The sequence below is a fragment of the Danio rerio genome, chromosome 7, assembly GCF_049306965.1.
Source record: "Danio rerio strain Tuebingen ecotype United States chromosome 7, GRCz12tu, whole genome shotgun sequence".
NCBI classification, from domain to species: domain Eukaryota; kingdom Metazoa; phylum Chordata; class Actinopteri; order Cypriniformes; family Danionidae; genus Danio; species Danio rerio.
The window spans coordinates 35,183,026-35,439,137 of NC_133182.1; the positions used below are offsets into that span (position 1 = coordinate 35,183,026).

Below are 256,112 nucleotides of genomic sequence, written 5' to 3' on the forward strand. Positions count from 1 at the left end.
AATCAATTGTGTGGATCAGAACAACGTTTTCTGTCCAATCATTTAGTTTTGTGGCATGTAACCATGTTATAAACACTATAAACTACATGAAGGCAGTTGTTTTTACAGAATAAAGCTCTTCAATCTTATATAAGCCTATCGTTCTTTATTCTCTAATAACATCTGCCTGGATGTATACTTTTATGGCTTACATAACATGCCTTGACATGACTGACCAATCAGATTCAAGTATTCTAGACAGCCATGCAATATAAACTTTTTAAATATCATTAAAAACATTGAATTAATAGTTCCCACTGTCTGTCTGTTCTTCAATTCAGCCCATGCTTTCTTAGCATATTGCCCGCTTCCCTGGAGTAAATCACTAAGGTTTCTGTATTTGCCATTCCATGCTATTCATCCTGTTTGGATGAGCACCACATGAATAAATATAAATCTGAAAATGAATGCAAATGACTTATGAATAAAACATGGTCTACCAAGCTCAGTTGCTTGTCTCTGAATTAAATGTCATAATATTAGAAGTTTGGCAATGTTATAAAACACACCAGTATACAATTAAATGCATTTATTTAATCCAAAAATACAGACAATTATATGTTGTTGGGATATACAAACACAGTAGATGTCTAGAGTTTTTTCCTTGCTGTTAAAAACCCATCTTGACAAAAATTGGATGAGTAGATATTTTTTTATTCTCAATGCTGAACACATTTGTGCTCAATGAGTTTTTTTTCTGATTCAGTAAATAAAGGGTTGTGTGTTTGTGTTCTTTTAGTATTAAAAAGTAAAACAAATCTTCACAATTGTTTTATAATGGTAACAATTTACTATAAGCTTGCATTAGTTAATGTTAATTTACTAACATAATAAACAATATCTTTATTAAAGTTATTCATTTTTGGTCATGTCAGTTCATGGAAATAAAGTTCATTATTATTACATGTTAACTCAATGTGTATTAGCTAATAATGTGAACAAGCATGCCTTTGGATTATAATAATTAGTAAATACTGAACCACGATTAAGTATTATTCATCCTTAGTTCATTTTAGTAAATACATTAACTCACATCAGCTAATGAAACATTATTATAAAGTGTGACCCTTTAGAATACAGTAAATGTTAGAATGGAATTTCACAAAGACTGATGAGAATTAAGCTTTGTCATCAGATTAATCAACGACATTTTAGAATATATGGAAATAGGATACACTGTAAAGAGTTTTTACTTTTTTCCGACAGCTGGGGTGCTGGGAAAAGAAGTAAAATAACGGCTGTTAAATTACAGCTATTTACCATAAAATAACAGACAGTAAATTACAGAAATTTACTGGAAATTAAAATTTAAGTTAACTTCTGTAATTTACTGTCTGTTATTTTATGGTAAATGTCTGTAATTTAATAACAGTTATTTTACTTTTTTTCCAGCACCCCAGCTGCCTGAAAAAAAAAAAAAAAACTTTAAATAACAGATTTCTTTTACAGTCTATTTTTTTATTAACTGTAATAATATTTCACACGATAGTTATTTTTTCCTGTATAATTTTAAAAAAATGCTGAGTTGCTCTGCCTTACAATATACAGTACTCAACTAAGAAATCTCTATTATCCCAAACAGTGACTGGTAGTTTACACACATTTAATTTACTGTACATGATGCTGCACAAAAAAAAAAAAAAAAAAGCAGAAAGCCTACATGAAGAGATTTGCTTGAGCTGGGAATCCGCGCAGATGTGACACAAAGGCCTTGAAACTAGGAAAACAGCTTTATCATTATGGATGAAAATATACAGCCAATCAGGTCAGGGTTGTTCCATTCAGCACGTTTTGTAAAATGCATGTTACACAAGACATATTAGGAGAGAGCTGAAATCTATAAGCTCACGTAACTGATGAAAACATATGAAATGATTAATCGTACAAAGAGGCTTTTTTTCTTGCAAAAGCTATTTAACAGAGATATTGTGCAACATGAAATACAGCCATTTCCACCAAACAGATTTAATTAACAGTAATCATTCATGTAACATGAAGGTTTCCACTCTTCCTATAGTTTACCTTAGGAAAGCTTTGTTTGATGTACTGAACACAGTATTAGATCAATTTTAGCTATTTGAGTGAATTAAAGATATAGTTCGCACAAAATGAAAATGACATCACCATTTACTCTACCTCAAGTGCATTGAAACCTTTTAGAGTTTCCATTTTCTGATGAACAAACAAAAAAGATATTTTGAAGAAATGCATAAACCAGTTACCATTGACTTCCATATTAGGAAAAACAAATACCAAGGAAATCAATGGTAATGGGTTTGAAACAAGTAAAGGCAGAGTAAATAATGACAGAATTAAACTTATTTTGAACTGTCCCTTTGTCCCAAATGCCATATAGGTTAAAGTCATAATTATTAGCCCCCTGTTTATTTTTTCCCCAATTTCTGTTCAACTTAGGGAAGTTTTTTTCCCCCCACACATTTCTGAACATAATAGTTTTAATAACTCATATTTAATAACTGATTTATTTTATCTTTGCTCTGATGACAGAAAACAATATTTGATATTTGATATTTAGATATTTTTCAAGACACTTCTATACAGCTTAAAGTGACATTTAAAGGCTTAACTAGGTTAATTAGGTTAACCAGGCAGGTTAAGGTAATTAGGCACATTATTGTATAACAATGCTTTGATCTGTAGACAATCGAAAAATATATATTGCTTAAAAAGGCTAATAATTTTGAAAATGGTTTAAAACAAATATGACTAAAAGAAAAACATATTATCAGACATACTGTGAAAATTTCCTTGCTCTGTTAAACATAATTTGAGAAATATTTAAAAAAGGAAAAAAAATTCAAAGGGGGACTAATAATTCTGACTCCAACTTTATATAGGTATTACTGATGCCCTAACACTAGAGAAAAGTCTAGAAATACCATGGTTGTGGATTTGACTAACAAGAAACGCATAAACTAAAAATGTCGGCTTACAGTTTAAGTTGTGGTCAAATGCATAGATGTAACTCTATTTGATTGATGAAAGACTATAGCAGATTTAAAGCCCCCAGAAGGAGGGGTATTATCAGGTGAGGAAAAAAAAAAAAAAAAAATGCTTGAAAGGTGCACAATGTCCCACAGCGGCGAGATAAGATGTCCAGAGGACTGAATATATAAAGCCCACAGAGAAGTGAACAACATTCAACTGCAGCAATGGCCTTCCTGTGGATCCTCTCCTGCCTCGCCTTCTTTGGTGCAGCCTATGGTATGATCCTCTGTTACTTTTATGCTAGCTTTTAAGCTAGGCCAACCTTTAGAAAACAGTTCTAGGGATGTAAAAATCTTTTAAATTGCTTTTCTGTCATTTTTTGCTCTGTCAGGCTGTGGCGTTCCTGCCATCCCTCCAGTTGTTACCGGCTACGCCAGGATTGTGAATGGTGAGGAGGCTCGTCCTCATTCCTGGCCTTGGCAGGTGTCTCTGCAGGTAAAAGCGGAATATTGGCAACAGTTGATTTAAAATCGTTTATCAGTTTAGCACATTATCATTTATTTATTTCAGGACTCCACTGGCTTCCACTTTTGCGGAGGCTCCCTGATCAATGAGAATTGGGTTGTGACTGCTGCTCATTGCAACGTTAGGTAAGACAGCATTACAACATAAACTTAGAACCTAACAATGTATTGGGAAAACTTGGGAATGCATGTGAGTTTGAATTATTTTGTGGTTTTAAATTTAATATCTTGTTATATACAGCCTATAGTGCTGCTAAAAGTTTTGGGCTATGCAATTTACATTATATCATGTATTCTTTTTACAGAACCTCTCACCGCGTTATCCTTGGCGAGCATGATCGTTCATCCAATGCTGAGGCTATTCAGACCATTGCCGTTGGAAAGGTGCGTACAGTCTAAAATCTGTTATTATATTGAGTCTCTTCCTGCAGAATTCTACAGAATCATGTATTTCTACAGGATTTTAATTCACAGCAATATTTTGTTGTTGGTTACAAAAAATGTAGAGTATGTTTAACTTAAATGTTTTTTTCAGTAACTTTAAAATTATTAATTTGTAGCTGTGTAGTTTTTCTGAGGCTGCCATATATTCCCATTTAAGAAGAAAAATAAAAAACAAACAAACAAAAAAGAAATACAACATTTAAAATAAATAGTAAAACAAATTTAGTGCTTGGCTCCTATAATGCCAACATGACAATTATAGATAGAAAAAATTGATTCAACTGACCTTTTATAATTCTCATCACATTTAGTAGACAGGATTTTTTGATAATTATGATTGCTTTGACTTTATCAGGAGCAGTACATAAAATATATAATACAACAGTAACTCAATTGAAGATTTTATGGACAACAAGCCTTTTGTGACAAGTGTAGAACCAGACCAGCGACCGATCACTTGGTGGAGCAAAATGGGCCAAAATGTAGCCTTTAAATTTTTAAGTGTGTGGCCAGGTTCAATAATTCATCTAACTGCATCAGTAAGTAGAACTGTCTCACAGGACACATTAGTTTGTTTCTTACCATGACATTGTGGATCATGTATCACAATAAAGATGACACACTCACATTCATTAGGTATACATCTACTTTTTACTGAATATATAGCAGTGGCAGGACATATTCTTAGTTGCACTCTAAAAAATAAAGAAATAAAGAAACAGAAAATTGCAGTGATTCCATAGATAAATCATTTTTATGAAGAGCCTTTCAGTCAGCAGTTCTTAAAGGAACCATTAATTTTTCAGTATAGATGCATTTTAATGATCTAAATAATCCTTTTCCTATCTAAAGAATCTTTTGAGGTATAGAAAGTTTGCATGAATGTTAAAGATTCTTCCTGGAAGCACTTATGCCAGTAAAGAGTGTTTATTTTAATAATGTAAAAAGCATGAACATACCCTGAACTATGTGTGGGATTTTGATAGAAAGTGAGAAGAGCATTCTCAAAGATTGATACTTAAAAATCTGAACGCCAATGTGTCTGCACCTTTTTCCCAACAGTCCATCAAGCATCCTAACTACAACAGCTTCACCATCAACAATGACATCCTGCTGATCAAGCTGGCCACTCCTGCTAAGATCAACACTCACGTGTCTCCTGTGTGTCTCGCCGAGACCAACGACAACTTCCCTGGTGGCATGAAGTGTGTGACCTCTGGATGGGGCCTGACCAGATACAATGGCAAGTATTATTGGATATAAAGAAGGCTCGATCTCTATCCTGAAATGTCTTCTGTGTGTGTGTGTGTGTGTGTGTGTGTGTGTGTGTGTGGGGAAAGCTTTTAAAATGCTGCCAATCTGTCCTTCAGCTCCCGATACTCCTGCCCTGCTCCAGCAGGCCGCTCTGCCTCTGCTGACCAATGATGACTGCAAGCGTTACTGGGGAACCAACATCACTGATCTGATGATCTGCGCTGGAGCTTCTGGTGTCTCTTCTTGCATGGTGAGCTCCCGGATGAACAGATTTGACTATTGTTGTAATGCCTGCTTGATTGTTCGCTCACACACTGTCTTTGTTTTCCAGGGTGACTCTGGTGGTCCTCTGGTGTGTGAGAACAACAGAGTTTGGACTTTGGTTGGTATCGTGTCCTGGGGCAGCAGCACTTGCTCCACCTCCACTCCTGCCGTCTACGCCCGTGTCACCAAACTCCGTGCCTGGGTTGACCAGACCATTGCTTCCAACTAAAGCAGCAATGAATCCTGTCATCAATAAACTTATATGACATGACCTTTGATTTAGTTTCATTGCATTAATTATTATAAAGGTTGCATATTAGAAAATATATTTTATTGATCATATTTCAAATAGACAAACTAAATCTTATTCTTAGTACCCCAATTTTAGGAATTATTGTGCACTGTTCAAATAAGGGTTTCAATAAGAGGTGATGCAGTGATGCTTGCAGCTTTTGTAAAATGATGCTTTGTAAAAAGTAAAACTGTTCAACTGTAAACAATCATGAAGTGAAGTGTTTAAAAAAAACTGGGGTTCATTCACTGAACATCAAAAGATAACTTAAATGAAATAAAACAACAGAAATACTATCAACAAAGAACGAATAACCCAACAACCTGAGTCAAGTCTTCCTAAACAATATTACAAATGTGTTAAATAGTCATTTGCTGTCAAAATTACGAACTCATAAGAGCTTTGGCCACAGATATGCTTGTGATTCTAATATCACATCAAGTGCAACACCATTTTCATGTCAGATTAAAAAAAGCACAAATTTGTATGACCTTATTCTGCCATCTAAAGGTAAAATGCAGCTAATACACATTTAGTCAAAACTGAGTTAAGGTCAGAAATGAGCTTTGTGACAGTTGTTCTGTCTTGTGACAATGTCTCTGAGATCAAATTTGTCTTGTTTCATAGAAAGAAAATCTATTAATATATCCACAAAATGTTTGGCTGCCCGTATTTTTTTGGTTTTGGGGTTTGGACCGTTGCGACATGGGCCCCTATCATACACCCGGCGCCAAGATGAGTTTGCCCAGATATGTTGCCATTTTCAGTCCATCGCAATTGTAATTTTCCTGTTTTCCACCACGTTGTTTAAATAGCAAATCCTTTGTGCCACTTTTGTGGACTTATCTGTGTTTCGGTCTAGAAAAGAAGTGTGTTGAGGCGCTTTGTTGGTGTGTTGCTATTTTGAGGAACTAAAATAGAGTGCTCAATAGACCAGCTGAAAGCAAGTCTAAAGTCCAGCACAGAGTGCGTTAGTTGTGGTCTCGCTTACACATTCCTCCGGGTGCTCCGGTTTCCCCCACAGTCCAAAGACATGCGGTACAGGTGAATTGGGTTGGCTAAATTGTCTGTAGTGTATGAGTGTGTGTGTAAATGTGGGTGTGGATGTTTCCCAGAGATGGGTTGTGGCTGGAAGGGCATCCGCTGCGTAAAAATTTGCTGGATAAGTTGGCGGTTTATTCTGCTGTGGCGACCCTGGATTAATTAAGGGACTAAGCCAACAAGAAAATGAATAAATGAATGAAAAACAAGCTTAGATTTGTCCACCTGTCAGGTTTTAGACCACATGGGGAAAAGCATGTGTTTTGGATATAACTCTTTTATTCATTTGCTGAAAATTAGAACTGAGCTTAGAAATAGTTTTGAAACAAGTCTTTGCCAGGCCAATGGATGTCTGTGTGTACAACACCATTTCCTTATTTAGGAAAGAAAGAAAGAGAAAGTGAAAGTAAAGGCCGATGGAGGAGGCTCAATCTTTATCCTTGTGCTGCAGATCTGTTTAACTGTTTTCTCGCTAGTGAAGCATTCAGTTTTTCCACTTACACAGTCCGCCTTGTATATAGCAAATGCGCGATGGCACAACGCAACTGACTCTCAAAAGGAATGGGAGATGAGACTCTGTCTAGTTTATTCTCAAAACACACCCATGAGAACAAGTTCAATCCTGTTAAGCCTGGTTTTTACTTCTGCGTCGAGTGATCGGCGTGACCCACAGCGCATACAATGCGCGTAGCTGTGCATTTATACTTTTAAACGCTGTTTGTATTTGCAGAGCAATGACACTTCCGAAACAATAGCTGGCAGAAGGTGTTTATGTTCCACTGTGTTGAGTTTCTTGGTGTTTTGTTTTTTCTGAACACTATGTACAAGTGGCTCAAACTCACTCATTTTGAGGCAGGAATCAGTGGACATGCAATAACTTTAATCAACAGGTAAACGCAAAACAACAGTCTTCATCTGGAGCTCCTTCATGAGACTCTACACTTGTAAACAATCGCTCCGTCGGGCTCATGGGGCTCTTACCTCTGCCCACACTCATCATCGCAAACAAACTAACCAATTATAGAGCTTTTGGTGTCATTGTGACATACATTTTTTGAGAGGTGCGCGTCAGCGACATTGTTACATTATTTTAGCTAGAATGGTCACCCATTGCATACACTCTTTTTTATGTAGATGCATCATGGGACTCTTAAAAAAAAATACACCAAACACTCCCACATTTGTGGACACTGCTTTTTCATACACACCAGTCATTCTCACTAGGATGATTCAATTATTTTCTATTAAAGAAGCACACAGTATGCTATATATACATTTTTAGAGCAAATAATAATCTATTTTTTCTCAGTTTAATAATACTAGTTAATTTTAATAACACTGTGTTAATTTGAATTGTCATTATTCTTTTTAACCACACTGCATTATATTTTATTTTATTTTGCCTAATAATATATTCCCTTAATAATAATTTAATTGCATTTAAGGCACATTTCTCACAATCCAATGTGTCTGCATGTTGTCATCATTTATAGCTCTTTCAGTTAATACTCTACACAATTGCAATAATCAGAGTTTATTGAATGCATATATACAAAATATTTAAGACAACATTTGAGTAAATAATATTGCAATTAAATTACACCTTAAAACCGCAGCCAATGGTGCACTCTATGCTTTGTGCTTCTCTATTATAACAAAAAACTTCTCTGTGGATTCTCTGTGCGAGTTTATGATTGCACTGTCCACAAATACATTCAGTAGCTCTTAAAACTGTAAATATAATGCTACCATTTGCTATCTGAAGGCAGAACTTGTCTCTATGCATATTCGTTTTTGCAGGTGTTGTCCATGCTGCGGCAGTAACAGAAGGCCTTAAAGAAGCGGCAGTAGCAGGTGTCGCAGGGGTTGCAGCAGGGCAGATGATGACCCAGACAGGACTGTTGATGAGGGATACAGCGGCTCGGGGAGCGTGTGCCTCTTCTCTGCAGGTGGACAGCTTTGCCCAGATCCTGTGTTATGGCAACAAAAAGAAAAACAACATTATTTCACCTTTACAGAGGACACCGTTGTAGATTAGCACAGTAGATCTTTAGTGTAGCTGTAGTATTATTTGCCATATTTTATTTAGCATTTATTTATTTTATCAGTCTTATTATTTCAATATTTTTATTATTAAAATGTATTTAGGCCAATATATATATATATATATATATATATATATATATATATATATATATATATATATATATATATATATATAAATATATATATATATATATATATATATATATATATATATATATATATATATATATATATATATATATATATATATTGGGGGGTTAAAGAGATTAAAATAAAAATAAAAAATCAATCACTATTCACATAACCTCATGTGGTTTGAAACCTTTATGAGTTTCTTTGAAAAATGTTAGAAAGCGGTAATCATTGACTTCTATCGGACAAACAAATAATATGGAAGTCAATACAGGTTTTCAGAATGTTTCGAAATATTTTCTTTTGTGTCAATAATATTAATAAAATACTCAAATAAGATTGTGACAAATTAATTATACTTAAGTGATGATAAAATTTAGAATTTTGGGTAAATTGTCCTTTTAAAGTAATTAAAACGGTCACAAGATGCAGATTAGCACTCAATTAAGGGGAAAAAAAGAATAAAACTATTTTTATTAGACTAATACCATATTCGACTAGATCTGAACCTCCAAGACAAACAATGCTCACATAAAATGTTGGCTTTGCAATCTGTAAGTCGTTTGATATTAAATGTGTTTGATAAATGCCAGTAAACCACCTCATCATAGGCTTCAAGGTCTTCTAGTATCTTTTCTTCTGCTGAGTTTATTTCAAGGTGCTCCATTTCAGGCAGTGAGTCTATGATGTACAAAACATGTGTCATAAACAAAAGAGTTCAACATCAGTCCATTATATCAATTTGAAATTCATTCTGTAGGTAATGCCACATGGGATTCACACAGTTCAGTACTGATATTGTTGTTTACAACCTTTTATAATTATATCATGATCAAATAATGATCAAAACATATATAATAGATAATCTCACTCACAATTTAAGCCCTAAAGAAAGATGTGTTGAACATATGTACCCACGAAAATAGTAACAACAACTCTCAATTTAAATGGTATCTTGCTTTAAATTATGTCACTCTCTGAAAAATCGTTTTACATACAGCAGTCAACATTTGAAATGAATCAAAAAAGTTTATTAAAATTTACTAAAACCATTGAACAATGCCCAATTATCTTTTTCATTTGGAAAAAACCTACTTTATACACTATAATATACACTATAATTTGTTCAAGAAAGTGTTAAAATGAATAAAATTCAAATAAAACTTTCCCTTTGTGTGACAATTTGTACTGTATCAAATCACACTTGATTGTTGTAAATAAAAATAAACAATTAATAATAACTGAAGACAGCACCATTAAAAAAAAAAAAAAAAAAAACTAGAAAAATATACACTCTGCAGCATTTCTGAAAAATAATGTTGGTCTAGACTTACCTGTGTCAGATGTCAGAATGAATGAGTTTTCTCTGCGTCTCAGGTGTGGATGAGATGCCATCACCACAACATTCACCAAAAACCAGCCGAAGATTACTGTGTTCAGCATCATAATCACTCAGACTCAAAAAAAGAGATAAACTTTAGCCACACTTTTTGTGTGTGATCTGGATGTATTCACTGAAAAAAAGAGTGTAGTGAAGAAAAAACAGATTCACATAAATAATACACACACCTGAATGTATGTTTTACCTACCTGTAGTGCTCACGTCCCAGGCTGAGGGTCTTCACAGGACTCCTGGATTTATACAGCTTCTTGAGGAGGGAGGTGAGGGACACATGGTCCTGATCAGAGGATGGAGGAGGGGTCTCTATAGTGCCTGGCACAACCACTTAACTCAACACAAACACATGCACTCAACTCATCAACACAGGACAAGAGCAATATGTAGAATTTATATAGTTATATTGTAGTAATGATTTACCTTGTGGTGAATATTCTATAGGAGCATGAGCAAAACAACACAGAAATCATAATAAATGTATTTTGAAACTAAATGGGGGAAACTAAATCTTTAAGGGAACATATTAAAATACTTGTACAGTAACACTTATACTGTCTGATGATCTGTATATATATATATATATATATATATATATATATATATATATATATATATATATATATATATATATATATATATGTGTGTGTGTGTGTGTGTGTGTGTGTGTGATTTTTTTGGTGAATGGGAATGCTTTAGTAATAACAGTTTTCTGTCAGTTTTGGGAAATTCCAGTATTTATTGGACAAAAGGTATTATTTTTATTAATGTTATAATTTATTCATTCATTCATTTTCTTTTTGGCTTAGTCCCTTTATTATTCCGGGGTTGCCACAGTGGAATGAACAGCCAACTTATCCAGCACGTTTTACGCAGCGGATGCCCTTCCAGCCACAACCCATCTCTAGGAAACATCCACACACACTTATTCACACACACTCATACACTACAGACAATTTAGCCTACCCAATTTACCTGCACCGCATGTCTCTGGACTGTGGGGGAAACCGATGGACCTGGAGGAAACCCACACGAACGCAGGGAGAACATGCAAACTCCACACAGAAACACCAACTGACCAAGCCGAAGCTCGAACCAGCAACCCAGCGACCATCTTGCTGTGAGGCGACAGCACTACCTACTGCGCCACTGCGTCGCCTGTTATCCTTTAATAAAAGTAATAATAATAGTAATAATAATAGTAATAATAATAATAATAATAATAATAATAATAAAATGTTTCTTAAGAATGAAAATCATCATTTTATAAACATAAATATTCTAAATTGCAAAACAAATATTTGAAATTATTATTAATTTGCTGCATTTTGGATTGTGGTTAAAATAGAGCATCGACTGCATAAAACATATATGCATAGTAATTGGTGATTCATTCTGCAGTAGTGACACCTGATAACTCAGGGACTAAACCGAAGAAAAGTGGATCAAACAAGATAATTGTGTTGTTGTAGAAAACAATCTGAACACAAATGTTTATATTTCAACATTTAATCATTTTAAGAAGTAACATTTGATTGTTACAGATTTTGTTGCTTCTGAATTGTTGACATTTAGCTACAGATATCTGACATAGAGATGTTTGGTTAGTCTTGTTAAACAAGGGGGAACAAATTCTATTTGGTAAATGCATTTATAGTTTTGACTAACTAAGTTTTCATTTCCTGCTTCCATAAAGTTAATGCTCAGTACTCACCAGTAAACACTTCATAATACATCTAATAGATCCACAATCAGCTGATGACTCCAGCCTGCTCTTTCAGTGCTGATGACGCAGTAGCATCCATTTATTGAGGAAATAAATTGTTTATTGAGTTAGATATTCAGTACTTACCCCCATAGGAACAGATTGGTCTGAATTGTTAAGATACAACTAAACGTGCAATTAACAGAAACCAATGTATTATTCAGAGGACATTTTTTGTATAAAACAAACAAGTTAAGTCAACGTTGTTCATTTGAAGACCAGTTTAAAAAGACAGTGGAATCTCTCTATTTAAATTAAATAAATTGTGTGTGTGTGTCTGTTAAGCTTGTCAACAGACAATTTGTCATCAACAAATAGCCTAGTTGCTGCTATTTTTAACCACAGCATGCTTTTAGCCATCTAACACTGAATTAAGAGGATTTCACTTCATATCCTGTTCTCTGGAACATATAAATGGCACATTTGAAGAAATAATGGACTGAGCGTTTATGCTGGAAGACATTTTATCAATATTTAATTGTACAGCCAACAGAATTTAGTGACTTCACAGAAATCTATTCATGCTTCATGTGGAAATGTAGGCTACAATAATTAATCCTCTGGTGAACAGAATCATTTGGTCAGGCCTCTCCATTTATAGTATAGTCTATTGCACTAAACACACAAAGTGCTTCCCTTTAAAAGCTAGTGCCTTTAAATTAATGGAGGAAAACATACAGTAGGCCTTTAATTTAAGTAGGAGATATTGTATAGGCGAATGCTGATCCCTAATAATTCAGAAAAATTACTTGCTGCACATTTTACGTACAAACTTTCAAACAACATAACATTAAACGTGCAGAATCTTTAATTTCAAGTCATGTTCCAGTTGCTTCGTCCTTTCAGATGATTGTGTAGAGCTGTTCTGAGATCAGCGTTTAAGTTAAGTGGTCAGATGTTTGGTCACATGAGTTTGTGTGTGTGCATCCGGGTATCCACAACTTCCCTCATTCAGCTAATGCAAGTCTGCATCGTTTTCGCGATTCGGTTCTTTCGAGCAATTCATTTAAAAGATTCTGCTTCAAAATGATTCTAAGTTCGATCTATGGATATAAATGAGTTCAATCGATTTTATATACATTTGTTTTGCAAGACGTACTATTTTTGTTGATACAGGTAAAAAAGCTGAAAAAAGTTTTATTTCACATATTCACTGTTTCATAAAGAAACAGCAAATGTATTTCTAATTTATATTGTGTTATTTTGTGTTTTTAATAAATGTTTCTGTTGGGTATTTTAGTGTCCCAATATATTTTAACAGCTCAGATTAAGTTTCCAATTTATATTTTTGAAAATACAGTTTGTCTAAGAACATTGGTGCAATTTCCACCTAGGCTACATATTTTAATGCAATTCTATCAATATATTTATTAAACCCATTGTATAAAATATTTTTAAACTGCTACAAACAGCTGTAAACACTCATGGAATTCTATTTGTAGCACTGTTCACCAAACCGTCCAGACCATGGGTCCAGAGCTGTTTTGTGAAATTTAAAAAGATCCGACTCTGAAGAATGATTCATTGGCGATTCGGACAGCAGGTTCATTCAGCACTGCGTTACAGAGCAGCAGATATCGTTCTCTTTAACTAACAGACCAATTTTTCACCATGCCTTTCTCTGAATTATATTTTAATGTTGATAATGGTTATCTAGAGGGGCTGGTGAGAGGTTTTAAGGCTGGCATTTTATCTCAGGCGGATTATTTGAACCTCGTTCAGTGTGAAACTCTGGAAGGTGAGTCGAAGGTGTATGTTGGCTGCTAACGTTGCGTTAGCTCATCTCTGTCATTTTTACATTTTTATTCCCGGCATTTATGTGTACAATTGTTTAACGATTCAAAAAGGTATTTTATCACTGATGTGGTAACATCCGTCGGTTATAACTTATTAGCGTTAGATGTTACACAGCTAATGTGAGTTAGCTTGTTTCCTTAGCTAGCACATATCATCCAGATTACTATTCTCAAATAATTTAGAACATTAACATAACATCCTTAATCTTTCTCTGTCTCATTTCTAAGTAAACATGCATAAGTCCTGTGATCTTTATGTTTTGTTGAAAACCATACTCTGTTTAAAGAAGTGTAAAATAACGTTTCTATGCTAACTTAACTGTGATGCTGACAGACTAAGTTGCTATTACGTTAGCTTCATTTTTCTGATGACCTTTCACGAGTTCATTTTACGTTACATGATCGCACATAAGGCATACAAACGACGACCTCATTTTAATTACTGTGTGTGTTGTATTAATCGAAGGTCTCAGTTTAACATGACGGAGTCATGGGGTTACCAAGATGTTAAAGGGTCTGATTTCAACGTCACATTTAAATGGTCAAGGCACATCTTTAATACAGTTTGAGTGTTTTATAGCAGTGGTATAAACAAACGGTTAATGTTTTATTTATTTATACAAGTGAAAACCTACTGATTTAATTCATGGAGGTACTTGTCATGTGATGTCATGACGTAATTTATGTAGGACAGTAGATTCTCCCGCAAACAGGTTTTGATATCACTGTTTGCCTTTTTTTGTTTGCATTTTAAATTTGTTCTCTTGTAAATGTAGGTAATGTAGATTATTTAGCTTTTTTGTCAAAAAAAAATGTGTTTCTGTCTTTAAGAATCAAGTGACTCATTTGGAATTTTTTGCCTGTGATTTAGGGAACTGGAAATTGTGTAAAAACGTTTTTGTGATTAATATAGAAATCACTTTGAAAACCTAGTCCTTTATATAGAATTAATGTACTTGTTTTCCATTGCATGTCTATAATTTACAAGAACGAATAACTTTTTTTGGGATTTGCTATACTATACATTTTTTTAAATTTTATATTAAAGGTTTCAGTGAATCAGTGGCAAGTGTCATTTAGAACTTTTGTTTTGTCACTTCAATTCGAGAACATAATCCTTTAGTATTGACAAGTAAGGATTTGAGTTTAAACTTAAAACATTTTTAAAAATATATTATTATTATTATTTTAAATGTTACATAATTTGCTCTTCAGACCTGAAGCTTCACTTGCAGAGCACTGACTATGGAAGCTTCCTGGCCAATGAAGCCTCCCCTCTTACTGTCTCTGTCATTGATGACAAGCTGAAAGAGAAGATGGTGGTTGAGTTCCGCCATATGAGGAACCAGTCTTACGAGCCTCTGGCCAGCTTCATGGATTTCATCACGTGAGTACAGTCAAATATTGTCACAGCACATCCTTGGACTTGCTCTTCAGTGTTTGACACTGAACTAAACTAAACTGAACTTCAACTTTGAAAACTAGACTGACACAGTTTCAATTTACTAGAACTTCTATGTTAAGCTGCTTTGAGAGTTTTTTTGCTCTGGAGTAAATACTGATCACCAAGAAACTTTCTCTGCCGTATTTTTAACTAATCATTGTTTTCAAATATTCTATCTTTCATGACCCTCTATTAAGCTCTTTTTAACCTCTGTTTTTCAGATACAGTTATATGATTGACAATGTCATCCTACTGATCACTGGAACTCTGCATCAGCGGGCCATTTCAGAGCTGGTGCCCAAGTGCCATCCACTTGGCAGCTTTGAACAGATGGAGGCTGTTAATATCGCCCAGACTCCAGCAGAGCTTTATAATGCCATCCTTGTGGATACACCGCTTGGTAATACATTCGGACATGAACTACATCAATCCCATTGACTTTGTGTTTTGTGGGAAAAGGAAGGTGCTGAGTTGCCAGTGATTTATTTTCAGTATTTGTTTGAGAGCAACTCATAAACATGGTCCTAAATGACATTAAGCTGCTCATCTTTGTATTCTAGTTAATGGCTCTTTCTCTTTGTTTCAGCTGCTTTCTTTCAAGACTGCATCTCTGAACAGGATTTGGATGAGATGAACATTGAGATCATTCGCAACACACTTTATAAGGTTAGCTTTATGTTGGAAACTAACCAAATTTGATTCTTAAATATTTTATGTTAGGGCTGTGCAATATGAAAATATATATTGTATTGACAAAATAAAAAGTCTGTAATTTCATGAATACTTTTGTTATGGTAATACTTTTTCATCATTTGGATTGCCAATCTGAATGCAGACACATGTGAGTAATAGCAGGGTGAAATCGTTGCAATCTTTACATATTTGGAAAGAATTCATCAATATTTTATATTTTATTAATGTTTATTTATTATTCCAACATTCTTAATTAAACATTTACTCAGAAGTTCTACATCAATCAAGAAAAATAATGATGTGACATACATTTCAGCACATACTTTTAAAAATTTTGAATCAGTCATATCAGTGTGATCAATATTAACTAATTAAATACATTGTCAAGTATATGGTTATCAGAATATGATATTACTTATGTACTTAGTGATATTTTTGGCATATTGTCCAGCCCTATGCCAAATATATATGAAACAAAACATAAAGCTGCTGTTTTGTTTGGATATTCTGAGTAGGTAGCAATCTAACTTTCACCCTGTGGCCACATACACAGTGTGGCTAAATGTACTGTAGACTCATATTATACAATTCAGATCCATATTTTACAATTTATATTATCTATATCAGATCCATATTTTACAATTTATATTATCTATATCAGATCCATATTTTACAATTTCATTAACTGAAGAATACATACTTTATCTAGCTACTAATGATTCATTTAGACCCATATGGTCTCTCTTCTATGTGTGGTGCTAGAAGGCACAGTTAGTTAGGTTTGTATTGATTCATGTTAGAATTAATGGCAAATAAGAAAAAGTCCATAATAAACTTAAACTCAAAATGTTTGTCTTAGAAATAAATAATCAACATATAAAAATATAACAACTTTAAGTACATGCTTATCTGCTTAAAGCCAAATTCTTAATCATCAATTAAGACAAGTGATGTGACAACACTTCCAAACCTCAACATAATCTCAGACAAATATCAAACACACAAAATGCCTCAGATGAAGGGTTGGTTAGAACCTCACATGCAGTACTAAAGACTACCTAAAGGTGCAGTGTGTAAGATTGACACCCAGTGGTTGAACTATGTGTTGCATTCCAATATGAAAACACTTTTGTTTCCCTGACCGAACTTCTCGTAAACACAGGCTGCCAGATTGACAACACTAACAGAAGCAAGCATGCCTGACTATTGAGCCTACACCGTATTCTAGCCACAAGCAACAACACATGCTAAATGTAAAATGTGTATTTTACGAACGGTTTCAATTTATTTCTGCTGAACAACAGCATAAACGTCTTGTGAAAAGTATCACCTCAGGTACTGGCAATGTTTTATTCAGTATTAAATGCTACAAATGTAAGTTTAAATACCATTTTACGTGACATTTAATACAATTTTACGTGACCCCAAATTGTTTAAATAAAATAAACATATAATACATAGTTGTGACACAGTTCAAGCCTACGAATATCAGTTACTCATCATTTTTAGAGTAATGTTAAAGAGGTCTAATATTTATTAATTGCATTATAAGCCTTACCATTTCATTGGAGTGTAGTGCACTATTCTGTTATTCTGAATGGCTGTATTTAAATGTTTCTGTTGTGTTGCATGCAAATGTAGCTTGTTGCTGGAATCTTGTTCATTGAGTTTTGTTGGGACACTTTGTTGAAATGTTACCTACTCGGCTAATGTTTACACTTATTAAATGTATACTAAATCTACCTATTGTGGATTTTTATAACGTTAAATATGTCTTATTTTGGAGGCTGCTGATGTCATCCAGAGGTTGTGTTTTTGTCTGTGGCTGCATACATTGATGCAGTCTTCCTGACTAAAATTAAATAAAGAGTGAGTGACCAAAGGCATCCCTGGGTAATAAAATATGATTGGGTAAACTGGCAATGGACAGGTTATAGAGACCAAAACAAAGAGAGAAACAACTTGCTTTAGCATTGTTAAGATAAATATGTTCACTTGGCATGTTTCTCCAATATCTGCAAACATGTTATGATATTTCTACGATTTAGAAAAGTCAAAACAATTACATACAGCACCTTTAAACCTTGAAGTGTTGTCCCCAAGAAAGAATTACATTTTATGTATTACACATCATGTACACTGTTATAAATGGTATACAACTTGCCGTAAATGTCATTCCAGGGCATGTTACCGGCACAACATGTAATGGCAGTGCTATATCTGAGTTATGTATTTATAAAGATCTTTAAATATCAAACTAAGAACTGTGGTTGATCTCTTTTTGTTTTGCCTACAGGCTTACCTAGAAGCTTTCTACAAGTTCTGCACCACACTAGGTGGCACAACCGCAGACACCATGTGCCCAATTCTGGAAGTGAGTAAACTACACCACTACAGAGTGATCTAATTGACTCTGTTTGTTTTTTTTTATTCATGTTGTAATTGATGCTTTGAAGGATTTATTAGAACTAAACAAAGATTTGTTTGTGAATCAGTTTGAGGCAGACAGGAGAGCTTTCATCATTACTATCAACTCCTTCGGTACGGAGCTTTCCAAAGAAGACAGAGCTAAACTTTTCCCTCACTGTGGCAAGCTCTACCCAGAGGGCCTGGCACAGCTCGCCCGTGCTGACGATTATGAGCAGGTCAAAGCTGTGGCTGAATACTACCCTGTAAGTAACATTTCATAGACAATATTAGGCCTGTTGCAATTAACTTGTATAAAAGATTGTCTGTTGTGTTAAAAAAAAAAAGGTGCAATTCCCATTATAGCCAAACGTGCTTAATTTGTCATCATGTCTGCTCTTTCGGTTCAGGCAGCTTATGTACATCAATTCCAAGGCATTATTTAGTGTTTGCTTGATGACTGCAATTAGAAATCTGTGCAGGACTGAATTGTTAGTCCCGCTCCTGCCAGGATTTACTCTTCACCTGACCACTCCCGCTGTGTATTCAGCCTTTGTTCACCCGCTGTCCGACCCGCCTCTTTTTCTACCCGACCATTCGCGCAAAATTTAGACCTGGTTTCCAAAATCTCACATTAAAATTGGGTACTACCAAAAGAGAGAGATAACAGAAAAAAATGTAGGTTGTGAAAGAATTGTAGGGTAAATGTCACTTTTGTTTGCCCCTTGAGATTTCATTGATGAGGCATAAATGCCACCTTAATCAGTGATGTCCGGTGAGGTTTGTGGCTTGTGAGGTACAACTCTTTCAAGGTCAGATTTGCAAACAGGTTCGCGCAATATGTTTGCCAACTACCGATTGTGTTTTATATTTATCATATCTATATTGTGTTTTATATTTATATATCATATCAGCATTATTTCCATACATGTTGCCGGTTCATTTTGGGCCAAGGAAAATTATAATATGTATTGCAATGTTTCACATTAGACATTGTACGATGCCAAATTTGTAAACATCGCTGAACCCTACCTCTAACTGCAATCCTCAAAATTCTGATGACAGGATAAAGTGGAGCAAGTAAACAGATAGCATAACTCGCCATATAGCTAAAGAGATGTAGCCACTATACAGTTAAAAAAAAAGCAATTTTTTTCTAACCATTTTTCCTTAAAATATATTTTGTTTATTATAAAAGGTTTGACAGAGATGAGTGGATTTACTGAAAAACAATTATTTAAAATGAATATAATGTAATTTTTTAGAAAGCAAATTCATGTCTGGTGGCAATTACTCCTTTCATTAGCTTCTCATGTCGATTTATATTTAGGTTTTAGGTATTAATGATGCTAAAGATATAACGGTATTTTAGTGTACCATGTAAAAACAGGCTAATAAAAAAAAAAAACTTTCAGTTAATTTTTATTTCTATAGTAAATTTACAGTGTAGATTGGGTCAAAGCAGCGGAACATAGAAGTTCTGGTTAATTGAAACTGTCTGTCCAGTTTTCAGAGTTGAAGTTTAGTTTAGTGTTTAAATTTCACTGCTTTCTCCACAAGATGTCGCCAAAGTCTAAATGTTTTGTTTAAAGGGTTCCTCTATTTCCAGTATTCATTCATTAATTTTCTTTTCGGCTTAGTCAGTTTATTCGGGGGTTAATCGGGGGTTGCCACAGCAGCATGAGCGGCCAACTAATCCAGCATTTTTTTTTTTATGCAGCGGATGCCCTTTCAGCTGCAACCCATCACTGAGAAACATCCACACACACCCATTCACACACATACACTACGGACAGTTTAGCTTACCCAATTCACCTGTACCGCATGTCTTGGACTGTGGTGGAAACTAGAGAACCTGGAGGAAACCCACGCAAACTTGGGAAGAACATGCTAACTCTACACAGAAATGCCAACTGACCAAGCTGATGCTCGAACCAGCGACCTTCTTGCTGAGGCGACAGCACTACCTACTGCGTCACCCTATTTCCAGCATTATATTACATAATTAGTAGGCCTGTCACAATAATCAATATATTGACTTATCACACAACACGTAGACCTTACGTCACTTTTAGAGTGTATTGTGATATTATATTGTCAATCTGAGATTGTATAATGAATGGCATAAATAGGTCTTAAAATGACAATAATATCATTCATCGCAATATATTTGGTGCAATATATAGAACGACAAGAAATAGATATTGTAACAGGCCTAATAATTAATGGCATAAAATGGCCTAAATCAAAGGGTACAATACAATAGTTGTCAAGAATGTTTCAGTTTAGAGTGAAGTGTCTCTTTAGGTCTGTATTATAGAATGTGAAGTCCACAAAGTTTATTTCTGCTATGTTTAATTGAGCATTAACACTGAGCTCATGTTGCTTCAGGAATACAAGCTCCTTTTTGAGGGTGCTGGCAGCAACCCAGGAGACAAAACCCTCGAGGACCGCTTTTTTGAACATGAGGTGAGTTTAAAGCGAGGAAAAAGAGACTAATGTAATTCTGTAATTTTTAAATCTGCAAACATTTCAATCAGAAAATTCCTTTCTAACATGAAAATGTGTATTATGTATTTGCAGGTGAAGCTTAACAAGCTGGCCTTCCTGAATCAGTTTCATTTCAGTGTTTTCTACGCCTATGTCAAGTTGAAGGAGCAAGAGTGCCGGAACATTGTGTGGATTGCAGAGTGCATCGCTCAAAGGCACCGGGCTAAGATTGACAACTACATTCCAATATTCTAATGGTACTTCATGACAGTCTTGAAAAATAATCCAAGTGGCATGTGTTTTCTGTGCTCTGTTGAGTTAAGGTTTGAAAAAGATGATTCCGTCTCCTCCCCGTTTCTTGCACTACGCCACTCTTACCTTTCCTTGTGATTGTCTGTATTAGAGTAAAGGAACAATCATTTCTGTTTGACAGACAAAGCAATGCCGCTTCCATTCCCCTTTTACTATTGTGTATATTTGAAGAAAACACCAGTCACATCTCCTTACAAGTAAAAGAATGCAGGGAGATTCAGGAAGATGGAAGGGCTGATGATGTTTAAGTGGAAAAACAAAACAAAACTAAAGAGCTCTTATTGTGTCATGCTCTTCCTCTGTCAGGCTGGAAAAACATACATTCCATCAATATTATTTAAGCATTGCATACTATTTCAATTAATGTACATGTTCATATTATAAACTCACACTCTCAGAGGATCCAGTATCCACATTTGATGAGTGCTAATGACTAGTAATGTAGACGGTGAGGCTTTTTCGTGAATTACAAGCAGGTCAAACATTGTAAAGCCATTTTTCAATGCAGTGATGTGGATTCCATAAGCATGCATTTATGATTGATTGAAAGAAATGTTTTACGTCTGTTTCACGATTAAGACACAATAGATTTATCCTTATAAAAAAGAAAAATAGAGAAATACTGGGGATTTTCACGCTTAAAAATACTTTCTTTTGTGTGTGTGTGTATAGGCTCTTCATTATGTTTGTTTGTTTGTTAATGAGGATTGTGTACTTCCTGTTTGTAAATTAGTGCTGATGTTTGTGATGACATAATTTATGGAGTTGATCATATTTATGATTAGCTGAATCTGTGAGGTCGGATGAATCTAGTATTAAAAAAGGCCTCGCTCTCAGCTTGCAATGTTAAATCTCTTGTAATGTAACCGCGCTGTATGTGTTTTAAGTGATCTAAAATGAAATCTATAAATGTATAGATATTATATATACACAGTAACAGTACAGTGTGTTTGTTTGTTTTTATTCTGATTTTAAAGAGAGAGGAGAAAGATAAAAGACTGAAATAGACATCTGGATTAAAAGCAGTTGCTTTTGCCTCCACAAGATGGTGCAGAAGCTCAATTATTCATCCTCAGTGTGTACATTTTGACTTGACACATTGAATAAGCTTCAGAATTTTAATTGATATTAAACCACATACAGACATTCAGCCACAGCCACAAAAGGTGTACTGTACGTTCTGACACAGATTTGAAATATTCATTATAAACATAATTAGTCTAGGGCATTGTGCTTTTGTGTTGAGATGTTTAAGCCTGTGGTGTTTGAGTTGGCAGTTAAATCAACGTCTGCCAAAATCCGCGAGAGGCCTCCAGGGCTAATGATCCCATGTTTGCATTAACAATGTGTTACTCTCCGCACTCTGCCAAAAGCTAAGCTACAGTATACCGAAACACAAGAAGGCTGTGCCAGACACTTACTGACAGTGATTCGTCAGACTTTTGTAAATACCTGACTGGGTTTGAACGTGAAGTTGATGGCTGATAATCTTTGTTTTAAAACGTCTGATGAGAAATGGTCTTTGGGCTTAGAGATGTGCTAAACACCCACACAGTAGAGTATGTTTTGCAGATTGGTTTGGATGGACATCAGTTAGGTTTTTTTTTTTTCCGGGTGGCTTTGGATCATTCCCTGATGACCCCAACCTCGCTCTTTCTACGTGCTAAAACATTAGGGTTCAGGCCTCATTAAAAACGCTTAATTACTGCAAACAATCACAGCCTTTTATTTATGCAGTGCTCAGGACCTATTGCAGATCAGAAGGCAGAAAATGGCTTGGACTCCAGTGACCTTTCTGAATACAAATTATCTTAGCAGGCATCTCACTGCAGCCAAAGGAAAAGCACAAATGGGGTTAAAATGAGGTCATCCACTTTTTTTGTTGCTTGGATCACACTGACAGTTTTGTAAAATGCAGGAAGCTTCCACTTGACCACAAACCTTTTTTTAAGTTACATTATGGATATGCAGTTGTTTGGACAAATGTTAATGTTGGATCAAGGACTTCTGACTTTTACATAGTACTTAAAATTCTTTTGTGTGGGATAAAAAAGGTTACGTTCAGCTAGATTTGATGACAATTTTAAACTTGAGAATCCCACTATGAGAAACTGCTTACATTTATGGAAATTTAAAAAACAAAAGTATTTGGATTGGGTAATACATTGCACAAAGCTGTAGTTAAATTGTCACCCATTTATGTTGCCTATCAGGATCAACACCTGTATTCGTCCTCATGCCAATTCATCTGAATGACTTGTGAGGAATATAAAATAAATTGTGTAATGATTGAGTTTACATACCATCAAACATGAAATTATTCATACGACTGGCAAATTTGGACTTAGTTACTTTTATTCAACCATCAAGTTTTGTTTGTTTTGTTTTTTACCAAAAATGAAACCACATGAGAGTGAATAAATAAAGAATTTTATATTTATTGTTCTTTTAAATTCATGTTGTGCTAAAAAAAAAAAAAAAAAAAAAAAGTAAATCTAATCGTAAAGAGTGTATAATCTTCTGTCACTGAGCCTTTAAGTTTAAGAGCATACAAAATTTTTAAATTGGATTCCGATCCCTGCAACTGGGCGTGTTGAGGGGCCCATGTTAAGACGACTTGGAGAAATGCCTTTGGTTATTTTTTGCTGACAACAGGAAACAGTTTTTGTGGTAGTCTTGTTACCAGGGTACAAGAGGACAAGCAGTTTGGAAATAAAGATTTTTAAGAATATGGGAGAGGGAACTGTGATATAAGACACCAAAACGCAGTCACATGCTGTAACATGCAAAAAGAGCACGGATACATATTCAAACATGGGGTGCCATTTTTACACTTGAACAAGTCGACACCTTTCTTCATTCTGACCCTAGGTAAAGTAAATTATTTAATGGATTATTTTTTCACGTTTCTCTATAGCAGACATTTTTAGTGGTGTCAGAAACCATGGTGGACGTTCTCCAATCAAACTTTATTACAGACTCCAATTCAAAAATAAAAAACATTCTACAAAAAAAAAAAAAAACAGTTTACAAAATACATCAATTCCTTAGCTCTGCTTGATAACATGTATACTACTGAATTCTTATTTGATATGTTTAATAAACCCACAATAATCTTACTGTTTTAAGCATTAATTCGGGAGATAATTTTAAACAGCTGGTTCACGCTCAACTGCTAAAGACCCATAATGCGTTGTAAAATTCGCGCCTATTTTCTTCCCGTGCTTCACCACAAGATGGCATCCATAGCGAATGCTGAAGGTACGAGTTTTAAATATACGTGTATATCATTTAATTGTTAAATTAATGACTGGCTGATTACAGAAACCCAGACATTTTATTTCTTTACTAATAGAGAACAGTGAAGTGAATCACTGTTTTATTTTCTTTCATTCTTAGGTATAAAACTGGTCAAATGTAAAAAGCGTCAGTGATTTTTTGGGAGCGATTTCTATTTAAGCTTTTGAGACAATGGACTACTCAGACTCAGCTGTGGACTTCTCAGAATCTGGTAAGAAGGATTTTTAATCCCTAAGTTCGTTATTTTATATAAAAAAAAACGTCACAACTTGTCGTTTTTCTCCTTAAACACTGACACCACCAAATAAGATCAAGATAAACGTGAATTTATTAACAGGTTCGTTTTGTTTTCTTGTTGTATTTGCACAATTTTTATCAGCAGATGTGCATGCTATGTTTCAGCACGCGGTTAACCATATTGTATAGTGCAATCTAATCTAATAGTAAATTTAGCTAAATGTAGGCCTATGTGTAGGAACTGTTACTTTCTTTGCATTTACGAAATTCTGGATTCATATGCAGTTTATAAAGTAATAATTCATTTACTTAAGGTAATAATTAATGAACAATTTCTTTATGTTAGGGATAAAGAAGAAGCATAGGAGGTTTTTGCAGAATAAAGCCCGACAGGCTGTTGTATAAGATTGAAGGGGTTTATTATTTGAAAACAAAAGCCTCAATAAGGGGTCCTAATGCAGTCCTGAAACTGCATCCTTTCCAGTTGTGCAGGAACACCAGCAATATCTGTTGGCAGAGCACACATTTCTCATTTTTGGTGAATAATTAAAACCGGAACCGAACAATTGTTTGATATGAGGTTGAACTGTTCATCTTTTGATACCTTGTTGTTAACATGTAACTCATTCATTATTTTATTACATTATAGATTCTTCAGGCCCGTAGCCAGCCTGGTGAAAGGGGTGGTTCTTTTTTTTCTTCTTCAAAAGTGGACCTTTTTGCAATTATGCTCTTCATTTTATGTTTAATTCTGATATATTTTAATAATGTTGTTAATTATGCATATTTAAATAATGAATTTTAGTGACAATTTAAGCACTATTTTTGTCTGGTGGTCATCATAAACACACTTTAATGTACCAAAAAATATTTCCTAAAGATTTAGATTAAATAAATTTGTAAAACTACACTACATAGATATAGAAAAAAATAAGAATCTGTTAAAGTTTTAAATTAAAAACTGTAGTCTATTGTAATTTTTGATTCAACTTTCCAGAATGTGACCATTTCAATATGAATAATAATAATAAAAAATAAATAAATAAACATAACAATAATAATAATAATAATAATGTAGAGCTTCACAATTTTTCTTGGCTCTTTTGTAAAAAAAAAAAATAAAAATAGCACTATGAAAATTCATGGATAACAACAATAGGCGTGGGCCGTTATCAGATTCTAATGTATGATAACCTTGGATAAAAATATCACTGTATCATGGTATTGTAATTACTGCCCTAAAATATTTTCTTTGTAAATGTCTGGGTAAAAACAAAATAATTTTTTTGCACTTTGAACACAATGGCAGTGCCTGAAATTCCATACTTCCATACTATATAGTATGCTAAAAAGAGTATAAGCTGAGTAATATGTCTGAATTCTTAGAAATCGGAAAACAGTATGGAAGAAGTACCTGGATGACCTACAACTTCCGGTGAGATTCTGAAGTGCGCATCTAAAGGATGTTACACTATCCCATGATGCACCACGAGAGAATGGGAGTAATGTGGTGAACTGGTGATCATGATAAAATGGCAGATGAAGTACGTTTGATATATTTTATTTTGAGAAGCATTTAAATATTTTAGAGCAGTAAACACGACAGGTTTCATTCCAAAACAGAATTTTTACAATTTTAAAACAACATATTTGGATATCTTTTCTGCGGGAGATACTGTTGCCTTAAAAAAAAAAAAAAAAAAAAAAAACATGACTTTTTTTTTTCTTGGATATACCATAGAAATTGTATGACAGAAATTGTATAACATTTTGGCAGTTTTAAAACCTTGATTTTTTCTAAACCATGGTGTACCTTGAAATCGGTTACCTTCCCATGCCTAAACATCAATAGCCAAAATAGTATTAAAATTAACTTTAATATGGGCTACTTTTGGTGCTTCACACTTTTTTATTGGTCATTTGTTTCAAGAATAAGGTCAAAGATGTAGAATAAAAGTAACCTGTTAAATGTTTTCTGTTTAAAAACAAAACAGTAGTTAAAGATGACTTCTCTTGCATCAGATTATCAAATGAAAATATTTGTTAGCATTGGTGAACTGATAACTAAAGTCACACTGATGCGACAGCTAATAGAGGATCACATGGTCTCAAAGCCATTTTTAATTGGTTGTTTTTACTATTTATGGTGGCATGTCAGTCAAAATAGGACAAATGAGCTCATGTATGAGACAAATTCTGGACCTTTGTCAGTGAGAGGTGGGTATTTTGTACCACCCAAACTTCCCCTGGCTACAGGCCTTTAAATTCAGTTTGAGTTTCGATTCATGTAATGACATTATCATGCAATGACATTGCAGTGTCATTTAGCAACGTATAGCACCTAGTTGTTCCTTTAGCTACTTACTCTGAAAATTAATTGGGAGTAGTGAGTGTGAAACAATCCTTTACCCACATTTGAAAAACAATTCTACATTGTGAATAGCTGTTTTTAGATTTGAATAGAAGCAGTGTCGATCTGAGTGCAGATACATGTACATGTCCCGCATGTTCTTATGCATCAGCAGGAACTGGCCCTCTGGTTGCACAACCCTCACCGGGACTAAAATGGCATTACTACAAGAGCACTGGGCAGCTTCATTTCTATGGGCTTTTTCTTTGACAAGCAGATCTCTATTGGAAACCAGATGAGCAAAAATAGGCTGCTAATAATGTTTTTGTGGGCTCTTGTCAAGTAGTGAATGAGAGGAAAAGTCGAGGACTGATGTATGCAGACTTGCACTCAATGACCGCAACTTACTAACAGACGTTAAAAAAGAGCGAAACAAAAGCAATCTATAGGCATCCCTCAACCGCTGTGATTGGGCAGGGACTGTTTTATATTCACTGCACATCAACTGACATCACAAAGTCCCAAGCTTACGCAAAGCTTTTGTAAGCGCTTGCATCAGATGCAGGCTGGCATTCTGCGAGCATGAAGAATAGCATCATTTAGATCTGTTTTAATTGCTTGAAAAATGTCACATCAAGGTCATGACCTCACTTCCAGTAAGCTAGTGGGAGAATCTATAGTGGGACCCAGTTGCCAATGTGTGATTCATTTGCATGGATGAAATTAATGGAATTGCGCCCCAGTTGCCCCAGATCATTCTCAACTCATTAAACACAGGCTAAACTTTAAGCCTCCATCAATGTAGTTACACAAAGGCCACTGTATTGGATGGGCCTGCGTGTCCTGTCATGTCCTTTGTGTCCTCAACTCACTTGCCCATCTTTTCGTGCGGCCTAGCCCTATGTCTATAGTGGCAAATGCTGGGAAGGAATAAGCTATACATTGTCTGCATGTGATTGTGTTCTATAGTACAGGAAGAAAATAAACAAACAGATGAACACAATGGCCTTTGAAGCACATGACTTGAACCGGAAAATGGTGACATGAGATAGCGTTTTCTCTGAGAGGCCATCTCATTCAAGAGGCTTCACAAATGCATTGGCAATAAAACATCTTGGATGTGATGATTAATTCTTAATGACAAAAACTGTGCAGTTGGTTTATGAACATTTCCCTTTTAGTTTTTAGTTTTCTTCAAATAGAAACAAATGAATGCGTTAAAAATTATATGTTAAAATTTGGTTAGATGAATGTCACGAAATATGATTCAGGTTAAAGTTTTACACATTTAAAAAAATCATAAAGTCATATTCTTTGTGGAAAAACACAATTACAAATGGTTATTAACATGTAAATGTCATCATTCACAATTGATATTGTCCTACGTTGTGTCAGTAAGATTTTAATCAATGAAAAAGTTAAAATAGTAAACTTTTCTGAATCCTCAGAATGTTTTTTTTTAATCAGAATGAGCTTTATTGGTCAAGTGTGTGTATATATGTATATAGGTGGTAGCCGGATAGAAGATACACCATTTACCCACATCACATAAATAGTTAACTAAGTAGTTGAGGGTTTGGTGGGGGAGTTGTGTGTAACATTAGCAATCTAGTAAGGGGAGAGCGGGGGTTGGATGGGAGGTGGTGGGATGGGGGCTTTATCCCTGGGCCCCCTGCAACCCATCACTAGGCCCCTAATTTCCAGGACACTATGCATTGTGTCACCCTTTTCCTCTACTTACTACGCCCCTGATTATGACACTGTCATACACTTTTTTTTCAATGGGCTGAAGTAAAAAAAAAAGACTGTTGAAATAAAATAGAAATCCACTATTTCTCTTACTTTTATGCTGTTTCAGGAGCCATGTGCACACACTGACAGGTAAAATCTGCTTCTCTCTCTTTACTTTTCAAGTACAAAGCAAACTAAAATGCCAAAGCATTATAGATATGTATACAAAATATACAGCAACTGAGAAATAAATGGCAGAATAGGGAATAATAACAGGCATTTTCTCTAAAATTATTTTATTGCAAGATTAAAATGTGTAGATTATTTAAGACAAATGCGTTGATTAACCATTATTAATGGTGTACATATATTTTGTAGCCATGTTTAGACTAGTCATTTCATCTTCTCTGAGTATATGTAAAGTTTAGAGTCAATTAGATTAAAGAATGAAGTATTTAATGTTTTTCTTTCTCTCATGCAATAATGCATATGATTAACGACAGCTTTAGAAAGCAAAAGCCAAATCCCAGACAATTGAGATTTAGAAACCCCTGCTGAACAAATTTTTTAAGTCCCAAAAATACTCTGTGGGTCTGCAAAGCACGTAAGACTGCCAGTGGGTGTTGCCAGGTCTCACGCACACAGAACGATACAGGTAAACGAGAAAAGACTTTCCACCACTTAATTGATCACAGACTTTTGGTTATATTGAGCGGATACAAAAAAAAAGTGTAAAAGGATGATAATAAAAGTAAAAAAAAATGTGTCACTAAATATTAGGGATGCCATGATTCTCAATATAATATTGAACTGTAGGGTACGATAACCACTGTTCAATATGCGGTTTTCTCGGTTTTGCGTTTAAGTAATTCATGTGCATTTTATATCTCCCCAAATTGAATGTGTGTGCCTGTAAGTCTATGAGCTGAGATGAGGAAACTCCTTCCCGCGAGTAAATATCCAATCACTATGCTCTAAAGTTAGGGGGCGCTAAACCATCATTCCACACTTTAACATGTCAAATGGCGGTGAAGTGAGGCTGAGGCAACAGTACAAGGAAGTGCCCGCGAAGTGAGGCAACAGTATGAGTAATCTTTCCAGCAAACATACCTAACTGGTTCCGAGAGACAAATTAAAATAACAAAGTCAGTGGAGGTGTTTTTACTAAAGATTTGCAGACGTTTTCTGTGATAGGAGATGTGGGCTTTTGTCATCTTATGAAAGCACTCGATCCGCGTTACAGACTACAGTCTCGCATTTTTTAGCGCAGGGATAATTAAGATGGTTTATTTATGTTTATTTAAGTACAAATTTTTATTTGAAATGGCCAATTTATCTTTATTAACTTCATTTTTATGTTTATTTTGAAAATGTAGGATTTTATGTGTTCCCCAGTTTGTACATAGGCTACCAGCAGCTGTGAGATTTTAGTGTAATTTTTTTTTATACAATACACTAGGAACTAGTGTACTTTTCTTGGCTTTTAAGTAAAACAAAATGAGTATTGCAATAAATCTTTTTAATTTTTTTCTCCTTAACCTCTTACTGTTCGTATTGCCTATAGAATAATAAAAAGATACATGTGTCAAGCCATGAGAACCGAACCGAAAACCATCTTAAAAAACCGAAGTATGTATTGAACCGTGGGCTAACTGTATTGTTGCATTCCTACTAAATATACTTGTCTTGGACAGCCTTTAATATAACTTGGCAGCCTGCTCAAGTAAATCTTATGTATGGAAAGTACTGTATATATACACTCACCGGCCACCCTTTTAGGTACACCTTACTAGTACCAGGTTGGACCCCCTTCAGAACTGCCTTAAGCCTTTGTGACATAGATTCAACAGGGCACTGGAAATATTCCTCAGAGATTTTGGTCCATTTTGACATGATAGTATCACGCAGCTGCTGCAGATATTTTGGTGAGCCTGTGTGAGTTTCCTGTTCTTAGCTGAAAGGAGTGGCCCCCGGTGTGGTCTTCTGCTGCTGTAGCCCATCTGCCTCAAGGTTGGGCGTGTTGTGTATTCAGAGATGCTCTTCTGCATACCTCGGTTGTAACAAGTGGTTACTTGAGTAACTGTAGCCTTTCTATCAGCTTGAACCAGTCTGGCCATTCTTCTCTGACTTCTTGCATCAACAAGCCATTTGCACACACAGAACTGCTGCTTACTGGATATTTTCTTTTTCGGACCATTCTTTGTAAACTCTGGAGATGGTTGTGCGTGAAAACCCCAGTAGATCAGCAGTTTCTGAAATATTCAGACCAGCCCGCTTGACAACAACCCCATCAACAACCATGCCACGTTCAAAGTCACTTAAATCCCCTTTCTTCCCTATTCTGATGCTCAGTTTGTACTGCAGAAGATTGTCTTGACCATGTCTACATGCCTTAATGAATTGAGTTGCTGCCCTGTGATTGGCTGTTTAGAAACTTGTCTTAACGATCAGTTGGACAGGTGTACCTAAAGTGACCGTTGAGTGTACCAAATATACTGTCTTACTGAATGAAGTTAAATTACAATGAACGGTGTACTTGAAAATTTTATTTAATGCAAAAATAAACACAAAATAGCAGTTATAGTTAAAATTCATGTCTGTTACAAAATATCTAGTTATAAAATAAGCTCTGTTGGCACTCTTTCCCATGCTACATGTTCCTGTGATCAAAGTGACAGAAAACAAACAGCTGAGATGAGATACTTGGAAACAGACATATGAGGTTATTCCTTGAAGTCCTTTATGGTTTTGGATGCATTTCCTCAGCTTAGTGAGTATGGCCAGTACAAACGTTACCATTTTCCATCTCTCCAAGTATGCTGAGTGTTAGGAACTTAGTGTGTTGATGTTGGCAAATGTCCTGTGCTGGATTTTAACATCTGCACCACTGAGACAGTGTGCAGCACTCCTCTCTCCTTAGGGGAATTGGCAAAAACTCTATGGACTTTAAAGCTGTGGCACACCTGCAAAGGTTCAGAAATGCTAAGCTTTTAAGCAGACTTAAATTTGTTGCAAGCCGCTCAGTCAATCACTATTCATAATATCAGTTCTGCATAAAAAGTACATCATGTACTGCTAGATGTGTTGACAGCATGAAGTGTTAGAGTGGAAAATCCTTCAGATAGTCTATGTTTGGTGAATGAAACCAGCTGTCATGTAATGCCCCATGGTGTTTATTTATGTTAACGATGTGTTATTGTTCCCTTTTTGAGTGGCACAGTCTTCTGCCATGTGTCCTAAACACCCGACCACCAGCCAAGTGTTGACTTGTGTGTGTGTGTGTGTGTATGTGAAACATTTTCTTTTTTTTTCTTTTCAGAATTGGCTGAACTTTTGCCTCGGGACAACACTAGCATGATTAATCGGAACTCTTTCTCAGAATTTTTTTTTGCTTTTCTTTTTTCCTTGCCAAATTTCTCAACTCTTGGATGCCGTTGTGTCCAGTTGTTTCACTTTGGTCTGTTACTGTTACCTAACAGTGGTAAAACAGGGAAGTGTAAATAATGCATGATCGATGCAAGCTTCTGTTGTGTACATGAGGACCAACACTCAACTTAATGACAGTTTGCATGAATATGTCTTCATTGGTATTGGTTTTATGTTGCCAGAATTATCTAATAAAAGACAAGTCCCATGACAGTAATAACAATAGGACAAAATCATAAAAAGACATTAGCATTGTGTAAAATGTTGTTATAATTTTTGACCACAAGGTGGTGCTGGCATAGTGCTGAAGACTAGCAAAAAAGGCTTTTTTTCTCACAATCTAGGCAGTACTGCAAAGAAACTGCAATTATAGCCTCAGGCTATTGTTGTCATAACAAATACCTTTTGGCGTGAATATGTTGAATTCTTTCACATGTTTGTCTAAAATGCTTTGGTTGACTATTTTTTTCTCTTTCAGAATTGGCTAAAGGTTTGCCTCAGGACACCTGGGTAATTTTTAATCTTGACTCTTTCTCAGAATGTTCCAAAGGAATACACAGTTTGGTTATATCAGACTTGAACTTTCATCACTCTTGTGCACCACCATATCCAGTTGTGTAAAAGTACATGGAGTTTTTTTCTAGTATCGATGTCCTCTCTTTGAAAGAAGCTGGAGTTGGACATAGTGTCCAGCTTTAGTTGTACATCACGGTCTGGCATTACCACACATATCAGTTTGTTTAGACTAGAGCAGTGGTTCTCAAACTTTTTTCATCAAGTACCACCTTAGAAAAAAATCGTCTCTCCAAGTACCACCTTACGACGCCTTTTTTGTGTGCACAGTTTAAAAACGATGCAGATTACTTCCTATTATTAAGAATATGTATTAATGTCAGTCACTTTAAACATTTTAAATAGTCTGAACATTAACTGTGCTTGCAGATAAAAAAAAAGTTTTAGTTAAAATGTGCTTTTAAAAATTCATTAAAAAATGGCGCTGTTCTTAAAAAGTAAAAAGAAAACTGCTGTACTTAAATCTAAAGTATTCATAGTAGCCTATTCATCAAAAGCTGGAAATGCTGCTTGGACCTTATAAATATAGGCTATATGTCATATTGCTACACTTTCAGACAAATCTTGAAATATATGTTAAATGTATATGACGGGGTTCATACAGGCACAGCCTAATGAAAATCAATTCCAGCACCTATTTTTTTTTTCAAGACTGACATGCTATGTATTGAAGACCTGAAATGTATTCTCAGCAACCCATAAAATATTGCATAGGAATAGATACAAATAAAAAACATTAAAAATAATATTTATTAATCATATATTAATAATATAATAAACCTGCACTAAATGCTTGTGAAATCTTTTTTGTACTCAAGTAAAAATACTATTGCACTGCTAAAATAACAACATTTTTAGTAAATAATACTAATATTAGGTAAAAGTACAAAGTACTCTTTTAAAAAGTACTAGTTGGTTACTTTTGAATAAAAAATCAGATTTTCATTATGAAATCACTTTTTTTAAGTGTAAACCTGATTTAATGGTTTGATTGCTTAAATCCCAAAGCTACGTGTATAGGAATATGCACTAACAAAGGAAGTATGGTCGATTTTTCCTTTCATGACAATTAATCTTTTTCAATAGCACTGGTAAAACTACCAAATAATCTTTAAGGCCATAGAGACACTTTTTGCCCATTTTTTAAAAAATATATTTTTAAGCTTTGAAAGGTTAAAGTATATGGTAAAAAGATTTTTATTTAGCCTTTTATTTACATATTTTACACTATTTTTCTTTACAATATGGCAAATTTGTTTCTTCAATAGCTGTACATCACATGTAGATTTTATTTTACACTTGATCTTAATCTAAAATAGAAACGTAAAAAAAATACAAGTACACTGTCAGTAAAAAATAAAACAAATGACTTTATTTTACTTGAGGTATTTGAAATGTGACAACAATACATTTATCAAAGCAGTGCTTTAAGAGTCTTATTGTAAATTTTGATAAATAAACAATAAGTAACAATGGATTGCTTTGATCTGTAATGCTTTAGGACAGATCAGAATACAGCTAAATGTATAAATCACACATATACCTCATCCAGAAACATTTCCAGCATAATTCTTTTGTCGTAAAGAAACAAAAAAGCTCCACCTTTGCTAAAGTTTCACTTGACAACACAGCCAAATAAGAAGACCATTAGCATTGTTATCGATCATGCATCAATCTATTTCTAAATACTTCATAACTTTAAATACTTTTGACTAAATTTAGTCAAGAAGCAAAGATAAATAATGTCTACTTTAATAGTGGAAAGATCGCGATTGTATTCTATCTGAGCACACAGGCGATCATGAGAGGACTTGCAGTTCATTTGAAAAAAGCATATTTAAGAGCTCGCATATCTGTTTTAGTGATTTGCGTACATGAATGCGCTCTCGTGTTAAAATAAAGCACTCGTCGCATTTGCAGAAATGAGTAATTGCGCAATACCTCCATTCCCGCGCCGCCATTCAGAATGTATTTAGAGGAGTGACAGGTCAGAGTCGAGTCGACTGGCTGTCGGAGAGCGAAACGTGTTTGTAGATCATCAAAAAGGCAGGAAATATGTCCGCGGTTTAATTACTCTGCTAGACATATCTATAGTGAAAACATCCGAGAAGCATTATTCCAACAAAACATTTGTTTTTAAGTAGTTTTTTCTGTCTCTGCAACACAGAAAGCATTTGTCCCGCCCTTACGTTTCACGCAACTAGACAAGGTCGACTGTGATTGGCTACTTTTCATGTCAGTCAAATCACGCTTCAGAATCTATTCTTAAACTTCGGAAACTGATTTATAGCAGCTTATGACACAATGCACTAAAATAAACACTCTAAGCACAGCGCTGTGATCGTACACTTCACAAAACAGCCAATGCTGATCACATCGATGTTATATTACACATTTGAGGATTAAAAGTGTTAATTGTTTCTTTCATTATTCAGCGCGTACCACTAGGAGGAAGCCCGCGTACCACTAGTGGTACGCGTACCACAGTTTGAGAACCACTGGACTAGAGGAATAAAATAATATTTCACAATGAACGGTTTGTACAACCCAATAAACTATAAAATGAAGTAGTCACATTGCAAGATATGCAATGCTGAGTTGAGATTGTTGTTGACCAGAATCGACAGGTCAAATTGGTGGAGACACAGCATTATAGAGTGAAAGTTTAAAATGTTCATCTGTTTTTAAGTCCTTTAGGAACATTTTAAGAGTTTAAAGCTCATTAAGAGAACATAAAGAGCATAAAGTTTAAAAAAGCGACATTTGATTGAATTCTTTATTGAATTAGATGTTGCAATTTCTCTACCCGAATACTGTTAGACCTTCTGTACCGTAAACCACTGTTTATTTGATCTTTAATATTTTTCCATTGTGTTTATTTATGACAGCATATTTTTTATGCTTATTAAATGTATATCATAAATTACATAAAACATATTTATATATCACTCCCATACAAAATCATCCCAATCAATCTAAAGTAATGATCTTCTAAATAGAGCTATTTAAGTCATCTGGTGAATTGTATTTCTATCCTAACAAATATGTCAAGAGAAAAAAATTCACAATGACAAAATTTCCAATATCATGCAGCCCTAAAATAAAGAGTGCAGATGTAAATGTGCCATCTGGAAATTCATTCTAAAATATTTTTTTCCAGACTTTTACTATAATATATCACTTGAATGCAACAAAAAGAACCTATTCATCATTATAAAAGTGTAATTGCTAGCAATGTTTCCATCCAAAAAAATGTTTAATAAATGTATGTGCAAAACAGGAATATTGCATAAAAGACATACGAATAAAGCATTGTTTTCATCCAAAAAGTCAAAGAGAACAAAATCGTCACTGCCTGATTAACTGGCGCCAAATAGCCACTGTAAAAATGTCATTTGCTGTGGTTGGAGAAGCTGCGTGAATCTTTTCTTTATTTAATAAATGACTTTCACCTCAGAAGAGGATGCAAACATGCAATGAACGCCTGATGGCTTTAAAAGCATAGGACACGGAGCACAAACGCTCTTGACAGTTCTAGAGGTCATTAATAACACTAATACTGCAATGGTTAAACCAATATAACAGTTCAGATGTTTTACAGTGTGCTCAGCCTGCTTGTTTGTCCATTCACACATTTTTATCGTCACATGATCTCTTATAACGAAATCACATGACTTTTTTAATGCACATACTGGAATTTGTTCGGTAAAAGTGTTTCCATTGTAGTTTATGTGCATATTTTCTTATTGAATAAAAAGTTTATACTTCTCATTTATGTGCATATGTTTTTCATGAGCATTTAAAAAATAGGTGGATGGAAACATAGCTATTGAAGTTACACACAAAAGCCTGGGAAAAATACAAATTTTAGAAAACAATTTCCGACAACACTTAGAGGCTTTCACATCTAAACTCTTCAAATGTTTTTAATCAACCACATTTCAGTAATCAACCAAACTGCTGCAGCAACGAGAAAGCCTGAGCTTACTTTTCTGTTTGTTACACAAGTGTGATATTTACATTGTTTACTGGCAGGGACACTTTGTATTGCTTAGGAACAAAATTCTCATCAATTATGAACCAAGTGCTGCTTTGTAAATCAGAGGACCCACTGAGATGTGTGTGACAGTGTGTCCCATTTATTCCTTTATTGTGTTTCAGAAAGCAGTGGAAGTCCACATGGCTCTTTCAAGAAACAATAAATGCAGTTAATGAGATAAACACGATTTCCAATTAATCTCCTGGGAATCTGACCGCGCTCCAAATGCTAAGCTTCTCAACCATGGGTGTTTTGAGCCAATTCTCTAGCTTCATGAATGTCTCGATTCCATGAAATCAGAGTAGGCTTAGTTCTTGGAAACTTTTACCAGGAACTGTGGCCTAAAAATAAATCAATTTACAAATCTGAGCATGAAGCCATTGTAGGCCTGTTGTCATTCTGTGGAATCCTCTGTTCTGATTCACTCAAGTAGAGAACATGTTTGAAAAGAAGCTCAGTTTGAGCGGCGCTCATCTCCGGTGTGATATACTTCTACCACTTTAGGTGGTACATTTTGCAGTTCTTGCATTTGAAATTAGACCAAATGCATGTAGATTAATCGTCTTTGTTAATTGTTATGAAAATACTAAAAGAGATTTGAGAAGTTAGAAGGGTTTTAGGACAATGTTGTCATCACCAATGGAGTGATTAGTGATTATTTCCTAAATATGTGCGTTTCTGTATAAATGAGTACTCCTTTTTTAGAAAATTAATATTTTTATCTCGTATCAGTAAATACAGGCCAATTATTTTTAGTGCATTTAAACTGACCAGTTTTATTAAACAGGTATATCCATCATCTAAAGAGTTTGGTTGCCTAAAATCTTTCGTAATAGAAAGATAATACATTTAAATTCAAATGAGATATTGCCAAAATACAAACATAAATTTTAAAAATGTTTATATACAGTTGAAGTCAGAATTATTGGCCCCCCTTTAGGTTTATTTTTTTCTCTATTTAACAGAGCAAGGATATTTTCACAATATGTGATGTGATAATTATGTCTGAATATTTTTTTTTTTTTCTGGAGAAAGTCTAATTTGTTTTGTTTCGGCTAGAATAAAAGCAATTTTTAATTTTTAAAAAGCCATTTTAAGGTCAAAATTATTAGCCACTTTAAGTAATATTTTTTTTTCGATGAAGAATAAACCAATGTTATACAATAACTTGCCTAATTACTCTAACCTGCTTAGTTAAACTAATTTACCTAGGTCACTTTAAATGTCCTAAAAGATATCTAGTCAAATATTATTTACTGTCATCATGGCAAAGGTAAAATAAATCAGTTATTACAAATTAGATATTAAAACTATTATGTTTAGAAATGTGTTGAGAAAATCTTCTTCCTGTTAAATAGAAATTAAGGAACAAAATAAACAGGGGGACTAATAATTCAGGGGGTTTAATAATTCTGACTTCAACTGTATATATTTTTTTCTTTATTTTTCCTGCTTATTCAAACTTCATTTACATTTTTCCGCAGAACATATTAATTTGGTGTACTTTTTTGACTGTGATTTATGTATAATATATATTGCACTAATATATTTGGATTACATTAGACTTGCCTAAAACAAAACAATTAAACTAATAATCCTTACTCTAACTCCATTTTAAAAACCTAGCTGTCCTGATGAATATCCTTTGAGATCAGTTTATTGTACCGTTGCTGAATATTAGTATACTAGTAAACTACTTGGGCTGTGCAATTAATTAAAAAGTTAATCGAATTTGACAATTAGAACCTAAAATCGGTCTATTTTTTTCAATAATTTTCCCTATGATGTGTGGAGTCATTTGACCCTGCTCTGTTTACATTTCTGCATCAAGCACAGCATATGCAAAAAAAAAAAAAAAAAAAATTAACTACACATTGAGACGACACATCCCAAGCTATGTGATTGATCGGATTGGTAGCATTGAGTGTGGATGGCACAAAGTGGGCAAAAATAAATAAATAAATAAAAGATTTGTTCTATAATCGTAATTGAGTAAAAATTAATCAATAAAATTAATTGAGATTTTCATTTTAGGCCAAATCGTCCAGCCCTATATACTACTACTACTACCACCACCACTCATAATACATTTGAAGACCAAAATACATTCTACACTGTATAAATATATTACCAAAATTGTTATTTTGTAAATAAAGTATTTAAAGTAAATAAAGACAAACTGTACTGCAATTAAAAACTGTCACATCTTTCCTGTAAATCTAGCTTCACTGCACAAACTGAAATTTGCAATTAGCATAGCTAGAGCCAATTGGTAATTAACAGAGCAGTAGTGTGTGGCTGGCTTTCAGTACAGTGATTAGGAAAGGTCATGTAGAATACACAGAGCTAAAGGGAGTCTTTCTTCATAATCAGCGACAGAAACAAGAATAATGGAGAAGTTGAATATTTAAAAAGTCAACTTTAATATACTATAAGAATGATCAAGTGAACAAATTTACATTTTTTTCATGTTTTTGTTTTCATATTTGTAAAAAATTCACAGCTTAAGTGATTTATTAAGAACAAAATGGCATAAATACGCCAAAAATGTGACATGAAAAATATAAACAATTACAACATATGCAAAACTATGGAGTAAAACATATTTAAAAAAAGAAACCACTTCAGGCCATTGGTCGTTCATCTAAAATACAAAAATAAAAGGAACAACCCACAATGTTTACTTGATGGTGTACTCTGACCACATTTGACCTTGGACTGATTATAGTAACGTTATCATCAGCCCCTCAGTGCAGTAAGGAAACAGCCTGTGGTGTCTGCAGTTTAGGCCTGTTCACACCAACAAAAATAACTATATTAGCATCCACACCAATACATCTTATCATTGAGGTTATTATAGGCATGCACTGCTCTTTTATGCTCTACCACTTTTAATCCTCACACTCTCTAAGGCTGGATGGATTCTGATTGGCTGACAATGTTTTTAATCTTTCATCAGCCAGTCAAACATAGTTCTAAAAGTAATTCCAAATGATCATATATTGTTGCCAATCTTTGATCAATATTAATATAGTTATTGGTCTTGATGTAAACAGGCCTTTAACAAGTATTCAAGCCTTTGTGACATTAAAACATCACAACAAATTTATGTGTCTATGGCGCATCTGTTTCAGTGGTGAATTAGTCAGAAATCATGTTCTGCTAAGTACATTAACCATATGTTTGTGGTCTGTTTGTATTTATTTATTTATTTTTCGCCTCACCTGAGAACTTGTATAGACTCTAAAAGTGGTCTGTGGGCATGACCTCTTATATATTATTATCTTCATGATGCTCAAAAGCATCGACTGCCATGCTGGCTGTGCCATAGATGATATGGTGCAGTGCAGTGATCCCCTTAAAGTATTACACAATATATACAACATAAAGACAAGAGAAAGTAAAGTATACACAATAGAAACAAATCTCTACAAGTAGATCACATTAGTGGTGCTAAAGAATGTTTTTTTACACTCTTTTTCAGAACTAATCAATACACTTTGTGAAGTTGCTGTTGTTGCTGCTGCTATCGTTCATGTTCTCCTTTATGCTGTTGTTATTGTCATTAGGGCTCAGGCCTTGCTGCTTTATAAGCGCACGAGGCATCACTTTCTTCTGTACAAACAGCTTCTGGAGGAACCTGTCGCTGATGCTGAGTGGCAAGTAGCTGCAGATGAAGTACATGAGTATTAAACCAGGCCCAGCGTAGTATCGCACCTGGGGTTGAGGAGAAAGGAGCGCTTCCACAATGGTGTCGATGACAGGACTCAGGTCCTCATTGGCTGTTTTGGCATAATTCTGGAAGAGCTCCTTGGTCTCCAGCAGATATTCTTCCCCATATTCCTCCAGAAGGTTTGGGGACAAGCCCTGGAGCAAGCTCTTGTACTGTTTCTCCCAGTACTCTGCGTTACTGCTCTGCCCTGCAAGAGAAAGCATGATGCAACATTTACCAATAAATGTGGAAAAGTCTGGCCAGGGCATGTAAACAGAGGTCTGTGGACACTTTATTCAGTTATTTATATTGTAATTCCAGACATGCATTTGGCCATACTATCTGTTCAGTGTGGGTGTAAAGAGGGAGTTCAATGTTGACTCAAAACACGATGGATCCCTGAGGCTTAGATGCAAATGAACAGTTTTATTGAGAACTTAACCGGCGTGGTGGTTTTCACTCAAGATGTGACCCATTTGTCTTGAAAGATCAGACAATCTAATTCACTATAACACAGCAGTGCTGTTTTCAATCAATTTGCTTACGTACTGCTTATGTTTCAAGTGTTTGATAACATAAAAAGTCTGTACTCTTTGTTCCTTTTGGTTAATAACAAGTATATAAATAACTAGACCTAGCCTTAAAGGAATAGTTCACAGATTTGTGTTTAATTACTCACTTTTATGTGGTTCCAAACCTCTGAGACCTCTGTTTATCTTCGGTACACAAATTAAAATATTTTAGATGAAATCCAAGAGCTCTCTGACACTCCATGGACAGCAATGGTTGCGAAACATTTAAAGTTCAGAAGGTACAAAAAACATCCTAACAACATGTCTTCAGTGGTTCATTTGTAATGCTATGAAGCTTTGGAAATACTTTTGTGTGCACAAAAATAACAACTTTTATGATTTTATTCATTAATAAACGTTCTTTTTTGAACATTGTTCATCCAGGGCTTGAATGGGCAGAAAGCTCTCAGATTTTATCTAAAATATCTTAGTTTGCATTTTGAAGAAAAACAAAGGTCTCAGGGCACTGTATGACATGATGGTGAGCAATGTATGCAAAAACTTTTGTATTTGGTTTGAACAAATTCTTTAAGAATAGATAAAATATATTGTTCCAAATTGAAAACAATAGGGTTGTTATCACCACATCTATAATAATGCCATTACAGAAAAATAATGTTAGATTTTGCTTTGTAAATAAATTAGTTATATTGTCTTCCTTTAATGTTTACAAAATAGTGGCCTTGTATATGTCATGTAAATTAGTATGAGGTACGAGGACGAATTAAAACATTTAAGTAAAATCAAATTTAATCTAAAAGTAATTTAAAAACATAGTATACTACTAAAAAAGTACTAAAAATTGTAAATTCGACTATAGACTACAGGGTCGTAACCAGCCTGGTGAGAGGGGTGGTTCTTTTTTTCTTAAAAAGTGGACATTTTTGCAGTTATTTGCCTCATTTTTAATTTAATTATGAGGTTTAAATAACGCATTTTAGTGACATTTTAATCATGATTTCTTTGCTGGATTAGCTTGTCAAATGGTCGTCATCATGTCACCACATGTTTTTATGTACTAATAACATTTACTAAAGATTTAGAATAAAGAAAAATTAAAATACTTATTTTTCAAATACACATTTATTACATCAAATATTAATAGAAAAAATATGAATCTGTTAATGTTTTAAATAAAAAACTAGCCTATTGTCATTTATAAGCCAAATACCAAACTGGCCAGCACATTTAACTTCCCTCAGTCATAATTTGGGACCACAAATTTGTCACTTCAAAACGGAAAGACACACCGAAGCAGCAGCCAACACACGATGGCTTTCGACAGGTTATTGTCATAGGTATTTTTTTTTCTTTTTTTTCACATTTTATTATGGAATGGCAGTCAAAGTAGGACAAATGAGCTCATGTATGGGACAAAATCTGGACCTTTGTCCACTCAACGAATTAGGTTGCAAATAACCAAAGTTTTAAAATTTAGATGTGGGAAATCTACCCTTTGACTGTATATTATGATAATGGAAATCATTATCAATGGAAATCAACCACTGTGATGAAACATCTGAGAACGGCAGTATATGTTTATAATAAATCACCACACTGGAAGCATGCCCTAGTTTTTGCATACGTAACTTGCTTTTCCATTGTAAAAAAAAATTGCATTACCTGTCTTATAGGCTGAGGGTAAGATAGTGGAAACTTTGACCCCCCATGGATCCAGCTCGTGACGAAGTGTGTTGATAAAAAGATTCAGAGCAGCCTTTGAAGCCCCATATGATGCCAAGCAAGGGAAGGGATGCTCACCTGCAGAATTACAAAAGGAAAAAGAGAGGTTGATTAAATGTCAATCTCAATCGCAATATACAGCTTAGCACACCCTTGAAATTTTTAATGAGTTGGCTGATACGATAACGATGGTATGATACTACGTAAGAAGAGCTACCAAACTCCTCTCACGTTGCCTGAGGTCCGGTAAAGACACAATAATGAACATTCTAGGAGTAGAGGAGTAGAAGTTTTTGACAGAAGGAGTGTCATTCGTATAATAAAGACATGCAGTAAAAAGAGGTCTGGATTCTAGCCAGAACAATGATCAGTTCAGCAGTGGAAACCAACCAGCCCTGTTGAGGTTAATTGTAGATTGTGACTGTTTATAAAATGTGCGGTTTTGCCTCAAGCTTTTGCGGAATAAAAGAGCTTGTGTTCAAATCACTGGGAGGATGTAGGATATGTTTAAACACAACAGGCCTTCTGTAGTCTGCTGGATGTTCTTCTCTATTGTGACAGAAGCATCTGCTGCTTATGACAGCTAAAACACTTTGCTTTCAGTCATTTTTCAGTCATTTTTGCTTTTTTTTTCAACTGCAAAACTGTGCTGATGGAGACATCTTTATTTAAAAGGCTACGTGCCAGTGTTTACGGAGAACTCAATGGCTTCCTACACCAATCTGTTACTCATAGTATCACACTGTTTTGGCACAATAGCAATAAACAAATAGAGATAAAATCAGAGGATCCAGGCTAAAAAGTACACTGGTTTCTGAATTCCATCATGAGCTTGAGCTGAGAACTGTGTGAAAACTGTTGAAACCGTTTGTGTGGACACTTGAGGAGAAAAGAAAACAGGTGGATTACAGTTTGGGCTCCGATTAGTGTTTGGTTAGATGTGATGAAGCCAGATGGAAGGTGTAAAGTAAACATCTGATGGACAGAGTTCCATTTATAAAGCACTGGCAGATTTATGTGGCTGGTAGTGAAAGAGAAGTGACTCTTAATTACATTTACCACTGAAACAAGAGCCTGTAAATGCATAAACATGCCATCTAATGTGCGATTGAATTAACTTTTTATTTCTTTCTTGTTTGTTAGCAGTGACTGTTGAGTAGAATAACTTGATGGATTTGTTTGTATAAGTGTACTAACTTAACAGTTTTTAGTGTTCACATGAGTGTGAGTGTGTTTACCTGAAGGGCTGGAGATTGTCACAATTCGGCCTTTAGACTGTCTGAGAAGTGGTAGGAAAGTTCTGGTGACGGTTACTGTTCCAAAGAAGTTGACTTCCATGCATCCTCTGTAGTTGGACATAAGAGAGAGCTCAGCATCTCCGATATTTACACACCAGCCAGCGTTGTTCACAAGCCCCCACAAATCTGGAGGAAAGACAACATGGAGAAGTATTGCTTGTTATTCTGATTTCTTCTCAATTGGTAATTATGACACTCTTTAAAATGAAGGTTATTTATTGGAGGTCCCATGATAAATGAGCTTTATAAATTTTAGATTTAAAAGCTTTGCATAAACTTTTGATGTGTTGGTTTTTTTTATTGTTACCAGTTTCATCAGAATACACTTGAAACCCTGTCTAATGGATTGTCTGAGACCATCTGGAGAATCACAGAGATATGGAGTGGTTTAGTACTGAGGGATTGAGTGATCTGGGTTTTGTCTCCTAACGAGAAGACAGCATGTGAGAGCATAAATTCTTTCTGGTTATGATGAAACTCTGGCTGGGTTTAATACTTGATTAGATGAGAAAACAGTATGTTTCTGCTGAGATAATGATTTATCAGCAACCTTAACCTCACTGTCGTCTGCTTAATATTTTAGGGAAATGATTTGCAGAATAAGGAAATCAACGTCTAAACTGAATCCATTTGTTAAAAAACTTTTTGGGTAACACTTTATTTTGATGGCCCATTTGAGTTTTAGTAGACTGTCTGCCTAATATCTGTTGATACTGCTCCTTCAACAGGCATTTAACTGATTATAAGAAACACTGCAAATACATGTCAACTTACCCTAATGCTAACCTAACAGTCTACTTATAATCTAATGAGAATTAGTTTGCACTTTTTGTGCAAAACTTTTTCTCTCTCTCCCAAAGAATGACATACTGAACCTTGACTTTATGTTTTTAAAAGGCAGCATGGAAATATTTGTGTTGTTTTCTGATTGGTCCACAAGGCACCTGGCGCTGTGGTGTGTCTTATGTTTAAAAACAAAACATTCCCTTGATGTCCCGCCAAATTATACACCACCCTTCCACCCTTTCCCCCCTTCTCCCAAACACTTTCTCTGAGATTAGACATTCCTGTTGGTCAAGCACAAACACACAAAATGCTTAAACACTATACACAATGACACAGGCAATGGATGACACCAAATGTCTTGTAAAATGAACCTCACTGACAACGGTTTGCCAATTAGAAACAAATGAACTGGTTTCTGTGACCTACTTTTAGGAAAAATCAATGTGGTGCTTTGTTGATAGCATGTTTCCAAGATTTGGCTCAACTGAAATGTTATTGGAAACCACAAACCTGGAAACCTTGTAAATGTTTATTCAGCGTAATCACAAATCCCTGTGATGACCTAGTTGTACTCTATGGTTTACTAGGACATTTTTTTGTTTCCTTGTAATTCAAAAACACTATTTAACAGGATCTTATCACATTTAAATTTTGTGTTTTTTGTGGCCTGGTGTAACAGTAAATCCTCACCTCTTATGCCAAGTTTGGCCTTGGTGTCGAGCAGGGCTTGCTGTACCTGCTGAGGCTGGGTGATGTCTACTTGCAGGAGGGTAAGTCGTGATGAACAGACTTTGCGCAAATGCTTGGCTCCCTCTCCTTCCAGGTTGAGCACAGTCGCAAACACTTCAAACCCCATTGCATCCAACTTCTTTGCTGTAGCATTACCAAAACCTGAATCACAACCTACACAGAAAGAGAAAAAAATTTGCCAATATATTACTATCAAAACACTGACTCTTTATAAATATTCAGATTTTGGCAACATTTGCCAATAATTACACTTAAATTTCTTGTTATGCAACACTAAAGTGATATTATCAATACCATAATAGTTGTTTTAAATTCATTCTAGAACCTTCAGCCAGTTAAAAGAGACTGAAAACAATGAAGGAATCACAGTCAGCATTGTTGAACTGTAATCTCACTACTCTGACCTCTGAACATCTATAAAAGTTCAACAAAACCAGAACAGCACAACAGGAAACAAAGCAAAAGCACAATTACAGTATATAAAGTCACCCCACATGAAGTCACACAACACAGCAATCACTGAAACACGAATCTCCCTTATATAGATATTGGGGTTGGTGTCCTTTGATTTGAGAACAATGTCCTGTTGGTCCTGGGGGACGTTGTGGTTTGGAGATGTGCTGCTAAAATGTTACTGCATAAATGCAAATAAGGTCTCAACAAAACAAAGCATTCATACAATGCACCCACATGATTTTGATAGATTTTGAGATTGCACACACACACACACACACACACACACACACACACACATACAACCACACACACAACCACACACACACACAAAGTGTACAATATGTTAATAAGGAAATCTAACATCTGATTTTTATGAGAGTCATTACAGATAATATGTAAACCCAAAGGAACTTTACCCTCAAGTCACAAAAAAAAAAAAATGTTTAAAAAGACTAAAAGTAGAGTAACAGCAGACTTTCTGTTGCTTTTCTACCCAATGTTCATGCTGTTTTTGTAAATTCATTGCAGTTAACTGCAGATTCTGGAAACAAAAGTGACATGAGAAGATATGTGGTGGAGATGCATTTCTCTTTATGTGAGATCTATAACATAATTGAATCGCTGAGCTTTAGAAATGAAGGTTTTCTGAAACTGCCAGTTCTCATAATAGTTGTACTTTTTAAAATGAGTGTTAGGAATTTTGTTTCCATCCAAACTAAACTTATTGCATTTTGTGTCTCTTTTGTTTGGCAGGGAAGTCAGCGTTGTAAAACTAAAGCAACAAAAATAATAATCATAAAATCATGACCCATTGATGCCTGCTGGGATTTTGTTTTATAGAACGACTCAAGCATATCACACTTCGTCCAGAGGTCAGTGGCCCCACTTTTCACCTCTAATTTGTGAATGTGAGTCTAACAATTATATACTAGTTATGATAACAGCAGTTACTCAGTGTACAAGGAGGGCAAACACACACAAACACAGTCACACCTCTGCAATTTAGAGCAAATGCTATCTCGAGGTCCTCTGAGGACACGCACATATCTGTCAGTGCACTAACTGTGCTTTCTCTTTGTCAGTGTGTTATCCAACATAGATACTCAAAGTATTCCACAATAAACATGCAGAGCCTGCAGAAGGGAGAGTCTTGGGATGTGGACTCTAATAACAGAGTAAACAAGACTAATACGGCTTTATTAATATTTAGTTTATTTATTTTCAATAGTAAATGATGCCATTTTTCAGATAAATGTACATGTAGGAGGTATGCACTGAATTTTGTATATTCAGATTTTATTGCAGAAAAGACCCAATGGGAAGTGGCCGATTAAGTAAGACATGGTCTTACTGTAATAAATGGTCTTGGTTAAATTTAATTTTAAAATATATATTTTATATATCATATATCTTATTTTAATTATTTACAGGTACTCAGCTAACATGAAAATGATCATCTTTCCTAGTTCCTCTGAAAGGACTACCCTCAAGAGGCTCTGATTGGTCAGCTAACATGATGTGCTGTGATTAGCGGATTAGCTCCATGTCTCTTTAAAAATATGACATCGTGGTGGACCACCTCTTCAACATATAACATGCTAAATAACTAGATTAATCACAATTAATCACATCCAAAATAAAAGTTTGTTTTGACATAAAACATGTGTGTATTAAATACATTTAATATGTAAACTGTATGTGAAACACACACACACAAAAGCAAAACTACACAAAATAATGTCACAGATATTTAAAATGTAAATGAAATTCATATCATATACAAATATATTTCAAATCTAAAATAAAATAAACGTCAAACATATGCATGCATGTGTGTAAATATATGTACAGTAGATAATAAATATACACAGTACACATATTAAAACAACCTTTTATTTTGGATGTGATTAATCACAATTAATATTTGCCCGGCATTATAAATAACATAACATAAAAATGTCATCTTATTTTCCTTAAAAATTAAGATAATTTTTAAAATGTAAACAACTTAACCCAGCCTCTACCCCTAACCCTAAACATAAACACTTTTCTATTAAATAACTAGTATGCAAATTTTTTACATTTTCTAATTGTTTTATTTATTTGTTTTTTAAATAACTGCCCTTGTAAAGACAGGCTATTGCTTCAAAAATGTACCTTCTGTGTACCTTCATTTATTAAATAAAAAAAAGATTCACGCAGCTTCTCCTACCACAGCAAATTCCATTTTTACTGTTGATATTTGGCGCAATTTTGTTAGCTTTGACTCGTTGGATGGAAACGCTGCTTTATTCGCATATCCTTTATGCGATATTCCAGTTTTGCGCATAAAGTTATTTCGCATTTATGGATGGAAACATAGCTATTGTTGCCTGCTCAAACCAGGCATTGGTGGGCAGGGTCAGTGCAACCACTGCGGACACTCCAATAGAAAAAAATGAAGGAAAAAAAACAATTAAAACTGTTGGTGCTGTGTATCTGTGCCAAGTGCATTTTCTCTGAACTTTGTCCCCTTGATGCTACACTTAAACCTTCTTTATCTGCTTAACCTTTTCACCTGGCTTGGCTAACTGGGCATGGCCAGAATGCCACAGGTGCCTCTTCCCTGTATTTGCCTTCAAATACTAACCATGTGTTATGTAACATTGATATGAGTATTATTAGACACTTTGGGTCTAGCATTTCTCATCTCACACTCAATTGGTCTGCATTCTGGAGTTGCTCCAGGGACATTGGGTAAGGAAGAGGCCTGCCAGAGCCCTGATGAGCCACTTCTGAACCCCCCACACACATGTGATAGCACTGAAGCGCACAGGGCTCAGAGGACAGTCGGTACTGACAGCGAGTCCTGATCAGTGAAGCAATATGTGGAACTTCCATGGCCTCAGCGAAAAAAAGAAAGAAGTGAAAAGAGCTAAATACCAGACAGTATGGGTGATGAACTGATTTGCTAATGCTAAAAAACGTAATGCCATTGCATGGCTGAAAATATCAACTTAGGTGGCATCTTCAAAAAGTTGTTGATTAATTAAGCCAATAAGAATAAGGATTAAAAGAGGTTAAATAAGGACAGCATGGAGGCACACAGCACGTTTACTGGTTCGTGTCTTGACTGAGCTAGATGGCATTTCTGTGTGGAGTTTGCATGTTCTTCCCATGTTTGTGTGGTTCGTTTTCTCCGCCAGATATAAATGAGTGTGTGGGTGTTTCCCAGCAACGGGGGTTCACAAGTTAATGTAATATCAGTAAAGTGCTGCAGCAGGAAGGGAATCTGCTACATAAACACAGATGCCAGAGTAATTAATGATTCATTCCACTGTGGCGAACTCTGTTAAATCAGGGACTTAGCAAAATGAAAAGTGAGTGTTTTAAATAAATTTGGGGATTATTATTTTATTTTATTTAACATATTTCACAATCCCCATATAAAATTACATGCATTTATTTTTCTTCATGTTGCTCGAGTGTTTACATAATATTTGTGTAAGCTATAATCAATTTGCATCTTTCATCTCACTGACTTGAGAGCTTTTAAGCATGTCTCTGCTGATGATAGATGGGCTCGGGTTCAGGTGTCTGAATGGTGTGGGATTAATAGTGCTTCCTCCTGCTGTCCTCAGCATGTAAACACAATGAGCGTGCCTCATGCTAAGTGATCCGATTTCTCTGCTGCCCTTCATAACACATACAGACTAATGCCACTTGGTACTTAGTAGCTCATTCAGAGATCCATATTGACGTCATAGATTTCATAGAAATCTTGGGGTTCTAAGAGAAGCGTACGCTGATTGATCCTGACAAATCTCCATAGCTTGAGTGAGGAAAAGCACAAATGTTAGTGTGAACAGATAAAGAGATGAAGACCGTGTGTTTATTTAACACTAGACGTTCACACCTTCATGGTGCTGAAACCTGGTGTTAATCACAGCTTAGTTCAGTCATCATGGTTTATTGGCAATTGTGAAATCAAAAAAAAAAAGCTATCAACATGTGCATACACAAGCTTCAGCTAGCATTTACAGAGTATTACCAAAGTTAATAGCAGGAACTTCCTGGAAGAAAATAAAACATACACAGAACTTGCATATGTGCGGCATGCTAATTATTGGGCAATTTGTGGAAATCCTTCCTAAATATAAACATCTTTTTTTCATCAAAGATCTAGGCTTCATTATGTAGGAAGGACGTGTTCTTTGAGAAACAGATGCCACAGGATTATTTGCAGTCAGAATTACAGAGGTTCACATGATGGGAGTTCTGGCATAGCCAGCATTACACTTTTAACATTCCCAGTGTTAGTCATTAACATGTACATGGTGTACCAGCCTTCCAGTCTATAGGCGTTTTTCCAGCTTGACTCTAGCCAAACTAACGGCTTTAGGTTGTGCAGTCAGCCAATTCTGTAACCTTAACCCCCCGCCTCTCAGCAATTCAAGCCCTGACTGTGCCTTTCTGCTGCCTTTGTAAGAGGTTTACAGGTTTTCCACTTTCTTTTGGTTATTGGCATGAGAGTAACTTCAAGCTTTTAGAGTGGTAACTTGAGAAAAGATGACGACCAACAATACACTCCACTCAAAATGATGAAATAACTTGGTACTGAAGAATCAGACAAAAAGTAAAATCAAGCAGTGTGCTCTGTGCCATCCTAAGAAACTCATGTTGCTTCTGTGTACATGCATTAAAAGAGGAGGTTGATTGGGTTGTTGGTTACCATGCCAATAGACGGCAGACAGCTTTGGGGGATTTAAGGAACCCATATGAGTTATTTCTGTGAAACTCACATCTATCCAATGGTCATAAGCTGCCTCAGAATAACCAACTAACTAAACTTAACTCCTTGAATCCAACTAAAAGAAAATACACAAGCTTATTACACATTTGTTTTGACCCAAATTTGGATTAAAAAAATCTAATGTTGGGCTATTTTTTTTCATTCTAAAAAATTCTAAAATGTTACTTAATGATTGTTTTTTGCATTTATAGAGTGTAGTTTGTCAAAAAATACCCCAAAAAAATATTGTAACAGGAGCAAATTGTTTGATCACCCAAACATTTTCCTTCTAAAAGCCCATTAACACAGCAGCTACATATAATACATACAGTATGAGTTATTTGTACTTCATGTAACTCCCGGTTTTTCCTGCTCGTGATTTGCTTAACAATTGCAGAAACGTTTGACTAATTAGCAATCAACAATTGTTTGTACAGTAGGTGTTGGGCTGCTTTAGGCTTTAGTGGATAAAAGAATCATACTACAGAACTGAACGATACGTGCTCAAATGAAGTACATGGCTGCTGAAGGAGCTTATGATCCTGATTAAACAGGAGTTCAAAAACCGCTTAACAGTCAAATAAATCAACACTTAATTGCTTTTATTCCTTGGGGTCTGAACTAACAATTCCACAGTGTTATGTAGGGGCTCTTTTATAAGCTGATGTTTCCATATTGTACACATGGACACAGTTAAACACACAGAGTTAGTTTTGTTTACATATTGAGCTTATGTAATTGTCCGCCTCCAAAATTCTTACATAAAATACTTTATATTTGATTTATACTTATGTTTGTTGTGCGTATTAAGCGTTTACTCTTGAGAACAATTGGCATTTCTGTACACAGGGAACAAAAGAGGTATTGGAACTGTAATTAGTGCAAGCAATCGTTCAGACATTCTGTCATCATTTGACATTTTGACATTCTGTCAATCATTCTGTCATCATTTACTAACACTCAACTCATTCCAAACCTTTATGACATCAGGGGGAGTTTGTTTTAGGTGAACTATCCCTTTAAAGCAATGCACTATAACTACAGCAGGCTCCAAAGACCACTTAAAGAGACATTGCACAATGGTTTAACTGGGGGGATATAGGTGTAATTTGTAAGAATGCTATAGAAGGTACAACACAGCAGCTCTTTGATTTGATTCATGGCTTGCACTGCATTTTTGTTGCATAAGATCATTTAACTTAGAATCAGATTAGCTTAGCCAATTAAGAAAAAGACAAACCATCCTTGAGTACTGTAGTTCAGCCAGCAGGACACAATAGAGGTTAATACACAACACATCGGATGAACAAGACTAGCAGAATGCATGCACTGATTAATCATCAAACAGTGCTGAATGTTACATCCAGTCCAGGGTTATTATAGTTAACTTGAAATCATATTGATTACTTAAATGAGAACTGAAATAAGATATAGCACATTTTCATTTCAGATATTTGCCAAGGAACTTTTATGCATTCTCTATACACTTAACAATGAGCAAAGGTACATAAAAAGTCCAATAATATTGCCATATTAAAAGTGCTAAAACAAAAACACAAGACAACACACACACTTTAAAACCAAACTTAAATAAAAACTGAAATTTACAGTAGCATAAGATTGAAAGTAAAATTAAACTTCACCTATTTTTGAACTTGATATGGTCTAAAGATAAAGAAAATTCTTTTAAAAGCATCGCACAAGATGTTCTTGATCAAGACAGTCTGTCCTCAGACATGAGATGTTATGTAGGGTAAAAGTGATTCTAATCAGGAAAGCAATTAATACAGAACTTACAGTAAAACAGCAAACATAGCATGTGCTGACAAGGAATGTACAGTGCAAATGTGCAGCTAATTCCATCACGGTACAGGTGAAACACATACTTTTTAACCCTCTAAATGTTGCTGTATGGCTAAATACAAAACAACAACAATCCTAATATAATTGTGGCACTTTTGCAAGACAGAATACACCCGTCATGACCTAGATTCCCCAGCTGATGTTTGTACAATCTCTGCTTATCAATTCATGTGCATTTCAGGTCAGTGCGTAATGATCCTCTGAGTCAGCCACGGATCAAAAGAAGAAAACACAAAAATGTACAATGACACACACAATCATTCCTTTCATTCTGTTCTTGCTTTGGCTCTTGCTTACCTGTGATGAAGACTGCTTTGTCTTCAACTGGCAGGGAGGGTTTAGGGGTGGCCCACGTGAAGTACAGCCAGCAGCACACACAGAGGACCAGTCTTGCCAGCACAGCGGGCATGCACAGGGCACACAGTCTCTCCACCAGCAGAGTGGCACCCAGCCATACCACCACTGAGGGCATGGCACCGATATTGAATGCCAGGAACTTCTTCACCGCTCCACCAACAAAGATAGACATTACGCCGATGTAAATCCAGAAAGACACTGCAAAGTCTTCCATTGTACTAGAGATGGAAATGCTTTGTAGTCTTTCTCTCCCTGCCTGTTTTCTCTTTTTTTTTCTGTCTGTCTATCTGTCTGTCTGTCTTGTACTGATACTGGCACCTTTCCCTCTTTTTCTCTCTCTGCCACTGTCTCGGTCTCAAGTGGGATCACACTTACAAATGAGCAACCATGTGCCTGCTCGGTTGCCTACAATCTCAAGCTCACACACATCTCACACGTTCCAACTCAGAGTAGGAGAGTAAGAGCTAGTGAACAGATCCGTCTGACTGCGTGTGTGTATATATAGTGTACTCTGCAGGAGAGGGGAGGGACTTTGCTCAAGCAGATGTAATCAAAGCCCAATGGCCAAAGCTTTGCAACACTTCTTGTACCCCCCACTTACCCTCAGCCCCCACAACATACACAGGTTTGTCGTCTTTCCAACAAAGCATTTGCTCTTTGTGCATTTTCCACTCTTTTGCTGCTTTTGCTTGGCACTGAAATAATTTGTGGAACTTTCTTCTATATAAATATGAGAAAATAAATGACTATTATAACAGTGGAAGCATCTGAATTTGCTAAATACAGTATTTTTCTCACTCTCCTTTGAAATGTGCATTGCAAATAGGCAAACTCACTTTACTTGAATTGCAGGTGTCAGTGAGACACGGAGACATTTGTGGGTGGTTGTACTACGTATGTTTTTTCGACATGTGCACGTGTGCTTTGCTTTGGCTCATGTGACTCATGTGTTTCCTCCATGATTAATCCTCAGAATGCCCTTTTGATGTGTTTTGGCATTGCTGTCTATGCATTTTAAACTCTGCAGGTCTAATTTGCTGTTCCTTTCAGAGAACATTAAACTAATATGCATTCACAGGAATGTAGGCCTACAAAAAGAAAAACAAAAAAGCACAAAGAGTGTGGGTGGCAGATGAAAAGTGGAGAAAGGTGTTTATAATGAGGAGAAAAAGATCTCATTTTCAGGGTCATTGATTCGTCTTCTAAATGCAGATGTTTTGTCTAAAATACCCCAAGTAGAATCCTGCTATTTAGATCTATACATGTCAAGATAGTTCACCTTTTGATGACACCTGTAGATTCCCGCTCCCTTGTTTCCCTAGGAGCTGTTTAATAAACACATCAGCAGTACTATAAATCCTCCAAGCAAGAATCTGACCTTTACACTAAGAAAAGGAGAGGCATCAAAGAAGGAATGATGAACTGAGGGAAAAAGGGGGGGCACTGACGTCATTCTCACATCAGGTGTGTTGTTTCATCTTATTTGGATGACTATGTGTGAAACCTCATGTCATCTTTACCCTAGTTCTGTCTTTTACACTCATCTGTCTTCTCAATGTGTGTAAAACTCGTCCATAGACTCTGTGTTTACGTTTTTTTTGCAGTTTTGTTTTTCGTATCTATATCTCAATCTCTAAATTTTCCCCCTTCCACAGAAGTTATTCACAGCTCACAGTTTGTTTGATTACACATGACAGTACAGTATGCAGGAAGAAATTACACAACTCCTCCTACATCCACCTCAGACAATACAAACTCTAAATCCCGTTATTCATCTCTAAGCCGAGCCCATACAGAAGTTAAAGCCTTCTCTGTACATACTTGTTTGGATGCTGAACATAGTGTTCCTTGACCTTGTGTTAATGACCTTTGGAGGTCATAGAACATGTTACCATTCATCCGTATCACCAACAGGCAATTGTGCGCCACACACGCTCCACAGCATTGCCATATGGTGATCATATCATATGATACTAATTCTTATGTAAGCCTTTGGCAGCAGGAATAACCCTTTATCATTTAGATGGGTTCAGTGTTTTCCACCAGAGGACATTTTTAGATAATGAATACAGGTACAGAATGCCTAATAAGGAAATATTATTTTTATCTATTACATGTGAGTGGCTATGTACTTTAGATATGGTAAAAATACTACTAAGGCATAAAAGGGGAAACAGATCTAAGCATACTCAATGCAGTGATACGCTTTTGCATATCTGAGGTACAAGGTCAGAGTAGTGATAGACCTACTTAATCCTATCACTGTTTGTCCAAGGGGGGCGATAGAGAGCTGTATAACTTGTCACACTGAACGAACCCTCTGTAGGAAATCTTCTGGCATGAGCACACACAAAAAATGAATGGCTTACTTTACAGAAAAGCATCTATTTAGAAAATTGTTAAATTAATAATGTACTGTAAGTATTATTATTTACTATTTTTATTATGATTATTATTATTACTACTATTATTATTATTATTTGCAATAGCTGCAGGATTTGTTGTTTTTAACAAAAAAATAATAATTTTTTTTCAAGATGCATTTAGGGCATTTTCTGTATTACAAGTTCTTGTGGATAAAGTGGTGTACAAAATAACCTGAACATGGTCCTATCGTGTGCTTTTAAAGTCCAGGATTGAATAAAAGTGTTCCATGTAAACATCTAATTTGGAATAATAATGCCCTGACCTATTAAAATATTAATTGGTTAGAGAGGGGTGGGATAAACCTTTATTAACTCTTTCAATAAAACACACAGATACCTAACTGGATATTAAAAATAAAACTGGAAATGTGTGTACATGTAAAATGCTGTGATGATGCAGGGAATAAACTCATGTGTTTGCGAATTTAGAAACTCTCATTGAACTAATTGTCTGTGAAGTAGTGCAGGACAACATTGTTCCTTGCTTTGGATGAAGAAGAAGGTGTATTACTGTGCTTAAAATCTCCTAATTAGGACCTGAATTAAAGGGCACTTATAATGAAAACCATCTTTTGTAAGCTGTTTGGACAGAACTGTGTGTAGGTATGGTGTGTGCAGTTATGTTGGAGTGACATAAACAAAATAAGTCTCTTTTTTAAATTTCCTGACGTTAAAATAGGATCCAAATCCCCCCCCATTTTGAGGCCCACAGTAACGTGACGTAGGAGTGCGTTTTTTTTCTTTTTCTGTAGTATTTCTCACAAATGTTACGTGAGATCTGCTTCCTTCATGTCTGTCACTGTGCTGTTTATGTGATGCAGCTGATGCAGAGATTGAGGCACACTGACAGGCACATGGAAACGGTGGGTGGAAAGAACTAGCATTAACGGCACAGGCGACAAAAACAGCTACAAAACCCTAAAACACAAATTTGTAATGTTCTAAGATGTATAGTTAATAATATGATGGGTGTTTTGAGCTTGAAACTTTACAGACACATTCTGGAGACACAAAAGACACATCTTAAATCTTAAAAAAGGGGTAAAAAGGTGCCCTTTATTAAAATGTTTTTTTTTATTGTGACTTTCACATAAACACTATGTTAGGACTTATCAATCAGATTCCAATTGAAACAAAGTGTAAACATGTCTATAATGACCCTCTGAACCGCCTACTATACAGTCTTTGAAATGCTGCCAAACAAATGTCATGGGATATTGCATTGCTGTGCAGTAATAAAACATTATTGCAGGGATGGAGGTGAGGTTCTAATTTGCTCTCTCAGATTCAGCATATAAAATAAATGAGACTGCATCATGCTCTTAATAAACACTTTTTTTTGTTTACAAAATGTATGTGCATTATCAGGAATATGGAGCATCACAAAGATGTGGTGATTAAAATGCACCTGGCTTTGTATTCCTTTACTGTTATACAAACTCCATTAAACCCTGTGACTTCTGCAAGATGATTGCCAACAGATTTATAGACCACACAGCTGTTTCTTTCAACAGGTCATCTCAGGCGAGAATATTGCATTTGTCTAACCATCTGCGAGGTATTCTAGCAATGACAAATGGTTGTGGTTTGGCATCAGCTTTTGACAGAAAAGATGCCCACATAATAAACATTAAATTGCAATACTGTTTTTGGCAGAAAAACAGCACAATACACATAACAGCATGATCAAGATGTCCTCAGGATGAGGCCAACATGAGCGGATGGCAATTCTTTCACAGGATGCCTTTAATATCCAGTATAAACTGCTTATTGCTCACGAACCTTGAGTAGATCCTTTGTGCTGTGACAAATCAACACCACCTTTCAGAGCATTAGGTCTTTCAGTATTTCACAATCTCTTTCTTTCTTCCATCTGATTAACTTCAGTAATTAGATATCATGACAGATGTAGAAATGAAGCCTGTGTTGACGCAGTCTCTCTGTCACAGTGCTTCAGAAGTGTGGTCTCTGGCAATGATTTCAGGTGAAATCCTTCCCCATTGTAACAGAGTGTAACTGGATCTATCCAAAGGGTCAGGGGTCAATGGTCCAGCCTTAGGGCCATATAAGTGGGGTCAAGATCAAAACCATTCTTCAACTTCATATTCCCAGACCTCTAGACGTGGTGCAGAACGTTTTGAACAGCGCTGAGTGAACAAACATTAAGGTCATGTTTAAAGCTCAGGGGAATTTCATTTTTTTTTGCATTCCACTCCAATCAAGTCTGCACTTTGGGTCTTTGGGTCAACTTATAGTTTGGGTCTTTACATTTAATTTGCAGTCACTAATTTCAGAACTTTGGAAAAGTTTTTCAACAATTGTTGACACATACCCAGTGTTTACATTTTAAATTAATCTCTTTAAAGAAATCTTAGACTATACATGCCCAGGGGTACACTTTTTGAGGCGTGAAATATGTTTCTCTGGTCATATTTCCTTGCAGCTTATGATGACAAATTCACTGTGAGGATGCTGTTTAATTTTTAAAAAGTTTTTAGAACTGCATGAAAGTAATCCTTATTCATTGATAATATGTCCTGTAAATATTAGTAGTGTGAAGAGAAATAAAATCAGTTGGCGCCATACCACATCATACTCAATCATTTTATTTAGAGACTGCAGGAAAATCTATGTTAAAGTACGTTTTTCCGTTTCACAATAAATGAACAATAATACTGTAATAATATTTATAACTATGACGTCTTTCTATTGATTTTGTCTTATTTGATTATGCAAAATCTTATTGCAAGGACCTTAATAATAAAGGTTTTCACAGGTCCACTTGGATCTGAAAACTAGAGGTCCAACCTGAGACTCATCCCAAATGTGGGATAAATACAATTCTGTGTTTAATAGATATCTAAACATTTAACATCTAGACATGGCAAGACTAACAAAACAATTGGTTTGAAAGGCTCTTATCTTAGTGCCAAAGTGATATTCCACAACACTTTATAAAGATTGAGTATATTCACAGACTGAGAAATAAAAAAAAGTTAAAAATGAATAAAAATTTGGTCTCAAGTTGTAGTAACCCACTGTAATTAAATTGCTGAAATTACAAAAGCAACGTTATGCAAGTCTTCTTCCTTTTTATGAACCTGAATGGAAAAGAGGAACCTACAGGCAAGACATTCCTAACTAAAATCACTCCTCTTTACCCCCATCTGCCAGATAATGTTGTTATCAGTTCAGCAGGTGTGCTTTCTCACACACACACACACACACACACACACACACACACACACACACACACACACACACACACACACACACACACACACACACACACACACACAATTTGCATCCACTAATTCTACCCCTAAATCTAATGTGATCTCATGTACTACATGCAAAAAACCTAATCTATCTAACCTGTGTGCCTAATGTGTCTTTCATTCATTTAATATGCTGGACATAACAATTACAAGGTACAGTTGCTAAAACAATGTATCGATGTCTAGAAATCTATATGGTAAATCTAACAATAGTTGAGACAACAAGAAAATATTTTGTTGACTTCAAAAAACACTTGATACTTCATTACCTGCAACTCGTTTGTGTTCTGACCACTTTTGCTTGGCAGTATGCCATATCAATAAAGTGTTTAGTCTTTTAAAAAACACTTTTGTTACACATTGAGCCAATAAACATTGCTCTTATTACATTTTTCTACAGAAGGAAAACACAAATTATCTCTAAATATTTTAAATATAGTCTGTGTTAGTAAATGCAAGGCTACATGTTAAATCCAGGCATAACATTGTATGAGAACATTTCAGATGACTGTTTGGTCTTACAGGGTTGTGTTTATTCTCTTAATAATATTATAGGTGTATTTAATAATTATATAGGTGTATAATAATAATTATAGGTGTATTTCGAGAATAAACCAGAAAAATCTCATCTCCCATTCCCTTTAAGAGTCAGTTGCGTCACACCATAGCGCATTTGCTATTTTTTAAGTGTGCTCAAAAACCTGAGTTATATCCAAATACACATGCAGTGCCCCATATGGTCTAAAACCTGACAGGTGGGCAAATCTAAATCTTGTTTTTAATAAAACAAATATAATTATGCATATAATAAATAATATTACTACTAATAATAACATTACAAAAGCAAATTGTCATGAATAAACTGAAAAAGCCCCCCAGATAAAGAAGGCATGAGGCAGTGGTTTTTATATTTATGTGGACTAGAAAATAATAATTTTTGTGATATTATAATCCTTTAATTCTTTTTCATTTGTAAATATGTTTGTGGTTTGCTGTACATGCTGTGTGTTTTAAGCAATGTTTAAGCAAGGTGCACAACTAACGCGCTCTGCGAGGGACTTTAGACCTCCTCTCAGCTGGTCTATTGTGCAGTCTATTTTAGTTCCTCAAAATAGCAATACGCCAGCAATGCACCTTAACACATGTCCTTTTTTAAACCAGAATGCCTATGGGCGCACATATGAGCGAAAATGCATTTGCTATCTAAACAGCGTGGTGCAAAACATCAAAATGACTCTTGCACCGAGCTGAAACTAGCAAACCACAATTGCGTTGCGCCTTGCGCCGCATTGAGCCAGGTGTATAATAGGGCCCCTGGAGTTTATGGAGCCAGCCCCCAAAGGCAAGTCAATGAAGTGCAGTTTTAGTTACAACACTTCTGTATTGGCTTCAAGAGGGAGAGCGAGATGTTGCTGCTTGAATTCAACATTTGTGCATAAAAGTAACAGCAACAGTGCATGAAGTGTCCATAATTCCACACTTACTTTTACTAATTGGATAAGTGCATTATTTGGGTATTTTAAATGCACTTATTTTTTTTTTTATTTGAGCATGAATGCAATACTTACACTATTTATACTACAAAATAGCGTAGAATAGTGCATAAGTATGCGATTTGGGATTCACCTTGTGTCTTAAATAACCTTATTAAGTGATGATACTGTATCGACTGGTTATGTAATGTGCTAAGCTTTTCACATGTAATTTTATATGTGGTTCTCACATTATAATGTTTATAAAACTTTTGTTAACCTGTCAAAACCTTAGTCAGTCAATATAGCCAGTCAGTAATATAGTAATTCAGTAATATTTTGATAATTTTTGCAACTAAACAGCACAGCATGTGAGAACATTGGACCTGAATTTTTGTAATAATCTTACTTTCCTGCTGTATCTGTTTGATGAACGGTGCCTTGTTTTACGTTACAACCCTTCAGGAACTAGCAAGTACAGTTTGTGATGTGACGTCAACATGACAGACATAATGATACTAAACTAAATATTTAAAACAAAATAGCTTTCATTAGGGAATATATTACTGGAATTTTGTGTGAGTGTTACAAACCTTTTGTGGGGGTAAAAAAATATCTTGCAAAAATGATTACAAATTGGACTTTTTCATGCAAAGCTCTAGAACAGAATAAGTAGAAAGACTGATGATAAAAAAATTATAAACAAGCAAATCAAAAAGACCAATGAAATGAAGAGGATTGTGTTCTAGGAGTTGATTTCAGTTTGTAAACAAAAGTAGTTGTTTACCTTCTTCTGTTTGTAGGAGCTTTGCTGAGAAACAGAGAGAAAGATCACCTCCTTCATATAGATAATCCTCTTCAGTGTCTTGGACTAAGAACAAAGACTTGATTCAGCTCTTTGCTCATCTCAAACACAAAGAAAGAAAGGAAATTGAGAGAGATGGAGAGAAAAAAAGACCTTCCCAGGACTGCATGTTCTTAGGAACTGTCAGACATATACATTGCAGAGTAAATAATGGACATCTGCCAAACACAGCACAGCTCGTACAACTCCCGACCCCTAGCCCTCATCACCCCCCACCCCACACACACACATATATAAATAAATACGAGTGAACCTACACAAACCAACACAAAAATCACCTTAAGGCATAAATGTGACATCATCTGGGACAGCAACACATTGTGTACTGAGAAGCATTCAACATTAAAGCTCCTGTATTCTCTCATAACAGCACATGCTTATTTGTTTTCCTCATTTCTTCCTTATCACACTGCCCTATTTTCCTCTATCTTCCATCGTTTGCCCTTGTTTCGGTTTCTTCTCTTGCTTTCAACCTCATGTGAGCATCTCTATCAGCTTTTAAAATCTCCTGTGAGTCTCTCGAGTTGTACAGTACTGTTTACAACATTTTTTCCCTCCATTTAGTGAGTTAGAACACGATGAGCATCATGTACAGTAAACACGAGAGAAGAATTGAACTTTGCCTTTATCTATACATAGGAATGAGCGTTATGGGCCAAATGAGAGCCAGCCTGCATGACTCAGGAAATGAATCTACTCAAGTGTAAACTGTGAGTAAAGTACTGTAAGTTAAGCACATAATATGCAAAATTATGTACAAAATCCAAATGGGATAAATCTAGAGGCACAGTCTTATGCGCATAAACAAATCTGGGAACATGCTCTGCCACAATAAAGTACAGCCGGTTGATTTGACACAGAAATAGGTCCAGAGAATCAAAGGATTTGTCATAAATATGAAAGCTCACTCATGTACGGTGTGATTACAAATAATGAAATGAATACAAATCTTGTTTGGCTGCTTAATTTTTTACAGGAATTTAAAACATTTTTAGCCAGTTGTACCAGTGAAAATGTTCTGAATGTTCTTCTAAAATGGCTAATAATCAAAATATGTGATACAATTAAAGCCAGGAATTTATATATATATATATATATATATTTTTTTTTTTATTACAGTAGGGCACTGTAGTTAATATATGTAAATAATGTTAACAAAATAAAGAGAACTATGACATATTATACCCAGATATTCTTCATACAGTGGAATAAAAACCAAAAGGAACTTCCTGCAGAAAGTCTGGAACATTTTAAAGTACAGCTTTGCATGAACCCAGTTGACAGCAGCATGAGACTGTCATTGAGTCTAAGATTTAACCTTAAATATTGTGTAAATATTGTATACTGACATTTATTTAAATTATTTTTGGCTGATTGTAAACAATTAGGCGATGCAGTGGCGCAGTAGGTAGTGCTGTCGCCTCACAGCTGGAAGGTCGCTGGTTCAAGCCTCTGCTGAGTCAGTTGGCGTTTCTGTTTGGAGTCTGCATGTTCTCCCTGCGTTCGCGTGGGTTTCCTCCAGGTACTCCGGATTCCCTCACAGTCCAAAGACATGCAGTACAGGTGAATTGGGTAGGCTAAATTGTCCATAGTGTATGAGTGTATGTGTGAATGAGTGTGTAAATATTTCCCAGAGATGGGTTGCGGCTGAAAGGGCATCCGCTGCGTAAAAACATGCTGGATAAGTTGGTGGTTCATTCAGCTGTGGCGACCCCAGATTAATAAACCTGTCTTTCGTATGAGATGTTAAACCGAGGTCCTGACTCTCTCTGTGGTCATTAAAAATCCCATGGCACTTCTCGTAAAAGAGCACCGGTGTAACCCCGGTGTCCTGGACAAAGCCCCTCTATTGGCCCTTACGATCATGGCCTCCCAATCATCCCCTTCCACTGAATTGGCTCTATCACTGTCTTTCCACTCCCCCAATATCTGGTGTGTGGTGAGCTCACTGGCGCCGTTGTCCTGTGGCTGCAGTCGCATCATCCAAGTGGATGCTGCACACTGGTGGTGGTGTGGAGAAACCCCCCCCCCCCCCCCATGATTGTGAAGCGCTTTGGGTGTATGACCATACATATCATTTTTCAAAACTATAGTGAATAAATTATGGGTTTTATTTTAAAGATCTAGATGCAAAGCCTAAAGCACGCGGTGCAAAAGCTTTAAGGGCATGTGCAAATCCGCTTTTGCTATTGGATGGAAAAATACTCTCTGTGCCCTGGTGCAGGGTCTAACAGGGTTGTGCTTTTTCATTTAATGAGTTATGGGTGTGTGTTGAGAATAAACCATCAGTCTCATCTCTCATTCCCTTTAAGAGTCAGTTGTCCCGTGCCATGGTGCACTTGGTATTTACATGGTGGACGTTGTAAGTGGAAAAACTGAACCCTTCACTAGTGAGAAAATAGACCATCTGCAGCACGAGAATGAGAGAATGAGCCTCCTCCAATCGGCCTATACTTTCACTTTTTCTTTCTCTCTTTAGTAGATACGGAAACAGTGTTGTACACACAGACATCGATAAGCCTACATAATTAATTTTGTTTGTTAAATTATTTAGATTTGTTTTAAAATTATTTCTAAATTCAGTTCTAATTTCCAGAAAACTAATAAATGAGCAGTAATAACTAAGTGTGGTCAAACAACTGAGTTATTTCCAAATACACATGCAGTGCCCTATATGGTCCAAAACCTGACAGGTGGATAAATCTAAGCTTGTTTTTAATAAAACAAATATTAATATGCATATAATGAATACTACTACTAATAATAAAATGTTTTATACCAAAGCAAATTTTCATGAATAAACTTAAAAAGCCCCCCGAGATGAAGGCAGTGGTTTTTATATTTATTCCTTCATTCATTTTCTTTTCGGCTTAGTCCCTAAATTAATCCAAGGTCGCCACAGCGGAATAAACCGCCAACTTATCCAGCATATGTTTTTATGCGGCGGATGTCCTTCCAGCTGCAACCCCTCACAGGGAAACACCCATACAATCTCATTTATGCACATACACCATAGACAATTTAGCCTAACCAATTCACCCATACCGCATGTCTTTGTACTTGTTAGGGAAACCGGAGCACCCGGAGGAAACCGACGCAATGCACGCAATGCAGCTGAGGCTCAAACCAGCAGCCTTCTTGCTGTGAGGCGACAGCACTACCTACTGTGTCACTGCATAGCTGTTTTTATATTTATGTAGGAAGTAATATATTTTTTTTATATTTTATTCCATTAATTCTTTTTCATTTTTAAAGATACTTGTGTATTGCTGTATATCCTGTGTGTTTTAAGTAATGTGTAAGCAAGGCGCACAACTAACATGCTCTGCGCTGGACTTTAGACCTGCTTTCAGTTGATGTATTGAACAGTCTATTTTAGTACCTCAAAATAGCAACGCGCCAACAATCCGCCTCAACATACCTCTTTTCTAGGCCAAAACACCCACAAAGTGGCACAAATGGATTTGCTATTTAAACAATGTGGCAGAAAACAAGAAAATTAGGGTTGCATTGGTCTGAAAATAGTGACACAATGTGGAAATATGTCTTGCTCCTTATTGCGCCGGAAGTATGATAGGGACCTTTGTATGTGGAAAAACAACGCTTCACTAGCAAGAAAACAGTTAAACAGACCATCTGCAGTGCGAGAATAAACCCCGAGCCTCCTCTGTTTGGACTTATTGCTGTCTTTTTATTTTGTTTTCTCTAACGCAATTTGCGCTGGACTTTAGACCAGCTTTTAGTTGGTCAATGGCGCAGTCTATTTCAGTTCCTTAAAATAGCAACGTGCCAATGATGCACCTTAACACACTTCCTTTTTAGACTGGAACACCCATGAGTCCACAAAGTGGAGCAAATGGAATTGTTATTTAAACAACATGGCGTAAAACAGGAAAATTAGCTTTTCACTGGTGTAAAAATGGCAACAAATCGCGACAATTTATTTCATAAATAAATGTATTTATTTATTGTGCTTTATTGCGTCAGGTGTATAAATAGGCCCATTAATGTGAGAAATGTTTATGGTGACTGAATTTGTTTTTGGTTTGCATGTATATTATGTCTTTTCATAAGTAAATTTTTGCTAAAAATAACATTTAAAACAAATCGAATTAAAATAGATTATACAAAATAGAAAGGGCTTGCCTACTGTTGCCTCGACGGGCCGATGGAGAGCACTTGCTGTATCATCCTCTTGGACAACAACTTCCATCATGCATAGTGCCATTCAACCCATCACAGCTGATTGCAATCTGAACACTGACATTCACACAGCTGTAAATCATTTACACTGATTACTTGGACTATAAATGCACCACTCTCATTTATCTGTTGCTGAGAGTTGTTATGCTGTTGCTGCATTTTTAATTGGTTTCCTGACCTTGCTGGTTTCCTTGTTTTTGACCCTTAGACTGTTTATATAGGTTTTTTTTAGGTGAAATGCTTTTAACTCAATTGTATTGGGAAATGTTTATTACTGAATGAGAATCTCTGCTGGTTAAAGTGTGGAAAGGTGCTGTGTTACAAAAATGTGTACAACAACCTGCGCATACCTGTATTAATACAACAATAGTAATATAAAAAAATATTTTTTGTACATATCAGGTAGGTTATAGTACAATACACAGTTCATTGTAGTAAAAACTAAGTTTTACTACATTGTTTTAGTTCATTATGTATTCCAGCTGGTCTTACACAAACCCATTTGTTGTATTTGCCCCTGTTTGAGCCTGTCTGTTACATCATGATTCTATCACTTAAACTGCATTTGGATCATACCCCTGTCCTCACGTCTTTCTTCCCAACACTTATTGACAGTCTACAGGCCAAATCCTGTCCTGATATTTTGGATTGTAGAGATTATTGGCAAATGTTGCCTTAAGGCAAATATCCTAAACTTTCAAATGGATCACTGTTACTGTTATAGTATGTTAGACGTAACTGTAAGTTTAGGCATTATAATTTTCTGATTGGATTTAAGTAAAAGATAGTGAGATCTGATTGTACGAGTTAAAAAGAAAATATTTATTAAAGATAACACAAAGCAAACTCTGAGCAGCTATGCATCATAGTAAAAGTTTACCCCAAGGTGAAAATTTACTCACCTTCTGGTTTTAAATGTTCTTAAATTTCTTTTTTCTTTTGAACATAGAAGAAATTAAAATAAATAAATGATTGTATTTTATTCATGTCGGAAATTGATTGCCATTGTCAACCATAGTAAAAAAAAAAAATGAACTCAATCGGTTTCCCACATTCTTCAAATTATTATCTTGTGTGTTACAAATCATATCTGGAACAAGTAGAGGGTAAATAAATGATAACAGATTTTTTATTTTTTGGTGAACTATCCTTTGAAACAGAGCTGCAACAAGTGAATACAGCGGAGACATTAAATGTGTCATGAATGAACACGTCAGAAAGCTGTTAAATCCCTAAATCACCACCTCAACAGTTACCATGGATGTACTGTACCAAGGGCGTAATTTCATCTAATAGGGGACAATAAACAAAAATTTCTCAAGAGCAATTTTCGAAAGAAACATTCTTATTGTCTGACATTTTGATGGGCATTGTTGTAAAAATCGTCATGATCAATTATAATGCATGATTTTATATATGTTTAAGTGGTGGAACGTTTCTGTGCCCTGCTTTGCATTTGTATTGTTTAACTACTTGCACATTATAATATTTACAATACACTGAATAGTTTCTAATGGAAATGATGTCAGAATATTTCCGTTGAACTTATAAAGATGTTGTTGGATATGCAGTTTTGTTTAATTTCTCATTTTTTTCAGACTACAGCAAATAACACAATTACAGTTTAAATTTTGAAATAGAATTTTTAGATTTTCTGTAGTTCAGCACTGAAAGAAAGCTAAACAAATAGCCCCAAATTAAAATATAAACAACTGACAGATGGACAGATCAATAAGTAATTGGTAGCTAAGAATGTTTAAGTTTTAAGTGTCTTAATAAAATGGACTATTGCTTGTGTTTATAGATAGATAGACAGACATGCAGTCACAACCATTGTATTTGTGTTTTTGGTGTGACGTGCTGGTCATTGAGAACAGGATGGTGAGTTGTAATCCACTCTTTATCCATATAAACAAAACATTGCCCAAATCCACCAAACATAGTAAGACTGACGGATTCCTGCAAAACACAAACACCTCCCATGATGCTTAAGGAATGTTTGTACTCTGACAGTTTTTCTCAGGGTATTTCCCTGCTGAAAAGGATTTAAGTTCAGGAACAGTCTGTTACGTTTGTGTTTTTATGTGGCTGAAATTAAATCATAAACAAGAAACAAATCTTTTAAGCTTTGGATCCTCAGAGATTTGGCCAGCACAAGACCTGATCCATTCAGGATAATACTAGAACAAATTAAGACCATACAGTAGATAAATAAACCCAAACCAACTAAACAGGGCATATTTGCTGTTGTTTGTTTGAGAATTAATCAATTGAATTGTACCAATACATATTGCCTGCATTTATTCATGAATTTTCCTTTAGCTTAGTCGCTTTATTCATCAGGGGTCGCCACAAAGCAATGAATCACCGGCTTTTTCAACTTATGTTTTACATAGTGGATACCCTTCCAGCTGCAACCCAGAACTGGGAAACATCCATACACACTCATTCGCACTAATACACTACGGTCAATTTAGTTCATCCAATTCGCCTGTAGCGCATGTCTTTGGACTGTGGGGGAAACCGGAGCACCAAACCCATGCCAACATGGGCAGAACATGCAAACTACACACAGAAATGCCAACTTGCCCAGCCGGGACTCAAACCAGCGACCTTCTTGCTGTGAGCCACCATATTGCCTTCATTTTACAACACAATATGCAGTCTTTTTCTTGCCATCTTGCATCTCATGTTGATGAGGAATGAGAATAAGACTTCAGTGCTTTCTGTCTGCCTCCATTGTGTCTTTGGCGGAAATATGAGTCAGGGGATTCAAATGTGTTCATAATGCTTAAAGCATTACTTTTCACACCATGTGCTGTTTTCTTGGCTGTAAAATGGAACACTGGGATTGTTTCCCTTTAGTGTCTTTAAGAATCCACTCGCTGAAACCCCAAACCACCCCCTCCATGGCTGAGTGGGATTTCTGCAATCTGTGCGGCCTTCACACACACAAACACACACAGACTAAATTGAGTGAAAACACAAAATTTAATTCTTATGTCATAAATTTAGATTTATAGAAGTCATATATTTTGATTACTTATACAAAGCACATGGAAACAAATTTGCATTCAGTTAAGAGAAATAAAGAACAGTGAACCTGCTCATGCATTCCTTCTGAAATCTCCTGAGCTCAGCAGTCTTTAATGCACATCCAATGTGCACTGATACTCACATGCTTGCACTTGGTCACATGGTATCTGTGCGTGAACTTCAAACAATGTACTCCTCAATCCTGTACCATCTGTGCTTCAGCTTGCAAGGGTCAAAATTTGTCTAAAAACATGATCTGCCTTCAAACACAAGCTGTAAGTCTTCTTAGGCGCTGAACTGTGCTGGGCAAAATTAACTGTTCATTATTCTGAGTAAGGGATAAGTTCTCTGTGTTCCTGTCAAAGTTGAGTTTGGGTAACTGAACTCACACGATGATAGGGCTAACATTTGCAACTAATCATTTTGACATCAAACGGACTGTAACAAAAAACAAACAAGTCAGGTCAGCAATATCCTGCCTTTTATTGTTACGGGAAGTGAACCAGGCCAAGACTTGTCTGCTTACCTACAGTAAGCACTTCATGTACTCAAATGTTTCAAAGGCTTTTCAACTCAACATTTACCGCAACCCACGTGCCGGACCAGGAATCTCCTTCTTTGGGGGAAGCTCATCAGTTCAAAAGCTTCTCTGCGAAAAAGGTAGATCAAACAAAGAACGCTTTGAACCTGTGTTTTATATCTCCAGATTATAATTATTATTAGTGGCATTTCATCCCAATTTAGGGCAACATCCTCCAGAGAACCATAGACACGGTCTCCTCTTTTAGGAAAATGACCCTGGCAGATTTTCAATCACTGATGAAGCATTGGCTGTTTATTTATTTGGCTCAGGTCGTGCTCTGTTTTGTTCTTCGGCTGGCCATATTGTGTTGGGGTGTTTTGTTTTACACTAAATGGGGTCATGTTCCATGTGAGTTCCAGGGTCACTGTGCTCTTTAAATGAGCTTAACACAGCAGGGCTTGAGCCAGATCTTGGTTGGACAATCAGAGTGTAAAGTGGCACAACCTCTCACCCTCAGCGCAAAGTTGTTACAAAACGGGTCAATTGTTATCCATTCTCATATGAGCGTAATAAGAGGTGACATTTTTCAGAGCCAACATTAATATACAATAAAATATAGCTACATGCAGCAATTAAGGGGCCAGGCACAACAGAAGCGGAATGAGGAGCTAAGCATGGTCGGGAAAAGCAGACCAACCACAACAACGAGTAATTAAGACATTTGGCAGAAAAATCAGAAATGCAGTCACCAGTAATATAATTACATAGTTGATCACTTTTGACCCGTAGGTGGCACTGCTGCCAAATTGATGTGTTGTAGTCAGTGTGAGGTAACAATGACATACATATGGTTTGGAGCCTATACAATATGTTAAAGCTTTGTCTTAGTTTAAATCTTAGTCTTGCGTCATGCCACAAATTAGTTGTGTACTGTAAATGAAAATGCATGTCTTTGAGGAGTGTTTTTAAGGAGAATCAAATATGGCATCAATGATGCTTTCGGAATGATCTATCGAGAAAAAATTCTTTACATTTTATTTTATTTCAATTCAGTTTATTTAATTGCAAATTTGACCACAAGGAGGCACTACCTCAAAACTTTTAGAATACATTCAGAGGTAATTACCTAAGAAGCATACACCAAGCTGCCTAATATTAAGCTTATGAGTTTGACAAGATTGACGACAAAATCAGATAAAATTCAATGCTGTAAATGCTGCTCTGAATCTGAAGAGACTAGTCAAACAATCCACAAGTTCTCAGCAAAAATAACACACTTTTTATTTATTCAATATGACCTGGCCACTAGTTGGCACTGCTCTGATTACCTCAGGTCAGAGTTGTGGTAAAACACACTAAAGCGGTACTGAGATTGAGACTGTCCAATTACCCACACTTTTGGTCTTGCTCAATTTAAAAGTGTTCAATAGTAAATGCGTAATTCTGTTCTAGGTCTGAAAAACACCACAGCACAGTGACATTGAATGCACATTAAAATTTAGGTCACACTTTATTTTGACGGTCTGTTTGTTGAATTTAAATTACATTTCATCTACATGCCAACTAATTCTCCTTAGATCTTATGTAGACTGTTAGGTTAGGGTTAGTGTAAGTTGACATGTACTTGCAAATTATCTTATAGTCAGTTAAATGTCTGTTGAAGGAGCAGTATCAACAGACATTAAGCAGACAGTCTACTAATACTCAAATGAACCATCAACATTTTTTATTTTTCAAAATTAGAAATTTTAATAAATGTATTTTTTATTTAGAGCATACAAAATAAATATTTTAACAAAACTGAATTTAATGCAGTAATTGGTGAAATGTGAATAAGAAGTGTTCAATAATATATAAGCCTAACATTCTCCTGGTTGACCTGAAACTCTAAAAACAATACAGAAATAGGCATAAATAATAAAGAATCTTGGCCTGGAAATAGTCTGACCATCTACAAACTCCTTTTGTTCCTCAGCTGACCGCTTGCCTCCGTATGGACGGCTTTCCCATTGTTACCAGTTTGTCTAGTGGCTGGCAGCACACGTTGGTGGACCTGAGACTTGAGAGTTGACTGTGATGACAGGTTTCGAGTCAAGTGAAGAATGATTCCAGAAAGCAGGTAAGACAAAAACAATAAAATAAACAAGAAAATAATAGAGTGAGAATGTGGTAAAATCTAAAATCGTGGTAAAAATCAGGGGGTATTTCTTTTTCTGGATAGTTTTTTTTTAAACACTGTTGCATAGGTTTAGGGAGGTGTGTGAGCGCTGGTCAATCGGTGCTTTTTAAAACACTATTGGTTGTGTTTAGGGAGGGGGGAGAGGGTTACCGGTTAGTCAGTCAGTCAGTTGACTGTAGCCTCTGGTGGATTTACATGAGAACAGCAGGTGCGCATGGCACTCGTGAAAGAAATTTGAAATCTCAAAAGGCGTAGACCGTGGTCTCTGGTGGATTTGCAAAAACAAAAAGTGTGAAAAAATCCCATAGCTTCTGGGATGAGTTTGGTCCTCTCCAAAAATGTAAATAGAGCTTGGTTTTCAGAATGAGCCTGGGATGGCTATTTACATTACACTTACAGAAAAAAAGGAAAAAGTTTAGTCATTTTCCTGTTTGCTTACTCAAAACAACAGCATTTTGAGGACTGAAATGCGTTATTGTGAAAACAGGATTCAAAGTGAAAACGTCACCGTTATCCCTTCTGTGTAAACACCCAATTTGAGAATCTGAAATCGATCAGCAATCATGAACAAACATTCACAACTATGGCTAAAACATAGTAGGGTTGTTGCTTCTCTAGAGTTTGCTAATGCTTGTTTAGCAAATGTGGATTTACGTCACCAATATTACAACCAACAATGCAAATGCATAATTTACACTGCATATTCCAAACACACATCAGCGCTGACAATCTCTTTAATACAAGGTATTTTTGGATCAGACTTGGGAGAACAAGCCCACAAACTCCTGACCTGACATAATTGCATGATCTGGCTGTTTTTGCAGAAGTATAAATGTGATTTGCTATGAAAATATTGTATACCTGAATCTTTTTTTAAAAAGCAAGGGACAAATTTTCAGATTTTTACTACATCATTGTCACGTAGATGTATAGCCTTAGCTGCAACTCCATTAAGTGTGTCATGTCCTAGAAACCTAGTTCACTGACCCTGTGTATACGTGTTGCATTATATTAGGATAATGTATAAATGAGGTGCATTAGTGTGAACACACAAAGCATATACTGACTCACATGTAAAGCTTAATTTTTCCACTCCTTTGCACACATGCTTTAAGTCAGGAGTCTTAAGTATGCGATGTGTTTAATGTAAGCTAATGATTATGATCTTCTTAAAATTGCAGTGAACACAAAAATGAAAATTGTGTCATTGGCTTGTCATACTGCTTATGTTACACTGTGAACTGTGAAAGCCAGATTCATTTCATGTGAATAGAACCTTTTCACATTTTTTGGGTTCTCATTAGCGGATTTTGCTACTGGAAGCGTTAGAAACACCTCGCATAAGCGGTAAATTTGTTTTTTGTAATATGACGCAAAGATGATATAATACATATATAAATACATATAAATGTTCATACAATTTAAAAAAAAATCAAAGTATTAAAAACTTTCAACGATTTAAGATTATGATGACCATTAGGCACATCATAACAGTCTTGTGAAAAGGGTCCATACTGATGGCAGTGACAAAGACAGAAAATGTGACACTTTGTTTTGATGGCATTCTATTGACTACATGCCAACTAGCATTGATTAGAATATTATATTTGTTTAGAAGTATCTGCTTGAGATATGATAACACTTATCAATCTGATAACAACTCTGTAGACATTGTGCAAGTTTAAGTCAATTTATTCAATATTTTAATTGACATGTAAAGTTGACATGCACTACTGTACTTCAACATCGGCTGTTCAAAAAGAGCTCAAAAAGTTTCCTGTGCGATCTCAGAAATAAAGGAATTCGAGCTGTCACTGGGGTGGTACCTTTTTCAAGAGTTACACATTTGTACTTAAAGGGTGCATATTGCTACCTTTGATTAAAATTGACACTTTAATATTACAATTGAACTTTAATGTTACATTTGTTACATTTTATTGAACAGTTTTATGTAAAACATGTAGAGGTTTAAGTTATATTTAATGATTCAGTTCCATATCTTAAATGAAATGGAACTGTAACGTGAAGAGGACGCTGACAAAGGAGTGCAAATCCAAATGCAGGTTTATTACACAGAGATGGTCAGGCAAGCAACAGTCAACACAGGGGCAAACAGATGTATGCAGGCAATCCAGAATCATGGTCAAATAACAGGCAAAGGTCAGTCCCAGCAACAAACAACTAAAACAATTAACAAACCAAGCAAGGCATAAAAGAAAAGTCTGTCATAATGTTTATAGTAACAGTATAACAACACTTAGCAATTGGTGCGTGTGTCTGTGCAGCTTTTAAAGTCCATGTAATCAGTTCATAACGATCCTCTGAATGTGGGTGTGTGTGCGCGCGCAATCAGCGGAATTCAGAACAGGTGTATGTGAGCGCTGTTTGACTGGATCTGTAGTCCATATAATGGCTGATTTGTAGTTCTGATCCAAAATAAAACTGTTAAATTACAATCATGAGCATGTCTTGGCATTTTATTAAAGGTGTTTAATCGTAATGATTTAGGGAAAGTTCTTTTAAATAACATTGTTTTCTCTTGAACTTAAAGTGCAGTCACTTTATTGATGGTGTTTGATCATAATAATCTTGGAAAAGTCTGTAAAATATCAGTGTTTCTTTGTAAAACTCTTAGTGTGTAACTTTTTTGAAAGGATTTGATCATAATAATCTAGGAAAAGTCTGTAAAATAACATTGTTTTTCTGTAAATATTTTAATAAAAATATCTGTAGATTTTTTATTTTTTGCATTTTATTTCAACAAAGAAATACATTTTTGAAATTGGTTTTTGTTTGCCAGTCATTTGACCTTTTTTTTTTACAGAGCAAGTAATTACAATTTATTACTTTAATTTTACGTAATTTTAAATGTACTGTAAAAAACAGGACAAAAAACACTGTGTAAATAATACTGCAATCTTATTGTATCAAACAGACAAATCGCTGTATTTTGTCATTAATTATATAGTGCATAAAATAACAGTCAAGCTGTTAATTTACAGATATTATCTGTATTTTTTATGGACTTATGAATATAATTTAAAATAGCAGAAAAATACTCTATAAATTATAATGTAATTTCCCTTTATAAAAAACAAAAATGTCAGTAATTTGTCTTTAATGATAAAAGTACCTAAAATGAAAGTCAAACTGTTAATTTAGAGAGATTGTTTGTCATTTTACTAAGTTTTGAATAATTTTAAATGACAAAAATTACTGTAAAAATTTTAGAGATATTTTCTGTAAAATTAGGCTTTTTTATAGTGTATATAACACCTAAAAATTTTAAGAGGAACACTTTTGTACTTTTTAGGTTGTAGTATGTACCCTTGAACATGAAAATAAAGTGTAACAAAATTATTTATATAGTGATTATTATTTTAATATTACTATTAAAACATGAATCATTGGACATTCCCAAAGGTATGGAAAAAGATATATCTCCTCAAACAGGCTGTGAAAGGAACATCTGTCCCCTTTTATGCACACATTGCTAAAATAATATTGTTGTTGCTTTTTTCCTTTCTTTTTGGTTTATATAAATATCACCAAGGACTACAATAAATAACCAAGTGGAGAACAAAATGTTAGGGAACAGGCAGGAGAATGTCAGGATAGATATCCAGTTTAGGACTCGTGAGGTAAAGTTAAAACATATTACATTAACAGTTTCAATATTTAGTTATTTTTTGAAACATTAAATGGTAACTGTAAGATGCAGAAAGTAATCTTAAAAATGCTAAAGCACAGTGTGAATAAATCATTATAAACTATTAATGTGTACGCCATGGGAAGTTATGTAATAAAGGGAAGTCTTAAATAAACCGTTTACCCATGACCTTTTCCAAACATGACTGGATCACGTAATCAAAAAGAACAACAGCTGCAAAAGCTTTGCAGGTTTGTAGTAAAAAGTTGCCTTTCTAATTCAAGCTGGGCAAAATTAGCTGCGAGGACTGTTTGGCAACCAGATTTCCCCCCTACCACCTACCAAACAATATTAAGTCAAGTTTAACTGCAGATTTAACTTTTGATTCTTGATATGGTAAATTGGTGGTAAACAGACCGTCAAGTCAATTTATCTAGCAAAGAACCACTTGGACTGTGGTTAACAGGGATGTGTTCATCTAGTTTGGGAAAGAGAGAAACTGTGTATAAAAAGTACATGTGATAAGCAGCTGTGGAGAGCACTGAAAATATCTAACTGGCTTAAATTGTACTTCTTTAACCTTTCATAGACCGTAATTAAACAGAAAACAGTTGAATTCCAGAGGATGTACAAGTCGACAATGTTATTTTGGTAACAATTTACAATAACAGCACATGGTTAATGATGCATTAATATGCAAACTAAACATTACTTCATTATGGACTAATGATAAAATAATGTGTGTGCTAATCATGAACTAACTTTAACTGCAACATGAGTCACATAGGTTCATGTCTGAATAACAGTATTAATTAACAAGTTCGTTTATGCTTAATTTAACCATCATGAACTCATGAAATGTTAATGTATAATATCATAACTTTACTTGGAAGGGCAAATCATCATTAATCTATTCTTAACTACCCATAAACTCCTAATGCACATCCGTCTAGTGCGTTTACACTAAATAGCAATAGAAAAGGGTTCTGTCAATATCAACATGAACAGGATTTCTTAGTTAAGGATGCTCTAATGGGGATGTGCCCCCCAAGTAAAGTCATGATATAATTATACGTTAACAGCTCATTACTTCAAGTTGGTTACATTTAGATGGTTAAACTTAAATGTTAGTTAACACATTAATTAACAATCATGTTCTAGCAAGTAGCTAAGCTTCGTTATTCACTCATGAACTCGTTGACTCATGTTTTAAAGTTAGTTCATGATAAGTGCATGCCTTAACTTCTCAATAATTCATAATAAAGTAATGTTTAGATTACTTATTAATACATCATTATTCATGAACTGTTATTGTACAGCATTAACGCTTTTCTTTTATTATTATTTCTTTATTAAAGGAAGAAAAAGTTAAATACTGTTGGTCATTTTGGGTACTACTTTTGTCCCTGATATAATGGAATGAATGGAATGTTCTATCACATGATTCTTTTTTTAATACCAAGAAAGGGAAACAATCCAGAAGAAAGAAAGAAAAATAACTCTCATGAAAAAGAGGAGCCACAGAAACACAGCAAGTCAGTTTAAAATATTTTGAAAGCCTTTAGTAAAATGTCACAATTTTTAGTAAAATATACTGAAGACAATTACACTGCCAACAAAAAACAGTGAATATTGATTTAATGAAACTTTCCAGAATATCATTGCAAATGCTTTGTTCAATAAATTCAACCATCTTATTTCCTAATGATTGGTCCTGCATCAGCTTATAAATTACTGCTCAGCAAAAATGTGATGTGGAACTAAACAACAAATGTCATGTTGAACTATAAACTGAAATCTCCTTATGAGCCCAGAAGTTCAAATGTGGTGAGAAGGGAGAAAATAATGAGCATTGCCAGACATTTCCCAGAATATTAGAAAAGAACAGCCTCTTCTCATTCCATCAATTGTTTTTAATAAAGGCTAAATTGTATTTGTGTATTGTATAAGTTTCGGATAATGGGATATGAATTTTCCACAACAAAGAGACAGAAATAAGCAGTTTGACCAGTCCCTTCTGACCTACTGAATTGGTAGTAATGCATTTAGACTATTCGAGGGCTGGTGTTTGGCTTCCCTATGATTTCAGTCACATGTACATAATAGCATTAGTGAGACATGGATTACATGGTAAATAGCCTACACACATACACAGTTCATGCACCAACACACAATGGGATTATTACTAAGAAAGTTGATTGCTTTTTTGTTCGGAATTGTAAAGGGCTTTCCGGCCTTACTTGACTAATTTCATCATTATGATTTAATTTTCCTTCTGAAATTAAGCCCAATACGTATTCGCCTGAAGCCTCTGACATGCCCTTTTCAATGGGCTGTGTTTAAGTCTGTAATAGGCTTTTTACAATAGGTGGTTACCAATGGTATGTATATTTAAAGATTAGAAGACTCCTAAGAATATATTGTGTTATTCTTATCCGCTTGTTAAGTGTGACGTCATGCGCAGCGGCTTCAGGGTCTAAGCGTCATATCAAACTGTTTGGGGAGACTCAACAAATGGTAATAATAAATGTTTACAAAGCAATGTAATACTTTTGAAAATCACAATCCCAATATATATACAGTTGAAGTCAGAATTATTAGCCTGCTTGAATTATTAGTCCCCTTTTTATATTTTTCTTAATTTCTGTTTAACGGAGAGCAGATTTTTTTTTCAGCACATTTCTAAACCTAATAGTTTTAATAACTCAATTCTAATAACTGATTTATTTTATCTTTGCCATGATGGCAGTAAATAATATTTGACTAGATATTTTTCAAGACACTTCTATACGGCTTAAAGTGAAATGTAAAGGCCTAACTAGGTTATAGGCAGGTTAGGGTAATTAGGCAAGTTATTGTATAACAGTGGTTTGTTCTGTAGACTATTGAAGAAAATTATAGCTTAAAGGGGCTAATAATTTTGACCTTAAAATGGCTTTTAAAAATTAAAAAAAAAATGATTCTAGCTGAAATAAAACAAATAAGACTTTCTGCAGAAGAAAAAATATTATCAGACATACTGTAAAAATTTCCTTGCTCTGTTAAACATTATTTCGGAATATCCTAAAGAAAAAACGAATAATTCTGACTTCAACTGTATACCAATACCAATTATCAGATGGCCAGAAAGTTATCAGAAAGTGATATTTTTTTATAAATTATTAAAATATTGAGTCCAGTCACTGATGTGTACACCATGATGTTTAAATATTCACTAAAATATTCACTAAGGCTGAGCAATTTGCCCTAAAATCAAAATCTCGATTTCTTGAACATTTTAACTTAATAAAGATTATTGAACGATTATTTTTTTATTTATTTTTTGCCCTCATGGTTCACTGAAAAGTTTGGTACAGTAAATATGCTCACATATTTCAAGTGAGATATTTTTGAATGAAGGGTACATTACTTGCAGGAAACAACCACTATCTACTAAATTATTAATTGAACATTTACATTGAACAACTGAAATTAAAACACACACTGCCCAAAACCAACTGTCATTTTATTCTTATAAAAAAGTAAAAAAAAAATATCTTGCAATTTTGGAAAAAAAATCAATTATTTTCTATATTTAATAAAATAATATGATATTAAAATAATAAAAGTAGGAAATAAGAAGAATCTCTTCTAAATTAATAAAAAAAAACTTGTATGTCCCGTAAATAATGTTATATTATATAACAGTGTATTTCTTGCATCTTCTATAAACAAATAGTTTAACGTAAAAAATAATTTTAATGTAATGGAAAAATCAATACAATCATCGTCATTGTAGTGCAACGTAAGGTGAGTGGTCAGCCACGGCGAGGGGTATGCAAACAACCTAAAGGAATGGGGACTCCACACATGGTGGGTAAAGTAATTAAAAAAATGTACCTGCAAAAATTAGATTGATTATAGGTTCTGAACTTTAATTTTGATTACTTTTTTTTATTAATTGCCCAGCCCTAAAATTCACTTTAATGTGTGAAAGGACTAAAAAGTGGTCATAAAGCAATATTTTCTCAATTGAAATGAGTAGCGGCTTGGAACCGGAAACAGTATTCCATACGCCTTGACTTAACAAGCGGCTATCTATTATTGTATACATATATATTTTTTTCAAATCATTACCTTCCTCACCTTTACACATTTCCTCCATCTTAGTTTTGGCTTTATAAAACACATTACAAATAAAATGCATTATTAATATAACATTTTCTTTTGTTTAAAAATTGAATTACTCTGATAACTTTGAACTATGACAACCATCTGCAATCTACTGTCTTTCCAATTAATGCCTTGGTCACACTTTATTTTGATGGTGAATCAAGTATTGTCAGTAAAACTTCTTTAGTAGACTATTACTTGTATTATAACAGACTATAATTTGAACACTGTGACCCACTTAAATGCTGACCTAAAGGTAAACCCAACACCATTTATCTATAATCTTCACATCATGTTAAACTTCCAGTGAACGTTATGCAATAAAACCTTTTTTTTTCTTCTGTTTTTTGACATACCAACAGGTCTCCTCAATCAACAGCATCTTGCAATACGGATAAAAATACAGATTAATACCCTCTTAAAATGTTGTGCACCACATACACTAGTCAAGACCTGCAAGTTCTGATTAAATAGATATGAGCTATTTTTGTCTCAGAGTTTTACTGGAATGCCAAGCCATGCATCCTTATCTCCAAACAGATCTGGAAATATCCTTTCAGCTTTTAAGTGTCTGATATTTCCAATCTTGGCACAGACAATATGGTGTCCCGTTATAGCTTTCACAAGTCCTTCCAAGACAGAGAAGGGTGTGAGGGGAGGGTGCAGCATACATGTGAAAACAGCCGTGGATGACTGATCTGGTTTTTGTTCTTTTGAAGCAGAACATTAAAGCCTCTTTAACCCAAAAACAACAGCACTTGTTGAAGAATAGTAGGTGGAGAAATTGGAGTAGATGTGTAATAAGATTTGTTGATTTGTCCATTTGCTTCACTTTCAGCTCCAGTTTTTCTAATAAGCCTAAATGTTACTCCATCCCAAAAACAACAGCACTTGTTGACGAATAGTATTATGGAAAGTGTTGAGATGAAACTTGAATTCTTTTAAAAGCTGCAGATTCAGTAGACGATTTATAATCAGATTTGATAATTTGCCCATTTTCAACACCTTCAACTCTACTTATTTAATTTGTCTATCAAAATTGATATTAAGCCGCACCATGTTAGTGTTTCATTACATCTCATTTTTACGAGGTTAGCCCAATGCTCAACCCCCAACCTGGAGGACCAGGACATACACACATACTCGAGACAATTTAGCTTATCCAATTCACCTGTAGCGCAAGTCTTTAGACTTGTGGGGGAAACTGGAGCACCCGGAGAAAACTCACACAACCACGGAGAGAACATGCAAACTCCACAAAGAAATGCCAACTGACCCAACCGGGGCTCAAACCAGCGATTTTCTATCTATTGCACCACCATGCCACCCTATTCATTTAGTATAGAGATTAAAAATTCATTGGGCCAGATTGCTATTGTATTATGTACTCATTAATGTAATTGATAATACATCTTCAGTGTTTCCTCTAGGATTTTTTCCAGCTGTGGCAGCAGGCCTTTTTTACTCAGATCTACAAACTACCTGTGCCGTTATTTCAATGACAAATGTATGATCGCAGTATTACTAGTCAAGATCGCATTTATGTAATAGCCTACGAGCATGCAAATCTCTTTGCTTGCATGCCGATTTCCTCTGCTCGTGCACAAAACGTCTTGCATGCCCCCTCAAATTTACACTGCTCAAGAGCAGATTTTCTTGTGCGCTCTCAAATAAACACTGCTGAAGTGCGATTTAGTGCGTTTATGTTACAAGTATGTCTCCAACATTCATTAGATTTGCTGGGAATATTTATGAATGTCTCCAATCGACCTACAGAGCGGCATTAATGCATCCTGAAGTAAAGTGAAACGGCTATACGTCGTGTTTGCTGGCCTCACGCATCACGAAGCTGTCAGTCAGCCAGTCAGTCAGTCAGTCAGCACGTCACCTTAAAGGGTTAAACAAATGATGCACAGCTCTACTATGGTCACAGAAAAGTTTGCGCTTTTATAATTCCCTTACCTCCTAATATGTTTTGGTGCGATTATAATCCACTTTTAAAAAAACACGACTGATTGTTTTGAATTAAAAGCTGTAATGTGGTGGGATGAATTTTGGCGTGCAATGTGAAAAGTGCAATGTTATCTTTGCAGTTCTACACAAACTGCTTTGTGGCTATCAGAGAAGAAACCAAGTGTGACACGCCTGGGTTATTTGAGTGATGCTCCCTGCTATTAGATTGTCCCCTGGGGGCTGGCTGCAGCACAAGCATAGGCCCCGCCTCCTCCATGTTAATGACCGAGATTTGAGCCCAAAAAAAAAAAAAAAAGTTATACTTGCAATCAAATTTTCCGAAAGATGGTTTCGGTCAATTTAGGCACTGGTTATCACGCTGATATAGGTTCAGATGTTACTTTTGTATAGAGTTAGCCAGTAATTTAATGCTATAAAAACGGGCGTGGCATCATGATTGACAGTTGTGATTGACAGCTTCTCTTAGCAGACCGTCAGGAGCTTCAGGAGGAGACTGAAGTATCAATGTTTGATTGCTGTGTTATTTTGATAAAAATGAGTTTCCATACTTTTTAACCTACAGGATATAATGGATCACTGTTTATTCTGTAAAGTGAGGGCTTTATCTGGCTTTATAATTAGTTTGCTGATTTATGCCTAGCCATGATGGGAAAAATACAAGTGATCGTTATCTAGCAGAAATTCTTTTTATGGGTCTGAAATAATAATTAGGAAGACAAAAAACTAATGTTAGCCCATCTATATCGATCTCCTGTAACGTTATTTGAACTCGATTTAAAGGACGTCTCTGACAATTTGAGTTTCGGCGTATTATCTTCTGAATTTGCTGTTTTAAAATTTTAATGTTCTAGAAACAGAAGTACAAACAGAGCTGTAAATGTTATATATTATTTATATACATTATTTACCTTTGGCTTTTTATTTGAAAACTCTCAATATACATTAAAACGATGGTAAATTCCTCTTTTCCAGATATTAAAACATGTAAAAAAACAAATGAAAACGGAGGCAAAAAATAATAAATATACAAGCAATGTTTTTTACAATCTTTAGAGGAAAACTATTGCTGCTTCGTGTATCATTTTCCATGGTCTCTTTTAATGTTCAGATGTAAACAAAGCAAGCCTATTTTGCAATATAGGGTTGAAAGACAAGGCCAATAAATATACAGTGCTCAGCATATATAAGTACACCCCCACAAACCTCTCATTAAAATTAATATTTTCTATAAGCTGTTCTACAATATTATATTTATGCATATACATTAGTTTAGTAAGTACTGAAGCCAAATCTATAGCTAATCAAACAAAATAACTCACGATAATGGTTCAATAATTAGTACCCCAAATTTAAATGTTCGGGAAAAATATTAAATAAAAATGGAAAAATCAAGAGAAACAAAAAAATATATATATATATATACCATTTTGTTGAAATTTTGTAGTTAGTACAATTTATTTTCTTTCTATTTATAAAGATGTTCTGTAACTAAAATGTTATTTTAATAAATATATCTGTTTAATAAATCTCTTTTGTACAAATTTACCAATATATATTATCCATATTCACTAAGAAACGGAGAAAAATATTCATTTTCAAAATGGGGTGTACTCAATTATGCCGAGCACTGTACATGTCCATTGTCCGTCCCTTAAAGAAATCAGAAAAGTGGCTGAAAGTAGATGAAAGAGATGGATTAAAGCACCAGACATGTGTCTCACTTGTCTGCTTATAATCCATTAAACTAAAACACATCTTAATACTAATTGTAAAATGTGCCATGTAGTCATGATAATGATTTATAATTACATTAATGTAGCTGAATAATATTACTACTCAGAATTAGTTAATCATACCTAAAAAGCAATAAATAAAAGCAAATAGTGCAGGAGACAAGATGTTAATACATGGCTCCATGGATGTTACATTAATTTAGTAAAAGTCACCTATTTGTCCAACTACACCGTGTCAGACACCTCACAAATCACTGCAGTCACACACTTTGGCTGAAGCTTGTTTGACACATGCTGCAATTAGAACCAGATGTTACTCTATTACCCAAGACACTTACATCTGTATAATATTAACCTTCACTTAAATCAAAAACTGATCTTTCCGTCACAGTGATACATAAATAAATAAATGCAAACAAAACAGTGATGGAATTTGATTAAAGGCAGGAGTGCATCAAGCCCAATTCTCAGCATTCTTCAAGTCTATTTTGTACAGTTTATGTGTGTGCAGATGAATGTGTGCCTGATACCAATACATGCACGTGCATGAACATCTACACGTGAACCACAAGCACAATGCTAAGCCAAAGTACTCCCTGTTCCTTACTCAACATTTCCCATTATCACCTGAGTGTTTGGTTGCATTTTCCCCTTGTGCTTAATGTCTTATCCTAAATTAGGCTCAAACTGGAATGGTGAGGTTTCATGTGTCATTATCCAACATCATATTGTTACAGTTTTAAATTACACTGAAAGAACAAACTTTTAAATCCTGAAACTGCACGTCGCGTTTCTAAACCTGTGGATGGAAAAGCCAGTTGAGCATATAGGCACATAACCGCAGTTTGTTTATTGTCACTAAAAGCCTGATCGCTGCTACATTTCCAGACAATGTATTTAATCAAGGAGACTCTACATAACCAGATGCCACTTTTAATTAGGCTTACAAGAAACAATTACACCAACCTCGGCGCAATCTGGCTTGGCTGGACTCCCAATCAAACATATATGTTCAAAGTGTTCATTATAGCTATCCAGATACTCTTTTTAAGGGCATAAAAACAATAATTGCTGTTAAAAAGAGGCCAGGTACTGCTAATGTGATTCTTGCCAGCACACAGCTTTGTCTTTATGAGTAAAGAGGAGGCCATCTGTGATGTAGGATTCTGGAAACTGGGATAATGCAACAAACATGGTTGGGAAACAGAGATGAAAGAACCTAAGAATGGTTTAATTGCAAAAAAAAAAAAAAAAGTGATTTCCTTGGTGACAGCAGACCCACCACAGAGAACAGGGAGTTGAGCTCAGCAAATCTTGCTCTAGAAGAAAAGGCTAAACTATACAGTTCTCTAATCGTAGTCCATATTGCTTTGCCTTCACTTTCCTATCAATTCCACACATTTTTTTTACTTCAAAGTAATAAGAAAGAAAGAAAGAAAGAAAGAAAGAAAGAAAGAAAGAAAGAAAGAAAGAAAGAAAGAAAGAAAGAAAGAAAGAAAGAAAGAAAGAAAGGAAACACATGAAGCATTTTTTAAAATCATTTTACTTCCAAGTATAGGGCTGCTTGAAAAATGCAGCAGATGAAAAATACTCTTTAATTGGTTAGAAAAAGAGAGAAAATGACCATCATTTACTAATTTATGGGCCAAAAAAATTGACCACATTGAAGGGAAAAACTAAATGATATGAAAAAAGATGATGTAATAAGTTAATTTAGACTTGTGGCTGAGAAAGCGCTGCGTGTTTGTGCAACACTCAAAGAAGCAAGATACAGTACTTTATTTCAATGTCTCCACAGAGAATTATTTATATCTTCTGTTATCCCTATCGACAACAGCCTCGTGCTTGCAAATTAAACACAATGATTGTTTAAACAAGGCTATTATGCTGGCGTGAGAAATATTATGTTTGTTGTTGCCCAATGTAGGTACAGATTAAAAGCAGGCTCTTGACTGCCTGTGGTTTCTGTAAAGGCTAAAAAGAGCAGCTACACCATAAAATACTGGGAAGTAATCTAATTTAGGTCTTACACAAGAAATAAAACAAATGCAAATTGAGTGGTGTTGTTTCGGGTACATGTGGTATTGCTCAAACAAAGACACATACTTTTGATCTCATGTTGTTCTCAGGACGTACACCTAAACATTAAAATAAATGTTTATAAAATAATTACAAAATCTTTCCATATTTTTGGGATTTTCTCAAATGGAATAATCCCCACTTCATTTAAAATCTGTTTAAGTAAGGTTTATTTACTCAAATATTATAATTACATCTTTTTTTTGTTACATCTTTTTTTTGTTACATAACATTTAGTTTAACTGAAATATGAATTAAAATCAGTAAAAGCTTTTATAAACAAACAATAATTAAAAATGTAATTGAATCCTTGAATTCTGATTGTCTGAAGAACAGCGTAAAGGTGTGCAATTATTTTCTGGAATGTGTTTAGCCCAGCAATGTTTATGGAAACGTTGACATGTTTATTACCTTATTATTTTTAGTATTAAACTTCTCATTATTGTTGATCACTACTACAACTGACATTTTCGTAAAACTTGTGGTTGAAAAGAGTGAAGTTTATTTATAAACTAATTTCAAGATAAGCATGTGATTATAATTAAACACAACTGGTCCCTCATTAACTAATGCATGATCCACCAATCAGACGATTCCTATCTCACAATAAAGAGCCAGAGTTTCTTACTACAGGGATTTTCACCTTGAAGAATCCCCCCTTCCACCCCTGCTCCTCCACCTCTCCCTTCACAGGGTGGCATGGTGGTCCAGTGATTAACACTGTTGCCTCACAGCAGGAACATCACTGGTTGTAGTCCTTAAAAGGCCAGCTGTCATTTCTGTATGGAGTTTGTTCTTCCCGTACTCGCGTGGGTTTCCTCTGGGTTCTCCGGTCACCTCCCACATTCCAAATACATGCTTCATAAGTGAATTGAACAATCTAAATTTAGCATAGTCAAGCTCTTTACCAGCTGTATATCTCTTCAAAGCAATTATATTCTGCCATCAGCTCTTACCAAAGGGCGGAGTTCTCGACACCTACCTGAGCTCAAACTCCCCTCTCTCGCCTTGCAAATGGGAGGGGGAAGTGTCTAAAGAAAACAGCATTTTTACTAACTGAAAGGTAGAAACCTGAAAAATATCTTGAAATTTTCTAATAAATCAACAGTCCATCATTTGTACGAGTTCAGTCGTACGGAATTGTACGTTTTTAAAAAGGAGGTGTGGCATCTAACCCCACCCCTAAACCCAACCAAAATTGGGGGATAAGCAAATCGTACTAAAATGTACGAATTAGATCGTACGAATTTGTACGAATAAGCCACTAAATGAAAAAGTTGCCGTGAGATTGTGTTGAAATTATTCCTTGAGGTCCAGTAAATCAGCATTCTGCAGAACACACCAAGAGTCTGCAGCTGCACCTTGAGGCTGCTGGCCTTCCCGCACTGCTGCTGCTCATACCTTCAGGCACCAAGGACAATCCACCATCAGGCCGCAGAAGAGGCCTTTGATCAACTGAGCATCCACCTGCTTCTCAAAGTGCCAATCTTTGCTACTACAAGCTACCAGGACAGCATGAGCACATCTCTGATAGGCTCAGTTCAATACCAATTTTTTCATTTCGTAAGCAGGAAATCCATGTTCTGTGCTGCCAGCGATTCTACAATTCCACAGCCTTGCAACATATCAAATTTAGAATTAACACACCTATTTTCCCCACATTTTACTTGTATTACATTATATTAATTAAAGAATAAAAAATAGCATAATAGCATCATAATAGCTTCCACATAATAATCATAATCATAATAGCTTCCACATAATAATCATAATAGCCTCCACTCTGCTTTTAGTCCCAGTCAGGCTGCCTCTGCTAACAGTGCCAGGGCACATCATTTCCCTTTTTCTTCCAAATGTCAAAATCTACCAGGCCATAGCCTGGACCTCATGCTAGCAAAGTAAGACCCAGTGCCCGCACTTTCCATGTTTCTTCTACAAGTTTTGTTTTATGTGGGCATACAAGCATAAGGCTGCCTCCCCTCATAACTCAGGGCCTGAGGACCGTCAATCTCTTTAATTTCTTCCTCCTGTTTTTTTCACCTCCTTTTCACCAGCTTCATTTTCATATTTTTAATCATTTTCTTCACAAAAACATGCCCCTTTACATCTCACCAATGCACTTACCCCCTTCTGCACCACTGCTGCAGCAGTGACCGCTCTCGCTTGAGCCACATACCCTTTGCACCGCTGCTGCACCGTTCTCACTTCTAAATATACAGGCAGATCCTCTGTAGTTACTCCTACTTACTCACTACATGCTCTCGCTGGAGATCATATCTATAATCTCCCTTCATTCATGTAATTGCCATTGGACCCCTAATATAGCAGTGTCCACTACTGCATCTCTGTCCTTCTTAAGAACAGGACTGCACTCAGACCCCTCTCATTCCTCAGTTCAGAGCCCTCTCCCTGGACACACACCAAATACGCCTAAACTTTGTCAATTATCTGTAAGTGCAAACTCGTGAAAAGCCTTTTTGACCATTTGTGTGAAAAGTAACATTGTTATTTTGTAGATGTTCTGAAGAAGAGAAAAAAAAATCAAATCAAAGGAAAATGAGCTTGAAGGAACATTTAGAGCCTGTCTTGTCTGGGTCAGCCTGACTCAGGGACACGTCATACAAAAGACCAGGTTTGTGTTGTCTCTGTAGCACATGATTTTGTGTGACAATCTCTGCGTTCATTTTTGAAATGCACTAAAGAAGAACACAGAGCCCTCTCAGATAAATGATAAGCACTAGACAGCTGTAAGGCTTCATGACCCTGAGCTAACTGTTCCCAAAACCTAAGATTCAGTTACAGTATACTAATCTCTTTAGATTTACACGCCATCCAAGGCCATTAAAGATAACATTTATGTGACATTTGCAGATACGCAAAAACAGCTAGGAAAAGTCTGCTATGAAGTACAGGGTTCATAAATTCAACAAAAACACTACACACGGTCTCAGTGCTGATTTTGTTGTATGTGTTGTGCAGTTTTTCATTGCTTTCAACTAATGGTCAAGATGTGTGGTTTACATCATCTCAGACATAAACCTTTAAAACATCAAAAGTATAATTCACAGTGCACATCTTGGATGTAGTTCAATAGGGCTCAGCTCCCTAGGGGCATATCAGTTTCGCCTGTACGCCTTTGCTCTTAGGTTATGCATCAACAACGATCTGTTCTATTCAAACATCCTCTCTAATGCCAGATAGAATCTAAGGTAAATTCCAAGACTTACCCGAATGGGAGGATTGTGTCCTGTATTCCCATAAGCAGCAATTCTTGTTTTTTTTTTCTTCAGTGTATGTGTCCTCAATTTCCCCAGGCCAGGCTCTCACACTGAAACAAATATGATCCACAGCTGGTTTTTCACACAGTTGAAAATTCTCAGAGATTAAGCAAGGCCAGCGAGAGCCACAATTCAAATTCAGCAGTGTCTCTGTAACATGCACCAGCCACAGAGTCAAAAAGAGACAAGTTTTTCAAACCACTATAGAAAACTGGAGATGCAAATGTGTTGCTTGTTTCTGAGGATCCTGGATAGAGATCCAGAGTTTCCAGACCACAAAAACCCCAAGTAATAAAAGAAATTACACACAAACACTGTGAACTCTCGAAAATTATTTGTGGACATGCTAGAACATTTTTTTAAACAAAACCAACTTCTGTCTTTGATAAAGCTCTACTAATGCAAGGTTCATGCTTTTGTGTGCTTAAATAGATTTAAAATCCATAGTATAACCTAAAATTTAAATTCTGTCATAATATTAAGCACACATAAAATTGGGCACCAAAACACAGTATAGCACCGGTACATGACAAGTAAGCAAAAAATAAATAAAAATTTGTCCAAAAAAATCAGTCCGGTTCATGTTGTTCTAAACCCCTGAGACCTTCATTATTTGAACACAAATGAAGATATTTTAGATCAAACCCAAGAGCTCTCTAACCCTTTATAGACAGAAATGTCTATGTAAAATGTAAAACATAATAAAATAAAATAAAATAAAATTATGAAGCCAGCTGAATTTTTTTGTGCATTTATAAAATAAAAAAAATAATGACTTTATTTAAAAGTTTATTTTCCTCTGTCTCAGTATAGTTTGCCTATTCACAAGCTCTGTTTTTTTTTTCTTCTTTTTTTTCTGGACTTTAAAGAAGACTGGACCATTGCTGTTCATGGGTGAGGAAGTTATTGGATTTTGTTTTAAATATCTTTAATTTTAAGGTCTCAGTGACATCACACTGGCTCAGTGGTTAGCACTGCAAGAAGGTCGATGTGACCCAGCTGGGTCAGTAGGCATTTCTGTGTGGAGTTTGCATGTTCTCCCCATGTTTGTATGGGTTTCCTCCAGGTGCTCCGTTTTCCCCCACAGTTCAAAGACATGCGGTACAGGTGAATTGTAGAAATGAAATTGGCCATAGTGTATGAGTGTGTGAATGAGAGTGTATGATTGTTTCCCTATACTGGGTTGCTGGTGGAAGGACATTCACTGCATTAAATATGTGCTGGAATAGTTGTCGGTTCATTTCGCTGTGGCGACCTCTGAAATAGAGACTTACACAAAGGAAAATTAATGAATGAATCTAAGGTCTCAGGAGCTTGAAACGACATGAGGCTGATTAATTAATAATTGCGTAACATGTCTTTATAGCATACTGTTCTGTAGTATTTTGAATTCATGAAGGAATGCATGTAGAATGGTTAAGTCTATTACACCGACATGTATGCGTGAGCAGTTGTTGCTAGAAATCAGAGTTATTGCATTATTTATTAAATTACACATACAGTATAGTGTATGTTATTAACATCTACACCTACCTCAACCCTAAACCAAACTATCACAGTAAACATCTGTGTTACATCGTCCACTGTGTAATCGACATTTCTTTTTCTTTTTCTTTTTCTTGTTCTTGTTCTTGTTCTTGTTTTTTTATTTTATTATTATTTTTTTTTTACAGCAGTTGGAATCCTGCATTTTGGTGCAATAACACTACCATCAGCTCCGGAGTGTGAGTCAGAGAATAGGTTGACAGACTAAAGTAATGCACACTTTGTGCACATGATGTTTAAAACACATTCAGAACATCACATTGCTCATGTGCACTTCAGTATGCATGACATATTGCATAGGTTGCAGCAAGGTCTACTTGGGAAGAACAGTACATATAAACAGTAATAAACACACTGTAAAAAAAAGTTGACAACTTCAATTTTTAAGGCAATCAGCTTCAGGACATTTTTGAGTTTACTCAACTTAAATCTAGTCAAGTACAGTACTTTGAAATTTGAGTCAACTCAAAAAAACTCTGCAGCAAGTTGCCTTACAATTTTGAGTTGAATCAACTTTTTTTTTTACAGTGCATAGATATTATGACATCACAAGTGTGTGTATGAAGGGAATGATGAATATCAGCTTTTGTATTTTAACTGATCACAATAACATTTTTCATTGATTCTTTATTGATAACTTTTTATAAATAGACAGACATAACAAGTTATTTCAATGACAGGTTTCTTACTGTTCCATCAAATGTAATATTTAAAGCAAAACGTATTGTCAGATTCTCAATAAGCTTAAGTTCTGGCAAATTCATGTTTACAAATTCACATTTTCCAATATTGAAATATGGTGTGACTGGTATCCTGCATGGAGATTAGTGTCACCCTGGCAACACAACAGGAACACCTGGAGATCATCACCAAGGGCGAATTGGACATGGCTGACACTAATCAAGCCACCCCATAAAAGAGACGCTCAGAGACCCAAAAGGGGAGCCATGACTCCATTACACTGATGCTTATCTGTTTCCCCAAACAATACGCCATGACCGATTGGCACAAGAGGAAGCACTGGACACTGTGACCTGGAGAACACCCAACACACTTGAGCACTTATCACTTCACTTACCTGTTTTATTGCATGCTTGTAAATTAATCCACCCTCTGGTGCTTCACTCACAGTTCTGCCTTGTCTTCTTCACCAACTCCCAATAGACATGCCTTCAAGTAAGAAAAAGTATCCTTTGATGAAATGATCTGGTCATTCAGTATGTTCAGGTGGTCAACTGACCTCCTCTTTTGTTTGTAAAAATAATCTTACATTCACTATTAAACATTTAAACTTAACTAATTGGTATCGACAGGCATTAAGTTATTGCCTCGATCATATCTCGATCATTCAGGATTTTTTTTACTAAATTTCCTCCTCAAAACTGGAAGTGTTTAATATTTTTCAGCAATCTCTTTTTAGGTTTTCTTTGCTTGATGCATACTAATAATTTGACCCTTCTGAAACAGATTAACATCTTTTCCAGAACCACAGGTTGCCTTCAAGTTTTTTGAGGGGGAGAGAGAGATTTTTTTCAGCTTCTATGGCTAAAAATGGCATAGATAGATAAATAAATAAATAAATAAATAAATAAATAAATAAATAAATAAATAAATAAAATAAAATAAAAACAGATCAAGTTTACCACATTTTATAAATTCCACTTTTCTATAATTATAAAATTATTCTAACAAATAAAAGTCATCAACAGCAATAAATAATACACAAGAAAAAATACATATATAAAAATAATAATGATAATATATGAAAATATCTAAAACAGTTTTTTAAGGTTTACTTTTGCTAAGAAATTGTACAATTTTAGAAGGATTCACATTTAAATAATGTATCTATTTCTCTATTTCTATTTCTGGCTGAATTTCAAAAAGTTTATTTTCTGAGCATTGATCCCATTCTGTTTGCCATTTGTTAAGAATATAGCCTTTTATTAGTAGCTTTAAATTCGAAGGTGGGATTTTGCACTCCTTTAGCTTTCCGGCTAGGGCTGTTTTGGCAACTTTGACGGCTTGTTGTTTTTTTAAGAAATGAGAGGCTACTCTATAAATCATTTAGAGTTAAATAGCTTATTACTAGCTAAAATAATCATCCATGCAGTAATTATTCAATAGGAGACTCTATTTGCTTGATTAAGTCCAGATGGTGACTTTTTTTTGGACAGGCAGTGTATGATAAACTTTAACCTTCTCAAAAAAGGTTTTCCTTAATACATTCCAGTAACAAATCAATTCCATTTAATGTATATCATCTGCACTGTATATCATCTGCACATCTGGTTGGCTGGATTTGTTCCATTCTGTCATTGCATCACATACGCTACAAGATAATGTAAGGATAATATCAAACACAAATATTACTGTCAGTGATTGCTTGAAATAGGCTCAGATCACATTACTGACCTGTTCAAACTCCACGGAGGTTAAAGTGAATGCAGTCAGCCCAGATTTGGCTTCAATCCAGTAGTTTTGACTCAGACGTGGGAAATCTGTCTGCTACAGCAAAATACAGACAAAACAGGGTGTTGTGAGCTTGTCTTTACTCACCATTATTTTGTTTAAACCTAACAAAATTTATCTTGTGCACACAGTGTTTTGCCCAGTAATGAAAGCCAATAGAGATCAACATTTTTTCACACAGAAATGAATAAATCATGACATAAACTGTATGATTAAAGCTATAATTTGTTGCTCCATGATAAGTGTACAGTGTCAAATACATGCTTGACCCTGCAGGACCCTGCCATACATCACATTTAAAATATAATGTTTGCCATCAAACATGCGTTCACAAAATGTTCACAAAATGTTCACAAAATGTCATTCAGAAGCCTTAAGCCCTTAAGCTTCTTTGCGTTCTTTGTTTGGCCTTATAGAGAGCACCATCACAACTCACAAGCCTCAACATGAATTGTGCTGAACCTCATTTCACAGAGTACGGTATAGTCTCTTTCTGATTATCTGTTTCAGAAGCTGAGTGAGAAACATGTCAGGAGGAGAGAGATAAAAAGAACAGACTAGGCAACAACAAAAAAGGAAGACAGTGGGATAAAGATTTAGAGAGAAGGGAAAAGAAAGAAAACAAAACAAAACAAAACACGGAACAGAGAGTAGCACAGCATGGTGGTGGAGGAGGGCTGATGATTGCGGTTATGTTGTTGTATGTTGGTGGCACTCGTGACAGCAGGCTCAGAATGTGCCCAGCAGGACACGAAGGCAGTCGTGCACTGATAAACACCCAGGAACACTCACAAAACCACCATTGTTCCTGTGCCTGTCTGAACTTTGTCAGCTTGACCCCTTTTTTCTTGGACATTTTATGACACATGCATGTCGCATGTCAACACTCAAAGTAATATATTTATTTTTATTTATTTAATTTTTTTGTGAAGAGAGTTTTCATTCATCAGAGGAAGAGATAAAATCTTTCTTATGGTTTTAAGGCAATGTCTGTCATGCCATGCTGTCTGTTATGGTGAATTAAGCACGTTTGTCTGACAGTTCTGCTTTGGGGTGGCTTCAGTTTCACAGGAAACATGTTGTACAGAACTTCTGATTGAACGCGTATTTGATTATCAGTTTAACTGCCAAAATGTGGATTCCCAACAAAACACTGCGCCCACGCAATGTCCACATTTGTCTAGTTTACACTAGCTTGCCCTACTTTCTTTGTACTGAACCATCCCCCCCCCCCCCCCCCCCCCAGGCTGCAGAAATGTTTTCAAAACAGGCCCAATGTCCTACTTGATATCCTGCTGTCAGCATACAAGCAAAATTTCATAAATCTCTCCCAATGGAGCACCCTCATCTTGTCTCTTAGATGACTATCTGCAGAAGTCTGCAACCATATCCGATGTCAAAACACACAAGTAAATATAGCACAGTGTTCAACAAGACATGTCATTAGTTTGTAACATTATGTTCTAGGTTGAGGTCAGCAATTTTATAATCTTCACACAATGTCTAATTGCAGGATGACTAAACCATAGAAGAACAAAGAAGCACCTCATCGTCAAATTTGCTGATGATACAAAGCACTCAAAAACTATTCAGGTTTTTGGAAATGTGCTGAACTGTTATGTAACCTCTCTGTGGTAGAGGCTGTGCAGGCTGTGGGTCTTGTTCCGTTAAGGCTTTTAGTGAACAACGTTGTTGAAAAATGGCGCGCCAAAATAATTTAGTAACCAATGATTCATTCCAGACCAGAACCGGGCCAAAACCCCCCCCCCCTTCTTGGAAGCTTCCCTCAGAGATTACAGACTTATGCTTCTACATCTGGATTCCACTTGTCCAGTAAAAAACAGAAACCCAGATGACTTCCATTGGATTGGTAATTAATATGAAGTAAGGACATTACATGTACAGAGAACCATGCTTATCGAGTTTCCGAGGACACAACCAGCTTGAGGACACAACCTCACATGCAACAGAAAAACGGTTTAATTCAAACTCAAAACAAATGTTTGTATTATTTAATGCAAACCGTGAAAGTGAAGACAGGAGAATTATCATTGTTGATCAGCTGCTCTATACATTACACCTTTGAAATGATTTAAATACAGTATTTAAAGTTTATAGTAGTCCCTGTTTCTGCTTCTATGGGATGCTTTACCCAAGCCTTTTTAAATATTTGAAATGTCAAAACAAGTCAAAGTTGACCACAAATCTATAGCCAAATTTATATGAATGTTCAGTATGTACTTCTATTTCTGCAATAAATTTGAGCTGAAAACAATTAAAAGTGTAAGAAAGCCTAACATTAAAAAGCTACCATTATAACACTTATATTTTGATATGAAACAAAACAAACAAAGATTAATAATAGCAAATAACTTGCATGTTAAATGCAATAATGCAGCTCAAGGCTTTTGTCATGATATATGATTACAATTAGGGAGAAAAAGCTATTCAAAACTCAACAAGAAAAGTTAAATATCACTTGTCCCCAACTTTTTCTCCACCACCAAAACTAGTTTTAACACTCTAGGGTCTGAGATAATTTTGGGGCCCCTAAGACGTTTTGACATGCCCAGAGATTTTTGCATACTTCAGCTACTTATTACATAGTATTGGCCAACATGTTTTTTTTTTTTTATTCAGTACAAACTGTGCTATAAAAATATGTGAGAAATATTGATGTACATGCTTTCCTTTTTGATAAAAAATATTATGAATGGTTAGGTTTTGGAGAAAAAAATGTAGCTGAAATAAGGTCCAAAAACCACACTGAATGGGCCTGAACTGTAGGAGTGAGAGTGAAAATTATCATGAATGAATCACACCTGAAGAGACAAAAGACACTCCCCCACTGGCTAATGTTCACCCATCAATGGCATTGTAAAGCAATGTTCAGCGGCAAAAGCTGACCCAAAACTAAATACTTGTTGTACTGCTTGCTGTATTATGACCATGTAAACACTATGGGTAAACAATGTATGTGCACTTATACAGCATGCACAAAAATATCTTTGAAATGTTATAAAACGTGTTTGCAAAACTGTTGTGATAAAGATTTTCTTGTGAAGTGACCCAGCATTTAATCAACTCATCAATCATGTTGGTGCCAATAGCCTAGAGTTTAGTGCCTTAACATACAGTATAGCACTGAGGTGCGCATGGTGTCCCCAATTTGATTCCCAACTACAGGTCCTTTGCTGATCCTTCCCGTCTTTCTTTCTGCTCCATGTTCTTTTATGTCTCCTCTCTATACTTTCCTATAAAAAAAGGTTAAAACATCCTAAAAATAATCATTAGTGATATAATTCCTGTATTATTCAATGAATCATTCAAGAAAATTGTTGGTCTGCTCATGTGTCATTTTTTAATGAATGCCATTTTGAACAAAACAATAGAATGAAAGATCAGAGATGACCACTTGTCACCACCTTTTGCTTTAAACTTAGGAACTAACTGACAAGCTAAAGTATTTAGAAATGTTCCAAAAAATGTTGGTGCTTTTAGCCTGGTGGGCAGTGCATCGACTTATAGTGCAACTGTGTTGTGAGCATCATGACTTTGAGTCCTGACTGGTGGACCTTTCCCAATCCCATCTCTCCCTTTGCTTTCTCTCATAATAAAGACAAAAATGCCAAAAGCAATAAGTAACAACTCGTATAGAGAACAGACTGACAGTAAAATACGTTTTAATAACCTTTGGGGATTTTCATTAAAAGTAACATAATTCATTTTGAACCAACGAACAGTGTAGCATAACTTTATTTTCTTTTGCACACATGGGAAAATGCATGACTCATATTTCCCTAGACATTCTTCTATTGTCATAAAATTGTGACAGACAAACCATTGACTGATATTTCGTGACAGTCTCTGTTTTGCTCGAACGGCGACAAGCGGCTAATCACGTATTCTGTGTCTGGATTATGTTTAATGGTTTCCTTCCTTCCTTTCGTGTCCCATTTTACCAGCGCATGGATATTACAGAGCATTTCAGACTATGGGATCCACTACCCCATTTTGGAATGAGTCTGAAACAAAGGTGGCTCTTTTTTTACATAATTAACACAGGTACTTCAAGGACACTGATCTGAGCTCTTTAATGCATTGCAGAGCGTGTGGGAGCTATCAGTATCTCCACCAGCACCTGCCTCTGTAAATCAAAGAGATGCGTTTCATTTGGGTTGTTCTGGTTTTGGGCCATGACTTTGAAGATGTTCTTGAACCTTTCGAAGCCAGTGTTATTGCAGATCTATCACAGATAGCCTGATTTATGTCGGTTGGGATTTTATTTGCTTTCTTAACCCTCACATTCTGTGTCCTTGGCATGTTCAACGAAGGTTGAAATGAATTACTACAATCAAGACGAGGGCTTTACCTTTGCAGCTTTGCTATTTTGTGCGCAAATGAATCAAGAATAATAGTATGAAAAAGAGAGTTTTCAACTGCTGTGAAAATGATGTCCCTCCATGTGCTGATCGTTTTTCTCCACTGATCACTGGTGAAATTGCGAGACCACAGCTGGCAGCTTGCGTTAGGGCTCATTTCCCTGTGTCACATGGCTATAAAATGTAGTTCCAAGTATTGTGTGTGTCCTCCGTTTCACAGAAGACAGCAACAAAGCTGGAAAGCCTCTAATGTGACGACTGGCCAGACTCATGGTTCTGAAAGCTGCAACCACTTAGACATTTCTCAATCTTTGCAGCTTCCCTCAAGACACATGCTTAAATTTCTTCACTTTAATTCTCTGTTTTCACACAGCCATGGGGTGTCATAAATATATATCATTTTTTCAAGTAAAAACTTTTTTAAAGTTTGACATTTTGTATGTAAAATACATTAAATGTTCACTGTACATAACTGTACAAGAACATAAACATACACAACCGAATGTCATTTTAGAATTATTTATGATTACGGCATGCAGTAGTTTCACATTTAATCATTTTACAGCATGTAATCACTGCAGTAGCTTAACATCATGCATTGATTTAAGCAGATACAATAAACATTTCTGCCTAAATGATACACAACAATAAATTACTGCCATTCGCAGATGGCATACGAATGTGGGCCCCTTTAGGCAGTTATGCGGCAATGGTGGTATTCCTTCAGCCCAGACAAAATGAATGTGAGCCTGAAGTGGCCCACCTGTACAATGGCAAAGGGGGTTCAAAAAATTCAAACGCAAATGGGCCATTTAAGGCAAATATTTGGCACATATGGCAAAATATAATCTGAATGTCAGCCTAATGTGGCCCATGTGGAAAATTATACATTTGGCCCAAACGATGGTGGACAAATGTGGGCCACAGTTGGCAAAAATGTGGCCTAATAATTTAGGAGTAATCTGGGTCTAAACCTTAAGTGGCTTACACGTGTAAGTGCAAATGTGGCCCATTATCTTTGGACATATGTGGGCCACTTTTGGCAAATATTTGGCACAGTAAATTCTGGCTAATGCTACCGTTAGCCTATAGTGGCCCGAAGAAGACATGGAAAATGTGGCCCAGTTATCTTAAAACATATGTGGGCCACTTTTGATGAATATTCAGCACAGTAAGCTATTTCTAATGTGGATTTGAGCCTATAGTTGCCCAGAGAATATGTGGCAAATGTGGCCCAGTTATCCTAAAACCAATGTGGGCCACTTTTTGCAAATATTTTGGCACAGTTAGCTCTGGCTAATGTGGCTGTAAGCCTAAAGCAGCTCAGTGAAGATATGGCAAATGGTATGAAGGTAATTCAGTTGCGAAAGTCGAGAGCTTGCAAATGTAAATGTGAGCACTTGTGATAAGAATATTTGTATGTGTAGGTTGAAATGTACACTTACAGCTCTGATGTGAACAGCTGAAATCCTCGATTTGCACACACACACAACAATCCACACACTTGTGTTTTAAATTGGAAGTTGCAGATTAATAGTTGTGTATTTGTAAAATGTCATTCACAAATACAAAGTGACAGACACACGTGTGCACGGCAAATTTGACTGCATCTTCGCTCTACAACCACAGGTCGGCACTCACAACCTCTCAGATTCGTCAGTACAACTACAAATCTCCCGCGCTCTGACTTTTGCAACACATCTCCCGCGATCTCTGTAGCAGAACTCATCTGTGCACTCGCAGATGCAGAGGCGTGAGCAGCGCTGGGCAGGGGAGGGGCGGGGCTGGTGTAAAGCTGTTTGATTGGCTGATGCCTGACCAATGAACAATGCCAGCAGCCAACAGGACTGAGGTGCAAAATAATCATTTCCCACGATTATTTTATTATTTAGGGTTTATTTAAACTCTTTTCTGAAGAGATTCTTGTTAAATCATAAATTCTGTGGAAATGTACATACCAGTAAAAGAGCAGCAAAGCCAGTTTATTGGCTAGAGCCAGCCAATGAGATGGGGCGTTTCTGTTTGTCAGGACACAGGGCAGCTCACGTTGTTGGAGGCCTCGAGCAATCAGAGGGTAAGTTATGATTTTTAATAATTATCTATATGTTCAATACTGTTAGCTAAGCTAAGGACTGTGCTGGGTGCTTCTCTTGTTTGTTTCTTATATAAGAAAACAGTTATGAGTTATCTAGGAGCTGCTTTCAATCATGTTATATGGTTCTAAAGATACGATTCAACCCACATGAAATAAGAAGTTGTAATAGTATTTATAGTAAATAATAGTACGTTTTTGAACCATACTAACTATAGTAAACTGTATTATACAGTATATATTGCAGTATCTACAACTTTGGTAATGAATGCAACAGCACACTGTAGTATTAACTAGTATGAACTTTAATAAATTGAAGTATATTTTCACACACACACACACACACACACACACACACACACACACACACACACACACACACACACACACACACACACACATTAATAGCAATTAAAAATAACACTAGGCGTTTCAGTTTCTTACAGATCATACCGGTTTTTGTTATTATAACCTGCATCATATCTATCTATCCATCTATCTATTTACATGTTTGTGTACAGTGTGTCCTTTATATCACTTTTTTAATTATGAACGTTACTAACTATAGGTTATTTCTCAGTTTCCTGTAAGGATGGAGTGACAGGAGAGATCAGCATGTTTTAAGTCGATGAGGAACTCAGAGAAGCTGCATAGCTTGAATAGGATGTTATTTATGCTAAAGATGACATGATGATCCAGCTCATCTACAAACACTTCAAAATGATTCAGATCATTGAAGAGGAAGCCGACTTTATTTTCTCTTTTTTCTTGCCAAGATGACTACAGATTTGAACAAAACACACACTCACCCACAAACACAACTTTTATTTTGATAATTGTTTAATGTTGTATTTTTACACTTTACTGTAAGGCAGGGGTGTCAAACTCAGTTCCTGAAGGGCCGTAACCCTTCACGTTTTTAGTTGCAACCCTGCTTCAACACACTTAAGTGAAAGTTTCAAACAAACCTGAAGGACTCAATTAGTTTGATCAGGTGTGTTTAATTAGGGTTAGAACTAAACTTTGCAAAGCTGCAGCCCTCCAGGAACTGGGTTTGACACCTGTTCTGTAAGGGAATGTAATTTGTCAAATAAAATTTACAGTCCAAATAAGTGCAGTGCAAATGTCTAGTTACTTGTATTGAAATATTTCAGGGTTTTTCCTTGTTCATAATGAGATGGAGGTGGTAAATCCAACTTCATCATTACCCATCAAATGTTATCTCCTCTTTAATACTTTGCTCAAGCCTTAACTAATGGTCAGAAAGCAAGCCATTGTGTAAAGCTGGTTGATGCTCGCTGTAATAGAGAGAGATGATGACTGTTCAGCTTATGTTGCTTAACCCTGCAGATGAGATGCTCAAAGTGGACCCTCAGCCGAGCGATGGACACTGTCTCCCTCACCTAGTTGCTCTTCCTTTGAACACACATATCATGTTGAAGGATGCAAGTTGTGGACCTAAATCAGATGTAATGCATGTAGATGTAAAAATTAGAAAGAAATGAAACTGCTTTAAAATGTATTAGGTTTTACATATAAATACGTGTTCTTAACAGATTTGTTTCAACTTGATATTTGCATGATAAATGGCATTAGATTGTTTAGTTTTAAACAGATAGCTATATTTCAATTTTTTCAAATTTAAGCTATATATATATATATATATATATATACACATACATACATACATACAAGTATACTTCAATTTATTAAAGTTCATGCTAGTTAATACTACAGTGTGCTGTTGCATTCATTAACAAAGTTGTAGATACTGCAATATATACTGTATAATACAGTTTACTATAGTTAGTATGGTTCAAAAACGTACTATTATTTACTATAAATACTATTACAACTTCTTATTTCATGTGGGTTGAATCGTATCTTTAGAACCATATAACATGATTGAAAGCAGCTCCTAGATAACTCATAACTGTTTTCTTATATAAGAAACAAACAAGAGAAGCACCCAACACAGTCCTTAGCTTAGCTAACAGTATTGAACATATAGATAATTATTAAAAATCATAACTTACCCTCTGATTGCTCGAGGCCTCCAACAACGTGAGCTGCCCTGTGTCCTGACAAACAGAAACGCCCCATCTCATTGGCTGGCTCTAGCCAATAAACTGGCTTTGCTGCTCTTTTACTGGTATGTACATTTCCACAGAATTTATGATTTAACAAGAATCTCTTCAGAAAAGAGTTTAAATAAACCCTAAATAATAAAATAATCGTGGGAAATGATTATTTTGCACCTCAGTCCTGTTGGCTGCTGGCATTGTTCATTGGTCAGGCATCAGCCAATCAAACAGCTTTACACCAGCCCCGCCCCTCCCCTGCCCAGCGCTGCTCACGCCTCTGCATCTGCGAGTGCACAGATGAGTTCTGCTACAGAGATCGCGGGAGATGTGTTGCAAAAGTCAGAGCGCGGAAGATTTGTAGTTGTACTGACAATCTGAGAGGTTGTGAGTGCCGACCTGTGGTTGTAGAGCGAAGATGCAGTCAAATTTGCCGTGCACACGTGTGTCTGTCACTTTGTATTTGTGAATGACATTTTACAAATACACAACTATTAATCTGCAACTTCCAATTTAAAACACAAGTGTGTGGATTGTTGTGTGTGTGTGCAAATCGAGGATTTCAGCTGTTCACATCAGAGCTGTAAGTGTACATTTCAACCTACACATACAAATATTCTTTTCACAAGTGCTCACATTTACATTTGCAAGCTCTCGACTTTCGCAACTGAATTACCTTCATAAAATGGGGCCCAGTCATCTTAAAAGATATGTGGAACACATAGACTAAAGTCCCCATCATGGAGAAAAGTGTTTGCTTTAGGTGGGCTCATAGCCCTGAACCTCTAAAACCAAATTTTTTTTAGGCCTGTTGTAACTTTTAAGAACTTTGCTTGAGAAGTTTTTTCATTACAGCAAACAAGCCAAGTAAAAAAAAAATGTAAAAAAATGAAGTGAGGCACAACCTGTGAGGAAATAATATAATTTACTGATGTTAACCGATGTTAATCCATTATTAGAAGTAACACAATAACAAGCTTGCACATGGCACATAATTAAGAAGGTTTATAAGCTAAAAAAAATGTAGAAATAAAACTTCTGCTCTGAGACATCAATAATCAGCGTGAACCTCAACAACGGTGACAATTACCAAAGTGTTTAAAACTCATCAACATTACAAACAGGATACTAAAAGTGACGAAATCAACAACGTAAGCATAAACAGCAGAATCAACAGCAAATAATGAAAACTGGGGCATCAATAAGCTATATGATGTATTCATACAGCAATGCATGCTGGGATTTGTGTACTTTGCCACACCCAGCAAATGTAAGTTGTAAACCAGATCTGGGCCAGAATAAAAGCAAACTGTGGCCCAGAATAGGGTCAGTTCTGGTTCATTTGGTTGAATTCTGGCTAATATGTGGTATTGCTTTGGCTTATTTGTGGCCCAGATCTGACAAACAGGAGCAGACCGCCCTAGATCCATCATTTCATTCAGAATGCGGTCCAGATGTAAGTGTTTGGTGTGGTCCGGATCTGGGCCAGAATAAAAGAAAAATGTGGCCCAGATTAGGGTCAGTTGGGGTTCATTTGGTTGAATTCTGGCTGATATGTGATATTTCTATGGCTTAATTGTGGCCCTGATCTGGCAAACAGGAGCAGACCGTCCAAGTGCCATCATTCTATGCAGGATGTGGGCCAGATTTGAGCCACATGAATTCTGCTAGCTGGGATTGTTTATTGTTTTGATTAATCCACACTACCTGACAAAAGTCTTGTCATCAATCTCAGTTGTAAGAGCAAGAAATAATAACTTTTAGTTGATCATTTGAAAAAATGGCAGAAGGTAGATTTTACAGTAGAATTATCTATTAAACTGCATACCAATCATCACAAATACTGAAGAAGACCTATTGGAACCCACATGAACCCAAGATTCTCTTAGAAATCAGTCAAGTTTGAGATCTGCAGAGTAGATCCTGAGGATCCTGTTGATTTGTGCTGCCCATTACATTAAAAACCACAGGAGAGGGCAAATTCTTCAGCAGGAAGTCTTCTGTAAAGTGAGAAAACTTTTGTCTAAGCAAAGTCAGACCCTACTGTCCTAATGATTCATTCAATCAATCATTTTCTTTTGCGCTTAGTACCTTTATTAATCTGGGGTTGCCACAGCAGAAACTGCCATCTCATCCAGCATATGTTTTACACAGCAGATGCCCTTCCAGCTGCAACCCATCACTGGGAAACAACCATACACACTCATTCACACACATAAACTACGGACAATTTAGCTTACCCAATTCACCTGTACCTCAGGTCTTTGGACTTTTGGAGGAAACCGGAGCACCCGGAGGAAACCCACGCAAACGTAGGGAGAACATGCAAACTCCACAAAGAAATGCCAACTGATCCAGCCAAGGGTCGAACCAGCGACCTTCTTGCTGTGAGGCCACAGCATTACCTACTGCACCACTGAGTCGCCCACTGTCCTAATTAAATAAATAAAAAATCAAGGCATAATCATTTTTTATTTTTGTTATTTAGAGTTGAAATAAAGTTCCTTGTTCCTTGTTAGTTAACTCACAGTGTTCATTGTGTTAACGCACAGTGCATTATCCAATAACCTTCAACGGACACTTGTTAAAGCCAGGGTATACAGAGGAGCATTTCTAAATGAACAACACATTGAACCTTAAAGCAGTTAACCATCAGCACAAGAAAATACACTCTTGACAACTTAAAACAAGAATTTAAGACTACAAATAGACTACAGTTTGCACTAGCTCAGAGAAATTGGAAGACTGGATGTTTGGATCTCAATTTCCTCTGCAACCTTTTGATGGAAGTATAAAAATTTATAGTAAATAACAAGAAATGATCCATATGACCTTGTATAAATGGTACAGGCTACTGCAGGTGATGTAATGTTCTGAAGGATATTTTTCTTTGCACATTAGTACATTTTGAGCATAAAGTAAACATTACAAGCTACCAAAACACTGTTGCTGATAATGTCCACGTTTATCTTATGATGTGTTAGCTACTTTTTACAAAATGACGCACATAAAAGCTTATAAAGCTTAATTAATCTCAAACTGGTTTCTTGAACTTTATAATGACTCAGATGGCCTCCGCCAGATCTCTCTCTCACACACACACAGATAAACACACACATATTTTTGCTTTGTAGATAAGCATCAGACACTTGTTGGCTTCAAATTGAAAAAGCTGTTGCTTCTGTTACTTTCCTCTACTTCCAGTATGTCAACCGATATTGTAGTACTGAGTGTGCAGGCACACACAATCCTATAAATGCCTGAGGGGAGGGGACAGGGAGCGTTCTGCAAACAGGCAAACATTAAAAGGCTGTGACTGTTCTTTTTGTGATGCTATTGTCTCTTTGCTCTAGATTCCTTTCTTTCCAGTGCGCCACCTCCCTCTGAGTCCACTTCCCTAAACACACCAAGGACTAAATCTCCCTTTGTGGAGCAGAGGAAGAGCGTGCTACACCAACAGCAATCCCACCAGACTCCTGTTGAGGGCCTGGCAACAAAAGTAAAAGATCCCCCTCACTATCCTCATGTTCCCCAAAAAAACAACCACTTTGCGCAACCCCTGCTGCCATCATCATTGTTCCCGGCATGCGAGGTACATAGTGAGTCGAGATTGGATATGCCCTGACATCAATTATCAAGAGAAAGTGATAATAATTGCTTTACAGACAGAACAGAGAAGATTCCAAGGTCAGATTCCCAGAGAGCATGCCTCTGACCTTTTTATTCATTTCTTTGACCCTCAAATTAGTTGATTCTGTACACTCAGTTTTCAAATTGAGTTCAGTGCAGATTATGCCAAGAACTTTCAGTTTCTTTCTGTACAGTCACTAGTGGGGAAATTAGAACAAATGTACCAACCAAAAAAGGGTCGCATTTCCTGAAACCTTCTTAAGGCTACAGGGTTTTTAGGTTGTAACTTATTCTGTACTATACCCAATCCTTTCTACACTCTCAGAGGTATAGGTACCTGATCTGTTACTGGAGTGGTACCTTTTCAGAAGGTACACATTTGTTCCTAAAGGGTCTATTGGTTCCTCAAAAGTATATATTAGTACCTAACAATGTTAAGAAGAACCCTTTTGTACTTTTTAAGTACTGATATGTATTGTACCTTTTAGCTACAAATTTTTACCTTTTGAAAAGTTACCACCCCAGTGACATACCTTTATTTCTGAGAGTGTGTTTCCTGAAATCCTGAAAATCTTATAAGTATACCCTCTGTAAATCATACTTTTGTAAGGTTGGTTTGGATCACTCTTAGCTATACCTTAACGCCATTGATAGTTCACTTCACTGGTGATCACAACTGGGCACGAATCTTCTTTACATCTACATCAGAGAATAACAGCATGTCAGTAAGGCCAGGCAAGTTTATTTATATAGCACATTTCATACAAGGTGGCAATTCACAGTGCTTTAAACAGTAATTAAAGAGACAAGTTTAAGAAAAAAAAAAAACAAATAATGAAAGTGATTAAAAACAGATTAAAATGTGTTAAAACAGGTTATAAAATAATGAAAAAAAGAAAGACATAATAGTGTGATCTGTTGGACGTAGCACAGTGCTCATTCAGTAAAGGCTCAGCTAAACAGATGTGTTTTAAGCCTTGATTTGAATGTGCCTAATGTAGTAACATAACCGTAACCACTCTGCATTGGTGGAGTGTCTTTCACATTCACAACCTCAGCATTGGCGCTAACCTATTGCACCTCTGGAGCCTTATTCACTGGTAAACCCAAACTTTGATTAGTTATAGAATCATATCAATATCAGCAAGGCAAAGTAAGAAAGCACTTACACTAGTCTATCTGAGGCGTGCCCATGCATGTTTGACCACCAATCCTGGTTTGTTTGACAATAACTGTCATAGTTTATCAAAGATGCAAACCCCTCACTGCACTTCAGCTGTCACCTTCAGCAAACCTATGCAGCACGATAAGTTTGACAAATGAAAATTCATGAGCTGTTCTGCAAAAGGTTTGTCTGTGTGTTACTGTGTCGCAACTGACTCAAAACAATCCATAACAATATAACTATAGCAATGTCTGTTGTATTGAGAGAGAGTAGTCCTCTCTCTGTTTTCTTCTAATCAGTCACATCGAAGACGCAAGCCTGCTCTGGTCCGAAAGTAAAAATGCAATAAGAGTGTGGGCTGTTCAAATAATGGGAGCAATAGAGCTTGGGCTCAGGGCAAAATGTAGCTACACATCAAGATGAAATGAAGCACAAGATCTGTGATTGGTTGGCTTGGCAGCTGAAAGCTTTAGAGTTAAAAGGAGGCCAGTGGAGTGAGTGTTTAACAAAAGTCACCTGTGTGCCACACCAGTGTCAAGTCCTAAAGAGGAGCTGTGGATGCATGCATTTGTTTTGTGTTATTAAAGTTGTTGAACACTCACCATTTTCTGCTGACTTTCCTGAATTAGTGTGAGATTACTTAGTGTGAACTACTGTTACAGTATCTCAAAACACAAAACGCCTGAAAATACAGAATCCCCACTGCCAACTACCATTGTGGAATTGTTACTGCAGAGCAACACAGACAGAGTGTAGAAGTATAAATGCTCACAACGGCATTGGGCTATGGCATTCATCCAACATAATTGGGCTTTATAAATACCAAACAAACTCTTTATCAAACTCACTTATCCAGCATGTTTTTACACAGCGGATGCCCTTCTAGCCACAACCCATCTCTGGGAAACATCCACAAACACACTCATTCGCACTCATACACTACGGACAATTTAGCGTAGCCAATTCACCTGTACTGCATGTCTTTGGACTGTGGGAGAAACCGGAGCACCTGAAGGAAACCCATGCGAACGCAGGGAGAACATGCAAACTCCACACAGAAATGCCAACTGACCCAGTCGAGACTTGAACCAGCGACCTTCTTTCTGTGAGGCCACAGTACTACTACGCCACTGCGTTGCCTACCACACTCTCTCCATCTTCAATACCCAGCTGTGGTGACCCTAAGAAAGACACCTAACCCTTAATTGCTCCCCGTGCTTTAACCAATACCTGGCCACTGCTCCAGGTGTATGCTCACTGTGTGTTTCTGTGTTTGTGTATGTACAGCATGCGCTCTCAATACTTACTCATGTGTGTACACTTGAATGGATTATAAACAGAGAACCAATTTCAAGTTCTGGTTACCATACAGGGTGGCACAGTGGATCAGTGGTTAGCACTGTCGCCTTACAGTAAGAAGGTTGCTGGTTCAAGTCCCGGCTGGGTCAGCTGGCATTTCTGTGGGGAGTTTGCATGTTCTCCCACTGTTTGTGTGGGTTTCTTTTTCATGTGGGGTAACCGGGTGCTTCAGTTTCCAGTTGCAGCTGAAAGAGCATCCGCTGCGTAAAACATATGCTGGATTAGTTGGCGGTTCATTCCTCTGTGGCAACCCCTGATGATCAAAGACACTAAGCTGAAGGAAAATGAATGAATGAAGGGTTGCCATACAGTACTTGATGATACTCACATCATATAATTCACACTACCCTAAAAACAAGGGAAAATTGTAATTACTAAAAACATCAATCGATCTGGAAAGACCTAGTGTCTTAAACAGTGAAGCAGATTAAAAATCTTAATTAATTAATTTCAAGCAACTCTACTCTGGCGATTTCAGTATATTACTGTAGGTTGTGGTTTCAGGTCAAATACAGTCGGTCCGACTTTGGGTCCATTTTCTTTTGATTAACAAGACCATAAACCAGTCTGTCAAGTTCAATCTCTGAGAAATGTTATATGTGCTCATGCAGCGCACTTCACGTTTTGTTCTGTTTCCTGATTCTAATTTTATCAGGCAAGAGGTGCAGATTGCCAGGGCAAGAGCATGGGTTTCATATGAGTATACAGTATGTGTGTGTGTCTGTTTTACTGGCAGAATCTCTCTCCACTCTTTGCTCTCTCCCACTTGGCCTGGGCCTCTCAAAGACAGCAGTGCTTTCTTCAGTCCGTACAGTTCTTGTCGGGTCAAATCTCAGCCTAAGCCAAGAAATCTATCTGCCAGGACGTAATGAACTCGTTCGAAACAGTGTTACCGTGTTTGCAACTATAAAAAGGGCATTGACCCCAGGCATTCAATTGAACAAAAAGTCTTTTTTACATGTTATCGCAGGTGCAAGTCTTTGCACAGTGAGTAACTAAATGGATGTTCACATCAAGGGTGATAACTGTAAACTATAAAATCATTCTGAACCCAATAGAATCCACCTGAAAAACAATAATAGTCACAATCAAACTTTTTGAATGAGCTTGAGCATTTAAATTGCAAGCGGACACAACGCGTGGTTATTAAAAAATAATTTTATTCTGCATTGGTGTGGACATGAAGCAAAGTTCAGTTAAATAAGATTAAAATAAAAAAATATAAACAAATAATATTTATAAAATAATCTTTGACATGAATAGTAGCCTAATTATAAACAGTACACCAGTGGTGGAAAGAGTACTAAAAAATATTATTCAAGTAAAAGTATGATAATACATACCCAAAAATGTAGTGCAAGTAAAGTAAAAAAAAAAATTGATTGTAAATATTTTCTCAAACTATGAGTAAAAAAATTATTAGAGTAGTGAGTAGTATATTACACTGTGATTGGTTAAAATGTTTACATGCAATTTGTACGTGTGTGTGTGTGAAAACGTAAAATTCTGTAGTGCGTTTAGTTGTTGTTTAAGACTACTTGGTATTTTAGTCATCATACAGTTGTCTAAACCAGTGGTTCTCAAACCTTTTTCCTCAAGTACCACCTCAGAAAAAAATTGACTCTCCAAGAACCACCAAAATGAGCAGTATTGAAATACAGTAGCGTATTAGGCCCAGTAAAGCAGCTACAACTCTGCACAGTTAAAAAAAAAAACGTGGCAGATTACCTCAGAAATATAGGCTATATGTAATATATGGCATATTATAAATTTTTAAATATGTGTAGCATGTACATGACATATATCATTCCTCCGCGTACCACTAGTGGTACACGAACCACAGTTTGAGAACCACTGGTCTAAACCATCTAAATCATTGTGTGACATCTTCTTGGACACGTTTAATGCTTCCAAATGGTTTGCTGAATTTATTAAGCACCCATGTCTTGAGATTGTTCAGTATGATGCACTTTACTTTCTATGAGATTGGATTGAACGGGACAGAAACAATAGAACTGATTTTTCTACCGACCCAAACACCATAGACAGGAAAAAGTAAAGTAGTGGCTGCAGGTTGAAGAAAAGTTGTGTTGTAAAAGTGCCAATACAGCACTAAAAATGTACTCACGGAAAAGTAAAAGTGCACATTTTTAAAACTACTTATTCATTTGTTCATTTTTGGCTTAGTCCCTTTATTAATCAGGGGTCGCCACAGCAGAAAGAACTGCCAACTTATTCCTTCCAGCTGCAACCTAAAACTGGGAAACTACACTCTTGTATTCACACACATACACTACGGACAATTTAGTTTATTCAATTCACCTATAGCACATTTCTTTGGACTTGTGGTAGAAACCAGAGCACCCAGAGGAAACCCACATGAACATGGGGAGAACCTGTAAATTCCACACAGAAATGCCAACTGACCCGGCTGGGGCTCAAACCAGCAACCTTCTTGCTGTGAGGCCATCGTGCACTGAGCCACCATGACACCATAAAACTACTTGGTAAATTACAATTCCTGGAAAAAAAACACTCAATTACAGTAATTTGAGTATTTGTAATTTGTTACTTTACACCACTGCAGTATGCACACATCAGGCTGGAGCATGGTATTTCTGTGTGCTCAGCCCAAATTTAAAGCAGTTTGTTTAAAATCCATACTTGTTTAATTTTGTTTTGCCTTAATGTTTTGTGATTCTCAGAGTGCCTGTAGTTGTAGACTTGCACTTTATGAATGAACAAAGACGGTTTCAGTAAAAAAAAAAATCTGCTCTAATGTTACACTTAAGAAAAAAATGACTTACATTTTGGATAGCCTGAGCAAGTTAAAGCAACAAATGAAAGTGTACTTACCATTTACTCACCCTCAAGTGATTCTATACCTTTATGAGTTTTCTTTTTCTATTGACCAGAAATTTTTTGTTTGTTTGTTCGCTTTAGTTCTAGAGCACATTTAAAAACAACAAATGTTGACCAAAATGCTTTACAAAAGGACCAGCATACAAAGTCTATGCTTATATTTAAAAATAAGATAAATGTATAAAACTAATTAAAATTAATTATTTGCAATCAAAAACCAAGAGAAAGAAGGTGATTTTTTTAGATTAGCACCAAGGGAAGAACATGACCTAATATGTAAAGGCAGACCATTCCACAGACAGAGGGCTGTGGCAGAAAAAGCCCTGTCACCTCATGATTTCAAGCGTGTTTTGGGGACAACTAGCTAAAACTTGTTTTCCGACCTGATTGGCCTCAATGCAGTATGCCAGTGAAGAAGCTCACCGATGTAAATAGGTGCCAGACCATTCAAACTTTTATTGAATCCTAAATTGGACTGGGAGCCAGTGAAGAGATGATAAAACTGGTGAGATACTAGAATTTTTTTTGTCCAAAGTTAAAAGCCTAGCAACAGCATTTTGAACCAGCTGCAAGCATGCAATTGAAGCCTGTGAAACTCCTGAATACAACGAGTTGCAGTAGTCCAATCTGGACATAACAATGTTAGAAAAATGTTAGATGTCTGTAACCATTGATTTCCATAGCAGGTAAAACAAAAACCATATAGGTGAATTACCCATTTGTAAACATTTAGCATGCACGCGTATCAAGGTTGCAGAAAAAAATTAGAAGCGCTAGCATTTACAGAGAACGAATGACATCCAATGAGGTACAGAGTTTGTTATTGTATTAGAAATAAGTTATATTGATTATACATTATATATTTATTATTTACATAATGCTTTTAACGTATTATAACAGCTTGTCACCCAGTGATAAGCACATTTATTCAGCAAAATTAACATTAAAGTGAGCAGCATTCATCTGACAGGTCCATTTGCAATAGCACCCTCCTAATAATGGATATTGGATAAGACTAAATGGCCAAGCTTCCAGCCCAAAATATACAACTATCTCTTTGAAACTCCAAGTTATTTTACAAGAGAGAAGTTAAAGGCCTACAAGTCTTTGGATGCCAACAATGTTGTTCTGTGTGGTCATGTGCAAGATATAATGTAATAATTACCAGATTCAACACTGTGTAGTGCTAAAAACCGAGGTTCTGTCTAGCGAAGGACAAGGAAAGAAGAGAGAACTGTACAAGGACTGGCTACTCATCAATAAACAAAACAACTGCATTCTGACAGCGAACTGCATCTGTAAGGCAGGGTTATGTGAACTTACATTTTTACAATTCATTCTAAGCATTCAGTGTCTGCAGTTTACCAAATGTAACTGTTTTTGCTGAAATCATTGTTGCAATCAAAAAGAGTAATATATGATTCAGCATAGAGTGAACTTACCTGATATAACATGAGAACTGCAGAGTCCAGCATTTTTAATCAGGTCCTCACTCAATTCAGCTCTTATGATGGCTGTTAGCCAAAGACATCTGTGATTGGCATTAAAAGCAGCGTGGGTAGTACGGTAAAAATTATGTTTTTTGTTTTTGGACTTTTTCCGATTTTGACATCCTACAGCACAACATAACATGTTTGCTATTTGTTTGTTGCAACCCTTATGCGCGGTTGAACCCCTGTGACGTCATGTATGACCTAGGTTGGTAATTCCCCTATATAATTGCAGGTTTCCAGATGTTCTGTTCAGCAGAAAAAAGAACAATCAAACATTTTTGTAACAAGTAAAGGATGAATAAATTCAGCAGATTATTTGGCTGAAATTTCCTTTTAGGTCTTGTTAGCTGGACTACAGGATTGTAACACATGCTTTTACTGATATAATATATTATATTTACATTTATTATGTAAAAAAGTGTGTGAGAGGGTCATCCCCACCTTAACTGAAGTCAATGACCCCTACTGCATTCTCTAGGGACTCACATTATTTCCAAGAGAGACAGATTAAACTTCTTTAAAAGCAGTTTAGCATTTACTGGCTGGGCCACAGTGACTCCATGCTCAGCCAAGAAATGTTAGCTAAACCTTGTGACGTGCACGCCTGCTAGAAATAGAGCTCATTGTTCAGCAGATCCTGCTGGGGAAGTTCAAATTATTATGAAGCGTGCTCTTTGCAGCATTCAAATATTACCACAGCATCATGCTTACTTTGTAGACATGCTCACAATGGCGTCACCCCTCCAGTCTTACCTTACGTGACCTCTTATGGTGGAACGTGGGAGTTAGAACAGGTGCATCAATAATAATGTAGAAATCTTATTGTATTGAATGCAAACTCATCCAAAAAAAAAGTTCCTTGAGGATTTAAAGAGCTTAGCTAGATTGTTCCAGAGCTCCAGATGTTCTCGTTCCCTGACAGGAGCCATCCCACCACAGGATAAGCTGGACATCATTGGCATAGGCAATTCAGTGTCAAATTCCTCACACCCTCCCTTCCAAAGTGGAAAAAAGACAGCAGTTGAGCTCTTTCCTGAGATACAACCCTTGAGAGGCCCACTCAGATGCTGTGAACTAGGGGGGTTTATTGGTTAGGCTTTTCACACTGTATGGTATTTCACTCAAAGGAGACACAAAACTTAGGCAGGCTGGGGTCTGCAAAGGGTCATGTCTGAATGACGGTTTTGGAATAGATTGTTTTGTCACACTTGATTTTGATGGTCCATTTGTTGATTTTAAGTTACGTTGCATCTACATGCCAACTAATTCTCATTAGATTATAAGTAGACTGTTAGGTTGGGGTAATATTGGGGTTAGTGTAAGTTGACATGTACTTGCAAAGTTTCTTATAGTCAGTTGAATGCCTGTTGAAGGAGCAGTATCTCAAATGGACCATCAAAATAAAGTGTTACCGATTGTTTCCACTCTGCCGCTAAATTAACATTTTGTGCCAGTGCCACACAAGAATATGAGGGGTCTTCACTAGGATTTACTAACCTCAAGCACTGCCTGGAGTGCAATATCATGGACTGAAAACACATACAAATCCAAATTACACTCAGTGTCTTTCTGTCTGTTTGTCCTGTAAATGTAAAATCAAGCCATAAATCATCAAACCAATAATTTTGTCAATTACTTCTACACTGTAAAAAGTGGTTAGTTGAAAAAGAGAGGTAAACTTATTGCCATCAAATAATAAGCAATGAACTATGTGCATAATTAATAAAGTTAAGTGAACTTACAGAAATACTTACATTTTTAAAGTAAAATCAACTCGTCATTTCTAAGGCAGTGGGTTTACTCACTTTTTAAGTAATCAATTATTGCAGTTTTAACAATACAACAATTATTCACCATACGCTATGCTTTATGTTCTGTTACATAATTATATACAACTTTTGCTTAGATCACATGTTCAAACAACTGTCTTTATCACATGCTCGTAAATAATCTTTCTAAAAGTGCTGTTGACTTGAACTTTTCACCAGGTATCAATAACAAACAAAGTAATTCATACATTCAAAAAACTAAACTAATCATTTAGAAATGAAGTTACGTGTAAAAAAAACGAAATTTCAGGGGAAAAGTATTGAATACATGAAGAAAGGGAGGCCTAAAAAGAGCATGGAAAATTCTGAAAGTGGCTGAAATTTGTCAGTTAGAAAGCAAACAAGCCCCTCAATCTTTATTTAATATTAGCTGCTAATATTAATATTAGTTGCTTCCCAGCATCTACATTACAAGATGATGAAGATTAAACCAGGGTGGACATTTCAGCAAGACAACTAACCCAAACACAGCCAAGGAAACTCTCAACTGTTTTCAGAAAAGAAAATAAAGCTGCTAAAATGGCCCAGACAATCACCTGACCTGAATCCAATAGAAAAGAAGCACTAAAGATCAGAGTTCATATGTGACCCACAGAATTGTCAAGATTTTTAGACTCTTAGATTTTTAGAGTTGAAGTTGGGGGGGGGGGGGGGGGGGGTAATTACACCTGAGCAATGCATGAAGCTACTACATTTCCATTGTTCAGTAGCCTACTTTTGGGCGACATGGTGGCGCAGTGGGTAGCACGGTTGTCTCACAGCAAAAAAGTTGCTGGTTCGAGCCCTGGCTGGATCAGTTGCCATTTCTGTGTGGACTTTGCATGTTCTGCGTGGGTACAATCCAAAGACATGCACTATAGATGAATTGAATAAGCTAAATTGGCTGTAGTGTTTGTGTGTGTGAATGCAAGAGTGTATGGGTGTTTCCCATTGTTGGGTTGCATATGCTGAATAAGTTTGCGGTTCATTCTGCTGTGGCGACCTCTGATTGATAAAGGGACTAAGCCGAAAAGAAAACGGACGAATGAATAGACTACTTTTTCCTTGTTTAATTCCATTGTTTTTACACCTAAGTGTTTTCTAACATTTGTTATTGTTTTACTTTTACGTATGAATTGTTTGGGTTTTTAACAAAATTTGGGTCAATTTCATGTCAACAGCTCCTTTAGGAAATATACTTACCAGGAAAAATCAAGACATGTTCAAGACTTATTTCCCACCTTGTATATATAACAACCATAACAAACGAGTTATGCTTTGGGCCAAATGCTAAGAGTATCTACAAGATGTTTACATAACAGGAAAAAATGATAATGAAATCATTAGCCTTTAAAATATCTTTAAAACCTGACACAGACTCCTTCTGTTAGACATTCTGCTCTTTTCACTTGACCTTTATGCCCCGTGATCCAAACATTCGGCATAATGACAGAATTGTTTAATTTTCTTGGCATATGGCAACAGTCAGGCTGTCAGGCTGACGCTGGAGTGTTTATAAACATCTTCTAGGCACAACTTTTAAATGGAAGTTCTTTGGACATTTTTCATGAATGTTATTGTTATGAAATGGCAGATATGTATTATTTTACACTGGACATTTGAGTGAAAAGTTTAATTATCCAGTAATATTTTTTAACCAATGAAAGTATTGGACACTGCATAATGTATGTGTGAGATGCTTATAAAAGTAAACATTTTCATTTCATTTGATTTTCTTCTGAATTATAAAAATATTTTTAATTATTTGTTTATAGCTAGCCATTCTTTAAAATAGCTACTGTAGCTCCTATATTTTGCTACGTAATCTTCAGCGTTTCCTCCACGAGAAGCATGACATTGCTGCCATCTCCTGGACAATTCTCTACAGCACATTACTGGGTAATAGAGCCAATAGTATGATCCTGCACAACTGGAGTAGCTGCACTCTCAGGACCGCATTTTTAGGACCGCATTTTTAGGACCCTAGTTTTTTGCGGAAGCGCCACCTACCGGATTGGATGACATAGTGAAACCGCATTTCTAGGACCCGTTTTCAGGCACTTTTTTCCAGAGGTTAAAGTGTAAAACGCCTGCTTTAAATAACAATTTTAAAATGAAACAAATGAATTTACACCTAAAATATAAATGAATAAATAGAGTTGAGTGCCTTAAAAGTCTTAAATTCCTTGAAAAATACTGTATATTGATGAACCCCATTACATTGAACTAATTGGCTCAGTATTAGGGAAAATAAATTGAAATCAAATGGGATCAGCATTTGCAGTTACTAATTTAATACCAGGTTGTAAAGGTTTTAAGAGAGTCAAAACACAAGAATGATTCAAGAATGTACATTTATATAAATATCCACACAGTCTTTCTGTATTAATGCGATTCAACCACAAAAATGACCCCACTGTTTATTCAGTTGCTGCATTCAATTTTTTATTCCTGTGAATGAGAGAGAAGAAGAGAGTTCAAGTATATGTATGTATGTATATGTTGAATATTCAATTCAATTTCAATTAATTTCATCTTTATTTCTAAAGCACTTTTACAATGTAGATTGTGTCAAAGCAGCTTAACATTTATTAAATTCAGTTCAGTTCAGTGTGGTTTAGTTTTCACTGCTGAAAGTCCAAACACTGAAAAGCAAATCCATCGATGCACAGTTCCACAAGTCCTAAACCAAGCAAACCAATGGCGACAGTGGAGGAACAAAACTTTACCAATTGATGAAAGTGAATGAATAAACCTTGAGAGAAACCAGGCTCAGTTGGGCACAACCATTTCTCTTCTGGCCACACTTCACGTGCAGAGCTGCAATCTAAGCGCTGGAGGCTGAAGAACACTGGGCGTCCATCGTGGAGAAGCTGCTGGTGTGAGTAGGGCACCAGCGGGTTTTCAGGCTGGACCACAGGATCAATGTGGGCACTCATCTGTCGCTGGGGTCTTTCATTAATCAGTCTCATGCTCTCCACTTCTCCATGACCACCACTGCATCTGCTCATGATACGGTCTGGTCCAGGATTATGGATACATCTAGAAGTCCTCTATGATAAATATCCCCAGGTGGAAATAGGGAACAAGGAAAATAATTAGCGCAGCTGCTGTTCATAGTGTATTTAAACAAAAGATATTAAATATCAAGACAAAAATGAAGTGCTATGAGATAAATTAGCAGTTTTATAAATAAACATGAAACGCACATGATTATTTATAACAAAATGTCTGGTGCATTAAGACAGCAAGAGTGTGTCCTCCAGGTGGTTTGTCAATCCCACTCACCCGCATAGAGCACATAGGGCAGCACAGTGGTTAGCACCGTCGCCTCACAGCAAGAAGGTTGCTGGTTCAAGCCCCGGCTGGGCCAGTGGTCATTTCTGTGTGGAGTTTGCATGTTCTCCCCATGTTCGAGTATATAAGTGTAAATGGGTGTTTCCCAGTACTGGGTTGCGGCTGGAAGGGTATCCACTGTGTAAAACATATGCTGCATAAGTTGGCGGTTCATTCTGCTGTGGCAACCCCTGATAAATAAAAGGACTAAGTCGAAAAGAAAAATGAATGTATATAGATATTCTTGAATATGTAAAATCATGTATATAAACTCAAAAGGTTAATCAATTGTTATGCAATTAAATTTAGATTAATATTTAATATAAGTGGTATAATAACAAACATTTGCTTTACAGTGTTAGCTATAATATATATATATATATATATATATACACACACACACATATATACACACACACACACACACACACACAYATATAYACACACAYATATATATATATATATATATATATATATATATATATATATATATGCACTGTTGGGAGAACCAAACAGGAAACCTTACTGCCAACTCCATATTTTTTAGTATATAAGAGCAATACCCACCTATTGAATGGTCTCTCTTCTTTCGTCAGTTGTTTGTCAATCTGTCTGTTAAATTCTTTTACTTCACTGCAATAGAGAACAATCACTGTTGAGTTAACATTTATACCAGTAACAAAAAGGCTCTTTGAGCATTGTGCAAAATTAACCATATTCTGACCTGTAATGATAACCGTTACCAGAAAGAAAGACCTGCTCAGCATCATTCAAAGACAAGCTCCTCAAGACACCCAGAGCATGTACGATGTCCTATTAAAAAAATAAAATAAAATCATTTAAATATGGACTAAAATACCACCACAGAACAGCAAATCATTTTACATGGGTTCATAAATGAGTAGCACCCAGCATGCAGTTTATATACTTATTTGGCCAGACATTCCTCTGGAAAATGAACACCACAGATAAGCTGCACTTCATTATAGATATGCTATAAACTCAAGAACACAGCTAGCATTTGTAACTGTATTTATAAACTGCTTATCAATGTCTATTAAATGTAGAGTTAATGCTAAACAAATAAAATATTAATAAATTAACTAGTTATTAAATGCTTAATAAATTATTTATAGTATGCAGATGTTATAAAGTGTAACTCAACAGTTTGCGATAACCTCAATGAAAATATTCCTGTAGTTTGTTTTCTTTTCTTCCTACAATGGGCCTAGGCAATCCAATCATATTGGCCAACACTTCTTATTCGCCAGGTAAAACACACCTGATATACATTAAAGATATGAGACTTTATATGGTTAAGGCCTGCAGAATAAGCCTAACTTTTAAAACCGTCAAACATCTCATTCATCACTGTAAAACGATGACAAAACATCAGGCTAATAACACATTGTGGGGCTAACAGGCAGTCAGCACAATTTTTAATGTGCTAATGTAATACAACGTTGAGTAATGGTTTTTACACGAATATAGCAAAATATAGATAAATCTGAAACTCTCACATCAACGTGCTTTTACCATCTTAGTTTAATGCATGTGTCACTAAGCGTATTAGACCGCCGTTAAGTCAACAAGCCATTAAATCAACAATGTTTCAATAAACCATTGTCACGAACTACGATCGTCGTAGCATTTAATCAAACTAGAAAACGAACTCTAGAAAATTATTAACAGTTATAGCAGCTCTCACTCTGGCTGTGTAAAATTATCCATAATTATTATTATCATATTTTATTCTTCTGGAAAAAAAAAACTCGTCACGTAACATTTTTGTCCCAGTCCCCAGACCGTTGGGTTAAATCATGCAGGCTAATCTGGCATTTCTGCATAACTTTACAGTATAAAACAGCAGCATTACAAAATAAACACATACTTTAACAGTTTAAAATAAAACTTAATAGAAAATCGGTACTTACACTTTCCTTGTCATCCGTGTCGTCCATTAGCGCATCCTTGATCCAATCCGACAGTTGGCGCTGTCACAAAAAAATAGGGTCCTAAAGATGCGGTCCTAAAAATGCGGTCCTGAGAGTGCAGCCACTCCAGTTGTGCAGGATTACCCTTCTCAATAGAGCAGGTATTCCAGAGTGCAAAATAGAAACACTATAAAACTACATCTAATAAAACAATCTAGTAAATAATAATAAAATAAAAGCAACGTTTTATCATCTTAAATTACGATTGAAACTTCAAGAAAAAAAGTTTAATTTTATTATTTAGTGGTAAGGACTTTTAATTTGAAAGAAACCATGTAACGGTTTTCCCGGATGTAGGTGCGTCGGTCAGCTATTAATTACACAAATTGTCACTGTATGCCGAAAATACTGGATTTACTATCGCTGCTGTAATATAAAACCTTTGTTTATTGGTGTTTGTGCAGTCTCTTAAGCAGACTGGATTGTTTAGATAGATAAAACGCTTTGTATGTAGATCGAGAACCATCGTAAGATGTGATTTGTTTGCAGAATGATTAGTTAACAGCAGTCAATCGTGTTCTCCGCGCACAACTAACGTTAACGTTAGCGGTTAATATTTGGTCAGTCACAAATGTTTTATTGGTTTGGTGCACTGTGGCAAGTTAATCAGTATATCTAGAAGAGATTAGTTACCTCGGAATGAAAGCGTGATGATAGATTTGGGTTAGTGAGACGCCCGCTTGGATCTCAGGCTACAGGTATACGTTAGTGAATGAGTAAAGACAGGGCTAACGTTAGTGGTCACCCAGAGCTAATGTTATTGTGTTTGTGCCGTGGATGAGTGAGGGTCAAAGATGACTCCGGTTAGTGGTAGTTTTCATGTAAAGAAAAAGCAGTGCAGGTAATGTTGGCTGAATCCTGTCATCAGTAACGGAGCAGGTGAGTTTTATGCTTTATACGTGAGCTTATTTTCATCAATAATGATGACCACTAAGGATGTGTTAGTTAACGTTAGCTATTAGAATCTGGTGTAAAACGTATTTGCCTTTTTGTTTAATACGTTTACATGTATTACTTCAAATAACATTTAACATAAAGCTTTGAATGTTGAATGCTTAAAAAAGACTATTAGTGTAGCAATAAAATTTGTAACGTTAGTAATCATAAAAATATGTAACATTTAATTAAAGACCATTTTCAAAAACGTTGAGCTGAATAATTTGCTAACATAAGTTCAAATTGTGGACACTGCAGCCATAATATTGTAGATGTATTATTATGTAACTTAAATACAAATAACTATATCAACCGTTCTTAAAATATTTTAGATATTTTATCAGCCTACTTCATGTACAGAATAATTGATGACAGCTACATAACCACCAAAAAACTGAAATTATTTAAAACTGTATTATTTGAAATGCCAAAAATCAAAAGCCTCATGGAGAGCAGAACGCACTTGAAGTGGATCATCTGGTGGAAATAATCCAAAATTTATCATCCTGAACATTTTTCATATCACACAGCTGATAAAACGTTAAAAATAAGCATTTATAAACTGATACTACTGCCAGACACTGTGCATCATTGAGATTGTGAGTATATTTCAAGCATTTTTCCATTTGTTTTCTTTAAAATTAATGATACACAACAAATGTATAATTTACAGTAAACTGAATTCATTGTTAATTTTCAATAATGCAAAATGCTTATTAAATGTGATAGGGAGCATTTAGTTCTGTTATTATTTTTTGTTTATCATATTTTAAATCTTTTTAAACAACTGGAGTTGACAATAACAGAGTTAATATTTTCTCCATTTTATGCTTTAGCTCAAGATGCTAACCTCAAACCAGATACCACAAAATAGAATTGTGTTTATTTTCATCATATTATAGTTTTTAAAATGTGATCTAGAAATACACTGAAACATCACACTAACATTAACACTATCACTATAACATTATTATGCCTTTTTATACTGTAAGTGATGTAACCGAACTGAAAAGAAAGTAGGGAGAGACACACACTCACTTATTCACTTTCCTTGAGTTTGTTCATTCATTCATTTTCTTTTCGGCTTAGTCCCTTTATTAATCTGGGGTCGCCACAGCGGAATGAACCGCCAACTCATTCAGCATATGTTTTACACAGCGGATGCCCTTCCGCTGTTCCAGTTGCAACCGATCACTGGGAAATCCTTGAGTTTGATCCATGTTTTATTAGGGGTTGACACACCAGAAATGAACCACCACTTACTCTACACAAAGTGTATTATTCATTAAAAAATGACATAAAAAAAAGACAATAGATGTTTTATGCACGTGTTTTTTGCAGCTTAAACACACAGTTTTAAATGACACTGTAAATTATTTCTTGATAGTCAAAGTTGAATTTATGATTTATGAGGCAGTGAGGGTAAAAAAAAGTGTAGTGTGTGTTTTTTAAGTTATTTTGTAAGCCAAAATTTTACTTTTTAAAATGATCTTTTACATATAAATGTTATTTTTAAATATAATTTAATAAGTTTAGGGTTTTTTTTCTACATTTTTCCTCAACAAGGGACAGTGTACCTTTATCAGCATTCACCAAGAATGTAAATGTACCCAAATTAGCCCAGACTAGTTTTTATTGGTTGTACTTTTGCCAGATGTTAAAGGTCATAGCCGCCATACCAACAAAAATACAAATTCAAACTAAAAACAATACTCAAATAAACAACTTAAAACAACAAAATAGAATATAATTTGTGTTATGATTCAAAGCTGTTTCATTAATTGTTTTGTTTTTGAAGAATATTGGAAGGTTAGTCTTGGGGACACAGTGTATCTAATTCTAGAATCACCCACATATGTTTTGGGATCAAAGTCGAGTCTAATATTGTTTCAAAACAAGAAGTCTAGGTGAAATGTTAAATAAAAACCTGTTTGCAATGTTTTAGTGGCAGGCGTGACAGAAGGAGGCTCCCCTCTCATGGATGTCTGCAGTAAGAACTCCAATCGCACGGCCCCAGTAAGTGAGGGGGGAATCAGGAGAGCCGATGTTCCCCTTTGCTCTCGGACCAATGGATGGAGCTGGCCTCCACACCCTTTCCAGTTCCTGGCCTGGCTGCTTTATCTCTACTTTGCTGTCACTGGTTTTGGTGTATTTGTTCCTCTGCTCCCCACACACTGGATTCCAGCCGGATATATTGTATCCTTTTTTAAAAGATTGTAAGATTGTCTGTGTGTGTCTTTTGAAAGTGGAATCTTGTGAATTATATGCAGCTAGTCTGATTTCAAGAGTTTACACCTAGCTGATGATTGATTATAAAGCTTTTTTGGCATGCTGTCTCGGGAGAGAGCCCTGAGCTCATAAGATCCTCGAGCCCGGGGCTCCCTCCCATTTGCAAGGCGAGAGGAGAGTTTTGAGCTCGGGTAGGTCTCGAGAATTCCTGCCGTAGCAGCTAATGAACAGATAGTGATTGCTCTTAAGAGATAGCTACTTACTAGGAGCATGTCTACGGTGCCGATTTGGATTAGTCAATAACTTAAGTTGCATGTTTTTGGACGGTGGGAGGAAACCAGGGAACCTGGGGAAAACCCACGTGAGCACGGGGAGAAAGTGTAAACTTCACACAGAATCGTCGGCTGGCTTGGTAAGGACTAGAACCAGTGACGTTCTTGCTGTGAGGCAACAGTGCTAACCACTGGGCCACCGTGCCACCTATCTAGGAACAGAGAAGGAGTAGAGGTGGAAGGGGGAATCTTCAAAACGAAGATGGCTGTTATATGGAACTTGGAAATAGGGTAATAATAATGGTTTAGGAATCGTCTGATTGGTGAGTCATAAATTGAATAATGAGGGACCAGCTGCAAGCAATCATAAGCATGTGATTATAAATAAACTTCACTCAAATGAACAAATATCAGTCTTTAACTCAGAGCTTAGTGCACAGGGATTACGTTTGTGTGTCACCTCTTCATGCACCTCATGGCTGTCTCCATTGACCCTGCAGACTATAATGTCAGAGCTAAGAGTTATAAAGGACCCATGCCGGTGTTTGACCGCACCAAACATGCACACGTCATCGAGAACTGTCACTGCTACCTCTGTGAAGTAGATGTGTAAGTATAGACAGTCTACTGTATTGAGAAATGTAATGCTTTATTTTTAAAGTACTTTTACATGTGCATAATATGTACTTATTGTGGTAATTACAATCACTGGGTAAGGACTAGGTAGATACTACAACTACATGTAATTCCTAAATAAGAACTGTAAATGCGCATGCTGGAAAATGAAATGCAACCGTCAGGGTTCATACGGTCATGGAAAACCTGCGAAAGTCTTGGAATTTTGACATGGAATTTTCCAGGCCTGGAAAATTTTTGGAAAAACAGAAAAACCCACAAAGTTTTGGAAAAGTCATGGAAAATGGATATCTGTATACTTGAATATAGGTTACTTCTTTTTTTGTCCTTGGCCAATCACATACTTTCACATTATTAGTGCGGTGTAAGCATCATCTAAATCAGTTTTACATAGATATAAAATAAAACTAAATAGATTGTTGCGTGTTTTAGGATATGCTGTAGTAAATTTGAACATGCATTGTTTTTCTTTTACCACACCTACATAGACATTGCATGAAACATTAGGTCATGGAAATTCACTTGAAAGTCATGAAAAAGTCATGGGATTTTAGTAGTAAAAATGTGTTTGAACCCTGAACCATAGCTGATCAGAGTTTGTGCGTCTTTGCTTCTTTCACGCATTCATTAATATAGTTGATTATTAGGCATGATGAAGTGCTTTGTAAGCAACCTTGACCGTGGTAAAATGACTAATTCACACCCTCTGTTTTTTGTCAAGCTTATGTTTGTATTACTATAGCTGCAATGTCAATATGATGAGAAAGGGGCGTAAACGGCGCACTTATTAATGTCTTTTTTCATGGTTTTGAATCTGAAAACCACTAATTGCAGAACTTCATTACACTGATTGACTGCCATATATAGTTTATCATGACAACTGTGGTTTGTAAGTTTACATTAACTGACAGATAGCTACTTCTGCATCTGACAGTCTGTCTGAGTAATGATTATCTTCTTGTGGTTTTGTTGTCTCTTTGCCTCCTGAATTAATGTTCATCACTCATGTTTAGCACTTTAGAAGAGCTGTGCCCCAAATGGCACACTATGCACTTAAGCACTATGAACTTATGCATTTACACACTCAACAGCATAGAATAGAAATGTAGTGTCATCCCAAATGGAACACTAATGTGTTTTTACTAAGCGGAAATTGAAACTGCACTATTTATACTACAAAATGGCATAAAAATGTGCATAAGTATGCGGTTTGGGACACTGTTTTGGATTAGCAGTTTTGCTGGTCCCTTTATTTAAAGGTGTGGGTCACCCAAAAATATAAAAGTAGTTATCCTTAAGTTATTCTAAACCTAAAATTGTTTCTTTATATTGGTGCACTCAAAACAAAATAAATAACTAGACAAGGTTACCTACCAACAGGGTACAAACTTTCATAGTATGAAAAAAGTTTGGTTGCCAACACTTTTCGCAATGTCTTTTGTGATCAATAGAAAGAAAAAAACCGTGGGTAATTTTGGAAAATGACAGTGTGAGTAAATTATTGAGTTTGGTTAGCAGATTATCAATGATGATTTGTCTAAAAGTGTAACTTTTTCAAGCAGCTCTTCTACTTTTCCCATAACCTGGAAATGATCTCTGTTAATTTGTTCTTCCCAGTGGCCCTAAATCAAAACACTGTAGTGCGTGTAATAAGTGTGTGGCAAGCTTTGACCACCACTGTCGATGGCTGAACAATTGTGTGGGCAGCAGAAACTACTGGTAAGTCGTTTCTTCACTTCCTCTTCTCTGTTTGTCATTGTGTGTCTGTTTTTCACGTCCTGCAGTTTCCATGGATGTATATTTTAATACTGCAAAATTTCTCTCTGTGTCAGATTATTCTGAAAATGTTTTCATATTCATACACATCGTCTTGATGTGTATGTCACCATATACAGTGTGCTGGTGCCACACATTTCATGATTTAATGACACGAATGTTTTCTCGACAAGCAGAAGTCATAAAGCAATCATGAGATCAAGTGCTGTTGCTTAGCATCACATACAAACACTCTTTTCATTTGTGAGTTTTATTTTCATTGGCAGACCTTTGGGATGCTGACCAATGAATCAGTCATGTGTGTTTTTACCTTGCAATGTAGTAAATGTCCTTTCATTAAATGAAAATATGCAGCCAGCAAGTTCTCATGACATAAGGCTAATACAGCACAAGTGGCTTGAAATATCTTCTTCATAGACTAGTATAAAAAGTCTTAATAATCTTATCCAAGCTATCAGAATGTCTTAGTTACGTGTTTTTCACTTTTTTTCCACAACAGGCTCTTCCTCAACAGTGTGATTTCTGCTCTGCTGGGGATTGTTTTGGTTGTAGTTATTGCTAGTTATGTTTTTATAGAGTTCTTTCTGGACCCATCAAAACTTCGATCTGACAAGCACTTTCAACAGGGTAAGAGGCGTTTTGGGCCTCTGTTTGAATTCTGAAATCAATACATTTTCACTTTTTTTTCTCAAGTCAAGGCTCTCATCCTCTTTATTTCTCTTTCTGCCTACAGTAAGGAATGAATCTGTGGTGTGGTTTGTGTTTCTGCCGGTGGCTCCAGTCACCACAGCAGGTCCAGCCATTCCTGCTCTAGCAGGAGTCACCATTGCCCTGGGTCTGCTGTCTGCACTTCTGTTGGGCCATTTACTCTGCTTCCACATATACCTCAGTGCGTTCACTCTTTTATCTTTAGTAATGTTTAAATTAATGTTTTTAAACATATAAAAATATTTTACTGTAAATATATACAGTAAAAATATTATAATTTTAAAATATATTCTTTCTTGATTTATTTCAAAAAAGGAGGATAGCAAATCTAAATTTTCAGCTGCCATTACTCCAGTCATCAGTTTTGCACAACTTTCAGACATCAGTTTAATATTTTGATTGGTTTTTAATTTAAATTTCTTATCATTGTAATAATTGACAACATTTTTGCTGCTTAAAAACATTTGTATGGTTCTTTAAATAGAAAGTTAAAAAACTTCATTATTTTTGCAATGTAAAAGGGTAACTGCCTCTACGATCACATTTTATAAACTTATTGCTTTTTTTGTTGACTAGAAGTATTTAATTATTTTTTTCTCTCAAAATTAGCCAAAGGGTAAACTCTACAAGCTCACCACATTACAATGTGCACTCATATTTTTAATAAGAAACTTAATGCAACAGACTTTAAAAGAAAATATGCATGTATTTGCATATGATTACCTTTAACTTTGAAGTTGTTTTTAATGTAGGAAACTATTAACTACCTGCAGCTTTTGAACTGTGGAACGTGATGCACATGTGTATGATGCACATGTGCACGTGTTCGACGATATGCTCCATTTCCTTATTGTAAGCCATTAGAACTACAAATGAAAACATACTATTGTGAGGGTACTATTTATCAAACATTAAATATTTTTATTTTAATTATTAATATAATTCTAACATCACAGTAAAGGGGAATCTTTTTCTAACATTTTTAAGCAAAGATGGAGTAAGGTTACCAGTGGTTTGTTTGGGGCTCCCGTCTTAATACTTCTGCAAAAACAGTTTTAATTTGAAGCAGTTTGGGTCACTCACTGCCGTATGCCATATCTTCAGCTCAGACACATCTGTGTAGCTTAGTGCCAGCCTTGGTTACTATGACAACAAAACACCACAGGCAAGATCAGTTAATTTTCCTATAATGACAGTCATCCTGTGATCATTCATTCTCTGCTTCTGAGGTTTTTTGATGTTGCGCGTGATTGTTATTATAATTAAACATTTTCTATGTGGGCTTGCAGTAGAGCTTCTGGCTTGCTGTTGAATCAAATAAGCAATAGAAGCAATTAGAAATGAAGTCCTTGTTTATAAATTCCATCTCACTGTCTGCCACAAGGGGGCATTACTAGCAAGTTCAGTAGCAGTAGAATTTGGTTAAGATCTTTACCTGAAAGCCATTTAAAAATAATATGTATATAATAAACATCCACATCTAGTAAATTTCAGTTTTTAAATAATTATTATGTTGATGTGATTCTTCTTTTAAGTGATGTTATGAAAGATAGGATGTTTTTAGGCGATAGGGAAACTAATTATTTTGTGTCATTCTTTGTTTTAGTGTGGAACAGACTCAGCACATATGAGTATATTGTGCGACAACGGCATCGGCAAGAGGCCGGAGATTCCAGGAAGCCTCCTCCAGAGAATGACTCTGGGGTTCCCAAGTTGAATCTAATCAAGGTACTAAACAAACATGTTTTACAACAGCTAAATGGTTAATTCACAATATCGACACGTTTTAGTGTGGGGCAAAATAAAAAACATTGTTATATTAAACTTTTAGATAAATTAATGATCAGACTCTACTTTTTTGTTTATGGCTCTAAAATCAGTGCTGGATTTGTATCTACACCTGTTATTTTTGTGTACTTCTAGTATATGAATATAATAAGTATGCATCAAATGCACAAGTTTAGGAAACAGAAGTATGTTTTTTAGTATTTGCTATTTATGTACTGAAGCATGTAACTGTTGTTAGTTAAATTTAAGTGTTTGGTGTCAGTAAAATGAAGTAACACCAAAAAAAACTTTTTGCATTAAACACATTTCAATAAATGCTTTAAATAAATAAATCTTTTGAATCGTGTGTTCATCAGACAATCCTGAAAATAAAAAACAAGTTTCCACAAGCAAGTTAAATAAACAACATTAAAAATATGAAGCACCAAATGCTTCATATTGAGCTCCAAATTAGCATGTTAGGGTTTATGAAGGCTCAAGTGACACTGCTGTAAATACACTTTTGTCATCCCTACGTTTAAAATTTTAATAATATAGAATTTTTCTTCTGTTTCTGTCATGTTCTAATACTAAAACATTTATTTTTGATCAAATAAAAGCTGCTTTGTTTTTTTTTTTCTGTACATTCCAATGTATGTACTCTGTTTAGATATACTTATTTCTATTTTATATTGTTTATATATATATCTGAAGTGACAAGTTTATTTTAAGAAATCTGTCAGAATCCCTATGAAGCCTGGTTTACTGTATTTCATTGCTGAATACGGAGCAAGCGTTGCCTACATACATAATGATCAGGGTGGCAAGCTCATGGCAACCTAGTTGTTGTAACAACCAGATTGTTAAAACAACCTAGCATGGAGACTAAATCATCCATGCAGTTGCTTCTTAGAGCAATTAACACATTCCCAGGAAAACGTCTCCAGCAGCCTACTGCCAAATCCTCACAGGGGCGGCACATGAGCTCACACTGAGCTGAAGGAAATGAGCACACACCATGAGTTCACTTCCTGCCACAGGGCACATGATGTGTGTTCTAAGGGAAGCTTGACTCAGCTTTGATCGACTGTTGGCACTGTTCTCTAAATATTAGAATTTTAAAATAATAATAATAATAGTTTTTTTAGCAAAGGTGCATTAAATTGATCAAAAGTGACAGTTCAAATTTTCCCTATATATTCATAGCAGGAAAAAAATTCACAAAAACTATGGAGCAACTTAAGTATTTTTACACAATAATAAGTTCTGTGTCTTGAAGCGTCCAAATTAGCATATAAGAATGATGTCTATATGATTATGTGATCAAGTAAAGACTGAAGTACAGCAGCTGAAAATCAGCTTTCTGTTGCAAAAATAAATTACATTTTACAATATATTCACATATTTTTAAATAATATTTCAACTTTTGCTGTGTTTTTGTATTTTTAAATAAATGCTATAGATGAAATAAATATTTCACAATGTCCTTTTTTTAAATATATTTTGATGGAAAAAAAGTGTAACCATGGTGTGCAAAAGAGACTTTTATCATAAAAAATTCAACGGTAGACACTGAACGTATAAAAACAGACATAATAGCTATACAATTCTTTTGCAACAACCGCTTACCTAGACAAGCTGTGTTTTTTTCCTTTCAGAAAGGTTATGCAAGTTGACCCCAGTCTTAACTCAGTAGTAGCTACACCTCTTGAGAGCATTGAGAACTGTGAATATGACTTCACTTGATGAACTGTTTGTTTTGGCTCCCTGTTGAAGTGTTGTGGTGGGCAGGGCTGCCATTTCATCTTACATGTTGCCACATACACAAGCACACATGTGCCATGAGTACCCACACCCAAAAGACACACACATATTGCACGCACATACTCTTGGATTGCTGCGGATTTGTTGAATGACAGGTTGTGTTGCTATAATGAATGTCTATGCGTAATTCATGTACAAGATTTGGTTCATATAGGTTTATTTTTTTAAAACTACTGCTGATTTTTATCATTTACCGAATAATTTTTCATCAATTTTTTATGTGTTTGCTTTTTAGTTTAGCAAGTTATGTTTCGAGACCACTCATAATTATTACTAATGATATGCATGCTCTCTCTTTGTCCCTAATTTTATTTATTAAATTATTTATTTATTTCTCTTTTAAAATGTTTTACTGCAGCAGCAGGTCAGTTACAGTGGGACACTCGGCTACACCAACCCTGAAATGGAAGTAGAAGATCCAAAGGCCATGACTTCCCAAGAAGGAGCAGCGTAAGTTTTGCAAGCTAATTAAATGTTTAAATACACCAATAGGTGTCATGCACCGTTTTTCTGGTGAGATTGTGTAATGCTTTATCAATCAATTTTAATAAATTGTATGTCTAAATAAAACATGAACAGTTAAAATTGTGCATTTTGTTTTGTTATATGTTGTTTTTGGTTAATTAATTTAACAAAATTTTATGATCCCCTCAAAGTCCCCTTTAAGGCAAGTAATTTCCAGTGGTGTAAAGTAACTAATTATAAATACTCAAATGATTGTAATTGAGTAGTTTTTCTCAGGAGTTCTAATTTACTCAGTAGTTTTATAAATGTGTACTTTTACTTTCTCTTAAGTACATTTTTAGTGTAGTATCGGTAGTTTTACTCCACTACTTTCCTTCAACCTGCAGTCACTACTTTATTTTTTCTTGTCTATGGGGATTAGAGAAATCAGTCCTGCAAGTCCAATCAAATCACACATAGAAGGTAAATTGCATCATAAAGAGGTACCTCAAGACATGTGTGATTTATAATTGCAGCAAACTGTTTGGAAGTATTCAGTGGCCAAGAAGATGGCCAAAATCTTTACATACATTGACCTAGAGACTGTTTAGATGCATGGTACTGATGAGAAGATGACGGATGTTTACTGTATGATGACCGAAATGGCCTTAAACACCCAGCAGGCACAAGACGTCAACATGATGTCAGATTGATGTTGTACCCCAATATCTTGGGGACACTGCATTTTGTTTGGAAATGAAAATTGGGTTAATGTTAGAATTCAACATCAGGTCAACGTCAATGTCCAACCTAAAACCAACCAAATTACAACCTCTAATGATGTTACAGCTTGACATTGTGTTGATGTTTTCACTATGACGTCTATGAGATATTCGATTTTGGTTGCCATACCTGACGAATAAATATGAGTATTTAACGTCAATATGATGTGGGTTTTAGATGTTGGGCCGATGTTGGATTTTGTTCACTTTCTGACAACCTAAAATCAACCAAATATCAGCGTCATTTGATCTCATTATTGGACATCAAAATAACATTGTCCTCAGACACTGGCTAGACGTTGAATTTTGGTCACCTGACGTCACAACCTAAATGTAACCTAATATTATTAATATTATTAATATTGTGTGCCTGCTGGGCAATACTCGGATGTGCTACAGAATGTTACGTTTACAAACATTCACAAATTACATGTAAATGCATAAGTTTTTAACAGTGTAATACTCACTACTCTTGAGTACTTTTGAAAGGTCTACTATTTACTCATACTCTGAGTAATATTTACAACAGATACTTTTACTCTATTTGCACTGCATTTTTAGGCAAGTAATGCTACTTTTACTTGAGTATGGTTTATCACTACTTTCTCCAGCACTGGTCATTTCACTTGGCGACCATCTTTGAAACTCCTCTCGGGCAGTATGTTTGGGCATTCTGGCTGAGTAGGGAAACATCAAGCCTACGATTACATTACATGTATAGAATCACCAATGAAATTAAGTAACAAATGTCTCATAAGTTTAGTTTCTAAATGTTAGAATCAAACAAAGTTGGCATATTTTTAGGTTGCCTGAGCATGTGCATGTGCATTCGAAAAGAAAGAGATTGCGACCCCAACCTCAGTTATGGTCGTGGCGCTGCTCTTCTGAAGTAATTCACAACTTGGTCTTGATGGCGAATCTCTTCCAGAAATGACAGTGACTTTTTGTTTGTGGGTGTTTGAGTAGTTGCTGCTGTCATGTGATGAAAAAAATTTGTTTTCATGCATAGTTTTTTCATTTAAAAGTACAGATTTCAAGCTTAATTTGGATATATTTTTTTTGTCGGTGAAGCAAGTATTTACTGAGATTCCAGTGTGTTTGTTGATCACAAAAACGTTTATAAAAGCAAACGTCTGATCCGAGTTTCTCCCCCGGAGAAACCTTGTTCTATATCGATCGCTGATTGGCTCCTGTACTAGTAGGCGGGGCTTCATTCGTCATATCGACTGTTAAACATTTCCCCTTTTAATATTATGAGAGTGACATGTCTTGTGTATTCTGTAGTCTTTGATCTAGATTACTAAAATATATTTGCTTTTAAAGAAATGCTGCTGTTTAGAACTTTGAAAGGATCTAGAAATTGCTTCACGGTTTCTACCAAAATTAAGCAGAAGAATCACAAGAGAAATAAAAAGTGTATTAATTACTACTAATTATAATAATTATAATAAATCAACTTTTAATCTTTTGTTAGATGGTGTTATTGGGCCAAGTCACTGTAAAGGCAGTCTCCCGTTCACACACAGCTAGTCTTTCTCTTCCCATAAGCATGCTCACTTTATTGGCTGCAGTCCAGTGCAGTCAAACTCTGCACATTTTGTTCTAATAGTGGCTTAAGGGGATGATTGATGGTAACTCAAAAAAATACCAATAAGCTTTTTTTTATTAGCCAATTATAGTATCATGTCAGTACTGTGAGAACTTTGCTGGAAGGGAACGGATATCAATGCTTTTGTTTGGAGGTTGAAATGTGAGCTAGAGGATCAGTTGAAGATTACAGAAGTTTTCTTTCAATAGGTTTTTATATCTGGAGACACTAATCCATTGGTTCCTTATACAATAGTATGCATGTTGCAATAATCCTCGTTTTGCTAAGCTTTTTTTCAATTGAGAAGCAAGTGTTTGTTAGATGTTAAACCTGTAGCTAATCCTAACTGGAGCAGTTCTGCAGAAGCAGGATCTGTTTTGCTCATGTTTTCGGTTACATAATAAGAAACAGCCAGTGTTAACAGTATTTCATAATAGTGGTTATTAAACAGACATTCACATTACTGTAATAGTGGCTGAATTGTTTCCAATAAGTTTGCAGGTTATTACTATGTTTAAAGGCTTTGCTGTTAAATTGTAATATCCATCCAAAACAGTTGTTATTCATGATGTTTTTTTTTTATTATTATTTTAAACAGTAATAGTGCTTTGAAGATAAAAGCCTGCAGGGTTTATATGAGATGTTTAATAAAAGTTTAAAAAGCTTGTAACTATGAATACTATAAAATATTACTGCTGGAGTTTAATAATTTAATAGATTTATTAAATGTAGTTAATGATGTCGATTTAATAAAATTCAATCTTGCTACAAGCGCTTGAAAAATGTATTTGAATGACAAAAGTCTTCCAGCATATGTTGAATAATGAAGAAAACAGATGAAGTAGAAATATGATGAATGTAGAGGTATGTATTTCACAAAATGCTTATTTCTATAGGGTTCTTTTTTTCTAGCTGTCTAACAAATTTATAGTCATTGAATAGTAAAATGGAATGTTACATGACATGTATGAATGTTTTTGACGTCTTTATGTGGTTGACAGACTGATTGAGTGATTTACACGAGACATGATGCATTTAATAAGTTGTAATGTTTCTTTCAACACGGTTTTTAATGTTCATTCATGTTTGTTTTGTGCTGTTACTGTATTTGCCTTTTCAGTTGAAGCTCTTACAGTGATCTGTCACGGTACATTAAAGAGCAACAAACACACTTTTTTTTTTTTTTTACTGTATTTCAAGGTGAAATTAGATTTTTTTTTTTTACATATTAAAAGCACATTGTGAAAATTTATTTTAGCATGATTCATTTATCAGAAAAAATGTAGACTTAAAAACTGATCTGGAAATTAAACAATTCATGGAATGATTTTGGCCCTCCTGAACAACTTCGGCTTTCAAAATTTCTATGCATCTTTAAAACCCTGTGCAGAAGCCATATTCTTCATCATTTTACCATTTCAAATGGTGTCATAAAATCTTATTTACTGATAAATTAAAGATGGAACCTTCCTGAAATTGGATGTTTTTAAAGAAAGGCAAGATTGCACGTTTAGATGGAGGATTTGCAATTCAATTAACTCCTGTCAAAGGATACACATGTTGAAATTCAAGTGCTTAAAATGTTGTCTTATTTCTTACTAAGATAGGATTTTAAAATTTATACATTTTGATGTGTACATGAATGGAACAAGGTCATTTTTAAAATAGCCTGAGCTATATGTTACTGCCACGTATGTTACTATTGTGCTTTGAGTGTCTCTAGTTCAAGTCCTGACTTGTGGATCTTCTCTGATTTCATCTCACCTCTCTCTCTCAGGGTTTGAACGACACAACCTGTAAATGTGGACACATCTTAAATTTGCATAGCTGATATAACATTACATTATTTTAAAGATTTTATAAATAATCATAAAAGATATAATATTCATTATAGCCATTTTGAATGATGTGTTATTTCAGTGCTTTTGGGAAATGTTTGCAGTTGTCTTCAAACCATCATAGGTCACAGCGGACATATTTCTCTTTATATGAAAAGTCTGTTGTATAACGTTTGATTTGAATTTTTAAATGAAATAAGATTTGTTGTTTGCATATAATGTCTTTGATTAATTCTTGTCTGTCTGCAGGCGTTATGGCAATGGCCGGATCAGATGCTCGTCTGAACACATGGATGAAGAAGAACACCTCCCTTCTGTCTTAACTGAGCAAAAAGCATCACCTCATCCTCACAAACACGCACAGGTGTGTGACACCATAAACATTACAGTAACTCTACAGAAAAAAAAAATCTAATTTCTACATTACATAATTCAGTTAAGGTGGGAAAATAAAAGTAAAATGAATGCAAGCCTTTAGAAATGAATCTTTAAAGTTGTAGGTAGGTTTTACTTTTACTTTTGTAGGTATGTTTTACTTTACTAATTTACTAATTGTTTGTTTACAAGGATTCTTTGAGGAAAAATCAAAGACAATGAATTAGAACTTACTCAACTGTCTGATGCTGGTGTTCCCATTAATCATCAAAATCTGATGCAACATAAGTAAATACCACTGAATGTCTGCAATGAAGATTTGTCGCCGGACTTTTCGCTGGACAAAATTTTTAATGCTGGTTGTCATTGATCATTCTCAATTTTTCATGTTTCATAAAGTTCCATATCAGTGAGATTGGCAGAAAGTCTCAAATCACATGTATTTTTTTTTTTTATGAAACTTTTTTATGAAACTTTTTTTTTTATTATTATTATTTGTTGTTTCAGATGCTGTGGCATCTGAGGTTTATTTTCTACTCAAAATGACATTTATTATTACATTTATTTATTAAATTTACAGAAAAAATGTATTTTATACTAAAAAAACATTGCCTGTTAGAGTTTTGTATTGTGCATCAAGAATTAAGGTCTCTCCATTTAGTGCAAATCAATTGTGTGGATGTGTTATCATATTGTAACAGTAAGGGTTCTATTTTGACGGTCCATGCGCAGAGCGCAAAACGCAGGGCGCAAACGCTTTCAGGGCGTGTCAGGACGCGTTTTTACTAATTTAAGGACGGGAAATCTGCCTTGCGCCGCGGCGCATGGTCTAAAAGGGTTGAGTTTATTTTCTTAATGAGTTACAGGTGTGTTTTGAGAATAAACCAATTAGAGTCTCATCTCCCATTCCCTTTAAGACCCAGCTGCGTCGCACCAAGAGCGCATTCGCTATTTACAGTATGCAAAGTAAGTCTAAGTGGAAAAAATTAGCATTTTACAAGCAAACAGTTAACAGTTGACAGTTTTTTAACAGAAAACTGTTAAACAGAGCATCTACTGCGTGAGAATGAGAGATAAATGATCTACTTTCGCTCTTGAATAGGGAAACCTTTGCGCACAGACATCAATTAGTCTATAAATAGTTAATTTCGTTTGTTAAGTGCAAAGATTTGTTTCAAAATTATTTCTAAATTCAGTTCTAATTTCTAGCAAACGAATAAATGAACAATAATGACCAAGTGTGGTCAAAATACTGAGTTACTTCCAAATACACCTGCCATGCCCCATATGGTCTAAAACCTGACAGGTGGGCAAATCTAAGCTTGTTTTTAATAAAACAAATATAAATATGGATATATTAAATAATACTGCTAATAATAATAATATTATACAAAAGCAAATTGTTATGAATGAACTGAAAAAGCCTCCCGAGATGAAGAAGACATAAAAGCAGTGATTTTTCATATTTATGTAGGGTTAGAAAATAATATGTTTTGTAATATTTTAATCCTTTATATTTATATTCTATATCTATTCTTATTATATCCTATATATATCCTTAATATTAAATTTTTTTCATATGTAAAGATATTTGCCTATTGCTCTCTTGTGCATATTAAGCAGTGCGTAAGCAAGGCGCAACTCTGCGCTGGAGATAAGACTGAGTTAGTTTTGGTTTAATGAAAAATCTATTATATGTTCTCAAAATAGCAACTCTCCAGCGGTCTGCCTCAGAATGCCTTCCTGTTCAGACAAGAACGCCTATGGGGGCACAAATGAGCGCTAATGCATTTGCTATTTAAACAGCGTAGCGCAACGCCTCAAAACGACTCTTGCGCCAAGCTAAAACTACCAAAAGACTGTTGCGCCACGTCTTGCGCCCCACTGTGCCGGGTGTATGATAGGGCCCTAAATCTACCTTTTTTGGTTACTTAAATGTGTTTCGTTACACAATACAATTTATTTTATTCTTTAAATAAAACATAAGCATGTACTTGAAACAAAGTAAAGCGTACACAAAATTTTTACTTAATTCCATATGTGACGTTTACTAAAAAAACTGAATGGAAAACTTAAATTTGATATTTATTTTCAACATAAATGTGACTTGTTTTAAAAAAAATATTTTAGAATAATTTCAGGACATTATTACAGATCCATGGTCTCCCACTAATGAAAGTTCATTTATTTCCACAGAAGAAAAAAAGGAAAGTGCGCAAACTTGCAGCAGAGGTTAACGGCGACATATCCATTGACACCAGCACAGCAAAAGGCCTGCAGAAGACTTCTGCTGAGAAGGGTAAGACACATTTACTCAATCCACTGTAATTACTGTAATGAACAGTCAAACATTTAAACAAAAGTAGTCTACAAAGACTACAAAGCTGCTTTTCTACAAAGCTGCTTACACACAAGGGATACAAAACAATAATTGAATGCAGTGACATGTTTTTAAGTGATTTCAAGATCAGAATGGAAATGAGAGTAAATACATAGTGAAAGTAAGTGGTGAATTTCCATATGTATATTTGAAACAGATACAGTATTGCAGCATTTTACATAAACACCAAAATCAAGACAGAAAGTGGACTAATCCTAACAGTGCGTCACTGGTTTAGGAGATTAGTACGTTATGGAAGTCGTTGCTATGTTATAATATTAAACAGTGTGGTAGATCTTGATCATTGAACAACACCCTGTTTGCTTTAGAGTGAAGTAACTACTGTACTACAGTATGACATTTAAAAACTGATAATAGAGTCTTTATTTAATGTATAATTTAGCTTCCAGTGCTTTGTTCACTGGTGTTTATATTGAAGAGTTTTGCTGTCTTTAACTGCCTCTGTGTCTTATATAAATGTTTCATCTAAGATTTATTGAAGCCATTTCTGCCATATAAGTCGACCACAAGTCCTATCTTATTAATTAATTAATTAAGAATAAGATTTAAATTGAACATTACATTACATAAAAAATATCAAGTCAACATGCTGTCACACGATTGTCAGTATTGTTTTATTTCAACTGTGTTTATATCTCATAATTTTGACTTATATTTTAAATTCACAGTATTGTTTTCATTTGCTATAATATAACAGTGATTATGAGCTAAAACTATACAGTGCATTAAAATTGTGACGGCTGAAATTGTAAAGCTTAAAACGTAAACAAATTGAGAGCCAGTACATGTCATAATATATAATTTAAGCATTGTGATTTGTTATAATTAAAAATCTCATAATTACGATTGGCCTGAGCTACACTATAAAAAAATTCTTGCTGCCTTTGATTATTAAGTTGAATAAGATTAACTATTTTAGTAGTGGTGCAACAAATCTAATGGTTCAGATCACATTATGGTTTCTCAGTCACGGATCGAACCATTTTTTAGATCAGCCAAAAAGTGGAGACGACGAATGTCATTTGCTTTCCATTTATTACAAAAACATATTAAAACATTTTCAACGTAAAATGAAGAAATAATCAACTGAATAAAAATAAAATTGAAAATGTTCTTTACTGTGAAAAATTCACTGTTACAACAACTGTTGCTGATAATGCTAAATGTATAAATCTATAATTATAATTTGTACAGTTCATATTTATTTTACATCTCATTTTCAGTAAATGATTCAGTCATTCACTCATAAAAATTCATTTCATTGCTGGATGTATGATTTTTTAAGTTATTCAGTGGCAAATTTTTGACGGGTGGTTGTCGCCACCTACTGTTTAAATATTGTAATTGCTGCCTAAAACTTTCAATTTTTTAAGCATCAAGTTAAATGCATATTACGATGATTTTAATCTACCATAATCTTCAGTGGTTTTATCTAACCTATAAGCTGCTATCCCAGTACTTTAGTGTTATTTGATTGTTTGTAACGTCATAACTAACTAAAATGACTTTCTTGATTTATTTCTTGATTTTTGCGTTGTTCATGTAGTGATTTAAAGGCTTTTAGTGACGAATCGTGCAGCTTACACTGAATGCATTAAAGCGAGCTAAAATAGTAGTGACAGAAAACACCTTTAATAACCAAAAAATTAATAACCAACACCTTCATTATCATTATATTTAACAGGAAAGCCTAAATGCTTTTATACATGTGATTTGAATTACACAAGAGCCAATATCTCTGCGATCATTACAAATTCAGGATACAAGTTTAAAATTATTAATCCGTGGGTCACACATGTTCAGAACCGTGGGTTGTTACCCGTATGAATCACAGATCACAACCATGATTTGTTACACCCCTTTTTTTATCATCTCAACTTGCATCAATCAAGCTGACTAAAAATATTAAGTCATGTATAACTCAAAAAAATGTAGTTGAAACCTGATTAACTTATTCAAACAATTTAAAGCAACATGTTGTTGTCTTTACTTTTTGTCATCAATTTTTTTTTATACAGTGTAGTTTGTGGTGGAAATTTGCTTTCATAAATAAGCGCTGTCTGTTTTAAGTGGTCTGTATTGATGAACCAGTGTTTGAGTAGTTACCTGTGTGATTTGTGTCTGTGCTTTACACAAATAGAGTCCTCTGTAGCTGCCGCCACTGTGTCCTCTTCTCTCGGTCAACGCTTACCCTTCCCAGCATTCCCCCTGCGGGCCTCTCTCCCTCCTCTTGCCCCCGTACAAGCCGCTGGTCCCCCCGCTGAGTATCATTCTGACTCCGCAGAGTCTCTGGAGGAGATCCCTGTAGCGATGGCTCGGCTTGGCAGTGCAGCCCTGGCTGGAGCTCAGATTCCCACCACCACTGCAACTGCCTCCTCCAGCTACTCCTCCATGCTCCAGTGCGCTTTGCCCTCCTCAGCAGCCGGCCACGCTGCGCCCTCCCCTCAGCCCCGGACCAAGAGGAAAACAGCTGCCCGTACAGTTTCAGAGCAGAGGTTTGAGATGCTGTACCACAATCCATCAATGTTCATGACTCGAGAAAGCGGAGAACCAGCCATTCCTCCAGAGGAGAGTCCTCGAGCAGCGAAACGCAAACAGACAGGTAAAAAGAGAAATACTGAAGACGCTAAGCCCAGTTCCAGAGTAGGAACCTCACTGGCGTAGTGAACACTATACACTACAGAGACATCTGGACACATTGGGCACTTGCTCTGCCTTGCTTCTATGTTAAAAAGCTTGAAGATAAGCTGATTTGGTAGGATCAGATACAAACTGATGTAGCCTATGCAAACACCACTGAACGTCAGCAATGAGGGTGGAAAGAATGTCTAATGCTGGTTGTCATTGGTCATTCTTAACTGCCCATATTGCATTAAGTTGCAGATAAATGCGTTTGACAGAGTCTCCAATCAGAATCACTTATACTGTATGTATTTAACTTTGGTAAAGTGATTGTTAAGCCTTGGACTTGGGCCTTATATGAATATGAATTAGGCCGCTATATGAATCATATACTTGTGTAACTTTTATGAATTACAGTGCATTTCACTATGACTTTGTTGTAGCATTAACTGTACTTAAAGGGATGGTTTACTCAACATTTTTATTTACTCTCCATTCACTCACACTTAGAAGGTTCTAATCTTTTTATGAATTTCTTTCTTGTGATGAACACAAAACAAGATATTCTGAAGAGTGTTGGAAAACAGCAGCCATCGACATCCATAGCATAAACAAAAATACAATGGAAGTCAATGGCTGTATGTTTTCTTTTGTGTTTAATAGAAGAAATAAACTCGCATGAGTTTGGAACAAGTGGAGGTTGAGTGAATGAATTTTCATTCTGTCCCTTTACTGCAGTGCTGCACTTTTACCTATTTATTTATGTATGTTAAATGCCAAAGTTCATTTAGTTTTCTATGATGAAACACCCGACCACTGATATTAATTTTCAGGGATTTTAGTCCATATTTATATATTATTGTTCATTAAGTTATCTTATTTTTTAATTATTGTTGTTATATTTTTATAAGCTTTTACTTGTCTGGTTGTTTGAATGCGATCAAGTTGTGATTGGGTGAACATAAGGTATGTACAACAGATTTTACTTCTAGTGGTATATGAATGTAATGTCATTTCTGTCATTCCACTTCAAGTACTTACTCAAGTGCTTTAGTCACTTTTATATGACGCAGTGCCACACGATGTAGGCATTTGTGATTGTAGTTCACTCCCTCCATCTCAAATGCTGCTCTGACAACCCAATATCATTGTGTTCAATCTGTGAAGTCAGACATCGTTGGTACATGATGTTTTGGGTGGAGGGAGTGGTTAAATCATGGCATGATAAGAAAGCAATATGAACTTGTTTTATTTCTTTATTTAAAAAAATGAAATAAAATCAATTTCTTTTTATCTGTTTTGCAACATGTCATCAATGGTTGTATGTTATTTGCATTTATTTACATGTATTTATTTATTTATTTTTGTAAAATTGCCAAAAAGCCAATAAACTTTAATAAAATACTACACTGCAGAAGACGTTGGTAGGTAAAATTGTAATTTTCAATCTAGACCCACATTAAATTAAGACTATAAGCAGAAAATGACTCTAAGGCTCAGGCTATGTTTGTTTGAATAAGAATACTAGTTTACAGTGTTTATTTAAAATAATAAATGTAAATATGAGACCTGATTAAACAACTTGTGCCTTCCAGTACTTTTTTTCCCCCTCAAACCTACGGTCAGGATTTACTAATAAAATGCAGTAAAACAATAATGATTTTTTTGTGTGTCTGATTGACTATAATGCATAGGTGTTTCTATTTCAGATGCTATTTTATGAGAGGAGAGAGTATCAGTCGACATGAAAGTTTGCAATAGTTATTTTCTGATGATTGCACAGATATGGAGGTTGAGTGGTGAGTAAATGAACAGCAAATGTACACTTTTGGTTGAACACTTAATAACCAACAAAAGCTTTTTTTGTTTGTGTTGTTTTTGAATTTCCCACATGTATTATGGTATTATGCTTTTTTGTAACCTAAGCCAGATTGTGCTTCGTAGGACGTTTAAATAATGCCACTTTTATGGGGCCGCAGTCTCACTTGTATGCCTTTTAATAACTCTTGTCTCCTTAAAGACGGATCAAAGAGATCAACTAAGTTTACACTTTTTTTTGGTTAATTTTTCAAACTGAAAATGTGACATCAAGTGTATAGCTGTATCCCAAAATGCATTCCACACCATGGTCCATGCCATGTTTGCATTGCATGGGCTTATTGCACATTGAAAATTTAGTGGTATACAGTACACTCCCTGACAAAAGTTTTGTCACCTATCAAAGTTTTAGGAACAGCAAATAATAACTTGACTTCTAGTTGATCATCTGGTACCAGAAGTGGCTTATATGAAAGGCAAAGGCTACTTATTTTTGAAAAATAAAATATGATCATGCCTTGATTTTAATCGTTTAATTAGGTAAAAACCTATCATAACTTAACATAAATAATGTACAGTATAGAATAAAAAGTCATGGTGCAGTGAAAAAAGAATTAATATTGTGTATGACTCCCATGAGCTTGCTTGACTGCATCCATGCATCTCTGCAATAACTCAAATAACTTATAAATAAAATCATCTGGAATGGCAAAGAAAGCGTTCTTGCAGGACTCTCAGAGCTTATAAACATTCTTTGGATTCATCTTCAATGCCTCCTCCTTCATTTTACCTCAGACATGCTCAATAATACTCATATCCTGTGACTGGGCTAGCCAATCCTTGAGCACCTTGACCTTCTTTGCTTTCTGAAACTTTGATGTGGAGGCTGAAGTATGAGAAGGAGAGCTATCCTGCTGAAGAATTTGCCCTCTCCTGTGGTTTGTAATGTAATGGGCAGCACAAATGTCTTGATATCTCAGGCAGTTGATGTTGCTATCCACTCTGCAGATCTTTCACATGTCCCGATACTGAATGTAACACCAAGCCATGATTTTTCCTACAGCAAACTTGACCGATTTCTGTGAGAATATTCGGTCCATGCAAGTGTAATAGGTCTTCTGCAGTATTTGTGTTGATTGTGATGCAGATCAACAAACGATTATATGGAAAACCTTCTGCCACTTTTCCAAATAATCAACAAGAAGTCAAGTTATTATTTGTTGCTCTTACAACTGGGAATGATGTCAAGACTTTAGTCAGGCAGTGTATATTTACTGCAAAAATAGTGTGCTTTTTAATATCATGTAAGCGAAGCTTATCACTCCTCATTCCTGTTCCCTTATACCTTTATCTTTTTAACTGTAATTTGCACTCCTTATCAAGAAATGGAAGTTTAGCATTGTAAGAAATTGTCTCAACATTAAGTCTCATGACTCAAGTTTTCAATATTCAAAAAAAAAAAAAAAACCTCTCACTTGTAGCATCAGCATGTTTATAGCAACACAAATGACAACAGCAGTCTACAGACTCAGCTGAAAAAAAATGTAATATTTTGACCAAATTCACTGCTTTAAGATTTAAGATGCTTTACTTTTTTTTTTTTACATTTAGTCGCACAAAAGTATGTACTGTTGCATTCAAGAGATACTTACCCTCAAGTGGTTAAAAAACCAAAGAGGAAATGACTACTAGTTTCCAGATATAATGAGAATAAATAAGAACAGAACTTCCTTTTAAATCTTCACCAAAAAAAAAACTACACACCAGCGGGTCACGCAAACACCTGCTGTAGCTACTAGTAAATTTTAACACTAATCATATTTTAAAGGCTTATCAGCAAAGAACACCATCACTGTTCAACTGATCAGAGAGACTGTTGGCAACAGAGGGTGGAAACAACAGGTCATGTGCACAAAAATAAAGTGAATAAAACTTTAAAGATAAAAATAAAACAGCTCTTTGTAGACATGATAGAGTTTGTCAGATGTTTCTTGAACTCATGGCGTTCACTAAACAGAGGTATGGCAAACCGCGGAAGTTTACTTACAACTGCTTAAGTATGATATCATTGGCAGAAACGCTTGTGATTTCCTTGCCTTGAGAATGGGACTATTGTTTTGGTCTTGAAAATAGTACCGGCATGATGGATCCTGTTCCCTGAGCAGCTGGAGAAAATCCTTCCTCTCCTGCTTTCAACCGCTTTCAACGCTACACTTAATGTTCAACTCCGACATCCATTTAATGTCAAGCTGCTATGACATATGCTGCCTATTCTGATTTTAATAAGCGTATTAAAAGATTTTCATTGGTATATTACTTTGCTCATAACCATTTTAAATGTAAAACCCCTTTAAAAGGCCAATTGCAAGTGTGTATTTTTTTTCTCTCTCCCTCCAGTACCATCCTACTGAAACGCAGGTGGCTCTTTTGGCAGTGGTGTGAATCCAGGGTAACTATGGTATTAGGATACTATAACAAGGTAAGAGTTGCTCTGCTGAATAGAGGATTTGTGACAGGACTCAAAGTGACATTGGCAGCATTACTGACGCAAGCCTTTTAGCTGGAGCCAGCGGTAAACTGACTGCATACACCAGAGATGAGAGCTCAGTTTCACCTTGCTTGATTTATAATGTGTTTAAACCATTGTCACTGGAGCAAATTTATTGGCTGTGCTGATCATCACAGTCAAACAAAGGCCTTTTTGTGACTTGCATTACGACTGCTCATGAATTACTCTATGAGCACACTGAAGGGAATTTTGCATTGTCGGCATGTGATAGTGAGATCAAAGGATTTTATGTTCAAAGCTCTAACTGTTGTTATTATTCTTTTGCACAACATTTTTTCACTTTCCTTTTTTGTGTTCTAAATTCCATTGATTGTAGTTTTCAATCTAGATTATGTTCTCTCTTACTGTCATATAGGATGCTGTACTCTAGTATCAAACTATAGTATCAAACCTCCTATTGGAGATACTACCATATGCACCAGACACTTTCTTATTAACACTCCATTTTTCTGGAAAACACTGCAATTCTAAGGGTGTTTTACACAGGTGAGTGGGCTTGACAAACCACCTGTAGGAGAAAACTTTCCTTTGTGTGTTTGTGTGTGCGTGTGTTTATACATATCAGGACACAAGTGTATATTGACAGGAGTATGATGGTGCCTATATGCCTATTATGGTGATTTATAAGGACATTGCTGTCCACTTATCCAAAAGGCTTATAAACCGTACAGAATGAGCTTTTTCAGAAAGTAAAACTGTACACAGTTTGCTGTGATGTGTAGGTTTGGGGTAAGGCAATAGAAATAGAGTTTGTACATTTATAAAAAAAAACAATGAAAACCTATGGAATGGTCCTGAAATTCACAAAAACAAACCCGTGTGCGTGTGTGTGTGTGTGTGTGTGTGTGTGTGTGTGTGTGTGTGTGTGTGTGTGTGTGTGTGTGTGTGTGTGTATATATATATATATATATATATATATATACTGTTGAAGTCAGAATTATTAGCCCCCCTGAATTATTAGCCCTCTGATTATCTATTATAAATTTTAAAACTGCTTTTATTTTAGCCTAAATAAAACAAATAAGACTTTCTCCAGAACAAAAAATATCAGACATACTGTGAAAGTTCTTTTTTTTTTTTTTGCTCTGTTCATCAAATGGGAAATATTTAAAAAAGAAAAAAATCAAAGAGGGGCTAATAATTCAGACTTTAACTTTATATATATACCTATATCCATATCTATCTATATATAATAAAACCTAGACTTTTATAGCATCTAGATTTCTGCTCTCTGTTGAAATGTTTCTTTTATTCTCATATGTAAGTTTGGATAAAAGCTTTCAGTAAACTGATCAGTAAATAATAAATGTAAATGTTAAAGGAACAGTGGCACACAAAAAAATTCCAATTTTATTTATTTTTTATTTTAAATGTAACTTGTTTAAATATCTTAGTAAAAAGAAAACTAAAGCCTTTGAAATAACTAATAACTGAAAATATTGAATAAACTGAATACTGTAAACTCCAGCCATGTGTAGAGATTTGTATTATAACACAGATTGAGACCATTATTTAGTGTATAAAAAATATGGATCCAGCAATGGAGTCGTGTGTGGTCAGCATTAGTCCTGTAAAATCTACACAAGTAAACCACTAAAGCATGAAGTTCAGCAAAAAAAACTTAACCCCTACCTTTACTCTGAGCAGGTTTAGTCAGATAAACAACAAGCAATGGCCTCCACATGCAGCTGAGAAAGGGCTGACCGAGAAAGATTGGTTAAACAGAACTGTGTGTCCATTCACTTATCAATGTCTCAGTCTGTTTCATTCATTTCCAGCGGTGACCTCATCATCTGTAGTCCTCAAGCAGAAAAATGGGAAAGAAAATAAGCTATTTGAGCAGCAATCGTCTCTATGCCAACAGTTAAAACAAAAGATGAAATATGAAGTGAGTGTTTGATGCGATTAGTTTGACCCTCACATCTCTCGTTTTTTTTCTTTTGTGTTTATTAAATCATAGCATTGTTGTGGACGCCGGCGGTCAAACATGTTGTACCCAATAAACACATTCACACTTCATATTCTGCAACAGGCAAAAACAAGATACCTTAATGGTTCCACCAGTGGTTCGTGGAAGGTTTTTTTTTTCTCCATTATGCATCAAATACACAAAGACACATGTAGAAAAGGCATGGCCTCAGACCTTTTGTTCTGAGGTGCACATCTGTTTCCTTTTGGCTACGGGTTAATGTACTTTCACAGCACTAAGTGAGCTGAAAATGGAGAGACGTTAGTTTACACTGAGAAGCAGCTAAGTAATTGAAGCAAATGAGAAAAGGAAGAGTAGGTTATATGATGTTTTTGGATTGCTGCAGTAGTAACAATAACATGGACATTGACTGACTGCATCGAGCAAGGATGATCAAATCTTAAAATTTGAAATTAGTTGTGATATATAGTTGTGATTAGTTGTGCATATCGCATTAAAACCATCTCTGTATTTATTTAAGATAAGTTAATTTCTTAAGTATATAAACACTCGCACACAGTGGGTATGGAAAGTGTTCAGACCCTCTTTTTTTCTTTAATGCACACACAGCATCCCATATTGACAGAAAAACACAGAATTGTTGACATTTTTTGCAGATTTATTAAAAAAGAAAAACTAAAATATTACATGGTCCTAAGTATTCAGACATTTTGTTGTGACACTGTGACACTAAAGTTTAAGGTGGCCTGAAAACTTTCCATACCATTTTTTTTTTTTTTTACCAACAACACACAAGCCTTTCCTACAACTGCACTGGTTGTATGATCGCCAGACCTATGGTTTCTGTGCAGTATTGCCAAAAGTGCCAGGAGAAAAATGTTACTATTTACCCCAGCTGTGGGGCAAGTTGTAACAGACAGAGAGTTAGTTGTAACACATGCTTATAAAGTCAGATTTCACACAGTTAATTTAAATTCAGTTTACTTCATATTGTATATTTCTTCAGTACATTACTTTTTTTTTCTATGTAGAAAAGCATGTTGATTTATTCATCTATTGGATAAACACATTGTATTATTATCCGTATACAATGCATTTATTTGCATTATTAGCAATAAAATATTCTTTTCTATAAAAAAACAACAACATTTTTTATATAAAAAGTTCTCAAAATTACGCTCAAAATTAAAAACAAATATTTTGTTAGTTTAATTGGTGCCCAACAGTGTGTGGCTAATTTGTAACATCCTGATATTACTAACCCTGCTGTGTCATGTTTTCCTTAAAACTGGCACAGTAACTGTGTTTTTTACATCTTTCAAAATGGTTCCATCTTTTAGCCTAGAAGACGGTAATCCCAACAATTTAAGAGTTAACGTATATACTTTCGCAGGTTTCTTTTAAATAAAAAAAACATTGACTTTAAGGAAAAATACTTTTATGAAGCAATGAAGTTTTCAAAGTATGTCTGATAATATTTTTTCTTCTGGAGAAAGTCTTATTTGTTTATTTCGGCTAGAATAAAAGCAGTTTTTAATTTTTTAAACACCATTTTAAGGTCAACAGAACAAACCATCGTTATACAATTACTTGCCTAACGAAAGTGAGGAGCCATTTATATGGATTTGTACTTAAAATTTTCCTATTCTGTGTCTTTAAAAGTCTTTACATATTTTATAGTTGCTTTACTTTCCAATTGCATTTATATTTCTCCAAAATTTATGTTTTTTTTTGTTATTATGTTTTTCCCTATTTTAAGACCACGAGTGGTTGTGTAAGCATTTCACTCCATATCATGCACTCAAAGAATTAATTTTTTTTGCTCGTTCAAACTACTTAATGAGCAGAAACAACACAATTCTTGATTATGTTCAATCCACATACATTTGTTGAAAGTGTTAATTTAACTTAATTTGTGTTGTACCAACATGAATTAATTTTGTGCAACCCTGCAATTTTTTACATTATGTATGACTCTGTATGTGACAAATACAATAGAAAAATTGAATTTTTTTAATGGCTTTAAGACCATTCTGAAGCTAAAACTTTTGAATACCTAAACATTCAAATGGATGGATGAGTTACATTTAGAAAAATTATATTTAAAACAGAATTGAAATAAGAAGTCAGAGGCCAGCCCTATAAGTCAAAGGGCATAGTTAAAAGCTGTGAACATTATTGAAAGAAAATTTGTGAGATGTAAACACAGAATTAGAATTGCCTTCATTTATGCATTCATTCTTTTTTTTTTTTTTTTCGGCTTAGTCCCTTTATTGGTCAGGGGTCGCCAGAGCGGAATGAACCGCCAACTTATCTAGCATATGTTTTACTCAGCGGATACCCTTCCAGCTGCAACCCATCACAGAAAAACATCCGCACACACAAATCCTACAGACAATTTAGCTTACCCAATTCACCTTTACCACATGTGTTTGGTCTTGTGGTTGAAACCGGAGCACCCGGAGAAAACCTGCGCGAACATGGGGAGAACATGCAAACTCCATACAGAAATGTCAACCTACCCAGCCAAGACTAGAAACAGCGACCTTCTTGCTGTGAGGTGATCGTGCTTCCCACTGTGCAGCCGTGACACCAAGAATTAGAATTGCAAGATGTAAAATCAGAATTCAGAGAAAAAAGAAAGATGAAAACTCAGAATTCAAACAAAGTAAGCTCAAAATAAAAGTGCACATCACAGTGATATAAACTCAGAATTCATAGAAAAAACATTACAAATGCTATTACAAAATTATGACGAGTTTATATAGAGTTAAATTATTACTTAGTGAGAGAAAGTAACTGAAACTATGTGCTAAATGCATGTCGCGTCCCGCCTGATGCGCTGAAATGCTGTAGTGCCAGTGTTCAGTTTGTTTGACATGTTAAGCACTGTAAATGTCACACCACGGCAGATACTGGACCGTTCACTTTCTGCACACCATTTTGACTGTGAAGTTTTTATATCACAACAAAAGTGTTTCCATGACAGCTAGCATACACCCACTAAATGTGTCAATCATCAAAAGGTCATGCAGATTTACAGTGTGTGTCTTAAAGCCGCTCGATGTGTAACACACATCACTCAGCGCTTTATTGAAACATAAAAGTTCAGTTAATAGGGCTACGAGTGCATATCACACATCTGCGCTTCCAGCTCATTGTTTTTAACAGAAAGAAATAATCTAATCCAGCATGTTTCCATATTAAATGATAATGTCGAAAACAGAGCGTGTGTCTGGGTTTATGTGAGCAGTTTTCAGAAGAGTAGGATGGATGGGTGTTTATTGGCGAGGCTTTTTAAGCTCTTGTTGTGGATGAGTTCTTGCTTCTCAAAGCCAAAATACAAAAAAGGATGTGTGCAGTTCTCACTCTCATAAATGTGAAGCGTATGCGGAGGCATTGCACTTTCAAAGGGATGCTATTCATGCTAAACATCATACCCTAACCCTGCTTTCAATTCTTTTAATAACAGTACTCATTCATTTATTCATTTATTTTCGTTTTGGCTTAGTCCCTTTATTAATCAGGGATCGCCACAGTGGAATGAACTGCCAACTTATTCAGCATATATGTTTTATACAGCGAATGCCCTTCCAGCTGCAACCCATCACTGGGAAACATCCGAACACTTATTCACACACTTATAACAGAGGACTGCAATATTAAAATAATTAAGCTATTTTCACAAAATTTCTGAGATTGCTATTTGGTATATTCTTCCATAAAAGCAATAGTTAGTGAGGCAATAGTTGTGTTTTCTTGCATTTCAATTAAGTGAATTAATCCAAGTCATCCAAATTTTGACTCAATACTGTAGGCTACATTCTAGGGCTGCATGATATTGGAAAAATCTGTCTTTACGATAATATTTCTGCGATATTCATTGCGTTATGAATATAATCATGTCACCAGATGACTTGAATATTTTCATTTGTAAAGAACTCATCGTTTTATATTGATGGGATGATTTCGTAGGCCAGATCATCTGCATAAATATTAGTTTAGAGTCTAACTGAATATACAGTAGTCAACATTTGAAGTGAATCAAAACCTTTCATTAAAGTTGTCCTAAAACTATTCAACAACACCTATTCTTGTCCTAGGACAAATTTGAAAAACGTTTTTGATCCCCACTTTAATTGTTGAATACTGTAAGTTGAATAATAAATAAATAAAGCAAATAAAACTGCATAGTCTTTATTGCATAAAAATATATTGAAATATATTTTAAAATAAAATAGCAAATACCTCAGATTTACATGTATAAAAATAAACTACAAAAGACAGCAGCCACAAATGTATCAAAATAAAATTCTACAAAATACTTTTACAAGGGAGCATGACATTTCTTCGCAAACCTTCGATCAATCCCTTCACCATTGAACTGTCTTTCTCTTTTATTTTGAAGATGATCTTTAATTACTGTAAAAAAAACATCAAATGCAGATAATGAGTTGGAATATAGTGCTATATCTCTTTGTGTTTTCATCCATTGCGTGGCCTGTGAAACTGCAACAATCTTTTTACTGTCTCACATTTTAAAGAGTGATATCAAACAAGCACTCTTTCACTCTATTATTAAGGGTAAACTTCATGATCACTCAACAATATACAGTAGTTCTTGGTCAGCAGTAATTCCAGATTTCCTGAGGGACAAATAACCTGAAGTTGAACCTGACATTGCAGACCCTGCAATATAACTATTGCGAATGATCACATTGTAATATCGATGCTGAAACAATATATTGTGCAGCCCTACTACCTACAGTTACAGTACATACATTTTTATTGAGAGAGTTAAACAATTGCAAGTTAATTCAATTAAGCAAATTAAAATGCTTTTTTTTTTTTTACAATTCATTTTTATACTTTTTATTTTTTTTGGCCATTTTGGACCCAGGTATGTAACATTTCTGTTTAATAGAAAGAAACTTTTTTTCAACATATTTCTAAACATAATAGTTTTAATAACTCATTTCTATTAGCTGATTTATTTTATCTTTGCCATGATGACAGTAAATAATATTTGACTAGATATTTTTTAAGACACTTCAATACAGCTTAAAGTGACATTTAAAGGCTTAACTAGGTTAATTAGGTTAACTAGGCAGGTTAGGGTAATTAGGCAAGTTATTGTATAATGATGATTAGTTCTGTAAATTACCGGAAAAAATATAGCTTTAAGGGGCTAATAATTTTGACCTTAAAATGTTTTTAAAAGAAATTAATAACTGCTTTTATTCTTGCCAAAATAAAACAAATAAGACTTTCTCCAGAAGAAAAAACATTATCAGACATACTGTGAAAATTTTCTTGCTCTGTTAAACATCATTTTGTAAATATTTAAAAAAGAAATTAAAGGGGGGCTAATAATTCTGACTTCAACTGTATGTATTAGATGTCAAATTACTTTTTGTTAAATTATCTTAGAAACCTAATTTACTTCATTATGTTTACACACATAATCTTTATCCTGCTTCTCACACATTTTGTTGATAATAATGAAAATGTACGGCTTCTGATGAAACATTGCAGTCATTCATTCATTTTCTTGTCGGCTTAGTCCCTTTATTAATCTGGGGTCACCACAGCGGAATGAACCGCCAACTTATCCAGCAAGTTTTTACGCCGTGGATGCCCTTCCAGCCGCAACCCATCTCTGGGAAATATTCACACACTACAGACAATTTAGTCTACCCAATTCACCTGTACCGTATGTCTTTGGACTGTGGGGGAAACCGGAGCACCCGGAGGAAAGCCACGCGAACACAGGGAGAACATCTAAACTCCACACAGAAACACTAACTGAGCCGAGCCTCAAACCAGCCACCTTCTTGCTGTGAGGCGAACGTGCTACCCCCTGCGCCACTGCGTTGCCTAAACATTGCAGTATGAAAAGAAATGTATCCCTTGTTTCATCTGAACGCTTATGCAAGTAAATTATTTATTATTTGAAAACATTTTTATGTTGTTTTGTTTAGACAAAAGAAATTATATGTTTAAATAAGTGATTTATTTTATTCCAACTAAATTTTAAAGTAATTTCTCAGTTTTAATTAATCAAAAATGAGTAAATATATTAATACCTATGTATGGTATACATTCAATTCAGCATTAACGTTTTGTTCACATTCACTCATCAATGAGAAGTCACTGATCAGATATGCTACGGTGTAGTTTATTTATTTATTTATTTTTAAATGATAAATGGTTGTATCCAAACAGACCAGCAAAGCAAACAAACAATCAGAACTAATCTACTGATACTAATATACTAACTAATATACATTTTAGATATTGCAATTGTTATTAATATGTCCCATTACGACACCAGTATGCTATTTAGGGGGAAATGGGGTCCAATGGTATAAGCTGAAAATTTGTGTGTGATTTGCTTTTTTTTTTCATTTACAATCGAACACAAAAGTCCCCTTAAATTGTGGAAGAACATTTCTAAATACAAATTTATATAATGACAGATGGTTTGAAATCTTGGGATTTCAATATTATAACGTGCTGACACAGTTACTGTCCATTTTTAATGGCTTTGATCCCATGAACATGCTGTCTCTCACCTTTCCTCTTAAATACACACCACACACCCAAAGTATTGCCGTGGTATGCAGTTTTCTTTTCTCATAGCAAGCCACGGGTTCTGGGGGAGGCATTTGTAATGTAATCTGGTCAAGTGAGTGATGAAAGATCATTTCGTTAGATCACTGTTTACAATGGCAAGACTCCAAAGTTCCCTTAGAGAGCTTCTTAGAGTACAAACACACACATAAACACATAAACATCATAGCCACATGCCTGAAATGCGATTGCTGAACTTGGATACTTGACTGAACACAACATGGACACATAAAATATTTAGCCAAAACCAGGATACCTTTTAGCTTCAGTCTTAAAAATGAAAGTGTAAAAAAGCTGTAAGAAAACCAAGACCAACTGTATCATCCTTTAGATATTAACTGCATTGTGAAAAACTATATGAACCATTAGTCCTGACAGCATGTTTTTAATTCATTGTGACTTATTAAACTAAGGTAATCATGGTCTAACTTAATTTTATAAGTTGCACAAGCTGTTTTAAGTCTGTTTAATATACTATAAGTTCAACAGACTCATAAGGGTAATTTGATTCAGCTTAAAAATTTAGAGCACCCGGGATTTTCTTTACAGTGTGTATATATCAGTATGTATATAAGCACTTTTAGGAAATATATAAATAAAATAAATAATTTGTCACGTTTTATACATATTTGTTTTATTTTGGTAATTAATTTAACATGATTATACATTTTGTTTATTATGATTTAATTTAACATAGCTATTTTATATGAAATCACATATTTATTATTGTATTATACTGTCAAATATAGAAGCCGTAAGATGAGATGTCAGGGCTTTAAGAATCCCAGCGGTGCAGCTGTGGAAAGATAAATGCAGAGCAGTTAAAACAAACCTCTCTGCAAAAATCTGAATGTAAAGCTAATCATTGAGAAGAAACAGTATGTCTTTCAGCACTGAGATTCAGCAAATGAACAAAAGTGCTCTTTGTGCACGGACTTCAAATCTACATTTGGCAAACGTTTGTTAGAAGGGCAATTTGATCAGACTAATGTACCATAATAGAACTGGCAAGGCGAATACTCCATCACTCTGCTGTTTGTAAGAGCCTGAATTATCCATTATTCAGAATTATTCAGCTCGTGCAAACTTTTGTTGCATGTTATTTGTCATGAATATTTTTGCATTAAAGCTTAAAGCTTGTAAAAACCAGTTTAAAAGGCTCAAATATCAGCCTGATCTCACAAGAAAACATAAGTATTTTACGTTTTGTCAGTTTAGTGGATAATTCGTACGAGTTCAGTCGTACGAAATGGTACGATTTTTAAAAGGAGGCGTGGCACCTGACCCCACCCCTAACCCCAACCGTCATTGGGGGATAAGCAAATCGTACTAAATTGTACGAATTAGATCGTACGAATTCATACGAATTAGCCACTAAATGAAAAAGTTACGAATTGGCGTGAGATTGTGTTGCAAATATAGTCCTGCGTTATGTATCACTCACAACAAAAGTAATTTCAAAAGTCAAAATGTGGTTTAAAACAAAAAAAGTTCCCAGAAAAAGTGCAAAACAGACTCTTCTCAAGCACATTTGGCTGTGCAGGCTGTTGCTGAATTGTGATTTTGGATTTTATATGTCCTGTTCTTCCGACAAAAAGAGGAAAGTGACAGACAGCGAGGGCAACCATGGAAAATATTAACTCAGTGGATGAAGGAGAAGTGCCAAACAAGAAGGAAAGACAGAACGAGAAGTGCAGCATGCAGAGAGAAATAGTAAAAATAGATCCGTCTGGCCATCTTAAAAGTGACATTGATCTGCACCTGCAGCAGTCAGTTACCGTAAAACTACCTCGAACAGGGATCTCAAATCACTCTGAAAGGTATATTCTAAGTATCTGATTAAACACTTTTCCACTTATTACGTGGCTAGCTAAATAAATTAATTAATACATTAACATAAAATATTCATGAGCATGCTGTGAGCACTGGTGGGGTTTTTTTACAATGCTGCTATTGACGAATCCGAACCAAGTATAGCCCTGTGTCCTTGTGAAAGTTTTTTTAGATGTTAGTATAAGTATGTTAGTCTTAAGGATATCTACACCGCTCCAAAACAGTAAGAAAAATTGCATCAGGAAAATAAATAAACATCCAAAGTTTGCAGTTTTTTCACTTCCACCTAAATGGATCAATGATTATTTTGATGTCACAGACCAATGAATCTTTTGACCAATCAAAAGCTCTCTACGTAGTATCCGAGGGCTTTAAAAATCAGACATATCCTCCCCTTCAAGACAAGCTGTGATCAAAATAAAATTCTTTATAAACAATTTTACAATCTGTTTTAGATTGTGAGTCGATGGCTTTGTTTACAGACACTTTTTGTTTTAGTCAGACTTGAATCATTCTGATTGATGAATCCAAACACACTGTAGTGTTTACATGAATGCTATATAAAGTGTCTGGGTGATGTGTGTATTTGTCATTATTTCATCTTCTGGCATACTGTATGTTTCAGGATGTGCATTCTAGCCAATTAGACTGCTTTTTTTAGTTTAAAATGTCTTAACATTTATCTAAATATTATAACGTTCTGCGTCATTGCACATGTGCACAACTTCCAATCTGATTATGTGTTTACATGTCTCGAATGGATAAATGAAAAGTTTTAACGCACTCTTTACAAACCCATTGTAATTTTGTTGGTATCAAGCTCTGTCATTTAGAGATAAAGGTATTTCAGTCTAAGCCGTCAATCCTTTTATTAACCAATTATTTTGTTGCATGTATACAGTATGTCAAATCAAAGTTTGGTCATACTGAATTCTTTACTTTTGATGCAATACTATGATGGCCAGGGGCAGCACGGTGGTGCAGTGGGTAGCACAATTGCCTCACAGCAAGAAGGTCACTGGTTTGAGCCCTGGCTGGGTCAGTTGGCATTTCTGTGTGGAGTTTGCATGTTCTCCCTGTGTTGGCATGGGTTTCTTCCAGGTGCTCCGGTTTTCCCCACAGTCCAAAGACATGTGGTGTAGGTGAATTGGGTAAGCTAAATTGGCTGTAAAATGTGTGCAAAAGTGTGCGGGTGTTTCCCATGTGCTGGCTTGTAGCTGGAAGGGCATCGGCTGCTTAAAACATATGGTGGATAAGTTGGGAGTTCATTCTGCCTGATTAATAAAGGGATAAAGCTGAAAGGAAAATTAATTAATGAACTACGGCAGCCGAGAGAGCTTAATGTGCTGCAATTTGAGAAAACACATGCACACGTGCTGCAAATCATCACAACGCAAAAACGCTTTTAAAAAACGTGCTAAACCCTTAATAAAACATGCAGCATTTTCTCACAACGCAAAGATTTTATGAAATTGCACTGCATTTTCTCACAACACAACGGAAATGTTTTAAGGAGATCCTAAAACATGACGAACCTGACTACTTAGGTTATGGTTATTTAAGCTAATAAATACCAAAGACAAGATAATTGGGATGTTAAAATAAACAAATAAAAAAATTATCTTTCAAAGATCATCTACAAATTCACTGAGCAACCCAGGTAGCAAAGAATTCTGGCTAAGATTTGGCATAAATATGGCACTGCAGGCATTTGTCCGGCACTGGCATACAGCATGTGGGGCAAACATGACCCTGGTTTAGTGTAGGCGGCACCGTCTTTAAAGTGGCACACAATACTTGGATCAGATGTAAAATGTAGTATTTGGCCAAGATGTTAATAATTTATATGTGGGTCATGTACGTTTGGCTTATCTTGACCCCTATTTAAAATACATTTTTATTTTTTTCAAATGAAGAAAAAAATTCTACCAATCAGGTTGCCTCGAGAAAAAAAAAACGCCCATAGCATGCATAAAGCGCTGTGAATCATTGGTTTATCAATTTTACTTCAGTAGTGACACAAACATATCTGGCCCAGTTCAGGCCCAGTTATGGGTTATAAACTTGGCTGAGACTTGGCCCAGATATAGTCCATGTTTGGCCCTTGTCTGGATGTCAGACTTGTACTGTAATTGTGTGGGCCAGAGCCAATAGTATCTGGATGCAGCCTTTATGATGCAAGCTGATATTGCATCACTTAGCGATGCAATGTCAGACACAATGCACTCAATGGAGTGAGTGAGGTCACTGTGACGGGTAGGGTTAGGGTTGGGGTTAGGTAAGCCCGTTAAAAAGCATTGGATGCAATTCAGATTGCACTGCACCAGGTCTGCATCCAGACCCCTCTCGCGAGAGCTGGGCCAGAGATATTTTGCTATGTGGCTAGTCACGGCACAGCGACGTCCGTCACTTTTTTTGTGTCTCCTTGAAACATTTCCACTGCGTTCCGTTCTTTTTGTGTTGTGGAAAAATGCAGTGCAATTTTTTAAAATATGTATGCATTGTGAGGATTTGCAGCAGGTGTGCTGTCAAACGGATGAAGGTCTTTTGTTAATTTGCTGGTGTTTTTTGTAATTGCATGTGTTTTTATAAACTGCAGCACATTAATCTCTCTTGACCACTGTACAATACAGTTTTAAAAACTGTTTATTTATTTAGTTTTAGCCTTTTAACTTCAAGGCCGTTTTACAACTGATTTAATAATTTATTATTGATAAAGTTATTACAGAAAAAATATGAATAAAATAAGCTAAAAAACACCCTCTTAATGTAAACAAATGACATGTGAAGCAAAAAAAAGGAAAAAAAACTATTTAAATACATTTTCCCAAACAGGCAGTTGTGGTGTAGATTCACATGTTCATTTCCTTAGAAGTTAATTTGCATTTTTAAATTTAATATTATTATTTTATAGCTCTTTTGGTTATAATCTTGTATTGTTTTTAGCTTGTATTCATGTCCTGCTAAAAAATGGGGGTGTGGCATTATGAATGTGTGTTGCGGTTGGGTGAGTCTGCAGGAATTTGGGCGGATCCTGCTCACCATCAATACTGCACAAGATGACAACAGCCATATCTATGACATTTTGGCTTCTATGATCACAATAGAGCAGAAAATATCTGCTGCTACTTTTTAAAAGAGCTGCTTGCTATATTTTATGAAGGCTTACTTTATATCAATTTGCAAATGAGGATTTTCCATCCTCAAGCCGTGGTTAGTCAGATTTGGCGTCAGCACTTCTAGGGACAAATCAGCTTCCAAAGTGTTGCTAAGCCTGGACAAACACACAAACAGGCAGTAGTGGATGAGCATTCTAACACGCACACACTAACACATTCATGCGGTGCTGGATGAATCACATTCCTACTGTAGCTCTCTCCTTACACACTCACACTGTTGAATGAGTAGCATTTACAAACAAACACAACACAGCCAAACAGAGGATAAACACAAACCACAAATAAAACAAATGCGCCACCCTGGACAGCACTCAAGTCTTTTCCTGCCTTTTTCAAATATATATTGCTATGCTCAAGCCTCCAGTTCACCCCGACTGATAAATGACCCTGGTCACTACAACTTGAGTAGGCTCTCTTTCTTTCTCTCTTTCTCTTTCACACACAAACTCTCTCTCTCTCTCTCTCTCTCTCTCTCTCTCTCTCTCTCTCTCTCTCTCTCTCTTTCTCTCTCTCTCTTTTATTGCCATCCCTTGATGTTAAACAGGACGTCTCCATGGATACAGGAATAAACAGATGATAACAAGCCCTCAGCCTTTTAAAGCCCATTTCAGAAGGGAGCAACAGAAGAGACAGAGAAAAAGAGAGAGAGAAAGGGAGCAGGACGGGACAGAAGTTGGACAGACCTGGGAGTGTGTGTGCATGTGTGTGGATTGCCAGCAGCTGGAAGCCAGAAACACAGGTAAGGGTGATTTCACTAATATTAATATGATAGAATGATCATCATACAGTATGCAACATGCATCCATCAACTCATCCATCAACTCATCTTATATAAGCATGCACACATAACATTATATAGATCCATACTAATATACCATACACTGCATATGATGAACTGCAAATAATGTCTTATTTGATATGCATTGCATGCACACATAACATCACATAGATCAATAGTATAGCATGCAGTCAGTTTGCATATTACACATGCATTCATAATATTTGTCATATGCAAGCACACATAACATCATATAGTCCCATAATATGCCATGCAATCCACTTATGAACTTGCACACATGCACTCATCTTATTTGTCATACGCAATACACATACAGTACTCTTACTTAATATATTCTCATAATATGCCATGCATTGCATCATAGCAGCTGTGGTTTACACATAAAAATGGGCATCGGTACACAGCAGAGTGCAAAGCAACTGCGAAATTATACATAACAAACATAACATAGTATTATTTCAAGGCAAGATGACATGTTTTTGATTTTGCACCTCTCTTCTAGACTGTTCCATAATTTCGCACCACATACAGACATACACAAAAAGTTGTCCATGTTTTTAACCTCCTAAGATTTTGTTCTTCTCTCAGATTATATCCCCCTTGTCTTATTTCAAAAAACTTTTGTATGCATTTTAGAAGTAATTTATTCCAAGCTTTAAACATAAATGTTTTTAATTTTAAAAATCATTGAACTTAAGTATCTTCAATTTAAAAAAATAAAGGATTTTGTATGTTCCAAATACCCCACATTTTCTATCAGTCGAATGACTTTTTTCTGCATTGTACATGAGGATCGTAAGTTAGATTTATAAGTATTTTCTCAAATTAGAACACAATAACTTATATATGGCAACACAAGTGTGTTAAATAATATAAACAATGATTTATTGTCCAGGATAAATCTTGCTTTATACACTATTGCTAGAATTTTTTTTTACTAATTTTGATATTACATTATGTATTTGCAGTTTCCAACTAATTTTATGATACAATACAACACCAAGACACTTAATTGCATATACTCTTTCTATAACTTTATTATCGATTTTTAAATCTATATTACTTTTTTAACTTTGCAAATAACATAACCTTTGTTTTACTTATATTTAAGGACAATTTGTTCACGTCAAACCACAATTTCAATTTATTAATTTCTGTTTTAATCAACTCCATAAGTGAAGTTTATTTATAAACTAATTTCGAGAGGATCACATGCTTCTGATTGCTTGCGGCTGGTCTCGCATTATTCAATTTATGATTTACCAATCAGATGAATCCACTATAAAAACCCTAAGTTCCATATAACAGCCGTCTTCGTTTTGAAAAATCCCGTCTTCCACCCCTACTCCTCCTCCTTTCCTAGATGGGTGGCCAGTGGTTAGCACTGTTGCCTCACAGCAAGAACGCCACTGGTTCTAGTCCTTACCAAGCCAGTCAATGTTTCTGGGCATTCTCCCCGTGCTCAAATGGGTTCCTCCTTTTCCTCTCACCGTCCAAAATCATGCAACTTAAGTTAATTGACTTGCCCAAATCAGCAACATAGACATGCTCCTAGTAAGCAGTTATCTCTTAAGAACAATCACTATCCGTTCATTAGCTACAACAGCAGGGGAGTTGTCAAGATCAACCTAAGCTCAAACTCCCCTCTCCCCTTGCAAACAGGACGGAGCCCTGGGCTCGAGGATTTTATGAGTTCAGGACTCTCTCCTGGGACAGCATGCCAAACAAGCTTTATAATCAATCATCAGCTAAATGTGAACACTTGAAGTTTTGGTAAATTATCCACAGAACAAAAGATACTTGTATCAACTTCATATAAAATAAACAAACAATTCTGATGTCTTACACATTTCATTAATGTAAATTATAAACAATATTGGACCTTGTAGTATTCCATAATTTATATTTAGATATGATTTATGGTTGCCAATTTCCATGAACTGTTGCCTATTTTTAAATAAATCATAATATATTGGTACATAAATTATACATAACAAACATAACATGATATTAATTCAAGGCAAGATGATATGTTTCAGATTCTGCCCCCCAGCATACAGTACATACAAATTTGATGCTTGAAGCCCTTGTATTAATTCCCTGATACATGAGATGTTGAATAGAGTATTGAGCACTACTACTTAAAACAGTTGCTATTTGTTTTGCTCATTAATATATGAAAAACATGCTAAAATGAACCTTAAAAAGGTTGTTCAAAATCTGCTGTTTTCAATTAACAGTAGTAAGATGTTCTGACTGCAACATCTGCAGTGACTAAAGGCCATCAAATGCCAGAAGATGAAATCATGTTCACTTTGGATAATTGCAACTGCCACTGACTAAAATGATTTAGATTGCAATTATATGCAGGCTCTCTCTCTATATATACAGTATTGCATGATGTTTTCCCAGTGGCAAATTGGCACGCAAGGATGCTATTCATGATCTAAAAGTTGAACAAAACATTGTTGACATCATCAAGCTAATTATAGGATTGCTGTCTGTCTGATCAGAAAGTAAACACTCATTAAATTGTCTATCATGCATATCAGTGTTTTATGGGTCGTGAGATGGATTATCGCATACTTAATCTATTATACTTGAGTATGGAATAGGGAATACGTGTGAAGAAACGTGTTGTGTGAGGAATAAAGGTCTCCTGCGGGCAAGACCACAGAAAAAGACAAGCTATAAAACTCTAGGGCTGAAAATTATGGAGATTATGATCTGCTCATAAAGACTTCAGGACATGCCTTTGTTATTTGGATGCATTTACTGTGTGTTTGTGTGCTTTGTATGGATGGGTGGGTAAGTGTGTCTCTGTTTCCTATTTTAATACAATGGTTTCCATGGACACTTCCACTAAGTCTTGTCCTGAGTGAGGGGATCTCTTGGGAGCTGGGCAGTGTGTGTTTATGTGGACGGCTGATTGTGTGTGTGTGTTAAATGGGTGAGGTTCAAACTCACAATGATGTCTTTATTCGCCCGCCTGTGTGGGAATAACCACAGCAGCAGCTCACACATGATCCCACATGCTCTATATTTTGGGAAATATATACAGTGGCACACACATGAAACATGTTAAGCATGACAACGCATAACATGAGATCACATCAGTGATTCAATGACTGGAATTGTTTGACCACCAAGTGATGATTACAACATTGCATGAGTATTCTGCATTAATTATAATTAACAAGTCATAAATAATTTTAAAATAAACACACACACACACTTCTTTTCAAACATTGCAGTCAGTATAAGGTTGTGAATGTGCATGCTCTTAAAAATAATGTTTTTTTATTGGCATTGATGATTCCTTAAACAACTTTTTAAATCCATAGAAACTTTCAATTCCACAAAATAATCTGTTTTATAGTGGAAACGTCATTCTTTAGATTATGAAAAGGTTATTCACACTTTGGAAAAAACGTTAGTTTGAAGCCCTTTTACCTAAAATGGTGTTCTGGGAATTAAAAAAATGGTTCTTTTAAGTATGTAAAAGGAATGTGACATACATAACAACCTACTATTTCAAATAAATGCAATTTTTTTAATCTGACCACTCGTTTTTGCGGTTGTTTTCCGATTGAGTTGTCTATTGGAGAAATACCTAAGAATAATAAAACAGAAAACATTCAAAGTAATTACTCTACGAGCAAGTGTGTTCATGACTATACAGACAAAGTAGAATATTATAATAAGAAAACATCAGTTTGCTACATCAAGCAGCAGAACAAGCTATTTTTAAATTCTAAAAATGATTGGAAGTGAATGAGACTAGAAGTCTCGAGACAAAAAGACTGAATAGATTGAATTGAGCAAAAAGGTGAATATTTTCTTTAAAATTTATAATAATAAAAATGAATAAATAAAATAATATATATAGAATAAAAAATTATGTATAATAAATATTTATACAATATATAATAAAAAAACGTGCAACGCATTGGCGCAGAAGGTAGTGCTGTCGCCTCACAGGTCGCTGGTTCGAGCATCGGCTGAGTCAGTTGGCGTTTCTGTGTGGAGTTTCTATGTTCTCCCTGCGTTCACGTGGGTTTCCTCCGGATGCTCCGGTTTCCCCCACAGTCCAAAGACATGCGGCACAGGTGAATTGGGTAGGCTAAATTGTCCGTAGTGTGAGTGTGAATGAGTGTGTATGGATGTTTCCCAGAGATGGGTTGCAGCTGGAAGGGCATCCACTGCATAAAAACATATGCTGTATAAGTTGGCGGTTCATTCTGTTGTGGCGACCCCAAATAAATAAAGGGACTAAGCCTAAAAGAAAATGAATGAATGAATGAATGAATGAATGATTGATAAAAATCTGCATGATAGAATGAGTTCTGAGTAGGAAAATTCAGCTTTGCCATTAGACATATGTACATTGCATAGGGTTTCATGGTGGGGCAGTTGGCAGCACGATCACCTCACAACAAGAAGGTTGCTGGTTTGAGCCCTGGCTGGGTCAGTTGCCCTTTCAGTATGGAGTTTTCATGTTCTCCTCATGTTTGTGTGGGTTTCCTCTGGGTGCTCCAGTTTTCCCCACAGTCCAAAGACAAGTGATATGGGTGAATTGAATGAGCTAGACTGGCTGTCGATTATGTGTGTGATGGGTATGGGTGTTTCCCAGTGTTTAGTTGGGTAAAACATTTGCTGGATACGTTGGCGGTTCATTCCGCTGTGGTGACCCCTGATTAATAAAGGGACTAAGCTGAAAAGAAAATGAATGAATGAATTTACATTGTATTTTTAGAAATATTATTATCAAAAACAGATATTATGAATTATAATAATGTAATTGATGAGATAAGCCTATATTCGCATTGGACACTACTAAACGCAACACGTCAGTCATTGTGAGTGAGTTGAGAGGAAACTACAGATGGCTGAAGGAGTTGGAGTTGAAGCCAGGGCAAGCCCACCCACTGCTGCTGTATACTCATCGCCTCTCTATGAGGCCATCGGCTGCCAAACTTCTGACATCCATCTGAAACATTCCACAATAACTCCCAGACACATCAGACCATCCACACACCTACTCTCGCCTCCATTAACAATGGCTGAACTGTGCAGACACACTGAGAAAGCCCAGAATCGGCCTCACTTCTGAAATTCCATGTTATCCAAACAGATCCACAGAAGTACTGAGCTTTAAACAGATGCAGCTGCAAATACAGAGGCAAAGCATTGGTGTATATTACATCACTAGGTTCAACTGTCTTATTTAGATTTGTTATTTTACTTTTGCCTGTACAGTGACCTGCATATATCAGAGATAGCTCATCCTAAAATTAAAATGTAATCACTTTCAAGTACTTACAAACCTGTATGACTTGCTTTTTTGTTGTTGAACATATGAGATATCTTGAAGAATGTTGGTTGCCAAACAGCTGAGAGTAGCCATTGATTAAGAATGTCACAAGTCAATGGCTATACCAAAACTCTTCACAACAGACGAAACTCAAACTCGAAATTAAAAGAATTCTGTATGTTGCTACTGTGCTTTTCTCTGTACAGTAGACTTTATAAATAAGAAGGCATCACTGAAAGTTGCCTGTGCCCACTACAGACGTAACAGTTGTTGGGCCACAGCAAAAGCTGTCTACACCAGATGCCACAAAGTGATAGATGTGAATCCATTTGTCTTTCGTGTCAGTAGTAGTGAAAGAGGCAGTTAAAAAAAGGCATCAGGTGAAGCTGTCTTTCCACTATCCCAACAAGTGAGAGATGGAAAGTCATTCTTTTCTCATTTCTAGAGCTGTATGGAGCTTTGATTATATGATTCAGCAGACATTTTGATTGCTGTTTGAGCTTTAAATAAAATCTCTATTTGAAATTCTATGGCATTAGTCAAATGCGAATGAAGAGATCATTTAGAATGTCTTACTTTCTAAACAGTAACCCATGAACACAAGGTTAGATAATTATTCAGTTATTCTAACACTTTAATATAAAATGAAACTTATGATAATAAAAAATAATTACTGTAAATCATTATTTACCTTAGTTTAACTACCAAAAACTAGAATATTTAAATAAACTTGAATATTTAATAAAACTAATAACTTTATTTTTTTTGTAAAACTAAAGTTAATAGGGTTGTTTCTCAAATAAAGTTTATTTTGTGGTTCCATGAAGTACCTTAAACATCCATAGAAACTGTTCATCCTCAAAAAGTTAAATAATTAATAAAATGTTCTTCACACTAAGAAAAAAAAGGTACTCTTTAAGATATGTTCACTAAAAGGTTCTTTCTGGAGCCCAGAATGGTTCCCCTTTTACAGTGCTGCAAAAGCACACCTCTGATTTTTTATTTTTAAAGAGCCCCTATTATGCATTAAAAAGCGTCATATTTTGGTTTTGGTCTCCATCAACAGTCTGATATGCATGCAAGGTCAAAAACACTTTTATTGTCTTGTAATTTGCATTTATTTTACCTAATTATCCCAAGACTTCCATATGATTCGTTTAGCTAATCATTTGTTCCCAAACCACAATTGCACAATGGTAATCTGAGCTGATTGGTCCGATGACCCAGTCTGTTGTAAATGATCGACGGCGTTCAGCGCGAGACAGAGCGAAATGCCCTCCACGGCTTATCAACAATTTTAAAGTAGTCAGAATGCAGAGTGTATGTAGAGTGTATGTGTGAGCATACCTGCCAACGCTCCTGTTTTTCCCGGGTGTTCTGTATTTCAGACCCATCTCCCGCCACCCTCCTGTTTTGTTATTTCTCCCAGAAAACTCACCTAAATTCACTCCAACAATGCACCCCCCCCCCCAACCCTGGTCCTCAGCATTTTGGTACAGTCTGTTAAACCCAAGAGTCGCCACCCCATTGTAAGCATATAGATTGCCGAAGAACTTGTCAGAAAAATGACGAAAACAGCACAAGGCTGAGGCTATAATGCTGAGGTATTTTTGCAGAAATACAGCTCAACCACTGACTCTTCACCCTCATCGTTGGGTAAAAAAAATAACACTAACTGTCCCTCACACTTCAGAGCACAGCATCTTCACAACATGATTCAGCCAGGATCTGCTACAGTGTTTGTCTTCTACTTTTTCTTTATACAGTGTTTGTGGGCGGGGCTGGGGCTTCAATTTCACCAGGTCTGCGCATGCACACTACAAATGGGCTAGGCTTGAGTTCCATATCAACGTCACGCCGACACGGCTAATGACTCGTTACAGTGGCGATCCACTATGAATCGACTCTTTGATAGATGAATCAATAGTTTAAACACAGTGCACTTTCAGATTTAAGCTTTAGCTAGATACTTCACTTCACTTAGAGCTGTGCTACACACTGCATGGGAGGTCATTTTAGAAAATCCATAATAAGGGCTCTTTAACAGTGGACGCACAGTCATCAGAGATGCCAGCTTTGGTGTTGGAGATTTATTGTTGCTTTGCACCCTATAGACAAGATCACTGATTATAACAGCTTAATTTGTTTCAAGCTTCATCAAGTGTAGACACTATGTTCGCATTTAGAAGCTTGTGTTGTTTTCTGTTAATCCCACATGAAGAAAAAAGCAGCAATATACTATGAATGAATGCAGGAAGGAAAGATAGGACATTCTAGCATCACTGTGTTTTGTGTGGAGTAGAACTCTTTAGTAAATAATTAGCAGTCTGCAGAGTGCTGATAAGCACCTCATTAACTCAATCCTAATGGCCTCTAAATTCTACGCCATTCTCTGTCATTCCACACACACACACACACACACACACACACACACACACACACACACACACACACACACACACACACACACACACACACACACACCTAATGTGTTACTTTTGGCTTGTTATTTAATTGGTGTTTTCATTCATTCAACTCATTCAGACTGCAATGGAAAAGAGGGTAACTTGGTGAAAACACTTGCCAAAACATTCAAACAAAGAAGACATTAGTGAAATATCTCAAAGTCAAAATCACAGGACAATCTAGATAATGCAAACAACTTTAATTAGTCAGAATCATTAAATCAGAACATAAAGTCTTAGGTTGAGGTCTGAAACTCATCAGTACAACTGGAGCGATGTGTGTGTGTGTGTATGTTATTTGTAGATTGTATAGTACACATCTGAGATTCCTATGAAAAGATAATACTATGTAATCAACCCCCTCCCCCCTTCCCTTTCTAATGAGTACCCCAGTAATTTTCCTTCTCTTTCATCTTTTCAAGTTAAGACTTAAGAAATGTCTGTTTATTGTGCCTATTGCAGACTTATATGGTCAGCTAACACACTTCTTTTTTCTAGAGAAAGGGTTCCATTAGGTCATGGTCTTACTATTCGTTTTTGCAGAATACCCAACATGGCAGAAAGCACAGACATGGACCAGCTTCTTAACTCCTTCAAGAAATTTGCTGTTCATGGTGACACCAAAGCCACTGGCAAGGAGCTGAATGGGAAAAACTGGGCTAAACTGTGCAAAGATTGCAAAGTCATCGATGGCAAGAACGTCACCAGCACTGATGTAGATATCGTCTTCACAAAAGTCAAGTGAGTTTTGCATTTTTTGGGGAAGACATTTTTTTTTAAATATTTATAATTGTGCAAATACACCCAGCTGGCACACAACGTCATAAGACATTAATATTAGGTTAGATTTTGGTTGTGACGTCAGGTGACCAAAAGCCAACGTCAAGCCAACATCTTAAAGCAACATGATATTGACATCAAATACTGGCAGTTATTCGTTAAGTATTGCAACCAAAATCTAACATCTGATAGACAGCATATTGGTAACGTCCATACAACGTCACCATGTAACATCATTAGATGCTGATATTTGGTTAATTTTACAGTAGGTTGGACGTTGGACATTGAGGATGGTTTGACATTGGGTTCTGATTAGGCTGGTCATAATAATCAATAGATCAACTTATCGCACAACACATGGACATGACCTCAATCATTTTTGGTGATGCAATATATATCACCCATACATAAAAACCAATTCTAGCAACAATTTAGCTGATTGAGCAACATCTCTATGTCATTATGATTTAAAACACTAGTATTTACTATAAATTACTTTAATATATTTTCATGTGGATGTCTGACAACTGAAAATAGATCTAGTAGCAGATTTCACTGCCTCTGTTACTTTTTTGTTAACATTTATTATTATTTAATAGTCAAGGATATATGTTTTCACATTGCCAAATTCCAATGCCTAATTATAAAGTTGTTAAAATTACTTTAATTAAATTAACTATTCTTAAGAATAAAAAAATATGTGTTCTTTGGAAGAGTGTACTTGCATTGTGATGATATTATATTCTGACATTATATAATGAGTGGCATAAATAGTCTTAAAATGACAATAATATAGCTTATTGCTAAATATTTTGGTGCAATATATCGTACAACAAAAAGAAGAAATTGTGGCAGGTCTAGTTCTGATATCAACACAGTTTTCCTTTCCAAACAAAATGCAAAATGCAACTCCACGACATTGGAGTACAACGTCAATCTGACAGCATGTTGATGTCCTGTGCCTGCTGGGTAAATACACAAAATGTATATACATATATATATATATATATATATATATATATATATATATATATATATATATATATATATATATATATATATATATATATATTATGCACTGTACTGGAAATGTACACAAGATATTGAAAATCCCCATATACCTTATGATTCAGAGCAAAGACATCTCGGGTCATAACATATGAGGAGTTCCAGAAAGCTCTAGAAGAATTGGCCCCAAAGAGGTTCAAAGGTCAAAGCAAAGAAGAAGCACTGGAGTCGATATATAAGCTAATTGAGGGCAAAGAACCCACCAACATTGGTGTAACGGTAAGGGCACTTTTGGAACCTTTTTTAAGAGTGTAAATAACATTTAGAAATGAGTGGAAATCAGCATATTAGAATGATTTATGATGGATTATGATATCATGCTAAAAATTTGGTTTTAAAATAATATTTGAACAATCATTTGAATTAAAGGTTTTTTATCAAATATTACACTGTTACATGTTTTTTTTTTTTTTCAAAATAAAATAAATGCAGTCTCTGTAAGCAAAAACAAATGTCAAACTTCTGAAAGGCAGCATACATAATTTCAAGGAAAAATGAAGAGTTGGTGTGTCCATATGCAGCCTGATCTCACAATCACTGCACATTAGTTTGATATAATCCCACTATCAGCTCAAATAGTTTATTCCACAAAGGCTACTATACCCATAAATATGTAAATGTCTTGCCTAAACATCTAAAATACAAGACAGACTGAGCAATATCATACCTTGTGAATATTCTTCATCACAATGTGTCTCCTGTATCTCACAGATAATCCAACTCATTTGTAGTTGCTGGGCAATAAATGAACTCAATTGGGTGTGTCAAATTAGTGATATATCTAAAATGAGCTGTGTTAGTACTGGTAAGTCTCCAAGAAAAACATTGAGAAACACTAATCAGGTACTGCTACCGATTTATAAGTGGGCTCGACACTAGAGGGCAGTGACAAATCAAACAACAATAAATCAAACCTGGCACCTACTTAAAAGTTGAAAAGGAGTTGCAAGCATATGGGAAATGGCACTCACAGTTCAGAGAGGGATCGGCTAGTGCAGACCGAAGGAGTGAGAACAGTTACATTTGTGTTATACTTTCCAATTAGGGAATAATAGAAGAGTTTATTTGCACAGACTACATAATCACAATGCTCTCTTTTTTGGGTTTTTCAGAAATCTTGTTTTTTGCAATTGTGCTCTTCAATACTCCATGTAAAATATAGAACTTCTGAATTTTTTTTAAAACTAGTTTTAATTTATTAAATACTATAACTCTTCAATTATACTCTTCCTCTTTAATACAGCCCTTGGTATAGATAATGAATCATAGTCTGGTAATGACTACAAATGATCTACCCAGGTCAGTTGATATGGTCTGGATTCCATATTTGGGTAATCTATTCTTACTACTTTTGGATTACTTTTCACGCGTATTTTTACATATAGTAGTCCCGAATTTCAGACAAATGGATGAAATTTTAAAAATGAATGAATTTACATTGTGAACACTGAAAAATCACACAAATTTTTTAGAAGGGACATTTGAAACTAGTGGACAGGTGTAAAAAAACAAAAAAATACTGGATTATTTCAACTCAAAATAATGCAAACCCAACCATTATGTTAAGGTTGGGTTCACAATATATTTGTGGCCATATGTGAAAAAAGAAAAGAGAAAGAAATTCAAAATGAATAATGAAAAAACACAATTAATCAATCTAAAATGTGATAACGCTTAATGTTTTAGAATTTGATTTTGTAATTACATCTCAGTGGTGTATACTGTATATAGTTCTCCAACTTTGATCTGACCAGAATTCACTCTTAATTTATTTATTTTTGTTTCTTTGTTCAATCATCCTAGAAAGTGGCAAAAACTGCCGCTGTGGACAGACTAACCGACACATCAAAATATACGGGCTCACACAAGGAGCGCTTTGATGAGACCGGGAAAGGCAAAGGTAAAGGTGGCCGAGAGGAAATCGTGGAGCACACGGGTTATGTAGGAGCATACAAGAACGCAGGAAAGTACGATGAGAAGACGAAGGCCAAGTAAAGTCTCCATGTCCGAGCTCCATCTTGAGCAGCACTTAGGTCTGGACCAAAGCCAAACTTGAACTGTGACCTGTAACATCACACAGCCACTATGCAGTGTAAAGCAAGAAGTGTTGTAAATGTTTGTCTTCAAGGATAAAGAACATAGTATTACAGTCGGTTTTCTTTAGAAAGTTGACAGAAGGGTGAAAGGAACCGGTTAGAACTGGTTTGACTCCTTTCATGCAGTGACCGGCCCCTGCTGTAAGAAAAAAATCAGGTGAAAATCTCAAAAAGCAAGCATAAAGATGCTCTGTTGGGGGGGAAACAGATAACTGGTGTTTTTGTCGTGTATGTTTTTGTTCAAAAGCTACAAGAAATGTGCATATGAACATCATAATGCAAGCACAGGATGCTTTTTAAGAGATTTGCATTATTACAGCCTGTGTAATGAATGCTCTTACTGAATTGCTGTCATTACATTAACTAACAATATTCACTGCCAAAATTCATTTGTCAATGTATATTTCCTAAATGGTCAACCAGCTTTATTGTGTATCATCTACCCTTCTGTTCTGTTGTTTGCAAAAATATCTCCAAAAATGCAATGTTACAGCTTACTGTGTTACTTAAACTGGAAAGTGTCTTTGTATAAAAAAACATTACTAATCATATTTTGGTGTGTTATATTTGACATTTTGTTTTGTATTTTGGTCTATTTTATATAACAAATAAAATTCATAAACAGACTTTTCTTGCTGTAAAATTATTCTAGCAAATTGCAATGCACAAAATGGACACAGACAACACACAAAACATTGTTCCAGAGAAATCCATGCATCATAATTACTATAATTATTTTTAAAAGATATAATTTCACATTCTACTGCATGTTTTAACATATGCATCTTGTTAATATCCGATGGGTCTCTAAATTGGGGATGCATGTATTGTTATTATTACTATATATATATATATATATATATATATATATATATATATATATATATATATATATATATATATATATAGTTAGTATTATTAAAATATATTATCTACACTGGTGTCTGGGTTGGTATCTCTGGATTTGTATTAGAGATTTGCATGTTGTTATCCACATATACAATTAATCAATGATGTATTCTTTTGAAATAATAAAGATGGAATGCCTGGGTTTGTTAAGGTTTCATCATTCATGCCATTAAATGAAGTTCTCTGTGTGCATTTCTCACCTCACAAAACCACTGTGTAACCATGGACGCCTCGAAAAAATACATATGCTACTAATTTTATTATTGCAGGAAACTTGTGATAACGATAAAATAAAACCAAAACCCTACAACAAGGTTAAAAGCGCGACCTTCTGCTGCGTTGTTTACAGTTATAATAAGCATTACGCACAGCGCGTGTCCATTTGTCCATTCGCGATCTCCCCCGGGGGACACACTAGACAGGACGCAGCCGCCGGTCCCCTTGTTGCCCTGTCAACCGCTGCACCACACACAAACACAGCGGCTCAACCCGGCCCGGCACCTGCTCCCGCTGCCTCCCCTGCCCTCTGTGTGTTTATAACCAAACACACTCGTTCATGGCAACGTTTGTTTGGTTCATCTCCTTGGAAGCGTTTAATCAAAAACATCTCGCTCCATTCCAGCTCGAGCCTTTGTTGCTGCTGTCACGCGGTGATGAATGGCATTGCACAGCAGCGTCGCAATCGCCTTTAGTCAACTTCTGTGCTGTAATCAACCGGCTGATTAATTGCCTGTTAACATGAATTGCAGAGCCCGAAAGGCTTGACTGGCGCTGTTGATATAATGTGCCGCACATGCGGGCGAATGCCTGTCTGCTTTGCGCTTTCAAACAGCCCTGTCCCAGCAGCGCGCGCGGCGTAAGCGCCTCTAGGGGGAGAAACTATTATAGTGAAATATTATATGCGAAATGCTTGCGCTCATAACAGAGCTGCATTATATGTGATCATAATAACTTCAAGTGTTTATGCGAGACACTACACACAAAAAAGAAAAAAAAGAAAAAAACTTTTTGATAAAGAATTTATATTCATTTTTTTTCAAGTCTGACAAAGGTCCAATATTTGTCCCCTCATTTGTCCTGTTTTGACTGTTATGCCATTACAAGTTATCAAAATAACCCATTGAAAATACAGAGACCCAGAGAAAACATTTTTAATGTAACTTTTATTCTAATTCTTGGACCTAATTCCTGAAAGAAAAAATGACTAATAAAAAGTTGTGAAGCACCAAAATGGCCCATATTAATACATATTTGGCTATTGTTGTTATCCATGAATTTTCAAATGTACTTTTTTTTTTTTTTTTTACAAGAGAAGCTAGAAAAATGGTGAAGCTTTACATTATCATTATGTTTATTTATTTATTTATTTTGTAATTCGAATGGTCAAATTCTGAGACTGAGAAAAGTTGAATGTGCTGGTCAGTTTGTCGTTTGACTAAAATGAAAATAGGCCACAGTTTTAAATGTAAAATTTAAACAGACTGCTATTTCCCCCCTAGTGCTGTATTATAAAGTAGCTTAAAAATAATAGCCTCGACATAATTCTTTATTACAAATCTTTAGAAAACCTTTTTAGTGTACATGAAAAAGTGTGACCATCCGACAAGCTAATCCAAAAAAAAAATGTATTTAAAATGTCACTAAAATGCAGTATTTAAATCTCCTAATTAAATAGAATATTAGTCGAACAACTGCAAAAAGGTCCACTATATGAGAAAAAAGAACGACCCCTTTCACTAGGCTGACTATAAGCCTGATAATGTAAAGAAAACACCAAAAACATACTTTTAAGTGCTGCTCTTTTCAAGTGTTGCAGTTTGATCAATTTAGGCCTGTAGATTCCCATTACAGTGTTTAAAAAAAAAGGTTTTGCAGTTGTGTAGCCAATTAAAGTTACATTGTGGCTATAGACATTTACAGCCCATTTTATATTCTATTGCATTGAGAATTTGTGATCATTATTTGATTGCATCATGTTCAGCTCTCTTAGACACTGTAAAGTGTTAATATAAAATTGATATAATAAGCTACAATTATATATAAAAAATAAGAAATAGAATAAAATATAGAATATAGTCTATAAATAAATTAATCAAAAATAAAATAATAAATCGCTACTGTGTAATTTACAACCAGACATTTTAAAATATTTTAGATACATGTTATTTGGAATTGTAATACAATTTTAATACATCTCTGAGAATAGTCATCCACTTAACCCATGCCCAAATTAGAGCCTATGGGCAAGGTTTATTGCTGAGCTACAAAAAAAAGAAAAAAAAAGAAACTGAATTAAATGCTTTAATTAAATGTTGTAAATAAATCTGATTTTCAAACTGTGAATACTGTTTGTTTTTGTTTTTATTCTAAGTTTATTGTAGAATGTAATATATATGTATACTCTCTCTCTCTCTCTCTCTCTCTCTCTCTCTCTCTTTATATATATATATATATATATATATATATATATATATATATATATAAAGCAATGTTTTCTCATTATTTTTAAATATTATCAATTATCAAATAAATTAGGAAATTACCCATTGGCTACTATATTTACCGTCGGCCGGTAGCCTCAATCAAGTTTGGTTTTTGGCCTTTCATAAGAAAAGGTATGGGCATCTCTGCTCTAGAAACACGGGACTAGATCCCCTCTTAGCTTTTGTGTCTTGCACATGTAAATGCTGAACATGCTATGAACGATTTATAGCACTTAACAAATATGGCAATGTTGAGACATTCTCATAACAAGTCAGACAACTTTCAACGAGTCTCATTGTTGACTCAATTGCACCACCTTGTGGCGTTTTGTAGAACAGATCTCTAAATTATACAAATTCAGTAAATGTTAACGTACTTCTCAATTTTTAAGAGAATACCCAGAAGTTGATTTACTGTTTGCATTTAATATAAATAACGCTGATTTAAAAAAAAGAAACCAGAGTTGAAAGAAATCTGAAATTTTAATTTTTTTTCAAGTTCAATATAAAAATACATTCCCATGTATCCTTAATTTTCATAAAATAACGCCATTTCAGTTGATTTTAATGAGTATGTTCGACATCTGTTTTGGAGGTAAATCAGTCTTGTTTACGCCCTCTTCAGTGACACCGCTAAGGCTCGCCTTGAAGTAAAAGATTAGTTTCTGCAGTGCTAAAACGATTGAAATTAAATATTAACGTCTTCAAGTATCTGATAGATTTGATAAGTTATATAGACAGAAAAAAAAACACAGTTATGGATGTGTTGTCCTGGCCTTGCACTCAGGCGTACACAGCGTTCAGTGCATGTTTACTGACAGGATGCATCTACTCGTTGTACGATGACGAGGACAAAGATTTGCTTATTGAGAAAAATCTCTCTCAGGACTCACCCTCCGGCAGGACAGACGATGACAATGTCAACAACGAAGAATTATATTCAACTGGTTTGTGGTGTCACACTACAGGGAGCTTATGCATGTGGGTAAGTGGTCCAATTCTTACATGAGCCAGGAGTAGCATAAGTTATATGGGTCAGTGAGTCAACACGTGGACCTACAGTATATTATGCCTAAAATATACTGGTAAAATGACTAAAACTCGGTTTTAATTCAGTTTTAATTCTGTTTGTTCTTGCAATAATTACATTCATTAATTTCTTTATTTATTTGCATAAATGAAGTCTTAATAGCAATGTTAAAAATCAATGTTTGCTATTTCTTTTAAATAAAATTAATGTTTGTTGCCTCTAAATTTTAATTAACAAGTCTTTTTTCTATGACAATTTGTAATATTTTAGAGTATATCAATTGAGATAATTCAACTTTTCAATTTGCAAGGGAAATTTCTGAAGGGAACATCGATTTACATTTTAAGCATGACTTTTTTCACATTTTTTCTTTATAAATGGAATAAATGGTGAGATTAAATGTCCAAGAATGTGGCACCTGTACTGAAATCTAGATTTGATACAGTATATTCCTCTTATATGAAATAAGTGCCGCTACTGTAGTAATAGCCAATATTGCTTTATTCTCTTCAGGTCCTTGTGAATACACTGTGCTGTTTTCTCCTGCTTATGGGAAAATGTATCCAACTTGTTGTGTTTGGTGATCTCAGAATCAATGAAAAGCAGGTAAAATCCATGCAACGAACATCAACGACATAAACAGGTCCGTAGCCATCCTGGTGAAAGGGGTATTTCTTTTTTCTCAAAAAGTATATCTTTTTGCAATTATTTATGATTAAATACTGCATTATAGTGAAATTTTAAGCACTATTTTTATCTGGATTACCCTGTCGTCAAAACCACACTTTTTGATGTACCAAAAATATTTCCTAAATATTTGGAATAAAGATTTTTTTTATTAAATACAAATTTATCACTTATACATCGTTAGAAAAACAGGCAATGCAGTGGTGCTTTGGGAAGCACGTTTGCCTCATAGCAAGAAGGTCACTGGTTCGAGCCTCGGCTGGGTCAGTTGGCGTTTCTGTGTGGTGTCCTCCCCGTGTTCGTGTGGGATTCCTCCGGGTGCTCTGATTTCCCTCACAAGTCCAGGGACATGTGGTATAGGGGAATTGGTTAGGCTAAATTGTCAGTAGTGTATGTGTGTGAATGAGTGTGTATGGATGTTTCCTAGCTGGAAGGGCATCCGCTGCTTAAACCATGTGCTGGATAAGTTGGTGGTTCATTCCACTGTGGTGACCCTGGATTAATAAAGGGACTAAGCTGAAAAGAAAATTAATAAGTATATCAATAGAAAAATAATAAGCATCTGTTAAAGTTTAAAATTAAAAACTGTTGTCTGTTGTCATTTGTTCGCCAAATAACAAGCTGGCATGCACATTCAACTTTTCTCAGTCAAAATTAGGCCCTTTGAATAATAAAAAAGTTCAAACATTTTAATAATGTAGAGCATTACAATAATAGCCAAGATTAGATCAGATTAGATGTTTTCTTGCACAGATGAATGTTGGACTCAGCATGAAAAATAATTATTTACATTGGCCAGACGATTCTGCTTGGTCTTAAAGCCTTTTTCAATGTGTTTCTTTTTTTTTTTTTGCAAAATTGATGAAGGCATAGCAATCAATATACTACAAATGAGCTCATGTATGACACAAATTTTGGACTGTTGTCAGTGAGGGGTGGGTCTTTTGAACCACCCCAACCCCCCTGGCTACGGGCCTGATAATTATGTTTAAATGTATTTCTGATTACCCACAGATAGTAACTCATCATCCCTAATGAACTGTTGTGTTCGTTCGATTTCATTTTGGCTTTTGGCAATCCTGCTATTAGAACCTCAAGGACAAAACCTGGAACTTTCTATTCAACAAGCTGATCTTTCTGTTTGGTGTGCTGAATGTACGGACAGAAAGAGAGATGGCCATGTGGTGTCTGTGCTTCTCTGCTCTTCTTTTTCTCCAGCTGTTGGCACAGCTCTGCAAAGATCGTTTTGAGTTTGTAAGTAAATATATTATTTGCAGTGGATGTCCAGATACCTAATACTGAAAATCCTGTGCAAAACACAGATGACCTGCCATGTGACCACCACCAAAGTCCATATCAATTTCAGGTTGGACATTATAAATAGCATTAGAGCCCTAGAACTCTAGTCTGTTTACTAGACAACTTCTCAACTTAGTTTCATCATTACACAAAATTATGCTGTGTTTTTCCCATGTTAGTGGTCAATTGGACAGTAATGTTGAATGGTTTTACTCCTGCAACAACAACAACATCATGAATGAAAACAGTCTTAGAGTAATTTATTGTATAATCTGTAGCCATCATTTGACTATGATGTTGTTTGTTTGTATTTTATAGCTCTCATCTTCCCCCTCCAGCACGGCACTGGGAAGCCATATGCATTTGTTGTTGGTGTTGATGTGTTTGTTTGTGTCCTCTGGGGGGCTCACCATCATATGCGTACTGCTGGGGTTTTCCTTTGGTATGCACACACTCTCCTTTATGGCAGTCGAAGTAAGTTTGTGTGCATGTGAACTTGTTTGTCTCAGCCTCAGACATTACACCCACAGACCGCTAAATGAATGCCTGAGCACATTTCAAGTTCTTCAAGTTATTGGTTGAATGAGACATTTGTTTTGCACTTTTTTTAAACGAATCCATTATGATGGCAATCCCCCCTCATATGAAAAAAACGGTTTTGTAACTGATGATTATCGCTTGCAATGGTAAATACTGTTTTACAAATTTAGTGTACAAAAGAACATACTATTTATTTAAACTATATGCAAGGAGTTTTCACATTGGTCTTTTTTTGTAGGGACATAAAATTGTACACCTTTAATTCCCAACAGAATGAACTGTGATAGGTTGCTGTAAAATATCAGATGGACTGTGGGAGGTCTTTAACCAATCTAAAATAGAAAAAAACAAAAAAAACAAAAAAAAATCTAAAATAGTCTAGGGCCTGTATTCACAAAACATTTTATCCTACCACTAAGAGTTCTCCTAAATGGTGGTGGTGTGGAGAGATCCCCCCCCCCATGATTGTTATGGCCATACAGAATAAATGCACTTTATAAATGCCTATTACATAAATAGCAGTGGAAATAACAGACATCTCAGTCAGAAATTTATTATAAAAACTTTGTATAGAGCACAATATTAAATTGTCATTTTAAAATAATTGTTCCAAAATAAAATTTAAAATAGTCCTATATTCAAATAATGAATTTAAAATGCAATTTTTAAAAAGCATAATAAAGAAGAACATTTGAAAAAAAAAAGATTTTTCTTGCTTTTATTGTTATAGAAATTAAATGAAAAATTTCTTTAGAAAATAATTAAGTAAACATATTTAAAATGTTTAAAAATATAAAATGTATGTGAAATATGTTTAACATTTTAGATAAATTCAAAAATTTCTATTTATAAAACAGATGTTTGCTTTTTTTGTGTATTTTAAAATACATTTAAATAAATGTTTAAAAAGAAAACACATTTCTTTTAATATGGAAAAACCTCTGTGATTAAGTCGATAAGTTGTTTAAAGCTCATTGTTGTTAAATATTTAATTAGGGACCGAGCACCGAAACGGTGCGTAGGCCCTATTGGAATTGCTCCGTTTATTAGGGACCGAGCACCGAACGGTGCAAGGCCCTATTGGAATTGCTCCGTTTATTAGGGACCGAGCACCGAACGGTGCAAGGCCCTATTGGAATTGCTCCGTTTATTATTATTATTCTTTTCCGGAATGAATCGCGATTTTGAGGGCCTTACCATGCCCGAAAACTCACGCAACTTTGCACACGCCTCAGAAGTGGCGAAAATTTACGTTTGTTATGGGCTTCGGAAGTGGGCGTGGCAAAATGACTCGACAGCGCCACCTAGAAAAATTAAACGGACGAGCCCCCGATGCACGAATCACGCACATGCACGAAAATTGGCACACACCTCAAACACGCCAAAACATACGAAAAAGTCTCTTGGAGTCATATCTGAAACCCAACAGGAAGTCGGATATTTTTGACTTCCTGCGGCGAAAAAGTGGCGTTTTTGCCATTTCCAGGCGTTGTATTTTAACGAACTCCTCCTAGGGATTTTATCCGATCGACACCAAAATTGGCTTTTGTCATCTAAAGGCCTTGGCGATGTTAAATTGCGAAGCTTTAGAGTTTTCGTCGATGGGCGTGTCCGTGGCGGCCTCGCAAACTTTGATGATTCGCCACAAAACAGGAAGTCATTATAACTCAGGCATGCATTATCCGATCTGCCTCAAAATTCACACGTTTGATAAGAGTCCTGACCTGAACACGTTTACGTGCCGATATCCAAATACAGTTATAGCGCCACCTGCTGGCCACAGGAAATGACATGTTTTACATCGTAACAATCTCCTCCCACAAATTTTTTCGTATCAGCACCAAATTTGGGTTGTGTTATCTGAAAGCCCTAGCGATGATATATTGTGAAGATCTAGAGTTTTCGCAGAGGGGCGTGTCCGTGGCGGCATGACAAACCTCAACGCTTCGCCATGGAACAGGAAGTCCTTATTACTCAAGCACACAATGTCCGATCTGCCTGAAACTTCACATGGTTGATAAAAGTCCTCTCCTGAACACATCCTCATAACAATAATGAAGTGGGCGTGGCAAAATGACTCGACAGCGCCACCTATAAAAATTAAACGGACGAGCCCCTGATCTACGAATCACGCACATGCATGAAAAATGGCACACACCTTAAACACGCCAAAACATACGAAAAAGTCTCTTGGAGCCATATCTCAAACCCAACAGGAAGTCGGATATTTTTAACTTCCTGCGGCAAATAAGTGGCATTTTTGCCATTTCCAGGCTTTGTATCTTAACGAACTCCTTCTAGGGATTTTATCCGATCAACACCAAAATTGGGTTTTGTCATCTAAAGGCCTTGGCGATGTTAAATTGCGATGCTTTAGAGGTTTTGTCGATGGGCGTGTCCGTGGCGGCCTCGCAAACTTTAACGATTCGCCACAAAACCGGAAGTCATTATAACTCAAATATGCATTATCAGATCTGCCTCAAAATCCACATGTTTAATATAAGTCCAGACCAGAACAAGTTTACATGCCGATATCCAGATACAGTTATAGCGCCACCTGCTGGCCACAGAAAATGTCATGATTTACAAAGTAATAAACTCATCCCACAAATTTTTTCATATCAGCACCAAATTTGGTTAGTTTTGTATCTGACAGCTCAAGCGATGATATATTGTGAAGATCTAGAGTTTTTGCAGAGGGGCGTGTATGTGGTGGCATGACAAACCTCAACGCTTCGCCATGAAAAAGGAAGTCCTTATAACTCAACCACACAATGTCTGATCTGCCTGAAACTTCACATGGTTGATTAAATTCCTCTCCTGAAGACATCTAAATGCCAATATTGAGTCAGTCATAGTGCCACCTAGTGACAGAAGGTAGTTTTGCTTATAACTCAGCTACACAATGTCCAATCAGCCTGAAACTTCACATGGTTGATAAAAGTCTTCTCCTGAACACATCTACATAACAATATTGAGTCAGTTATAGCACCACCTGCTGGCAGAAGGTAGTTTGGCTTATAACTCAGCCACACAATGTCAGAACTGCTTGAAACTTCACATGGTTGATAAAATTATTCTCCTAAAGACATCTACATGACAATACTGAGTCACAGTCATAGTGCCACCTGCTGACAGGAGGAAGTTTGGCATAAATCTGTGGATTTCTCAGGTTTTTTTTATATAAATCGGCTTAAATTGTTATTGTTCACTGTTCTCTGTCATCCTGAGGCCACCGGGCGCCGGTGAGCCCGGGTGCGAGGTCCCTATCATCGCTGCTTGCAGCTTTAATTATTAGGGACCGAGCACCGAAACGGTGCGTAGGCCCTATTGGAATTGCTCCGTTTATTATTAGGGACCGAGCACCGAAACGGTGCGTAGGCCCTATTGGAATTGCTCCGTTTATTATTATTATTATTATTATTATTATTATTATTATTCTCCTCCGGAATGAATCGCGGTTTTGAGGGGCTAAACATGCCCGAAAACTCACGCAACTTTGCACATGCCTCAGAAGTGGCGAAAATTTACGTTTATTATGGGCTTCGGAAGTGGGCGTGGCAAAATGACTCGACAGCGCCACCTAGAAAAATTAAACGGACGAGCCCCCGATCCACGAATCACGCACATGCACGAAAATTGGCACACACCTCAAACATGCCAAAACATACGAAAAAGTCTCTTGGAGCCATATCTCAAACCCAACAGGAAGTCAGATATTTTTGACTTCCTGCGGCGAAAAAGTGGCATTTTTGCCATTTCCAGGCGTTGTATTTTAACGAACTCCTCCTAGGGATTTTATCCGATCGACACCAAAAATGGGTTTTGTCATCTAAAGGCCTTGGCGATGTTAAATTGCGAAGCTTTAGAGTTTTCGTCGATGGGCGTGTCCGTGGCGGCCTCGCAAACTTTGATGATTCGCCACAAAACAGGAAGTCATTATAACTCAGGCATGCATTATCAGATCTGCCTCAAAATTCACACGTTTGATAAGAGTCCTGACCTGAACACGTTTACATGCCTATATCCAGATATAGTTATAGCGCCACCTGCTGGCCACAGGAAATGACATGTTTTACACTGTAACAAACTCCTCCCACAAATTTTATGGTATCAGCACCAAATTTGGGTTGTGTTATCTGAAAGCTCTATGGGTGATATATTGTGAAGATCTAGAGTTTTCGCAGAGGGGCGTGTCCGTGGCGGCATGACAAACCTCAATGCTTCGCCATGGAACAGGAAGTCCTCATAACTCAACCACACAAAGTCCGATCAGCCTGAAACTTCATATGGTTGATAAAAGTCCGTCCCTGAACACATCCACATAACAATATTGAAGTGGGCGTGGCAAAATGACTCGACAGCGCCACCTATAAAAATTAAACGGACGAGCCCCTGATCTACGAATTACGCACATGCACGAAAATTGGCACACACCTCAAACACGCCAAAACATACGAAAAAGTCTCTTGGAGGCATATCTCAAACCCAACAGGAAGTCGAATATTTTTAACTTCCTGCTGCAAATAAGTAGCATTTTTGCCATTTCCAGGCGTTCTATCTTAACGAACTCCTCCTAGGGATTTTATGCTATCGACACCAAAATTGGGTTTTGTCATCTAAAGGCCTTGGCGATGTTAAATTGCGAAGCTTTATAGTTTTTGTCGATGGGCGTGTCCGTGGCTGCCCCGCAAACTTTGACGATTCGCCACAAAACCGGAAGTCATTATAACTCAAGCATGCATTATCCGATCTGCCTCAAAATTCCCACATTTAATAACAGTCCTGACCTGATCAGGTTTACGTGCCGATATCCAGTTACAGTTATAGCGCCACCTAATGGCCACAGGAAATGACATGTTTGACACTGTAACAAACTCCTACCACAAACTTTCCCGTATCAGCACCAAAATTGAGTGGTGTCATCTGAAAGCTCTAGCGATGATATATTGTAAAGATCTAGAGTTTTTGCAGAGGGGCGTGTCTGTGGTGGCATGACAAACCTCAACGCTTCGCCATTGAACAGGAAGTTATTATAACTCAACCACACAATGTCCGATCTGCCTGAAACTTCACATGATTGATAAAAGTCCTCTCCTGAACACATCTACTCAACAATATTGAGTCAGTCATAGCGCCACCTGCTGGCAGAAGGTAGTTTGGCTTGTAACTCGGCCACACAATGTCCGATCTGCCTGAAACTTCACATGGTTGATGAAAGTCCTCTCTTGAGCACATCTACATAATAATATTGAGTCTTTAATAGTGCCACCTGCTGGCAGAATGTAGTTGGTCTTATAACACAATCTCCACACAATCTCTGATCAGCCTGAAACTTCACATGGTTGATAAAAGTCCGCTCCTGAACACATCCACATAACAATATTGAGTCAGTCATAACGCCACCTGCTGGCAGAAGGTAGTTTGGCTTATAACTCAGCCACACAATGTCCCATGTGCCTGAAACTTCACATGGTTGATAAGATTCCTCTATTGAAGGCATCTACATACCAATCTTGAGTCACAGTTATAGCGCCACCTGCTGACAGGAGGAAGTTTGGCATAAATGTGTGATTTTCTCAGGTTCTTTATATATATCGGCTTAAATTATTATTGTTCGCTGTTCTCTGTCATCCTGAGGCCAAAGGGCGGCGGTGAGCCCGGGTGCGAGGTCCCTATCATCGCTGCTTGCAGCTTTAATTATTATTATTATTATTATTATTATTATTATTCTCCTCCGGAATGAATCGCGATTTTGAGGGGCTAAACATGCCCGAAAACTCACGGAACTTTGCACATGCCTCAGAAGTGGCGAAAATTTACGTTTATTATGGGTCTCGGTAGTGGGTGTGGCAAAATGACTCGACAGCGCCACCTAGAAAAATTAAACGGACGAGCCCCCGATCTACGAATCACGCACATGCACGAAAAATGGCACACACCTCAAACATGCCAAAACATACGAAAAAGTCTCTTGGAGCCATATCTCAAACCCAACAGGAAGTCGGATATTTTTGACTTCCTGCTGCGAAAAAGTGGCGTTTTTGCCATTTCCAGGCGTTGTATTTTAACGAACTCCTCCTAGGGATTTTATCCGATCGACACCAAAATTGGGTTTTGTCATCTAAAGGCCTTAGCGATGTTAAATTGCGAAGCTTTAGAGTTTTCATCGATGGGCGTGTCCGTGGCGGCCTCGCAAAGTTTGACGATTCGCCACAAAACAGGAAGTCATTATAACTCAGGCATGCATTATCAGATCTGCCTCAAAATTCACACGCTTGATAAGAGTCCTGACCTAAACACGTTTACATGCCAATATCTATATACAGATATAGCGCCACCTGCTGGCCACAGGAAATGAAATGATTGACAGAGTAATAAACTCCTCCCACAAATTTTTTTGTATCAGCACCAAATTTGGGTTGTGTTATCTGAAAGTTCTAGCGATGATATATTGTGAAGATCTAGAGTTTTGGCAGAGGGGCGTGTCCGTGGCGGCATGACAAACCTCAACGCTTCGCCATGGAATAAGAAGACCTTATAACTCAACCACACAAAGTCCGATCTGCCTGAAACTTCACATGGTTGATAAAAGTCCTCTCCTGAACACATCCCCATAACAATAATGAAGTGGGCATGGCAAAATGACTCGACAGCGCCACCTAGAAAAATTAAACGGACAAGCCCCTGATCTACGAATCACGCACATGCACGAAAATTGTCACACACCTCAAACACGGCAAAACATACGAAAAAGTCTCTTGGAGCCATATCTCAAACCCAACAGGAAGTCGGATATTTTTAACTTCCTGCGGCAAATAAGTGGCATTTTTGCCATTTCCAGGCGTTGTATTTTAACGAACTCCTCCTAGGGATTTTATGCTATCGACACCAAAATTGGGTTTTGTCATCTAAAGGCCTTGGCGATGTTAAATTGCGAAGCTTTAGAGTTTTTGTCGATGGGCGTGTCCGTGGCGGCCTCGCAAACTTTGATGATTCGCCACAAAACAGGAAGTCAATGTAACTCAGGCATGCATTATCCGATCTGCCTTAAAATCCACACGTTTAATAAGAGTCCATACCAGAACACATTTACATGCCAATATCCAGATACAGTTATAGCGCCACCTGCTGGCCACAGGAAATTACATGATTTACAGAGTAATAAACTCCTCCCACAATTTTTTTTCGTATCAGCACTAAATTTGGTTGGTTGTTATCTGAAAGCTCAAGCGATGATATATATTGTGAAGATTTAGAGTTTTTGCAGAGGGGCGTGTATGTGGTGGCATGACAAACCTCAACGCTTCGCCATGAAACAGGAAGTCCTTATACCTCAACCACACAATGTCCGATCTGCCTGAAACTTCACATGGTTGATTAAATTCCCCTCTTGAACATATCCCCATACCTATATTGAGTCACAGTCATAGCGCCACCTGCTGACAGAAGGAATTTTACCTTATAACTTAACCACACAATGTCTGATCTGCCTGAAACTACACATGGTTGATTAAATTCCTCTTCTGAAGACATTTAAAAGCCAATATTGAATCTGTCATAGTGCCACCTGCTGGCAGATGGTAGTTTGGCTTATAACTCAGCCACACAATGCCTGACCTGCCTGAAACTTTACATTGTGGATAAAAGTCATCTCCTAAACACATCTACATAATAATATTGAGTCTGTCATAGCGCCACCTGCTGGCAGAATGTAGTTTGGCTTATAACTCAGCCACACAATCTCTGATCTGCCTGAAACTTCAAATGGTTGATTAAATTCCTCTCCTGAACACATCCACATAACATAATTGAGTCATTCATAGCGCCACCTGCTGGCAGAAGGTAGTTTGGCTTATAACTCAGCCAAACAATGTCCGATCTGCCTGAGAAATCACACGGTTGATAAGACTCTTCTACTGAAGGCATCTACATAACAATCTTTAGTCACAATTATAGCGCCACCTGCTGACAGGAGGAAGTTCGGCATAAATCTGTGATTTTCTCTGGTTATTTATATATATCGGCTTAAATTAATGTTGTTCGCTGTTCTCTGTCTTCCTGAGGCCACCAGGCGGCGGTGAGCCCGGGTGCGAGGTCCCTATCATCGCTGCTTGCAGCTTTAATTATTATTATTATTATTCTTTTCCGGAATGAATTGCGATTTAGAGGGGCTAAACATGCCCGAAAACTCACGCAACTTTGCACACGCCTCAGAAGTGGCGAAAATTTACGTTTGTTACAGGTCTCGGAAGTGGGCGTGGCAAAATGACTCGACAGCGCCACCTAGAAAAATTAAACGGACAAGCCCCCGATCCACGAATCACGCACATGCACGAAAATTGGCACACACCTCAAACACACCAAAACATACGAAAAAGTCTCTTGGAGCCATAACTCAAACCCAACAGGAAGTCGGATATTTTTAACTTCCTGCGGCGAAAAAGTGGCATTTTTGCCATTTCCAGGCGTTGTATTTTAACGAACTCCTCCTAGGGATTTTATCCGATCGACACCAAAATTGGGTTTTGTCATCTAAAGGCCTTGGCGATGTTAAATTGCGAAGCTTTAGAGTTTTCGTCGATGGGCGTGTCCGTGGCGGCCTCGCAAACTTTGACGATTCGCCACAAAACAGGAAGTCATTATAACTCAGGCATGCATTAACCGATCTGCTTCAAATTTCACACGCTTGATAAGAGTCCTGACCTGAACACGTTTATATGCTGATATCCAGATAGAGTTATAGCGCCACCTGCTGGCAACAGAAAATGACATGTTTTACAGAGTAACAAACTCCTCCCACAAATTTTTTCGTATCAGCACCAAATTTGGGTTGTGTTATCTGAAAACCCTAGCGATGATATATTGTGAAGATCTAGAGTTTTCGGAGAGGGGCGTGTCCGTGGCAATATGACAAACCTCAACGCTTCGCCATTGACCAGGAAGGCTTCATAACTCAACCACACAATGTCCGATCAGCCTAAAACTTCACATGGTTGGTAAAAGTCTTCTCCTGAACACATCCACATAACGATATTGAAGTGGGCGTGGCAAATTGACTCGACAGCGCCACCTACAAAAATTAATCGGACGAGCCCCTGATCTATGAATCACGCACATGCACGAAAATTGGCACACACCTCAAACATGCCAAAATATACGAAAAAGTCTCTTGGAGCCATATCTCAAACTAAACAGGAAGTCTGATATTTTTAACTTCCTGCGGCGAAAAAGTGGTGTTTTTGCCATTTCCAGGCGTTGTATTTTAACAAACTCCTCCTAGGGATTTTATCCGATCGACACCAAAATTGGGTTTTGTCATCTAAAGGCCTTGGCGATGTTAAATTGCGAAGCTTTAGAGTTTTCATCGATGGGCGTGTCCGTAGCGGCCTCGCAAACTTTGACGATTCGCCACAAAACAGGAAGCCGTTATAACTCAGACATGCATTATCCAATCTGCCTTAAAATTCACACGCTTGATAAGAGTCCTGACCTGAACACGTTTACATGCCAATATCCAGATACAGTTATAGCGCCACCTGCTGGCCACAGGAAATGATGTGATTCACAGAGTAACAAACTCCTCCCACAAACTTTATCGTATCAGCACCAAATTTGAGTAGTGTCATCTGAAAGCTCTATCGGTGATATATTGTGAAGATTTAGAGTTTTCACAGAGGGGCGTGTCCGTGGCGGCATGACAAACCTCAACACTTCGCCATGGAACAGGAAGTCCTTCTAACTCAACCACACAATGTCTGATCTGCCTGAAACTTCACATGATTGATAAAAGTCCTCTCCTGAACACATCTACATAACAATATTGAGTCAGTCATAGCGCCACCTGCTGGCAGAAGGAAGTTTGGCTTGTAACTCAGCCACACAAACTCCGATCTGCCTAAATCTCACATGGTTGAGGAAAGTCCTCTCCTGAGCACATCTATATAATAATATTGAGTCTTTAATAGCTCCACCTGCTGGCATAATGTAGTTTGTCTTATAAGACAATCTCCACACAATCTCTGATCTGCCTGAAACTTCACATGGTTGATAAAAGTCCGCTCCTGAACACATCCACATAACAATATTGAGTCAGTCATAACGCCACCTGCTGGCAGAAGGTAGTTTGGCTTATAACTCAGCCACACAATGTCCCATGTGCCTGAAACTTTACATGGTTGATAAGATTCCTCTCCAGAAGACATCTACATGCCAATCTTGAGTCACAGTTATAGCGCCACCTGCTGACAGGAGGAAGTTTGGCATAAATCTGTGATTTTCTTAGATTTTTTAAATAATATTGGCTTAAATTATTATTGTTCACTGTTCTCTGTCATCGAAAGGTCACCGGGCGGCGGTGAGCCCGGGTGCGAGGTCCCTATCATCGCTGCTTGCAGCTTTAATTATTATTCTTCTTCTTCTTCTTCTTCTTCCGCGGAATGAATCGCGGTTTTGAGGGGCTAAACATGCCCGAAAACTCACGAAACTTTGCACACGCCTCAGAAGTGGCGAAAATTTACGTTTATTATGGGCTTCGGAAGTGGGCGTGGCAAAATGACTCGACAGCGCCACCTAGAAAAATTAAACGGACGAGCCCCCGATCCACGAATCACGCACATGCACGAAAATTGGCACACACCTCAAACATGCCAAAACATACGAAAAAGTCTCTTGGAGCCATATCTCAAACCCAACAGGAAGTCGGATATTTTTAACTTCCTGCGGCGAAAAAGTGGCGTTTTTGCCATTTCCAGGCGTTGTACTTTAACGAACTCCTCCTAGGGATTTTATCCGATCGACACCAAAATTGGGGTTTGTCATCTAAAGGCCTTGGCGATGTTAAATTGCGAAGCTTTAGAGTTTTCATCGATGGGCGTGTCCGTGGCGGCCTCGCAAACTTTGACGATTCGCCACAAAAGAGGAAGTCGTTATAACTCAGGCATGCATTATCAGATCTGCCTCAAAATTCACGCGCTTGATAAGCGTCCTGACCTGAACACGTTTACATGCCGATATCCAGATACAGTTACAGCGCCACCTGCTGGCCACAGGAAATGACATGATTTACGGAGTTATAAACTCCTCCCACAAATTTTATCGTATCAACACCAAAATTGAGTGGTGTTATCTGAAAGCTCTAGCGATGATATATTGTGAAGATCTAGAGTTTTCGCAGAGGGGCGTGTCCGTGGCGGTATGACAAACCTCAACGCTTCGCCATGGAACAGGAAGTCCTTATAACTCAACCACACAATGTCCGATCTGCCTGAAACTTCACATGGTTGATAAACGTCATCTCTTGAACACATCCACATAACAATATTGAAGTGGGCGTGGCAAAATGACTCGACAGCGCCACCTAGAAAAATTAAACGGACGAGCCCCCGATCTACGAATCATGCACATGCACAAAAATTGGCACACACCTCAAACATGGCAAAACATACGAAAAAGTCTCTTGGAACCATATCTCAAACCCAACAGGAAGTCGAATATTTTTAACTTCCTGTGGCGAAAAAGTGGCGTTTTTGCCATTTCCAGGCGTTGTATTTTAACGAACTCCTCCTAGGGATTTTATCCGATCAACACCAAAATTGGGTTTTATCATCTAAAGGCCTTGGCGATGTTAAATTGCGAAGCTTTAGAGTTTTTGTCGATGGGCGTGTCCGTGGCGGCCACGCAAACTTTGATGATTCGCCACAAAACCGGACGTCATTATAACTCAGGCATGCATTATCAGATCTGCCTCAAAATTCACACGTTTAATAAGAGTCTAGACCAGAACACATTTACATGCCAATATCCAGATACAGCTATAGCGCCACCTGCTGGCCACAGGAAATTACATGATTTACAGAGTAATAAACTCCTCCCACAAATTTTTTTCGTATCAGCACTAAATTTGGTTGGTTGTTATCTGAAAGCTCAAGCGATGATATATATTGTGAAGATCTAGAGTTTTTGCGGAGGGGCGTGTATGTGGTGGCATGACAAACCTCAACGCTTCGCCATGAAACAGGAAGTCCTTATACCTCAACCACACACTGGCTGTTTCTCAATATGCGTTCTTCAGCGGTCTTGCGTCCTCGTGTTCTCGTGAAACGTCATCATTAGCTGCCTAAGTTCAGTTCCAATACTCAAGACCGCAAGTACGGAGGACGCGTGAAACTTCCCGGATGTGTTCTTGATATCGAGGACGCACCGATGCAGACTTCAACAGCGAACTCGCTCTGGAAGTCCCAGAAGTCATTGCGACTGGAGGTGGAAAGCGCAGCATTTTATTTAGATTTATTATTAAAGTTCAGAGATATCACTTATTTACCTCAGGAGTTTCCCTAAATGAAACGGTGAAGGTAAACATTAACATGAACATCTTAATAAAGGAATAAACACATTAATTGTGTTTGTTTGATGAAATTCGTATTAAAATTTGTTTTATTTATAATGTGCAGAGTATATTTATAATGTTTTTATGCAAAGTATATATTTTGAAGAGGGGGGAAACAATAAATCGTTGTATGAAGGCTGTAATGTTTAATTAATTTCCAGTTAAAACGCGTAAAGGTCACATGACCATCAGGAAGAACGCAGCATCCCATTTCTCAAAGGACGCGTTCTCTGCCCTCGCGGTCTCCTGAGTTCGTTCTTCCGAGGACAGCTGGCAAGACCGCACTCTACAAGAACGCAAGTCCATTCTCTGCGTTCTTTGGAATTGAGAAACAGCCAATGTCCGATCTGCCTGAAACTTCACATGGTTGATTAAATTCTTCTCTTGAACATATCCCCATACCTATATTGAGTTACAGTCATAGCGCCACCTGCTGACAGAAGGAATTTTACCTTATAACTTAACCACACAATGTCTGATCTGCCTGAAACTACACATGGTTGATTAAATTCCTCTTCTGAAGACATTTAAAAGCCAATATTGAATCTGTCATAGTGCCACCTGCTGGCAGAATGTAGTTTGGCTTATAACTCAGCCACACAATGTCTGATCTGCCTGAAACTTCAAATGGTTGATTAAATTCCTCTCCTGAACACATCCACATAACATAATTGAGTCAGTCATAGCGCCACCTGCTGGCAGAAGGTAGTTTGGCTTATAACTCAGCCACACAATGTCCGATCTGCCTGAAAAATCACACGGTTGATAAGACTCTTCTACTGAAGGCATCTACATAAAAATCTTTAGTCACAATTATAGCGCCACCTGCTGACAGGAGGAAGTTCGGCATAAATCTGTGATTTTCTCTGGTTATTTATATATATCAGCTTAAATTAATGTTGTTCGCTGTTCTCTCTGTCATCCTGAGGCTACCGGGCGGCGGTGAGCCCGGGTGCGAGGTCCCTATCATCGCTGCTTGCAGCTTTAATTTTTTATTATTTTTTTTCCTCTAAGGCAGATTTTCACAAAATCCATTTTCACAAATCCATTCCTCTTCCCTATCCCCAAAATTTCTCAGAGTTCTAAAATTTGGACTGGCACAACCATTGTATTAAAGATATTGTCTTAAATCTGCAAATTAACCCTTAAGATGTTTTGTGAATATCCCCAGATCTCTAACTGTGAGTCTGAAAGTCTGGCTTTGAAAGACTAGTGTGTAAAAGCATGTGAAAGCAATCACTGGGTGTGACAGAAAGCACTCTATACACTCGTTTTTTAATACACAGATTCTGTTTTTCTAGTGCCTAATGGTATCTGTTTATGTGAACCATTCAATTCTTCGGTAAGTATTTGGAAATGTGAGTTTTCAGAAAGTAACATATTAGTAACATAATAAATTAATATAATAAACTAACATCTATCAACAATAAGTTATAACATCACAGCAAGTTCTAAATACAAGTTCCATATACAATATAGTGTCAAAAATCATACATTTGCGCTTTATTGAAATATTGATGAAACTTCTAAGCATATTGTGTTGCTGTGTTGCTTGTTAAGTTACTTGTGTTCATAGAAACATGTATATTGAAATAGTATCCCCCCCAAAAAAAACACAAATCTACTATGGAGAGTTGATGGAATATGAATGCTTAATTTTTTTTATTGTAGCACGAGCAGCATAACAAATAAACTGGACTCTTCATAATTATTTATTGATGAAGAAAAAAATAATCCAGTGGGTCAGGGAATGTTGAGATAGATATTAAACAAAAGGAAAAGCAGTAGTTGAAGAAGATAAATCGTCTAGAGAACTTTGTCTTGAGTAACATTAAGCAGACTGCAACAGGTTTTTTATGCTTAAAATCAAAGATTAACCACATTATTATTAAATATGTTAACATTATATCGCCCCAAGAGGTATAATATGAAAGATGGGTTGCAACAGTAGTGAACATACCTGACAAAATTTCTCTCTGAAAGTCCGAGAAAAAGAAAGGAGGGGGAGGGGGGTCTGGGTGTGGGGTTAGTTGGGGGTAAAATTATGGGAGTTTTCCGGGAGAAATAACAAAATGGGAGCGTGGCAGAAGATGGTAGTGAATATGTATTCACTGTTACTGTATACTTAGAGTGCATCCAGAAAGTATTCATAGCACTTCACTTTTTCCACATTTTATTTTTTTTACAAACTAATTCCAAAATGGATTAAATTCATTTATTTTCTCAACATTCTACACACAATACCCCATAATGACAATGTGAAAAAGATTTTTTTTTTAATTGTTGCAAATTAATTGAAAATAAAAAACTTGAAAAATCAGATGTACATAAGTATTCACAGCCTTTGCCGTAAAGCTCTAAATTGAGCTCAGGTACATTCTGTTTCCACTGATTATTCTTGAGATGTTTCAGCAGCTTAATTGGAGTTCACCTTTGGTATATTCAGCTGATTGGACATGATTTGAATATAAAAGTTCCCAGGGTTGACAGAGCATGTCAAAGCACAAATCTAGCATGAAGAATTGTCTGAAGACCAACATTTTTTAATTTTCAGGGGGCTAAAAATTCTCCCTTGTTATCAGTATTGACACTAACATATATATATTTTTAAAAATTGCCTGGTTAATTAAAAAGTTCAACTTAAAAATCTGATTGGCTTGTAAAATATATAATTATTTGTAATATGTATTTAGTTTTAACAGGACTCAAGTATAGATTCTTTGCAAAATCCTGAAGGGACTGAATACACATCTGCTAAACAAAAGCCCCCATAACTTGAAATTTATGTTACACACATTTTTCTAAAAGTTGCTTAATATAAATGATATATCATTTTTGCCCAGGTACGCAATTCACCTCTATGACCTGATGTGTGATAGTTCCTGGGAAGGTAAAGAGGTCTTTATTTATTACACAGACTTTGTCATGGAGATGGGTATTCTCCTCCTAGATATGATGCACCACATCAACATGCTGGTGAGACAATCATCTTTTTTGTTAGAAAATATTTCATTTATTTAAAGCAGTGGTTCTCAACTCCAGCCTTGGTGAGTTATGTCTGCACATTGTGCATGTATTTCTTAAATAACACAACTGATGCAAATAATCTAACCATAAACAATGAGCTCCATTAACTGGACCATATTTGTCCAATTAAAAAGACAAAATTGAAGTTGAGAACCACCGATTAAAGGGGTATATGTGTGGCATTGCCAAACCCGTGATATTAGCGATACTAGTAAACTGCAGTCAGCAACTTGTACACTCTTCATGTAAAAGGACTGAGTGTGATTGAGTTCCTTAATATACTTAAAAAAAAAATACTTTAATTTGTAAGAATAAAGAGGTTGGAAACATTTTGCAGCAATATAGTGATGATGAACACATATGCACCCCATAGTGATGCTAGTTTGACATTTAACATAATTTTTTTTCTCAATATCAAAATAAGCACAAGTTACATAATAGTATTACTTTTCTTATTAATGATTATAAGTAATGCATTATTTTAAAAAAAGAATAAGTAAAATTATTTAAGTTACTTTAAAAAATTTTATGTGAGTTACTTTTTAGTTGAATTAATTAGCTTTTAAAAAATAAATTGCTGCATTCTTGGAAAAACTGAGAATTTTCAAGTAGACTTACACTTTGTTCGATTACTCTGTTTGAGACTATGAACTTTAAAGCTTTGTGAGACTGTAGATAATTAATTATAATTAATTATCTTTTTTTCTAAAACATATTAACATTGAAATATAGTTTTTCTTTCAGCATTATCCTCATTGCATAACAATTTGTTTCATGTGTCAAAAAAGAGAAGTTTCTAATTAGAATAACATGCTTCATAAGTCCAAATCCTAATAGACAACCTAGGAAATCAGCCAAGGTCTTGTCTCAAGAGTTTCATTAGAAGCTGTTTACACACTGACAAAAGAGCTAATAATCTATGATAATCCTTGCATATAGCTCCTTTAATAAATAATTTTACAGGATTTTTTTGCTAGTAAATAATATAATGAATAGCACTAATTATCCTTGATTTTTGCCTGTGTTTTTCTTTTTCAGCTATATGGGAACGTTTGGTTCTCAGTGGCTGATTTATTTATACTGACACACATACGATTCTTGGCAAAAGAAATGCAGCGCAAATTATTTCAACACAAGAACTACATGCACATATATGATGTTATGGACACAAGGTATGTTTTACTGCTAAGCTTTTTTATATATCTCTTTTTGCAATATCAAAATAAATACTAAGACAGTCTGAGAGTGTGTGTGTGTGTGTGTTGGGGGGGGGGGGTGGACATGGAGGGCATTCAGAAGAGAGAAATGTCAAATTTAATGTCAATCACATGCAATTTTGCTGCCGTGTTTTTTATATAGGTAGTACTAAAGTGTATATCACTGCAAAGTACCAACACAAACTTGTACTGTTGTAAATGTAAATTAATTCATTAATATATGAATATAACAAATATTAGAAAACATTGTCTTTTTCACATTGTTAATTAATGTTTCTTCAAAGTCTTTGAAAGGAGTTGATTAATATTTAATGGTAAACATGAATTTCCTGAAATGTCAGTGTAAGTTTCGCCCCTTTATTATTGTGCTGTATGTTAATTTATTTGTATGTGTAAATAAGATAACTGCTATGCACTGTGTTTTGGTAATTTGCAGTATTAAAATGGGAAAAGACAAGCTTATAAATCATAAAGTCTTTTCTTTTGGCAGGTTTTCAATGGCTACAATGGAAGAGCTGGCATCTCGTGATGACAGATGTGTTATTTGCTGGGAAAAGATGTACACAGCATACAAATTACCCTGTGGCCATCTATTTCACAAGTATGAAACAGATCATGTGTTTACTTTGTTCCAATAAATGACTTTACCACCCTAGGGAATGACATTAGGTAAATGCGAGTTCATTTGAATGGGTCGTGTATTCATTGTTTCTGTGGAACAGTCATTGTTCTTTTGCTAATTAAGACTATACGACTATAGTGAACATGTTTTGTTGTTTCCCAGGTCATGTCTGCGTTCCTGGCTTGAGCAGAATATGTCATGTCCTACATGTAGGATGTCTGTAAATATGAGTGGCGGTCATACTGGAAATGAGCAGGAGGGGGCATTGTTCAGTTTGGGAGCAACTGATGTGCCTAGCAGACCTCCAACCAGATACCACAGTCAACTTTTTCATTTTAATGGTAAAATTAATAAATACTTTTAAAACTAGTCAATGCATTTATAAAATATGCTCTATAATGAAATTCCACTTTACACACCATTCAAACTATGTATTCCTTTGACTTAATGCTGTATATTTATGTACTTTACAGGCTCGTTTTCTATGTTTTTTTAAGAGATCATTGCTTTAAAGGGGAATTGTACACTTTTTTTCTACAGTCACTCTTTTAGCAATCTTCAAAATAGTGTTTGGGTATCTATTGGAAAATGTCTTACCTTTTGTACAGTAGTTAAACTTTTTAAACTTGTTAAATTTTTCAGGTTCTCAAATTTCAAACTGGCTGCCTGGCTTTTCAGTTGAAGTTTTGCACTCTCCTAATTTAATTATTCTACTACAGGCAGACGACTCTCGGGTAAATGTTGCTATGTACAATGTCATAATGAATTTATTAATATTGAAATTATTGTGTATTGTATTTATGATGTACACTAGAGGTCAAAAGTTTGGAGTCAGTTTTTTCATGTTTTTTTTATTATTATGATCATTAAGGTGGCATTTATTAAATGTAAAAAAAATGTTAAATTGTTAAATATTTATTTAATAAATATTTATTTATTACTTATTTTATGTAGTTTCAAATGAAATTATTACTCTAGCCATTATTGCTTTTATTGTTATTAGTATTTAATAATAATCTTATTGTTAATAATAATAACAATAACAATTAATATTAGAAATGTTAATTATTATCAGAGATAACTCTGAACACTGGAGTAATGACGCTAAAAGTCATCTTTAAAATCATTGGAATAAATTATTAAATTAAATGATAAACTACTTTTGAACAGTTATTTTATAGTGCATTAACATTTCACAATTTTACAATTTGTACTGTAACTTTGATGACATAAATGCAGCCTTGGTGAGCAGGAGAAGGTTTTTTTTTTTAAACATTTAAAAATCCAAATGAGCCCAAATGTTTGACCGATATTGTGTATATACTGTTTTTGTCTAATCATCATCTGTTTACTGATTTTCAGGGACATCAGGATGAAGAAATTGTACCTGGGTTAGACCTAACTGAGTAGTAAATTCTATAGCTTTGGGAAAAATGAGAAAAATGTGCCACTGACCACATTTCGGGAGGATTCTCCTGAAGAGCTCAACACAAGATTTACCTGAAGTTTTCAGCTGAGCAGGTTTAAAAAGAGTAAATCTTTCAGCTCAAGTGGCTGGATGACATACATTGAAAGGAAGTGTGTGACTGTACAGGGTGGATGTGCTTTGGCCAAGTAGGATGTAATTTTGGATTAACATCATGCTTGGAAAATCACACAAATTGAGTAGCGTATGACACAAATGTAGAAATGTACACTAGACGTAACAAGACCGGCATATTTTGAACACTGATTGGAATATTCTACCTATCCATTTATTTCTTGATAACACTGTCAAAATCAAGTTCAAGGTTCAAAATACTACTGTAAGTAAAGAACTCACTGTTTAATGTAGTTTTATATAAAGATCTCAGTCTAAACAGTTTGTTAAAATACTTTCCATTTTAAGTGTTTAAACAAAAATGTGAAATGTTTAGCAATATTTGAACATGTTTTTTTTTTTTTTCATGGACTAAAATGTAATTGTGACAAATAAGAATAATCATAAATAAAAAGCTCTTTTTAAATATTTTTGAGAATATGTGGATCCCATACAAACCTCCAAAGACTTCCTTTTTATCAGGCCCTTCTTTTATTTTTGTCTTCACTAAGTACATACTCAATCTTGTTGACATCACTAAGTCAGAATATGAAAAAAGTCTGTGCCTTAAAAAGGTGCAGTCCAGTCAATCGCAGTCAACAGAAGGGGGCGACGTTTCTCCGAGAGCATTTAAACTAAGACATAATGCTTGTAAAACACATTGGCATCTTAAATTTCCGCACAGAAAAACAGAATGTGAACCTCTTCACGTCCATGAGTACATTACACCAGTCTTCTTCCAGACACGGTAAGTTACAGCTGTACTTATAATATATTTTACAAGACGTTTCAGACGTTTTTGTTATGTTTGACATAGCGGAGTGTGAGAGGTTGGGACGACTTTATATCGTTACTCATCCAGCTTATGGTGGGTTACATTTTGTAAAGACAGTATGTACTATAAATACGAATTTATATTGTGTCTGGTGTTTGAACAAAATATATACTGGATACACGCTCACTCGAAGCACGTGACTTAAATAGTGGAGTAAAATATGTTTTAGAGAGTATGACATTTAAATTAGAGTACTGGGTCTACTCTAACGTTTTTAAGCTCTACATGTTCCATAAATTTCACTTTAAAACATGGAAAAGATACAACAGATATTAGTCTGCATATAAATAAGTGATTTTATATGTGGTCTGTGAGTTTGATGAAAATCTTTTACGGTAAAAATAACAATTACAGCAATAATAATAAACAGAAAGTTTATTTATTTACTTTTTCATTCATTTATTTATTTATTATTATTTTTTCTCTCTCTAACTTTTGTTACAGAAAAAATCATACTTTTGAAAACAGCACTTATGACAACATGAATCCTTAAACAGCTATTTACACAAAGAAATCTGATGCAAGTAGCCCATTATATTTATTTTAAACATTTTTCATGGGCATGCTAGTTGCTGGTAAATTCTGCATATTTGAAGTCAAATTCTTCATGACATAGAATGTTAATACATAAAGAAGCAGGCATCAGTGGGGCATGGCTACAGTGGTTCATATGCATCAGTCTCTCACTTCTTCATGGAGTCATATCGGAAACCAGTAGAGCCCTGGATATGATGACAAAATATCCACTAATTGATGGGTAGGACACACTTTTCACTGTATGGCTTTCTGAAAATAATTAATTGCAAATAACTTCAGAATAAAGTAGTAATTGGCAACATTTTTTTTAAAAAAGTAAAAATGTATAAAAAGTGATTTATTGTGATTTCCTATGCTTCTTTTTCTCTTTTGTCAGACACAATGACTGGGCACTACACTTGAGAAAACATGATGACAACAAACTAACAAAGGTTAATCTCTACAATTATCCTCAGGGGGCTACAGATATCACTCGCCTCATTGCTGGCCATGTTGGAGGTCAGGTAAATTCTCCTACTTTATCCTGATTCTGATTTATGTTTTTAAAATATTCAGTAGCGTGACCTGCTTCTAACTATTATTTGCGAGTTAAACCAATTTCAAACTCACAAAGGTCATAGCCTATATTTGTTTTTATCTGAAATTGTGGTAGTAGACCAATAAGATAAAACTGAAACAGCATATTAAAAATAGTGCTGTTAATGCTTTTTTAATTTAGCTTAATATGCACAGCAATATAAAATAAAGAGTTAACAATAAGAGCAATAAGAATAAAATCTTTTTTAAACACCCCCCAAGAAAAATAATTAAAGACCATTATATCTCTCAGAGTTATGTTACTAAATAAATAGATATTTGAAATGTGACAGCTCTCTTAATAGACTTAAAGAATATTTATTGTTAAGATTAAAAAAGGAAATTTTCAAATAGTTACCATAAATAAGTGAAGATATACAACTGTAAAACAAAAATCCCTGGCAATCCCTGACACAAATGCAGTAGTACCCAATATACTGTATGTAAATGGCAGAAAGGCCTCTTAAGATAATATATAACAAATAATATAGAAATAATATAGAATAAATAAGTAAATGAATCAGATCCCAAATAAGTGAATGAGTCCCAATTTATATAAAGTAGTCTTAACTACTATGTACTTACATCAAAGAATACATATAAAGTACGTATTGTGTTCATATTGTATTGCACAACAGTTATGATAATGTTGTGGTTGAAAAGAGGTACGCTTTGGTTTGGTGGAATTGGTAAGTTTATAGGTGGGTTAAGGTGTAAGGGAGGGTGTAAACAGTGTAATTACAGAAATTAAGCGCAATAATAAAACATGAATGTACATAATAAGTGCATTGTACTAAATTATTAATTCAAATGTAAGTACATAGTTTATAGCACTTAAGGCAGCTTAATATAGAGTAGGCTATATCATATGACTGAGCAGAGCAACTGCAGTTTAGTTTCCCTCTATAGATATAGTTAGACATAATCTGAGAAGTAGGGTTGGTAACTTTCTTACAATCATCAAAATTGTATTGTTTTAAAAAAAGTTGAAGTAATTTTACTCTAGTTTTGTTATTTTTGCTGAAAGGCTAAAATGAAATTGTAATAACAATCTTCCTCAAAAATGATCCCTTCAACAGTTGAAGCATAAATGCAAGAGGTTATTTAGCTTTTTAAAATTATTTTATGACTGTAAAGCTTTATTTTATGACTTAAACCTTTCGTATTTGTCAGGTTTTTTCAGCATACGTGTTGTGCACTGCTCAGGACAAAGATGCTGTCAGATTGACCTTGGAACAGATTGATGTCATTCGTCGTATGTGTACTGAAAAACCAGAGTTGGAACTGGTCACCACTTCTGAAGGTATTTTGCTCCCAAACTTTCACTTAACCAACATATTTTCACTTTGAGCTCTACAGAGTACTGTTTTCTTAAACTTCCACTTTTATGAACATTACTGTCCACTCACAACTTTACAAGAGCTTTTGTTTTAGGGGGGTGAACTGTCCATATAATGTTATTTAGTTTATACACAATGAAAATGATATAAAAGGTCCCTTCAATGTTACAGCACAATAGACAACAGACGTCACTATCTGGAAAGGAAGTAGTAAATTATATCCAGAGCAATTTACTAAATTCTTGCCTGCACTTGAATAAGAGAAACGAGAATAGACCACTTGCAATCTCATAGAGACCTGCCTAAAGATATTATCGCATAACATGTCAAACCAATGAAGGCCATATGAAACATTGCAAAACGTTTTTTACATTTATTAACATCTCTTACTTCAGTCTTCTGTGTCACGTGATTCTTACAATATAATAATAATAATGTTTTAATTAATTTAATAATAATTTATTTCAATTGTTTCCATTTTCATTCGAATGGAAGTGCATAAAGTGGATGTTAGATTAACATTAGGTGTACTAGATTAATAGTAGGTGTTACTATCCTTCTGACAGAATCTGTCCCAGTAACATTTAGGGAATTCTTGAACCATATTCAGTACATGCATGTTTACAACAAACTATCCATCTGTTTCCTAACACGCCTACTATGTTTTTAAGTTTAAAGTGTCTTAAAGGTGCAATAGGTGATTGTCTTCAGAAACAGTTTTTGTTATGCTTGGGCTTGAAAGTCTCTTCACATTTTGATAGTACTGATTAAAGTAATTAATCTAAATGTATTTAAACTGTATGTATTTTTTATATTCTGGGTAAGGCATAAGACAAAAATATATTGTCAGGCCGACAGTTCTCATCATTCTGATAAGTTGCCCAAACTGTCTGTCAACAAATGTTGATTTGTACATCTGTGCACCCATTCACTAAGATCCGCCGCACGTATACATGTGCGTTCATGAAATGCACACGAGAGAGAGAGTGACCGGTAAAAACAAATGCGGAATCAAAACAATAAACAAATAAATGAATATAAGGAACCTTGTACAGCATCGATATTGTAGTAGATTATTATTTAGTTTAGCAACAAAACATAAATAGTGCTGTTCCGCCTAGCCTGCTTTACTGAGCTGAAGTTAGTTTTATATTCACATTGGTTTATTTTTGAGCAATGACAACCTGTGACACGCTCCCTATATTGTTTACCATGCTACTTTGAATGACATGATCTAGTGGATTGTCTACTGTTATCTTTAAGGTAGGTGTTCATGATTTTAGGAGGCGTACTGTAGCTTTGGACAGCAGGGGAGGGACTGTGTTTCAAAGATATTATACTAATGGCAGATCACCTACTGCACCTTTAAATAATAAGGTTGTGCTACTGATAATTCTCATCTCAGTTTGACTCAATTATCTGTCATTTTTAGATGTCAGGTAACACTTGGTACTTGATAGTTTTTTTTTTATCCACTGCATTTTTAATTTCTTGTTACTTTCATTTATTTATAAATAAAAAGTTATAAAGTAACTAAATAAAGTAACTAAAAGTAAACTAAATAACTTATTTATAAAGTTCCCAGGTTCTGCAGGTTGCAATGTCACACATTTTGCTTGCCAATCTTAAGCCAATTGAAATTTTCCCCAACCAGCGCAGAGACCCCCGATAAAGGGTTAGGAATATCTGTTCTTTTTCTCCTCCATTCTTTACATCTCATTCTAAGTATGTTTGCTCAGGGATGTTTTATAAGTGTTTACCGGAAAGTTTCTAAAACAAGGTAAATGCAGAATGATGGGAATCACTCATTTTCTTGTCGGCTTAGTCACTTTATTAATCGCCACCGGGGTCGCCACCACGGAATGAACCTCCAACTTATCCAGCACATTTTTACGCAGCGGATGCCCTTTCAGCCGCAACCCATCTCTGGGAACCATGATGGGAATCACTTTTATATAATATCACTCATGAGGCACAGTGGCTCAGTGGTTAACACTATCGCCTCACAGCAAGAAGGTCACTGGTTCAAGTTCTGGCTGGGTCAGTAGGCATTTCTGTGTGGATTTTGCATGTTCTCCCCATGTTGGCTTGGGTTTCCTCCAGGTGCTCCCATTTCCCCCACAGTACAAAAACATGCTATAGGTAAAATCGGATAAACCAAATTGTCATGTATAGGATTATATAAAAACACTTTTCTACATTGTGCTTTTTCTACATAGTGTGTGTAAGAAAATACATGTTTTTCTATTTATTTGTTTGTTTCATCTGTTTTGTTTTGTCTTGTTATGCATTTTAGGAATGAAGAAGAGTACAAAAATTGCATGTCTAATCAGTGTGGAGGGAGGCCACTCCATTGACAGCAGTTTAGCAGCTCTACGCATGTTTTACCAGCTCGGCGTGAGATCCATGAGTCTCACACACACCTGCAACACACCGTGGTAAATACTCAACATACCAAACAAATTACTGTCATTTAGACATACTGCCATTTAGATCAATACTTACCATTTCTCTAATGATGTCACACATAGGGCAAAGAGCTCATCTAGTTTTTATCAACATTACCAGTGGGTGAACAACAGCCTGACAGAATTTGGCAAGGTAATATTCTTTCTGGATGGATTGATGGTAAATAAAACTATGTAAAACAAAACAGACCGCACTGAAAGATAAAGGTTAATGAACCAATAAAGTTGAAAGAAGTACAGTTATATTTAGGGAATTATTTGTCCTCTTCCTTCATCCACTTCTATATTTGGAAACCACTTTCTTGTGTCTCAGTTTTGAACCCCAAGGCTGGAATTACTGGAAGTTCAAATCTGTTTTCTTTTTGCTTAAGCAAAACAAAATCTGGGAGTTTTGCATTTTTTGTATGGAATTTTTGTATTTATTTGACTTGAGTTACAATTTCTGACAGATCCAAACATACAAATGGCAAGTTCATTTATACAGCACATATCATACACAATGGTAATTCAAAGTGCTTTGCATAAACAGGAATAAAATGGTGATAGCAAATATCTGTTTTATTGATTTAGAATGGGGCGACACAGTGGCGCAGTAGGTAGTGCTGTCGCCTCATAGCAAGAGGGTAGCTGGTTTAAGCCTCTCCTGGGTCAGTTGGCGTTTCTGTGTAGAGTTTGCATGTTCTCCCAGTAAAGGTGAACATACTTTTACCCAGTTTAGTGAGAAATAAAATACAACCTCAAATAAAATCTTATTAAGAAATGCATCCATTATGCAGAAAAAACATAAATAATTTGCATTCTAAGAACCCACACTCATTATGACTACACCCAGGACTTGAGACCCTGCTTACACTCTAAAAAAAAAGAACACTGGCATACAATAATATTGCAATAACAAAAAGTGAAGTTTATTTTTTAAACTAATTTCGAGAGGATCACATGCTTATGATTGCTTGCAGCCAGTCCCTCATTATTCAATTTATGATTCACCAATCAGACGATTCCTAAGCCACTATAAATACCCTACCATATAACAGCAATCTTTGTTTTGAAGAATCCGCCCTTCCACCCCTACTCCTTCTACTTTCCTAGTTGGGTGGCCCAGTGGTTAGCACTGTGCCTCACAGCAAGAACATCACTGGCTCTAGTCCTTACCAAGTCAGCCAACGTTTCTGTGCATAGTTTTTAAGTTCTCCCCGTGCTTACATCGGTTTCCCTATGGGTTCCCTTGTTTCCTCCCACTGTCCAAAAACATGCAACTTAATTTAATTAACTAATCCAACCATAGACATGCTCCTAGTAAGTAGTTATTTCTTTAGAGCAATCACTATCTGTTTATTAGCATGCCAAACAAGCTCTATAATCAATCATCAGCTAAGTGTAAACTCTTGAATCAAATTTAATATGGCTAAACAATATTTAATTATATAACTGAATGTACATTTCTTATTATTTCTATCATAGAATATATGAGACTATTTAATAAAAAAATGTGTGGATGAATAAATTGCTATCAAAAAGTGATTTATTAGTGATCGATAAATAAAATATAAATTAAAAATAAGAGTTGACTGTTGATTTTTTTTTTTCTTTGACTGACACTGAGACTTGATCACATCCAAAATATCTTTCCAGTCTTTTGACAATAAATAACTCTCCTAGATCAGTAAGGTCATCTCTACAAAGATTGTTGCTTTTGTCGTTGTTTGTAATTCTAGAATAGATTTTCTAAACATTAGTTTCCACAGAGAATAAATTAAAATACAAAAGAAAACTTTGATTTAAAGTCAAGTGTTTCTATTGGGAGTGGCACGGTGGCTCAGTGGTTAGCACTGTCACCTCAAAGCAAGAAGGTCACTGGTTCGAGTCTCTGCTGGCTTAGTTGGCATTTCTGTGTGGAGATTACTTATTCTTCCCATGTTGGCGTGGGTTTTCTCCGGGTGCTCCGGTTTCCCCCACAGTTCAAAAGACATGCGCTATAGGTGAATTGGCTATAGTGTATGAGTGTGTGTGCATGAGAGAGTGTATGGGTGTTTCCTAGCACTGGGTTGCTCAGAATAGTTTAATAGTTAGCTGTATACCGTTTTGCATTCTTTTATTTTATTCTATTTACCTGTATGTGGCTTAATTTGTTAGTATGATCTTTTTAAACAAAAGAAAATACATCTTGATAATAAAACTAGCTCAGAAGCAAAGATTTGGTACACTGCCATGACATGAAAGATGTCTGTTTTCTGTGAACATATAACTACAATGCTGTGAACAATGAACCCATTATGTTACATGAATTATGTACAGTTGCAGTACATGAGGAAACAATTCTGCACATCCTTCAAAACCAGAATCCACCAGAATAAAAAAAACAGTAATGGTGCACTTCCTTGGTTTATGAAATAGTCACAAATATCAGAAATGAGAGGTTAAATAACAGAGTTAATTGTGCCAATGATTAAAAATCAATTTCCAATTTCCACACTCATAAATAAAAACATTTGTTCAAACAACTGATATAGAATAAGCTGAAACCACAGAGTTCTTGAGTTTTTTGGGGACAACTTAATTGCTTCATGTTCAATTTACTTAAATTTGTTAAAAAAAAACAAAACAAAACAACAACAACTACGAATGTTAACTTAACTCCTTCATGTTGTCCTAACCCAAATCGATTATGTGGAACCCAGCATTTTTTACAGTGTGTGTGAACAAATGAATTGAAGTGAAGGAATGAATGTAATCATTATATAAATATATTTTTTTACAGTGTGTGTTACATTTAACTGAACGAATCAGAATGTAATCTTTATATTTTGTCCGCTCTCTGCAGGAAGTGGTGCATGAGATGAACCGATTGGGAATGCTGGTTGATCTGTCTCATAGTTCTTGGGAGACAGCCAGAGCAGTGCTGAAACATACAGCCGCTCCAGTAATTTTCAGCCACTCCTCAGCCTATGCTGTCTGTAACAATGTTCGCAATGTACCTGACGACCTGCTGCTGCTACTGGTGAGATACTACATTAGACATAGTTTACAAAATGGCAGCCACAACTTGCATTTTTCCAATAAAAAATGTAAAGTCATGTAAAATTTTTATCTGACTAAACAGAAACTGTTTTCTTTTGTAGAAAAGAAACGGCGGGCTTATCATGGTGAACTTATACAACAATTTCATAGCATGTTCAAGTAACAAAGCAAACGTGTCTATTGTGGCTGGTAAGAGATCAGACATATTTTTTATTTGATTTATTTTATAGATTTGTTTAATTAAAAATGTTGGTTTTAGATCACTTTGATCATATAAAGCGGGTTATTGGAGCTGAAAGCATTGGGATCGGAGCAGACTATGACGGAGCTCAAGGGCAAGTGATCATCTCATTTACAGTACATCTCGTCTATTATTATGTATGCGTTTTGTTCATGCACAATAGCAGGGATAGGCAGTATTTATTGCACATGCATTTCAAATACAAAATTATTATTTATTCATTCATTTTCTTTTTGGCTTAGTCCCTTTATTAACCTGGCATCTCCACAGCAGAATGAACCGCCAACTTATCTAGCATGTTTTTTACGCAGCGGATGCTCTTCCAGCCACATCCCATCTCCGGGAAACATCTACACACATTCATTCACACTCATACACTACAGACAATTTTAGCCTACCTAATTCACCTGTACCACGTCTTTGGACTGTGGGGGAAACCGGAGCACACAGAGGAGAGGAAACCCACGTGAACGCAGGGAGAACATGCAAACTCCACACAGAAATGCCAGCTGACCCAGCCGAGGCTCGAACCAGTGACCTTCTTGCTATGAGGCGACAGCCCTACCTACTGCACCACTGCGTCACCTACAAAATTATTATAGTACAGTATTTTGCCATTTGTATTTGATAGGGCTGATGAAAATAGTTTTATATTTTGCATCAAAATACTAAGTCTACAGTACATGACATAATTAAAATGGGGCCTCTAATTGGTACTTTCTCAGTTTTTTGCCTAAGCTTGAGATCAGAACAGAAAATTTATTTATGATTAAGAAAATGGTTGGTGCTTGGAATATGGTTGGAAATTATGCCTAAAGTAATAGACAAATGTCATGGGGGTATTCGGGTACAAGTGAACAATCATTGACAATAGTTTACTGTGCAATGTTAAGACCGGTAATATATAATGGCAGTTTGGTGTCCAATTCGGCATCAGCAACTTTGCTTAGGAAATGAGATGAAATAAAATCTTAGTCCTTAAGAGCAAAGGATAATCAGTCTCAGTGCTGCAGGTAGAAACAGCAAAGGCATTCTGTCTACTTTTGTCAAAGCAAATGCAAGAACCCCATATTCATGCTTGTGGAATCTTCTGTTCATCTTATCTGTGTTTGTGCACGCGTGTTGACGTCCTTCTGTTATTACAGATTCCCTGAAGGCCTAGAGGATGTCTCTAAATACCCTGCACTAATTGAGGAGCTGATAGCAAGGAACTGGACTGAGCAAGAGTTGGCTGGGGTGCTGAGACTCAACTTCCTCAAAGTATTTGAGATGGTTGAAAAGGTAAGGAAATAATCACTTGTGCTCATTTCCCTGTTCGGTTAGGCCAGTTCAAGTACACTGAAAAAAAAAAAAAGATTTTTGCTAAATTGTTGCAAACAATTTATATGGGTTGAATTTAAATAAATTTAATTTAGTAATGTTTACCTTAATTAGTTTTTTTTAAATTCAACCAAATAAATTGTTCACAACCACTTACCTGTATTAAATCAAAGAAATCATCTTTGAATTGTTTTTTTGTCAGTGGATCAAGTGAAATACAGCACCGACCCACTCTTAAAGGGATAGTTTGTCCAAAAATGAAAGTTTACTCACTATTTGCTCTCCCTCAAGTGGTTCTAAATCTTTATACTGTTTTCTTTATTCTGTTGAACACTAAAGAAGACTTTTTGAACAAAGCTAAAAACCCCGTTTTTACTATTGACCTCCATTGTAGGAAAACAATTACTATGGAAATCACAGGTTTCCAATATTCTGCAAAATATATATTTTTCTGTGTTCTGCAGAAAAAAGAAAGTCAAACTGGTTTAGAACTTCATTGGAAATGATAACAAAAAGTTTCATTTTTGGTGAACTCTTATTTCAACATAGTAAATATTTAGTTAATGTTACGGTTAGGTGGTATGGCAAAAAAAAAATGTTTTTCAGTTTTTTTAATTAATTTTAGACCATTTAAATGATTCAGAATAATGATTTAGAATTTTTATATAAAAGTTAATTTCTCAGCTTAAAATTAAGACTGACTTCATTCTGGATAACTCCTAGTTGGTCAGACTAATTCTTTATGTTATTTACTTCAAAACGAAAAGTTTACTCCATCTGAAGATATACAGTTAAAGTCAGAATTATTAGCCCCCTTTGAATTTTTTTCTTCTTTTTTAAATATTTCACAAATGATGTTTAACAGAGCAAGGAAATGGTCACAGTATGCAGTTATAACATTTTTTAAAAAACATTTTAGGGACAAAATTCTTAGCCCCTTTTAGCTATATTTTTCTCCATAGTCTACAGAACAAACCATCGTTATACAATAACTTGCCTAATTACCCTAACCTGCCTAGTTAACCTAATTAACCTAGTTAAGCCTTTTAAATGTCACTTTAAGCTGTATAAAAGTGTCTTGAAAAATATCTAGTAAAATATTATTTACTGTCATCCTGACAAAGATAAAATAAATCAGTTATTAGAAATGAGTTATTAAAACTATTATGTTTAGAAATGTGTTGAAATAATCTTCTCTCCGTTAAACAGAAACTCTGGAAAAAATAAACAAGCGGTCTAATTATTCAGGGGGCTAATAATTCTGACTAACTGTAAGTGTTTTCTTCAGCAGAACATAAAATAAGTTGCAAATTGTGGTCCTTCCTTGGTTGATTAATACATAGTAAAAACAAAAACAAATTCTTTTTCAGCTCAGTTTTTAAACATGTTGAATGCAACTTTCTAAAAACAATTAATTTTTTTTATTTAATAATCAAATTTGTTTAGTTGGTGACACGATGGCGCAGTAGGTAGTGTTGTCGCCTCACAGCAAGAAGGTCGCTGGTTCGAGCCTCGGCTCGGTCAGATGGCATTACTGTGTGGAGTTTGCATGTTTTCCCTGCGTTCACTTGGGTTTCCTTCGGGTGCTCCGGTTTCCCACACAAGTCCAAAAACATGCGCTATAGGTGAATTGGGTAAGCTAAATTTGTTCGTAGTGTATGAGTGTGAATGAGAGTGTATGGGTGCCAGTGATGAGTTGCAGCCGGAAGGGCATCCACTGCGTAAAAAACATGTGCTGGATAAGTTGGCAGTTCATTCTACTTTGGTGACCCCAGATTAATAAATGGACTAAGCTGAAAAGAAAATGAATAAATAAATTAATTTCTTGAGTTTTGTAAGTAATCAATGTGCTTATTAATCGGGTATGCCATCATGGTGCACACAAAGACGGCATTACAGTTTTTGATTCATTTCATACAGTGACAATAACCAAATAATTACATAAAACATTTTGAAAGTGCAGTAGGTGATCTGCCTAAATGTTGACAGGTTAGCATAATATGTTTAAAACACTGTATCTCCCCTGCTCCCCTATCTCCCAAAGCCAGGCCTCCTGAAATAACAAAATCATTAAAGATGACAGAGAGCCACTATCATGTCATTCGCCAGTTTTAAAACTTTATAGTTCTTTATTATACTACAATTCCAAACAAAAAAAATGTATTATATCTAGCTGTTTTCAGTTGTGTAGCAAGCAAAACCTGTCTTAATGTGCAATATTTCATGCATGCAAGGATTGCTGGTCTCACTCTCCCACATGATGTGTCCTGAACCGACTACTGTATGCTTAGTGGATGGCCGGCGGCGTGCAGGAATTACACTTATTACTTACATGCTATTTCGGGCCGAATATTCAAAGTAGCATGGTAAACAATATAGGGATTGCGTCACAGGTTGTCATTGTTCAAAAATGAACCAATGTGATGTGTATATAAAACCAACTTCTGCAAAGTAAGCTAGGCGGAATAGCGCTATTTACTGATGTTTTGTTAATGAACAGAATAATTTATAATAATTAATAATTTAAATAATTAACTAATTAAATAATTTACTTTAATCATTACTTTTGGAATGAGAAGAGACTTTCTACCAGCATAACAAAACATTGTTTATGAAGACAATCACCTTCTGTACTTTTAACTTGAGAAACAGTTTGTAGACTATCTACTGTATTTATTTATTTTTGTGAAAAGTTGTGTCCCATGCATTCTTATACCTTACTGGAAATGACCTTACCGTCTGTAGCAGTTGTATGTGTGTGTGTGTCTGATATATATATATATATATATATATATATATATATATATATATATATATATGTATATATATATATATATATATATATATATATATATATATATATATATATATATATATATATATATATATATATATATATATTTTTTTTTTTTCTTTTTTTTTTTTGGTTTTGCAAGATATAGTTGCTGATTGTGGGCCCCCAGTGCATGGATGCATTTTTCCCTCTTTTTCCATTTTTATCATTGGAACATTTGTATTTGTAACATTTTCTATTATTTTTTTTAGCACTTTTTTTTTTAAACTTACCTAAAAAAATTGTCCTGTCCTAGTTAACAAGCATTTATTTGTTCTCATAAAACACCTGTTATTGTTCTCACCTGTTGAATCTATTTTCTGTATATGGAGCAAACATTTCACATCATGGACTACTCTCTTTAAATGTTTTCAGACTCCAAAAGACAGCTGTGATGCATTATTGTCTAAACCTTCTCACACACATGCTTAAATTATCTTATTCCACAGCCTCTTCCTTTTTTTGTACAACAATACTGACATTTGCAGGGACAATTCCTTCCAGTTCCTTTAATTTTCTTTGAAACTTCTATGGACTCTCTGTCCTGACCTCTGTAACCCCAATTAAGTGTGATAGTCTTACACTTAATACATCTAAAGAAAAGCACATATTGTCTTATCTTCAACTTTTTTTCTGACTTCTCCTTGGAATCTGAAATTCTTATTACAACCTCTAATAAAAGCACCTAAAAGCCTTGCATATCAGAATTAGAATCAGAAAGAGCTTTATTGCCAGGTATGTTCACACATACTAGGAATTTGTTTTCGTGACAGAGCTTCTACAATGCAACAGAATTACAAAGGCAGGACAAAAAACAGATAATAAATATATTAAGTAGTGGATGCAAATATACAATATCTGATCTGTCTTATTACTAGGGCCAGACAGAAACTGCAGACATTTTTTTGCTACTTCTGCTAAGAGTTTTGTAAACATTTTGCGGATTTATGCAGAATTATTTTGGGAGTTAAATACACGATGATCTAAAAATCTGCGGATTTCTGCTCGCAAATTCTGTGTGGGCCTATTTATTACCCAACATACCTCCTTTTCACTCAACCACTCTAAAGCGCAGACAGTATAGATTGATATACATATGCCAGATTCCCATGCTGTACTTGATAAGGTGTGATAAAGTTCCCCCAAATGTCATTCGCCGCACTAAAGAGATTTTATCTTAACATAGTTTGGATTGGAAAACCCATGCAGGTATTATTCATATTCTATTATAAACTCTTCCATTCCTCTCACTCCTAAAAATTCTCAAGAAAAGCTTGCCTTCTTGTTTGATTTACGTCACTTTTAGGATGTGTGTGCTGAAATAATTGGTCTGGTCAGAGCTCATGTGGGTTTATTTGAATTATTTTTCTCATGTTCAGATACGTGATGATATGTTGGACACTTCTCCCAGTGAAGTTGAAATCCCGTTTCTGGAAGCAAACAACAGCTGTCGTGCGATGCTCATCCATCCAACCAAAGTCAGCAAAATGGTTAAAAATGGAAATGCTCCCCAGACGATGCCTGCAGGAGCTTTTGCCTGGTTCATCTTATTTTTGATCCAGTCAATCTAATATTACATCAAATCAAATGGAGACTGTATACAACTGATGTTTTACTACAGACTACTTTGCTAATTAATCTCGAGACCAGCATTTAAAGTAAACTTGCTGACTGAAGCCTAAACAATTACATTTAAGACATTTTCTGAAATTGATACATATAATAGTGTCTTAAAATGTATTGCCAGTGCAGATCACTTTATGTAAAGGAATAAAAACAGAGAGCACTAGAGTGACAGTATATACATATCTGTAGATTATATATTTGTTGCAATTATGCTTTATTCATTTATTATAGAAGGAAAAAAATACTTTTATAATTGCTAGCTTATTTCTTTGTCAAAATAAGATCATATAAAACATTTTGCAATTTGTAGTACACTTTATTGAAACATTTTATTCCATATATTTTTTTAAATATATAAATATATATTTTATATTATATTAAAAAACCTAGCAGCACATTAGCTCAGTGGTTAGCACTGTCGCTTTACAGCAAGAAGGCTGCTGGTTCGAGTCCTAGCTGAGCTAGTTGGAATTTCTGTTTGGAGTTCGCATGTTTTCCTTATGTTGGCGTGGGTTTCTTCTGGGTGCTCCAGTTTCCCCCACAGTCCAAAGACATGCGCTATAGGTGAATTGAATAAGCTAAATTGGCTGTAGTGTATATGGGTATTTCCTAGTACATGTTGCCGCTGAAAGGGCATCCACTGCGTAAAACATATGCCGGAATAGTTGGCGGTTCATTCCGCTGTGGTGAAGATAGAGACTACGCAGAATGAATGAATGATTGAAAGAAAACTGCATGTTATATGAAGTGTTTAATCTTCCTCTTCAACATGTAACACTGTACAGATGAAATACAACCATTAACAAATAACTGCCCTTATATTACAGATATAAATGTTGTTAGTCAGCACATCCTTCTGTATATTTTTCTATTTGTATAACAAATGTATATATTTCTGTACAGTAATCATACCCTAGAAAAAGAATAAAGACTTTATCTATTCACATCCAAAATGTCTGCTTCTCAATGTGAGTTGTGTTGTCTAGAATAATAAAACGTTGAAAATGATTTGTTCATTTACAAATAATCTCTGTTATCTTATAAAAGTGATACAATGCAGTTATAACTGACAAACCCTGACAAAATAAAAACTATTTATATCCAAATATCCATCCCATTCTAGCTCCTTTGGTTCTTTTAAAATGCGAACTTACTTTAAATACAATGGGGGAGATCCTACAAATAAATATTGAAGACAAAATAAATAAAAACACTCAAATGGAAATACTAGTTTGTGTCCAGATTTACAGTATTAGATTTGATCAGAAAGCATTAGATTGTTACTTGGCTTTCAGAAGTCATTATAATCATGTGTGCTCTTTTAAATTTAATCATAATATACAGAAAATGATGTGCATGTTATTGTATATATTACAAAGATATGTTTTTTCTTAACGTGGTATCTGTTCACCACTGGCAGCAAAAGGGGATTTTGTCAACACCATATTGAACGTAAGACTTGTTGTTGCTGGAATCCTCATCTATTTTGTGTTGTAAACATGGTAAAAATTCCAATGTGATTCTCATTGTTATGGTGTGCGTTGGTAAGTTCATAATCTGACACAGCTCAAACATGCCAGTGAAGTATTTAGTGCAGGGATGCCCAAGCTTGGTCCTGGAGGGCCGGTGTCCTACAGATTTTAGCTCCAACTTGCCGCAACACACCTGCATAGATGTTTCTAGAAAACCTAGAAAGGGCTTAATAGCTAGCCCAGGTGTGTCTGATTGGGGTTGGAACTAAACTTTGCTGGATACCGGCCCTCCAGGACCGATTTTGGGCACCCCTGATTTAGAGTGTAATTCTTTTATCAAATAGTGCACTTTAATTAAAAAAACAAAATCCATAAAATTTAGGCTGGTATAGTTTGCAATTTTTTTAAATACAGCTTTCCACTATAGTTTACAGCAACAACACGTAGTAAGAGTGGTTCATTTGTTGACCTTTGGCCTTTTAAGAGTAGATGGTGATGACCTCACGACCTCCACCTCTTACAAGCAGCACTCGTTCTAGCCCCTCAGTTAATACCTCGAGAAACTCCATATCTGAAACCTAAGAGTTAAAGAAACAGCCGGTTGTGCAATTTTGCTGAAATGAGGCATGACTTCATGGTGGATTTATCTGTATCTAGCCAAAAACTAAGCATGAACGTCAAAGACTCATTTGTTTTCAAATTCTTCACACGGTGTGTATAACATTGGTGTGGGTAGACAGAATTGTGGACAGAATTGTCCCAGTTTAACACAAAACCAAAATCATACACAAACTGCTGCAAGTAAGCTTAAACACCTAAACATCTGGTGAAATCAAATCATAAAAACAGTAAAACTCATGGCTTTGTTTAGTAGTGAAAGTAACAGCATTATTTCCATATGCAAAATCTGAAGGGGACTATAGGGATTAGGACTAAAAAGCTGTGTAATATTAAGAAAATCCTTTATCAATGAGGCTAATCAGAAAAAGAAGCGAATTTGCAAGAAGCATAAAGATTGGATAAAGATTGGCAATGGAAGAAGGCCATGTGGTCTGATGAGTCCAGATTTAGGCGCATTAGGGTAAGAAGAGAAATGGATGAAGTGATGTCTGATGCCTATAATACAAGCCTATGGGGTCAGTGCTGTGATCTTGGGATGCTGCAGTTGGTCAGGTCGATAGGCTCAGTAATATTATGGCCAAATAATAAGGTTAACTGAATGACCAGTTTATTCCATCAATGATTTATTTTTCTTCCTCAATAGCTATGTTTCCATCCACCTATTTTATGCGCATTTTGCAAATGTGCTTAAAAAAACAGTTGATGGAAACGCCATGATGCGCATAAATTTTGAAAATGGGCATAAAAAACTTATGCACCTAACTGGGTAGGATAAACTTTTTATTCGATAAGAAAAGATGCGCATAAACTGCGATGGAAACACTTTTACCGCACAAACTCCAGCATGCGCATTAAAAAAGGTCATGTGATTTTGTTGAAAGAGATCATGTGATGCTTAAAATGTGTGTGAATGGATAAAACGTCAGGCTGAGCACATTATAAAACATCTGAAATGTTGTTTTGGTCATTATAAAACGCCTAACCATTTCAGTATTAATGTTATTATATTATTAATGACCTCCAGAATCAAGAGCGCCTGTGCTCCACGTCTGACACCTTCAAACGCCACTGTGCGCTCACTGCTTGTCAGGATCGCATTCATTAAGAAAAGATTGATGCAGCTTCTCCTATTGGAGCAAATGCAGTTTTTACTGTTGATATTTGCCGCCAGTTAATCAGGAAGTGACGATTTTGTTCGCTTTGACTCGTTGGATGGAAACGATGCTTCATTCGCACAACTTTTATGCGACAATCGAGTTTTGCACATAAAGTTTATTTGCATTTTTGGATGGAAACATAGCTATAGACACAGGCATATTCAAGATGTTAAGTGAAAGATTGGTTTAGGGAGCATGAGCTGTCCATTTTATACATGGATTGGCCACCACAGAGTCCAGACCTTAACCCTATTTAGACTCATTTAGATGTGCTGGAGGAGATTTTGCTTAGTGTTCTGACTCTCCTATCATCATTACAAAATCTTGGCGAAAAACTAATGCAAGTCTAGACAGGAAAAAATGGTATAACATTGCCACAGCAAATGCATGCTGTAATTATTTGATGTTCATTCTTGACAACAATATTTAATGTTCCAATGTTTGGACAAGCAATACTATATACTTTATTTTGCCAAAGTATAGTAATCAAAATTTCAGGTGATTTAAAAACACATGAGGCAATGCCCTTTTCAAGACATGATTCTATTAAAAGATACAGTGCTCAACATAATTGAGTACACCCCATCTTGAAAATTAATATCTTTATCCATTTCTCAGTGAATATGGGCAATGTATTTTGGTGCATTTAAACAAAACAGATTTATTAAACAGATATATTTATAAAATAATATTTTAGTCAACAAACATATTTAGAAACTGAAAGATAATACAATTAAATTCAAGCATAACATTGCTAAAAAATTACATCCAACAAAATTTCAACTAAATTTTTTTTTTGTTTTTTTTGCTTCACTTGATTTTTCCTCTTTTTATTTGTATTTAATATTTTTCTATAACATAAATTTGGGTGAACTAGTTTATGGATTATTATCGTAACTTATTTGTTTGGTAAGCTCCAGATTTGGCTTCAGTACTGACTAATCTAATGTATATGCACCAATATATTATTGTACAGCTTCCTATTAAAAACATTAATTTAAAAGATAGATTTGTGAGGGGTGTACTTCTATATGCTGAGCACTGTATATTGTATACATATGAAAAAAAGATATATATATTTATTGTACACACTGTATTTGAAAGATTCTTTCTTGACAATATATTTTGCCCATAATGAAATAAAAGCTTAATTTTAATGTTATTCCCTCAGTACTGAACATAATTGCTTTAAAGTTCAAAAGAAAGATCAGAAGGGTTTGTTTATTGATTCCCAGACCAACTGTATTATAGATTTAACCCCAATTGATGAAAAGTGGTCAGCCTTAAGATTACGTCAAAGAGATAAATTGAATTTTCATTTTATGAGAAACTTGTGATACTTGGATATTTTTAAAATCCAGGTTATTGAATGTATTTGTGAGCTGGAAACATGAACCATATTATTGATGTCACTTGTATTTTATTTATTTATTTATTTTTTTAGGTGAAATCTAAACAGTAGAGTGTGTCATTTTTGTTTTGTGAACAAGAAAAAAAAAGAATAATGTTGCCAAGGTTTTTAGGGTAATTTTATAATGTATCAATTGATTTGAAGGTTACAGTATATGAAATGTTTTGTTAGTTTTAGTGAATTTTGAATGTAAAAGCGCTAATGTGCCAAACTTAAAGAAGGTTAGAAAAAGTGTGAAGAGTTTTGAGAACTAGATCCTAGTAGTTGCAAATAAAACTGTAATAAAGTATTGGTAACATTTAACAGTAAGGTTGTATTAGGTAATGCATTTACTAACATGAACAAACAATGAACAATACATTTACTACAGTATTTCTTCATGTTAGGTATTGAAAATACAGTTCATTGTTAGTATGTTAATTTATGTTGCATTAATTAATGTTAAAAAGCATGAACTTGGATGGTAAATGCATTAGTAAATGTTGAATTATGATTAATAAATGCTGTACAAGTATTCTTTATTATAAGTTCATGTTAGTAAATCAATATTGTAAAGTGTGACCAAAGTATTATATTGTTTTCTGTGAAGGATACAGTTTTCATCTCCCTCTTGATTGCGTGGAGGTCCTGGCATATTTAGCAGCACAAGTCTGGCATCATGGGATTTGTTGACAATAACCTCATTCAGCTTCACAGCTGTGTGCATCCGCCGGACATTAGACTGGTCACTGTAACAAACACATATTCAGTGTTAAATTGGTGGACACTTTTCTGTGTGTACATTTGTGTGATTAAAAAAGAAGGGCAAGGGCTCTTATTAGCTTTTCCAGATAATAGACAGTAGCACACTGAAGCTAAGCAAGCATGCACACCTACACAGTTTACTTAGGAAAAAAGGCAAACACAAACAGAAAGCTGACATCAGTTATCCACTACATTTCATGCTATAAAAAAGAAATAGGGCTATGTTACAGAATAAAAAGTAAAACTCAAACTTTATTGCAAATAGTGTGTCAAGAGAGTTCATTGCTTTCTTGCCAGTTCTTGTTGCTGCTTGTCTACTCACGGTTTAATGCTTATTAGCTCTCTGAAGTTTTCTGGTGCGTTGTTTCGGTTACGTCTCTCTGCTTCTATCTTTTCACTAGTCCAGGTCATCTGGTTTTTCTCTGGTAATATCTCAATGGTTTCCTCTTCTTCATCCGAGTATAAACTGCCCATCCTTATCAGTGAGTGTCTGTCTTTCACTAGCTGGGCCTGCAGTGAAGAGTAATGACTGCATTTCAAAGAGCTGCTGGAGGATTTCTTTGGCTTTTGAAAGTCAATAACACATTGAAGATTTGTTACACTTTGATCTATTTTGTACACAAAGTTAAAAGCATTTTTCTTCTTTTAAAATATATTCACGATATACATACCACATTTTTAAAGACAAATTAGTTTTTGTCAACACAATTAAGAGAAAGCATCTTCTATTTGGTGGTTTTAGTTGAGTTCAATAATTTTATCATTAATACCACCAGGGGCAATTAAATGAGGGCAGTAGCATCATGATACAACAAACACATAAAAAACAAATGACTTACTTAATAATATAAAAAACACAATCCAGCATGCTTTATAATAACTTCATAAATAGTACTAACAATAAACAGCAATAAGAAAAAAAAACCATACATTAAAAATAAAAAAGAATTGCTAAAATGTAAGGTTATAAAACCTTATTCCATCAGAAACAAAGGTGAATTTACATCTTTTAGAAGAGCATTTAATGCTTCTAAACCTTCTTCCAGAGGGCAACAATACAAAAAAAAGGCTTCAGAGGATGTGAATCATCTCTTATCCCACTTTGAATTTTCCTTATCATTTGCTGTTCATGTAACTCTGCTAGACTCTGTCGAGGCAAACCAATAATCTTGGAGCAAGTTTTGAAGGCGATTTTTGTGGAGAGGAGAACCAGTATAAAAAGGAAAAGCCTAATATACTCTCAATATATGTATTAAAAAAGTTCTTACGATATGTTTTTCTACACAGAAAGAGTTCCGTTTCCTGAGAACATAAATTCTCTAATGCATTTTCTTAGGAACCGCTTCTAAGTTCCGCTGAAATTTTATTGTGGTATCAAAGATTGTGCCTAGATGCTTATATTCCTGTACCCTTTCAACTTGTTTTCCATTAAAATATACCGGTTTCACTGCTGAGACATTGTTTTCTAAAATCAATTACCATCTCTTTCGTTTTTGTGATGTTCAGTTGTAGTTCACCACTTTAAGAGTTTACACTTAGATATTGTTTGATGATAATAATAGCAGGTTTGGCATGCTGTCCTGGGAGATAACACTGAGCTCGGAGATAATTGAGCCCAGGACTCCTGCCTGGTCAACGAGCTTGTGAGGGGGTACGAGATCAGGCAGTTCTCGAGAGCTCCCCCTGATAAAGGAAGAAAGGTGGAGCTGGGGTTCTACAAACAATTATGATGAGAGAGTAATACTAGACTGGCTATTTATAGTGAGTTTGGAATGATCCGATTGGCTTACTAATGATTACAGATGAGAGGCCAGCTGCGATCAATTATATTACACGCTCTTCTTGAAGTTAGTTTGTTAAACTTCACTTATAAAACTCAATCTGTATTTGTTAACAAGGATAAAAAACTGTGTCATCAGCATATTTGACTATATGGCAGTTGTCCTTAGTGCTGCAACATAAATTTGTGGACAATATAAAAATACTAAATAAAAATTAGAAAAAAAACAGTAATTTGTAACATCACATTACACTGGTGCATTATAAGCAAATAAATACATTATCATTGATTGAAGTTAAAAGAACTAAATCTTGCACCCAAAGTGCTTTCAAAAAAACTTTAAGTGACCTTAATAATACTACAAATGTGCTTATTCACTAGCAAGACAATTTTATCAGCGTGTTCAAAATAAAAAACAAAAGGCTTCCAATGAGTTCAAATTAAAGAGATGAAGCTGAATGTAGCCCAGTTTAAAAGAATGTGTGCACTAAAATAGCAAAGAGGACATCTGTTACCATTTACACATATTTCTAGAACAGCAAAATACAGTATTTTATGAATTTAAGTTCATATCCAAAAACAACCACATGCACTAATAATTGTGTGGAATAATATTTTGTATTTGTATGCACAGACAGACTTCCCCACCTAACTTTTATCAAATGTACAAGTTAATTTGTTAATATTTGAATGTTATAGTGAATCTGGAGTATTTTAAATATTAGTAATTTGCATGACTAATCATGTCTAGTCATTTGCATGACTAATCAACCACGCACACATTATGTCCAGATAAGTTCCCTTTCAGCCTTCAAGCAGAATTTTCACCATTTTCACTCATCAAGCACATGACTCTTGCCTAATTTTTGAGCAATGCCACGTCTTTCATTCACAAAAAACTAAACCAATTCAAACACAATATTTAAACACACACCCAGATTACAGAACTGCACGTAAATGATGCTGCTATTCAGAGAAACCTCACAGCTTGAACTTTAACACAGCTTTGGTGATTTATCTATTCACATGCTGATTTCATGCACAAACTTGCTTGATTAGTAAATGGGCTGCATTTTCACAATATCTAAAAATTAAAAGTAGTACAGTTTATATCATTTTGATGAGTTAATACTGCTGTACCTCTCTGTCTCTTTCTGCACTGGAGAGCCTCATTTGTTTCAGCATCTGTGACCTCTGCTCCATCATCAGTGTCCGCTCATACGTATATGCTGAGATGTCGCTGTCGTGCTGTGTATAACAACATTTGACAGAATGAAATTATAATGGCATATACATTTTGGGATGGGCTGGGATATGTGAAATATTTGTAGTTGTTTATACCATCTCGACCACTTCCACCTCTGCTTCTAATCTGAGCTGGTATAGGAAGGTTGCCAGATCCTTCTTCATCTGAATACTGTTATCATCCATTTGAGCCACAGTGAAGATTCGCATCTTACATTTACGCCACACCTAAATGAAAAAAAAATATGGTCAAAAATATAACCGCAAGATTTTCTGTTTTTAAAGGCCCTTCTGTTGCCCAGGCTTGCATTTATTTGATACAAAGTACAGCAAAACAGTAAAAAAAAATTTCAAATTAGTAATTTAAAAAACTTTTTTAGATTTTAAATTCAAATTTTCTGAATAATTTATTTTAGGGACCATTTCTCACTATTCATTAGTTGCTTAATAGCATGCTTATTATTAAGATATTGGATGTTTATTTGTAGTTTTATATACATATCCAGCATGATCATATTCTACATCCCTAATCCTACCCTATACCTAAACCCAACAACAAACTTAATAACAATTAATAAGCAGCAAATCAGTACTTTGAGTTTTAAAAGGTTTGTTATTAGCAATAATCTTAAATGAAATGTGGCCCAAATGTATTATTGTGATTTTAAAGAAGATTTTTAACATAATTAATCCAGTCATAGGATCCTTTTGAAATAATTTTAATAAGCAGATTTACTGTTCAAGAAATGTTTTTTATCAATCGTTATCATTATCTATATAAATTGACATTCAAGTCATTTTTTGTCATAGACATTCAAGTCATTCTTTGATCAATTGAAAGATAAAACTTGTCCTGTACTGGTAAAAAAAAAAAAAAAAAAACGTCTTTAAAAAAAACAAAGCTTACTGTATATGTACAGTATATGTGATAAATTCTCCTTACCCTGTCTTATGTTCATTGACAGTGATAGTTTTCGCTAGTTTGAACATGGAGTCTCTTGGCACAATCTAAGCACTGGCAGTGGTTCACTGAATACTGTCAATTACTTTTCAGGTCAACCAATAATAAGGGTATGGGGTGTGGCTACTGCTGCAGGCAGACTGAGCCAGAGAGTGTGGGATCGATATGTTACTAAAGAATTTAAACCCTTATTTATAAATTCACAAAACACCCAAGTACCTTTAACAGCCAAGCCCCATATAAAAAAAAATCAACATTGTAAGTGTTAAGATACCCCCTAAAGGGATAGTTCACACAAGAATGAGCATTCTGTCATCATTCACTCATTCTTTACTTTTTTTAAACACCTGTTTAAGTTTCTTTCTTCTATTGAACACAAAGGAAGATATTTAGAAAAATATCAAAAACCTCTAACCATTCACTTTCCATACTATTTCTTTGTCCTACAATGGAATTCAATGATTACCGGTTTTCAGCTTTCTTCAAAATATCTTGCTTTGTGTTCAAAAGAAGAAAGAAACTCAAAGATTTAGAACCACTTAAGGCTGAGAAAATAGTGAATACATTTTCACTTTTGTGTGAAGTACGTCTTTAACCCTTGTGCTTTTCATTTCCACTTTAAAATAAAGTTTTTTATAATTTGTTAATTTATATTACATATTTAATTTGATTTAATTTATAAATCATTATAATTTATATAATATTGGTTAAATGACTGATTTTAAATCACACCTTGTGTTGTTTGAGAAGGAAAGGCAGGAGCATGAGCATTCCACCGTCATGCACAATCCACCAGACATCAATATATCCATCAGTAAAACGCTCATGATTGCTGGGATAGAATGACACATTCTTTGGCACCATCAAAGCTAGGTGTGCAGCTGTGGTACAGCGGACTGTATCTGTAAAAAGGAAATAGATTAACATAAGCCTTTCTCAGGAAAACGTTTTTTCGCAGAAGATTACGAGCACAATATATTTCCAATAAATCTTGCTCTCACTAATAAAGGTTTTCCAAGCCCGTGGGTCTTCACTCTGTCTCCAGCCATATGGCCAGCCCATAACAACAGTGTTGTGCTTCATGCCTCCCAGACCACAGGACTGGATGAGGTGCGCAATCCCTTCTCTGACTTTAGAGGCGACCACCACCTGACAGAAGCCCTTCACTCGCTCTATCTCCATCATGTTCTTGATCGCCTGATAGCACAAACGCACAATTTAATATTAAAATCCACTGTTTCCACTTTAATATACAAATGTGGATTCTTCTCAAGGTGATATAAGACAGTTAATTGTTTATTTTAATGCCATGTCAGCATCCAAGGCTATCTGAATGGCAAAAACAAATGACAATAATTTTAAGTTAATAAATACAAAATATAAAAATAAAGCAATTAAAATTTACATTTTTCAATTGAATGTATTGTATGATACAAATTCTAAATATTTTTGCTAAAATCCTATATTAAACAATTCCCTGAGTGAGTGCATTTCACTATAAATATTATACTGAATTAAATTAATTGAATTAAATATACATACATATATATAAACATGTATTAGAAATACAAAAGAAGAACTACAGGTTAAGAAGAATGTGGTGATGCAACAAACCTATGTAAATCAGGAAAATTCCTTACCTGTTCTGAGGCTTGTGTTTCCCCATAGCATTCCAGGAAGTTTCCCTGAATCACAGATCCTACAATGGTGAGGCCTTTCCCTGCCTTCAGCTGTGAGGCAAAGGTAAGCAATCTGGGATACTTTACATGCAGATCCTCATCCAACTTCAACAGAACCAGCAGCTGAGGCCTATAAACAAGATTCAGGTTTAATCTTATTGTAGGGCAAAAGTTTATAAAATAAGTACTGTGCTGCAATATGTCAACATGGAGCATTAAAAGTGACTGTGATGCCATTATAATGTTACAAATATTTTAATTTAAAATAAGTGCTAACAGACACTTTATTATAAGCACTCCATGTTCTGGGAAAACATTTAACAATTCTGAATGTACTTTATGCAGGTGGGTAAACTTGACAAACATACTGTAGAAGACACACTCTCTATGTTTATGTATATGTGTTTATGTATGTATAAGTGTATTTATATATTTTAAAAAGCTGCTAAACTAACTTAGACTAATCTATATTGTGCTGCTCTCTGGTGATTTCAAGCGGTGCTTTTATCTTCATTTGTAAGTCGCCTTGGATAAAAGCAGAAGTTAATTAATAAATGTAAAGTACTGTAAATATAAATGTAACAGTAAATTAAATAAATACATAAACAAATCTTTTAAAAATGACAACAAAAAAATAATAATCCCAGTCCTACTCCCAAATATTTGTGCAAGAAATCTTAAGCAGCTCTTATTTATAATGATACTTGGTTAAAAATGTTTCTTGATCACCAAATCAGGTAATTGTATTATGTGTAAAATATATTAAAATAATATTGTATGGCAGTTTTCAATCCTAATAATAATAATAATAATTCACAGTGTTAGTATTTTTACTGTACTTTTGATGCAGCCTGCATTAAGTTCATAATGTTAATGTTACTGTCTATGGCAGGGGTGGGCAAACTTTATCCTCGAGGGCCGGTGTCCCTGCAGAGTTTTGTTCCAACACTAGTCAAACACACCTAAACAAACTAATCAGTGTCTTCAAGATCACTTGAACTCTACAATGAGGTCTGTTTGAATAGGGTTGGAGCTAAACTATGCAGGACACTGGCCCTTCAGGATCAAGTTTGCCCACACCTGGTCTATGGTAATATAAGTGCAAACACATTGTGAAATATGCCTGCAGGAGCATATTAATCAAACAACATCCTCCAGCTTATCAAACAATATTGAAGGTGTTCCCCAGTCATTATCAAATTCATTTTCAAAAGTTTTGAAAAATGGCCAATCATGATATTTAAGTAAAATTTTACTGCACTGACAATGTATATTTCTTTTTTTTTTTTTTTTTTTAATTTTTAAGAATTATTTTACTGTGGAAAACAAACACAGTTGTCAAACTAAGACACAACCTCCAGTTTTTGGTGTGGGGTGGTCCAGCCTCCAGGCGAAGCAGAGAGTAGCGGGCGGCGCTCAGAGACAAACCACGGATCCCATCACCCCATTCCTTCTCTGCTCTAAAACACAAGAAAACACCAAGCGGAGATTTGGACCAAATGTGGGGAGCTACAATTCCTCTTTAAGTGCTTTCCAGCGATTCATATCAGTTTAATGGGTGCAATTAAGAAGCACTCACCCCTGATACTCAATGTACTTGTAGATCATTCCGGCAATGCCCATCGCTACAATGGCATAGTACCAAGAGGAGATGAACATAAGGGCTAAACACATACTCATGCCCAGAAAAGACAGAGCCCTAAGAGACAACATACAACATATCATAAAAGACTCTGCATGATTGTTACAATAGCAGAAATTGATTTAAAGGGATAATACAATTAAAAATGAACATTTATTTATTCATTGACATTTACTTTTGTTTAATTGAACTCAAAAGGAGATATCTAGAAGTATGTTGGATACCTGTAACTATTCAAATCTATAGCATTTGTTTATTCTACTATAGATGTCAATGGTTAGCAGTTTCCAACTTTTTCAAATGATCTTCTTTGTTGTTCAGCAAGGTTTTCATTATTGTGTGAACTGTCCCTTTAATAAAGTTCATTTGTAAACAATGGCTGGAAGTGAATAGTGGAAATCAAGGGCTGAGAGTTTTGAGTTTGAGACAGTTTGGCCTAAATTCAAATGTGACTACAAGTGAAGAGTTTCCACAAATAAGATCAAATAAATGAAATGTACACATACCAATGGTAATATCTGAACCGCGGTCTCCAGTTTGGTGTCCTTAATAGTGTTTGTACTGCACATGCCAAGTTTACAAATAGATAACACATCAGGAAAAACCTGTCAAGTGAACAAGCATACAGTATACCTATTAAAATTAGTGACCTTTAAAACATGCAAGGGGCAGATAATATCATTTAGACATGAAGGAACTAATATCAATATGGTCGGGTGGTAAATATGATGCATATAAATATGATTGTAGGAAGTCAGTAGCTTGAGCCCAAAATTAGACCCATAAAGTGTTCCATCTTTAATTTTATCAACAGAGTCTGCTGTATTTGCCATTCAAAATGCACTTCAGTGTAAGCTACACTTCCTGATGTGCATACAGTATTCCAGTAGCTATGACAAGGTTCAAGGTCTGGATCCAAGGAAAAGCAAAATAGCATCATAAAATGTAAAATGTGTGGCTTGAATTCAATGTAAGTTGCTTTGAATAAATACGCCTGCTAAATACGTAAATGCAAATCTACATTAAATGAACCAGATAATTATTAAACCCAAAATAAAATGCACTGCTTCAGGTTCAATGTGAAAAATAATGAACTACAAATGAAAGTAAAAATGTAAACTTTATATGCAATTAAAATAATGTATTATTTATCATTAAATTGGGATGATTCAGCGTGTGTAGGTTTGCAGTGCGTCCTCACATGGAGAGAATAGGAGCGACCATATCCAGTGATGCAATGAGGATGCCAAGCTCTGCTATGAGTCCTGTCAGCAGCAGGGCCCATGTGGGTTCTCCATTAGCTTTACCGTGTCCAAAGACCTGAGCGTGAGCAAACACATGAACAGAGATGGAAAAGCAGTCAGCTGTAAGCATCACATATTTACATTTTAGGAACAACATTTTACATATGACATGCAAATGCATGATATGATGACTTGTGTGGTTTTCTTGCCCAGAAAAGGAAGTGAAAATTACATTTCCATCTCTTTGAATTTTTTCCAACTCTCTGCCAGTTGTTTTATCATGTAAAATTAGTATTATGCTAATATGAAGCATTATTCAAACACCAGAACCTGAAACTAACACTTTGTCACACTTATTTGTGCCATATTGTGTTTATTTATTTAACTAACTATTAAATAGTACATGCCTTATTACAGAAATAACTAGTGCTGGTATCTTTTATATAGCATGACATGTCAAAATCAACACACAAACATCTGAGAGTTTTACTGTTTCAGAAAAGACAAGATGTCAGCAATGTGAGAGTTGCAAAAAGATAGATCTAGATGTTTCTTTGTGTGTGTGCGTATATACAGTATATAAACAACAGGCTGTTGCAGAAGGGAGGTTTGGGTGCTTGAGCACCTGCCCTTTTTTTCTACTGGGGAGAAAGTTCCCCATTTAAATAAAAGTGCCCCCTCCTTTGCGAACAGATCCCCTATCCGCAACATCCCCCGACATAACTGACATGAAATCCTACATAAATGTTCACACTGCGATTGCATTGCAAGACAATGCAAGTTCACACTGTCCAGATAAAAACAGATTTGTGTCACTTGTGGGCAAAAAAAGATAAGAAAAAGATTTGGGCCACATTTGCCTGCAGTGTAAACGTAGCCATATTATTGTCATATGTCTTATATGCCAGAAACTGATAAAACTACCACATCACCGCATCTCTATGGGAAACACATCTAACTGCATATTATTATTACTTTTATTATCATCATCATTATTATAATTATTATCATTAGATTACATTTTTATTGGCTTGATGTCTTTGGGACTTAATAATCACGCTATACCATTATTTGTATGCAATCATTGCTGTAAAAAAATCTGGCCAACTGGCAAGTTAATTGCAATTAATAAATGCATTACTTAAACATTTAATGATCATAAATCAGCAGATGTCTTACTCTGAGGAAAGGAATGATGTTATCTTTAGCGATGGCTTGCAGGAGACGAGGAGCTCCGGTCAGGGACTGAAGACCTGCACCCACGGTGGAGAAGAAGGAGCCAATCACAATGACCCAGGGTGAGGGCCAGGACAGTGTGCCAACTACTAGGTTTTTACTCACTGCATCTCCAAATCTACAGTACAAGACCCAAGACATAAACAAGAACACATTAGACATAATGTGTTTGTTTCCATCCAATGAAATGTTTTATTTTTTATTTTTTTATACTCTGTAGAGACAGATGACTGACTTATCTCTGAGCACCACACCCTCAATACAGGCTCCGAACAAAACCACAGAGCTAAAATCTTTCAGATGAGTCAGGGAATTTAAGTCACAAAATAGCATCATGTTGATAAAAGTAACATTTATTGTCGTAATTGTAATGTTAGTACTAAAAGCATTAAAGGATACAGACAAGAGAGGTCGTTGTTATGGCCAGAATCGTCCCAATTGGTATAGACTTCTGTGCGTCTCTTAGATCTCCAGATCTGTTTGATCCTGCCATAATTCCTGTTTTAGATACAGAGGGAAGAATACATACTAAATTAATACATCTGAAGTGTGAACTAACAGATGTAATGAAAAAGCTGTGCTCTACATCAAATACTCCTTAACAAATTGGTGACTGCATTCTGTCATTTGCACACAAGAGAGGAGTTAAACTGAAATTTCAAACAAGATGCTTATTTTTTCTTCTTTTAGCTGAAGAGGACTATATGTGGTGATATTACTCAGATTATTAATCATTTGGTTTTAGAAGGTTCTACTGATGAAACTAAATAAAAATGCGTTGATGATGACAACTATAATAAAAATATAGTGACATTTTTGTTGACTAATAGAAATGAGACAAGAATGTGATTGAGATGTTTTTTGGAAAATTTCCAATCAGAATTTATCTTGGTGTGTGACACATGACGCGCGCACACACACACACATAGTAACTGCTCCACAGTAGACGTGGGATGCAATTACATCATCTTCCATATAGGAGCGTATGTCAGATTAACCTATAATGAAATGCCAACAGCTGAGAGAAAAAGAAGATTCACATTTGATGTCAAGACAAATACAACAATGATGTATTTGATGTTGCATCCAACATAACGAAACTGCCGTAAAGCGAAGTGCATTTTTATTTTTTATGTACAGCTTTGCTTTAAAATTCCTCTATGTGAGTTAACACCATACCTGCCAACCCTTCCGTATTTCTTCGGAGTCTCCCGTATTTCAGACCCACATCCCGCCAACCTCCCGTTTTGTTATTTCTTCCAGAAAACTCCCATAATAATAATTTCTCCCCCAGCCTTCCCTAAATCTCAAGTGGATTCAGTTGACTAAAATCTTATGAAATTTAGTCAACTAAAACTAGACTATAACTCAAATGATTCAGAAGACTAAAATATGACTAAAAGACTAAGACTAAGACTAAAATTGAATACAATTTTGCTGCCATAATAACACTGCTATGATGACATCCCCTGCTGAGATACCCAGAAATGTAAAGGGTCTCACAGCCTGCTGTCAACTGTGGTCTCCACTGGGTTTCTCCTGCCTAACCTACTGTCATCCCCCTGGTACTGTTTATTTACCTTACTTCTGTCTGTCAATAAGCTCTGCTAACTCTATATTTGGTTCCTTCCTTCCAGTACTGTTCTGTGAACTATGTTTTAACATATTAGAGTCAAAGGTTTCTACAATGAAGTTTTGGGGAATCTCGTCTTTATACTGCATAATTAAGAAAAAAATGCTAGAGTAAAATGTTGTGTACAAAATCAGGCAGATTATGTACAAACATATAACTATGTAAAAAAACTTCATAATATACAGTAGATATGAATAAACTGTAAAGTGTGGTGTGCTGCGGAAGTGGAGATTTAAAAACACTCCTTTTGAGAAAACCGTCTGTAAAAAATTGGTACTGTAATTGAATGTTCAGCCACAAATTAATAAAGTGGAATGAAAAAAAAACACTTAAAAGTGTATTTTGGATGTTTTCTATTGATTAAACTGAAAAAGACTAAAAAAGCCAAAGTCCAACAGTTGCATAACTCCAGTGTTGTTTGTGTTTCTCTTCCTAGAGCTGAAAATGCCTAATATTTAACCCATGTATTACATATAAATCAAAATCAAGGTGGGTATATGGGTTTTACCTGTGGCAGAAGGAAAAAATATCCCCACTAAAAGGGTGAAGGATGTAGCGATGTCAGCAGACACGTAGAAGCCAAATGTCTCCATGGAACCATGGACATCAACAGAGGGCAGTTTTGCCTTCTCTAGAATCTGTCCTTTCTCCATGTAATCCCCCCACATGTTTTCTGAACAAACACATAAACAAATTCCTCATAAAATTTAAAAATCTATAAATCAGAGCCACATATTATGTGTATTAACTAGAAATTGGCCAGAGAAGTAAACTGCATGATGCTTAGTACTGTGTAATAGTCTAATCTGCTCTTTATGACATACTGGACAGTGTAACCTTACCTTTAATGATGCCACTGGCCAGCCCAGGAATGCCCTTGATCTCTGTAACATTGTTGTGGAAGAAGTACTCATCACAGTGAGCACTGCTGATGTTATCAGAGGTGCAGAAGTTCTTCCACAACTTGCTGGGGACCGTTTCATTACCGACAACTACCGTCTTCCCACAAACATCAAACAAATCACGAACCAATGTCCGGTTTCCTAACATGCAGATCCTATGGTATTGAAAGAATGAAAATAATGATAAAATTATATGTGTAAAATCTCTGAAGAGCTACATTACTATTGGCTTGTTTCCATTGAGTGGTGTGGTACAGTACAGTACACGTGGTATACATTTATTTCTGTTTCCACCAAAATGTACCACTTTTTGAACCCTTTTGGTGCGGTTCAATATGGTACAATAAAATATAGTACAATATGGTGCCAAAAGGGTGGAGCTAGACTCACTTCTCTTTCTACTTTTGAACCACCACACAACCAATCAAAAGTATTGTTGACAGAGAAAATGAAAGCCTGGTCTGGGTGACCCATACCAATTGGTATTATATCAGTGGAGACGAGGCATAAAGCACATACATTTACATTTACATTTAGTCATTTAGCAGACGCTTTTATCCAAAGTGACTTACAAATGAGGACGAGGAAGCAAGGATCCAACATCACAATTAAAATAACACACAATTTTCAAAACTGATTTATATTATTTTTTTCTCTACTTAAAGACATGTTTAAAGACTTTAGCTGATTAACTGGCATTTGAAACAACAATTTAATCAATGTATTCAATACTAACACAATTTATTAAATTTAAAAAAATGTAAAATAATGCCACCCTATATACAATATATATATTTAATATTTATCCCAGTATTGTTTGTCCCATATTTTTCCTTTTTTTATGATTGTATATTATTTGTCCCAATATTTAAGTATTACAGAAAAACTTACGGAAACTCAGGAGGGTGGAAGATGGACTTGACCGCTCCAGCATAGATAGAAACAATGGAGATTATGACGCAGGCTAGGAACAGCGAGGCTAATTTGTTGACATATTTGACCCCCACAAAAACAACCACAGCCATGAGGCTTAAACATATTGTGCCATAAACCCGCATGTTATTCAGCATTGCACCGTTTCCTGCGTGAATATCTGCTGGATGGAATATGGCAGCCTGAGGAATCAGATATTTCTGTGAAAAATAAGAGTTGAAGAATTATTATTGTCAGATCTGGGTGGCTTTGAGATTAGATCATGCTTTGTGTGTGATTAAAATAAAAGAAGACTGACCAGAAATATTTCAATTGCTCCCAATATGTACATGGCAGCAGCGAAGGTTGTACCTAAATAAAAACAGAGACCAACAGCACCACCGAACTCAGGGCCCAGAGAGCGAGATATCATGAAATAAGCCCCACCAGCTGAAAGGGAAAAGTAAATAAATAAATTTCTACAGTTATGTTGATTTTATAGGATGTAACCATTCAGAAGAATAACTATTTCCAGTTGTCCTGATAACCATTAGTATAAACATTTCAAATTACCTGGAACTACACCATTGGTGGCTATGGCACTCATCGAGATTGCTGTCAACATTGTCTGTTAAAAATAAAAATACAGATAATAAAATAAATAAGACAATAAAACAAAAAAGAAATCAATCACACTGAAGTCATAATACATAAGAAGTCAAATCATACAGTTAAACATTAATAAAAACAATAACACTTTGTTATATATTATCCTTTTGATCAAGCAGCATTTTCTTAAAGGCATAGTTCACCCAAAACTTCATCATTTACTCACCCTTCACTTGTCACAAACCTGTTTGAGTATCTTTTATTCAGTAACACAGAAGTTATTTTCACAGAAGTCAAAAGTTATATTGGTGCCCATTAAATCACAGTATTTGATTTTTTCCCTACTGTGGAAGTCACCGGTTACCGGTTTCTCACATTCTTCACAAATCTTCTTTATGTACAAATAAAACTCATAAAGTTTTGGAAGCACTTGAGGGTGAGTAAATGGTGAGTAAATTTTAATTTTAGGGCCAACTATCCCTTTAAGGTATTACAAAAGTGCCAGGCTGCCATTGGCACACTCAGACTGGTGACTTGGGGCAGTAAAATGAGACACAGTATTTCGATCTCATCAGTTGTAAAATGATTAGTACTAGATGATTGTTTCAGAATCACTTTCAACAAGGTCCACTCTATTTAAATCTTCTGGTCGCACCACTGATTTACTGCATTACTGACTAATCAATAACCGCTGCATTTGAAGGTTGGGCACTTTTTTCTATCTTTTCTTCAGTAAAAGTAGCAACCTAATCTAATAATTGAATTAAATTAATTTAGTCTAGCTGATTTAATATAGCCAAAGATTGGACTTTTTAAAAACCAAACTTACAATAAGATTTTTTATCTACAGACCATGAGGCTATTTAGCAATAAGTTTTACCCTCATGATAAATTGTGCACAATTTTATTGCTTCTCTTTTCAATCTGATTCACATTTTTTGACATTATTTGAGTCATATTTTATATTGGGTGGTGTGACAGTACTGTATGTAAATTAAAGTGGAGTAATAAGTAATTTTGTCATGCCCACAATTTATGTTATGCCACATGTCTATGTATTGCTTTGCACAATAGTCTATTACCAATGCAAGTTGCATAAATGCAATGGCTGTTTGATCCTGTGGCTGAAACAGCAGGAAGAGCCCTGATCCATTGACGGTGTATATATGAGGGTGTGTCTGCATCAACTTACGCAGGAACAGCACATGAGAACGATGAGGAAGGACTGGACGACACCTGCTGTTCCTACTATCCAGGTGAGACGCAGAAACAGAATCACACCAAAGATGTTCTGCAGACACGGCAGGTAAACTCCCATTAGCGTGCCCATATTTGGAGACTATAGGGAAAAAGCAAAAAAAAAGAATATTATATCAGAGCTCAATTTTGACAGGTGCTTCAATTACAGAGAAAACTTTTTTGATTAAAATAGATATCTTACCTTGGGTGCTTGTCGTCTGGATGCATCTGCACTTTCTGCCTCTTCATGTTCTTTGGCACCCTGAGTAACATTTGTGTAATTGACCAGGCGGCTGAGAAGAGACGAGACCTTCGGCCGGATGTCCAGCTCTTCCTATGGAAACATACAGTAAAGTTGAAGTCAAAATTATTATATAATGTATTATAATATTAATTCAATCATTAATTAAATTATTGTTATCATCATTTTCTTTTTTTAAATATTTCCCAAATGATGTTTAACAGAGCAAGAGATTTTTTACAGTTTTTTCTCTAATATGTTTTCTTAATTGTTTTATATCGACTAGATTTTTATTTTTTACATTTTAAGGTCATTATTATTAGCCCCCTTAAGATTTTTTTCCAATTAGCTACAGAACAAAACATTGTTTTACAATAACTTGTTTAATTACCCTATCTTGCTTAGTAAACCTAATTAACCAAGGTTAGCCTTAAAATTGCACTTTAAATGACTAGTATCTTTAAAAAATATCTAGTAAAATCTTACATATTGTCATCATGGCAAAGATAAAATAAATCAGTTATTACAAATCAGTTATTAAACTATTCTGTTTAAAAATGATTTAAAAAAACTTCTCTCTGTAAAACGAAAATTGTAAAAAAATATAAAAGAATTAAAATTTAACAGGTGGGCTAATAATTCTGACCGCAGTATTAAACAAAAGAAAACATATGGTATTCTACAGATTTTGTCTAACATTTCATTTATGAATTTGGGAAAGTTGATCAAATTGTAAGATTAAGATTAAACCTCAAACAGGGCCAGGTTTCTGTCGTAGAAGTCATTCCTCTTTGATGCTGAGTCTGAACTGCTGAGGAAGGGACTGTCTTCTTTATGATTACCATGACCTAAAGGAGGAAAGACATAATACCTGGTGAATTTAATGGGTACATGAACGGCTTATATATTCTATAGGCTATGACTGTTTCCATATATATATATATATATATATGCATTCATGCGCTAGGGCTGCACAACATATTGTTTCAGCATCAATATCGCAAGTGTGCTTTCGCAATAGTCACATTCCAAAGATATGCAATGTTGAGTCTGAATTATAGTTGACCAGGAGCCATAGAATTGTATGTAATCACTGTATTTACATTGAATTTCTATGATTTATGCAAAAAAAAAATCCACAAATTTCCACAAATACCTACATTTCAAAGTGAAAACAAGATTTTTTTTCACTTATACCACACTGGAAAACAAGCAAAAAACTTTTCACTTATTTATTCTGACATTGAAAACTAAACAATATTATCACTTGTTCTAAGATTTATTTATTTTTATTTTATTTTTTTTAAATATTTGGACTAGAAACTAGACAAAGCAGAGTAGAAAAAGCCTTTTTTTGCATTAAATAGAACTAATTAACCAACAAATAGTGCTATTCAAACTGTCTTGTAAAACTATGTATTTATCTCAATATTTATCACAGAAAACTAGAATATTGCCATATAAGATTTCTCCAATATCGTGCAGCAATCAATATGCACTATATTATACCTTTTCTGCCCTTAATAATTAAGCAGTGCTGCAATAAATGAGGTTGGCCAGGAGTAGTGCTGCCCCTATGGTTTACAAGAAGAAATTATTGGATTTACAGAAAAGGTGCTAAATAGTGGCCTATGAGATGACTCAAATTGTACTTTTTTTTTGTGAAATCTCTCTAAGTTGACACATTGTATTGCATTTATTTTATCATTTGAGTTATGAATTAACATAATTATGTTGCGACATAGTAGGCGTTTTTCACCTATTATAGCCTACAGTATGGAATTATGTATGGAGCTCCAGAACGATTAGCAATTTAAAATAAATCAGAATCAATGAATTGCTCCCAACTACCGCCAGGTTTACTGTAGTTGCATTTCTAAAGTGTCATTTCAATCAAATAATTTCATATTTATATATTACACTTTTAAAAATGAAATAAACACATCTATTCAAAAGTAACAATAGATTTAATGTGGCAAAATGCAAAAGTTTATGGAAAAAAAGAAAAACATTTCATTGTTAGAATAACAAAAACAATGAGTTAATCATCAGCACAAACACAAAAAAAGAACATTTTCCTTTATGATATCGCTTAAGAAATCTGCACCGATTCAATAACAGTGCTGTTGATCTCTTCTTTTCATCGAGGACAAAAAAACGAAAAACAAACGGAAAAGCTGTATCTAACTATTTTAAGGGTGGAGTACATTCTCTCAGAATAAAAACCACCCACATTTAATTTCCTGTTCTACACCCAGTGAACTGCCACTAATGTCCCATTCTTTGCACTTTACATCATTTCATTACTGTATAACAATCATCATTACTGCACCTACCTCAAATAAACATTATATATAACATTTTATATATATACGCTTTATAAAGGCACAGGAATATGCACATCATAAAAATAAAGAACTATTTGTTTCTACATCATAATTTTCACAGTATGACGCTTTTATCAGTGGTTAGGTACTGAATTCTTATTCGTCATGCTTTTAAACCTTAACTTTAAGGGTGGATCTAAAGAAACAAATAATGCTTTGCAGCTGCTGAAGTACGTTTGAGGCCTTTTCTAGCATTTGTACTGACTATTAAACCTATTTTGTCTTTCGTTTCTGAACGCTTAATCAGTTTGATTGTTTTGTGTTCACACACACTCGCCTCGCAAAACAAATGTCAATACAAACACTGCCATAACCAGGCACCCAAATACAGTGCCGACCTTAATGCCAAGAACAATTAACCAGTTTGGTCTTTATTGCACCATCATTTTATTTAAATATTTATTCATTTATTAACTCAAGCCTGACACCCGCTCTAAAAGTGTTTTCAGATGTATTGCTTTTGATTTAAGAAATTGAAAAGAAGAATCGTTATATCTCATCATTACAAAAAAATTAAATAACAAATAGGAGGTGATATTTCAGTAAGAGACACTGGGACATCACAGATTTGAATTCACAGTTAATCAGACCATGTCAAAAATAGATTTGACGAAATGCATTTGCTCACAAATATATCATTTAGGACAAATAAGAGAGGATGCAATGGTTCTGATTTTAGGATTAGAATTGGTATAGAAATCTCTTTTTGTTTATTTGATTGTTTGGTCTCACTCACCTGTGTCCTGGGTTAAGGTGCCATAATAGGTAATATTTGCATTAGCATTGTTGTTGATCAGCATGTTTGTCTATGGACAGCAAAGCAGTATGTGAGCTGCGGTCATAGTCTATATCCAGGTCACTGCAAACTATTAACTGGTACTGAGAGAGTGATGGCGATCAGTATTTACACACACACTTGCACACACTCACGCACACACACAAACACGCATACACTGTTACATTTTCCAATAAACATTCTAAGCTTTTTTTAAATAATTTCCCCCCCTAAATGTATAAAAAAAACAGGTTTTACTGTCCTTGTGGGGTCAGATTGAGTAAGAGATGCTATTAATGAACAAATACTAAGCAATCCTGACATGTAACATTTATTCATTAAATATCATTCATCGTTGAAAATGCTCTGGGAACAAAATGAATCCAGTGCTTTAATTAATAATTAGACTAATTTAGTCACAAAATTAACAATCAATACCATTTGACTGACCATATCAACCTCTTTATTAACATTAACCTCATATTAACCATTGTGCTGATGTTATAAAAGCAAAAGAGGACAAATACTTATAAATCATCAACTTTATTAAGGTGAATCAATTTAATGTACACTTTTAAAATGCTGACTTGTTTTAACTCAAATATGGTTAAAATAAGGACAAATCCAAAAATAAAATTTGAAAAACTAGCAATTATTAAAATAACTGAAATGACAAACAAAACAAAATGTTCAAGTGCTGCCATCTAGAGTTATACTTTGACAACTGACCCTCTCTTTAATCTGTGAGAGAAAATGTTGATCAATTTTTTAAATGCTGCAAGAATTTTGAAAGTATAAACACCACAGAGCACAGGTCTGAAAAGTTTTCTGAATTCTTTCTCAGCAAAACCGACAGAAATGAACAACAGAATTGACTTGAAAGTCTGAGTCTCTCGCTGGGTGACTGCAGGAGGGCGAAGCTTGAGCTTTACTGCCGCAGGTTTGGACACGCTAACAGACTGTGTCAAAAGCTGCTGATCAAAGTCAAAACTATAGTATACTAACCACACAGAGAGAGATGTTTAGTGTCAGATGAGAGACTTCACATGCTTACTATTGCGAGATTTATCCCATCTAGACAGCAAGAACATCATACTTGTTTACAGTTTAAAGTGTATAGACAAATTTTGCATGCTACACGGTCATTTGATTTCAACAATCTTTAATTAAAAAATGACAATTGGTATTTTAATTGATAACATTGATTTGCTGTTTTTATAAATTAACTTTATTGTTTTGTGTTCAACACACTTAAATTTGTAAAAACTAATATGTTAACTTAATTCCTTCATGTTGTCCCAGCACAAATCGATTGTGTGGAACCCAGCATTTATTACAGTGCACCACACACACAGGCTGTTTTTCTCAGTTCATAGGAACACTGAAACACATTTGGTAACCAGCTGTAGAAATCAGCTCTGTTCAAACATCTGTAAACTATTGCTCAGACAACAGCCAAAGGTACTTTTAGAGCTTTAGCGTAAAAAGTGAATTCACCTCCAAAGAAGAACATTTAAACAGGCAAAACATACTTGTGCTGAATGAATTTAGAAAGAAATTAACTAGCAACTAAGAAGCTTAAATGTGTGTAATTGACCAAACATCCCATGTATTAAACGTTTAAAATCTTCATTATGAGACAAAGTCATGCTGTTAAGGCCGACTTAGCCCTATTTGGCAAAGCATTGTGTTATGATGGAATATTTGGTTGCTTGACGTAATTGATATAATAATATCCAGTGTGCGAATACATTATTACATCATTACATTATTAACTGTATATTGTAAACAGCATACAGTAACTGCATGTCAATCTTATGGTCCTTCATTACCAGATAACCAGCACCAGTGAGCATCTTAAAGGGATAGTTCACCCAAAAAAAGAAAAAAAATGTCATCATTTACTTACTCTTGACATAGTCCAAACCAGCTTAAGTATTTTATTATTATTATTTTTATTTTTGTGAACACAAAAGAGGAAAAATAACAACAAGGCTTATGTCGGTATCAAATGTTCTAATTGTAATTAATTGCTGAAGCTTTTATCACAGTATATGGTATTATCCTAATATGACCTAAGCTGCAAAAAGAGAGGTTACTTTGACATGTATAATAGTAATAAAAAAGTTACTTTGTTAATATTAGTTTACTTAAAATAACTATTGTACCTTACATCGCAGTGTTAACATACAATACCATTATAAATAATCACAGTTCAATTAATATTTCAGCATGTTGTGGGCCTTATTTACATGCGAAAATGTTTATGTTAAAACTATTAAAATAACCAATTAAGTCTTCAAACATTTGGTGATAATATGAACAACCTTAAAAATAATTTTAAAAGTTTAAATAATAAATAATTATTCACAATATTTTGAAGTGCCCATGATATTAATAAAATGCACCCTCATTATCACTTAGATGATTTATATTAAATCATTTAATATCAGCATATGATTACCTTTAACCATTGACATCAACGGAAAAAAACAAATATTCCAACGTTCTTCAAAATATCTTCATTCATGTTAGACAGAAGGAAAAAAACAAAGTGTAGGGAGAGTAATTGATGACAGTGTTTTCATTTTTATGTGAACTATTCCTTTAAGAACTTTAATATTACATTTCTGCAATGTTATAGTGCAGTGAACTTTAGAAATGCTAAGATGTTTCACCATAATTATGCTAACCAGTTTGACCATGTTTAAAGCATTTAAGATGATGTCTTTCCATAGTGAAACTTTTAGAAATTTGTTCCAACCTTTGCAAGCAACGATGTATTGCCTGTTTTATGTGTCTTTCCAGAGAAGAGATGCTTGTTACACAATACACTGCATTACAAAAGTACAGTTGAATAAGTCTGTGGAATTAAACCCTGCTGTGCGTGAAGAACATACCAGGACTTTGATGTGCGTTAATGAGGGAGAAGAAGCTGCACTGTACTGATAGAGCTACGATAATTAAAAACATTAGCAAAAGACCGGGCAATGTACTGTATACTCACTTTAAAGCAAAATGAAGACAGGATTTTTAAAAAGTGCAATGTCAAAAAACAGCTAATGTTGTACAGGAGCTGTAATAGCTGTAAATAGTTTAATGTTTTAAATCGTTAATATAAGTTATTATACTATTATTTTTATTTTGAATGACAAGCATTCTAAGACGAGAAGGTATTTTTAGGTCTTTATTGTAATATTACTATTATTGCTATTATTATTATTAAATTTTTTTATCATTGATTTATTGCTTACATTCTAGTTCTAGTTTATAAGTCATATAAATGTCAAACCAACATGAGGTGTGCACTAATATAGTTCAACTTCAATATGTTTGTGCACTTGAGTATGAATAATTAATAGCCAGCTTTTATTTGCACTGCTGATTTTGTTGTTTTGTTATCTCGTGATGTCAGAATAAATTTGTTCCTCCGACTTAAAATTATTAATTATAGCAAAGTGTAACAGGTTTGTGGTCTATCAACTGTTAAAGTGTATTGTGTGTGTGTGTGTGTGTGTTGTTTAAAACAGTGTTTCTCAACCATGTTCCTGGAGGACCACCAGCTCTGCACATTTTCCATGTCTCCTTTACTAAACACACCTGATTCAGATCATCAGCTCATGAGCAGAGACTGAAAGACCTGTAATAGGTGTGACAAAGGAAATATCCAAAACATGCAGTGTTGGTTGTCCTCTAGGAACCAGGAACGTGGTTGAGATACACTGGTTTAAAAGATTGTCATGTATGATGTATGATGATTGTTTGTTTGTTTGTGGCTTGTGAGTTTTTTTTTTTTTTTTCAAAACACAACAACCACCTTGCTCTCCATAACATTTCATTTATTCTTGAAAACATGACAGCAGATACCATGAAACATAAAACAACTCTTTTTTTATTTTTTAACCTTGTGCAACTTCCATTATCTAAAGTTGCTTTTATTATGTAGTGAATACTGTTTAAAGGGTTGTGCTTGGTACAAAAACTCTGTGAAATATTATTATTATAGTTGTATAATAAGCGTTTTCAATTGCAATGTATTTTAATATGTCATTTACACTTTTCAGCATCATAATAACCTCAGTATTGAGTGTGACATGATCCTTCAGAAATCATTGTAATATGCAGAAAATAAATTATTATTATTATTATTATTATTATTATTATTATTATTATTATTATTATTAATGTTGTTGTTGTTGTGGAAACATTACTATCATTATTATTATTATTATTGTTGTTGTTTTTGTTGTTATTATTATTTTAAAAATGTTTAAGCATTAAGACTTTTTTTTTCATTATTTGATGAACTGAAAGTGTTTATTGGTAAAAAAAACAACAACTTTTGTTTAATAAAAAATGTATTTACAGTCACGTTTGCTGAATAAAACTATTATTAATTTTGTGTGTGTGTGTGTGTGTGTGTGTGTGTGTGTGTGTGTGTGTGTGTGTGTGTGTGTGTGTGTGTGTGTGTAATTGCATAATTTGAGAGCTCTGTGCTTTCATTCAGCACATGAGTTTTAGATGACCCTTCAGTAGGCCCCAAAGCAGATCAATGACTGCTTTAATACTTATTTATTAACTCTGTTCTTGATCTTTATCAAGTCAACAAAACAATTTTATATATGAGATTAGCAAGAGATAAATCAAAGACATTCTGTGCTTTTCGGGTACAGCCCTCTTTCAGCGAAAACTAATTTGTGTCCTCTTTGTGGAAAGTATTATAACCTTGAGGAGCCAAAGACATTCTTACTGTTAAGGACTGCCAGGCAGCTCTCACTTGAAAGTAGAATGATGTTGATTTTGTTTTTTCCAGTATCAAATAAGTCCTTTAGGTTATGAAGTGGATGACCACCTCTCTCTGCCTCAGAAGCCTATTTTGGTAGAACACAGCCGCTGATTTTGTATTATGCCCACTTAAAAAGCAAGCCTTGTCCAATCCATACCTTGTCAAAGAATGCATGCAGTATAGTAGTTCATCCTTGTAATTTATACGGTTTAAAGAGAAGAAGAAGAAAAATTGGACAGCATGAATCTATCTAATGTGCACTTGTGTTTGAACATGTTATCAAATGAATTATACATTATCAGTGTTTTCAAGGATCTCTGGAAGCTTGAGGAACTCTCAGAATAAGGATGTAATGATTCATTTAATATTTTCAATAAAAGTCTCTCCCTCCCAGTCTTCATCTGTTTTTATGAGAGCAAGGCATAACAGGGTGTATGGCGTTGACTGAGAGCCCGTGCTTTTCCATGTCAGGCCCATTTCAGCACAATGAGGGCTGTGTGCTGTCCTGCTCTAAACATCGCTGAACTGGCAAACTAAAAAACAAAGTTAGCAGTGTGAACACCCTGCTACTGCTTTGCCTCTCCTCAAGTAAAAAAAAAATCAACCAGCAGCTGCCACATAGTCCCATACTCTCCTTCATTCACCTTCATGCAAACCTATCTGATACAAGGAAATCTACAACCTTGTTTCTCATGTCTATGAAGTCATCAACAGGCGGTGAAACTGAATGTTAAATCACTACCACAACAAATATGCAGACACATTAAGTACCAGCTGAGGGTTTATTATATTTAGACATGCCCTGTTATGGGCAAACACATCTTCATCTAGGATATTATAAACACAGAAAAATAATTATGTAATGGTACTTTTATAGATTTTGAGGCTGTTTTTTTCCACAGTTGGAGTTAAGAGGTCATATATTTTATTTAAAGAGCCAGTGATAAATTTGCACTCAAAAGTGCATAACATTTGGTCTATCTATCTATCTATCTATCTATCTATCTATCTATCTATCTATCTATCTATCTATCTATCTATCTATCTATCTATCTATCTATCTATCTATCTATCTATCTATCTATCTATCTATCTATTTATCTATTTATCTGTCTATCTGTCTGTCTGTCTGTCTATTTATTTATCTGTCTGTCTGTCTGTCTGTCTGTCTGTCCGTCCGTCCGTCCGTCCGTCCGTCCGTCCGTCCGTCCGTCCGTCTGTCTATCTATCTATCTATCTATCTATCTATCTATCTATCTATCTATCTATCTATCTATCTATCTATCTATCTATCTATCTATCTATCTGTCTGTCTGTCTGTCTGTCTGTCTGTCTGTCTGTCTATTTGTCTGTCTATCTATCTATCTATCTATCTATCTATCTATCTATCTATCTATCTATCTATCTATCTATCTATCTATCTATCTATCTATCTATCTATCTATCTATCTATCTATCTATCTATCTATCTATCTGTCTGTCTGTCTGTCTGTCTATTTGTCTGTCTGTCTGTCTATTTATTTATCTGTCTGTATGTCTGTCTGTCTATTTATCTATTTATTTATTTATTTATTCATTTATCTTTTATCCGTATGTTGGTCTGTCTGTCTGTCTGTCTGTCTGTCTATTTATTTATTTATTCATTTATCTTTTTATCTGTATGTTGGTCTGTCTGTCTGTCTGTCTGTCTATTTATTTATTTATTCGTTTATCTTTTTATCCGTATGTTGGTCTGTCTGTCTATTTATTTATTTATTTATTTATTTATTTATTTATTTATTTATTTATTCATTTATCTTTTTATCCGTATGTTGGTCTGACTGTCTATTTATTTATCTGTCTGTCTGAATGTCTGTCTGTCTATTTGTTTGTGTATTTGTCTGTCTATCTGTCTGTCTATTTGTCTGTCTGTCTGTCTGTCTATTTATCTGTCTGTCTGTCTGTCCGTCTGTCTATCTATCTACCTATCTAAAAATAAAACAATTCTGAATTTATTTTTTTTTAGTTTTTGAGGTTGCAATGCTTAATTTATTATTAGCTATATAAAAATATGGAGACCTGTAAGGCACAAACTTACATGTAGAGTAAGTATTTGATTTTGTTTTGTTTTATATTGCTAGGGTGATTCATTCAGAGAATCACTTTGTTCATGCACTTTAACATGCAAGCTCAGCATTTTGTTATTATTTTAATGCCTAAAGGCATAAACAAGACATGACCAGCTCCTGCTGCAATACTCACATTTTCACCTCACTTACAGTAAAACATTTGTAACAAGTGCTTTGGTGGCACTCCCAGAATAAAATAATTGTACATTTAGGAGTACAACAGCTTATCACTGGGACAGTATCCTTTAAAGGTACTTATTTGTACATTATTTATCCATTAAAGATCATCCATAGTATTAGCTTCCTTAGCTTGAAAAGTTTATCTAAAAGTCTGTATGACTGTTTTAAATAACTAAAACACACCTTTAGAGGGACAGTAGATAAGGCACAAAGCCATTACACTTTTAAGAACAGTGTGTGGTGGTGTGATCACATTTACCTCACTAGCATATGAACTCCAAAATTGCTCTTTTTACTCTAACACAAAGGGCAACTGCGAAGACAACACCATCTTCACATAACTGGTGGTCTCTCCATATGCCGCATACAGCTGTAGTAAACAGATGCTCATATCCCTAAATCATGCCTCGAGGGCAGCACATGGCTCTTTCTACCATTGGCTTCTGTCTTTTGAAATGCAATAGAGAAACAAACAAGATGGAGGAACAAAATGCCAGTTAAACCCTCAGCTGCTGTCTTGGCACAAAGAAAGAGAGCTTCATCTTTTGTGTCCATGAATACTTGAGGCCTGTCCTATTATTGCAACCCCCCCGGTCCCGCCTCTGCTTGGGCCCTTGATTGTTTTCCTTTGTCACCGCACTGGTGACTGGCATGTCAGAACTGTGCCAAGAGTCTCAGCTTGAGTTACTGTAAAATCCCTCCCCTTACATCAAATTTACGCCATTTTATATAAAGACAACTTCATCAACGTGAACAAGCTCCTTCAGTATTTCCTGGGATGCAAGCAGTAATATGACGTCATATGTCTCAACAATTGCCATGGTTACCATTGCTGATGGTTTGAGAACGTCTGTCAAGAATTTATAAGTTAAATAAAACACTTCATCTAGTTTTAAAACTATTCAAACTCAGCTGCTGTTTTAGCTAAAGTCAAGTTTTATAGCTAGATGAGACTGTTATGAAAAAAAAGAGAACTTACCATCTGAGCTAACTGTGTCTCCATGTCCAGGGTATTCTCCCTGTCCTGTGTCCCGGTAATCAACCCAGTTTATTCCTTCCAGGCTATCATAGTTGGACGGTGAGTTATCCTGCACTGGTACCACAGTGAAATGAGGCATGTTTTCATGTGTTTAGTGTGCGGATCAGTCCTTCTGTTTCTCTTCTTTTGGCAGATATCACGTTCCCAGCTGAACTCTCCCTGAAATCTCCAACACATTCCTCTAGTCTTCCCTCACTTCCTCTGAATCCATTAGCATAGTCACCACCTTCCTCCCCCGGCCCCTCCTCCAGGGCCAACAAATAGAGAGGCTCTGACACTTTGGCCTGTCTCACTTTTTCCCCTTGCTCTCGCAGCAGTCTTTCCCACTCCAGTTTCCCGGCTAAAACACGAGTCACAGTCTGGAAAAGACAAGGAAAAGGAACATTAATGATTGTTTGATTCTTTTAAGAGTTAAAGCCCAAATAGATTACAGTATCTGTATAAAAAGAGATTAAAGTATAATCCTATACAATGTTTTTGCTAAAAAATTCTGTCAGAGGTTTTTGTTCTTAGGGCAAACACGTTTGTGGATTTTGTCTGCATAGCCAAAGGAAATAGTTGGCAAGGCATGAGCGTAAAAAACTACAGCTTGTTCCAACAAGTTAATAGGTAACAGCTTGATAACACAGGATGGTAGTTCTGACCTATTTCGGGCATCAACTTCTGCACTGAGAATGAAAGCTTTAAAATTCAAGTCTGAGGCTTCAGTTTTTTGAATATCACTGAAATGTTTCCTTTCAAGGAACGGGATGCAACATAACCACAGAAGATGTGGGACTGTTGAAGTAGTCCGTAATTAAGGTTTCCATTTTTGGTTGCCTAAGGTCAGGTCCTTCTGTCGCCCTGCCCTGAAGAAACTACATGGATTTGAGTTCTTTTGTTTAAAGGATTTTAAACTGTGATTGCTAATAATTTGGTCTTTATAGACTTCAAACAATATGATGTGTCAACAATAGGCCTATTTAAATAGTTAAAATAAAATATAAGGGTATATAAAATTGTAAAATATTACATCATTGATCATCATTTTTATTTCAATTGGAAATACGATTTAACCAAGGCTGTTTCTCATTACAGCGATGCGGTGGCACAGTAGGTAGTGCTGTCGCCTCACAGCAAAAAGGTTGCTGGTTCAAGTCTTGGCTGTGTGAGTTGGCGTTTCTGTGTGGAGTTTGCATGTTCTCTCTACGTTCGGTTTCCTCCGGGTGCTCCGGTTTCCCCCGCTAGTCCAAAGATATGTGGTACAGGTGAATTGGGTTGGCTAAATTGTCCATTGTGAATGAGTGTGTATGGATGTTTCCCAGAGATGGGTTGCAGCTGGAAGGACATCCATTGCATAAAACATATGCTGTATAAGTTGGCGGTTGATTCCTCTGTGGCGATCCCAGATTAATAAAGGGACTATGAAAGAAAATGAATGAATGAATAAATGTTTCTCATTACCATTACCTCTGTAAAACATTTTATAATACATCATTCATTCATTCATTTTCCTTTCGGCTTAGTCCCTTTGTTAATCAGGGGTCGCCACAGCGGAATGAATTGTCAACTTATCTATCATATGTTTTACGCAGCGAATGCCCTTCTAGCTGCAACCCATCAGTGGGAAACACCCATACACTGACATTCACACACATACACTGCGGTCAGTTTAGCTTACCCAATTCACCTAGGCCTATACCGCATGTCTTTGGACTTGTGAGGGAAATGGGCGCACCCAGAGGAAATCAACGCAAACATAAGGAGAATATGCAAACTCCCCACAAAAACGCCAACTGACCCAGCCGAGGCACGAACCAGCTGTGATACGACAGCGCTAACCACTGCACCACCGCACTGCCCTATATTGTATTATTTATTCATTAATTTTCTTTTCGACTTAGTCCTTTTATTAATCTGGGGCTCCACAGCAGAATGAACCACCAACTTATCCAGCATGTTTTAGACAGCGGATGCCCTTCCAGCTGCAACCCTTCACTGGGAAACACCCATACACTCTCATTCAAACACATACACAACGGACAATTTTAGCTTACCCAATTCACCTTTACCGCATGTCTTTAGACTTGTGTGGGAAACAGGAGCACCTGGAGGAAACCCACGTGAAAGCGGGGAGAACATGCAAACTCCATACAGAAATGCTAAACGACCCAGCCAAGACTAGAACCAGAGACCTTCTTGCTGTGAAGCAACAGCATTAGCTACTGCGCCACTGCGTCACCCAATTTTATTAATATTACGTATTATATTTGAATTGCACAATGTTGGACAAAACTCTAAGTGTGTTAGTTTAAAAAGATCAAATGAAAGTTAATAGAAATAACACAATTAAATGAAAGTCAGGTGTTATTATCCTTGTGTGAATATTCACTGAACACACCTCACAACAGGTCTCACATGGATGTTGCTTACACCTTTCTTTTGAAAGACAAAACGTCTACTTTGAAGAATCTGCTCACTGATTACTAACTATTGTGTAACAGGAAGCGAGAACACTTTACCACTAATGGATAAGGCACCGTGTGTTTTTCAGTCAGAAGGTTGTGTGTCCTAGTAAAGTATCCAACTTTTAGCTGTACGTCTTAGTAAAATTCCTTATCTCAACTGACTTCATGAATTTCAGTTTTAAGGATCATTTGCCCAAACGTTCATTTACTTGATTTTCTCATTCCACCACACTTTTTTTAATAAATATATAATCAGGGTTTTCTTTAAATTTATTTCTTCTTCACATTCTGACAGGACTAGCTAAAGGCTAATAATTTGACATTTACCTGCCGTGTTGTGCCTTTGGCGCCCTCTTATGGCAGAGGTTTTTACATTGCGGATTGAAGACCATGCTTTGCGTCAAGACATTTCCAGGCAGCACATGGCGGTCTTTTAAATACTACTACTACTACTAATAATGGATATTATGAATTATATAATTCGGAAAAAGCAATTATATGCAACAATAATTATAAAAGTAAATCAAGTTTTATTTTTAATCGGTTTGCGATTAGTTAATCAATCGCAACAGTGTAAAATAATAACAGACATATCAACTCAATGTTAATGCACATTTTGCACAGAAGCTTCATAAGGAAATGCTCATGGACTCGTTTAGACAAGTTACAATGTGTCTTATTGGCATCCTGCTGACATGTAAAAGAAATCTAGCAGCTAGCGAAAGAGTCTATCTGGGTCAGTATTTTACATCCCAGCAGTTTTTCTTTTTCTTGTACATAAATCTATTTAAAAATGTTGTTGTTCTTGTTTCATACATTATGAGTATTTATAGTATTTTCAGTTTCTCTGTCTTAGCTCAGATCTAGATGTCTTAGCTTTGGTCCCAAAGTGTGCTGATGTGCCTATGCTTTTTTTCCCTCAGTGATTTATTATGTGACATTATATTTGGGTTTAACTCCATCTCTTCTTATATTTGTTTATTTATTTATTTATTACACCTCTCGCAACACTCTGCTATTATAAACTATAGACTGTATGCTGCATGTATGCAGCCACTCATTTCAGTATGTTTAAAAGGCAGAGCTGCCGCTCATTAGGATGCAGCTTCAGGGCTTCTGTCCAAGCGCATATAAAACTGCTGAAACTTGTGCAGCTTCATAAAAACGTGTCACTGGAATTCATAGTCTCACAATACCAAGCAATATCACAGACGCTGAGAGAAACAACTGATTATTTGATTGCTAATTATATTATTTGTTATAATTATTATGATTTGTAATTTGTCTTATTATTATGATCATATATAAATCAGTCTCAACTAATCTCAAAATTATTTACTAATGTTTCCTATCACTGCTCTGTAGATGTCGCTAGTGTTCTTCGATTAAAATCAACACTTTAAATGTCGCTTACTTTTTCAGAAACCACCAGATGGCGATGTTTGCTGAATGGTGTTTACAAAACTAAACATTGAAGCATGAGGCAAATGAAGTGTGACAGTCTGTTATTGCATAATAATAGATAAAATCGTATTTTTAAAGATTTTTTTTCTTCTTATAGGAACATTGTCCTAAATGATATTTCCTACTGGACTTAATTTAATTGCTTGTTTGATTGTATAAAGTGCAGATTCCCAGGAAGTCCAGAGGGTTCTGGACTGCAGTATGAGATACAGCCTGTTGATCTGATGTGAAAAAGGGACATGTTCGGCCGAGCCGGTGTGGTGCCCATCTGTTTTACAATCTCAAAAAAAGTAAGAAAAAACATTCTCTCTTTTTTTTTTTAGATAATTTTAACATTGTTACCTGATGCCGTTTTACATCTTGCCTCTGTGCACCTTCAAATTACACCTTAAATTACCTTAATCTCAAATTTTTCACCTTCCCAGTTTTTAAACATCTCCTGAAGTAAGTCAAGGCCAGAAATCCTTTTTAATTGCACCCTGAGGCCATTGAGGAATTTGCAGCCATATGAATTGATTCCCATCTGAACAGTCATTTTCACTGATAGAGTGTTTTTGACTGAGAGCCAAATAAAACGGACATAAATCTGGTAGCAGCAGAGTTTCCCTTCAAACAGACGTACAGACCAGCATTGTCCAAGACTCTTAGAGTGTCTTTAATGAGCGTGCACGAATAAAGCACACTTCTAATGAAGGACTAAACAGGGCTAAAGTCTCTTAGAGGCTGTATTAATGTACTTCAGGGTGTGTTTGTGTAGGCTACGTCCACTTGCGTCAAGGGGGTTTGTGTGTTTACATGATGTCTGGGTTAATATTAGGTGAAAATATTTCATTTCAATGGCTCATTTATTAAGGAATTAATACTACCAGGCTTCAACCTACATGAAATTCACATATAATTAATTCTGTCCTCCTTGTGAAACACAGTCGAATAAGCTGTGAGCTCTCAAGAAAGAAAGAGAGAATAACTAAAGGCCATATGTTTATATGGTATATTCATCTCAGTTGATCTAATCAGAGGTGGTCAGTCAGACACATCACCATTAAAGAATGTGATAAAAATCTCACAGAAAGTGCACTCCTTTCCCCAGGCATCCTTGGATTTGAGCATAAAATGTAATGTGTTATTTTAATGTAGTACTTCCAATACATTTTAGGTGCTGACATCAGACATACTGAAGAAGTTTAATTAAGTCTTGTACAGGGCGTTCAGAAAGCATGCAGAGTGCTTCACTTTTTCACAATTTGTTATGTTATAGCCTTATTGCATGAATGTATTAAATTGATTCTTTTCCCCAAAGTTCTACAAATAACACCCCATAATGACAACATGAAAAAAAAATGTTTGAAATCTTTGCACATTTATATCAAAATTTTTAATTTAATATTTTTTTTTAAATTAGAAAAAAATAATTAGGCGACATGGTGGCTCAGTGGTTAGCATTGTCGCCTCACAGCAAGAAGGTTACTGGTTCGAGGGCCGGGTGGGTCAGTTGGCATTTCTGTGTGGAGTTTGCATTTTCTCCCCATGCTGGCGTGGGTTTCTTCAGGATTCCCCTGTTTCCCCCACTGTCCAAAGACATGTGGGGTGAGTGAATTGAATAAACTAAATTGTCCGTAGTGTAAGAGGATGAATGAGTGTCTATGGGTGTTTCCTAGTAGTTGGTTACAACAGGAAGGGCATTCGCTGTGTAAAACATATGCTGGATAAGTTGGTGGTTCATTCTGCTGTGGCGACCCCTGGTGAATAAAGGGAGTAAGCCGAAGTAAAAATGAATGAATGAATAAATGAATGAATAATTGAAAACATTTTTAATTAATATTTATATTTGCCATTTCCTTCAGTAATATTTTCAGGTCCATCCTGTTTCCATTGGACATCCTTGGGATGTTACTAAATAATGACTGGCGTTCACCTGTGGTAAATCGATGGTGCATTTGAAATGGGATATAGTAAAAATGAATCACTGTATGGCCAAATAGCTTTTCTTTGCTATAGAATAAAATTAGGATCTTGTTTTGTCGTAATTCAATAAATATAACTGCAAATTATCATGGTCTGCTATATGTTTTTTGGCTTTTAATGGAGTTTGCATGTGAAAATGTTTTTATGTGGTCAGATTTATCTTACAAAATAAAATAAAAAAACTATTATGACTTTACTAAATCTTTAACCATTATGACTTTAATAAATCTTTAACTTTTAGATCAGTTTCTTTGATTAACTCTCTAAGCACATTTTGAGGTTTTTTTCTTGTTTGTTTTTTATGAACTATGGACAAAAGGTCCATACATTGCACCAAACAGTTACAATGCAAGTTAAAGGGGACCTGTTATGGAAAAATCACTTTTATAATCACTTTTTATAAGTTTAAACACAGTTGTATGGCAACAGTCTGTGAATATAACCAGCTTCTAATTGTAAAAATGTAATAATTTTTTTTCATTACCACACTTCATAAAAACAGTAACACGTTGATTGACATTATCCCTTTCTACATGTCATCAGAGGAGGAAAGCCCCACTCATTAGTGACAATCTCTCCCTTAAAGCAACAATCACCAATAATGGAACAATTAGTAGCAAATCTTAAAAGGAGCCATTTCAAAGTATTATATAACATCTTCTGTGCTCTATTTTGAGCTGAAACCTCACATAAATACACACAGATATCAGACTTATTTATCTTATTAAAAGGGGCAAAATACGTTCCCTTTAAAGGAAACATACTATTTTAGTTTATTATATGACAGTAAAACATCAGTGTTAGTGTGTTAGTAAGCTCTAGAAATAGCTAAATAAGTTTGTTATATGAATTATTTTTTGGGTTGCTGATGCACATAACCTCAAGATTGTTTTTTTTTTTTTTGTTTATTATTCTCTCAATTTACATACTCTGGAATTAGCAGCAGGTAAACATGGACGAAAGAGCTGTTTTACCATGAAGTGTGGACAGGACTAGGCAAAGATGAAAACACCTACAGTATGTGGATGCAGAATGTGGAGTGATACGCAACACATTTACTGAATTGCAGAAGTGCAGTATTTCCTTTGCTTTCTCTGTTGTGTGTCTCTGTTTGTCCCTTTAGCCTGAAGGGGTTATGATATCATCTAAGACAGTCCACCGCCACTGTGGTCTCTGACAACCAGACTCCAGCCAGTTCTCTGTTTGTTTTCCTTTAATGTTGTTCTTGTCACAGAGGTTGATGAATTTACACATGGGAAAATAACCTCTGTGATGTCTCATCACATTTGGTGATGTTTGAAGATGATTATGTAATGACGTGTAATGCGATTAAGACGTCCGATAGCAGAAAGGGTTCCTCTGATGCTAGTGGTGGACTTGTTGTAATAGCGCCATCTTTTAAGTGATGCAAAGGAAACTGATTCTGAGAAAGATTTAAAACATAAAAAGAGATGTGATTGGTGGATAGACTATGAGAGTACACACAAAATCAAAGGGCTGTTTCTTTTTTTGTGCAGAGAACTATATGCAGATTTGTCTACAAATTCTGTACTTTAAAGGGCACCTATGCTGAAAATCATCTTTTGTAAGCTGTTTGGACAGAACTTTGTGTAGGAATAGTGTGTGCATAGTCATATTGGGGTGATATAAACACAGTAAGTCTTTTTTTTTCCCTGATGTTAAAATAGGATCCAAATCCCTCCCATTTTGAGGCCCACCGTAACATGACGTAGGAGTGTTGTTTCCCCGCCCAGTGAATTGATTGACAGCCACATATTTACATGTCTCCCTAGTAACACGTATAATCATATCAACAAGACAGAACGTGCGCAAAGCAACTGGGAATAAAAGATCTGTTCAGCTCTCTGTGATAATCAGTCATCATCAAATGTGATCAAGAATGAGTTTTACAAGTTTAAAATGTTTTTAAAACAGGGCATGTTTGTAATGAATTACAGCAAATTTTACATCTTTACTTTATCACCACAGCCACATGTCAGTACAATTATAAGATATAATATTAATTACAAAAATATCCTGTCACATTAAACTCACACACTTAGTGTGTATGTGTGTGTGTGTGTGTGTGTGTGTGTGTGTGTGTGTGTGTGTGTGTGTGTGTGTGTGTGTGTGTGTGTGTGTGTGTGTGCATGTGCATGAACTTTGTAGTGAAATTGTATTGAATGTCATTGTGTGTGACACATCATTGCAACTCCACAACAAAGACATCAAATAATCATTGGGAAAGTTCTAACTGTAGTATTTTCACAAATGTTACGTGAGATCTGCTTCCTTCGTGTCTGTCACTGTGCTGTTTATCTAATGCAGATTTGTGTTTATACACATGACACTCTGATGGGCACATGGGAAAGGTGGGTGGGAAGAACAAGCATTAAAGGCACAGCCAACAAATACAGCTACACTGTTCAGAGCAGAAAATTCCAATATTCTGAAAGGTATAATAAATAATCTGATGTGTTTTGAGCTGAAACTTTACAGACACATTCTGGAGACACAAAAGGCACATCTTAAATCTTGAAAAAGGGGTAAAATAGGTGCCCTTTAAAGGCCAGTTTAAAAAGCAAAAATAACAAAAATATACTAAATGGACCTATTTGAAGTTTTACTAAAAGTGATACTGAAGATATATCTTTGTAACGACTACTGTAAATCCTGTGCTTCTGGAAATATGTAGGCTGCAGTAACTTTTGCATAGTTAAAAATTGGTTTCAAGCAGTCAGAGTTAAATTAACATTGAAGTGCCCCCAAATGAACCATTGAATTGCCTCTTCCTAAAAAAGCACAGTTGTTTAATCGGGAAATCGCTGGATCTATAATTGCTAGTGTTTACTCTGTGCTATAATTAGTTTACTTTGAAAGCCTCTGCGCTGTTACTACAGTACATGCATAACCAAACTGGAGCATCTGAGAACAAATTACACAACCCTTTAAACCAGAGGAGATTGTGACACACTTCAATTATTTTCATTTCGGTTGTCACTTTTAATAAAAATATTTGCAGAAAACGCTCATAAAAATTTTGGATTGCAAATCTATTGACAAGTTGATCCGCTTGCTTTAAATTGACTTGATTTTTTGAAGCAGTCTGACACAGGTTCTGGAGGCGATCTCTGTTATTTGGGGAACACCCTTCATACTGTCAGTCTTCGTGTTTGTTTTGGCTCCTGAGAGCTTCCTGAGTCCAGTGTGTCTCAGGTTTGGAACAAGAACATAAGTCTGCAAGTTCTGCCTTGAAACAGTGTTTGTCTCTTCTTAAAGTATTATGATGGGAAAAGTATCTTACAAATACAATGGATGTTATGTGTTTAGTTTAAATCACTTCCAGTGAACTTGACTTATGCTGTGATCTCTTGACTTACTCAAGGCCAAACGGCAAGATAAAATAGTTTTTGTTAATGTTGGAAAGTGTGTTGTTCATAGATAAATTGATATTTCATAAACATTCCTGACCAACTGAACCTTCAACCTTCATTTTTTCCTTTTCCTTTTTTTGATTGTGTGTGATTGTGCTTACGTGAGATGCACGTGTCAAGCCTGATGGCAAATGCCCGCAATAACCCTGGGAAAAAATGACTGTTTATCTCTCATTTCCTCTTGAGTATCACATCAGCATGTGTTCTAAAAGTCAATGTCATGCACTCTGGGAAACTAAACACATCTCAAAGCCAGTTTTCCACTCGTTCCATACAGAATACAACTCAACACTAGAATGCCACAGTGGTTTGACAGGAGAACTTACACAGTGATGGCATCTCCCTGAATCTTTAGATGTGTCAACAGGCCCTCGGCAGACAAAACACTAAACATCTGTGCCGGAAGCTATGTAGTGTAAAACAAACCTACAGTATGCGGTGCTGTAGCAGGAAAGTGTGTTTTCATGCCAAACACTGGCCTGCTGTAAGAATGAGAAACAGTTGTACCCCCCCTGTGCGGTGACCTGACGGATTTCCTTCTGCGTTTCTGAAGCCGTTTTGAAGCATCAAAATAGCCACAACTGAACAGACAGAGATAGAGCGTGTTATCGGGCTAAGCAGCTGATAGGAATGTGCGATTGTTACCTTTTAGAAATCTGCTATTAGTTTATAATGCATTGCACAGATTTGCTCCAGACCATGCTGCAGAAATGCTTAAAAGATGTGAATCCAGAAGGATCTCCATAATTATTTATTCTAACTGTACCTCATTCATTCATTCATTTTCTTGTCAGCTTAGTCCCTTTATTAATCCGGGGTCGCCACAGCGGAATGAACCGCCAACTTATCCAGCAAGTTTTTACGCAGCGGATGCCCTTCCAGCTGCAACCCATCTCTGGGAAACATCCACACACACACTCATACACTACAGACAATTTAGCCTACCCAATTCACCTGTAACGCATGTCTTTGCACTGTGGGGAAACCGGAGCACCCGGAGGAAACCCACGCGAAGGCAGGGAGAACATGCAAACTCCACACAGAAACACCAACTGAGCTTTGAGGATGACAGCACTACCTACTGCGCCACTGCCTCGCCCCTAACTGTAACTACTAAAGCTAAATTAAACAAACAAAGCCTTTTTAGCTGTAATTCTTCTTGCCTCTGAAAGAAATGGACCCTTTTTACAAGCCTGTTATATGTTTAATTTTTATCAGCATCTTAAGTCCTTTAAAGTATATATATGTATATGTATCTATCTATCTATATATATACATACATATATATATATATATATATATATATATATATATATATATATATATATATATATATATATATATATATATATATATATATATATTTATTTTTTACAAATAAACATTTGTATCTATTTATGTATGTAGTATATCATCTTTGCTTTAATAGACAAAAAACGAATAACCGCTTGTGCAAGGTTACTAATGCAGTGTCTCCGGGACAGGACAGCAAATTTGACGTTTTTCTCTCTGGCAGACGTCATCAGTCTCACACAATTTTTTTTTTTCTGAAAGTCTTTATAACATAATTGTGGAGTTTTTCTTTTATTATTTGAACAAATAAGATGTATATAAGAATGTAAAAAATGTATTTGTTGTATTCACTGCGCTGTATGATGACCTCCGCTAATGAGAAATCCGGAAGTGTGAAAAGGGTCCATAAATTATTGAAAGTATTAATAATTACAATGTCAGAAAACTTTTTTTTTACGTTCAATCCACATAAATTTGTTAAAAGTGTTAAGAGGTCATGACACATTAAAATGCAAAGAAATAAACAGTAATTTAATGCCCTGCTACATTTGTAATTTCTTATACACATAACCACAATTTATATCTTTATATAAAAAATCGTGTTCATATACACACTAAATGAGGACTTTTCCCTCAGTCCTCAGGTCTGAATGAAAACTCAATGAAGCAGGTCTCTGCCCTGTCTATTTTAACCATTAGCCCTGCTGGTAATCTGGAGGATTTAGGCGAACACAGCAGCACGGCAATGTGTCTAAATGTGAACGAACTACTGATAAAAGACAACGTCCTCCATTCTCCAATTCTTGTACTGCTCTCCCGACGAAAATGCTTGCTGCACACACAACTTAGCTGTATTAGCCCTGACAGCATCGCTGGGAAAAACATGCAACAAACCCCATGGATCATGGAAACAAACACATACGACCCTTCATGAATGACTAAATACAGTGTGCCATGGGTCCGCGGACGCTTCTTACCCAGTCATCAACATAGGATTTTATAGCTGAGCTTGACACTGGGCAGCCAGGTCTGCTTTGTCTTCGGAAAGCATGTGCTCTCATGAATAATTAAGCAGCCGGCTCTTCTCATTTAGGATACGAAAACTCCGCTATGAATAATAGCGAGAAACCGCCGCGTCATCTTTGCACTTGCAGTTCTACGCCACGTCGCCTATTTTGATCACGACCCAAAAATCATTTTAAACCCGGAAGCTGAAATTAGCTGACAAAAGCTCAAAATTACCCAGTTTTTACCACAATTAAAGCTAACAGGTGCTAACATTGTCCTAACTGATGTTCAACACACACATATCTGTTAAACTCTCAAAAAAGTTCTCGAGGGTTTTGTGAACCTTTAAGTTCACTTAATCAAGTTGTGTTGGGACAAAATGAAAGAATTTTGTGGAACCCTGCATTTTTTACAGTGATTAGATTTTTGGTACAGTCAAAAGTAACAACATGTTTTTGTGAAAAGCTATAGGTAAAGCTTTTTGATGTAATCGACAGCCATTGTAATAATTTATGTCATTTTGATCATAAACTTAAAATTATATTAATAATACTAGCTTTCAGATTTTTATTTGTTTTTTTTTTGTTGTTGGTTTTTTTACCATTAGCCCTGTAGCTTAGCATTTGCTACTAATCATGTCGTTCTGCTAACTTACAAGTGGGCCACTATACTGTTGGTCAATTAAAATTATTTAAAAAGATTTAAAAAAAATAAAATTATAAATTTAAATTTAAAAATTAAATAAAAAAATTAAATAGATGGATGAGGAGATTCCCCACAAAATGTGTAAAGCACTTTGAGTGTCCAGAAATGCGTTATATAAATGTAAGAAATTATTATGATGTTGACAGCATCCACATGCCTAAATGCATTAGATTGCTGCCATGTAATCATCTGATTAGATATGTGCATTAATGAACAGTTGAACAAGTTTAGGAGAGCTAGAATGAGTAGGAACAGCCACATATTTTGAGCATGCGTACTTGTCTTTGCAGTTTTCTTAATGAAAATTCAAGGGAAAGGGATAGGTGTTTAAGATGTTAATTCACATTCCTATGGAGCAGTGTAATAAAGCTAATTTAATCCACTGATGTTTACTTAGTAGTTATAAAAGATCGACTAGTCGGAAAGTTTGCTTTTTGTACTTAAGAGACACAAAATTTCATTTCAAACCAGATTACATGGATTGAATGTATTAAAGCGATTTATCTCCAGGCATTCTCAGAAAGAGGATTGCGATCTCCCAAAAGTTATAATACAGCCTAGAGCCTGTGGCTTTACTCTGTCAAAATTATAAAGCAACATGAACAGTGACAGGACATTACTTTTTGTTGTTTATTACGTCTAACTGCAAGTTAAAGTATTTTGGGGTTACATATTATAAGTCTGTGGTGACCAAAATAACAACAACCATATTTTCACCAAATAACTGACTGAATGCTCTATTGCGCATGCAATGTTATTTATAGTTTAATGTTATGAGAGTCCAATTAGTTGTGGATTTTGGTTTAGTCCACAAAGTCTGTACTCGGTGCCAGGCTCTTCGTGTCTCATTTTGAGCCTCAGTGGGAGTCTATTTGATGACAAGTGTGCTTCTGTGCTGTCGTGTTTTATTAGGGCAGAAAAACAACTTTGATTGAGTGTGCTTCTCCATTAACCATGTAACAAAAACACCCACCTCAGTGTTCACAACTTCACTTAAGCTTGTGTGTGCTTGAACATACATGCGCGTCTCACTTTTGAACATCAAGATATGACAATTCCCCGTGTCGCTCTTTCTGCCTGTCTCTCCCCATTATTGCAAAAGTTGATCCTCTTTTTCTACCAGTTTACAACTGCCAATTACTTACCCACCAGGGAGTCCTTGAGATAGGAAAATTCCCACAGCAGTACAGGGTTTTTGATGTTATCAGTCGGAGCTTACATCTTTGTTGTGAAAAATCTGTCTTCTGTCTCTGCTTTTAACTTGCGTAATCTCTGCCTCTGCTTTCTTCTCCTACTTCTTCTCTCCAGGAATGACTGATTGCATCCTTATACGGAGCAGCTTTCTTTCAGCAGGCCTTTAAACTTTGGGAGAACCAGCAGATTTATTATTAAAGTACTGTATAAACCTCTCCAAATATTTTAAACATCTGACTCAGGGTTATTATTTGTTAACTAAATCTAAAAGCAAAATCGTAAAACGAGCAGGCTCTCTTAACAACATAACACGGACTTGAACCCTCTTGTGGCTGTGTCTATCCACTTTTGATGGCATCATGGGGCTTGAGGGTTTTGTACAACACTCAATTTGAGTTACTCCCTGAGTCCTGAGATAGTGTAGCAGACCTCCTGTCCACCTTACTATTTCTCCAGAACCTGGTCATGAGGCAATGCTGGACAATTATTTCCTCCCCATGCTGGAGGGGCATCTTTTTCTGAAGTTGAGTGAGTCTTTGGCATCTCTGCAGTTAATCACTGGTTCCAGAAGAGATAGAGGGAGAAGGTCTAGAACTACATTACCTTCCTCAGTGGGCAGTGCATCATACAAAACCCTACAAAACCCCCCACAAAGGTTCCCAGAACTACTTCCTTTCAACCAGTTCTGGAGTTCCACTTGTGACCTTAACATTCATATGTCCTGCAAGACGTCTCTTCTCTAATTCTCTCTTTTCTGTTATCTCCCAAATCAATCCAGTTACAACTCCAACTTCTACAACACAAGCCCCAATATACAGACACACCTGCCTTTACAGAATCTGGTGCAGTCACAGATCTTCCTCTGTATTTCTACAAGATGTTAGTCCTGTCTATGATGTTTCTGGAATTTTTGGCCTCCCTGTGGCATGGTGGTCTTCTTGAGTATTTGCGTGACTGTAAATGATATGGACCAATAAAATTCAACATTTGTGTTTGATTCAACATTTTGCATCGGGCCAGCCTTGGCGTCAGGGTCCTTTAAGAGTAGGCCATGGGAGGTGAGTAATATCCAAAATTTCCAA

The 256,112-nt window shown here is 35.6% G+C and overlaps 9 protein-coding genes and 1 long non-coding RNA gene across 33 annotated transcripts; 6 read left to right on the top strand and 4 right to left on the bottom strand.

Moving 5' to 3' along the window:
- The first annotated feature begins 3,198 nt into the window (after positions 1-3,198).
- On the top strand, positions 3,199-5,745 carry ctrb.1 (chymotrypsinogen B, tandem duplicate 1). Its single transcript, NM_212618.1, is given in 7 exon segments — positions 3,199-3,264; positions 3,380-3,483; positions 3,559-3,638; positions 3,818-3,896; positions 5,019-5,199; positions 5,327-5,460; positions 5,542-5,745. Coding segments are annotated over 7 exon segments (792 nt in total). The 5' UTR covers positions 3,199-3,212; the 3' UTR covers positions 5,704-5,745.
- A 1,923-nt stretch (positions 5,746-7,668) lies between these two features.
- agrp (agouti related neuropeptide) lies at positions 7,669-10,629 on the bottom strand. 3 transcript variants are annotated; one of them, XM_009303347.5, is made up of 4 exons: positions 10,576-10,629; positions 10,320-10,499; positions 9,587-9,666; positions 7,669-8,777 (listed from the first exon to the last, which is right to left on the bottom strand). In XM_009303347.5, the coding sequence occupies exons 2-4, from the start codon at positions 10,429-10,431 to the stop codon at positions 8,586-8,588; spliced, it is 384 nt and encodes a 127-aa protein (XP_009301622.1). In that variant the 5' UTR covers positions 10,432-10,499; positions 10,576-10,629; the 3' UTR covers positions 7,669-8,585. The 3 variants fall into 3 exon arrangements, with proteins under 3 accessions (XP_009301622.1, XP_073762138.1, NP_001314941.1); NM_001328012.1 differs by having other exon boundaries at positions 8,328-8,777; positions 10,320-10,442; positions 10,576-10,598; XM_073906037.1 differs by having other exon boundaries at positions 7,670-8,777; positions 10,320-10,598.
- A 3,062-nt stretch (positions 10,630-13,691) lies between these two features.
- atp6v0d1 (ATPase H+ transporting V0 subunit d1) lies at positions 13,692-22,229 on the top strand. The gene is given in 8 exon segments (NM_199620.1): positions 13,692-13,884; positions 15,158-15,329; positions 15,608-15,786; positions 15,973-16,052; positions 18,376-18,453; positions 18,575-18,751; positions 20,877-20,954; positions 21,069-22,229. Coding segments are annotated over 8 exon segments (1,053 nt in total). The 5' UTR covers positions 13,692-13,757; the 3' UTR covers positions 21,231-22,229.
- Positions 22,230-24,311: 2,082 nt separating this feature from the next.
- zdhhc1 (zDHHC palmitoyltransferase 1) lies at positions 24,312-139,821 on the top strand. Of its 8 annotated transcripts, XM_073906825.1 has the most exons (15): positions 24,492-24,548; positions 24,687-24,798; positions 46,954-47,072; positions 61,872-61,942; positions 70,970-71,113; positions 121,139-121,389; positions 122,128-122,303; positions 123,948-124,049; positions 124,606-124,733; positions 124,840-124,995; positions 126,421-126,542; positions 128,764-128,855; positions 133,307-133,421; positions 135,629-135,731; positions 137,974-139,748. In XM_073906825.1, exons 6-15 carry the CDS (start codon positions 121,171-121,173, stop codon positions 138,495-138,497), a joined length of 1,737 nt encoding a protein of 578 aa, XP_073762926.1. In that variant the 5' UTR covers positions 24,492-24,548; positions 24,687-24,798; positions 46,954-47,072; positions 61,872-61,942; positions 70,970-71,113; positions 121,139-121,170; the 3' UTR covers positions 138,498-139,748. The 8 variants fall into 8 exon arrangements, 7 of the variants coding, with proteins under 7 accessions (XP_073762927.1, XP_073762926.1, XP_073762925.1 ...); XM_073906824.1 differs by lacking the exon at positions 61,872-61,942 and adding an exon at positions 54,514-54,655 and having other exon boundaries at positions 24,516-24,798; XM_073906826.1 differs by lacking the exons at positions 46,954-47,072; positions 61,872-61,942 and having other exon boundaries at positions 24,312-24,548.
- Positions 39,348-53,639, bottom strand: hsd11b2 (hydroxysteroid (11-beta) dehydrogenase 2). The gene is given in 5 exon segments (NM_212720.2): positions 39,348-40,863; positions 42,851-42,988; positions 44,149-44,334; positions 45,685-45,897; positions 53,132-53,639. Coding segments are annotated over 5 exon segments (1,245 nt in total). The 5' UTR covers positions 53,406-53,639; the 3' UTR covers positions 39,348-40,429.
- On the bottom strand, positions 56,643-112,061 carry LOC141375392 (uncharacterized). Of its 2 annotated transcripts, XR_012383374.1 has the most exons (5): positions 111,873-112,061; positions 91,999-92,091; positions 90,662-90,753; positions 87,988-88,088; positions 56,643-57,764 (listed from the first exon to the last, which is right to left on the bottom strand). It is a non-coding gene; the product is annotated as an uncharacterized lncRNA (long non-coding RNA). The 2 variants fall into 2 exon arrangements; XR_012383375.1 differs by lacking the exons at positions 87,988-88,088; positions 90,662-90,753; positions 91,999-92,091; positions 111,873-112,061 and adding exons at positions 61,155-61,238; positions 86,885-86,975 and having other exon boundaries at positions 56,653-57,764.
- Positions 139,822-157,042: 17,221 nt separating the features above from the next.
- tppp3 (tubulin polymerization-promoting protein family member 3) lies at positions 157,043-169,565 on the top strand. The gene is made up of 4 exons (NM_201335.2): positions 157,043-157,156; positions 165,539-165,736; positions 166,909-167,062; positions 168,647-169,565. The coding sequence occupies exons 2-4, from the start codon at positions 165,549-165,551 to the stop codon at positions 168,836-168,838; spliced, it is 534 nt and encodes a 177-aa protein (NP_958492.2). The 5' UTR covers positions 157,043-157,156; positions 165,539-165,548; the 3' UTR covers positions 168,839-169,565.
- A 2,597-nt stretch (positions 169,566-172,162) lies between these two features.
- On the top strand, positions 172,163-195,468 carry amfrb (autocrine motility factor receptor b). 9 transcript variants are annotated; one of them, XR_012383384.1, is made up of 11 exons: positions 172,163-173,316; positions 173,875-173,967; positions 175,138-175,302; positions 175,666-175,821; positions 189,577-189,617; positions 191,119-191,251; positions 192,341-192,474; positions 193,010-193,188; positions 193,304-193,482; positions 193,784-193,875; positions 194,504-195,147. XR_012383384.1 is itself a non-coding variant. In XM_005169009.6 (11 exons), exons 1-11 carry the CDS (start codon positions 173,089-173,091, stop codon positions 194,549-194,551), a joined length of 1,380 nt encoding a protein of 459 aa, XP_005169066.1. In that variant the 5' UTR covers positions 172,163-173,088; the 3' UTR covers positions 194,552-195,468. The 9 variants fall into 9 exon arrangements, 6 of the variants coding, with proteins under 6 accessions (XP_005169066.1, XP_017212555.1, XP_073764847.1 ...); XM_005169009.6 differs by having other exon boundaries at positions 193,010-193,120; positions 194,504-195,468; XM_073908750.1 differs by having other exon boundaries at positions 172,934-173,316; positions 175,686-175,821; positions 193,010-193,120; positions 194,504-195,468.
- Positions 195,115-210,194, top strand: dpep2 (dipeptidase 2). 3 transcript variants are annotated; one of them, XM_003198973.7, is made up of 11 exons: positions 195,381-195,468; positions 196,000-196,312; positions 196,469-196,595; positions 197,842-197,971; positions 200,305-200,446; positions 200,540-200,609; positions 203,301-203,477; positions 203,599-203,686; positions 203,757-203,832; positions 204,884-205,019; positions 209,271-210,194. In XM_003198973.7, exons 2-11 carry the CDS (start codon positions 196,173-196,175, stop codon positions 209,460-209,462), a joined length of 1,278 nt encoding a protein of 425 aa, XP_003199021.2. In that variant the 5' UTR covers positions 195,381-195,468; positions 196,000-196,172; the 3' UTR covers positions 209,463-210,194. The 3 variants fall into 3 exon arrangements, 2 of the variants coding, with proteins under 2 accessions (XP_068078794.1, XP_003199021.2); XM_068222693.2 differs by lacking the exon at positions 196,000-196,312 and having other exon boundaries at positions 195,115-195,468; XR_012383383.1 differs by lacking the exons at positions 203,301-203,477; positions 203,599-203,686; positions 203,757-203,832; positions 209,271-210,194 and having other exon boundaries at positions 200,540-201,060; positions 204,298-205,079.
- Positions 210,195-210,249: 55 nt separating this feature from the next.
- On the bottom strand, positions 210,250-241,690 carry slc12a4 (solute carrier family 12 member 4). 4 transcript variants are annotated; one of them, XR_012383380.1, is made up of 25 exons: positions 241,461-241,690; positions 230,996-231,093; positions 230,207-230,338; positions 229,958-230,104; positions 228,730-228,784; positions 228,476-228,606; positions 228,136-228,377; positions 227,185-227,399; positions 226,851-227,015; positions 225,109-225,207; positions 224,945-225,002; positions 224,653-224,827; positions 223,431-223,549; positions 222,736-222,834; positions 222,167-222,286; positions 221,943-222,047; positions 220,549-220,717; positions 219,910-220,105; positions 219,641-219,810; positions 218,044-218,175; positions 217,843-217,950; positions 215,245-215,432; positions 214,773-214,906; positions 211,300-211,560; positions 210,250-211,148 (listed from the first exon to the last, which is right to left on the bottom strand). XR_012383380.1 is itself a non-coding variant. In XM_686199.9 (24 exons), exons 1-24 carry the CDS (start codon positions 241,597-241,599, stop codon positions 211,469-211,471), a joined length of 3,288 nt encoding a protein of 1,095 aa, XP_691291.2. In that variant the 5' UTR covers positions 241,600-241,690; the 3' UTR covers positions 210,250-211,468. The 4 variants fall into 4 exon arrangements, 1 of the variants encoding a protein (XP_691291.2); XR_012383381.1 differs by having other exon boundaries at positions 210,250-211,132; positions 211,287-211,560; XR_012383382.1 differs by having other exon boundaries at positions 211,287-211,560.
- Between the last annotated feature and the right edge of the window lie 14,422 nt (positions 241,691-256,112).

Excerpts from the sequence above, each read along its gene's own strand:
- agrp (XM_009303347.5), bottom strand. The coding sequence starts at position 10,431 with ATGATGCTGAACACAGTAATCTTCGGCTGGTTTTTGGTGAATGTTGTG. Across the intron at positions 9,667-10,319 it reads CATTCTGACATCTGACACAG|ACTCACTGCCTGAAATGGAG; the intron begins GTAAGTCTAGAC and ends TGTACATCATAG. Across the intron at positions 8,778-9,586 it reads ACCTTGAAGCCTATGATGAG|GATCTGGGCAAAGCTGTCCA; the intron begins GTGGTTTACTGG and ends GCCATAACACAG.
- zdhhc1 (XM_073906826.1), top strand. The coding sequence starts at position 121,171 with ATGGATGTCTGCAGTAAGAACTCCAATCGCACGGCCCCAGTAAGTGAG. Across the intron at positions 124,734-124,839 it reads TGACAAGCACTTTCAACAGG|TAAGGAATGAATCTGTGGTG; the intron begins GTAAGAGGCGTT and ends TTCTGCCTACAG. Across the intron at positions 126,543-128,763 it reads CCAAGTTGAATCTAATCAAG|CAGCAGGTCAGTTACAGTGG; the intron begins GTACTAAACAAA and ends GTTTTACTGCAG.
- tppp3 (NM_201335.2), top strand. The coding sequence starts at position 165,549 with ATGGCAGAAAGCACAGACATGGACCAGCTTCTTAACTCCTTCAAGAAA. Across the intron at positions 165,737-166,908 it reads ATCGTCTTCACAAAAGTCAA|AGCAAAGACATCTCGGGTCA; the intron begins GTGAGTTTTGCA and ends CTTATGATTCAG. Across the intron at positions 167,063-168,646 it reads CCACCAACATTGGTGTAACG|AAAGTGGCAAAAACTGCCGC; the intron begins GTAAGGGCACTT and ends CAATCATCCTAG.
- amfrb (XM_005169009.6), top strand. The coding sequence starts at position 173,089 with ATGGATGTGTTGTCCTGGCCTTGCACTCAGGCGTACACAGCGTTCAGT. Across the intron at positions 175,822-189,576 it reads TCTCCTTTATGGCAGTCGAA|TGCCTAATGGTATCTGTTTA; the intron begins GTAAGTTTGTGT and ends CTGTTTTTCTAG. Across the intron at positions 189,618-191,118 it reads GTGAACCATTCAATTCTTCG|GTACGCAATTCACCTCTATG; the intron begins GTAAGTATTTGG and ends ATTTTTGCCCAG.
- dpep2 (XM_068222693.2), top strand. The coding sequence starts at position 195,161 with ATGTGGATCCCATACAAACCTCCAAAGACTTCCTTTTTATCAGGCCCT. Across the intron at positions 200,447-200,539 it reads CACACCTGCAACACACCGTG|GGCAAAGAGCTCATCTAGTT; the intron begins GTAAATACTCAA and ends TGTCACACATAG. Across the intron at positions 203,687-203,756 it reads AAACGTGTCTATTGTGGCTG|ATCACTTTGATCATATAAAG; the intron begins GTAAGAGATCAG and ends TGTTGGTTTTAG.
- slc12a4 (XM_686199.9), bottom strand. The coding sequence starts at position 241,599 with ATGCCTCATTTCACTGTGGTACCAGTGCAGGATAACTCACCGTCCAAC. Across the intron at positions 230,105-230,206 it reads CCAGACGACAAGCACCCAAG|TCTCCAAATATGGGCACGCT; the intron begins GTAAGATATCTA and ends TTTTCCCTATAG. Across the intron at positions 222,287-222,735 it reads CGGTTCAGATATTACCATTG|GGCTCTGTCTTTTCTGGGCA; the intron begins GTATGTGTACAT and ends GTTGTCTCTTAG.